This window comes from Neodiprion pinetum, chromosome 3 (genome assembly GCF_021155775.2).
Source record: "Neodiprion pinetum isolate iyNeoPine1 chromosome 3, iyNeoPine1.2, whole genome shotgun sequence".
NCBI classification, from domain to species: domain Eukaryota; kingdom Metazoa; phylum Arthropoda; class Insecta; order Hymenoptera; family Diprionidae; genus Neodiprion; species Neodiprion pinetum.
This window is the reverse complement of record NC_060234.1, coordinates 4,915,514-5,124,364: the sequence shown is the minus strand read 5'-3', so window position 1 is coordinate 5,124,364 and position 208,851 is coordinate 4,915,514. Positions and strand designations below refer to the sequence as shown.

General features: G+C 39.6%; 8 protein-coding genes across 16 annotated transcripts; 3 read left to right on the top strand and 5 right to left on the bottom strand.

The window, feature by feature from the left end:
- Nucleotides 1-1,864: 1,864 nt before the first annotated feature.
- Nucleotides 1,865-6,108, bottom strand: LOC124214672 (homeodomain-only protein). 4 transcript variants are annotated; one of them, XM_046617204.2, is made up of 4 exons: nucleotides 5,911-6,108; nucleotides 5,074-5,129; nucleotides 4,005-4,200; nucleotides 1,865-3,645 (listed from the first exon to the last, which is right to left on the bottom strand). In XM_046617204.2, exons 1-4 carry the CDS (start codon nucleotides 6,073-6,075, stop codon nucleotides 3,571-3,573), a joined length of 492 nt encoding a protein of 163 aa, XP_046473160.1. In that variant the 5' UTR covers nucleotides 6,076-6,108; the 3' UTR covers nucleotides 1,865-3,570. The 4 variants fall into 4 exon arrangements, with proteins under 4 accessions (XP_046473160.1, XP_046473162.1, XP_046473164.1 ...); XM_046617206.2 differs by having other exon boundaries at nucleotides 5,082-5,129; nucleotides 5,911-6,105; XM_046617208.2 differs by lacking the exon at nucleotides 5,074-5,129 and having other exon boundaries at nucleotides 5,911-6,104.
- A 319-nt stretch (nucleotides 6,109-6,427) lies between these two features.
- Nucleotides 6,428-25,052, bottom strand: LOC124214663 (cilia- and flagella-associated protein 61). Its single transcript, XM_069134869.1, is given in 22 exon segments — nucleotides 6,428-6,771; nucleotides 6,853-7,107; nucleotides 7,189-7,266; nucleotides 7,334-7,438; nucleotides 7,519-7,955; nucleotides 8,019-8,226; nucleotides 8,311-8,462; nucleotides 8,531-8,651; nucleotides 8,654-8,828; nucleotides 8,890-9,084; nucleotides 9,176-9,432; nucleotides 9,496-9,712; nucleotides 9,796-10,046; nucleotides 10,218-10,483; nucleotides 10,555-10,732; nucleotides 11,236-11,571; nucleotides 11,745-12,204; nucleotides 12,426-12,552; nucleotides 12,655-12,815; nucleotides 12,977-13,480; nucleotides 13,550-13,746; nucleotides 24,853-25,052. Coding segments are annotated over 19 exon segments (4,191 nt in total). The 5' UTR covers nucleotide 12,815; nucleotides 12,977-13,480; nucleotides 13,550-13,746; nucleotides 24,853-25,052; the 3' UTR covers nucleotides 6,428-6,558.
- A 1,435-nt stretch (nucleotides 25,053-26,487) lies between these two features.
- On the bottom strand, nucleotides 26,488-108,426 carry Trc8 (TRC8 ring finger protein). Of its 2 annotated transcripts, XM_046617195.1 has the most exons (4): nucleotides 108,360-108,426; nucleotides 89,102-89,182; nucleotides 29,775-30,145; nucleotides 26,488-29,564 (listed from the first exon to the last, which is right to left on the bottom strand). In XM_046617195.1, exons 3-4 carry the CDS (start codon nucleotides 30,117-30,119, stop codon nucleotides 28,161-28,163), a joined length of 1,749 nt encoding a protein of 582 aa, XP_046473151.1. In that variant the 5' UTR covers nucleotides 30,120-30,145; nucleotides 89,102-89,182; nucleotides 108,360-108,426; the 3' UTR covers nucleotides 26,488-28,160. The 2 variants fall into 2 exon arrangements, with proteins under 2 accessions (XP_046473151.1, XP_046473150.1); XM_046617194.1 differs by lacking the exons at nucleotides 89,102-89,182; nucleotides 108,360-108,426 and adding an exon at nucleotides 30,594-30,885.
- On the top strand, nucleotides 32,087-35,595 carry abs (ATP-dependent RNA helicase abstrakt). The gene is made up of 10 exons (XM_046617196.2): nucleotides 32,087-32,665; nucleotides 32,845-33,115; nucleotides 33,195-33,540; nucleotides 33,638-33,771; nucleotides 33,849-34,005; nucleotides 34,086-34,248; nucleotides 34,322-34,622; nucleotides 34,732-34,881; nucleotides 34,981-35,163; nucleotides 35,297-35,595. The coding sequence occupies exons 1-10, from the start codon at nucleotides 32,630-32,632 to the stop codon at nucleotides 35,431-35,433; spliced, it is 1,878 nt and encodes a 625-aa protein (XP_046473152.1). The 5' UTR covers nucleotides 32,087-32,629; the 3' UTR covers nucleotides 35,434-35,595.
- LOC124214662 (disintegrin and metalloproteinase domain-containing protein 10) lies at nucleotides 38,273-128,875 on the top strand. Of its 3 annotated transcripts, XM_046617174.2 has the most exons (18): nucleotides 38,273-40,371; nucleotides 57,164-57,311; nucleotides 77,107-77,225; nucleotides 99,327-99,570; nucleotides 99,834-99,989; nucleotides 100,178-100,362; nucleotides 103,039-103,179; nucleotides 107,748-107,872; nucleotides 111,675-111,803; nucleotides 112,674-112,842; nucleotides 118,112-118,281; nucleotides 119,713-119,880; nucleotides 121,133-121,260; nucleotides 121,543-121,657; nucleotides 121,750-121,884; nucleotides 122,167-122,209; nucleotides 123,079-123,315; nucleotides 124,002-124,138. In XM_046617174.2, exons 1-17 carry the CDS (start codon nucleotides 40,236-40,238, stop codon nucleotides 123,273-123,275), a joined length of 2,508 nt encoding a protein of 835 aa, XP_046473130.1. In that variant the 5' UTR covers nucleotides 38,273-40,235; the 3' UTR covers nucleotides 123,276-123,315; nucleotides 124,002-124,138. The 3 variants fall into 3 exon arrangements, with proteins under 3 accessions (XP_046473130.1, XP_046473128.1, XP_046473129.1); XM_046617172.2 differs by lacking the exon at nucleotides 122,167-122,209 and having other exon boundaries at nucleotides 124,002-128,875; XM_046617173.2 differs by lacking the exons at nucleotides 111,675-111,803; nucleotides 122,167-122,209 and having other exon boundaries at nucleotides 124,002-128,875.
- An 18,677-nt stretch (nucleotides 128,876-147,552) lies between these two features.
- On the bottom strand, nucleotides 147,553-149,352 carry LOC124215654 (meiosis-specific nuclear structural protein 1). Its single transcript, XM_046619302.1, has 3 exons — nucleotides 149,079-149,352; nucleotides 147,898-148,791; nucleotides 147,553-147,806 (listed from the first exon to the last, which is right to left on the bottom strand). Exons 1-3 carry the CDS (start codon nucleotides 149,350-149,352, stop codon nucleotides 147,553-147,555), a joined length of 1,422 nt encoding a protein of 473 aa, XP_046475258.1.
- A 24,676-nt stretch (nucleotides 149,353-174,028) lies between these two features.
- On the top strand, nucleotides 174,029-177,333 carry LOC124214664 (zinc finger protein 652). 2 transcript variants are annotated; one of them, XM_046617188.2, is made up of 5 exons: nucleotides 174,029-174,292; nucleotides 174,522-174,676; nucleotides 174,783-174,934; nucleotides 175,009-176,227; nucleotides 176,841-177,333. In XM_046617188.2, exons 1-5 carry the CDS (start codon nucleotides 174,195-174,197, stop codon nucleotides 177,035-177,037), a joined length of 1,821 nt encoding a protein of 606 aa, XP_046473144.1. In that variant the 5' UTR covers nucleotides 174,029-174,194; the 3' UTR covers nucleotides 177,038-177,333. The 2 variants fall into 2 exon arrangements, with proteins under 2 accessions (XP_046473144.1, XP_046473141.1); XM_046617185.2 differs by having other exon boundaries at nucleotides 175,009-176,638.
- Nucleotides 177,334-202,114: 24,781 nt separating this feature from the next.
- On the bottom strand, nucleotides 202,115-205,204 carry LOC124214670 (venom allergen 5-like). Of its 2 annotated transcripts, XR_006882181.2 has the most exons (6): nucleotides 204,992-205,204; nucleotides 204,552-204,722; nucleotides 204,350-204,434; nucleotides 204,101-204,233; nucleotides 203,703-203,981; nucleotides 202,115-203,605 (listed from the first exon to the last, which is right to left on the bottom strand). XR_006882181.2 is itself a non-coding variant. In XM_046617201.2 (5 exons), exons 1-5 carry the CDS (start codon nucleotides 205,130-205,132, stop codon nucleotides 203,759-203,761), a joined length of 753 nt encoding a protein of 250 aa, XP_046473157.1. In that variant the 5' UTR covers nucleotides 205,133-205,204; the 3' UTR covers nucleotides 203,619-203,758. The 2 variants fall into 2 exon arrangements, 1 of the variants encoding a protein (XP_046473157.1); XM_046617201.2 differs by lacking the exon at nucleotides 202,115-203,605 and having other exon boundaries at nucleotides 203,619-203,981.
- Nucleotides 205,205-208,851: the final 3,647 nt, after the last annotated feature.

The following is a 208,851-nucleotide window of genomic DNA, read 5'->3' as shown; positions in this document are numbered from 1 at the left end:
AGGTGCTTTTTTCCTCGTATCTTCCCTCCCGTTGATCCCACGCTCCTATTGCTGCGTTTTCTGAGGTCGTTGGGGACTAATTGGTCGGGAAAGAGTCATACGAATCAATTCTGAGACGAAAAATTTTTTGGTCAAAAAAAAAGGAAGGTTAACCCCTTTGTATTTCTGGCGAAAATCTTCGCGATTCTGGAAATTGCTGGAATTAATTCTTTCAGGCCCTATTCCGACGTAATTTTGCGAGAGAAATCGATTGGGCGCAGTCCCAATACGCTGCGATCAACGCATCGAAAGTTACAGCCAAAAAACGAAAACCTGAATTTTCGACATTTTTCAGCAGGTGCTTTTTACCTCGTATCTTCTCTTCCGTTGATCCCACGCTTCTTCTGCTGCGTTTTCTGTGTTCCTAGGGGTCCAATTGGTCGGAAAAGAGTCATACGAATCAATTCTGAGACGAAAAATTTTTTGGTCAAAAAAAAAGGAAGGTTAACCCCTTTGTATTTTTGGCGAAAATTTTCGCGATTTTGGAAAGTGCTGGAATCAATTCTTTCAGGCCCTATTCCGACGTAATTTTGCGAGAGAAATCGATTGGGCGCAGTCCCAATACGCTGCGATCAACGCATCGAAAGTTGCAGCCAAAAAACGAAAACCCGAATTTTCGACATTTTTCAGCAGGTGCTATTTTCCTCGTATCTTCTCTCCCGTTGATCCCACGCTCCTTTTGCTGCGTTTTCTGAGGTCCTTGGGGTCCAATTGGTCGGGAAAGAGTCCTACGAATCAATTCTGAGACGAAAAATTTTTTGGTCAAAAAAAAAGGAAGGTTAACCCCTTTGTATTTTTGGCGAAAATTTTCGCGATTTTCAAAAGCGCTGGAATAAATTACCTGTGGCCCTATTCCGACGTAATTTTGCGAGAGAAATCGATTGGGCGCAGCCCCAATACGCTGCGATCAACGCATCGAAAGTTACAGCCAAAAAACGAAAACCTGAATTTTCGACATTTTTCAGCAGGTGCTTCTTTCCTCGTATCTTCTCTCCCGTTGATCCCACGCTCCTTTTGCTGCGTTTTCTGAGATCCTTGGGGTCCAATTGGTCGGGAAAGAGTCATACGAATCAATTCGGAGACGAAAAATTTTTTGGTAAAAAAAAAAGGAAGGTTAACCCCTTTTGTATTTGTAGCGAAAACTTTTGCGATTTTGAAAAGTGCCGAAATAAATTCTTTTATGCACTTCTTCAGTTGGACCAGCAGCAGCGAAGTTAGTAAGGAAATGTGGGTAAAAGTAATTCAATATCCATTTACTACTTGTTACAGATAATAAAGATACGAACATATCACACATCATTTATCGTATCCTGGCAGACGTGTGTTTCACATAGTATATTCCATGTTCTGCTTAAGATAATGTATACTGCACAAATTTTTTTTTTTCACGTAATATTGAAATTCTTCGGGAAATGCCCAATCATGTCTTCGGATTCGTCTTCGTCTCTCACTCTTTTTTTATCCGTGGACTTTTCGTAATTACTACCTGCTGACACCCTAACACTTGTAGTAGATTTCCGGCGTATTGAATAAACTTCAACTACGAGTTACGAGTCCCTCATTATTCACCTCGACCTCTCCAACAATTGTCCTATGTTCAATGTATTTTGGCCGTAATTTTTGTTCGGATGTTCAAATCGTTAGCCTTCTTATCCTCCATAATATTTGAAGCCACAAATCGTTGCAAAGGGAAAAATTACCCGAGGAAAGCCAAAGAACCCGCGTGAATAGCGGTCGTAGAAAATATTCCGTGAGAGAATCAGCGAGAGATAAAAACTACGTCGAGTATTCTTCGCCGGATGAAGACGATTACGAATGTACGATATACGTAGTTAGCTTGTTTATTATATAATATGCAGCAGTAAATAATAACATCGCACTACAATTATCCAATAAAAGATGAAAGTTATTCGTATATTATATACTTATAAGTATACTTTTACATAACACACAAATTTACGGTTCGTTACACTGTTCGTATTATATGGCATCGTTGTACAATATCGGATTCAATTCCCATTCTCTCTTAGTTTAAATTACCGTTTTAGTTTGCGACGAATGCGAAACGGAATATCTTCATGTTTGTCTTACTCACGGCTAAACACATTCCAGACACTCCTGCAGGAAAAGTAGATACAGCAATTAAGAGATCGAGAAAATTCTCACTACATATTTCAATACATCAAATTTTGACTGTTCACATTATATTTTGGATTGATCAACGCTTTGACAATTATTCCATTGTACTCTGGAATCCTTAAAATAGCAACAATAATTTACGCAGATACGTATTACACAATACTTTAATTTAGCAAATATAAAGCTGTAAAGATTTGCGCGAAAAAATTGTGTATATGCGAGAGAAATAATAAAGTCTCAAGTTGGCACAATTTGATAATATAATATTTTATATAAAAATAAGAAATAAAATATGAACCGTAGAATCTGACGAGAAGATAAAACAGAAAATTATTAATAAATATTCAATATTTGGTATCTAAATTTCATCAGTAATAGAACAATACTCTAAAAATATATAACACAGGTAACATTTATGTTTAACAATTTATTGTATACGTATAATTACATAATTGTCTTGATAAAAATAAGGGAAGAATCGAATCTTCATTTGTTACGTAATTATCGTACTTATTATAAGAATCTATAGAACAAAAATTTTATTTTTGAAAAAGAATTTTTACCATATCGGGCACATGAAAACAAATTTGAACTCGCTGGTTATGAGAGAAATTAAAGACAACAGAGTCAGGGCGGCTAGGTGGTCTAGTGGAGTAAGTCTCCGGTAAAGCATCGCTAGATTCCAGGTTCGATTCCTGGCTCCGTCGTTAATTTTTCAAATTCACCAGTTGTTCAAATTTACATATTCTCAAGAATTTTTACCGATAGAAGTCGGGTTTATTATAACATTTATCTTATTCAACGCGTTATTACATTTTTTCAATGTTTTTGTAAGTGTTTTCCTCTCTCTCCTTCTTTTTCTTTATTACTTTTATATTAATAACTATATTTATCTGTACACACAACATGTTTAATAATATGTATAAATATTGTTTTCAATGATCGTTACAATAATATGAAAACCGGTGAACCGATTAAATTTAAGTCCGTTTTCAATTTTCCTCCATGTATTTGTTCCTTTTTTCAATCTGGTATATGCGAATCATGTTCTCACTGTCAGTAACTTATTTGTTATATATAAATTACAACTTAAGCGGTATACTTAACAAATGTAACAAAATAAGAACAATTTTATGATTACTTTGAAGTTATGTAGCATGTTGAAATTTCCCAAATATATTTCAAAGGTTATGAAATTGTAACTTATTTTTTTCTCCAATTAAAATAAATATTTTTCGCAAACTTTGCTACAGAAAACGAGCTGCGTGTTTTCCTTATCTCAGTATTTCAAATCACCGCAAGGTTTATAAATTATATTCGTAACCTTATCGTTACAATAATATGATACAAATATAATATAATATTGTATAAGATAGGTACACGAGATTTTAATCAGTTGCTAAAATGCAAGTTTCCACCGAGTCCCTGCTCTTTCCTCCATTGAGCGAGTCTTATGGCGTACCATCCCTGAAATTAACAAGTGTAGGTATAAGAAAAATTGACAACATCGAATTAACGTTTTATTAACTATTTTTCAACGTTCATTATTCAATTTTGACGCGGAATAATCAACTCTGATAACGAGCAATTTTTTTTCTATTCTAGTTTTCTTTGTTTTCTAAAGTGGTTTAGAACGATACATATATATATATTTGCTTCGTTCAAACGTAAATTTTGAAAGAACTTTGAGAAGTTGTCGAACACGTTCGCCCACAAAATCCCCAACTAACCAACAGTCTCTCTCTCTCTCTCTCTCTCTCTCTCTCTCTCTCTCTCTCTTTGACACGGACGTAAACCGGTGTTCATAATTCCGACCGATTACCGACCTGAACATCCGCCTCTGACAGGCCTGTCTCTGCGGCAAGGAGGACGATGTCAGCTGTGTGCGGGGCTCTTGGACACCTGTTGAATTGCTCCTGAAGAACGGCTTCCTGGTCGGTCGTCAAACGGATGATTCTTGGCTCGGCGCCTCCTCTGGGCGACAGCCGCGGTGACACGGACTTAAGCATTTTGTGCTGTATGCTGTAAAGTGTAAGACAAACAATATCAGAATAAACTATGTATGATATTTAATCCATCAAAGAGATGTTAAGGATGTGTTGGCTATAAATTCTCAACCGAAAGTGAGCATCGTCGATAACACTGAATACTTTGTGATGAGATAAAAATCGGAAAGAAATAAACCGCAATGAAGACGATTTTGGTTTAGAATATACATACAGCCAGTACATCCTTAAATCGAAACGAAATCTCGCGCAACGCATCAGGTTTGAAAAACCAATTGCAGACTGATGTTCGTGTAAAGTGATTACGAAATATCAGACGTATAGTTGGTAACAACTCCGTTGCGAAACTTTTCCGATGAGGTGGACTCAGAAATTTATGCCAGTTTCCATTTACGTAACGTGATTTCCGGTAAACGGATATGCATCCAATATATGCAAGAGCGATTCTAGGGCAGGATCACGTTATCGATCAGCCACGAATTATGGGAATGTGAGAAAGATAAAAAAAAAAAAATATGTTATTTACCAATATACCTAAGTGATCAATTAAACGCCGCACCTACTTTCCAAAATTCACCTATCTACGCACGAGCAACATATGCAATTCCATTGGGTTTCCGTATCGTTGTGATGAAAATTGCGATCAGAGACACGCGACCTTGAGTGACCTTGGCCGGTAACGCGTTTCTGCATGTGGGATGTACAGCAATGCAGGCGATGTAATTTATTATGTACCAAGGTGTAAGTACAGCTCGGCAGTGGAACAGTTGAGTGCAATAATAGGTAAAATTCGACATTGACCGGCGAAGAGCGATGACGAAATAATCTGGGGTTCCTGGCCCTCGTCCAGAACTTAGTTAGACACACACATATATATGTATATATATACCGGTGTACCCTTCGCGCCCACGCTTCGTCGATGATGTAACTGACTCCGGAAAACAGCTGCAATTAAAGATAATAATACAGGGAGTTAACAAAGAGAGTCACGAGGCGTGGGACACAGACGTTGGATTTGACGAACGTCACGTTTTTTTTCCAAGAGAAGAGAGAGAGAAAAAAAAAAAATTAATAGTAAAAGAAGAATCACGATTTTTAAGACTTGTTATAATCGTTAACCTTCAAAGTACGCACCTAATTTTTCAATCACCGTGTATAAACTGGGGGTCTGTGAAACCTCCCGGTGGTTTTTTTCACGGTCCTAACATTTCAGAACTACTCATCTCATCAAGTTGAAAAAATTTCGCATATGTGTCGTCAGAAAACGTTCGCGAATTTTGCGTTTTTTTTTTTTTTTTTTTTCAACGAGAGAAGGAAATTTCGCAACAAAATTGTCATTTTTAATTAGTTTTTTATACTTTGGGTGAATATTTGAAAAAAAGAAACGGGTGAAATAGAAACTTGAGGAAAGGGTTTTGTAGACCTTGTGTGTTCTCCAAGGACTAAACTGGGTCTCCCATCGAGGAGGGAACTATAAGCGCGATCACCTTGCGATGATGCATATATATTGCATGTGGAATCGACCGGGGCTGTCTTGAATTTGCAAGATTCTTATTCACTCCGATGATGCGAGGTTAAAAACGATGAGGTGTGGAAAAAACCGCATCGAATTGCGCGGCATACTGACGACGCCTAGGATCGAGTGAATAAATCCAACCACACGCATGATTCAGGGTAGAGTGTTAATGGTGATTTTTTTTTTTTTTTATAAATTGTGAATACGTACCGCACGCTTGTTTCGACAAAACGAAGGTATCTGATCATCGGTATTCCGTCGTTCATTTCGTCGTATCGTAGATCGAAGTTCTTGTAGCAATAAAAATATTGTTCTTTGAACAGATGGGTTTCGATGATGAATTCGATCGATCGGAACGCGTGTCAAGATCGGCATGTATGTACATGAAACCGTGATGACAAACTATTTCAAAACCATAAGATTCACCCGTATATATCCATACAGGTGTATCACGTATCTGTACGTACCGTGACGTAGATAATTAACATATTCATTCGTAGCTAATTAAGGCGAGACGACGAATAGATTCAGGAATTCCGTAGGCGTTGGATGTTGTTGATTCTCCGTCCTTTGCGTTTTTCAGAGAGCTACTACGATGTTGTTTAATTGTTATTGCAATCAAACATACACAGGTGACTTGACCGTGTAACGCGATCTCGGGAATGAGATCGATCGCCATTAAAACTGGGAATTGCATTCAACCACATTGAATAATGTAGAAACAGAATTTTCCTAGACGCTTTATTGAGTTATGATCGTTAATTTATTGCCACCGATACATAAGGGACTCTGGCACGAGGAACATGACACCCGTATCGACGCGCTCACTTCCGACAGCGATCGGTAATCGGAATTAAGTCATTGGATCCAGATGTCTGGTTTGGGGAACAAGGGATCGCCTTGGAGCTTTTCGACGTCGTCCATAAAGCGCCTGAGGAAACGTGGATTGCAGTACATGGGAAGATGGGCTTCGGAGTGCTGGAGGAAATCGATCAAATTGTTTTCAAGTTCCTCCTGATAAGCGGAGCCAGCGTAACGAGCCTCGATCATCTCTTGATCTTCCGGCTTCATCTGTAGACGAAAATCGATAATCGTCAAATTCGTTGCACGTTTTCGTTACTCATTGGCTCAAGGTTGCCGCTAAACACTCACCGCTTCCCATTTCGACTTCATCAATGCCTTCGTGCAATCGTTTATCAGCGCGTCGTCGCAAACCACCTGTGATAAAGTGAATATACAGAAGAATCGATGATATTTTCGATGACATGGGTTCGGGGGATTTTTGCTAACCGTAGGAGACTGAAGGATGGCTTTATTCTCAGCACGAAGAAGGTCAAATCTGTCCAGGAACAGAGCGACAGCCCATGGCTCACGAAAGTACGAGTATAAATCGGGTATCATCGAGTTCTGACAGTACAGGGAAATAAATTATTCAAGTTATTTCAATGATGAACGAGGATTAATAAATCACAGGATCATGCTGCATACTTGAAACCGCATCTTGAGATCGTTAAGAAGATTCTGATGCTTGCCGTACAAACTGATGTAATTTTCGACCTCGAACTCCTTGGAATGTAAAACAGATATCTCGTTACCGATACTTTCATAACACTGCTTTATTTATTCTGTATACCTTTCTGCTGAGGCAGGTTATGCTTTCAACGGTGTCGAACTGGTTAAGGTGAAGTTGAAAATACCCGATACTAGAGTTTGGGCTTCCGGTAATCATGACGACGTCCTACAAGGGATCATTAGAAGGAAATTAATCGCACCAACAGTCGGTTGAAACATAACCGGAAAGTCCTTCGCTCGACGTACGTTAACATCGTCCCAGATCAAATTCCCGGGTCGTTTTATATTGAGGTAATAGTAGTCGCCAGGCAGTCGGCAGGACGTTACTATCGGTTTTTTAAATATGGGCAGCATCATGTCCAACTTCGACAACGGTGCTTCGTTAGCCTTGGCACCATTTTCGGAACATATGATATCCCTAAGTTTCTGGCCCAGCTTAAGACGGGAACAAAGGGCACTGATCATAACTCTGTGTACTCCGAGAAAAGTATTGGCAAGGAAAGGAGGTCGAACCTTTTCGCCGACTTCGAAGAGGTCGTAATACTTGTGGGCGACTTCATCGGCGTAGAATTTTCTCGAATACTTGGTCATCGTACCGGCAGCAAAAATGCAAGGATCGTTCGTTTGGAATTCCGGGTCTATGACAAGAGCTCCGTCGAAGACGAGGCCACTTTCGCAAATGGCTATATGAATGCGTCATTGGGGTAAATGTTGTCAGCCCTGATCGATCGGGCGGGAATATTTACCGAGAAATGTGTTGGTGTTGATGGTTTTCTTCTTAAAATTGAAAAGGACATCGCAAACTAGCTCCCGGAGCTCGCCACCTTGCTCTATTATCACCGAGACGATAAAAACGTCCTCTTCATCCTCTTCGAGAATCCAGTCCACCAAATCTCCGCCTGGCACTATGTTGACACCTGATTCTTTAGTGGCTTTGATCACCGCTTCTTCGACCTGTTGCACATTTGAATTGAAAAAATTAATCTCACTTACGGTGGTGATGAATGTTTTATAAGCGCATCATCGAGGTTCAGGTACCTCGTCGTTGGATAGAAAGCTGGAATTTTCAGTATCGCATGCTTGCACAGCCGGTTCAACCAACGTTATATTATCTGGTCTCAAGTCCGACTTTAGCAGCATGGCCAGTGCTGAGTAGCAGTCGATATTTTTTCCATAAAGGATGACTGAGCCTGTGAAGGATGGGCAAGAGTTTGTTGATTTTAGTCTTGATCATTGATCACTGCCTGGTAAAACTCACACGCCGGATTATCCGTAACGACACGTTGACAGTAGTTGAGGGAATTAGCAGCGTCTCGTTCAGTGTTAATGGTCAAACAGTTTTCCGGGGTTGGGTAATTGTTGAAGTTTCTGTTGAATGTAGAACCAGATGAATCTGATTAAACATCGAAAACGAACGATGGAAAAAGCTGTACCCTTTTTTCTCCGCTCTCAACTCTTTCAGGAATTTTGGTCGATGGTATTGAAGTCCGCATGCGAGGACCAAGTAATCGTAAGAGAGGGCTCCCATACTCGATATCTTGACGAATTTATCCTTTCTATCGAATGCATGAAAACATGATCGTGAAAAGCTTAGCTCATGCTGGATGATAATTATACCTGTTAATGGCAGTGAGCGTCCCGTGGACCACGTTGATCCAGGCCCTGGTGCCAATAAGGTGTCTATAGTCACGAGAGTAGCGACCCTTAAAGGGTAGCTCGTTTTTCTCCATATCGTCAGGCCGATTTTCGAACGGAATTCCATCCCGAGATATCAGGGTCAGGTTGGTGAAGCTGATGGTCGAGGCATTTGGTCTGGGAAAGACGAAACGCAGAGTGGAATGATTCGTTTTCATTTCTCACTAAGGAGAAGATTGGAAGGTTGAAAATAGGTTGCTCTGTGTACCCAAAGGCCAGGGTCTCCAACACGGATAAACCGCAATCCGAAGCACCTACGACGATGACTCTGACATTGACGTCGAGTTTTTGAATGCTGGCGATTCGTGGTACCATCATGTAAAGAGCGAAATTTTCCACACTTTCTTGCAGAACGTAATCGGCTGGTTGGGCATCAGGGTAATTGTCCAGGCAATACTTCAGCCTTCTTCTAGGCGTCACGGGAATCATTTCACCCAGAAACGTAACCAACGGTTCTGACCGCGTCTATATTAACCAAATTTCGAATAAATTATTCTTTAGATACTATTTTTGGTCTAGCCAGCTTACCAAAGCACTGGCGTCACTGTGATACAGGCGATAGTACAAAGCGCGTTTGTCACTGAGCCGCATGAGCTCCAGAAAGAAGTAGCGATGAAGATTTGCGAAAATTGGCATCATCGTCAGGTGAATTATCCGTCCGTGGGAATCAATGGGTACATTGTCAAACGAGATATGGTCTTCTATCCGATAATGACTGCGTATGAATTCGATCTCTTCTTCCACGCTGAAAATAATTTCTTGTCTCTCAGTTCGGAACATCAAGTAGTTATTTATACTGTTCGTCAAAAATGATATCAGGAGTGGTACCGCAGTATCGCGAATCCGACGAGTGTTTCTTCGCACAGAAACACGTAGGCTAGATAAAGCGAGTCCTCCTCTAGAGCAGATTCCAGATCTTTGATGACCTGACTTCGTTTAGGAACACCAGCCAGCAGCTCCTCAACCCGGGTTACGTCGCTCGGATCAGCTTCCCTGGTTCTAAAATTTCCAATGACGCTTGCACGATGCGCGAGGTACATTACCAAAGGATAATCTTTGTTGAATCGCAGAGGAACACGCTGATGATAGGGAAAGATGTTGAAAATCATTTTAAGGATGAATATAAAAGTCGCTTTTTATCTATCAAATCCAATATTCCGTGTATTTTCCAAAGCTCCATATCATTCAATGGGAGCTTGAGATGAATCCTGATGGCTGTATTTTGATGTTATCAATATTAGTTCACAAACCACAAAACTCTGCAGCAGCGGAAACGCGGGAAAGAATGGTGGTATCAGAACGACACAGTATTCCTCATCAGGAAAGCATTCGAAAACTGCCTCAAGATAATCGTGGGCCAATCTCTCATCGACGTCATCCTTCATGCTGAATAATTCGAGGGTAAAGGCGTTTATTTGACCGCGATAAATGGGCAGCCAATTTATCTCCTTGTGGATGATTTTTTGCGGGCTAATTTCGATGACAACGTCAGTAGGATTTGTTTCCTCTTCCTCGGCTGGAAATTCCCGTCAAAAATTAATGACCAGGTCAGTATAGAGCAGATGTTTTCAAGCTGAACGAATTTACCTAAAGAATCATCTTTGGTTCCCATATCGAGTCGCACCTTGCTGGGCAAAACGGAACCTTTTTTTGGGCCTGAAGGAAAGGGATCGGCTGGCGGTCGAACGATCGATCGAGAACTACTTTTTTCGGAAGCTGATAGAGCTTGGCTCGTCCTCACATCGAGCGTAAATGCGGTGACTCTCTGCGACATTATTGAATAGCAAGGTCAAAGCATCGAGACATCATGGGAATTTCAATGATCACTAAAAGTTGACTCTTGGAACAAAAGCCTACGTAATGATTATTGTGATTTCGTATGCTCGCAAAGCTAGAACAATCCATCGCTTTCAGAGTATGAGCACATATGTATTACGAACTTCATACTTTATAAAGAGCTTCCTGAGCCACGCTAACGGATTCTATAGATCGCCGGACCGACAATCTTTCCATTTCTATAGCTCTGGAGATGGTTCTACTCTCAACAGATTTAGTGTCGTCACTGGTGGTTTCATTTCTGAATTTGTAATTGGATATCGAGGTCGACTTTTCCTTCTGTGTAAGTTTGAACAAGGTGCATCAATCCAATGTGTTGGTAGTTCATCGTCGCATCTCTCACCATTGCATCTTTCGATCTCTTGAGTTGGACGTAAGTTCGACTCGTTTTTCCGCGCGCTAATGATCCATGGCCTGGTCCAATTCCCTTACCAAAGCTTTCCGAATCCTCAGAGCTCGCCGATGTCCAGAGAACAGAGGTTGACTCAGTTTTTTGACACGATGGACAGGGTGCGTCGGAAAATATTTTACTGCAGGCATCACCGTCGTCGGAACATGAGCATTCAGTCTCGTTCCTATCTTCCTCCACGGAAATAAAACGGAGTTTAAGGTACGAAAAGGATTACCTCGGCGATAAAGGAAAAGAAAGAAAAGTGTGTTACAAGAGATGAGTGAATAAACATACTGCTCACGAATGCGATTCGTTTGCGGCAGTTTGAACAAGCTGCATTCATCGAGAATTGGTATTATATATGCATGCATGCTATGCTAATGCAACGACTGTACATGTACACAGTATACAAATTCAATTATTCGTTACTACCGAGAATGATAAAACTAACCTCTGTAGAACCAGTCTTCATCCGTTTCCTCCGTTAAACCATTAAATGTCGAGGAATTCGACATCGCGTTGACCTTGCTGCAAGAGAAAGTTTTATTCATCCCATTGGAGATCCTCGATCTTTTGCTTTATTGATCATCGCTGCAGTGTCGCGGTCTAACTCAACGACCGAATGGGAACATCTTTTTTTTTTTAAATAATATCTAAAGTAAGAGTTATTCCCAACTAACAAGCGATCTTTCTTCTGGAGCTCGTCGGTGGGAAATAAGATGTCGCTTGTAACATGGTGGTCGTTTTCACTGTAAATTTTGTCGGATGGATGAGGCTTGTGAAGTCCGTGATAAGGCGCGAGTTCAAAGTGTTGATTCAAAGCCTCGATGTCTACGATTTTATTGAGGCACAAAACTCCGGTTGCGAGACCGTCGACTTCGGCCACTACGAGTTGACGCAGACCATCTGGATATCGCATCATCTCACTGATGTAAAACTCTCCGTAGAGTTCCTTGAACCGCTGGGACTCTCGGTCAAGAATTGGAATAATGTCGTCGTTGTCCTCTTCGCTGCATCATCAAACTCGGAAAATCACGAGGAGCGTAGAAAGAATAATAAAACAACAGATACTGGACTGGTTAAAAATACTTCGCAGAGAGCTTGCGAATAAGCGTAGCTTGTGTAACAATACGAGAATCAAACAAGTTTAAAACAAGGGGATCTCGTGTCTGCGCAATGGTGTAAAAAAAATTTTTAGAAAGCACAGTCTTCTCTTACAAACATCACCTACACGACACGCCGGATCTTCAGTCTTGGACAGTGCATGTGACGAAGGCTGATGTAAAGCGCCTGTATTCGGTAGCTGTCGGTTTGACCATTGGGAACAATTCGCGTCATCTGTTCCTCCATGAATCCAACTGCGAATCCAAGAACATCAGACGCGATAATTGACCACTGGCAATTAGACAAATCAACACTAGAGCCATCTCATGAAGGGATTACATTACACAAGCTCTTACCCGGCGCCACCCATGGTGGCATAACCAAAATCACGTGGGTAGTGTGAATACTGGAAATGAATACCGAGTCTAAAAGTCGTTTGAAGAATTCGTCGTTGTAACGAATATCCCAAAGCAGCATGTGAATGAACAACGTGTTACGTTCCGTCACTGCTTGCATTCTAGGGGAAAAAAATTAAAATAAGATACTGAAGAATGCTTAAATCCAAAGTCTCTCGGTTCTCACGGTTCTCTTCATGAGCGCACAGAGTTTTAGCACATGAGAGAACATTTTTACTGGGGAATAGATGTAACCTTGCATTGAAGGTTGCAAAGTACCAACCCGTAATGACGGGATACCCATTCAACCCAACTATCAGGCGATACAGAAGGAATGTTTGGGTAATTGCACAGGGATATGTTGGTGACCACCTCGTTAACCGCGTTGATCTGCACGAGGGACAAGCACGAGTTCTCGCTAGAAGACAGTTTTGCTGTTCTTGAGACTCAGAAATCAGCGGTTTTTTTCAATGATACACATATAATGGACTGTTTTTGGTGTAGATATTTGTGTTCCTTCTCTCACAAGATTGACGCTGGATCGACGTTTCCGAAGATGTCATAAGTCTTCATGCGCGTCAAATCATAAAGTCTTTGGACGTCCCCAAATTGGGTTCGCCGCCATTTCAGGATGCCGGGGATTTCTTCACGCCTTTGATCCTTGCAATAGTGGCACCCGTACATCGGTGGCTCATCCAGCCACATGGTGTTCATTTTGAATTTTCACTCCAGGAGAGAGAAAGTATTTTTCCAGTTGTTCTTTTTACCGTCAGGTTATGAAATCGGGCTGGAAGATCATAGCACGATATGAGAAAGACGATGAACCGACAGATTCAAAAGACATGCGGATGTTTACCTCGGCTAAAAACTTAAGTAGGCACTACACGCATCCGCTGAAGGGGTTATCAATAAATAAACCTCATGCTTGATCTACTTGAGAAGCGAATGGAAATAACAACTGTCCATGGTTATAATCGCATTCCGCTTGAAGATAGTCACACGATCTTCATTGGCAGTTGTTATAATGGTTCACGGTTCACGGAAGTGTTTGTTCTAAAATGGAACGCACATTATTTAATACTCCTGCGTAGAATTATAAATCAGTATTTTAAACCGCAGCTTCAGAAAATTAAAGAGCAATAAAAATCATTGTACTGAAATGCTTCGAACGTCCGTTAAATCATATAAATAACACTTTATGTAACCAATAAACGTCAATTGAAGCGTACAATTAGCCGCAGTGTATAAAAAGTTGTTACAAACACAAACTGCAATGCGAGCAAGAAGCGACGGGTACATAAATCTCCTTAGAAGGAATTCGCTCGAATCCGAGTAGACAGAGCTGGAACTAAAAGGTGCCTGTCCATATTAGCAAGAACAAAGCAGCCACCACGGAGCAGACTCCGGTTACACGAAGTAGAACATCGCTGCTTCTGTGGCAAAGGGCTTTTTTATACTTTCGAGATTAAGGTAGCCGATCAGTTGACTCGATAAAACGGTGCCAAAACGGTGACCACCTGTTCGAAACGACTCCGTTGAATGTGTGAATTGTTACCAACAACAAGATGTCTCTACACGATACCCAAAGTACGGGACTCGGTCCACCGGTGCTCCATTTAAGGCAACGCACGAAACTCTTGTAGCGTGTTGTATATTTTAAAAAAATATGCGTAGGTTCATCGACAGGGACAGACGGACTTGGCTAGATAAAATTTCAGGTCTCTGTTGCAGAGGAGTTGACGACTCGCCGTTTGTAGGTCAGCACCGGTGGAGAAAACATTCTCTGACGACAAAGCCTCCAGAGATGAGACTTCTTTTCACACCGACGTAAATCGCTTCTTCGATGATGTACGCATGCGTTTTGAAGAACGAAGTTTTTAAACTATAATTCACTTTTATCTTCACTCCGCGAGTCGTACCCTCATGTTTGGCAATAGGGTTTTCGTATTAAAAAGGTACCGCCGAGCTCCAGAGACCCACGACGAACGCCCACTAGGGTAATAAATTGCTTTTATGTTGACGACCAGGTAACGCGTGTACGTACATATCTGTACACATAACGTATATTACGTAGGTACGTGCGAACTACACGAGATCACAGAAAGTTTTAAGATCGTTCGCTTGGTTCTCACGTCGTAAAAAACGAAATTTAAATTACTCCGTAACAATTAGCGTTAATTATGAGTAAAAATTTGCTCCGAAAATTCTTCCACCAAATTCTCTTCCAGCTGTTTCGTGATTTTTTTTTTTTTTTTTTAAATTTTTTTTTTATCCAAGAGACGCTATCTTTCAATTTCCACAGAAATAATTATCAAATCGTCAGAATTCCGATGATGTAGGGATCGCATGGTTTTTCCAAATTTAACACTGGGCATGTTGTTCTAATTTATTATACCGTACCATCGTTGATGGATATGGTAAATCAATCTTGTTCGTTAACGATTTTCTATTTTCGGATGCGGTTTACCGGTCGTCACGCCATCGATCATCAATCACGAAGTTGAATTTCATCGTTTCTTATTTTATTTTATTTTTATTTATTTTTTTTCTATTATTTCTATCTCTGGAGTTTTTATTCTCATTTTTTTTCAAGCTACCGTAACTCGATCTCGTCTCCAAGAACCTGGAGTCGAGCTGTTGCGGTTTATTTCTTACCGCTGCCTGAAGAAAATATCGTATATAAATATAATGTGTACAGCTGAAAAAAAACTTTTGCAACATCTCCGCATGCATCTACATGTAACGCTCGAAATAACGAGTATACATATCTTGTCTAGGTCGTGGCTGTTTTTTCCCCGCATAGAAAAACATATCGTTTATAATCCGATACCTCATGCAGTTACATATGACCTATAAATTATTCTCCAACTTTCGAAAATCATTATAATACCTAGATTATAGATATTTAGACGAGAATTCTAGGCTGAACGCTTGTAACCTGTTTCCGGTTCTCAGAGCTGCTGTTGCTTTACTCTGTGAATAAATAATATATATACATATGTATGTATATGTCGTTATACAATGGCGCAATGAGAACAGGAACACTTGCGTTACAAAGACGTTGGTATATATTTGTAATAGGTTGCGTAAATAGGGCGTCAATCTGTCAATTTGTCTCCGTTATATCGGCGCTTAGTTTAATTTTCTTATCATGTTCGATGTCAGTTGAGCTGCATTAAATAATACTTTGAAAAATGTTTTTCGGTGCAATTAGAAAACAAAAACTGCACTCAATACGAGCAGTTCTATATGGGAAATTCCCTGCGAACCCGACCAACGCATGACCCTCACTGTTTCTGATTTTGTTTAAAAAAATTTCTGCAGTTGTTCCAACATTCAACTTTTTTCATCCTAGCTTCATAATGAAACCGGCCTAGAAATGTTCCAAGTGAAAAACAGAAGTTTTCAGAAGTTTTCGGGGATTTCCAGACCGTTTAAACAATGTTTTAGTTAGTACAATAAATTAAAAGTGTTAAAAAAAAAGTAGAAAAAAATCGATCCGTCATCAGCCAGGTCTGAAATGTTTTATAGGAAATACAGTTGTCGCGAATTTTTTAACAGGGTTGAAAAAAAGTCCTTTTCAAAATCACTGTCAATATTTATAAATAATTATCAAGTCGAATGAAAAATGTGAAAGCTTTTACGGTACCGTTGCAGAGTTGAGACAATTGTAGAAAAAATTTTGAACAATATGTTGGTGAGGTTGGGCACGTATGGAATTCCCCATATACATATAAACGGATTAAATACCAGCCGGAATGTTGATTAAAAGATTCGATTTTCGTTTCTTTTTTTAATTAGCCATTGCAGCTAACGTTAAGCGATCAATTGTAAGATTCCCATTAATTACTAGCGCGTAGGAAGCTAGCGTTTCCATATTAAGTTTCGGCCTCATTACGGATCGAGAGGTTATTTTGAGTGCGTTTCCGGTTTCCTCGAAGTCGTGAGCAAGAACGCCGGGTGATTAGCGTTGACGGAAGTGAAAAACGAAACCGAAGGTGAAAGAAATGTGAAAAATTTCCGTCAAGCGAACGATGCACAGAGAAAAAATTCATTTGTTACAGTAACTAGAAAAATACAGTAAAACAGGTATCGTTAATAAAAACTGTTTAAATATTGTTGTTCATTACGAAAAACGAGGTACGCCTAACCATTTTGCGGTATCGTCGATCCTTTTTTGGTAATTGCAACGCAAAATCAGTTTCTGAGGTTTACTCTACTTTTTTAGTTAAACAAGTCGACAACGTCAATTTATCGTTGCACAAGTATTAAATTTTCGCAACAGTTGCAAGAAAATATAGCAACAGTGATCGTAATGAGAAAGAACAGCAACGGATACTAGACTTTCCGGTAACAGATAGAAAACTAATTTTCATTTTCTACCTAGAACGATATTTTTCGATTGTGGTAAAACATGAAAATAGTTAAGGATTCGGCGGTAACCGGAACTAAAAATTTCTCTCAGTGTAATTATACCGACGACGAGGACGAGGATGAGGATGGACAGGGCGAGAAGGACCAGGCGCCGACTGACCCGAGCCATTCCAGCTTCTCTTTACACGGGCAACGGTGTGCGACTCGAGGGACTGATCAACGAGAGTTGGTACAGAGAACTTGTACAAGAAGTGGATTCTGTTCCCATCGGATAGCGCGGACTTTCCGTGCACCGTCCACTCGAGTAAACAACTCAACACGCGTCCCAAAGAATTCAGTACCGTAGCTAAGGATCGGAGATCGGCTGATCGATGGAGAATTTATCTACTGTGACGTAAGGTGGACAAAAGAAAATTAAAGAACAAGAAGGAAAAAATTATGCCTTGGAACATGGGATTTTATTTATTACTGCAGTGACTAAAAAGGTTTCTGTTGTTTGTTAATGAATCTTAATTACCTATCTCATAATTGATCTTCAATTCGTTGCATTCGCAGATGACGAGTCGTAAATTTTTATTCAGATCAAGAACGTATGTATGCGCAATAGATTGAGTATTTTTTTTTTTTTGTTGCTATTCGTTTTGTTTTATTATATGTTGCCGACAAGAATATTAATACGAATTAAATAAGGTAATACAAGTATTTGAAATTTTCACAAAGAATCCCAGAGAGGTACAAAAATAAATCATCAGCAATATTAGTTGAAACAACTTTACCTTTGTTTGAACAATTCCCTAAAGATCGTGTTTCACATTCAATCATCTTTAAAAGTATAATGTGTTCCATACTTTTCATAGGAATTGAGGAATCGCAATTAACGACTGACGTGTAAATGCGGATAATTTAAAAAATCGCAAAGCCGCGTGAAAAGATCTCTCGAAGCAAAATTGTACGGCACTGCAGCTTTAAGTCAGAGTGCACAGACACGAGGGTCACTTTATGTACCGAGGTTCGATGTGCGTTGTAGGACATGCATAAGCGTAGTAATACGTGCATGTAGGAAAATCTTGTGTACATATAACGGATATATCCAAGTGTGCGCGCACGTGTATATCGGGCATTCCACGCCAATTAGACCAGGGTTTTGCCCTTGAGCTCTCAGATTTGGCGCGCGATTTTTTCTACGATTGTTCTCACTTTGAAAGGTACTCTGTGTTTTTTTTTTTGTTTTTTTTTCGGCTCAATTTAAATTTTCTACAATTTTTAGAAACGACTTTATCGACCGACCAAAATTAAAATTTCTTAAAAATTCTGAAAAATCCTGCGTCAGATATGACAATTTTTGAGCTTGGACCCGGAGTGGGCCGATTTTCCCTTCTTACCGTCTTCAAGTTTTTTTCGAAAGAAAAAAAACGTTAAAAAAATTAAAAGCGAAAGTCATTTTACTATAGATGGTTGCTGAAACATTTTCATATGTCAAATGGGATATTTGAAAATTTTTTCAGATTTTTCGGCACCATTTTACCATTTGCAATTTTTTTTATCAGCAAAATAAAGTAGAGAAAATATCTCTTGCGAAAGATCTAAATTTTCTGTAAAAATCCGGTGTGATATACGAAAATGTTTCAGCAACCATTCATAGTAAAATAACTTTCGCTTCTTACGTTTTGGACCTGTTTTTGTCGGTATAAGTTTGTAAACAGTAAGAATGGAAAATCGGCTTACTCCGGGTCCAAGCTTGAAAATTTTGATACCTGACGCAGGATTTTTCAGAAACTTGTTCAAATTTTTAATTTTGGTCGCTAGATAAAAACGTTTTTAAAAATTGTAGAAAATTCAAATTGAGTCGAAAAAAAAAAAGAAAAAAACAAAACCGAGTACCTTTCAAAGCGAGAACAATCATAGAAAAAATCGCGCGCCAAATGTAAGAGGTCAAGGGTAAAACCCAGGTCGCATTGGCGCGGAATGCCCCATATATACATAGGGAGTGGAGGCGGTGAACTTTGTGGGAACTGCCCGAAGCTATCCGATGCAGACGGCGACCAGACCGCGTCCAGTTTAGCTTAAAGCAATGCGCGTTGCATCCAGTAAATGCAGTTACAGCGGTAACGGAAAGGAGCCCTGATTCAGCCCTTAATTTCGTTAATTCGAATTAACCGTTTCCGTCAATTTAGAGACACTCCAGATATCGCCAAGCCAAAAACGAAAATCATATGTAACCGACTTTGTCACGATTTCCAAAAGCAAATCTTCATTTTTTCAATCAATCATTTTAACGAAACAAATCGGAGAAAAGATTTAACATATGATTGAAGACTTTGCAATTTTTCTAGATCTCCGAATTTTTATATGCACGTTAATTCGATTATTTGTCACGTTCTTCATAACGACTTGTGAAAATTAAAAAGATCATTCATTTTCACCGCGATATCACTTCCAGCTATTGCAAAATTAAATATCCTGCGAACAATAGAAAAATCATCTGTTAGCTCAAGTGTAACCTTTGTCTTTATGGTTCTGAATTCTACCTATCGATATTGAAATACTTTTCCCCATAGATATAGTCAACAGAGATTCTCTCAGAACATTATCAGAGAATTTCACAAGATTTTATTCCGATAAATATTGGTATAAATAAAAAACCAAATAATAATCAATATATTTCATAATAACATCCTCAGACTTTCATCAAAAATCTACAGCAGGAGCTTGCAGATAATTTTTCGCTTTCTTTTATACGCCGTAGCAACAAAACTTCACAAAATTATCGAATTTAATAAATATTCCTAAAACAATCACAGAAAATTTCTTTTCTTCTAAATGATTTTAAACGCCTTGCATCGTTGCTCGTTGTCGGAATGAATTAATGAAAAAAGTTATTCGGCTGAATGTGTCATCATCGGTTTGTTATTGACGATCGTACGACGGCAAAATAATAATAATAATAATAATAATAATAAGAGATGGACAGACTTCCGTAGGTTGGTGTTGTAGGCGACTGGCTTATGGCTGGTCGTGTTATTCAAGCAGCTCTAATTGGCTCGGTATGCAGCAGCGGCAGTAGCAGCAAACAGTAACAGCCTCAATTGTATCGACAATTAAATTATGTACTTTTCTAGAGCTCAACAATTACCAGGCTGACGATATTTTTTTTTTTTTTGTTTTTTTTCTGTGATGAAATATACATGTATAGATGATTTTTTTTCTCTTCCTTTATTCAATTGAATTAACCGATTTACGTCAACGAAGCGAAGTTGGATTAGAAACGTGTACATTTGTGTATTTAACGCGCGCGCGTGTGTGTGTGTGTGTGTGTACATATAGAAATAACGAAGAGTAACAAAATTTGTAGTATCGTCTAGTTGCAGAATCAAGTTAATTTATAATCATTTTTTTCCAGAGTCGTATGTGGAAGAAGAAAATTTTAGAAGAAAAAAATTATGTTCATTTCATAGAAAAACATAGTAGTTACGTAAAATTTCGTTAACTGGCATTGATGGATAATTAAAAATGAGGTTTTAAAAGCGTGAAGTTTTCTACCGTGTATCGTGCGTGTATGACTGACGTTTTATCGTCGGTATTAAAGATGATGTTGTTTTCTTCTTCAAAAAATAATAACCGCAACGTGACTGAAATAGTTGTAAACGTTTCCCCGTCTCTCAGTGTTAACTCGTTCGGACCCTTCGATATTATTCTCTTATTTATATTGTATGTATAATTATATGCAGTTTATGTCCGTGTTACAAAATCACTTAAAACCGCTTGATTTTATTACCCCGTTACAAAACACTATATATATATATAGAGAGAGAAACGCCACTTAGGGTCCAGAATTTATGGTATTTCTTATTTTTCTCAAGAGGCCTGCATGCTGTTTAAGTATAACGTGTAATCATGTTTAGTGTTAAAAGTTGCGACCACGTTACACATATTTGAATGAATAACTGTGCACGGTATAAGATTTGAGATCTTCTTGAAACAGAGAATAGTAATTGAAAAATTGTATATTATGTTTGTAATTTTTTTTCTTTACACCTTTCGTCAAGTTTTTTTATAAAATATTTGTTTTCACCACGAAACGAACAAATATTTACAATAAACCAAGTAAAAATATTTGTTTCACTCCGAGAAATAGAACGCGAATTAATATAACTTGTATTACAATTTCAGAATGAACAAAGGAAAACGTAATTCGATACCGCATAAAGTTCTATTCAAAATGCATAATCGATTGGAATCAGTTTTTAAATAGCAAAAGCAAAATTGCGTCACGCTGTGTTAACAGCTGATAGTTTTGATAACGTAGTTAGAATACATCGTCAGTTTTAAAAAATTAAGATTTTGTTTTATTGATATAATATAGAGAAATGTGTGCGATAAAGATGACAGTTGTCGCCAAATCTGAGGTAATATTTGATGTCAAATATTTCCTGTCAGATTTCAAAAATATGGCGTATTTCCGTACTTTGGACAAAAGCATAAATGAGAAACGTCCGGGTGTTGAATTACGAATAACACGATACAAATTCCTACGTCAAATTTCGAGGAAATATATACGAACTACACCGAATAACATCGCGTATCATTCTCTTTATTTTCACCAAGGTGACTTCCGCCGCTCTCAATTAGCTGCAGCATCAGCATCGGCATGATCAGCGTCAGCAGTAGCAGCGCAAAAAAAAAAAAAAAAAAGAAACCGTGCATTTACGTACATTCAGCGCGGATGCAGCAAAGTCAGCGCCCAGGAAAGAGAGATTTGTTCTTAAATAAATCAGGGTTTTCGGTCTTATTGTTACGGGCACTCAGCGCTGACGGAAAGAAACATCGCGCCGTTACCTTTGTAACCTTTATAATTAGCTCGTAGGGCGGCAAAATAGAGTCTCGGGACTTAAGTGACACTGTTTTGTCAGCTGTGTGAGAAATACGTCGCCGTCGGCTCCTAGGTACAAGGTAAAAGAATCACGTGTCTGCGTCAAAGTTTTTTCCTAGTGTCTAGAAAAGTATAAATGAGGAGCTAGAAAAAAATCGGAGGAAATAGAAGATGTGAGAAGAGAATGGAAGAAAAAACGTAAAAAAATATCTCGATTCTCGCCACTCGTGAAAATATTCATTTTTCATTCAACTGGGTGATTATTTATAAATATTGAGTGATTTTGAAAAAGACGTCTTTTAAAACTCTCGAAAACTTCTCAACACTTGTATTTTCTTTTCCTAACATTTCAAGACTTTTTTTTCTGTCTACTTCTTTCTTTTTCTTTGGCACTTTCAATTTTTTTTTTTTTTTGGGCACATTCAACTTTTTTCATCAACTTCGTGGGGATTCCTCATATGTGTATCGAAAAAATTTCAGTGAATTCCGAAGTGTCATAATTGTCAAAACTTAAAACAAGAAGAAGCAAAAATACGAATGTTTTCGTCGACGTGTGGAAACTAATATCTAAGACTGACGTCAAATTATTATCATTGCTGATTTCCAGAAGTGTTACAAATCTGACGTATTAAAATATGATTCAATTGTAACTTGAATAGAGAGAAAATTGAGTCTAAAAAAAAAAAAAAAAAAAAAAAAAAACAAACAAACTTATATCGCAACGTGAACGAAAGAATGAGGAAGCTTGGAATTTAGAATCGGATAGTTGTTTGCTGCAGGTTTGACACTTAAGCGCCTAAACTACACACACTTACATTATACACCTCATAATGTGGTAATAAAAATCGCGTAGGTATGTAAAAACCACTTGAAATCCTTGGGCGGCGCTTAACGACAGCTGATAGTTGAAGTTGAATAAATTATTAATCTTTTCATTCATTCATTCATTTATTTACAACTGGTATGTGTAGTAATATTTTATATGTATATTACGTGTTATTACGAACAAGGTGAATTTTTCGCCTGTATTAAAGAGTGGATTATGCATTCATAATTATCATTGATACGCACATTATACTCTGAACCATATAATACCGACTATTGCGCAAAATTCACTGCATATATTCCATACGTATCGAGCTTTGTTCGCCGAGTTACGCGACTTCTTTAACAACTTATAGCCAACGATATTTTCAATGATATTCTAGTCAATGATAATATAATAAGCGTACGCGAACACGCGTGAAGATTTGAGCGGAAATTTGAAACTTATGCAGCCATAGAAGAAATCCAAAAGAATTCTGAACAGGCGTCTCGAAAATTAAACAATTATTTTCAAAAAACAGAAAAAAAAAAAACGAGTCCTAGAAAAATTTTAGCATACGAATAAATAAAAATTGAAATGCGATGTGTTGCATTCGTATGTGTGTACGCTTTACCGGATGTAGGAAAAAACTGGAGACGCAGTTTTGATTTAAATCGTTTTTGGAACATGGCCAGAATTCTGTAACCTACCCATCGCGTTTTTATCAACTATTTTTGAACTCCGCCTTGTTTCCTCATCATGAATGCGACACATATATACGATGTTGCATGTTCCGAAATAAAAATAACAAAAACAGTAATTATTTGCGACAGATTATACATGATGTGAGTCATTTCGTGCCAACTCGATTGACATCCAACCCCGACCGTGTGGAATTTGATCGACATTTTTTTTTTTTTTTAATCCGCGATAATTCCAGTTTCGAAACTCAGTCGCATTGTCTCCACGTTTAATTATTTATTAATTGGTCTATTCAGATATTTTTCTACATTTATTTAATCGATTTTGCAATTTTTTTTTTCCATTGCATTTATAATTGATACTTTATTAAATTCATGATCTAATCGTGGATCCGGAATTCAATTTTGTATAAAATTCCTGTAAGGTGACCATGATATGCGCAGTTCAAATGTCAAACACGGTAAGGTGGGGGGAAAAAAAAAAAAAGTTGAACAAGTATAAAGATTACGTTATTAAGTACGCGTTTATCGGTAGTAACGTCACCACAACGCGACGCTTTAAAAACCGATTGAGAATCAAATTAAGGTGCGCGATAGGTAAAACAAGTAAAATACATTGTGACATGATATTTAAAAGTGAATGTTAATTGCGAATATGAAGAAGAAAAAAATAATTGTCATACGTAATGGGAATATTAAAGGTCGACTATGAAATAGCAGAACCAATATCTAGTTTATCTCCTCAACAACATTTTATGAAAATGAATCATTTCCATTCAGTTGCGCGATATATTATGCGCGCACATTTATCATGGGTATTTGTACACCTTTCGCCTGATAACAGCGATCCTGAAACGCAGCTGGCGACTAATGGCAGCTGGAAAAATTATCTCCGCATCTATTATTCTACACCTAATACCGTGACGAAGTTTGTTACCAGACTAGAATAACATGTTTTCCGTAAATCTTTAAACCGAAAGATGAGTAAAAGTTTTGGAAATTTTTTTTCCACGTATTTCATCTGTTATCAAAGGTATAAGGTAATTAAAACATTAATTGTTTATGATATAGGAATATTTGCACGAATTCTCAATCCTATCACTATTCCCTCTTTTCAAAATATAACGCATTGTTTCAGTTTATGAAATTTCTTAACAGCTGCTGACGAGTAAATTATTTTGTAAAATTGTTCATGAAAGACTAATATTCGATCAACGAGAAACGAAGCTTTGACTCGTGTATTTGAACAGTAAAACGCACGTGCGTGCGTCACACTGTTATGTTATGTTAGCGCAAATAATACGAAAAGATGACGAACGTACATGTAAATAGGAAATCGAAACCTATTTTGGGAGAAAAGAATTAGAAATTCGTTCTCTTTTATTACTATTGTAAATTTTTACACTAACCTTTGATCGCTTATTTCTCGAATCTGCAAATCGGTGAATCCGTCGAACTTGAAAAGCGCTTGGATCGTCAATTTATCCTGCACGATTTTCTCGAATTAGAAGAGACGAACGAACGTACAACCACACTCGACAGAGGCGCGCGCCGAACTGATCAGTAGATCGTTACGCCGATGCGCGGTGAGTTGAACGCGGGGAAACTGAAAACTGACGCGGGAAAACAAGCAGCGCGTACTTTGTTTCGAACGTTTCCACTATTACCGGCAAGAATTCCGTCATTTCGTGGTTTGAATTTCAGTCTGTGTCTCGATACCCGTTTTTTTTTTTTTTTTTTTCTTTTTTTTTTAGAATCGTGTCAATCATTCTCGCTACGTTATTTCACAAGTTGACGAAATTTGTAAAATACTTGCTCCATGTTTTCCTGTACGTTGATAAAAACATTCTTTGACAGTCATAGATCGATTTTGTAATTGAATTTACTCGAAAGCGTACATTATAGGATTCAAAAAATTTCAAACATACGTACAAACATCTTATTGCGATGAAAACAATCAACGAACGAACCAATTTCTGTAATAACAATAATCAAAGATATAATTTATTCATTAGTGTTTCTGTGATAGTCGAAGAGAAGTAAAATTAGAAATTGGGGTGCAAATATGAGAAAACGTACGTAAACAGAGCGCGTGCACTGTTTGAATGTTTTTTTTTTCTTTTTTTTTTTTTTTTTTTTCTTTGTCCTATCAAGACAAAAATTGCGGAACGTTATAGTTAATGTGGAAAGATTGAGCGGGGAAAATCAGCATGACGAAAATTACTATTGCTGCATTCATTAGTTATAACGGCGTTGCAAACTGCGCAGGTTACATCACATCCTGCTTAAAGCTTGGATGATGAACAGAAATTGCAATAATTTTGCACGTCACCTTCCGCGGTCACGTTAACAATAAGTGTATTGCACAAATGTTAATACGCAGATAAGTACAACAAAATGGTCGCATTCGAGATATTTTTTTAAATACATGTTTCCTGTACACGTCAGATAACCGTGCATAAAAATTTCACATCGATTGACTATTTTATACTTTTATATTCACGGAGTCACGAATTTTGTGAAACCTTTGATGAATTATTTTGCGATACAGAGAGTACTTTCACAGTTTGAAGATAATGCGAATTACACGTTGTTTAAATATCGTCAATTACGCGGTAGTTGGTTTCTTTTTTTTTTTTTTGTGTTTGCATAATTCTGGACAAATGAAATATTTTTATAAATATAAAAGAGGGTTTACGATTCATTGACGTTCATTTATAAAATATATTGTTTATTATACATATAAGATATTATATTTCTCGCTTAATTATATCTATCAAAATATGATATTATTATTATTATTATTATTTTTATTACTGAAAGGTGCGATATAGAGCATATTTATGTGTATGCGTGATGGGTATACAGGAATATAAACGTACTACTACCTATAGTTTGTATTTATGTTTAGTATACAATGGTATTTGCGCGAAATGAAACGCATATACGTTAATAATTGTTTCGGGTATGAACGAATCAGGGACTCGGATAATATGAAAATGAAACATATAAATTCACAAAACAGAAAAGAAACAAATCAAAGGTCTATACATACCTATTGGTTATTTACAACCACCGGTTAATATTAGTCGTATTTTTGTTTTTTTGGTGTTTTTTTTTTTTGAGCTTAGCATATATATACACATACGAATACCCATCAAAAATTAAACTTTACACATTATACATTATGCCTATATTTGCTGCACTTGTTGTATTTAAATGAATACACAAATACAGGTGAAACGTGTGTTTATACGGAGATTAAAACACACGTAATAATACGTATCGTATTGCGGTACGAATTTCTTTTCGATTGGTTTTAATTTTTTTTTTTTTTTTGTCTTTAACATTTCACACTGTGTTGTTTGACTCGTTTCACATTTCTCGTTCTCTCTTCTTTTTGGTCGTTTTATCGTTACTCAATGCATTTTCTTTCCTTACCTCATCGGTCATTCTGTATTAGATACGTAAATTAATTCATCGATGACAAGTAGGTAGAACGTAACATGTAAAGTAAATTATTATTTTTTTCCAACAACATCGTGGTTCATTCCCGTTAATCGATCAAGGAATAATCATTTATACGTACATTATATGGGCTACCGACGAAGATTTGGTATGAGTAAAAAGGAAGAAAACTAATTATCGTCTTTATTTAGTGTAAAATAGAATGAAATAAAGACGCAAAACGCGTTTTAAAGTAAAGCGAGGTAAGGATTGTTCCTACAAGAATATTTACTACAATATAAGAAAAGTATAGAAAAAAAAAAAACGTTGAAACTTTTCTTTTTTTACAGAAAAATTCCATTTATCGGAATTTAGGAAGTACCGCGAGAGAAATTACGGATTGAGAGAGAGAGAGAGAGAGAGAGAGAGAGAGAGACACATGTAAGTAGCAATTGTATAGAAATGTAAGCTCATGTTATACATAATATAATTAAGGCGATACTATACGATCACAGAATAATTAATCCAAATTAATAATTGACGTACATGTATAGCGGCTTACATTTATAATAAAGTATTGGATAGATTTCTAAATTATTATCATTATTATTATTTTTTTTATATGAGTATATAATAATAATAATAATGATGATGATGATGATAATATACATAATATACATGATATAAAATATGTGGAAGTTAGTTCCTATAATTTCTATCGTCGTTATTATCTCTATTTACCTACCTTATAGTTACATAAATAATAAATTGTTTCATTTTCTTCGTTTCTTGTTTTCCTTTCTTTCGTCGCTAGTTTTCTATTTTTAACGGTATTTTTCGTATTTTTTTTCTTCTTCGATTTGGTAGGATTGTATGACATACAAGAGTTTAAAATGTATGGGCATGGCGAATTATCCATCTATCTAAACCCGGAAGTATGATAAAGTGTGATACGAAACGTGTCTAATAATAGTAATAATATTAATAACAATAACAACAATAATAATAATAATAATAATAAACTTGCACATCGATTGTTGATTCTGAGCAACGGAACAGAGGGGAAGAAAAAAGACAAAAAATTAAATATAGTAAAAGAAACAATAAGAAAGAAGGAAGAAAAGAACAGTAGCCTTGGTCAAATTACACTTGGACTTGAAACGATACCCTCGCACAGTGTGACAATATCAAACTCCATTGTATAACATGAAATAACAATATAATTTATTTTTTATAATAATTATATCACAATATAGCTAGACGTTAAGCTTCACCTGTCTTCGTTAAGCTGTTCAACGTATCGTCTATAGTTCGGACTTCGCAATCCGTTCCTCTGCAGTCCCTGGTTCTGGTACAACTCGTCGATTTCATCTTCGTTTCGCCTCTCCTGATCAGTGAGAGCAGAGACATTGTCTTTGCTGTCGTGCGGACTGTCAACTTTGTACAAAATATCATGGCACAGCGGACAGCGATCCTGAACGTACAACCACTTCCTTAGACAAACGCCGTGGAAGTAGTGATTGCACCTGGTTATTTTAGCGCTTGACATTTCCTGGTAGCAAATAGCGCAAACGTCGTCGAGCTGCATAAGCTGCTCGGTCCTCGCCTCTGGCAGCGAGTTTATCTTGTTCACGGCCGTTCTCCTCTTCATGAATACGCTCCATCCGGCCTTTGCTTCGCACCATATGTTGAAGTAGGCGTGCACACACATCATGACTGCTCTTATTAGTCCGCCCGACTCGTACACGAGGATCCATAGGCCGTTGAAGAACAGAAAGATCCCGAATGCAAATTCCACGGTGTTACCGAAGGCGCGTATGTAGTAAACGTAGTCGTCCAATTGTTCCCAGAACGTGTGACGGCACGCGTCGTAAAGGAACAGCGAGTATATCGCCAGCGATACGAGGACTTTTACTATAACCTCTATGCTAAAAGCCGAGACAGCGAGCAGCCAAGTGCTGACCGAGTATTGCGACCACAGCAATACGAGGAGATAAACCGGAAACATAATCAGAAAGGCGCAGACCAACAGTGCTCGGAAGTGCCTGTGAAGAGCGGGATTGTGCGACGCGCTCAGTGACATCAGTAGAGGATTGACTATATTGTGAACAAAGTGGAGAAGCGCTGTGAACAGGAGGCAAAAGTTTCGGCACAATCTTACCAACCGCATTTCTCTGTCCAGACTGGTCAATCCTGTTTGGAGAGCCAGGATGTAGAAAAGAATCGCCGATACCGTTCCGATGCTCTTGCTGTCCTCCTCGTCATCGTTAAGTAATATCCATTGGAAGAAGCAACCGATGTAGTGGCAGATGAACGATATCACGCTCGTCATTCCTAGAACAGCTGTAAGCGTCTCGCAGCCGTTTATCAACAGAGTCCTGACCATCACGTAATACGTGAACGTATCTTCCCCGTAGTGGTTTCCCATTATTTGTATAACTTGCTCGCCCACTCTAAGCATCCAAAAAATCCGCAGAACGCAGGGCACGTTCAGCCGACTCCATTCCGCCTCCACCAACGCCGAGAGACCGTAGCTGCTGATAAACGTTCGAGCGTGCTGGTAACCTGAGTATATGATGCGACCCATCGCCACCGAGTTGTACCAAATTACGAACTTTGACACTGCGAGCGGAAGCAGGGTTGCGAAGACTGGAGCATGGTTCAGAACTGTAATCTGTGAAACGAAATTTCTAACTGTTAGATGGTAAAAGAAATGCCAAACCGATCATCTTCGTTTTGTTGATAAATTTTCAGGAATGGTTTCAAGGCTGATGCTAAACTTATTGGGCAAAGAAAGTGAATATAAATCGAGGTGACCATGCTAGTCCAAATGTCAACCGTTATTCGAAACACACCATATTTCAATTTCTCAATCGTAACTCACGGGTATCGGAAGAACTGCGAATATGGAAGGAGCCATGAAACTGAAGACGAGAGACTTCTGTATAATGGAAAATCTCGGAGCAAGGTGAACGTAGCAGAAGATAAGGGCGAGAGTGCACTGGAGGATGTAGTTCCGGATGACAACGACTCCCGGTCCGTCAGGATTCAGCACCTTGGGTATATCCAGACACAGCACATCGTCCAGGATACTCGTCGCTGTCTCATTTGCGGTGGCGTACCAGATGACCGCCTTCATGGTGCTGACGTTCGACCAATATGACACGAATATCACACCGACCGATATCAGGTAGAGGTAAACGACGACGAGGTGTTTCTTTTGCAGCATAATGCCGCAAAGTGCTGCCTCGCATGCTGGAATAGAGAAATAGAACGTTGCCGAAAAGGAGAAACAAAAAGCGACGAAGCAGCGAAGCGATCTTTCCACGAATCTCTCTATAACTATACATAAGGTAGTTAAAATCATCCAGTGATTTAACGTGATGTACAACAAAACTGAAACGGTTATTGATACTTGCATAGCTACTGTTTGCATTTCTTTTATGCCTCATTTTGATAAAAATACTTCCTTTAATTTGACCTTCTCCTTCATAAATTTTCTAAGCGAGTAAATACCTTCTAAGTGACTTGCAAAGTCAAGTGCCCCACATAATTTATTCATTGACCTGTTTCAGTTACCGCTTTTAAAAACTACAGCAGTGAGCCAAGTTTTAATCGTTGGTTTTACATAGAACGGAAATAACTGATAGCAGGTTTGTAAAAGGGTAACCGATAATGAGGATTTTTTACTTTGGCTCCTTACCTAAACAGCACAAGACGAATTTAAAGAGCGTGAGTAAGTACGACTGGTAGATGTGCTGACTCAAGTTTAGCTGGTGGAGCAAACCGACCTCGGGTGTAATGCCAACCAGCGAACCAACAATGGAATCAGGAACGCTGACGACTTTGAATTCATTGTTGACGTCTTCAAGGACTATGTTTTCGCCGGGCAAGCCAAGGCCGATCCTGAGCAGTTCGTCGATAATGAAAAGCGGCGGAACCCTCATAACGACATCGGCGAAATTAAGCGCCTTATTTCTAATGGTGGTCAACATATTTTCCAAATCTTTAAGGACGTCAGGAAGGTCGACTATTTTGCACTTTCTCTTTCCTTGGGTAAGGCTACTTTTTTTTTTTATTATCAACTCTCCATACTTCCAGTCTCTCCCAGATTAGCGAATTTTCTTGTCTTTTTTTTTCTTTTATTCTATCTAGTTTCACTTTCTTCCGTATGATAATAAAATTTCTACAGTTTTCCCCACGACGATACTTCGGTTTAATCGAGAATTATATTTTCCTCAAATTTTGTTAAATTAATGAACCCTGTTGTCATAATTGGCACGGTTACGCTGAGCACTTTCCCTTCGATTTATTTCACAACGATTTTGATTATTTATTAATTTGATCAGTCAAAGGTCGCCTGCTAATTTATTTATTCATGTATTTATGTACACAAAATTCCAGATTATTAATCGAGGTTACAAAACACGCTGCAGTTCTCAGCCTGCCTGCCAGCCAGCAACACCAGCTGCGCATCACCAACCAACCAGCAGGTCTTGACTTTTTAAACTACATGCTATGCAGCAACAGATGGAGCTTGCTGCCTGCGGTGAAAAACTTTCAACCGTACAATAGATGTTTTTTTATTTTCGTTATCTTATCGCGTTAGTATAAATAAAGGTTATTGACGAACGAGAGAACGAAAACAAAAGGGAAACGGAGAAAGAGTTTTAGTTGATAAATACTTTACATAATATACATCGATTTCCTTATTTATTTCTCATATGACGCATTTTTTATTTTTTTTTACACCCAGCTCGCATCGCCCGTTAAAATTCTATTTACACGCCGAGTTTGCGCCAGATTTTTCGAATAGTTATTCGTATACAGTCTCGAACTGCGATATGTGCGTGTATGTTATCTTCGCGGAAGATTTCGCCGTCACGATCCGTTTACTCATTCTCATATCGCAGACAAATGAACATGTATCAACCTTTTACGGACGGGCAAAATTTCAGTTAAAATCGACTTTGTATTAGAACGTGATATTTATGTATGATTTCAATGATTTGAAGTTCCCAACCTGACTGCTGGATGATATATCGACTAGCCCCGCCGTTAAGAGGTTAAATAATTTCCACTAAATGCACGAAATATTCGTGAGGACCTGTGGGTCCGCGATCGATCACGGGATGGCGGTTTAGTGTGGCGAATCAATTTTGTTCACTCCAACTAGCCAGCCTGTCAAACCCGTCGATTTTATCTTGCAGCAGCTGTCTGTGCAGCTGATGTATACCGCGGTGTTTGTAGCATATAGAGAGTAAACACAGCCGCCATAAATAGCTGTCACTTTGCCGTACGTACTTCTTTTTGACCGACTGAAACGTCACTCGTTGCAATTTGCCGGAAGAAAATAAAACTCACATTTAGGAAAATATTTGCACCCGGAAAATTATGATTCATCTTAATGAATATTTTCACTTCAAATCACTCTGCTACTGATAAATTATTCAATGTGAGAACGGAAAATCATCCGGCAATTCGGTTATTTAGTTTTTCCGAGATACTTATTTTTGGTTAGTGACAGTTCGGAGTCACGTTCATTCCGTCGGTAATTCAGTCACGTACTTTCGCCCTGCGTTTCATAACCGTATGTTCTTTATTGGTTATGTTTTTCAGTCACAACTCACATCTGACGTTCAGTTTCGTTTGCACTTTATCTCCGTAGTGATAATCTAAATTCAAACGTGGAATCAAATAAACAAACTACAGTGTGAATACTTTCATTCCCTGGGGGCGATGGGAGAACGAAGTGATCGAAGTTCACCTCCAAAGGTGATTGTTTCATTGTTAATAAGCCATATTTACAGGTTGTATCAAATGAGACTAAACGTACACCTGTTAGTTTACATGCAACTGTACCACGGTGTGCTGTGATCTAAAACTGTGTTACTCGTATCATTTTTGTGTACTTACGTTCATTCGATATTCATTTAGTCATTGTAACATGACAGAGATCCCGAAGAAGCGCCAAAACACACAGCGATTCCGAATCGGATGATGATTACCAGCCTTATATTCCTGTAAAGGAGCGCAAGAAGCAGCAGCTTATGAAACTTGGTAGGCTCGGCCAACTTAAGGAGGAAGGATCAAACGGTTTAGCTGGAAAAAGTAGCAGTGAGAATGAAAAAGATGACGGGGAAGACGACGACGGGCAAGTCTGGGGCAGAAAGTTCAACATATCTTTACTTGATCAGCATACGGAGCTCAAGAAATTGGCAGAGGGTAAATTGCATTGATTCTGATCCAGAAAAATTACGATATTACAAATTTGTGCGTACCCACATTTTGGATTTGATTTTAGCAAAAAAGGAAAGCGCCATGGAGAGGCAGCTGAAGGAGGAGGAAAAAATCTTGGAGAGTGTGGCTGAGAACAAGGCTTTGATGGGTGTTGCTGAGTTAGCCAAGGGAATTCAATACGACGATCCGATCAAGACGAGTTGGCGTCTTCCAAGGACAGTTCTCGGTTTTGATGAAACTCGCCACGAGAGAGTCAGAAGAAAACTGAGGATCCTCGTCGAGGGTGAAGACGTACCACCGCCGCTAAAGAGCTTCAAGGAAATGAAATTTCACAGGGGAATTCTGAACGGTCTTGAAGCCAAAGGCATCAGCAAACCTACGCCCATTCAAGTACAGGGGATACCTACTGTGTTAGTGAGAGTTTATCAAACTCTGTTAAAGACAAAACACGCAAAATTGTATCATCAAGATTGAATGAATTTAGTTATGACGATTCATTTCTTACAGATTATCTGGTCGTGATATGATCGGCATTGCGTTCACTGGAAGTGGGAAAACTCTCGTTTTTGTTCTGCCATTGATTATGTTTTGTCTGGAACAGGAGACTGCGATGCCTTTCATGCGCAACGAGGGACCATATGGTAAATTTTAACGTGAAATAACGTGTACATCTTAATTTGTAATTGATTTTCTAAAGCCTACATTCTCGTGTTTTTAGGATTAATTATTTGTCCGTCAAGAGAATTGGCCAAACAGACTTACGACATTATTCAACATTACACAAAGACTTTACGACATGCTAATTGCCCAGAAATTCGTAGCTGTCTCGCGATTGGCGGAGTTCCCGTATCCGAATCGCTGGAAGTGATAAATAGGTAAGGACAAATATACCGATGAACATTGTTACCGTATTAAATCTCGAAAAACACGGTCATCAGAATTTAAAATTTAACAGGGGTGTGCACATAATGGTAGCGACACCGGGCAGACTGATGGACATGTTGGACAAAAAGATGGTCAAACTGAACGTTTGTCGATACCTTTGCATGGACGAGGCTGACCGAATGATAGATATGGGCTTTGAGGAAGACGTGCGAACAATATTCTCTTTCTTCAGGGTACGCAGAACCAAAATGACCACAAGTTTTATAACTCCCTGCAGTAATTCACTCATTTTTTTTTCTGCTCTAGGGCCAGAGACAGACCCTACTATTTTCGGCTACTATGCCTAAGAAGATTCAAAACTTCGCTCGTTCCGCGCTGGTAAAACCGGTGACGATAAACGTAGGAAGAGCCGGCGCAGCTTCGATGAACGTTATTCAAGAAGTTGAGTATGTGAAGCAGGAGGCAAAGATTGTTTACCTACTCGAATGCCTACAGAAAACAACACCGCCGGTATTAATATTCGCCGAAAAGAAACAAGACGTCGATGCGATTCACGAATATCTGCTTCTGAAAGGTGTCGAGGCCGTCGCCATTCATGGTGGAAAGGGTGAGAGGATGTCGATATTTGATTTTGAAACTAGTTGTTCACGATTTTTATTTTTATTTTTTATTCTGAAGAGTCACTGTACCATAAATACTTCACCATTCCTCCACAGATCAGGAAGAGAGATCGCGGTCGGTAGAAGCATTCCGCGCCGGGCAAAAGGACGTTTTGGTTGCTACGGACGTAGCGTCGAAGGGTCTCGATTTCGCGGATGTGCAGCACGTAATTAATTACGACATGCCCGACGACGTCGAAAATTATGGTAAGTTTCTCGCAGTCGGAGTAAAAAAATGCTTAATCCAATATTACAAATCTGAATATTTAAGTGGAGTTTTCTGATCTCGCATTTTTTTAACTTCAGTCCATCGTATCGGAAGAACTGGTCGATCCGGACGCACGGGAATCGCGACGACGTTCATAAACAAGGCAAACGACGAATCCGTCCTGCTCGATCTGAAACATTTGCTGATGGAGGCGAAACAGAAAGTACCGCCGTTCTTGCTCGAGCTTTGTTCCGAAAATGAGAAGTACTTGGAGCTCGGAGGTGAGTTTTTCGTACGCATAGTCATTCGTTGTTCGGTGCTTTAAAAAGAATATCAAATATAATACTATGTCAGAATAGTGTTTATATATACCTACAAATTTAAACAGCGCTACTTTCTTTACTTTCGATTCAGACGAACGTGGCTGCAGTTACTGTGGTGGATTGGGTCACAGAATTACCGAGTGTCCGAAACTTGAAGCCATACAGAACAAGCAGGCGTCGAACATCGGTCGTCGTGATTATCTGGCCAGCAACGCCGCTGACTATTGATTCCATACAGTTGAAAACAACAAATTTTTATGCATCGAACCCCTCATTTTTAGCGTTAGCTATCAAATGTATGTGAATTTGTACAGATGTGTAATGTAACAGGACTGACAATTTAAGCGGAGTTAATTAGATTTTTAATTATTAAAATGCGTTAATACGAAACCGTGTGTCATCTCTTCAATTTATGTGTCATGCTTGCCGACTCCTTGCTGTTCCATCCAACAAGTTACGAAAAGAGGGCGCAACCCTCGCTGACAACGAGCGTAAGTACAAGTTATAATAAAGCGTTTCGGGCAGAACGGAGCAGTCGCTACAATTCATCAAGCTGTTGGAGGTTTGAAAAACTCGGGTTGAATTACAAATGCACGAGAAACTTTATCAATCTAACAATAAAATCTTGATTTTGGTTAAACGGTGAATTCTCATCTCAAGTTTTTCGACGACGTTTTTTTAACAATTTTAAATCAATTTCTGGATTTATTTGAATTTGTAGAATCATTTTACAAAATACTTTTTTACCACAAAGATTTTACATTCGATTTTACACGCCTTGCTACAACCTATCCGCTTTACACTGTTGTATGTAATGTTGCGGATAAACAGGGCGAAAAATTTTCGTTTTATCTATAAATGCGATATTTAGAAATGAAAAAGTTTTCTTCGAGGAAACTGGTATTTAACGAGCGGTACCAAATTACAGATAATTTTCGTTGTATATAGGAGAAAAAAAAATAGAGTAGGGTAATTATCATCCGCCTTGAGCTCGAGAAAGGCAAAGTTTGTAACTCGAGGAATGTTTTTTGGCAGCCGAAGCGAGCTTTTTGGCACTCCCGGCAGCGAGTTGAACGGAGATAATAATTAAAGTGGATAATCAGAGTAAGTCTTGTCGGAGATTATTGTTACGTTAGGGTGGGACGAGGAGGCGGCGTTGGGCGGATAAGGAGTATGAGAATGATTATAAGTCAAGACGCCAACCGTAAACTGCTACCCATTGTTGTAAAAGCTCGGAGGGCGTCGCGCTGAACGGTGCACATTAAACTCGGAGTAATTCTATGTTGCGAAATAGCGACCATTGTGAATGCAATTAGGCTAAATACCGGCGTTCGTATTACTCGAGGAAGCTTGAATATTCATTTCTCTACTAGTTGACGCGCGTATAATCTGTACACAGGTATATACACACATAGAAACTCGAGATATGATTTACCCTACGGAACAGGGCATGTGAAAAACGGTCTGTTGGACGGTTCCGCAACAATTATTGTTTTGTGACACATGGTAGAAGAGTCGATGGAAAAGTAAAGTCACGCAATTTTCAAAAATTTGACTTTTTTCGATTGTTTATTTATTTATTTATTTTATTTGAAAAAGAAGTGTCGTTTTGAAGAATTACTGCAGTAACTTTCGAACGGTGTTTTAAGGCACAATCCAGCCGGATATTGGTGTGACTTGAAGTTACACAACCGAGGCGCTGCCGCTGCACGCATTAATACATAATAATGCAAACCACGTATGACGGGCAACAAGGAACCACATGGGATTTCATTCATTGCCGTCTAACTCGGGTTAGGGGCTCTTCTCTCATGAATACAAGATTATCGCTGATTCTCACAGTTCCGGCGAAGCCCCCGGTGGTGCACTCTGCGTGAAGCATATCAAAGCGATTTCCACCACCGTTTGCTAGAGTGGCGGGTGCGAACGGGAAAATACGGAGAATAGAATCGATCGAAGCCTTCGTACGGTGTGATTTTTTTCATTTTTCACGTCAAATCACCTCGATTTCATTGTGTATAATTCAAAACTTGGCTAGATATGCGCTGAAATGATCATCACCCAAAGAAAATTCAAGAGCTCGTGAAGTTTCGAAGGACATGCCTTCTCGGTACAAATTCCAGCAAAAGTCCGCGGTAAAGTCGTTAGTAGTACGGAATTCAGAATGAGCACAAAATTAAAACTCTGCATACCTTCGCATACTCCGCCGAAATTGAAAACGTGATCTGAAGTTGGATCGGAATTTTCTTTTTTCGCGGGACGAAAACATCAGGAATGCATCTTTTTCGTGATTCGGTGATACACATTGCTTGGAACGAAGCAGTTTCAGATTTTCTGCAATCAATAACAATTTTATACTATTGTGAAGCAAATTGATTTGGTTTTCAGAAGGTATTGCATGAAAGTTCATCAGTGTTGTCCAAAAAAAAGAAAAAAATCCGCTGCAGAAGAATTTCGATTGGAAAATTTTTTACTCAATACATTCTAATTTTATTAGTAAGGCATGTGAAAGTATTCACAAAAAGAGGAGGATTTTCATAAGAATTTCACATGTTCGAGTGGAGTTGTAAGATCTTAATATAGTTGGAACGAATCGTTTAAAACCGATTAAGTGATCAATATCGTAAAGTTCTACGACATTTGTATCTTCCGAATTTCTCATTGTAATGAAAAAAGTTTCTATTCGAGCTAGTTTTTTTTTTTTTTTAAATTCTATCACAAGGTGTCTTTGGTCTCGTTCGAAAAGTTTATAACCGTGAAAATGAGAGTGGAAAACTTTGATCCACCGAGTGCAGATCAGGATTCTCCTCATCGTCCACCACACGTGTAATTCGAGGAGTAAACGCGGCGGTCGCGTGTCGTCGAGGCGTCGCGACGGCCCGGCGTCGTCGTCGAGGGGTAGAACCATCCTGAATAGAAGGCGTCGAGCTGCGTCGGTTCGCGTAGCGCCGAGTAGCACGGAAAAGGAAGGAGCGTAGGTAGGGAGGATCCGAGGGGTGAAGGGAAGTGGAATGAAACGGATGCGTGGAGGGGACCGGGCAAACGGCCTTTCAGTCTGCCGCGGAGCGCGACCCTCGCACGTTCCACCAGGTGAGATAAAAGCGGTGAAGGTGTAAGCGAGGCGTTCGATATCGTTTCGGATTCGAAAAAAGTGTGTCGCCAGTATGTAGCCGTATGCCGTTGCGGTGACATACGTCCTTCTAAACAGCAGAAGGAGCCCGTTACCGGTTTTCAAATCGCGACCGTTGAAAAGCGCGGGAAAACTCGTTCCATTTTCAAAATTTCAAATCTCACGCAGCGATAAACGACCGCGTACACGATCGCTGAAGTGAAGAAAAGACGCGTTAACGATTCCTGGGCCGAAAACTGAGGCTGAAAACACACGTACAGCGCGCGCTCTTTGAGCCGCAGGTAAATTGGTCCCAACGACGCTTACGCAGCGGTCTGAAGGAGAATGTAAGGCCCCGAGACAGCGGTGCCAGATCTAAGGAGAACCGAGCGATGTGTATCCACCTCGCGTGAATGAATCATAGAATGGTTCACCGTTCGGATCATTTCGCTCGCGAACAAAGGCTGCGGAGCTGAATCCGAGGACTTTTTGAGACCGTTAGTGCAGCCTGGAGACTCCGGCGCCATGTGCTCGTTTCTGCATGCGGACCCAGAATTCGCGATTTCACCGCTTCGACGTTTCCACGTTTTCAGCGTCCTTCATAGGTGATAATATCGTTTATTTTCCCTCGCGTGATCGTCACGGACCGAGGAACTCGTCCCGCTGGTTATCTTCCAAACCAGTCCTGAATCGCACGTCGCGCCTTGAAGCGGACTTGTTTTTTTTATTTTCGAGGATTTTTGGTGCTCGGTTAGCTTGTGCAGAGTGTTTAATTTCATCCTCTTGTTGCAGCCATTGCCTGGGTGATGCAAAATTGTGAAATACCAAACGACACGAGCGCGTGTGTGTATATATATAATATATGATGTATGTATATATACATCTAAATCATAACTGTAAATGCAAATTCATCGTGTAAATGTGTGTACGTGTGTGTTCAGTGCTGTCGAGTGTGTTTTAGTACCCGGGATTTTAAAACTCACGGGTGGTATTTAATCGTTGAAACTGCAATAACGCAGGTAATTATAAATAAAAGAAAGAAGCTGCACAGGCAAGGAAGAACGATACAGAGGAGCAAAAAGAAACACGACGAAAACCGACGACGAAGTTCAACGCTCAAGAAAAAGGGGAAAAAATTACAAGAACGAGAAACAAGCTTTGCTGCAGAGATAGTCGTCCTAGCGGAAAACTAATCCGAGAAACTTGAATCGAAACAAACTATTTTCACTGTGTATATACCTATAGATATATATACATGTATGTTAAGCCGTGCAAAAGCCGAAACAACTGAAGTCAAATCCCCAGAAAAGTGGAAAAATTCCCCAATAAATTGTAACAGTGATAAATAGTGAATCCAAAGTTTGGATCGATCAATCATATAATATCCACACGGTGACGCGGAGTGGTGAAAATCCACGCGGATTGATCTAAATAACCGAAACCTTTCATGTCCCTAGAAATAAACCTAATTTAACGAGAATCGAAACAACCGAAGTTGTTAAATCCCCAGAAAAGTGGAATAATTCCCTTAGAAAATTGTAACATTGCAAAATAGCGGATCTAAAGTTTGTATAATCGATCAAAAGTACACAAGTACGTTGACTAAAATGATAAAAATCGATTGAGATCGGTGCTGATTGATCCAGAGAGCGGAAACTCCCGATATCCCTAGAATAAAATTTCGTTTCTCTCAATCGCAAGGGTGAAAAAAACAAAACAAAAAAAAAAAAAAAAAAAATTGGACAAACCCTGCGGCAGCTGGCAAGATACTGACGGTTTGGGAGAAGTTAAGAACCAGCAGTGATGCGCCTGGAGGATAATAGGAGCAGGAGCTGCAAAGGAGCTGCGGACGAAGAAGGAGGCAGCAGATAGCGTCGGTGCTACGCACCTGCAGGCAGGCTCCTGCAGGCCTGGAAAGAGGATGTCCTGCGGGAGAACGCGTTCACCGATCACTCGGGGACGGTTGATGCACCTGATTCAGACCGTGGCTATATTCGCTGCCGCCTGCATGCCCGTCCTGCTGGGCTCACCTCTTCACCCTCTGCCTCCGCACAGAGGTGAGTGCACTCCGTTATGTTCATTCGGTTCAATCTTCTCTCGGTGTTCCTTCACTCCTTTCGCGGAGAACCAGGAGCGTCATCGCTTCATCGTCGTCAGTCATATCCATATGCATTCGCGTTATAGGAATTTTTGTGTTTTTTTTCTTGTTCATTGCGAGAATTCAGAAAACGAGGATAAACTTTTCACAACAGAGGATTTTCCTCTCAAGGTAATTTCGAAATTACGAAACCACTATTTTAATTAAAAATAAATTTAGGTTTAGAATTTTCAGTCACCGAAGCCAATGTGGTGGCAACCTTCTTCTTTTTACTTTTTTATCATATTCCATCCAAGATCCTGTTTTTTTTTTTTTTTGCATCATCAGGTGAAAAAATACTTGAACTTTGGAATGACTGGGAATTTGTGTGAATCCAAGTTTGTTTATAACGGTTATAAGTAAGCATGTGAAAGAAAAAATGTATTTTTTTATAAATTGAGAAATTTTGTAATAAGCGTGTAATAAAAAGGCTTAGAATTCATTGGTTGACATACGGATATCTCAAAATGGTCATTAGATTTACAAAATTCAATGCATAGGGGTAGTTTCGAAAGCTCAATACCTTAAAAAATTATCAAGGCTTTAAAATTGGCAGCAGTGGTTTGAAAATGTATTAAACCCAACTGTTCTCGGTGCTGATCGAAAATTTTCCACTCTTTATACAATACCGATGAAAACGACAAACCGTTGAATTGGCATAAAATTCAATCAGCGTTGAATCATAACAACTGATGTTCCTTATCACGGAAAAACAATGATGTGATTTTTCAAGAGTTTTAATTTTTCGCCAATCTATTACAAATTGATCGGTTCCAGTAATTAGATTTTTAAGATTTGAAGCAATACAGTTCGAGAAAACATCGAATAACGCAATAAAAACGGTATCAAAATTTCCCATAAAGTTTACGAAGACTGTTAATTTTCCCAAGCCCCATACAACATATTGCTTTTTTCCCCAACGTTGGTAACAAATTGCACGAAATTCCTACGTCTATATCAACGACATACATAAACGCACACGCATACGTATACATATAAGCGGAGTCGTTTTGCAAGGGATGCAGGAATTCGTCGGTTCTAAGTCAACGCCGAGACGAAATCTCGCCGACGTAATATCATGGCTCGTTAGGGTCTCCGTCTCGGTTGGGGTGTTTTTTTTTAGATCCTGGCGATCCCGTCGCAGGGCTGGATTTCGGTCTCATGAGCCCACGGAATGTTCGGGCGAAAAACTGATTTTCCCCATTGAAACAGGCCGCAGAATCGTACGTCAGTTTATTCGCGAGGTCGAATGCGCGATTTGAATTTGGAAGAAGCGAATATTGCGCTATTCCTAACATGCGTGGGTAACAAGGACTGGAATATTGTAGGAGCCGTGGGAAGAAAAGTCGAAAATTTATGGCGACGCGTAGAGCTTAGGATTTGAAAATTTTTCTGCAAAACTGACTGAACGTAAAAATTTGACAAGGTGGCTCAGCCGGAGGTTGATAACTGCGCACAGTGGCAGGATGGTGGAGAAATTGTCGGACGGCAGGACAGCTGGAAGCCAATAAAATATCGACTAGAGACGAAGTACGTACAGAAATGGGGTGAAGTAAAAAGAGTTGGAGAACGATGTTAAGGCAGCCAGTCGAAGCTGGAGAGAAGCGCTGCTGCTTGCAGTCACGTGTAAAAGAGGGTTGCTGGAGGAACGGCTTTCGATCTTCCTTTCCACTTTATAAAGCTGGAACACCGATATAATGTAACGCCCCTTGATTTTCTTACGAAACTTCTCGCTGCACATTTCCCAATTCTTTTTTCCAAGTATTTTTATTTTCCAAGAGAAAGGGCGAAACGTAAGTTACAAATTATGCTTCATCTTCTTTCAACGTTTCGTCCCGCAACCAGAAGTTAACCGTTAATCAATTTTAACTGCCGGTAGACCTCAAGATTTCCGGATTACAGAGATTTCGAGAGATTTTTATGACTTTCGTAATGATTTTTTCGGGCATTCGAAGGGAATGAAAGCTGTTTCAAATGTTTCACGATATTCCGAATGTGATTTCAAAGCGAGACTGAAGTTTGTAAAGCATTCTTTTTGAACGTAAATATTTATTTTACAATTCGATGGTGATATAAAATTCAGTAAAAAGTATTAATCTAGTGAAGTTAATGTGTTCACGTATCTTGCAAATTCGACTCCTTCGGTCATTCGAAAGTTGAAAAACAGGGATCGATTTTCAATGTATTATCACGCTGTCATTACTCTTCAATCTCGTATTCGAAAAGATTTCGCCTAATATCACTGATTTCAATGGTTGCCGTAAAAAATATTTCACGGGCCGATTAGCGGATATGCGAAATTGTTTCCGACATTGTTTTGGCGTCAGGAATTGAGTGATAAAAGATTCAAGAATCAAGATGCTCGGTAAGGTGTCGCGTAATTTGATTCTTTCTAATCCAATTGGAATTCCGTTACAATATCACGGAAGAAATTTTTACGAAGAAAGATGAAAACAGGAAGAATTAAAATAAGAAAAACGATAGCAAGAGGAAAAATCGTTGAGATGAAATTGCAGTTCAGCAACACAGCAACGGAAAGGCAAGACTGCAACATTTCTGTTGATTGAGAGCTCGAGATTCATATCCGGTAGAGAGATAACGCGAGTGAAGAGGAAGCGAGACCCGATGAAAGAGGGTCGGAAAAAGCAGAAAGAGGGAAAGAGAGAGAGGGGGGGGGGGGGGGGGGGGGGGGGGGAGGGAAAAAGAGAATCCTGCAGCCAAAGCAGAAACTCGGGTTTTCCTTCGAGTCACGTAGTTTTTTAATTAAAATGTATTTCCGTTCTCTTCACCGGTACGCCTGCCACCACGGTGAGAGCTCCAAGTTCTTCGGCCTTCGTTTTTCTGACGTTTGGCTATGGCGGACTGATTGCGAGACGGTTTTCTGGACCGAGGATCAACCTTCGGGCACGTGTCCGTCGTTTCGTTCTCACGATATTCTCTAAAATACTACAAAAAGTCTCCGGAGTGCCCGCGGAAAGAATTAAAGGAGAAGTAGTGTTTTTAGAAAATTTTATCATCCGTTTTACTTTTTAACCAACTTTTCCGGAATAAAAATCACGCGTGAAATTGTCACCGGATTGAAATTAGTAACGTTGAGGATAAAAAATCGGTATCTTTAATTTTACAACAACCTTAACGGAGTTGAGTTTTGACTTTTTTTTTCTCTCTCTCTTTCTTTAGGGTTTATCGAATTTCAGACAATCCTAGTGTTGCGAAATAATCAATGCTCGCAAATATCGTTTCAGCCTCATTTATAAGTATTCAACGATATATTTTCAGATCACTTAAAATTTCTTTCAAATTCTACGAAACCTTTCTAAATCCTGTCTGGGGAAAAAAAAATTTGAAACGTATTTTTGGAACCTCGATACGTAGTCTTTGAAAAAAAGTCAATAAGTTCGGGTAAAATAGTTTTGAATTATTGAAATATCGTTAATTATTTTGAAACAGACCAAAAACGTCACCCTAAAAATCTAAATCTATAATCTAATACACGGGTCTAAAGAAATTATTGTTGGCAAAATTTCACCCGGTTTGATTTATACTTTCAGAAAAAAATTTATAAGTGAATAACTGTGAATATATTACCATTGGATGTGTAATCAACTTTATAAAGATGCGAGAATTTTGTACAACGTGAAAAACCTTTCACACTCGCACAAATTATTTCCATAAAGCGTTATAGAAACTCTCGACATTCGCAATTACGTGCACGCCACACGTTTAATTATATCGTTACAGTTTCACATTTTGTATGCAGCGACACGCGTGTCAATTATTTCGTCAAATTATACCGTGAAATATAATAATATAAACCGTTGATAAGAGTTATAACTCTTCCAACATTTTAAACCAGGCTGAGAAGAAAAAAAATGTTCCACTTTGCCACGCCTTAAAAAAAAACATACCGTTTAAATTCATTTTATCGATCGGTATTAATTTCAATTACCATTTTTCGTACCACTCGATGGTGGTTTAATTTAACACCAAAAAAACCGTGAATCGTCAAAGAAAGCAGGCGTTGTTGAAATTAACACTTTTCCACGATTTTTTTCAATTAGTAGATACATCGAGTAACTCTGAGCGAAAAAAAAAAAAAAAAACAAGAAAAGAAATTACAAAAAATACCAAATTTCAGCCTGACCCGAAATAAAACAGCTGGAAATTGTCTGGCGGAATTTGCGAGGAATTTGCGCAGGTGAAGCCGGGGATTTTGGACCAGCTTGCCTGGGGCCGGAGCCGGGAGAGAGAGCGCAAAAGGGTAATTCAATTCGGAGGAAGGAGTAGAAGCTGCAGGTAATTTCGGATTAAACGATGACAGAGTAGGAGCGAGAAAGGGTTGAGAATGGGGCTAATTCGGGGCGCCAGTCCCGCGTTTAAAAAGGATCTTTACCCCGACGAGAAAAAAAAGGGAGAGAAGAATTAAAAACAAAAAAAAAAAAGAAAAAGAAAAAAGAATACGATGTATGTAATTGATAACGAGATCGTATGTTTAATTGAAATTATTTAATTTTTTAACAGGTATAAGGCAACGCTGAATCCCGCCGGTTTTCATACTATTATTATTATTATTATACCGTACCGTGTATTCGTTTAAATTCGACGAAAGCCCCAGCGTTGTGTTTATTCATAGAAATTTTCATCCCGCAAAATAATTGAAATCATATCCGGGGTATGAAAAAATTTTGCGTTATTTACCGCATTAAAAATGTAACCCGGAAAATTTAATGCAGGTGAAAAATATTTTTGTTCTTTCCTCTCTCTCTCTTTCTCTCTCGTTTCTTGACCAAATTCATGTTGTTACAACAACGGTGATATTATTTTCATTCGGAATTCACGCCTCGATCGATTTTAATCGGATTCTTCGAATCTCCGTTTCATCCGATTTCGCACAATAAGCAGTGATCCTCTTTATCGTAGAATCGTTAGATTTCTGCGGTAAAGATTGCGATCTTTAAAAAATAAATTTCAAACTTTTCGTACTCAACTTCGGGAATGATCCGCAATGGAGGCGAATTTTCATCCGATTTTCATGCCGATCTTTCAGACCGTGCCAATTGAATAATGCCGTATGCTTCTCTCGAATCTAATATTACAGACGATGGCTCTGTAGACCGGATGCGTTTTGCGGTGGCGAAGGAAACGTGCTCGCACGACTTGATGCCACCCAGCTCCATGGATGCAATTTCTCTGCACTTGTGCAACTTGTTCGCGTCTGTTTAGAATCCAGATACCCTAGACGTCCATGTATGTGTATATATATATATATATATAAATAAATATACGTATATATACATATATATACACATGTGCCTATGTAGGGGAAGCGCACGTATCTTCGTAGCAGAATTCGGCACAGACGGGTTCGTGCAGCTTTCTTCTTCTCTTAGCCGCCGCCCGCTTAATTAAACCAGGAAACTACGTGACCTGCGGCCAAACCAGCCAACACCGCCGATTCTCGTCTACCGCACTCCATTCCCTAGATGTCCGCCTGTTTTCCGCCGCACTGGGATCAGCCGGACACTCGGACCAAAGAGTCCGGAGAATAAATAGACGGGAATTAAAAACTGGACGTGACGAGCTTTTTTTCCCCCCTTAAGCTTCTGAGTCGTGCGTTATTGCGCCGAGTCAAATTTTACAAAAAGATGATATCCCATGGTTATTTGGGTGGTTGATTACGAAACAAAAATCAAATGTCCGAAAATTCAAGATACCGGACGAAAATTTCAAATTTCATCGAATTTCATCAAGAAACTCTATGCAGGAGTATTCGGGGTCACTGATTACGAATCTGAAATGAAATTTCAAAAATTCAAGATGGCGGATACAGTATGGTGGAAGATAATTTCAAATTTGAACAAATACTTGCGGTCAAAAAATTCTGTGAAGGGGTTTTCGGGGTCGCTGATTGGGTTTGCCATACTGAATTTTCAAAATCTGATTTCAGATTCGTAACAAGCGGTGCCAAAAAATCCTAGACAGAGGTTTTTTTCTCCGGAATCGATCGAATTTGAAATTTTTGTCCACCATATTGGATCCGCCATCTTGAATTTTTTAAATCCTATTTGAGATTCATAATCGACAACCCCAAAAACTTGTAATTTATGTAAAGCGTGTACACGTGTAAGGGTGTAATTTTCAATTTCCACAATTTGTTTCTAATAATAATAATTTACATTATATCGCAACAATTACTCTCGAGCATTGAAAACCTATTAACACAGTATCAGACATAGCTAAAAACCGTAAAGAAAAATGTTTTCAAAGTTCTTTAAATATACAAAAAAAATGGATACAAAATAATTGGTAAAAATACTTAACACTATGACTCAAAGGGTTAATGATATTATTACTGTAATTCAGAATTTTTTGACTTTTCGTGACATGGAATGTGTACTTGCCGGAAAATATGTTTACAGACAATAAAGTCGGAACAAAAACCAACAAAGGTAAAAAAAAAAAATAAAAAAAAAATCGAGTTTTGTTCATTTACTTATACTTTGCTTGCGACGAAGGTTCGAATGGCGGAATTTTCAGGTTGTTGCCAAACTTTGAAGTTTCGAGTTGACCGTGTACCACCGACGTGGGTAGCCAAATGTTCTGCACATGCAGATTCAGTCAAAGTATCGAGTTTTATTCGGTGAGAGACTTTGGATGGTTCGCGTTAACTTACCGGAAAAGTTCGACATCCATCCTATCTGCCTAAGAACCCGGCAAGAGAGAGAGAGAGAGAGAGAGACTTTGGTACATAATGCAAGACGAAGAAGAACTTTTGGTCAGAGTTGTCACTTCCCGCACGATTTGCAAGAACTTTCGCGGTAGCGAGAATATCCTCCAGTTTCAGTAATACTGCAGCTGGAGTTCGATTGCCTGGATCTGGAAGAGGAGCGAAAAAGAAGAAGAAGAAGAAGAAGAAGAAGAAGAAGAAGAAGAAGAAGAAGAACCGTTGTAAAAATCGAGTGTAACCCGAAACTTGGTCGCCTTGTATATGTAGGCACAAGATTGCGACAAAATTGGAAACGAGCGAAATGTTTTCCATCCTTTCTCTATCTCTCGATATTTCTCCTTCTCTTTCTTATTATTCCCGATTCCCCCTGCGGCAAAGCGGCCGCGTTTCACCGCTTGCAAAATTCTCCTCGCAAGGAAGAGAGATTATTTCACCGCTCTCTGTGCGAACCGGGAAAGTTGCTGACGTTGCCAGCTTGTAAGACTCTTCCGACTATACATATAGAAAATATAGCCACGGCTTCGTAAATGTCACATTTTACTTCCTATCGAAGTTCCTTGCAGCTGCCTCTGCCCAATTCCAAGATTGCTACTCGATTCCTCAATTTTATTCTCCTTGCAATTTTTCCGATATAACCAACAATTTTCGACGCTTTAAAAATCCAGATAATAAATTCAACGATCTTCACCGTAGTCGAGAAAGAATTATCAACGCTTGACATAAGAAAAAAAAAAAACATTATTTCTGTGCCTTGTTTGCGGTATTATTATTTTTTTTTTTTCAATTGTCATGCATCAAAATAATGGAAAAATATATATCCCCCCCCCCCCCCCCCCCCCCCCGCTCAAAAAGGTGGTTTGGTAGTCTTGGAAGAAATGAGAAAGATTTAATAATTTCGCCTGCACTGATCTACTGAGATTATATGCCTGGAATTTGTGCGGGTGATGATTGCATGTTAACGGATATAAAACAAATAAAAATTACTATTTTTCGAATGAGTTTGATTTTTGGGACCAGGAGAGTGCTGTTTCAATATTGAAGAAAATCTATAATGATTTCAAATTTATTCAGCTAACAAAAAACCGAAACAATATTACTTTTCATTCGAAATAAGTTGAATACAAAACTGAAATTTTTATTTCACTGTTACTTACAACAAATGTTTGAGAAAATGGGTAATTTTTTTCATTCAATTCCGAAATATCGTTCTTGTTCCTACAAAAGCAAACTTTATCCATACATTTGTATAAACACATACCAATATAAATTATATATCGAGTGACTCGTTAAGTCGTCGGGTAAAGCTTTCCTCCTCCCATTTTCCGGAAGCAAATATCATGTATAAAAAAACATGGTGGGAGGGGTTAGAAAGAGACAAACAATCGACGAGATAAATTCGTACCGTTTCTCATATTTCGGGAGGGGGAGTCAGCCGGCAGGCACTTCCGAATTGGAATCGATGATATCCTGGAGTCGAACACCTACCGGAATTCGAGCCGGAGTTGTTGAGCTGCCGGGGGTGGGGAAACGGGAAACGGGAAACGAAAGTTGGCACAACCCGGTCACGACCCCTGATTTCCCCGGCCCGCAGTCATCGGCGTGAGAATCTTATCACCAAAGTTGTTGGAGCGCGCAGGGAGGTTCGATAAACGGCTCGCGGTTCGCGGACCGTCTGAAAATCGTTCCCTCCGAGAAGTTCCGGGGACCAGATGTGCGAACCCTTCTCTCTCTCTCTCTCTCTCTCTCTCTTACTCTCTGCTGTAACACCCGAACTCGATACACGTCCCATAAATTGCACCCCTGAGTGTTGTATTCAAATTATCGTATCCTCTCGCAGGGCGGCTCAAGTTCCTAGCTGCCGGAAGGTTTGCCCCATGAGTATAAGGTAGCGCTTTGCCGTCGAGGTCTAGCCTCAGCCGTTTTATAACACCTCGAAATCTCTCAACATTCCAAGACGTTGATGGTTTTTAACGCGTTCAAGTTGGTCAGCCTGTGTATTGTCAATGATCTGGGAGAGTTGACAAGTTTTTCAAGTTTAGTCAGGCGGATCGAATAAGTCGTTAAATATTCATAGTGTTGATAATTCGTCAACATCATGGTTGAGGGAAATGCAAAAGTGAAACAGAAATGTTTACAATTCTTTTATCGCCTGATAGACGCAGCATAGTTTCAACATTTCGAGAGCTTGACCGTTGCTTGGCGAGATGTGTTCAAGAAATTCAACATTGTCAAATTAATGCCGGGAATTGAGAATATTTTGATATTTATTAAAGGCTCAATTAGTACCGGACATTTTGTTACTTGATATTTTTTCGATATGTTGAAAGGGGAAAACTCAACAATGAAATAGGAATACTCGGAATTTTTCACCGACGGACAAACGCCACAAATTTTTTCAATATTACCAGGCTCAAACATTTTTCAACTGCTTGAGAATTTTTTTTCAACATGTTGAAGGGGGAAAACGCAATAATGAAATAGGAAATATTCGGAATTTTTCACCGACGAACAGACTGCAAAAATTTTCAATACTTGAGAAATTTCAGCAGAGTCAAAATATGAGAATTAAGAATTTAATGGAGCCTCAAGAACCCAACATTTCGACATTCGATATTTTCTCAACATTCCAAAAAGGATTCGTAATAGAATCACTGTCCGGAATATTTTGATGCTTGAGAAACGTCGTCGATTCTCAACACTTCTATGTTACAAAGATTTTTCAACATACCTAGCCAATGCAGCACCGTAATATGAAAAACTTGAAGAACAAATAATTTTGTAACGATTCAAATTCCCCATATTTGAAAACTCAACGTTTTACATCAACGTATCGTTCAAAACTACGGGACAATAAGTTTTTATACCGTGACGATAAAAGCTGCCTGTAATTATCAACATTTCGAAACATAAATTTATTCCACATGTTGATAAAGAAAAAAAAAAAAAAAAAACGAAGAGAGCTCGTCTGTTCTTAGCGTCTCGAAAGAACAACTGTTGCGAGTTAATTGTCAACGTTTCGAAGCTCGCCAAGTTCGGAACGAATATTTACTCAACATGTTGAAAAAAAAAGAAGAAAACTTGCCTGTATTTAACGTCTGAAAAGAACAACTGTTGCGAGTTAATCGTCTTTTTTAGAGAAACCCCGCAAGAATCACCGTTGAAAGAAAAAAAAAAAGGAGGGAGAAAAAGTGGGCCAAAGCATCGAGCCGAGCGGGATGAATATCTCGGGTGAAATTCTCATTTCCTTTACTCTGTTCACCCGGAAGCAAGCGGAAAACGGGCACTCGACTCTCATCTTGGTTGAAGTTCTTCTAGTGTCGAGTGAGAATGCTCCGTCAGATGGAGCGCGGATAACGTGGAATTTGACGAGGGCCGCGAGATTGCGAAAACAATCGTTCCGGTTCCAAGGGGATTCTTGACAGTCGCTTTCTAGGCTCTTCTCGCTCTTCCTTTCCTCTTATTTGCCGCTATCATACTTCTCTTTCTTTATCTTTTCGCCAGCCATTTCACCGCATTGAATTACTGTTTTGCCATGTTGCGTGGGGCGCGATGAATAATGTTTGAAATTTTCACACAATACTGCAGTGTTCCGTTTAATGTTTTTTCTGTGTTAAATTCAAGATTCTTCGATGGAATTTATCGATAATTTTTCGGTGTTCTTGCGAGGCATTTTTAATTTAAAATCAACTTTCGTAAAAAAAAAAAAAAAAAAAAGAAAAAAACTTCCCAACCTAGCGTAAAGTAAATCAGCAGAAAATATTATTCGACAATTTGTTTCAAAAGGCAAAATAAACGAAAGGCAAGTTGAAAACGGGCAAAAGAATTATAGTGAGCTCGTTGAAAATTGTACTTTCTCGAGTAAAATATACATCCAACCAGCTATGATACGGGAAGGCAAAATTGCGTCCGCAGTGGTGGTTATGGCTTCAGCAGAATTGCTGATACCGCCTATTCCATTGCGAAATACAATTCGGTGTGGTCGTAGCTTAGCTCTTGCCAGCCGTGCGGTGAAAGTCCACCGATGCTTGATCTACGTGGCTGTTTTGTCTCATCGTCTACAGAATGATATGGGTCTCTGGTATTTGACGACTATAATTTACGTGGGCACTCCGCATCGACTGTGTCACGGACGCGTCATTTGGGAATATTCCATCATCGGTTTCGGAACACGGAACCAATTAGTCGATGCAAGAATATCGTTATTTTCAGGTGTCAATATGGTGTTAAACGTCTCGTTCGAGGTCGAGTTTAAAATAAATCGACGTTGACGATTCGAGATTGACAGTCGGCGGGGTGATGTCGACACCGAATATGATCGAATTAACCACTTTTCAAGGTGTTAACACCATTTAACACCAATTTCTTGTTCATTTTCACTTGTGAATCTATTCATCTTGGATATCAATACTGGTCACGATGGCTTGTTAGGAACTTCAAGATTTTAACACCTGTCAAGGTGTTAACACCATTTAACACCCGTTTCCTTTCGATTGCACATGTAAAACTGGTTCTCTGGAATGTCTTCACTGGCCACGGGTGGTTTCATGCGCAATCCGAGATTTTAACACCTTTGTAGATTTTAACACTATTTGACACTTTTTTCTCAACTTGACACGTTAAACTGGTTATCTGGAATGTCAACACCAGCTATGGTAGTTTGATATAGAATTCGAGATTTGAACATCTTTGAAGGTGTTAACACCATTTAACACCAAATTATTTTCGATTTCGCATCTAAAACTGTTTATCTGTAATATTATATTTCAGATCACGGCAGCCTGTTACGGAAATCAATCGAGGTGTTAAATGTAACACCTCACTTGACGAAAAAAAAAAATATCCAGAATTCTAGAATCTAGTTAAAAACACGTTGCTCAGCGAAACGTATGTTTAATAGAGTAACAAAATTCGCACACACACACGGGGAGGAAAGCCGGTAAGTAAAAGTAGGAAAATTTAAGGAACGAGGGAGGTGGAATGAGGAGGGTTGGAGACGAGTTGAATTTATTCACGATAACGCATGCAAATACGGAACAGCACGCTGGTAGAGAATACCAGCGTACGTGTGCGGTAGAGAAGTGTTACGTATTTGTGTGCGCGGACGTAGTATACTGGGATATTACACACGTGTACATGTACGGATGGGAATAAAATATAATCTATTCATGAAAAGCACGGCGTACTCTAAGTGGAAAAGTTGTGCACCCTGTAAAGCTGAGCATAATACACAGAGCTAAAGGGGTAGTGGGATATGTACACATCAGAAATTCACCGTCGGAAGAAGCCCCGGCGAAGATCCCAAGGGTTGGGAACGGAACCCAGGGTTCCTGATCCGCACGTACCGCTGTATAACAGCGTGGTTGACGCATCAGTCAACTAGGCGGATTCAAACGAGGGATTCAACTTCAGAGGAAACTCAAAAATACCTCCTCTAATATATATACACACTGCCGGCTAGAAGTTTGGGTACACCTGTCGAAATTTCTTGTCGCACTAACGGTTGGACAGCGGACTCGTAAATAAAGATAATCAAATTTCCCAACTGGGAATTTTTTTTTTGTTTTTTGTTTTTTGTTTTTTTTTTATGAAATCCTCTACGATTTTTTTTCACCCTCGGTACGTGCTTTCCAGCATGGCAATTTTTCAGCTATTTCTTAGCCACCGAAAATTAATTCCACATCTTGGGAAAAATTTTTTACCAAGGTTTTTTTCTATGGGAAATTTAAAAAGGATATAAGAACCTATATTATCATTTTTTACAAGTTTTTTTCGCCCCGGTATCCCAGATTTTAGAAAAATCGTAGAGATTTTTGTAAAAAAAGCAAAATGAAGGTGAATTTGTCCGCTTTAAGACGACAGTTGGGATATTTGATTATCTTTATTTTTGAGCCCGCTATCTAAATTTTAGTGCGGCAAGAAATTTCGACCGGTGTAATCAAACTTACGGCCGACAATGTGTGTACAAATATATTACACACAGTTTACGAGTACGGCGGAACTTGGGGATGATTTTTAATCCGGCAAAGCGTTTTCTAACACGGAAAAAATTGCCACTCTTCTCAAATTTTTCCACTCTCCCGTAACGGCTACGAAACCCTTGTACCAAGTATATGCTGTTGTATACAAGTCCAATATACGAAATTGCCTGACTCTTAGACCGCGTCGCGTTGCAAGTTGTGTTAAATTTAACAACGCATTTGATTTTCATCCAGGTATACAAGTCGAGTTGAAAATAATATTGAAAAACCGTGATCTTGAGCTCGGACAACTTTGCATTTGACGCAATTTCGCTGCTACATTACGGTGGTTCAGTAATTCGTTTCGTATTCATTGAAACATTTTGGATATTAATCAAAATTAATTATTGTTAATTGTACGCGTATTAATTGATTTTAGTCAGATGCGATCGTTGCATTGAATGGTTCGGAAATTATACGGCAGTTCACTCTGCCTGGCGCAGTTAAATTCAACTTTCGGTTTGGAAGGAATTTTGAGTATTTCCAAAATTTGCCAATAATCTAACGGTACGAAGGATAATGAAATTTCATCATATCGGTGGGCGCGTGTTTCGGTGGAACCGCGAGTAAGCTTATTGACCCCGGATACCATGTCCGTTCTACATGTATATATATGTATATATATATATATATACATACACATTAGGGCGGATCATAAAATGCCTTTTTTGAGGTTTCGCTCTTCTTCGAGATTCTCGCATTTTTTTTCAATAAAAAAATTGCACACGCCAAAGGACTGAGTCTAAAGAAATTTTTTACCACGGCCCGAACGACGTTGAAATTTCGAAAAAGAGACTATTTTCGAGAATATCAAAATTGAGACATCCCTAAATCCATCCGCGCCTACGTTTTGTACGATAAGAGAAAAGTTTTTTTTGTAAAATCTGAGACTCGTGCAATTTCTGTTTGTTTTTTTTTTTTTTTTTTTCTTCTTGTGAAAACAAATTTCTTCATCTTTCAATTAGGAAAAATTGCGACACAGATTTTCCGGTACCAAAAACGAAAAAAGAAAAAGAAAAAGAAAAATTTTTCTCTCGTCGTACAAAACACAGCCACCGAAGGATTTACGGATATCGCAATTTTGAAATTACCGAAGATAGCCTTTCTTCGAAATTTCAACGTCGTTTGAGCCAGCAGTGAAAATTTTTTATTCCAAAAGTACAAGAATCTCGTAAAAGATCGACATTTAAAAAAAAAAAAAAGAAAAAAAAAGCCCTTTTCTGAACCGACCCTGATATATTTATACATGCATGCGTTTATAAATTATACATAAAACATACATTGCGTACATGTACAAAACCCGTACGAAATTGAGCATCAAACAGCGTCGTGTCCGCGTAAGCCGCGAAGCTTTGGATAATTACCAAACCTGTCTACTAAAATGAAACAAATCACCCGGCTGCGGATTTATGTCTATATCTGTATAATGTACCATGTACATGCATATGTGTGTAATATATGTATCTACGTGTATACATATATATGTGTATATATATATATATGTACGAATGTATTCACGGCCCGCACCCAACTTTCTATATTCGATTCATGTACACGAAAAGTTCGGCTTTAAATTCCACATTAAAGAGTAACCGAGCGAAACTACCGGACTAATTAGGATGGGTCCAGATGCCTGTGGGTGTCGGGCGGTCCCGCTGATCTAAATATTGAATCGGGCATAAAGGAGAGAAAAAGAAAAGAAAAAAAAAGAAAAACGCTCGAAACTTCCTTCGTTGAATCCTGCTTGAACGGACTGGTGTTTTCTCTGATTTTTCTTCTGTTTTTTTTTTTTTTTTTGTTTTTTGCATCGCGTTTCCACCAAATTCGAGTTGATAAAAAAAATCTTGAATCGCGCTACAACGAGGGAGAGAAAAAAACTTGGTGTTAATTTTTGCCCATCCTTTGAATTCTACCACGTTTGCACCCGGTTGAATTAAATTTACACTTTATGTCGTGGGAGTGTTCGTGATTTTCAGCGTTAATTGGAACCAGATTTTTTTTTTTTTATTCCGGTAATTGCGCAAGTGTTAATAATCAGTTCTCAAACTAATCAACGACTATAAACAATCTTAAATTTAATAATAACAGGTTGGCAACTTTACGGTGTTAAATACAACCAGGTTCTACAAAAGAATCTTTTCAAAAGTTGAATTTTAAAAATGAGTCAAACGTCGGTACGAGCGACGAGGGTGTTAAAATTTCCATTCCATTTTGCCAGAATTAAAACGCTCGGCTACGTCGCGCGTAAGGATCACCGAATGACAAGTTTCGGTAATTTCATTGGGCCGTAGGAGCAAGTTTCGGGAATTCTAGAAGGCCTGGGGAATCATCCGGCAGATGAACACGTCACTTCCGGTCAGCCAGATAGAGCGCATCAGGAGGACGCGTTTGACGCTTGGATTACCCGGAGGTACCCGGAGGCGATGGGATTCAGCCTCCCGTTCCTAATGGAAAGGGAATGTCCTGCAGCCAGTACATACATACACGTACACACATATATATACGTATATATGCGTACGTATATATTATATATACGCGATGCAGACATGCATCAAGCGTTCGGTTCTCAGTGTGAATGTGCGCTGCGATACGTAGGTATACATATACCGAGAGTGCATACGTCACCGGCTAGGCATGCAGCACTGCACATCGCTGCATGAGGTATATATGTATGAGGCATTCCGCGTCAAATTTGCAACCGACCCACGGGGGTCTGGGAATTGTTTTTTTTTTGGATTGTTTTAACCGTGAATAAAATTTCAAAAACAAAAAAAAAAAAAAAAAAAAATTGAAATCCAATTCCGAAAGCGTCGTTTTTATAAAGCCGAAGAAACCCGTACCGACTATATGATTTAAAATGTGATTTTCAAGTACGACAAGATTAAAGGGGTCTCAATATTTTATATTTTTTCTGCAAGCTTTCAGTTTTTTTTTCATGTCGGAATTGAAGTTTTCTTTTTCTTTTTTTTTTTCTTTCTTCCTTCTAACGCCCGACCGAAATTGATCACGGAATCGTGAAAATCACGCGATTCTGCAATCTGTACACATCGGGGAAAAGAAACTCAAAAAAAAAAAAAAAAAAAATGTTCATATCGAGATCCCATTATCGTGACATGCTTGTTTAAATCGTATTTCAAATCACGAAATCGGTGTGAAAATGAATGGCGTTTTGGAGTTGGTTTTTCATAATTTTTTTTAAAAAATCCGAAACAAGTTCCGAGGTCTTTTTAAGAAATTATCAAAAATCGAAGAGGGTGAGGTACGTGGGTTGCGAATTTGACGTGGAATGTCCCATATGTCATATACTTTATACCGTACATGCATTTAGGTATATACTACCGCAGGGCCTCCGGGTAATTTTGCGGAGCATGGTTGATACGCCCCGCGTAGCTTATGCGTGTTTGGCGATCCGGTAAACGGGCAAAAAATATAGTAATTAGCAAAACGTGCATCATATCGCTGTAATGCTCGGAATTCCAGGAGCAACCGCCAAATTCGTCCACACCGCGTGCTTGTAATTTTATACACGTGTAATTTAGGCGCGAATTTAACACCGTTCGACATTCCAGTGAACTGTTTAATTCCTATCCTAGTTTACTCCTGAATTTATCGTTTTCGGTGCAAGTGATTGTGCGCACATTTTGTCCACGTTATTTTCAATAAATCGTTGCCAATATATGTCGTTGAATTAAACACTCGACGTCAATCAACGCTCAAAAATATTTCTAATTCAATGTAGGATCAAACAGGGTGCAGCACTGTTTAAAATTCGGATAGTGTTAAATTTCCCACCGTGGATACATAGCTTCGAAAGGGTGGTTAAATTCGACAGTTACAAGTCAACACCGATCGTTTAGAAAAAGGGGAATACTGGAAAAGATATAAAAAAAAGTAAAAAAAGACCATGAATTGTCGAACGGAATAGTTTTTTTTTTTTTTTTCTAACCTCATTTTTGTTCGTGTTTCAGGAATATCGAGGGGCTCGTACATCCGACATTACGGTGCCGCATGGTACGACACTGCAGCATTGCGACAACATCGTGATCGCGTACGACGCGACACCTCTAATGCTGCGAAGGATCAACCGCTCACTCTCCGTTTACACGCCCTCGACAAGTGAGCCACTTTTTAACCAATTTTCACCCTAAATTCAAACCATACCGAAACGTAACCGGTCCTCATTTTGTGGTAATTTTTTTTCCCCCCCTCCCCGTTGCGTTCAATCGTTAATGATAAAAACTCAATTACCGTGTTTAATTCGATACTGAATTTTTACATCGACGATTCAGCATCGAAAATTAATTTTAGAATCGCAACACGAGTGGGTTGGGAAAAAGTGGGACACTAAAGAAAAAGAACGTGATGAGGTTTCAAGTCATTACAATGGACATTTTTTTCAATCACTTCTCGATTCAAATTTATTATTAACGGAAACATTTACACAGACGACGCGTTTCTTTGTTTTTTATTCGACCAAATTGTAACGCTACTAATAAATACCGAAAAAAAAAAAAAAAAAACGCCATCGTTCTCCGTTAAATTTTCAATCCATCTCTACTTTTCCCCGTTTGTACCACGTGTTTCCAACAAGTAAATTCGAGCATCGAAACCGTCATAAATCCTGAAATAAAATCAAATTACTATACACCAAGGTATTTTCCACGCCTACGATGAACGGTGATGATAAAACCAAAGAAAGAAAAAAGAAAGGGTCTTTCTCAATTTACGGCCAAAGTGTCGAAACTTAATCCGCGCGACTGCGTTTCGTTGCGTAATAAATACGTATACACCGTGTAAACCACCAATCCATCCGTATACGTAAGCCGTATCGGTGACGGCGCGTCTCGTGAGATATGTTAGAGAGTGGTAAAAATTTTCCCCAAACCTCCGAAAGAGGAAATCCCGTGGGGAAGTGCCGGGGGTGTTAGTTGGAGGGGGATCTATGTCGCGAGACTCCCCCGAGACAAATAAACTTCTAATTTACGTCCTCGGGCGACGCGACATGCTGTTGGAGAATGGAGAAGGTACGAGAAAGGCGGGGGGGTAGATCGCCAGAGTCACGTCGCCTCGTCCAAGTCGAGCTGTGCCGCACAGGGTTGCGAATAACCCCCGTCCATGGGAGGTCCGGGTGGTGAAATGCCCGATATTATGTGTCCAGGGTTTCACCCAGGCGTCTTCGCCACCTTTCATACACCCGGATCTGTACTGATACGACTGGAAACGCGCCGGACGAGCTGGAGTCACGCCCGTTTTATTCCCGTCTACCATTTTTACCCTTCCACCCACCCCCCTCCCCTAGAGCCCCTCAGACGTCCCCATACCGAGTAATAAATTCTTAGAGACTTTGATTAACTCCGGAGCGGACCGAAGGTTCTTCTTTTTTAACTTTTTTTTTTTTTTTTTCGTGGTACGTGTTGCTATTTTTAAACCTTCGCAAGTGTTATATACAAGGTACAATGTGCGTTTTGCACCCTGTATAACGGACTCGGTCTCACTACCCTGTAAATTTTTCTACCCCACGACATTTTGCATCCCTCCCCCCCCCCCCCCCCCCCCCTCGCCGTTGCTCGGTGCATTTTATTTTCTTTTTTGTCGTTCCTATACGCATGTATAGCTGCGTTCGCAATTAAATCGAATTCAATTATCCAACGCTTTACTCTACACGCGGGACTCTCGGTTGTTCAAAATATGTTCAAATTAATATCCAGGTCTCGATTGTGTTACGGAGTAGTCAACGCATGTATTGGGCGTAAAATTGAACCAAACATGAAACAGGATCTACAAGTTTACCGCACTCAGTTTTCTACAGCGAGAAAGTTCCGTTGATACGCAGCGACATCTGTCGACAGTTCGTTGAATTACAACAGTGATACCTCTAGAGCCCATAAATTGCGTTGTTTCATCTAGAGAATCCTTACGGTTGATGATATTTTCGGTAAATGAATTTTTTTTTTTTTCTTTCCTTTTCTTTTTACCAATAACTCGTCGATCTTTAAAATGATGACTTGCCAAATAAGATTCGAAAATATCTTCATCGACAAAGCTATTTTGAATAAAATTTTTCACAGTGTAAGAAAGCTCAACGGACACAGACCGACTATGAGAAAATTTCGCAACTTCACAACAAACGTACGCTCGTATTTGCAACATCTATTACATATCATACCTTTTGCGTGACTGCAGCATTACACGTAAGGTTTAACGCAACTTCTCCTCTCACACACGCGTAACTGTAATTATTACGTGTACGGTAGCACAGAGACCGAGTCTTTGTCGGCTACATCATGTAAGTACCGTACCTATAACGTGTCGTGCCTAGGTACCCACTCTCGATTTCCCTGTTGTATCTTTTTCTCTTACAATCCTCTCTTTTTTTCTCCGTCTCTTTCTTTCACTCTCTCTCTCTCTCTCCCTATTTCTTTCACCAGTTGCACGTTGACACGGCTGATTCTTGGCGCGTGCATTCTGTCCCAGTTTAACAGTAACTTTGTACACTCTGATCGTTATGGTTACCGGAAATCCCAAGCGACGAATTCAGAAATATGCAGTGTTGTATATGCGGGAACCGTAGGCTGAAAAAAAAAGTAAGAGGCGCGGTTCTTTTTTTTTTTTTTATGAGTGGGAATTTCCGCCGACCTACACACTTGTACAACCTGTCGATTCGTATAAATCGACGCCTTTCAATTATTCATTTAAAAACGCTTTCAATTATACGCCTACATATTTCTATGGTGTTACACATAAAGTAAAAGTACATTTTCAATTTTCTTTCTTTCTTTCTTTCTTTCTTTCTTATACCATGTTAAAATTTTCTCTACGGTATCGAGATTATTTACTTCACGGAAATCGTTTTACGAAATCAAATGTATTATCAATCTTTTCTAAGATGAACGATATTACGTATTGCACTGTTGTAAGATTGAAACGACGAGGTTTGACCTTGTCTCCAATAGTAGAAAAAGAAAAATACTAAAATAAACGAATACGTAATGCAATGTAAATTCAGCACCACGCAGAATTTACAGTTGTGAAATTTAACGGTTATTTTTCCATTTCTTCACAGCTGTACAACATACAATTACTATAGATTTTGTACATACAATCAAAAAATTAAGTACAAAACTGCGGTTTAAACGAATAAAAAAAATTCCTAACTTTATGACTCAATTTTTTTTTTTTCAACATCGTTTCATTTTATAATCGCTTTAGAACAAAGCCGTGAGACGTAGGTGTATTCTTCCGTACTATAAGCTGTTATAATTAGAAAGAAAGAGGTTATAAGATGTAAAAGATAATGTATAATTTCCATCCCACAGGGCATCGTATCGATTCGTTTTATGAATGAAATTAGCTTCCGGTATAACGGAAAACAATACACACGACGTGGATCCCTTTGGGCAGCAACCACAAAGCCTTGCCGCTCCTCCCTCTTTTCTACCTATAGTCTCTCTCTCTCTCTCTCTCTCTCTCTCTCTCTCTCTCTCTCTCTCTCTCTCTCATCCGGTAACTCGATTCGCTCTAAGGATATCCCACAGGCGCCAAAGGCGATATCCTTTCTTCCTTATCGTTGTTGTATACCGGAAAAATCTCTTGAAACTTGAAAATTAACCGCGCATGCGCGAGTTTCATCGGCTCTTCGCGCAGGCTGGCCAACCCGAGTTTTCAGCCGTAAAACTGTTTCTGGCGGCGATGTGGTTGATACGAATTTTCGAGGTTAGAATATCGAATAATTGAGTCAGTGACTCGGAAAGGTTTGGGAAGCGTTTGTTGCCGGGTAGGAAATTTGATTCTTCAAAGAACGGTCAAAATTCAACGCTTGTGCTCTTTGAAAATTCAAACGTACACATTTTGCGCAGGTTGGCCCGCCTGCGTCGCGGACAAGAATATCGCCGCGTGGAGATTTCGCCGACCAATGAGATTTAATTATTTGTGAGCATGCGCGGTACATTTTCAAGTATCAAGAGATTGTCCCGGTATATCGTTTATTCTAATCCTCGCTTGTGTCAGACCGTTGAGTTTTCTGTGAAACTAGCCACTAAACGCCGTCGTATAGGCAACCGCAACTACAACTCGTATTCCCCCATATTCGGAATGCAGCACCGGTTGCCTATCCGCCGGCGTTAGGTGGCCAGTTTCACCGAAAACTCCCGATTTACGGTCGTATTTATATTATACAATATAACCGCGGTGTACAGTCGAGGAGATAAGTAGCCTGGAGGTCGCGGTAGATGGATGGATTAATTAATATGGGAATCCGTAAGGCGCGGCGGAAACCACGAGCGTCAGACCTTTTCTCTCTCTCTATCTCCCTCTTCCTCTCTCTCTCTCTCTCCATGACGAGGGTCGACGAGCAGCCGAGAAACTGTAGGCACCTGAACCATCCGCCCCTCGTTTCCACTCTCAACCTCGTCCTTAGGGATGGTAAATCCCGGCTGCCCTGCGCCCCTAGACCACGACGGACGAAGAAGGCAAACCTCCGAGGTCGCCGCCGCCGTAAGGATAGACACACTCGCGAATATCTGGAACAACAACCCCCCTGTTTGCTAATGTAAAGCTAATCTCCCGCCAAGACACACGATTTGCATCTCCCGAAAATTGCGAGTAATAACCAGACTCCTGAGGTTGGTGTGTGTTGCGGAAAATTGTGCGAAGAACACGACGATTTTCATCGTCGTTGAACGATGATATTTCATGCATAGATCGCCGAGTGTTTGATCGAAAATTTTCAAATCGCAAATAATCTGTCGTCAATTTTTTCCCACGCGACGAGAGATAAAAGAGAAAAAAAAGGAACAAAAAGATTCAAATTTTTTTTTTTTTTTTTTTCTTATTCCTCGGACTTTTTTCATCGTGAAATAAAGTTAGAGAATTCAGATTATTCGTATAGATTTTTGTGCCACAGATTAATTGTCGTTATTTCTGCACGCAATCAATCTTCAAAACTGGAGTCGATTGTTATTTTATTTATTTTTTTTCATTTCTTCTTGATCGTTAATTTCCTCCGTCCTGTTCAATGTCAATTTTTGGCAATGTTGCCTTGAACGACTCTACAGAGTAGAAAATATTATTTTCACCGAGTTTCAACTTTTACCGTTCGATTTTCTTGGCTGTCGTTCTGTACTTTTTATTACAGATCTAGCGATATACCGAAATATATCTTTCACGCGATCGTCTGCGCGAAACAGGTTTAATTTCTAACTCGCGGTGTATGAAGCTAGATCGGAGTCAAGACGACTTTCGCGATTCAAGGTCGTGTCAGCTACGCATCTATATGTATACGCATATATATATATATATATTACTATGCATATACATACGTACATACATAATACTACATACAGTGTATATAACACGAGATCCGAGCAGTGAAATAAGAGAAAACTGGCCGGAAGAGGAGAGGGGAATGATACGTGTGTGATAAAAATGAAAAAAAACGGTACGATGTAAAAAGAAGAGGAAAAATGATAAAAAAATTGAGAACAAACCGTCGTTGCGTGCTTTCGCGACGTTTGCGTATCTACATATCTGTGGGAATAAAAGAACCGCAGGGTCGCAAGACTTTTCATCTATAGATATCAGTGATTCAAGCAGGGCTTACAAATGTGTGAAAATAGGAATTTATTGCTCGAACCCCTTGCTGGATAAAAACGAGGCTGATACTAAAAAACAAAAAATTCCGTCATCGTTTTTGACAGCAAGAAATGATTGTAGGAATTTTGATAAATCGTTTCAAAATTTTCAAAGTTACGAAATAACGTGAAAACAGATTTTAAAAATTTTCGTGCATAAATCCTTACGGCTGTTTTTTACAAAACCGACTGAAATTGTGGCAATTTACAAACATATTTTATCAACGCTTGTTCCTGGCGATTAATAAATCGTCAACCGTTTCGCACGATTCGTTGTCTAAAAATATCTTTCATCGGATTGTAAAATTTTTTGAAACACAGACCGTCGAAGAACTAAACTTGTATTTTGAAAATTACGTTTAAAATTTTTCACCAAATTTTATATTCTAATTCTGGTTCCTTTTTTTGCCCGTGTTTTTCGTGTCAATTTTATTCACGCTCAGTTGATTCGATCTGCCGTATAAACCATGTTGAAATTAGCCGTTTACCCGAATCCAAAGTTGCAGCCGGAGCAGTTTAACACGGGGAAACGTGTCGTCGGTTAACTTTTGAAGTGACCGTTTGGTCTCTGGTATGTACACACACCGGATCAATTGCGGTTCCCCTTAGCTTAACTCTGAACTGAACTGGTTGCTTAACTTTGCGAAAACCAGGCGTCGACGTCTCCAAGTATACATACAACGCGTTGAACAAGTTTCGCGCATCCCTTCCGCTCCCAAGATATACGTGTAACTTTTACAACTCAAATATTGCGAGTCCCTTCTTACGGAACTTCTTTTCTCTTCTCCTTCCGCGGGAATCAAACTCTCGCTGAAGACACGGAAACAAATTGTCGTTTGTACGGGGAAAAACAAAAACATCTATTTTAAAATTATTGTTCTTGGGATACCGAAAAATGCCCTCTTTATTTGAATCCACCAACTTTTCGCCGTTTGTAGAAAATGTGGAAAATAAAGATAAAAAAGGCAAAGTTCAGAGAAGCATTCAGTGTGAAGAATTTCATTTGTTACAGTAACTAGGAAAACTCTTTAAAACAGGTATCGTTGAAAAAAGCTGTTTGAATATTGTTGGAATTAGGAAAAACGAGGTAGGCTTAACCATTTTGCAATATCGTCCATCCTTTTTTGGTAATTCCAACGTAAGATTAGTTTCTGAGGTTTACTCTACTTTTTTAGTTGAACAAGGCTTTAACGTCAATTTATCGTTGCACGAGCATTAAATTTTCGCAACAGTTGCAAGAAAATCTAGCAACAGCGATCGTAATGAGAAAGAATAGTAACGGATACTGGACTTTTCGTTAACAGCTAGAAAACTAATTTTCATTTTCTACCTAGAACAATATTTTTCAATTGTGGTAAAAAAATGAAAATAGTCAAGTACTGAGCGGTAACCGGAACTAAAAATTTCTCTCACTGTCAGTGCTGTCGGAGAATTTGATTCAAATTCAACATCTGACGGATAAAAACAAGAATAACACAACAAAAAAAAAAAATAAATAAATAAATAAAAAATAAAAAAAAATAAAAAGTTACAACCGAGATTAAACCCGAATCTGAACCGTGTCGAATTTAACTTGACATTTCTTCGGGTGAATTAAATCCCGAGTTTCTTTGTTTCGTTTATTTGGTCCTCTTGACTTCACTTCTTCGCGTGTAAGGGAAAAGGGACGACGGGGATGGGTACGGATCGGAAAGACTCGGACAGTAAAATGTAGATTCCACTTTATTTGATCCTCCCCCTCCCCCCTCTCCTCTCCCCTCACCGTCGAAGGTAAATTCATTGCCGACTTGCACGTAACGCGACAAATAGAACTTCTCCTCGCGATGCTGGCGTCGGAATAGAAAATTCTTTTCCACGGAGTTACCATCCCTCGTCCCTTGCCGTTCCCGTCGTATTAACGGAGAGGAAAAAGAAAGTGTGTGTGTGTGTGTGTGTGCGAGAGAGAGAGAGAGAGAGAGAGAGAGAGAGAGAGAGAGAGAGTTTTCTCCTCTCTCGTTGGCAACGACGCGACGCGATGTCGTCGTTCGTCTCTTTATGTAAATCAAGCGAATCCAAGACAAGCAATAAAATGTAAAGCAGAACCCTAGTACATCCAGCCCCTTTCATCCATTCCTCGTATATGTATAGGCATGTGTACTACATTGTCTCCCTATTCGTCACCAATAGACAAACTGTATCCCTCCGGTTTTCATCGTTTTTGTATCCGTTCTTTTTCCCAGACACGACTCTAATTATCACTCGGATTGCTGTCTCGTTACAACACCGCATCACACGGTACAGGTTCCCTAATTATGAGACTGCTTTTAAACTCATTTTTTAAATACATAGTCTCAGTTCGCGACGTTCGCCAGTTCAAAGCCTGGTCTTGTTACAATACGGCTTCTCACGACGCCACTCGTTATATTTCCGCTCGTTATATTTCCACCCCCTATGAGTCCGTTTTTCGTACCGATTGTCCGAACGCTATTCTTAATTTTTTTCCTTTCCGACTTTACATTTTGGTTACACCGTGACACAGCTCGTTACGAGACTCCACTCGTTATATTTCCGTTCGTTATATTTCCGCTCGTTATATTTCCGCTCGTTATATTTCCGCTCCTTGTGAGGTCGTTTTTCGTGCCGATTGTCCGAACATTGTTTTCAATTTTTTTACGCTTCCGCAAAGTTTTAGCATCAGAAAATATCCGCAATCCACTCGTTCAACCAGGAACCCAAGCTGAATAATGTTCCATAGATATAATCTATTCCAATTACTCGGTTTCACGTGTCCTTGCACGGTGTTGACGACCTTCACCCAGGACGACCCGCAAAATGAGTCACACCATACTTTGATTCTGCGTAGAGACGTGCAGTCAAACGGTTCATGATCACAAGTGTTTTCGAGGCGTTCAAAAGAAACGTGTGTTTGAATATAACCCCGACCCACTCGCTAATTATCAACTCCCATGATGCCGGTACAACAGGAATGATAATGATAATCACGGTCCCGGATGGATTCTTAATATGGAGAAGCATGTTTTTAAGTTCATCCAATATAGCCGGGATTTCATAGCCAAATCTCTGATGATATTTTCTGTTGGATATTATCACCATACTATGGATAATTCTATAATGTAGTGTTACGTCATAGCATATTTCGTGTCAAGTTCAAAGTTGGACGGAATGTTGATCGATAAAGAAAATACAACGTCGCAAAATTATGTTCAATGCGATCACGCCGAAAATTTGAAAGTTATACACCGTTTCTGACAGCACGTATAAGTCGGAAGAAAATTTGAAAGGTTTGATCATGAATTTCGTGTGTCAGCTAATATCTGGAATATTTGTTGCAAATTAGTTATTCAACTCCATTAAAGTTCAGGGACTGGAATCGACAGGACTGAATGAAACTTCTGGTAGTCGATGTAGGAGCTTTTAGATTTCAGCATATTTCGGACGTCTCGAGTCGGTCGTGTGAATAGCTCGACGTACGCATTTTCCATTTTACCATCTCACGTTGCTTTATGCGATCTTCTTCGATTCATTGCTTGCAAATATTTACCGAGTAAGAAAATACACGTAAGGGGCGTTGATATGATAGACCGATTCAGGAGTGAAAGAAACATTGTTTTTGAAACGAGTAAATGAAGTATTTTCTTGGTGAAAATTCCGATTAGTTAACACCGAGCACTTTGAAAATTGCATCGGGGTTAAATTCAAAGTAATCTGCATGGAAGAAAATTGAATACAGTGAAACTTCAGTTATACGCTTTTCAAGGGACGTGGCAATATTTACGTACAAGTGAGAATAACGTCAATGTGAAATATCTAAATATTCCAAACCTTCGTGATGGGAAAGTGAAAAATTCATGATTTTCAGTGGTGTTACAGGCATCATCTTGTCATTTCATTCACCCATAGCGAAATTAACTATTATCATTAATTAGAGGATTTCACATCAGCACGCGCTGGGTTAACCCTTCGAGAACATACCGGGGCATTCTGGCCCGTACCTTTTTCTTCCGAAGCGGCAATTATTCAAAAAATTCTCTATTTACAGTTGTTTCTTTTTTTTATAATCATGACTTATACTCATACTTCCAAACTACACCATCGTATTCCACGACAGCGAAAGTATACTCCTGAATATTTTCAGGTAGATCGCACTCGTACATTCGAAACGGCAACACGTCAAACGTGGGACATGGTCCTTTTGACCCGGAGTGTTCTCCGTGATCTAAAAAATAGGTTTGTTCCCGAATGGTTAAGGTTAATCCAGTGACGGTAAGCAAAGATCATCTTTCCGTAGACGAGGCGCTGACCCGAACTTGCCTGAACGTGTTTGGGATAGCAATGGGCGCGAAAGTCAAGCCGCGCCTTCCGTCGGCGGAAAATTACACGAAACGTCGAAAGGCGCGTGCTAAACAGCGGCAGGCGAGTCAAAGGTCCGATCGAAAGATTCGACTAAAGAATCAGCAGCAACGACGTACGACCGAACGGAGAACAGCTCCAGGGGACCGAACGCGTGGCGTACGAGTGCGGAAAACTTGGCAAACGAGAAACGTGCGATTGAAATATTTTCACACCGTTTGTAGACGGAAATTTCCAGAACCGAGAAGATTCAACGTATAAACGAGAAAAACGTACAACTGCGAAAAATACAACCGAGGTTTTACTGTAGTAAAAATAAACCTGCACCGAACGAGATAATTCTGCGGGCCGTGAATGCAGCTGAGAAATCCGCAAGTGACGTTGAATTTAACATCGTGTTTTCACGCTCATCCAGCGTTTGAGCGTTCCTGATTTGTGTGTGCACAAGTGCAAAGTAAACAGCGAGAGGGTCTTCCGGCGTGATTAGCAATAGCGAAGACATTCCAAGGAAGCTTTGCCTCCGTTACAGGTTACGCTTATGAAAGGGTCAGGGACGCGGAGCCTTCGACGTGATTGATGACTGAGATATAACTATAATATCATGAGACTTTATTACGCAGATATTTCCGACGGGTTGAAAGTATTTCACTAATTTTTTCAATTACGTAGACATTCGACGAGATAAAAATTATCTTTTACTAAATGAGGTTAAAAGTTCGGTTAAAAAAATTGATGAAAATCAGGGAAGCTATAATTTGCCTTTGGTACGAAAATCGGATTTTATCATCATCGGGTAACCGCAACAGCTTCATCAAATTACCGCGTATAAGTTTATTTTACAAATTCATCGTCGAGTTAATTTTAACGGGAGTGCAGCTAGGACGCGCCAAAATCGTACCTATTATTAGAATATTTTTTCAAAAGAAAATGAAAACACTTAGAGTAATTTGAGTTTTAGGACTTTGTTATTTACAGTCATCGCTGTCAAACTTGTAACAGATTGAACAATTTTTTTTTGAGTTAAGAACACATTTTCGTTTCTGAACTCGTAGCCCAAATGTTAAAAAAAATTGATTGACCAATAAATTTTCGGTTTCTAATCAAAAAAATCTAGCCACGAGGCTCGTAAATTTTAAAGTATGGGTCAAAATTTCAAATTGCTCCAAGTGTTTTCATTTCCTTTGGAAAAAAAAAAAAAAAAAGAAATTCCTAAAATCCCAAAATAAAAGTAGGTACGATTTCAGACCATCCAAGATGTACCTCCCCTCACCCTTAGCCAAAATTATCATACACTTGGGTCTCCTTAATATGATTTCAGGCAATGCCGATTGGTCTGTTCGATTACAGGATCCAACTACAAATCTAGCTCGTTACCACTACGGTTATAATTACGGTAATATTCACAGTCAACGCAATAATGGCAAAACTTGCATTCGGGTCACGTGTGGCTATTGCTTTATCGGAAATGGTTCTACGATCAAAGATTACATTACGTACGCGTGTATATAATGTACAATATAAGCGGTATAAAACCGGGACCGTTATCATCGCTGGCTAAAATCAATCGTCTGAATTAAAAGAGGTTAGAAAAACCATCGGAAAATTTCGCGTTAATTTTTTATTTCACAAAAAAAAAAAAAAGTGATTGTTCTTACACACACGTTATCATTCCATCGCCCGATTTTGTTTCCACTGATTTTAAAATCGTTCTATTTTCGAGAGCAAGGTTTCCCTTGGAAATTACCTACTCTCCGACTTCCTCTCGATTCCCCCTTTCATCTTCGGGTTGTACATAATTTAAAAAAATTTTATTTACCAATTTGTAACGGTACGAGATGTAAATTAAATGGTCGAGAGGAGCTGCGGGGTATAAATGCGAGCACGCTAATTACGGGCAACATTAGCGTTGCGAATTCCCATCCCTCTCCTCTTCCACCTCCACCCCCCCCTTATAACCATCCTCCAAACAGCATCCTGCAACATCGTAACGTTTTATCGTCAACTTTATACTCCTCAGACTCTTAAATTCCCCGCTCGTTAGCCGCAGTCGAGGCTATTATTATACATCTAGATTCTATCCATATACATATATATATATTTATATAAACATTAGGGTGGTTCTTATTTTGGTCATGTCGGAATTTCTTCTCACTCATCCCCCCCAAAAGTAATCAACGTACATGTGGACCAAAATCTGGCTAAATCCCCGAATTTTTCCAATAACTATAACACGACCCGCCAAGCAGTCGAATTTTTGTATAATAGAAAAATGCACGGGTTTGAACATTTTTCAAGAAAACTTTCAACTACTTGAAAACTGTTTCTAATGAAACAAAATGAAAAAAAAAAAAACAAATTTCCCCCAACTATTCTGGAGAAAATTTAATGCTCTGTAAAAAAGATCTCTTGTGAAAATTTTCTAAATCTAATACTTACGCATGGAGTTGCAAATTTTGTTAAAACTCTTGTTATTATACATATATGCCTGTACTGTCGTTTTGTATTATATTTTTAAAAACTGGCACCGATTTTATGACGTTGAATTTGAAACTACCGGTGTTAAATAAGAACAACTTTTTCCAACAAGTTGTTATCGATTATTTATATCACCGGAGCGTTAAGGTGAACCTGCAACATATATTTCAATTTAATTTCATCCCTCCGGGTGTAACGAAATGAGAACACCAGTTGCGCAATAGCAGCTGGAGGATGACTACGACTCGAGGCCAATAAATGTATAAAATTCGATTAGAAACTGTCTGCAGACTTGAAGGGTGATAGAAGCCGGCGTTTAATCCTCGGAATAAATTCCCCCGAGTTTTTATAAAGCGAGTTGGAGTAAAAAAAAAAAAAAAAATGGCGAGATCGCTGCGAATTGATTGTCGACGAAAATATTTGATAATGCATAAATTTGAAACGTTAATTTGTCAAATAAATTATTACCGCAGACCGCGAATGAGTCGCCGTTTATAAAAGCCACAAAATCACGAAAATCACGGTTGATGTAACGAACCTTTGTAGAATGAAAAGGAAGGGGGGAGAATTCTCAATTTCCATCGTTTTCGTAAGCCAATTAGCCACATCGATTCGACCAGGAGGGGCACTCGGAACTTTTCTTACAGAAAATTCGCCGGTCTAAATTCTGGAGCACCCTTGAATTCAGGTTCACTGCACGGCGGCTCGACCCGCGAGAGGAAAGAGAGAGAGAGAGAGAGAGAGAGAGAGAGAGAGAGAGAGAGAAAATGAAAGAAAGAGGAAAAGACGGTTGCCCGTTCGTCCAACTGGCAGTGATACAGCATCACAAGTTTACTTACCATGAATACACATAATTGTTTTACTTCTGAATTAGCCTCGTTAAATCCTACAGTTCTTGGGAAATTTCTCCTGTGTGAAGAATTACAAAATTTCTATAATATATATAATCTACCAGATATATCGTTAAATCTAGGAAATATAACAATTTTTTTTTTTTTTTGCTCATTGTGAGCGGCTAGATTGCCGCAGAGTTAGGAAAATTTTCGGACTTGAGAGAAAATCATTTAGCTGTATGTATACCGCATAAGCTTTATTTTTGAATATTGATCGGATAATCAGTGGGAGTCAGAGAATTTATAAGGATTAGCACGGGAAAAATCGTTACTTCGCACATTTAGGATTGTCTGAAATTTATTAAACCATGACAAACACAACATATTCATATATTTTGACGAATTAACTCCTTGAAGGCCATTAAAAAATTGTTACGTTAACGTCACTAACTTCAGCCTCGTAGGAATTTTTGGTTTTTAAATTTCATCAATTTTCAAGTTTGAAACGATTGCGTCCCTTGCTAAGTTGTTATTACAATGAGTGAAATAAAAATACCTGACTTATCGTATAAAATATTGAAAAAAAAAATTGTCCCATTATGGAAAAGAAAACAGTTTTTGAGAGTCGTTTGTTTGTTTGTTTTTTTTTTTTTTCAAATCGAAATCACTCTCAATATTAACAAATAATTAACCAGTTGAATAAAAAGATTTTCCCCATTATACAAATCGGAACTAGTATTTTCGCTTATCAGCGAGCTACCATTTCAGATTTTAAAAAACCCGCTTCTACACTTAACGCCTTTACATTTTCTTGCAGAGTTAGGATGAAAGCTTTGCCACGCCGACGAAGACGAGGTTGACAATCGTTGTAATTCGCACGAAGTATGAAAAAAATGAAAATGGTTGAAATCGATCGATACGGCATGTAAAATCCATAACCAACCACTCTCGAAGACTTAGGACTTTAGGCATACATATATATATATATACATAACGATAACGAAACTGTGCGTCAGAGTTTAAGCGCAGTATTGTAATGGCGGGAAAGGACTACGTATATATATATATACTTTGTCCCGTTAATAGGATTACCGGCAATAAGCCAGTTCACGGTCCCTCCAGAAACCTCATGATTTACCAATCGCGTCTCTCTTCAGCTGCCGCTTTCAAACCTAGTTATGCAATTCCAGGCACAGTGGCTAGGCGGTATTTAGGACAGGGATAGATTCTAGATCATAGATAAGGTCATCCTTGAAACAGGCTCAACGAATCGCCCGAGACTTTCAAGTATCAAAAATCAAAGGTCTTTGCTGCGAAACGATACGAAGAATATTTTCAAACGATGAAAAAGAAACGACTGAAAAAAAAACAACAACAATTCTTAGATCACGATCGATGCGGATGTGCGAAGCAAATTTTTTTCAAATTCGTACGATTGAATTTGAGACTCATGAAAAAAAATAAATAAATAAATAAAACGTTTATGCTGACACGAATTTTTTGCACGGTACCAGAAATTCCGGATAAATTTCGAAACCTCTAATTTTGAGTTACCCGGGTAAAAGGGATCGTCCACACACACACACACACACACACATATATATAGCCTACGCGAGGATTAAGTTAAGGAGTGATTAATCATCCCCGAGAATGGTTGTATTCAACGATGCACGGATCCGTATAATGATTTTTTTAACACATGATACAGACACGCGCGCGGCAGGTGTTCCCGACGCGTATGTTTAATCCGTATTAACATTAGTAAACATTAGGCGAAGGATTATCGTCTAATCCGGCTTCACCACGAGTTGGCTGCAGAAGCAGAAACAGAAGCAGAAGCAGAAGCAAAGGCGGCTGCCATTATAATTATACCTGCTTAAGATTACTTCGGCGCAACGGTGTTTTGCGAACCGAAAATTTGATGTTAAACGGTAATCCCGCTTAACTCTGCTCTCCTCCTTTATTCCCTTTGCCTTCTCTCCTCTATCCTTCCTTCCTTCCTTCCTTCCTTCCTTTCTCCCTTTTCTCATCGTCCTTTGAAGCTTCTCTACACCCTTTTAACGCGAAGCTTTACTTTCTTCGCAGTCGAAATACGAGCTGCAAATCCTCTCATTCAAGAATTGTGCGAAAACAACTTACCGACGACGCTGCTAACAAATTTAACCTTTCGACGCGCGGTTCCTAAATTTGTTTTTATTTTTTTTTTTTTTTTTTTTTGAAAAACGTTTAGACAAAAATTTACCGATACAACTCTAGTCACATCGAGAGGTATAATATTTCAAAACATTTTCCGGACAGGCTAGAATTTTGGTGTAATATAATATTGTCAAGATCAAATATGTACTTGAAGAAAAAAAAAATATAAGGATTTTTGGTCGTTATTAAGTACCATTTGTATACTTTTTTCCTTAAAAATTCATTTCTTTCATTGGCGCCTGATGTATCGACGGTGGAATGGAATATATATATATATATATATATATATATATGTAACGGCTGTGTCACTAGAAAAATGTCAAATCGTCGTGTCGAACAAGCTCGAACCGCCTGTAGTTTGCAGAATGGTCTGCTGACCCAGCATTTGGTCAGCAATTTCAACAGGGTGGGTGGTGTTAATGAGCGTCGTCAGTGCTGAGTTGACCCCGAGGCTGATCCCTGGATTTTGGATTTAGACTTTATTCGAATAATTTTAATCACGCGTGTCGGAAACCGAAAGAAATTGATCGCGCAAAGATAAAAATAACAAATTTCCTCCCAGCAAAAATATACTTCGTTACATTCCATCCGATAAAGTGTTCGAGATAAGTTTGATACTGAATAAAGAAAAAAAAAAAAAAAATTGAGCTTGTTTTGAGATCACGTGATAAAACGGAGAGAAAAATAACCTGTTTGTTCATTAGATGTTTTTCATGGCGGTGAAAATTTCGGAATGATCAGAAAATACATGGTTAATAATAACGAAGTTTCCAAGACGCCATTAAATTTGTTTCGCAATATTTCAAACGGTGAAAAGTCTAAATTTTAGAATTGTAAGAATGAATAAAGATTTATCAAGAGTAGTAAATACAAGGCTTGTTACGGATACGGATTTTTATACCGACATTTCGAGTGTCGGTAAAATGTCGGTACAGGAATCTGTATCCAGAACCGACACCTTGCATTGCTACTGTCAAGTCAAAACACAGAATCATCGAATCGTCAAAACGTAGAAATTCCGACGATTCTATACATCGTTTTTCTTCAATTCGACATTCTAAATTTTCAATGCTCTACACTGTAAAAATCTAATAAAAAAAAAGAGATCCTACCATTTCTAAAAATTAAATATTCTAACCCTGCTGTTTCTTTCCATACCAACGTATATTAAACCTTCTCGAGTACCTTTCACCCATTTCAAAAGTCACATTTTGCGATAGCGTGTGAGCGGAGTTGAGAATGTCGAATTGCGAGATCGGTACGTCGTGAATCAGAGACGTTGAAAAACAGTGGCTATACGTTCATCCTAATTTATTGCAAAGAATCGTACTTGACGTGTTTGAATTTAGGCTTGACGCAGTGTAGTATAAGACCGAGGGCGACGGAGAAAAATATTCGTTTCGATTTTTCAACGTCTTATGCCTTTATACCCCTAGGCCACGTGTCCCTCGTTCACATTCGGTGTTCTTTTTTTTTTTTTCATTTATCCATTTAATTTTTTTTTTTTTACATCTCGTTCGTGCTTTTATTTTCCGCTTCGGTTCGAGCTGCCAGGTAAATACAAAATACCTGCGGTTGGGCAGAATAAAAAAAAAAAATAAATAAAAAAAAAAAAAAAAGGGCTGGAGAAAAATTTTGGAACGAAAAGCGAAACATTTTCCTCATTCGTCGCGCTTATACATAATAAATGTTGTAACGCGTGTTCCTAAAGGGCGAAACATCAAAAGCCTCTTTTGAAAACCAGGCTATCCGTCTTCTTCTCTTGCCCGCGTTATACCGAGTAGTTCATAAAAAAAAAAAAAAACTGGGGATATACCGGGATATACTTATAACCCTATCGAGGGTGGTCGCTCTTGCATGACGAGATCCCTTGTCAAACGTCGATTATCGGATACATGATTTTTTTTTTTTTTTTTATACACTTTTCGCCCTTCTTTTCACGAGGAATTTCGTCGTGTAACGAGAATTTTTCACCATATTATCAAGAGTTTGATACCTATTTTCCTCAGGATTTCGTCAAATTTATAAAAAAATTATGTTGCGAAATATTTTCTTGCGAAGTTTTATGTACAAGATTTGCTGCACGAAATATTACGTACATAATCTACAGATTTTTTGTACACGTTTTGCGAAAATGTTACAAGCTTCGTAAGTCATTACAGATTTTATAATATTTTTTTAATACTCGTTTTGATTTTACGGGATTTTGTCATGACATCGAGTGAGAAACTTTGAATATTTTACTTTTTAATCAACTTTCTAAAATTTCACATACCCCCTTGAAAAAAAAAAAGCAAAATTTTTTTAAGCCTCATTAGACTTCCAACGATACAATCGATTTAAACAAGTCTCGTGAAACTGATAATATTTCATGGTATTTTCAACGCCCTCCACGTTCATCCCTTAGCTTTTTTCACCAGCAAAGTCGCACGAAAATTCCGTTACGATAATATGACAAATGGTGAGAACGGGGGAAAAAAATAAAAAAAAAAAACTAAAATATATAAGGAATAGTGATTCAAAAGCCGCGTTATTATTAACTATCGTATAAATTTTCCTTCTACCTCGACTTTCGTATACGTGATTTTCGTTCCGTTATTACGCAGGACCTCGGAAATTCTGCACGCGTGTAAGAACCCTTATTTGCCGAACAACTGTGACCGTGATCTTCAACTTAGTACGAAGGTACCTACCTACATTGTATACAGAGCATGAGGTAATGTACTTTAAATATACGCTCGCGGAGCTCCGTGATCATGCAGGGTTGAAGAGAGTTACATTCACGGTGACCTAATACACAAGACCGAAACAAGGTTGGGGTGATATTCTCTCCGAGGAGTAGAAGCTTGATGCGAACTGTGGATGCGGAGGGGGTAACGGAACTTGCCGAGCTTTGCATAAGCTCGCGAGCTTTACCAGCGCAACTATAAACCCGGCACGTGCCCAACTCGCGAAAGCCATTTTCATTTCACCAGTCTCCTTATTACAATCCCTCAGGGCGCAGTGCTTACACACATTTCTCCGTTAAAACCGACTGCCTCTAAGACTGATTCTCCATAAATTGATCGAAAGAAGATAAGAAGGAAAAGCTTGGGAAAGAAAGCCGGAGGAACAACCAATGAGCTGGGAAAGTCATATTTATAATAGTATCAATACAAGGCCCGTTCTAGTTACAGATTCCTGTACCGACATTTTACCGACACTCAGGAGACACAAGCGTTCTTCTAGAACGTTCTAGAACAATGCAAGACCGGTTCTGAGTGCAAATTCCTGTACCGATATTTTACCGACACTTTCGACACGCAAACGTTTTTTCTAGAACGTTCTAGAAGGTGTTTTACTGTAATACGAGGCCGGTTCTGGTTACAGATTCCTGTACCGGCATTTTACCGACACTCCCGAGATACAAAACGTTTTTCTAGAACGTTGTAGAAAAAAATATCTGATTCTTGGAAATGTGGGCACAGAAATCGGTATTCGGAGCCGGCCTTGTATTGCTACTTATAACGTGAAAGCAGCCTGCATTAAAAGACCTTCGTGAAGATTTGATCGCGGTAAAATCAGGGCGGTAAGTTTCGGAGTAGCACCTTACACGACTCGCGTGAGAAGAGAGTACAAAAGGATTGCCAAGTCCATTTGCGGGTCCGGATTATAGTACAGAGTCGATACTGCAGGGGTGCAAACTCGGCTGTCCAACGTAGCGATCTATCACTAGAAAATTCACTACCCCACCGTTACTTTCCATGCCATCCCGTTCCTCTTTCACAGGGTGAAAGATAAACACGCGGAGATAAACCGGAGCTGGTTATACGTCGCGCAGTCGTAAACGCCGGTTTTTTTATTTATTTTTTTTTTTTTAATTTTTTTTTTATTCACAACACGCGGGTCGCGTATATAGGTATAAGGTAATTAGGATCGTGGAAGGTAAAAGAGGAGGAGGGTCGAGTCCTTTTTTTTACATCGACGTTGAAACGTCCGAATCTAGGACGCAGATAAGCTACGACAACTTTTTCCTCCCCACCCTCTTCGTTCCCTTTTTCTTCTATTCACGACGGCCGGATCCACGGCTATTCATCATCGATCAATTACATCGCGTTCAATGGTTTTGAGGTCATCGTAAGGTAGGGTATTCGGGGCGAATGAAACCTCCGATGATTGTCATTAGTGTTTTGAAATATTGACGAAAAGACATCTCGCAGAAACTAAAGATGGAGAGATTGTTTCGAGCAGACGTTGACACTTCGGATGTTGATTCTATAACCGGCAACCAAGTCTTTGAGTCGAATAAAAAAAAAAAAAAATAAATAAAAAAACTGAATATCACCGAATGCCGCTTAAGAGTTCCAGACTTTGACCGTTGTTGAAATTGGCTCGAATGATTTTCGGATTCCGATTTATCTCTAACGTCTTCATTTTGTCTGATTTCAGGAGCTGGACCATCAAGCTGGTGCGGGACGGAAATTTGTTCGCCGAAGACGCGGTATTCGAGAGTTCGAAGGGCGCGATTCCCTTCGACACAAACCGAGCATACATCGGTAGTATTATAGGTAAGAGCTGGAGTAGCAAATGCGATTCTTGGTGCAATCATACATACGTGCGGCTAAAAACGTCGGGCTAAAATTGTTCCGGTATTTTGAGGATGAAAGGGGTTGAAAAGATGTGAGAGGAGGAGGAGGAGGAGGAGGAGGAGAAATGGTGGCGCAGCGTGAGACGAAGAAGACGATATTTGAACCTGGCAAAGTTATGAATACGTGAAAACCACCCTCTCGACCCTCCCCTTCACCCTCTGCCCTTTGCCCTCTGCCCTCTGCCACCGTCGCTGGTATATATACCTACACTTGTTCGAATGGTTATTTCCGTCGGTATTGATTTTTTATTATCGTTCCCTTACCTCCTGCGGCTTTCACTGTCTTTTTCACGTCTATAGCCACCCCTCAGCTACCTCGCTTGCACCCACGTGCATGCGCACACACGTGGAACCTTAGGGACGGTGGGAGGGTTAAAGGAGCATCTGTAACACACCCCGAGAAATCTTTCTCTCGAGCTTGTATCATTCATTTTCAGCGGTTTTATGCCACTTCTTAAATCCTTTAGGGGACGGTAAGAAAAAATGCCGCCAACTTTTCTTCGAGTAAATTTTTTTTTTTTTTTTTCCATAATCCTTTCGGCACACGTTTCAGTTATATATTACACCGCGAACTTTGGAAATCTTTCGGCTCTCGGTTGGCATTGATACATGTGCTCCGATGATCCGCCTATACTCTTATACTTTTTGGTACTGATCATTCGAGCCAGAGGATCTTAATTATGACCGAAATCAAGTATACGATTCGGTTGCAAAAGTCCTTTAAATCTGTTCGAATTTAATTATGTGGAAACCTTCGATTCACGTTAAATAAATTAAATCCGTGAATTTGAATTGATTTAAAGAAATATTTGAAAGGTATTGAACTTCAAATTGAGGCACCGATTCTAGTCATTTTGTGAGTTGAATTTTATCAAAATTACTAAAACCATCGACTTGAAATTACTATAATTCAATGCGGCAAGTTTACCCTAAAGTCTTGTGACTTTACTGTAAGAGAAAAAAAAAACAAAAAAAAAAATCCCTACAAATATCGACAAAACTACACAAGTCTGCTTCAATTTCTTTCAAAACAGTCTCACGATTCCTTGTCACTATAAAGTATAAGATCGAGCTTCGGACCAATCGGCACAGAGTGTTATTATCACCGCCCCAAAATCCCCGCGGAATAAGATGAAATATTTTTTTCGTCAAGTACTAAGAAGCTTATCGCCGTCTCTAGCCGGAAGTTTGGACAACCGGTTGGACGGTGAAGATTCCGTGAGAATAACGGCTGGGTGTGAGAATGGAATATTATATATATATATATATGTATATATACCTACGATTGCAGGCAAGGGTGTAGGAATAGTTATATATCCCCTGACTTTATGCCGGTTAGACTCATAAGCTCGTTCACCCGGTAACCAGAAATATATAGAGTGTAATAAAACTTTGACGCCTCGTAAAATGAAGGAGAGGGGGGAGGGGGGGGGGGGGGGGATGAAGGGGAGGAAAATAAAAGTAAAAAGCTCGACGGGTAGTGCTGGCGGGTTAAAAATTCAGGGAATTTGAGCCGCTCTTCGAAACTCGGTGAAAATGAGACAACATTACTCGGTTGAATTTCGAATTCCTGCAGCTGGTGTAACAGAAATTATTTTCCAAACTTCAAGCGAAGGATGATTTAGGCATAAGACTTGTACTGTGAGCACGATGTCAGTCGGGAAATTAGGCAGGCGAAGCGGTTTTTGAGGCTTTGGGTGACAAGTTTACATATTTACACTCCCTTCTTGCCGCGGTTACCGCACGACGAAGTGCGGCAGGAAAAACCGGGTTTAGGGTTGTGTTATTTTTTTTATTTTTTTTTTATTTTTTTTTTTTAAGATCGACCCCAAAGCGACGTAATGTGACCCCTCTCGGTTTAGAGGTGAACGAGGCGTAAGATAATCTCTTCCCTTAAAGGTAAACGTTCCTCGGATACAAGCGACTGTGCATTTTTCATTTGCTCGCTGTGTGTTGTTCCATTTTTTCCTTCCTTTTTTTTTATTTTTTGCTCGTAATCTGAAATACTTTATCCCCGCTGAGAGGCTTTTCGTACAAAAAATTTCCTTCCTCTTCAACTCTGCGGGAATTTTTTTAATCGCTGATAACGTGATCTCGAGGATATAGGAGGAATGTATGTGAATAAGATGAGTTTTGAAAAAAAAACGAAAAAGGAAACGATGCTTACGAACAAATGTAGAAGACAGAGTAATTGGGATAGTGGATTTCGATACCACTGAAAACAAGAGCCTCCGGCATTTCTAGGGGGTGAGAATTGAGCGAGGGCGGAGGGGAAAGGTAATTTGAAAACCATACAATTTATTGAACAAAGAAAGCGCTAAGCCGTTCCGGCGGGACTCTAATGAGCCCAACGGGTGCAACGCGGGGAAACTAAAGAAGAAGAAAGGAGAAGAGAAAGAGAAAGAGAGAGTGAGAGGGGGAGAAGGAGGGAAAAAACGTAAAGGAAGGGAGCAAACGGAAATAAAAGTAAAACCTAAAAATAAGTTGTGAGGAAACAAGGAGGAGTTAAAGAAAAGAGGAGGTCGGGTTTAAAGTTTCGAGGAAGAGACAGCGAGAAAGAAAGAATGAAAGAAAGAGAGAGAGAGAGAGAGAGAGAGAGAGAGAGAGATGAGTATAGCTTGAAAAGTAGGAAGCTTTATTGCTTAATTAGCACGGCGTGCCAATTATCAACCGGGAAAAAAACGAAGAAGAAAATATGAGGGATAAATGTAAAAAAATAAAACAAGAACCAAGTTTTGTTGCTTTAAAAGCCTGCCCGATGGCGGTGATGGCCTGGGTCAAACTATACGAGGTGAAGAAAAATAAAGGAGGAATGGTATGAAAGATATAAGGAAACGAATATAAGAAACCGAGTAAAAAGAACCGACGGTAATCAGATTTTTAAAGAAAGCAAAATTATCCGGTATATGAATTGCTTGTGAATTCTGTCCGTGGAAAATTTTTGAGAAATATATTTAACGATGAAGCGTGTATTTGTAAAGTGGAAAAAAATATATCCGTACAAATATTTATCCGGATGATAACGAAAAGATAAAACATAGGTCTAATCGTTTTTTCTCAATTCAGTATCAAAATTCAGTATCAAAAAAAAAAAAAAAAAAGGATTTTTCGTACCGAAAAACCTGTTTCAAATATTAGAAAGGTAAAAATGAAAACATCGTTCCGATAGTAGTACAGAGGAAAGGCTAAATTGAAAATTGTTCGTAAAGTAGGGGAGGAAAAATAAGGAGAGAGAAAAAAAAATAAAACAAAATAACGGACAAACGTATCGCGAATTTGAGGCAATTTCAAGGATCGACGATACGCGATTACGGTTTCTCAGTGGGAATCCCGAGTGTGTAAGTACCAATTGTACCGGGTGTTCGGTGCAGGCAAAAAAGGAATTCCTCGCTGTTCGATAACCATCAAAAGACGGGAAAACCGATCCGTTATAGAAGGTATAAAATAAGAAATATCATTTTCGTTATTTTCCCGGATTCGCGGACATCTCGACGTAGGTATACGGCAAATATCTTTGTCGCTTTCGTTTCCTCTTCTCGATTTCACCCCCTCCCCCCCAACCCCCCGCCTGATACAAGGACATCCTCTCATCGTTACGCTTCGAAGTGGTCAGTTGTTTCTCGATTATATCGTCTCACGACTAGGCGGCAGAGATCCTACTCGTCCTTCTCGTCCTTCGGCGAGAGGATAACGTGGGGGGGTCGAGGGGGTCGAGGGCAAAAGGGGCAGCAGTAATTCTATACCTACAATCCAATATTTGCTCGAGGATCTCCTCTCCTCGGGTCTCGGACGGGTTTGCTCTTGAATTTCGTCCCGGTAAACCCGGAAGCGATAATCTTTTCTTTTTTTTTACTTCTTTTTTGCAAGGAAAACCCCCGGATGGCGGAGAAATTATTCACGGACACGCCGAGCCGACGATTACGCGTTTAGCAGCAGCGGCAGCAGCAGCCGTCGAGAGAGGCGGGGACAGGAATCGAGTCCTGGATCCTAGCCATCTCGGCCCACCTCGACATTCATAACCCTCCGGCTGGCTCGAGGCTTGGCATGATCCTTGGGATGAGGGTCCTGAAATAACCCGGGATGAACGCTAATCAGATACCTTTGAGAGGGGCTCGCGGGCTAACCGCAACAAGAAGACTCTTTCTTTCCAGTTACTTTTTTTTCTTCTTTATTTCTTTTTCTTTTGTTTGTTTTTTCTTCCTACTTTTTCAAAATCACGCGAAAGAGCAACCCTGCGACATTAGCCGCACCCTAAACGGCCGTTCCACTTCGTTTTTTTTTTTTTTTTTTCTTTTTAATACGTTGTAACGTCGACGGTGTGACATTTCCATTCGTTCATTTTCAGACATATACCTAACATAGTCTGTACCGGAAAAGCGTAACGGGGATGGGACAAAGATGAGATGAGTTTAAGGATAATTTTCAATAGGAATTAATACAATTCGACTTTTTTAGTTTACAAGGATTTTCAAAGTCAATAGAATCCAAGGATTATTGCGAAAGGTTAACGAATTCGTCGTGTCTTCGGTAAAGCCAAGTATCGTCGAGATATTTTACGAAGGCAGAGGTCACGTTTCCAAAGCTCTTCGAAACGGTATTGAAGTCGGTGCAGGACAGCTTAAAGTCTTCTGATTTCGAAATCCTGTGAAACCGTTGATGTCTCGCGGAAGCATTCCAACTTGGTGATTTATATAGCGCGTAAAAATTTGTCAAATTTTACGAAAGCTCGTCGAGTCATCGATGGTGTTCGAAACGATTTCGAATTCCCTCAACTCCCCAAAAAGTCTTGCTTCAAAGTTAATGAAATTCTTGAAGCTTTCGAAGTTCGTTGCGGTACATCTCTAACGTGGAGCAAAGTCCCTGTAAATTTAGTGAAACTCTCGTCACTCGTCAAAGGTAAAATTTCACGATCGAGTCTAGTGAATTTAAAAAAAACGAAAACCACGAAGAAAAAACAAACAATAAAACATTAAAGGGGGGTGATTGAAGGACGGAGAGTGGGTGAGATAACATTTTCGCACTTCACAGTTCCGCGTCCCTGAGCGGATATTTGATTTTTAACCGCACAAAGGACCTCGGTGTTGAGAAACAGCCCGCGATGTGGGGGATAATGAGATGGTAATGAACGCCGTCGAAAGGGAAGGAGTGAAGAGGAAAGAAAGAGAAAGAGAGCTGAAGATAAAGGGCGAGAGATGGGAATAGGAAAAGGACGATTCCATTTAGAGATATGCAGATCAAGAATGGCTGAAATTGCAAGGCGGCCGTCGTCTATAATAGAGCCGGAATCGAGGGGGCGACTCGGCGTTCAACTCTGAATGTTGAATGCTGTCTTTTGTACTTGGCCTTTACAGTTCGATTCTGGCTCCTAGCCGTCGAGTCCCCTGGGCCAGAACACGCTTTCCGGAAAAAGGATTCTTTCGGGTTAGAAAATAGAGAGGGAAGAGGCGGTCTGAGTAAAGAGGGAAGGGAGATTCGACGCTAAATTCGAGGACTGTCTAGCTACCGAGGGAAAAGTCGACTATCGTCAACTTAAACAGGATCGATTATATCCTAGATAAGAATTATCCCGATCCAAGTTTGGACTACGAAAGGATCTCGCATCTTCCGATGTAACTTGTCCCGATTTTTCACTTCTCGGACTCGCTTGTTCGACACATTGACTGCCACACTGAGAAAAATTGCATTTGTTACGGTGACTAGAAAAATTAAATAGAAAAATAGTAACGGATACTAGACTTTCCGGTAACAGCCAAAAATCTAATCATCATTTTGTACCTAGATGTATATTTTGTCGATTGTGGTAAATAATGAAAATGGTCAAGGACCGAGCGGTAACCGGAACTAAAAATTTCACTCGGTGCAGTAAATACGAGAGATGATCGTAGAGACGAAGTAGAGCAGTAGCCTGATGTAAAGGATGAATTGGAATTGTCATTAGGAGTAGGAGAGTTCTCGACTGGCTTCTGACGTATTATTGTCATTTAATTACTCCGGCTCCTCCTTCTCTTAAATCTCCACTTTATACCTCAGGCATGTAGGCAAAGCGAACCGCAAACGAATATAACTAACCGAGCTTATTGAAATGCTTCATGATACAGATATGCACCAATGTGGTCGTAATCGGATTATACCCGCTACGCGGAGCACATTATCGGTTTCATATGCCAATGCACACATCCATGCATGCATGCGTATCGTGTGAAGTTCAGTTACAGCCTCTGGTTGTTATACGGTCTATGCTCTAGTGGGGAAGTTTAAAAGAGAAGAGGAACTTCATCGAAGAGTGCTCGACGTGCTTCGGTACGAAGAAATTCAAATTTTTTAAACAAAGAAACTTTCAAAACTAAATTCAAGCTAGGTCCTTATTTGGGATTTGGAAAAATTTTCATTCTTCCATTCCCCCAAATTCGATCCGATTATGGGGTAAGAAAATCATTATGGGGTAATGGTAAGGGATGTCCTTGAAGACTTGATTTTTTTTTTTTTTTGTCGTTTAAATACCATGAATTTTTACGATGCTACCAGTTTCCATTTTATATTATAACGATCTGGGCGGTAAAAAAATCTGGGACTTTGCACGTCTCTGGAACAATACCCTGTGTAAGCCTCTGAAAATAACCGGAAGTTTATTGGATGTTTCATCATTTTCGAGGTATATCACGATTTCGTCTCGTTTGACATAATTTTTTTGGGTGCTTTGACGATATTTGAGTGATTTACGGTTCTTGGTGTATTATTATCCGGGGTGTTATTCAAAATATCTGCGAGTCTGATATATTTAAATGGGAAAAAATTTAGTCACGCACAGATTTTTTCTCATATAAATGAAGTTAAAATCTGAGGAACGAACGAATCAGAATTTTTTTGAAATCCCAAATAAGAACCACCCAAACACATATAAATCCTGAGTGAACTCGATCAGTTTCAACAATCTTGATTTAAACCTAAAAGTTGAAATACTTTATACTTCATTAAAAGTTTTTAACAATAAATACCGAATCCAATCAACGACGTACGATCCTCGTCGTAAATTCGTATCTCAACTATAACTTGAAATTCCAAAATACATGTGAAAACATTTCCTCAAAATCGCAGTTCACTAAAATCCAGAAAATCCCAAAGTTGCAAAGTAACTTTCTCTCCTACCAAAAGTCCTTCAACCTCGTGAAATGAATTTAGTTTTTTTAAATTTCATCCACTCCAACGCGACGTGAAAAAACCGTTCAATAATACCGAATTGGAGAAATCAAATTGCGAAGCGTAACAAGACGGAAAGAATCTCGACGCAGAGGTGACTAAAAATAGGCAAACAACCCCTGTTCAAAAAGCTCGAAAACTTTCTCCTTCGCAGACCGAGACGAGGAACGAAGGTCGGGATGGTTGTCAGGGGGAGGGGGGGGGGGAGGGGGGTGGGGGGTGGATGCGGTGAACCATCGCATCACCGCGCGATGATCCCAGCCGGTTTGGGGTAAGCTTTAGTGGACCAATTTTCGGGTGGGTTTTGGTCAAAAGCTTACACACGATCGTCATCTGGCGGTTAGCTGTGCGACCAAATGTTGGCAGGCAGGCAGGTGGCGGCTACAAACCGGGAATTTGCTCCTCGATGACCAGATGAGTGCGTGACGGTTTGAAGCTCGCCAAAGCGTTCCCCCATTATTGATTAATTTGGCATAAAATCGGGCGCCCCCTTTTACCCCGCCTCCGCCCCGTCCGTAAAAGCTCGACGCACGATGATCGATGCAAGGTTTCGGCCCTTCATCGTTCACCCTTTCATCGATCGAAACCCTTCGCCACGTGCGGTACCTACCCGAGAATTCAGTTTTATCTCGGTGTATTAACACCTTTTTTTCGTTTTTTTTTTTCTTTTTTTATTTGTTGCTATTTTCGAGTTGCTGTCGTTTTTTTTTTTTCCTCTTCTTTAATCGAACAATATTTTATCAAAAAATATACGAACGAGTATTGAAAAGTATTTCCAATCGAAAATTATCTGATTTAAAATCTGATAGAATTGAAATCGGTATATTTGAAATACCGCAAGGATCCAGTGAGCTTTTTTGGAAAAAGTGGAGAAAAATCGATGACGCAAGTCGATCGATTACTGAAACGTATTTTTAATGGAAATTTATGTAATTTAGAATCTGATAGAATTGAAATCAGTTAATTTAAAATACCGCAGGAACCGAGTGAGCTTTTTCGGACAAATACGTAAAAGTCAATGTGACTCAACTCTATTGAGTCGAATTGAATTAGAGCGAAGTTTGATGAAACGGCCAAAAATTTGGCACCATCAAATTTCATGTAAAATATTCAGATCACCAATTCATTCTAAAGAAATTACGTAATCGTATGATTTCCATTTTTGTCATTAATTCGAAAAATAATTTAGCTTCTCTGAATTTTATTTTCCAAACACACACACACACGCGCGTGCACACAAAAAAGGGTAGGGGGCAAAAATTTTCTGTTTGAACCAAAAGTAAAAATTTTTTTTTCAATATTCTCTTACAAAAAATTAAACTTTATCAATTTTTCACTTTCATCAATTTTGAACCCTGTTTTCAAATATTTTTTTTTTTTTTTTGCACATTTCAATTAATCATTGCTGACGTAACAGAATCTGTATCCCTGTTAGTCAGTGGTTGGAGTTTCAGGTGGAATCGAATGAAATGAAAAATTGAACGCGTTTCAAGACCCTGACAAATTGGCGTAACGATGACTCAAGGATGAAGCGAGCCACGCTGTATAAAAGGCGTGCATTTAAATTGCGAATTAAAGTTTTCTGCATAGCGTCAATATTTCACCACCCAAGGGATATTCTCATATACCTACGTTTGATCGGCCAGCGGCCAAGCAGCCAGGTTTTTCCTGCATCTTCGCTTTTTCTCGACACCGTTATTATACGATTCGCGAATGGGTCGATTCCGCCGAGTATACGTGAATATACATACGTACGTACATACACAAGTATATGCGCTTATATCCAATATTTATGCAACGTAACTATAAACTTAAATAATGATTGTCGGTAAGCGATGGAGGGTGGAAAGTAGCGGAGGAAAGAAGGCGAAGGAGCGAAGGTAAACCGGGTATCCCCTGTTATGTATGGGGGGGCTAAACTAGCCCGGTGAGTGGAGAAATATTGCATTATTCACAAGACTCGAGGGACAACTTCGAGCAGCAGCTTTGCTCTATACTGCAAACGAAAAATCTGCGCTATCAGATTTTTAAATTACACACATCGACGCGACGTTCAGCGTTCAGAATCAAAGTTGATACAAGTCTTGAAGTACCGAGAAATTTTTATTTTATTTTATTTTTTCAATTATTAAAAAAAAAAAACAAAAAATATCGATACTTGATTTAGTCGGAAATGTTGCCGATAGTTGAATGAAAGTATTGTGCAAAAGAGAGGGAAGGTGAAACGTGAAAGATGAGAGAAAAAAAAAGGGTTGGGGGGGGGGGGGGAGGTTAATACGGGCGCACCGCCGCGATTCGAAACAGATTGATAATTATCGAATGCGGTGGGAAAACGGCGAGAAGAGCGAAAGGGGAAACGTCGGATAGTAATCGTGTTCGAAGCTACGCGTAGAAATTGCTGCGCTTTGGCGTTTACACTGATTCAGTAGTCATTCCCAGTAATTAACCGTAATCCAATTGTTAATCAACAACGGCGAGCCTCCCACGAGCCATCGGAACAATTTCGAGAGAATCGTTTTGAGGGTATATATATATATATGTACATGTGTGCAGAGGGTTCGTAGGGGAGGCGTTTGTACAGGGTGGGTATATCGGTTGGCGCAAGTGCATGACGATAGGTATAATAACGAACACATTCGTCGTACGTACGTGAGATTCGCGAAGCGCGTTGTATGCAGCGTGTATAAAACTTAATTGGAAAATTTCGCTAACGAGCTCGTGCAGACACGAAGGGAGTTTGTTTTTTTTTTTTTTTTTCTCATCCCTCTGCTTATCTTGCATTGCTACCGAAGCAATCCGTTACAGTCGAGAAAAATCAAATCTACGCTGTTGAATGAATGTTCGTAAATTAGCGACACATTTGGTATAAAAAAAAAAAAAAATAAAAAAACGTCTGTCGAAAGTAAAAGAAATTTTTAACGGTATCAGACGCGAGCAATGCCCAAAAAATGATCATGTAAATTTTTTTGAATCGGTAATGAAATTTTTAATTCGCGACACACGCGCCGTAAAATTTACCGACACTTTCTGAAAATTGACTGAATTTTGCTAGAATTAGGAACAAATAATGCGGTAATTCTTTTGTTCGATCTAAAATGCATTTTTATCGAGTACAGTTGCCGAGAAGTTGTTAAAATGATGTCAGTGCTCAAGAAAAGTCAATGAAATCAATTATCAACCACTTTTTTCTCGAATTTTTTCACTTTACAGTTTTACTATAAATTTACCACAAAGTTACTGAACTCGTATAGCTTCATCTTGCCATTTTTTTTCCCCTTTTTCCAAGAATTTCAACGTATAAATAAAAAATGAAGCAAATGTAATATACGTACGCGTTAACGCAGGGTTGTTAATGAACCTTAAAACGCCACAGCAGATTGTCATTTATCATCGTACAATTAAACCTCTTATCACTCCTACAGCGAAGCAGTAATAAAATTGATGAAACAAAACGAAAGATAAATAGAGAAAAACAATGAGAAAAATAATAAAACGGCCGGAATATAAAAATAATTTCGAAAAGTTGACCTCGATTTAATTGTGAGCTAGTAAATTTCATGGACAAGAGAAAAATTCTCCGATTATCAAGGTAAAAAATAATCAAAACTTTCTATACGATTAATCGATGTATTTAGACAAACGGCACGCAAAAAAAAAAAAAAAAAAAATAATCATGTCCAATATAATCGCAATTTATCGAAAATAAAACAAATTCAAAGTATCGGATAGTTAATTGAATATTTTTTTTTTTTTACCACGAGTAAGTAAATTTTTTTTAGCGATTGCTTCAAGCTTCCGCGAAGATTTGATAGAAAAAATCGCGAAAACTTTATTCCTACTTGCGCACATTCTTTAAAGACTAGATAAGCATCGGTCACGTGACCATCGTCGAATTGTTTCAAACGATTTCAGAGCACAAAGGTCTGCATCCGGATGTTCGAATAAGTTATGTACATATATCGCAAGTGGAAAAACCAAGAGGCGGACTGCGAGGGCAGTTTTGGTAGAATCCCGGAGCTATTTTCTCTTATCACCGAGTTTCCTCTGGATAGAAATACGCCAAACATTGACCAGCGGGTCGCCGTTCGCTTTCTCTCGATTGATTAAAACTCACTCTATTATTCACCCTAAAACCACGTGCAGGCTTTCGAAATTTCTCTGCTTTTTTTACATACGAGAACACAGAATATAACGAAATAATTCGCATAATTAAAATTGCTTCGCTTCGTTTGTGACTCGATCGAATTTTATTCACCAGACGAATCAGCCTTAAATATTAATTACACTGTTCGTTTTCTATTTTTTTTTTTCATTTTTCGATCTTCGATACAGAGCGATGTTGAACAATTGAAATTGCTGACGAACATGCTTCACGACGATAACCAAAGGAATTTTAAAATAATTCTCTGTACAAATGTATCGAGTTGTGAAAAGTCCTGTACATTTATCGAATGACTCGTCGATTCATTTATCAGGTTCTGACTGAAAATTCCAGCCTTTTATCACATAACGTTTTCAACATTTTGTCGAGTCGTGTTATTGAAATGCGAAGAGAACGAGACTTGTTATTATATTATTTAACCAGATCAAATCACTCACCATTATCCTGTTCTCAGCCATTTGATCGGAGGAATATGATGAACAAGTTGGAAGGCCTCGGTTCTGCAGCTACGCAACACACTGCAAAAACAACAACACTGTAGACAACTTCTCACCACATGTTTACAACGGAATTCACAACACCGTGTGCAGTGTTCGAGATTTTTTCCACTTAATTACATTCCGACAGGCAAATTACGAATTATAAATTGTAACAGTTTGTAATATGTAACTGAAAAAAAGTCACTGATTAGAGTTTCAATTTGTGATCAAAAGGATCAAGAATACTGATTACGATTATAATTTGTAATTGGAAAAAACGGAACAAATCTAATTACATTTGTAACTTGTACTTAACAGAAAAATCGATACTAATTACAATTGTCATTTGCAATTTGGAGAAAATATTATTCGAAACAAATTTATAAATTGTATTTAGAAGAAAAATCCGTACCAATTATAAAGCAAAATTGTAATTAATGAATCGTTCGTTCCAAATTACAAGTTGAAATTTTAATTAACGTTTCTCTTTCTCTTGACAACAAATTAACGATGTAATCAATAATGTCGATACAATTAATTACACGATGTAGTTAGTTAGTGGTGCTCGGCACTGATTGTATTACAATCGCGTGTGTTTTCAAACGAAATTCTATAGTAGTAAGAGAGCGAGGAGAGAGACGCGACCGTTCGACGCTCGATCTCCGATTCTACTGAACTCTTGATCGCGACGGAATCGTGATAACGATTTTGACCGCAAGTGTCGCTGATGCGCAATTATACAGCATTGCGATTCTCTGGTTTGCGGTAGATTAGGCAAATCGTTTTTGTCATTGCAGGCGTTTCTAGCTGTCTATTCGATAAGATCGAGCTTTCACACAGCATTTGTTATTCGTCCAGAGATATTCGAATGAGTTTGAAGGTTCTATTATTCCGTACAACGTAATGCAGTTGTACGTTTTTCTCGTTTATACGTTGAATCTTCTCGGTTCTGGAAATTTCCGTCTACAAACGGTGTGAAAATATTTCAATCGCACGTTTCTCGTTTGCCAAGTTTTCCGCACTCGTACGCCACGCGTTCGGTCCCCTGGAGCTGTTCTCCGTTCGGTCGTACGTCGTTGCTGCTGATTCTTTAGTCGAATCTTTCGATCGGACCTTTGACTCGCCTGCCGCTGTTTAGCACGCGCCTTTCGACGTTTCGTGTAATTTTCCGCCGACGGAAGGCGCGGCTCGACTTTCGCGCCCATTGCTATCCCAAACACGTTCAGGCAAGTTCGGGTCAGCGCCTCGTCTACGGAAAGATGATCTTTGCTTACCGTCACTGGATTAACCTTAACCCTTGAGGAACAAACCTATTTTTTAGATCACGGAGAACACTCCGGGTCAAAAGGACCATGTCCCACGTTTGACGTGTTGCCGTTTCGAATGTACGAGTGCGATCTACCTGAAAATATTCAGGAGTATACTTTCGCTGTCGTGGAATACGATGGTGTAGTTTGGAAGTATGAGTATAAGTCATGATTATAAAAAAGAGACAACTGTAAATAGAGAATTTTTTGAATAATTGCCGCTTCGGAAGAAAAAGGTACGGGCCAGAATGCCCCGGTATGTTCTCGAAGGGTTAACCCAGCGCGTGCTGATGTGAAATCCTCTAATTAATGATAATAGTTAATTTCGTTACGGGTGAATGAAATGACAAGATGATACACCTGTGACATCACAAAAAATCCTAAATATTTCATTTTCCAATCGTGAAGGCTGGAAGTATTTAAATAAAATATTACCACATTCCTTGAAAAACGTATAACTGAACTTACACTGTATTGCTAAAAGTTCGATAAAAATCCAGATTTAATTCAGACTTGTAAAATTCATTGATTGATTAAACTAGACATAAATCTATAAACCACTAAACTTCGATAAGGAGGAAAGGAATATCCAAGTGCAATTCAGGTCTCTCTTTAGGGTTGAGATAGATTTTACTCGAGGGTCGAAAATTCACGAATCTGTCATGGGCAGCGAAATAAATGAAAAAAATGACGTTTCGATTTTTAATTAACGTATAATTACACATATCATTATAAAAACTCGGACGAGTGACTTCGTTGTGAAAATTATGTCAGCTGCTCTCTCTCTTATCTCGTTGACGAGAAGAAAAAAATCGAAGCAGATAAATTAAAGAGAGCAAGAAATCATTAAAATAAAAAACGCCACCATACATATAGCGCTTTACCCAGAACATGCACAACTTTTTACGGAAGAGGTCCGTTATTTTTTCATTTTTATTTTCCCCGTTTATTTTTTCCTTTTTTCCTTTCTCTCCTTCCCTTGGCTTTGTGTGACCCCCTTTTTTTTCCACCCCTTTTTCCATCGTATCTGCAACAGTCGCGGTGCGCCGCGCGCGGTCATCGGAGTTGGTTTTTTACGCACGCATGTCGGTGTATTATACCTGTAGATATTCCCAGGAGAATAAAAGGGATAACGATAACGATAGCGATAATAACAGTATCGTGTTCAACCCTTTTACGTTACTTTACTCGACTCTGGAAACCCCGGAAAATTTCTCTCTCCTTCGTTTATCTATTGTATACATATATAATATGTTGCCGAAACTGCGGGGAAAATAAAACTGTTTTTTTTTTCTCATCGACAAGATTAAGACCTTATTTCCAATAATTTTCGGTGTTTAAATAAAATTCAACCAAGACGAATAAAAGAATATAATAATTCTTCATCTCGCGGAGTTGAATTGAGAAATTTCCAAGCGATCTGCAGCGCTAATAATATACCTATATATATATATATACATATATAATACATTCGCGTATTATACGGAGGTGGGGAAAATTTATCGGGAAACTTGTGATTGCGTGCCATTCGAAAATTAGATTGTCTTTCTCAAGTTATTGATGTATATACATATATATATATATATATATATATATGAGAATTGGATTCGCGGCATCGCCGCGGCGGATGAACCTGTAGAGGGGAAAACTGGAATAAGTGCCGAAGAAAAGAAAAGAGATATCCGAAACCACTGTGACATTACGTATCACCTATGTAAAACGTTTTACATGGGCAGGGCATGAAAATACTTGGAGAGAAATTGTTCAAAATTCAACGGCGGTGGTTTATCTTAAAATTGATTTACCCCTCTGCGTTAAATGTATATATATATATATATATATATATATATATATATATATTGGCTAATTTTTTCAAATTTTTATCCAGAATACAAAAAGTGGGTGTGCAATTCGTTTAGATTGCCTGGTACGGTGATGAGGATTTTATTTATCAGATAGTAGCACTAATGACCATAAGAACCTCGCAGTTACAGATTTACTTTAGTATTATTACTCTTGGAATAAGATATATACTGAGAATGTGTACGAAATACGTGAATTTTAAGGGAGGGAGATTCATCTTCTTACAGGCAGGGGTTAGAATTGGAATGAAAATATGAATTAATAAATAAAAATGAATTAGAAAATTGGTTTTGAATTAATTGAAGTTGATTTAGGAGGCGGCCCGGTGAAAATTCCTCACATTATATACGCTCTAATTATTCCCATTCGCATATCATAATATTGGAACAAATCGTCTTGGAGAAGTTGACTTTTTTTTTTTTTTTTATTTATACAAATATTCCGATAAGATAGTGCTGTGAAAATAAATATCGAAAGACTGTAGGAGAACTGTATTATATTTTATGGAAACTATTTTATTTATTATTTTTTTTTTTTTTTTTTCCAACTATAAGAAAGTTAGACAGTAATTTCGAATTTACCTATATTTTTAATGTAACAACAGGAGATTTTTTGAAAAAAATTCAAACCGATCGATCAAGCTGTTTAGATTTTGATAACCTGATCATGTATTACAAAGTTATATTACAAATTACAAACACACCCATCCATGCACTGATTTGTCTGATAATTGTAAATCGTTAATTATTTTTTTTCACTCAACTCAACCCACGCGCGATAAATCCTCGAGTCTTGTCAGGTGCGATAAAGAAGAAGAAGAAGAGGAGGAGGATGCGCGATTCCTTAATAAGGATGCCGGCCTATCCAGAAGATCCTTATCCAAGGATCCGCGATAAGAAACACCGAGTGTAATAAAATGGACGACGTATAATATCGAGGGCCCGTGGTTGGTACGTAGAAACCCTTGAGAATAAACCGTCGAGCTATAAATTTTTTGAGAGAGAGAGAGAGAGAGAGAGAGAGAGAGAGAAAGAGTTTTTAGAGAAAACAAAAATAATAAAGGTAACGTTTTTTGATAATCTTTGAGTGCTATTCGGGAGAGATATAATCAAAATTTAAGCCTAATTTCAGCGTTAAAAACCTACTTCGATCGAGTGTAAATATTAAAACGGAATTCAAATGGGTACGTAATTTCCTTTGCAAAGATCCTTTTGAACTGTCTAATGGACCCGATGCCGGTAGCTTAAAAGGCTTGTTACAAGCTCTCGGCTTTACACCCAAAAATTCAAACCGTCGCGACGTTTTTCACTTCAAGATAAAAGCGACGAGAAAAACGGCGGTGATAATTTTTCAGTGCCGTACGATGATATTACGTAATGCGCCTCGCGAAATATTATACCACTTATGATATAATATGATATATTGTCAAGTTTTTCACGCGGTTTTCAGTCGAAAGTCCGACCGGCAGTTATACAATTTTGCCACACTCGAGATAACTGATGAAACAAAAATTGCAATAGCGCTGCTAAATATTTTTTTATTGCTGCTAAACTGAAGACAACAAAAAAAATAAATAAATAAATAAAATAAAAGAAATTTATCGAATTTAGCGTTGTTATTGAATTTACGTCTCAGTTTTGATTGAATCTATTTCTGGATATTATTTCATATAGATTCAATTAACGATTCGCTCCGACTCAGTTTTTAAGATATTCATGGCTAAAAATCTTACGTAGTTTAATTTTTATTTACAATAAATGTTTGAAAAGATAGGTAATTTAATAAATAAATCAACAACGTTAGTTTAACGTTTCCCGCTGTTGCTATTTAATGAATGTAAACTGAACTGAAAAACTTTTACTCTTTAATCGTCATCTTTGATAAATAACAAACGTACATTTATAGTAATTTTAACCGAATAAAATACCTGCAACTTATATCACGGCTTATAGTTCGTCGAGATTTTCAGTTCAACGTTTTTATCTCTCCTTCTCTTCCGCTCTCTCTCTCTCTCTCTCTCTCTCTCTCTCTCTCTTTTCTCCAAATCACCCGTATAATTATATCGATATTACTAGTAATAATATAAAAAGTCGAACGAGCCGCTAATTGGGAAACGGTATAATCGCCCCACTTCACGAAGTAAATTGGATAAAAGTTGTCCCCGTCCGCAAGTGACTTAAGATAAAATCCCGAGAAAAATATCACTAAATATCATCGTTAGCAATAATAATAATAATAATAATAATAATAATAATAATAATAATAATAATAATAATAATAATAACAACAACAACGATAATAACAAAAAGAGAAAGAAAGCAAAACGATCTAAAAGCAAATCGAACTAGCGAACAAAAAAAAAATATCCGAAGCAGGATAATTAACCCGACGCTTATAATTGTGTACGGAGTAAATTTCAATAAAAAAAAAAAAAGTCGAACTCTTCACAGCGTAACTTGTACAAAATATATAAAATATTATTGATTATTTTTACTCTAGCCTTAAATTTTCAACACAATGATTAATGTACTGGCTACTAACTAACCGTAACCTCAGTGGCGGAGAAAACGCGTTTAACGGTTAGAATCGGAAACCTCGTAGTTTCCTGTGGGTTTGAACCGAGGGGGGTGAAAGGTGGAGGCACCTCAAGTCCGGAGGAACGGTTGAACGGCTAACTTGTTATTAAGTTGAGACATTAGGCAATTAAGTGAGGGCACGTAGACGGCCTCGGTCAGAGCGGCCGCACGTCCCTCCTACTTCGGTAGAATCGCGACTTCCGATCCCTCATTTTCTGGAAATAGGTGGAAGAAGAGCTGGAGGAAAAGAGGAAGGAGGTAGGAAAATAGGGAAGAGGAACAGAGGGTACAAAACCCGCGCCCCGCGTTCCTAAATACAGAGATTAAGAACACCGGCGCTTGGTGAATACGAAATTCGATGGAGGGATGGAGGGGGTTGAGGGGAGGGGGGATGCTGCAGCGGGAGACGTCGTCAGTCCATATCGGTTTAATTTATCCTCCGCGAATAGCGGCGTTCCTTTTCGTGAGGGAGGTAGTGTAATAAGTGGGTGGGTGGAGGGGGGGGGGGGGGGGGGGGGGGGGCAAAAGAAAACGAGAAATAAGGGAGGAAGGGGAAGAAAAGGAACGACATTTTTTTTTTTCTTTTCACATGACACGTTGTACAGGCTGATTGAGCTTTCGATGTCAAGTGAAAAAAAGGCGAGAAAAAATAAACAAATAAAGAAAGAAGTTTAAATCGTCTGTCGGTAGGTGTGACGGAAAAATGACGGAAAGTTTTTTTTTTTTTTGCATTAAAAGAAATTCCACCGTAATAAAACTGTCCTGAAATAACGAACAATTTGTGTTTCTTAAGTTAAATTATACGCGAATTTAGAATTGTTTACTTTATCGAGCATTGCTTTCATCGAATTCAGATTTCGTAACTTCAGTCAGTGCTCGTGAGGCTTTCCGTCATTATTTTTCGGCTGTGTCTGCCTGCAGGGTGGAGTGAATAATAATGAGAGAAAATTCCGCCCTCCATTTCGGAAAAGTTTGCGCGAGTTGAACGAATATCGTGCATGATAAAACGCTTTTCGCGGGTTGATAATAAAGGCAAGAGCGATTTTCTGGCAGATTTTACTGCCTCCGGGGTTGTTGGAAGATGGTTAGGCTTACGAAACAGGATGAATAATTGTGAACAGATGTTGGGCCAGCTGATTATGGGGTTTGACAAGAAATCGGGATATTGTATAAAACGCCTATCTTAATTCTGAATTTTCTCTAACGAGGTGTAATTTCATCACGTACATGAAACATCGTTTCACCGCGGAGCAGAAGAGCGTACCTAACTGCGTTTATGCTCCCCTGTTTTTATCTTTTCCAACCCTCCTCTCCTCTCCTCTCCCATTATCTTCCATCCAGTTTTCCGAATAATTCCATTATCCTTGATAATTACATCGCTAAACTACCTGATACATGCACCCACCATATACTTGCTTTTTTCCCCTCCCTTCACCGCACCGCAAGGGTATAATTACCAAAGCGCAATTTATTCACCGTCGGTGCATAACCGTAGGTCGAAAAATCACCCTCCTTCATACCACGCCTTCTACCCCGATCTAATTGGATTACCTCGACTCGTAATGAATCAATTAATTATCATTACGTAGAGGCACGTACAATATTTAAACAGGATTCCAAACCGTATTCCATTAAACTGAACCGTAATCACAATTATCGATCGTAATCGTAATCTTTCCATTATACGACTAGGAAAAAAGCGGAAGCAAAAACTTTGGAAACTGGAATCCAGTTTCCGGTATAAAAAAGTCTTTGTTTTCGTCTAATTTTGCACAAGTGTCGTTGGTATAAACTATTGACGCGATGTTTGGCAAACTCTGCAAATTTTCGTCCGGTTGACCATTCGATAAAAAATTATTCAGAGAAATGTCTCGACGGCGTGCGAAACTCGACTGTATTTCGATCGTCCTCGATCGTTTCAGTCAAAGCGGAAGAAGATCCTTTCACATTGAGTGGATGCAGGCAAAGTGGTGTGCAGTTCTCACTGCGTTGAATTCCCATCCGACTCTCCGTGGCGTGGCACAACATTGTAGGGCTGATAAATCGCTAGGTTTATGCTTTTACGTCAGCGAAGAAGAGGCTCTTCTCACGTTTTACCGATCCAGCTTCGAAACGACGTCTGTGCATAGTTTCACACCGATCAGAGTATCGCAATCCCCGGCTGGAAGGAAATACGGAGACCATTATCGGCGAGAGTTTGCCCATAGGTGCAAATTCCGAATGTTCCGAATTAGGGAATGGTCGGAATTCGGAATGGCACGGAGTCGAGACGATTGACCTCGGAAACTTGGGATAATTGGCACCATTCGGTGTTGAACCCTTCGGACCAATGAGGCTTCTGGAATAACGGCGAGCCCGGATTCTGATTATTCGGAATTTCGACTCTCACCCGAGAGTTCGCCCCTGGATTTATGAAGTGATAATCCCGACTCGCCTCCACGCCGGAGGCCGAGGCTTACATCGGTACAAACCTGTCCCTTACATGCTGCGTTGAAAGGGTCTTGCGCCCCGGGGCTTTTTAATAAGAGACCATAATCGAACCGCCCCACCCTTGGAGCTACGTGCCCCACTCGCACCGAGCTCGATCTCCACTTTCCGTCATCCAGACTTCAGCTCCTTTCTCTCAAACTGTTATTGTGGCCCCACGCCAGCCTCACGTCTACCCATTATCTCTCAGGATTTCAATAAGATCGTATACCCCATACCTCGCTGCGCCCCGAGCCATACACGCATAACGATTTCACACAGCGCGCAGACCCCGAGTGATTTAAGAAGGGGTTCGAGAAAGCAGTACCACAAATACTTGCGACTTGCTATGATTCGTGGAACCACGAAAAGATCATGTGATTTCGCTCCACTGGATGGTGAAAATGGCATCAGCTTCTTCCTGCTTGAACCCACCTTCAATGTTACTCTGAACAACTGTCTAAATGCTGTAGATCCGAGGATGTGATGCCATCCGGTTAACCAGTTTCCGCTTCTTGGTCTGATGAATTAATTTCATGTCCAGCGGGCAGAGCTTGATCCGTTTTCTCAGTCGATTCTCGATATCGGATAGAAGTGTGTAAGTCAGTCTTTCATTCCCCTTCTATCCTTTTAACAAGTTGAATTGGATCGAAGGATTCTTGCCAAGGATTTCATGGACCTGCGACTCTAGTCTGGTTCGTCTCCCGACTCATGCCTGGTATAAAGTCTTTCAATTAAAGGGTTAGACAGGCTTTCCGCGTAGCCTGAAGCATTACTAGCTCGCACATACTTTGGAATAATATAATAGATATCTTGGTGAACGTACAGGGGAGAGACAGAGCGAAGGCTTTCAAGGAGAAATTTAATTGGTACACCACGAGGAACTAAGTTGGAGTCGTCAAGTTATTTGCATAGCGACCGCGATGGTAATCCAGCATAGTCTCAAGAAGAGAATCCCTTATACTAGGCTCTTCATTTCATTCGTCCCTCTCCTATTCCGGGACTCTGGTACGGTTCTTCTTCCCACAGTTGAAATTCGAATACGAAAACTTTTCCTCGGGGTTGATAATGCGTCGACGAAACTGGTAATGGAGACAACGGCGAACTTTTCCCGATATTGACTTCTCCGTTTCAAATTACACCCCCATGACTTATTAAAACTGAAGGCTGCCGCTCACAGGTTGAAAAATATACCAGAGACAGCCGTCACTGACGAATTCAATTACGTCTCTGTCACCGCGCGTATCTAGCTACTGCTTTTTCCCGTCACTCATTGTCTGCCATCGGCACAGCGGAGCTATTCGTACCGAATGGATTTAATTAGAATCGAATGAGTGGGATGACATCGGGCGTTGGAAAAAGTTTACGCTCTTGCTGAATACTAGTGAAAATGAAGAGGGCGAAGAATAAAGATCGAGCTTCCACAATGAGCTTACGCGATATTTCCTCATCGGAAAGTTAAAGAGTCCGCTTATAAGCGTCAATCGAGACGAGGCGTATCCCTGAAACCTGAACGCCTCCCCTTTACAGCTCGGGAACAGCGGCACCCATTTGTTGATATAATCGAAGCCGTCGAGTGGATAGGAGCCCTTCCGGCATTGTGTCGCTTAACCCTGCAGGGCTGAGGTGGATGGAGGAAGGCATTGACTGTTCAGGATCACTCATTCGGTCGAAGTGTAATTAGCCGGTCTGGGTATGTAGACGGGTCGTGATATCCCGGGGGTTGAACATTCCGTGGCCCCTTTAATTCGATGGGTCAAGGGGCTGGATCTCCCGAATCGAGATAGTATCAGCGCCAATTTACCAAAGCACTGGCGCGTCGCTTTGAGCACGTAGTTTGAGGCACCGAAAATTGAAGCACACCAAGAGAATCGCGGCCTGCTGCCGCTGTTTGCTTGGGACGATACACTTGTTTGCGGCGTGATTACAACTTGGCCGCCATTTTCACTCCTAGGTCATTCTGCATTTCAGGTGACGATAGCGCCAGCGTCCAGGGTGTCGTCACAGAGGATGGCCTCTTCGACGGTACCGTCTCGGCTGGACTCGAGGAGTACTACATCGAGCCCTCCAGCCGGTACTCCAGCCCCGATGACGACTCCAGTCCGCCTTATCACACCATCGCCTATCGGGCTTCCGACGTCACATCCCCAGCTCAGCCCCTTCGCTGTGCCAGCCAGCACCTCCAGCATGGCACCCTACGCGACAGCATTGATCGGTTAGTGTCAACCAGCCCGGAACATAACTCGCTATACACGCTGTTTCAATCGCTCCGATTTCGAAGCTGAGCTTTCCGGGATGAACGAATTCGATTCCATCATTCGGTGAATGTTTCCTTTGCTGATGAGGATATTCGTGGTTGTGTACCGACTCCTAAATTTCTGGAGTCATGAGTCCATTATAGATATTTCGAAGATCAAACTCGGATGTAACAGTCACCGACTCTATCCGTTCGCGGGTTTTTTAATTGAGCTTTTTCAGAGCGTCGAGAAAAGCGAATGGTTCGTTGGAGGAGCCGCTGTACGAGCATCTGGTGGACAAGGAGGTTCAGAACCACGGTGGATTTTATTCCAACGAGGAAACATCGAGGCAGTCAACAACGTCGGAGAGAAGTTACGATCTTGAATATCTGGACAGGTATGTGAGGAATATACTTTCGTAAGCCAGCGATCATCTTTGCGATGCTTTTCGCGGATGCATGCAAAATGCACCGGCTGCACGCCTCGCGTACATTCGTCTTTCAATTATTGGAAACGTTCGAGTTTTCCGATAATGCAAGTCCAGACTGTATTCTGTACGTGCTTCTTTTCACCCGTCGTGCGTAGAGTCTACAGGGAACGATACGCCAGGCATCTGCACAAGAGAGCAACCGTCGATCCCAGAAAGACGACATGCATGCTCTACCTACAAGCTGATCACCAATTCTTCTTGAGGTACGGAACCGAAGAGGCTTGCATCGAGGTCATGACCAGACACGTCCAGAAAGTCAATTCTATTTACAAGCACACCGGTGAGTTGAAACCTTATGTTCAGTTGAATTGCAAATTAGTCAATTCGTCGTCAAGTCATTTCGGGATTTATATAATCGGACTGCGAAGTCAATACGTGTTAATGCATTTGAAATGGGAGTGCTTGTTTTCGACATTCGTTTTTTTTTTTTTTTTGTAATTCTCTCTCTGCGCTTTCGTACCGTGAAATTCAAGCACACCTCTTCAGGCAGCCGCGTCTCTATTTAAAGCACTTTGGGGTGAAAAGTTTCAGTAATAGAGAGGAGAAGAGGCAGGAAGAAGAAGAAGAAGAGGAAGAAGAGGTCGAGTTAGAATTGAATTTCAACTCTACGGGATCCGTCAGCGACTTCAATTTCAGAAAATCAACTTCTCCCATTACTGCGATTGCAAATCTATTTTCCAGTTCTGTCTCAATGCGCGACGTTTCGTTTAATGCAAGTTAAGGAAATTGATAAAATCAGCGTATAAAAATTAAAACACCTTCTTTTTTTTTCTTCACTGATTATTTCTCTCTGTACTAAAATGTCACGGTTCACAAACCTATGTTTTTGAAAATCAAAAAGATCCGCCCCTCCGTAATTTGTCCCTGATCGATTTCCAACTATTTATTAACTTACTTTTAAAAAGCGGGACAGCCTGTAAGAAAATGAGCAGATTCCGTGGTGATTGTAAGGAGTTGAGAGGAAGAGAGTTGGGTAAAGCGAAAATGATACTTTGAGGGAGTTTAAAATTTGCAAGTAATCATCTCGGTATTATCGGGTTTTAAATGACGGGGCTTCGCTGCTCTGCTTAACCTCCACCGGTATTTTTCACGACAAAACTTTCCAACTTATGGGGCGAAGCTTCGACGTACACGTATAAAGTAGGTATAGATCAAGCGGACCTGGGGCGCGAGATAAACTGTTTAGTCCAGAAAGAGGCTGGCGAACACGGCGAGGCGTCGGCCTCGCCTTCATGTTGATCACAAACATGTTTTCTCCCCTCTGCATGGCTACGAAAACTTTCCTAACTCTCGATTAATTGTTTGCGCGAAAAATTCCCCCCTGAGTCATTTCTAAAGATTATTCGTGACAGGGTTAATTAATCTACAAAGGTGGAACGGAACTGGGTACCAAATATGAAATATGTACTAATTAGAGTGGTCCTTTGAAAGGTCAGTTTCTGAATTTCGACCGGCGAGTCCCCCAAATTAAATAATTTAAAAATACTTCCCTAATTTTTTTCAGATTTTTATCTCAACTATAACCGGTGTTCCAAAGAGGGTGGATTTCATTCAACCCTTTCAGGGACACATCAAGTCTACTCAACGGATTTAGATGAAGTTTGTTACAAGGGGGTTCCTTGGATCGCTGAATATGAATCTCAACTCAAAATTTGTAAACTCAAAATGGCGGATTCAATACGGTGGAACAAAATCCAAAAAGTCATTTGATTTCGATAAAACTCTGCAGTCGGGGATTTGCGAGGTCGCTGATTACGAATCTGAACTCGAAATTACAAACTTCAAAATGATGGATCAAACATAGCAATATAAAGTAACTTTTGGGGTTTTGGTCGACCGTATCAAATCCTCCATTTTGAATTTAAAAATTTTGAATTCAAATCCGTAATCAGCGACCCAAAAAACTTCCCAACATCAGGTTTCATCGAAATCCATTCGGTAGATTTGATATGCCTCTGAAAGTGTTGAATTGGGAAATGCACCCTTTTTGGGGCACGAGTTAGAGTAGAGTTACAGAAATGTGAAAAAATTGGAGAATTTATCTTTGAATCATGTCGAGCCGATTGTTTGAGTGAGCTTTTCGAAATTCAAAACTGACCTTTTCAAGGACCACCCTAAATCGTACTTCAAAAACTGATAACACACAGGAAAAATTGAACACCGTAGCGAAACAATTGCGCTTCTTCTTTAACGAAAAGAAAGGGAGATGCAGCCGAGTCTGAAATTGTAATTGTCACATTGCGAGGAAAGCCGAACAATTACGGCTGACGGAATTGCGGAAGATTACTACTGCAGTATGCCTCCGATGACGGGATGGATATTGTACATTTCGGTGTGAATGGGTAGCAGCCGGTTGTCTCGATGTTATTGCGTCTAGCGAGCAGTGTTGGAGGGTGTCAGGCGGAAGAGGGTAGCAAATTTAAGAGGAAACGGGGTAGCTGTAATGAATGGAAAAGCAATTCGTCGTAGCGATGTCGCTTGGAAATTCTACTTTGGGAAGTATCGAATTCCCAAGGGTACACAGCTCGTCCATTGTTCGTCTTTTCGGTAGTCACATTTTGACGATAATTGTAGTTCCACCAAAATGCAGGCTCGATTTTCGTAGGAATTTATATCTAGCTCGTGTGTAGTAAAAGTATCTAGCCGGATTTTCGAGCTCAGACAATTTGGACGAGTGCAAAACGATGTGAAAGTGTAAAACGAAGTAGAATCGGGGTGAGGACAGAGGGTTGGCTGGCTGAATAGGTTGAGAGGGTCACGACGAGGGAGAATTGCAAATATCATTAGCCATTCCCGGTCCTCTACCGCCTCTTTAAGCTCCGTTCCACACGTCGTTCACCGATACCGCCTTATATTGTATCCTGTTCCCTCATTCATTTTGCGCGCAGAGCAGAGATTTTTACCCCAGATTTGGACGTTCGTTTTTCTTTTAATCGTCATCATCGCGTGATTTCAGACTTCAACCAGGACGGAAGACCGGACAACATAAGTTTCATGATAAAAAGGGTGAAGGTTCACAGCGGCGAGGCACTCAAGGATCCCAACTACCGATTCCCGGGAAATTACGGCGTCGAAAAGTTCCTCGAGCTCTTTTCCGGTGAGTAATTTTACTTCAACAACCGCTATCTGCCGTAGTTATACGTATATACATCACACCTTTTAACCAAACTTCAACCTCGTTCGCATCGCCAAGTTTTCCTCTAACTATACCAGAAGTTTCCCATACCTTCGACACCGCAACCGAAACGGATTAACTCACTTTGGTATATCGATGAAACCCGGCCATTTACGATCGGCTTATTGTTAGCGATGCTCGAACAGAAGTCACTTCAAGGAATGCGGTTCGATGTCATACGGAAATCATTTCTACAGAGAAAATACTCCGCAGAATATGTACTACAGACTAGTTTCTACGGTAATATTTTTTTACAGGATATATTCATGAAGAAAAGAATTCGAGATTCACGTCATAAGTAAGCCTACGTGAATTATTCTACAGGAGAATATTGTTTTACAGAATATTCTTCTACAGATTGTGTTTCAAATCATAAATTTAATCGTCAGTTTCGTACATTATGTTTTAATTTGATTTTATTCAATTAAAATTATTTGCAAGAAAAAGTTTGTAGAGAAATTACTAGTCACCAAAATGTTCGAATTTAATTTCTCTGAAGACAATACCGTGAAGTCATGCAAACTTTTTCTAAATCACGCGTGAAATACAATTTTTTAGTTACTTCAAGTCTTTTGAGATCATTCGGGATCTCTAAGTATCTTAAAGTGTTTCGAAGCCACTTGAATTAGCTTTCGTAAACGGTTGAGATCATTTGAATTAATTCGAAAGATTCCAAAATTTCGCGAGATCATTTTCAAGCTTGTCTCTGATCTTTAAAAAATTCTTTTCAAGTCTCAACACAATATATGACGATAAATCACGCAAATGTTCATGGACTAGTCAAAGACCTTCTTTTCAGGTGTTTTCAAGTCTCACGAACCGTTTCTAATCAACAAAGTTCTTCTGCAGCACATGATCATGGGGTCCGTCGAAATTAAATGACATCGTGGGGTAAAAATTCGCGAAGCTGTATCGAATACGATCGTTTTATTTTTACGTATCGTGGAGAACGCGACTGGTCTCTGAGGCCTGGGCGAGGGATATATAAAAATATATTACCGAGTAAAAAGAGAGAGAGAGCAAGAGATAGAGAAAGAGAAAGATTGGGAGAGTGAGTTTTCCAGGGAGGTTAGCCAGGCCAACGGACAGGGACAGCGAAGGAAGTCCCTGTCTGGGGTTTGTATTGCAAACGTGCCGGGAATACCACGAGGGGTTTGAAACGGTCGCGGAGGATGAAACCGGCCGAGTCTGCAGGCATTTCTCATTTATTGACGGCCGACCCGGAGAATCAGAACCAACCCTCAGCTCTAAACGCAGCCAAAAATTTGCCAGAGCAATACAAGGGAAAAAGGAGAGCTTTCTTTGCGACAAAAGCAGCTGCGCGTCTGCCAAATTTACGAATTTTCAGCTAACAATGAATCACTCAAGCATACGGCATACGTGTTTGAATTCACGGTGTCTGGATGTTTTTTTAGGATTCTTGATGATATATTCGAATTACGGATCAATTCTTTCTTTACTCGCTGGAAGAGAGAGTCGTTCGAAACATCATCGATCGCCAATTCACTTCTGGAATCTGTGAATTCGACGGCAGTTTTTTGCTTCAAAGGGAAAAAATTGAAAACTAATTATTGGAAAATTGAAGAGGAGTCTTTAAAGCGCTAGATCGGAAACGTCTCGTTAGTTAATTACCCATCAGTATGTTTAGTAGAGAGGAAAATGTTACAGAATTTATTACACGTGCCTGTGGGGTACATTAAACGAGAAAAACTTATACTGGCTACAGGACAGATCATTTATCCCAGCAACACATGATTTCTTCGGGAAATTTTCCCTCCCCCTTGACTCTTCGTCGACCTTCAATTCCTTTCGGCGATCCTCCGTAGGGAAAATCATAAGGACTTCAAACGCGCGGCAAAGTCCCTCGCTTTACGTAATACTATACCTTTGAACTTGGGATTATGTTACTTTCCCAGGGGTAATAATTCAAAGTAAAAGGGAAAAACGAAAAGAACTACAGATACGTTAAGAAAGGTAGAAAGGAGAAAGAAGAATAATAAAAACAGAATAACGAAATCTTTCTTCGCGCACATTTTTTTATCACACTTCTGTGAGTCCATTTGGTATGTTTTTCCTTTTCAGAAGAGTGATAATAATAATAATGCCAGTTTCGAGAAGAATGACAAGGAATAGTAAAACACCGTGTGCTAAAAAATTGATGCTCGTTCCAACGTCGCTAAACATCGTGATCATTCGTTGAAAATTCTGCGAAACGATTTTCATTCGCGTAAGGACAGTTCAAGTGCCTTGAAGTCGCACAAAGTCACGTGAAGTCAGTCACCTGAGGTTGCTTAAGACAAAGCTCGATCAATTTGAAGTTACTCCACCGCACTTAAAGTCAGTTGAAGTTAACTCGAATCAATGAACTCGTGATCACTTGAAGTAACTGTAACTTCACGTGAATTAACTCAAAGTCACTTGAGGTAAATTCGAGTCTCTTGAGAAAACTTGAATCAATGTGAAATCACTGACTCAATTTGTCACTGATTTGAGGTAACTTGAACGAAGAAACTAACTAGAGGTAACCCCAGTTCAACCAAAAATGACTCAAAAAGTGACTTTGAAGCCAGCTACACTGTATAGAACCAACTCTAAGCTCCTATGATACTTTCAAATCAGTTCAACATAAGTTATTCATTCAATGATCAAAGTAATCAACGAACGAAGTAGCTTGAGGTGACCCGGATCAACCAAGAATGATGCACAAAGTGACTTTGGAGTCAGCTACACTGTATAGAACCAACTCCAATTTCCTATGACACTCACTTCCAAATCGGTTCAACATAACAAGATGGTGCTAGCGGGATTCTGGCACGATTTTACGAGGCTTGGAAAAATTGATAGATGCCGATCTCTCGATCACGGCGTAAGAGTCGTTTAAAATCTGAACTAACGAATACAGCGGGGATTGGATAAACGACTCGCCGACTCCATGGTTACCGGAGGCCACGAGATATGGAGCGGCGGTTATTCGGTTGACGGGCGGAAATGACGAAGTCTCGGCAGACCGGGTGCCCCACGTCGTTCCCCGAGAGCGTACTCCCGGCTCTCTTATTCCCTTATTCCCTTTGTCCTTTACATCCCCGCCACCCGGCTTCCACGAGTTCTGCACCCTCGGATAGTCACAGTTCGAGCAAATGATCGTCTCTCGCAGCCGGCGACCGCGCGTCTGCATCCTCGTTCCGCGTTTCGACGCTGGTGTACGACCACCACCACCACCACCACCACCACCACCAACGTCGTAGCCGAGACGCCAACCCCCATCCCCAACCTCCTTCCTTCCTCTCGTCATTTCCGTTTCCCCGGGTAAAATTACATTATACACGAGGTACGGGTAAAGAGGGATAATTTAATGCTCTACGAGATGAAATTTAGAATTAGATTTGACTGTCTATGCTGCGGGGGTGTTTCTTTAATATCGTAATCCTCGAAATCCTTGTTTTTCCTTACTTGTTCCGTTCACTCGACTCGTTGTATCTACACGGATTTGATTATTACTTTGCTCCAACTTTACCGGTCGTTATCTCGTTTGATCTTCCAATAGCAATTACGTTAACCCGCGCAAATTTAGTCGATCATGTAGCGACGTGTGACTTCCACTGATAAAATTACCAACTCGAAGCATCTGCCCGGCTGAACAGAATTGAAATCGAGGTATACGAACAAATTCACAGCTGCGTGACGAGATGAAAATTCAGAGACACAAGCAGACAAGTTCGATGACGCGCAAACCACGAAGAGTGATGAAATATTTGAAGTCTCCTTAACCAAACCACACGTGCGGTACCGTCGTTTATCTATAGTGGGGAAAGCCGGGAAGCTGAATAGTTTTTCTTATCGTCAGACACGACGTGGTGATAGAAGTGGCGCGTTTTCTTGTTTGCAGCAAGTACCCTGCACCTCCGGATTTCACCCTCTACCTTCATCGGCTCGATTCGATTTGATCCGATCCGATCCGATCCGATCTCGTCGAACATATAAAAGGCGACATCTTCCCCTCGGTTATAACGCGTCGTAATGTCCCTGGCCCGATTCAATTTATACCCTCTGGAAGCATACGTACACCTGTACGTACAGGCATACGTGTACATATTTCCATCGTACAAAAACACCCTCCCTGAATTTCACGGGTACAGACTTTTATTATTCGTCAACGGTTTACGGCTTCTACCGGCAACCACTTACATCGGCCAAACAGAACCTGCTTCTCGATGATCGTAACATAAACAAGAATCCGGGTTTACTCATTCGGGGCATAACGCGTAGATGGAGTTCTGCAATTTCTTCGGCTTCTCTTCGCTCATCTGTTCGACCACCGATGGCTGGTCCCATGTGCTAGAAAAAATTGGTGTGCCGATTCGTCCCGAGCCGCGTTATTTCGGAGGTTTTTACGGAGGACGTCGAAAGAGGAAAACGGCGATGGGAAGGGAAATCTCTTCCTCGTTAGTATAGTTCTCACGCGTCGTTTCTCGACGTTTCTTCTGTTCCAGAGGAGGATTACGACGCGTTTTGCTTAGCCTACATGTTCACCTACAGGGACTTTGAGATGGGTACACTGGGTCTGGCTTGGACAGGGGATTTGAAGAACGCCGGTGGAGTCTGCGAGAAGAACGGAGTAAGTACGAAGAAGCTAATCGTTTTACGCGTAGTTGTGTGTGTTTTTTTTTTTTTTGGTTTCTTTCTTTGTTTTACATTGTGGCGGCGGACTCCAAAGGAGGAGACGAAACGGTCGACGAGGAGAAAAAAGGAGGGAGACAACGGAGAGAAAACTTTATCGAGTATTTAATTATATAAGCCACCATAAAGAAATTTGTACACGAGGAAAACTTGCCAACATCTTTCAGATCGTAAAAGACGACCTGCAAATAATTCCAACTTTTTAATGATTTATTTTGATCGTTAAGAATGTCCGTCTTCGACATATCTTGCTACCACTCTAGTAGCTATGAATATTTATAGATTTTCGCACTTTTTTAGAAATCGAGTCAAAACGCGCGATGCGGAATTTATATTCATTGACCGAATGACGTGGAATAATTCGCGGATATTCGATTGATGGTTTAGGTTGTTGCGTTCTTTTTTTCAAATCAAAAACAACTTACCGTTAGTTGATCCAATTCCGACGGTTGATGACTCTTTTTTTTTCCAAAGCAATTCTCTCAAAATTTCCTGTAAAGACGAAAATCGTTGGATATAAAATCAGAATTGTAGTTGTTATTGATAAACTTATGCTTAATATTGAAGAAAAAATATTTTTGCGCTACTGGGGATGCGTTTTAGGTAAATCATACAGAATTTAATACAAACAATACGGTCTCACTGTTAGATAACTAAACACAAATCCTACAACGTTTTCAAAGGTGAATCGACAGCTGAAGTTTCTTCATTCGAATTAACGTGAAATTTTTATTTTTTCTTCTTACTATATGTATAAAGCAGAGATTCTTTTCGTCAAATTTAATTCAATCGACGTTACTTTCACTGTTCAAACCCTGATTCAACTGATTTTTTGTATGGCATATCGTAAATTAAGGTCTCACAGGACGTATATTCCCAACCAAAAGTGAGTCTCGGTGGGAATATTGAACACTTCGCGATGAGATAAGAATCTGAAAAAAAAATCAATCACAACCAAGTTGATGAAATAATGCGTTTTCAGTAAGAATAATGTCAAAAAGTTTGTTAGTAAATTTTTTAGACAAAAATCTGTGCAACAAATCTCTAGTGAAATTTTTTTTTATTTCGTTTAAAATGAATTCACTGATTCTTCTGAATACCTATGAATTTTTGTTGAATTTTCGGCGATTTTGAAAAATTGTCAAGAATTTTTTCAATTTTGAAAAACGGATGACAAGTTGTTAAACTTGGATTGGTTTTCGTAAAATGATTGTACATTACACTGAACGAGTTCTAAAGACATGGAACGAATAGTTTCACAAGTAGAACGTTAAAAAATTTACAAAAACGAGTTTTTTCAAAATCGCCAGAAATTCTAAAAAAATTCATATTTATTCAGAAAAATAAATGAATTCATTTTATATAAAATAAAACAAATTTCACTAGAGATTTGTTACACGAATTTTTGTTCAAACAATTTATTAACAACTTTTTTACATTATTATTATTATTATTATTATTATTCAAGACGAACCATCTCATCGACTTGGTTGTGATTGATGTTTATCAGATTTGATCTCATCGCGAAGTATTCAATATTCTCACCGAGACTAACTTTTTGTTGAGAATGTACGTCCCATAAGACCTTGATTTTCATGTCTGATAAGATATCAAAAATCGTGCACGAAATAAGTGTGCCGTTTGTGTTTGGAATTCATTATTCTCAGCCACTGTCCTCCTCTCCTTACATTCACCCGCGCTTTTATAGATTTCTCTCGGTAGTTCAAATCTCGATTCAATATCGCCACGTCATACAGAATAAAAACCGTTTGCATCGTGGCAGCGGGATACAGAACGAAAAGCGTAGCACGAATTGACGTTTTTGTGCACCGATCGGCAAGTCCGCAGAGCAGAGGTTTGAATATCGTCGAACGTGTAAAGATATTATACATACCATATCGAAACGACGATAGAGACGCATAGCCGAGTATATCAAGCTGTGCATTTGTGGTGGTGGAAAAGCCGGTGGACAGGTAAATAAATACACGCAGATCACACGTCGGTGTTACTGTATACATATACATATATACGTATATAGAGAGAGAAAAGTGAAAGAGGGAAAGAGAGAAGGGAAAAAGCAGACTGCAAGAAAATACCGGAGAGATTTAGTTACGCGATAGCAAATAAAACTCCTGCCCGCCTTCTTATTTATGTCCTTTTCGACTTTATTCTACTTCTTCTTATTTGCTCTGACGGAAAGTGAGACGGGAGTTTTGGACCTGCTTTGGAGACTAACCGACGACTGACACAGCGGCGTATTTGTAGGTGAACAAGTGAACACATGAACGGTGAATTCCTAACGACTGCACGGTCCGTCGTCTGCTAAGGTCTAACGCGCACGCGCTGCGATCCAAGAGAGCAACTGTTTACCATGGCTACCAACCGTCACAAGTGTAAACTCATAAGCGTGACCTCAGTTGTGGGTTGAACTGTCAAAATTTTTGAGGTTACATTTATGACGGTTGGTCACCCTGGCAAACAGCTGTTCTCGGATTACGGCGCGTGGGCAATAAATTGACTAGCGTTCAACTCACGACGGTAAAAATATTTGAGGTTATTGACAGTTGGTCCCCCTGACGACAGCGGTTCCCGGATTATAGCGCGTGCGCATAAAGTTTTAGCAGACGACATGCCGTGCAGTCGTTAGAAATTCACTCTGCGTTATAAAAGTTCCAAAGTTAGAAATCGGAGGTTAGCGAAGAGTAAAATAAATGACACCCGTAATTATTAACGTCTTTTTACGTTGAGCGAAAATTTTAGACGCGTTCTGCGTGGGACGCGAGCCGCGTTCTCATTTATTCAAACCTCGTTTGGCTAATTTGACGTGAAATGTATATCATGAATGAAAGGTGCACACCATCCGCCGTATCGTATCGCTTATCGTGCAATAATAAGCGACGAGGCGTTTACCTTCTACTCGCTAAGGTTCAACGGGCTAAATCCTCCCGTCAGGTTTAAAACCCACGCGATTCAAGGCAAGGCGACATTTTCCTCGTTTCACGCCCCGGTTACTTGTTTTCAGGGTGTAAAAAGCAGCAACGCGGGAAACAGAGAGAAGGCGAGAGTACAAAATACGAAAATTTTTAATCTGAGAATCTGGAGTTCACGTCGATATTTGAATGAAAGTCAGAGTTAAAGTTATTCACGAATGACTCGACATTGATAAAGTCGTTTTTGTTTAATCGGACTTACGACCTCACAGCGACACTGAGAAAAATAAAAAAATACAATCTCTCAAATTTGGCTGTATAACCCGTTTTTTAATTCTAACAATAAGAATTCATTGAATTCTATTTGACTTGAAGTGAATTAATTTGACAAAGTGTAGTAAATAATCTGATTAAATGGAAATGAATTTGACCAATTTTATAAAATAATTATAGATAACGATGTCAAAGAACTTGCATCGTTCTGTAATATCGACGAAACTCCGATAGATTAAAAAAAATTATTAACTTCCGTAGGTATAGAATTAAATTAATTATTTCGTATAACGAAAATATCACAGCGGTCAAAGATTTTTTTCCCTCATAGCGTGCTTGATTTTAAGATAGAGGAGAAGTCGTGGCTATAAAACGAGCGGAATTATATCCAGTAAGAATCGCAAATTTGAGAAGCAGCGAGGTTGTCAGGAAACTCTAAGGATTGTCCATCTATCATTATTTAATATTTGAAGTTGATGATTGAATTCTGAAGCATTTCTGATCACTGAAATTTCGCATGATATTTTTGTGTTGCAGCATTATCGGGGAAGCATGAAATCTCTGAATACCGGTATCGTGACGTTGTTAAACTACGGAAAACACGTGCCACCGGCGGTTTCTCACGTCACGTTGGCCCACGAAATTGGTCACAACTTCGGATCGCCGGTGAGTGAGAAAAAAAAAAGAAAAAAATTTAAAAAACAATAAAAAAAACAACGGCGTCACGCGTCACGATGGGGTAATATTTGCGACTCGTCTCGCGTTTTCTAATCCGAAAAATCCACTTCAAGATAAAATGTTTTACGGCGTTTCACCCCGCCTCTGAAAACTTCCATTCGCCAATGCCCTCGATTCAAATGGTGATCGACCTCAATAATCCGTGTAAAGATAACCGATACAAAAATAACTTGTAATCGATAACCCGAAAAAACATAATCCAAGACAAAAATAAGCCATGAAAAAATGAACCAATGACAAAAATAACCTAAAACAAGAATAACCTAAGACAAAAATAACCCAAGACAAAAATAACCTGAAACAAAAATAATCCAAGACAAAAATAACCTTGATAAAAATAACTTAAAACAAAAATAACCCATACAAATATGACCTGTCATGAATAATCGAAACAAAACTAACCTAGAACAAAAATAATCCAAGTCAAAAATAACCTATGACGAAAGTCAACCTGTGACAAAAATAACCGGAACACAAATAACCTGAAAGAAATAACTCATACACAACATGACCTGTTATAAATAACACAAATAAAAATAAGTCAAACAAAAATAATCCAAGACAAAAATAACCCATGAAAAAAGATTGATAAATCAGATTGAATCGCATTCAATTAAATTGAATTAAATTGAATGTCAAGTATCATAATTTTGTTGCGAATTATTTTTTTGCGAGTTATTTTTGCCACGATAAATTTTCCTTTGGGTTATTATTTCTGTTGCCTCTTGTCCCAGTACCGATTCAATCTCGGGCAAGGAGGAAAAGTGAGATTTTAATCCGTCGTGACATATGTTGCAGCACGATCCGGAACAGTGCACACCAGGAGGGGAGGACGGAAACTTCATAATGTTCGCGCGCGCCACCAGCGGAGATAAGAAAAATAACAACCGTTTCAGCCCCTGCAGCATAAGCGCGATCAATCCGGTCCTAAACACCAAGGCGCGTTCCCCGAAGGGATGCTTCACGGGTAAGGAGGAATTTCAGCCGCATTATAATAATGACGCGTCGCGGAGGGAGAAAGGTGAAAAAAAAAAAAGAAAAAAGAAAAAGAAAAAATGCCCGACAAAAAAATCAGAGGAAAAAAGCTCGCGCTAAATATTCGGTCCTCTTATCTCCGCGACTGCACGAAGATGGGGGGAAAAATATTTCGTCGTTTCGTCCCGCCGTAATTGGCCAGTAATTGTACGGAATATTGTATAATCGATACCGTCGAATCAGCTTTATCGGTTTTGTCTGGTGCACTGCGCAAGAAGCTTCGCACGCAGTCGGCGGAGGTTTCAGAGGATGAATTGTCTGAATATTAGGTTGGGAAGAGAGAAAATTATTAGGTTAAATTTAGTAGTAAGTAACGTTGATGTAACGAAGCAAGCTTAGGAAACAATCGTTGCTTCGCACCTCTTCAGGATTTTCTGATTTTTGGTAAACCGTAACAACCAAAACATAGTCATACATATTTCGAAAAGTCAACTTATTGAAAGTTATTTTAAAATTGCACAACAATGAACTTTTATCTTACGTATCGTTACTAAATATCGCATCGTTAATAAATTCCATTCGGTCAGAAAATGTCGGTTGAAAAATCTTTAGCAATGTTACAATTTATCCTAATGATTTTGTATAGCGAACGCGATTAAATTAACATGTCCTTTGTTACATGCGAAAATTTGAATAACACAAGCTAAGATATATTTACCAACAATTTGAGAAATGGTTTTGATAATTGGAATGTTGAAAATGATTAAACTCGAGGATTTTTTATGATATTCTCACACATTCACGAAATCTCTTACTGGAGAGATGAAACTTGTAACGTACAAACGTAATTACTGACGAACTATGAATCTGTCGTATCGTAATTACAAAAAAATTTCAAGCAGTCTCTGGAGATCTCTGTAGCGAATAAAATAATCTTAAAAAAGTCAGAATCGGGTTGAAAAAATAAAGAAAACTTTTCATAATTTCTAAGGTTCTTACTAGAAAATATCATTTAAAAATGTTTGTATCTTGTACTCTCGTGTTATTCGAATTAGTTAATATTCACTTCTATTACGCAATACAGATGATATTATTTTATTCCCTTTCGCTACCATTGTTGCGAAAAACATATTGGTGAAGATTTTTCTAACGTTTTTGTTTTTTTTTTTTTTTTTTTTTAGTCTCTTGTAACTTTTGATTCACACGGTCAGACGACCACTCATCCTTGGAAGGCTGAAAATCGCGTTCTTTATGTCGCGGGAAAAAAAGGATGTCAATTATTCCCGCTCGTCACCCGCGATAAGTTGACAATTTCCAAGCTGAGAATTTAAATCCTTACAACTCATATCCATCCATCCGTCCATCCATCCACCCTTCAATCCATCCGTCGGCCTCCTTTCTCCAAAGCGCGATGTTCGTTCAGTTGGAAATTCAATTAACCCCTCGTATCGAGGGGCGGAAGATTCGAAAGAGGGAAGGGAAAACACTTGTTACTTTGAAATTCAATTAACGCAGTTTCACACGCAGGCTTGACGAGGGCGGCTATAAATTTGTAAAAAAAAAAACAAAAAACCACAAAAAAAAAAATAAGAGATAGAAAGAAAAAAATTTCCCACCCCCCGGCTATTCCGATTACGCCCTTTTCGAAACTCACGCCAATCCCAAATCAGCGCATACCTTTTTATCATTTCTCTCGCCTTTCCCCATGTCTGTTATACTCAACCCTTTTTCCAATATCCAATCCTCTCCCTCTTTGCGAATACTGCAGCGAATTCCAGAGATTAAAAACAGCGTTCACCCGATAATCGAAAGGCTTAGCGTCTGATATTTATATATATATAAATTATGTTATATGTGTGTGTATAATCTACATCGATTTTACACCAAATCAACGTCAAAGTGAACGTCTTCTTTCATTTTTCGACCGCAGAAAATTGATTCTCACAGAATTTCTTCTTCTTGTCATTTCTGTAAAAAAAAAAAAAAAAACCACATACCCAAATCCCGCGTTCTAAATTAGCTGGAGAAATTAGTCAGAACTAAAAATGTAGCTCATGAAACATTGAATGTGTGTGTGTGTGTGTTTTTTTTTTTTTTCTATAGGACTAGAACCGTTTTGAAAAAAAAGAAGATTCTTCGTAACTTCTGCGCCTTAAAGTCTTTTACTTTTTGTAATGTGAAATTAACCCAAAGCGTAATTCTTCGATTCTAGAAGTTAGAATGAAGAAGAAAGACTATTTCTAAATTATTCAAAATCTTTGAAATACGGGAAAGTGGAAAATAAACGTTAATATATTCGAACGTCCGGATCGTTCGAACAATCACCTAGAAAAAAATTAATAAATATCATTCGGACCATGGAAATTATGTGGAAAAGTCGACGAATTACGAAATTTCAATTCTTACACGGTGACAATCGACTTTAGACGTGAGCGTAATTGAATTCTCACCGCCATACGGGAGAGATTTCGAAAAAGATAAGAACACGGCTTACACGCAGGTACGAGATATAACTTTATCCCCTACAATGTACATTGTGCGGTGGCCGCCTTTCGGGAAATGGCGGAAACCCCGAGGAGAATTAAGGCGCGAAGAGGCGAGATCAAATCACGGATGCGGGGAAGAAATTCAAATTCTAAGAACCTTTAGCAGATGAGAGTGAAAGCTTGTCCGTGCAAGGGCTAATCCAATCTATTCGACGCCCGGCGTCTTTCCGCTATCACCGAGAAATCTCACGTGTGGTTATTGGAAAATGTCCCCAATGACGTCAGAGCTTGATTTTCGGCGCCATTTTATCACCACGTAACCTAAGTTTTTTTTTTTTCTCATTTTAATGGAAGCAAATCGCAATTCTTGGGCTTTCAAATTACTCGTGTCACGTTTATTAAGGAAACACAATCAATGATTTATATCTGTTTTACTGACCACATGCGAAAAACACGGCTTTGACCCTCGTTGCATTGATTTAATTTTTTTTCCCCACCAGATGACGCGTTGCAAAGTGACAATCCCGATACATGCGGGGAAAATTTTCGACCCGTACGGATGGCCGAAAATCGATACATTTTATTTGAACGAGATGTTTCATCAGATTGTTACACTCGTAAGCTGTACGAAAATCTGTTGAATAATTGTACAAAAATAGAAAATAGTAAAATTATAAGCAAGAGTTTTGATATCAGTTTCGTTTCGAATAACCGGTTAAAAAAAATATATACATTTCAGCAGGGTCAGTAATATTTTCGGGTTGATTTGACAGTTTTTTTTTCTCTGAAACACTTTTCTTTCATCATGTTGGAATTGCTAGTGATTTAATTTTTCAACGCGGCATTGAATTTACTGTATTAAAGAAAAAAACATCCTGTTTTATGACTGTGGAAAATAGTATTCTGAGTAAGATGAGTGAAATCGAACGAATTCATTAGATTTTTAATAATTTTAACTCGATTTCAATCAGGGTCTGAACTTTTGTTTATAACATCAGAACGTTCTATTTTTGTATTGCCAACGAAACGTTCGTAGTTCAAGAATATAATAGTTTGATAAATACTCATTGTCAGTATAAACGACTATTTTGTAATCAAATTGATAAAAAGTGTCGATTCTTGGCCAATCCAACCCCCTCAATTTCCTTCTGCATCAAGTCTACCCAAAACTGCATTCGGATTTTTTTCTTTTACCTACTATTTTCACTGCGAAGTATACATTTAATTATGAACTCACCACCGGTGGACGAAAAATTCCTCAGCATCCAAGATATGCAATTCAGAGATTCGGCTTTCTTTCTGGCTTCTTCTGCACCTTCGATAACCGCAATCTGCAACAATTTTACACTAAATTATTTTTCCTGTAAGTAATTTTCTTATTGAAATGTGGGAAGATCGATTCAAAGCGAAAATCATTAGTCAAATCGGACGAATTTGACTGGAGAGATAATTAAACTTTGCGCAGCAAAAAGCGTACAAGAAGTTCGAAACAAATATGCCGAGTCAAATTGCATCAACATTTTCTCTTATCTAATGAATTCATCGAACCTGACAAGTTTTATAAAAGTTGAGGGATTAAACGTACTGTGTAACAGTTATAAAAATATTTTTCAGTTCAAAACATCTTTTCGGGTTCAAGCTCGTAGCCCAAATGTTAAAAAAAGAATTCTAGTTTCAAATGTATACGATTAAAAAACAAAAAATTTTTATTCTTCGACCAAAGAGTTGTTGGAAAAATTTTTATACAAGAATTTTGGAATTGAAATTTGAAAATCTAGCCACGAGCTGGAATCGATAAACAAGTTTTAAAGATTGTGTCAAAATTTCAAGTCGACCGTATAAACATTGACCGAGGAATCTGCGCCCTCAAATTTAATTTGCTCAAATTGAAATTTAAGAAAAAATTCGACATGTCCCACAGATAACGATATCGTAAAAGCAAAGATTTAGCAGAGCGCGAAAGAGAACTCGCAGTTTCGATCCGCGGTGATAACACGAAGCTTGAAGCTACTATTGACGGAAGAGCAAAAAAAGGCGGGTATTTCGTTTCCTTTTTAGAGATGAAAAGCAAAGGCGACGATTATTCAACTCTCTACAGGCAGAGCAGCGAAGCTTCTTTGAAGATCGGAAAAGCTTTCTAGACAAAGCTCGAGTTTATCGAGTGACTGCAGTCTAGTGCAGATCAAACGTTCGTTGAGCTGAGGATGAGAAATAGTCAATTTCGAAATTTCAACGATGGATTCGTCGCTCATTTTTTGTTCAAACTTTATTCGAAGGTTCGAAATTCCCCCAACAAAGTTAGGACGACGCGGCATATTGCGTTATCGTTAAAAATTCCAGGGGGGGGGGGGGGGGGGGGGAAAGACTCGGGAAGTTTTCATTGCCCTAAATAAGTTGCTCGGTTAAAAACCGGATCCGAAGGAGGAGCGACATAACTCGACTAATCAGTGAAAGAAAACTTTTTTCATAAAGTCAGTTTGGTCCCGTGGCTCTGGAGGCAGGCTAATAAGTTTGATGGAAATTGGATAACTATGATCCATTCGTTGTCGTAACCGAATTAAAAACAACTTTGGCTTCGGCTTCTATAATTTTCCTTTCAAGTTCTACCCCCCCCCCCCCCCCCCCCCCCCTTTTCTATCTTCCCGTTGAGTTATTAGCCGAGATGGAGGGAGTCCCTCAGCCCGGAATTTTCCTCGTCCCGATTCCGTTTTATCTTTAATTTCGTTCTTGTTTTTTTTTTTTGCTTGTTCCACGCATACTTGTTTTCTTTTACAGAGCCCCAAGCTTCCCTCTGCGGAAACGGCGTCGTCGAGGAAGGCGAGGAGTGCGACTGCGGCTGGGAAGAAGATTGCAGAGATTCCTGCTGCTTCCCTCAGCGTCGTTATCCACCCGCCGAAGAAACTCCCTGCCGACTTACTCCCGGCTCGATTTGCAGTCCCAGTCAGGTTAGGGATTGTTCCCCGCATATTCTTCACTGTCTCGTTTCGGTTAACGTTATACAACACGGAATGTTCAACCCCAACTCTGCAAATGATTTTTCTCTCGCCATTTTTTTATTTCCTTCGTCATTTTTTATACCACTTTACTAACTCTATATACACTGAGAGAAATTTGTCAGTTCCGGTTACCGCTCAGTCCTTAACTATTTTAATTTTTTATCGCAAACGATTGAAATTAAAGATGAAAAACTGAATTGCACTTTTGAAATTTACGAAACGGCTCTCAAAAATCGATCTTAGATCAAAGACGATTGTTTGAGGCGAAATCCGGAACTGGAAACTTTTTTCAAAATATTTATTAGACCGAATTCTTAGAAACTAAAATTTCCAAATTTGCTTCGTTTGTTATTTTTCTTAGCAATTATCAATTTTTTTAAATCTATCATCAATCACGTAATCATACGCTTCGTGCGTAAAAATGTGCGAATTCGAAGAATTTTTGAAAATATCAAAAATGTTATTCTGTTTGGATCTTTGAAAAATTTATGCAAAAAAGTAACGGTTTGAGAGAAAAATCTGAAACATCATTCGTCGAGTTGGCGTAAAATACTTCACGTGTAAAATTTACACGTGTAATATATTACCTCAAGAATATTTTCCATCTCGACAACGCTCACAGCGTATTATACACCTATCGAGTTTCTCGATTCAATTTTCTGTTATACGTAAAGCTCAATGTCTTTACAACCCTTAGAATTCGCTCAACGTCTGCACTACGCGCTTCAGATACTCCAGCGGATGCAGTATTAATGCCTTCTGTAAAACTGCCGAACGATACATTTATCCCGTTTCATCCCTGCCGGTAAATTTCAAACTCGAGTAAAACGATACGCGTTTTCTATTTCACGTATTCTCTATTTGTGATTGCCCCGTTTTTTTTTTCATTATATTTTCCAACTCGTCTGGAGCAGCGTCAGCCTTTTACACTTTATATCCTACACGTTTGCTGTAAATTCAACGTTTCGCAAAACGCCCCGAGGAGTGTTTCATTTATTTACTTTTATTTTCTTCATCATTATTTAAATTTCGTCGATAAATTTTTATCGCTTTCAACCGTTACTATTAAAACATACAAATTGCTTCTAGAGAACAAAATAAACTTTATCGAGTAGAATTTCGGTAAATTAATCTGTATTTAGCAAGGGAAAAATAAAATTTTGAATCGCTAATTCGGACGAAGAGAGTTGACCGATCGTTTATGCAACTGTTAGTAAAAATTGTTTCACTATTTTTCTTCTTCATTTTTTTTTTTTTTTTAACGACAAAAGTAATTATGAATTTATAGATTTTTTTATTCTGGTATCGTCAACCACCTTGTAGAAACTCGATGAAAAACCCATCGTAACAAGTAAGGTGAAATTAATTTCTTTTGCACAGGGCCCATGCTGCACAACCGAATGCAAACTGCAGTTCAATGTCAAGTGCAGGGATGACAACGGGTGCAGAGATGCAAGTTTCTGCGACGGTCGTGTACCGCATTGTCCACCGTCTATCAACAAGCTGAACAAGACGGTCTGCAACGACGAGCTGGTCTGCTTTATGGGGGTGAGTTTAATCTTTAAACAATTTTTTATCTTTATTTTTCTTCTATTTCTACTCTTCACAGGTTAAAATCGACGAACCGAATGCGTTTTCGGTATAAACCTGAGCCTGAAATCGTACGGTAATTATTTGAGTGAAAAGGAAAACAAAAAAAAAAAAAAGAAGATGGAATGAAAAGATAAAATTGAAACAAATAAAAAAAATTGAAGAAAAAATAAAGAAGTGAGAAAAAAAGAGAGACGTAGAAGAAAAGCTCCTACTGACCGCGTCAAACCGTTTTCTCCGTCTCGCGGACCTCGACTCGCGGTTCACTTCCATAAAAGCTTTGTCAGAGAGTTCTTACAAAGTGCAGGAATTAGGTCGAAGCTTATTGTCACCGAACAGAGTGACAGCTCGTTCAATAACCACAAATTTCTTCTCCTCCTTTTTCTTATTCTTCTTACAACTTATAACTTCAGAATCACAGCTTCGTGCTTTAAGCTTTGCTAAAAGTATAATGGAGGAACGGTAGAACTTGTCGATCTTAATTAATCCTCCCAGCGATCTGGGTTGCCGATAATTTTCTCAATCCAGCTGTGGCTAATTCGCTTCATCACCACGGAAATAAATATAACTTATCAAAGTCGTTCATTAGTGTCCTATCTTTACCGACCGAGAAAACTCACCCTTTTTTTTCCCATATTAAATTCCCAAAAAAAAAGTCAGCCACGCGTTGTCTTTTTTTTTTGACGATCTTCGGGATATGACTTACTTTTCTGAATTCCGTTAGAAAAGAGCGACACAATTTGAACTCTTTCCGTTCATTTGTTTATTTAATGTATGAGAAGAAAAGAGATGAGTGCTCGGTCGGTAGAGGTGGGAGTACTACGTGACCTTGATTATTATTTTTTTGAAGAAATTTAAAATACTTTACACCAGGTTAGCTTTAATTGTAAGTCATGTATAAATTCCTGATCGATGGAATCTCGTGAAACGAAAACTGTACCTTCACCTTCTTCGTTAATTTTTATTTTTTCCGCTTCGATACAACGTGCTATAGAAAATTCCTGAGACGCTAAAAGGTTGGCAAGTTTTAAGCCGCTGTCACATTTTCCCTCTGCAAATTAACGCCATGTTCGTCTGAATTTTTTTTTTTTTTTGTTACACTATTCTTCGGACAGTCCGTAAAATTGGGCACGAGATACGCGCGAAGAATACGTGAGAATGGATCGTTGAAAACCGAGGCTAAACAAGACCGTTTTAAAATACGTTTCAGGAGTGCACGGGGAGTATCTGCCTCGCCTATGGACTGGAATCTTGTCAGTGCATTCCAGGGCCAACCGATCCACCCACGAAGGCCTGTGAACTCTGCTGCAGAGAGCCTGGCGAGAATAAACCTTGCCTGTTAGTCATCCTCGACCAATTATCCGCCATGATTCAAAACTGAGTCGAAATTTATGAAAAAGCGAGCCGATGGTTTTTGCGAAAAAGCAACGAAAACGTCGAGAGCACGTCTTCATGGATTCCCGATGATCTTTCATGCGAAAAAAAACCCCGGTAGACAATGAAAAAAAAATTGGTGCAAACATCGTTGGCCTTTGAGTTTTCGTAGTTTTTTAAAAACCATCCAAGGCTCTTCTCACCTTTTACCATTTTTCAATTCACCACCTAGTTTTACTTCCGCAGTTCGTCCTTCGACTGGAACAAACGGCCCTACGATATTCCGGACATGTTTTCCAAGCCTGGAACACCCTGCAATGACTACAACGGATACTGCGATGTGTTTCAGAAATGCAGAGAGGTAATTTTACGACGCGGAGCGTATCTCGAGGCGGCTACTTCGACTCGCGAAGAAGTTCTTAACCTCCCTTTATCCTTTTTGTGTTGTTAAAGGTCGATCCGAGCGGCCCTCTGGCTACTCTCAGGAAGCTCCTTCTCTCCGATGAAAGTCTCGCATCGTTTAAACGATGGGTAGCCGATCATTGGTACGCAGTGGCGCTCATAGTTCTTGCTGCAATCGCTCTTCTGGTTCGTATTCAACTTTCATAACAGTTCTGATACCTGCGGACAAGTTCTTCGAATTCACTTTCAGTCGTGAGACATTTCGAGAACATCCAAATCTTCCAAGAAGTTTTCGCTTCGAGTAATTTCAATCCTTTCCAAGTCTCACTGCAAGTGAATTCGACCGGATCTCATACCGCAAAAAAAAAAAATGATCAATCCAAATGATATCTAGATTCTAAAAGACTTTCATCGATACTTTAACGATCCTTTTGCGAATATTTTTTGTCACCCTTTTGCCCGATTTAGAGAAGAACGGAGAAGAGTTCACCGAAGAATTGCGAAAAGTGCAGTAAGTGATTGCGATTAGACTTTGAGTCGAACCTGATAATTTTCCCTGTATTGCAGTTGTGTCTTAAAGATTCTAGGCTAGCGGTAAACACTTTGATCATCGTCTTTGCCACCGTCTTGACCTTAACCCGATCAAATACGTCCATAACGTATGTAACAAGATTACTGATTATTTCCGATGGCGTAAACAGTGAGCTAAGTAGTAACCCGATCAACAATTAGCTCCTCGAATCGCAAAATATCAGCACTTGCGGCAAAAACCTCCAAATCACTTCGTAGAAGCTCGTTAAGCTCCATCATTCGTAATGTGAACTTGATTAAACATCTATCCTGATTGCCAATTTACCTATACTATGATCAGTATTTCGTCGGTAGAAAACAATACCTATTTTTTGTCACCTAGTTTACTGGAAAATTGTTCTGGGTAAACTTTGCATCTAGTTGAGAGATGAATAATATTCTCTTCGCTATTAAACCTAGTCCTACACAGAAAAGTTTGTGAAACCCAATGTGATAGAGAAGAAAGATGAGCGAAGAAGAGAAGAAAGTTGGTTCGGTTGACACGAAAAGTTCCAAGTTCACTTCGCTAATCCTCGTCGGAAAATTGGCTCGAACAATCCTGATCGATTCAAGATTACGTCTCAGTGGCTTCGTTAGCTTATTTTTCAGCTTATACCGTCGGCAGAGAAAGAAAGTAGAAAAATAAAGCTCGTTTAATGCTAGAATTTTCCACTCCACACCCATACCGTCCATCGGAGCCGCGTAATCAAGTTAACCATGCTTTTATCTCATTAGGTTTGATGTTTGTATTAATTTTTTGTTCCGCTTCTTTGCCGTGAATTCTCTCAACGATATTGAATGTCTCGACAGGTGGCGAGCACGAAACTGTTGGGGAAGCGGCCCGATCTCAAGTTGAAATCGGTAACGATAATCCACAGCTCAACGACGGAGACGGTACGTCTACCACCGGAAGGAGAGGGGGGAGTCACGGTTCATCCACCAGCGGTCAGGGCGAAACTTCCGTTGAGCCGGAAGGTCAGAGAGAAGAGACGGCGCCGGAAGCATAACAAGAATGTGACTTCGGTCTCCAAGGAGAAAGCACCAAAGGTAAAAGCTCCCACTTCGTGCAAACCGAGGATGAACAATGTCCAGATTGAATATTTCGAGTGCATTAAACTGTTCATTCAATGGCTGGTGTTCATTTCCTTGCGTTGTTTGCCTTTTCTGCGAAATGTGTGACCGTTATGACAGCTTCGTAGAAGCACTTTCATTAGCATGTTTCTAGCAGATCGATCTCCCGAAATACTTTTTTGGTCATCAACACGTGCATATTCAGATTTAGAACGAACATGGCGAGTGTATACAATTGTAGATTCAAAGGTTTCTGTTCATTCGTCACTGCCGTTTTCATTTCGAAGGTTCACACTTATAACTGTGGCGTAGAAACACGTTCACGAGCTTGCTTCTGGAACACTGATCCTAAACTCGTTACTTAGTGGAGTCAAATTAAATTCCGAAGTTCTCATTTGGTCTCCAGTCGAGATTCAGAATGAAAACGGCGAGTGTATCGAACTGTTCGTTCAATGATTATAAAGCGTTCGTTTCGAAGTATGACACTTACCACTGTCACCATAACGAGTAAAATTTAATCCTGAAGTTTCCGAATCCCAGGCGAGTTCTCCATTGATGTTCAATCCGAATCCCGTTCTCCATCTTCCCAATGACTTCCCACCCCAATATCCGTCAGAGGCCCGATACAGGGTCCAAATTAATGGATTGTTTGACGGTCAAAGGTTGGAAAAAAGAAGAGAGTAGCCCCGGAAGGGGCAGCGGCAGTGGCAGCGGCGGCGGCTGTGGCGTTAGTGGTTCCGGGTGCAGGATCACCGGGGACAGTGACAGCGATAGATGAGGTGAGTTCGCGTAAACGAGTCGCTGAGGTGTTACTGGCGTCGGGAGTTCGAGGGAAGAAGACGTCTAAGGAAAAGGTCCAGGGTTCGTCGGAGTCCAACAACAACATAAACAACGGACTGAACAAGAAGCGTCGTAAAAAGAAGGAGGTGATCGACTACTCGGCGGCTCAGGCGGAAAACGACACGACGACTTCGATAGCCGACTCAGACCCAAAGAACAAGGTACGATCCTGGCTGATGGCATCGCAGGGTAGAGCCGAGGAGCCGTCCTGCCTGCCTAAAAGCAAGTCGACTCCTGCGGGTCTGACGTCGGGTGGAGGTGGCAGAAACGCGACGGGTCGAACGCGGCAGGTTACGTTGCGACGACCGACAGACCCGAAGGCTCGGAGTCTCGGTTCCATCGCCAGAAGCAGCGAGAAGAGCGACAGAGTGCGGCTGCAGGTTGTCTACAAGCCGCCGTTCAAGTTCAGCGTCAAGCTTCGCAAGGCTGACAAAGTTGGCGCCACCGGCGCCGCTCACGCTGCCCCCTGTCGGACCGGTGCGCCTCGGACAGGGGTTCTCATCCGGACGACGCCAGGTAAAACGAAGCACGCAAGGACCAAGCAGCGCACAGCGACCAAACCTGCCAACGTCTCGGCGCCGGATCACGCCGCCAATTCGGACCTCCACACCGTCCCGTCGGATCTTGAGGTACTGCTTTCCGAATGCGAATTCCTTTTTACCGATAACGCGTGACCCCTGCCCCCTTTATCTCGCGTTGCCGATGTCTCAGCGACGCGGTGATCGTCGATGTTTCGTTTTTCCTTTTGTTCTGTTCTGTTATTGTTCCTCTCGGAAGACTATCGATAATACGTTGATATGTTTTTAATTTTATTTCCATGAGGGTAAAGTAGAAGAACTTTTTGCGAGGGAAAAAGTAGTTGAGAATGAAATAAAAGTTTGAACGAGTAAAAAATAATGGGAAAATCTCAAAAAAAAAATGTATATATATATATACACCATGTGAACCAACTGTATTCCTCTACTCGATAATATATATTATAATTATACGTGCACCTAAAGTGATCGGAAGGTGGAAAGAATTTAAAGTGTTGATTATCGATAGTTGATGAAACGGTTCACCATCGGAAATCTGAATATCAACTAAATTTTTGATGAAAAACAAAAGTGCTATTGTACGACTGATCGCAAGTGAAGTGAAAACATCCAACATAATCTATAAACGTGACGATAATGTGCGAACAATTTAACAATAATTATCGTATAATAACGACAATGGACTTGCGAAAATATATGTTAAACATCGATGCATTTCAGTTCGGTGTTTATAGTTTGAAATAACCGAGAAAAATGTGATCCCGGTATGTACATGTGATATGATATTTCCTTGTATATACGTATAGTTGTATTGTAATAAGAATTATCGATATTACGATAAATGCGAAGCTTGTGGTGCTTGTTGTGGTTTTTAAAAGCGTCGAGTGCCATCGACAAGGATGTAAATAACGGCGGTAACGACGATTAATAAATGTACATTGTGAACTTTAACCAAATACTACTTAAAACGATAATTATAACGTGCAGCAGAAACCCTTATGAGTATCTAACTACACATACATCGTAACTATTATATATGTGTATAAGAAAATTCATATGCCGAGCGCATGAACGGAGGAGTTGAGTGTATGTATAGTATATACATATTATATATTTTTTGAAAATTGTAAATAAAATCGTTGTATTCTCCGCGTTCTACTCTGTCCGTTCTTAGTTCGATTATGAGGCAGACGTGAATCAACTGTTAATTATAGTTATGGTGGTTTAATATAATATGTCCTTATACTTCGACATGTACTAAAAAAAAAAAAAAAACATAAATAAGACTCGAAATTATCGTACGGAATATAATACCGATGCTCCGACTGTGTCGTGTAAAAATTATACACATATATATGTAATCGAATCCTTCCGTAGCTCGATGTTTTCAATTTTATTTTCCTACTTTTAATTTTTTTTTTTTATTTTCATCCAATGGTGTGAATTTCAGAAGAATTCCTGAAGACTGATTCAGGAAGTGTTAAATAAAAAATTGATATCCATGAATTTCCGTTGATCGAAAATCTAAATTGAAAAACTCTTAAGAAAGCTTTACGAAATTTTTATTTACTTTGAAAATGGAGCAGCGAGTTTGGAAATTATCAGCGAAAACTTACTTCACGCATAAGTTTGTCAATTTTCCGAATGATTTATAGATTTTTTGCGAATATATCTATAGTTCGTAAAAACGCCCAGCTAAATGTAAAATCCTGGCAAAAATATCGCTTCTTAACCACGAATCACGTCCCAGTGTTTTTTCCTCCCGTCCGTTTAATTTTTCCTTTGAATTTCGGACCGCGGTCGAATTGGCGAGTTTCACCGAATTCGTACCGAATATTTGAATTACATACGTATATTACAACCATAGAATTGTGGGCAACGTGGAGGGGTTGAAATCTGGAAGGTATAAAGTCAGCTTATATACGCGATATTATACCAGCTAGATTCTAGTTTTAACCTCGTTACCGAAGTAATTGGAAAAGTTCTGTTGGGTTGGTGGGATCGAGAATCGCAAACTGCACCGACGGACCAGCGGTGAAAATTTACAAATAACGAAAATTTCTCCACATTTCGTGAGAAATGCACATTTTACACGAATTAAAAATTCTTCATCCCTGCATCAAATATACGAATGATAATTTATACAGATATATATTTGTGAGCAATATTCACACGTAATTGGATCACGGTGAAACGTTATTTCAATCAGATTCACCCGCCCCGTCGAAATATAATACCTGTAATTAATTTGAAATTAATGCGTTCTTTGATACCGGGCAGCCTCTCAGCGAATTCGATACTCATTAGTCCTTTCGCTCTGATAACACACACGGCCCACAGATTTAATTAATTAGACAGTGACGAGAGAAGAGTGTTAAAGGCAACAGGCGGTAAAGACAAAATAAAGAACGGAGAGCAAACATTATCGTATACGTAGAGATAAAATAAAGGATTTGGATATTACGGGTGAAAAATTCCCTCCGAAATTTACACGCTGCAGTTTTATAATTTTGCAACGGAGAATAGAAAAAAAAAAAAAAAAAAAAAAAAAAACTGAACTTTTCGTCAGACCGCTGTGATTAAATTAACAACGTTGAAATTACTTTTTATTTTAGTAATGCCAATGATATATTTCTCCCTGTTAATTCTCTCGATACGTATATTACATATATCGAGGATTGTGATCATTTCTAGATTTTACGAGGTGTGTTTAATATCGTCGTTTTATGATTGCAAAATTCGTGCGGCACGATCATTTGGCAAACGGTGTATATGTCGTACGTTAATCCACACGTTTTATTGCTTCGTTAATAAAAATTAATAATCTGCACAGTCAACGCTCCGTTCTGTGTAAATAATTAATTCCCTCATTGACGGACAGTTTTAGTCTCCATTTTTTATTTCTGAATCGATATTTCTCAACGGATTCAAAAAATTATAAATGTAAAAAAGAATTTAAAAAAAAAAAAATAGAAAAACGAAATCGTAACTAACATTCCATATTTTGCGAATTGTCTTCCAATCTATTTCCTATATCATATTGTATGTACCATGTATATAAAATTGTTCATTTATGTATATATATATATACATGTATATAAATATTTAAATTCGACATGATTATGTACCGATTATACGAGAGACACGCCAGTCTGCCTCGTTCGCATATTATACATGATACACATATAGGAAACAATAAATATAAACATAAATAAACGTATTGAATAATATATAAAATTTATTATATAATATCCTTGTATATCTATTATTGCATAGGTAAGAATTATAATGATATGTGTAAAAAGATCGACTACGATATCGGACGATACACGTGAAATTTCAATATTCATGTACCGATTTCATTTCCTTTGAATTGTAACTGAAGCGAAACAAGCAGAGTAGTGATTTTTATTATCTTGTAATACTCACTAATCACTGATTGTTTTATTGTAATTTCGCGATGATTGTTAAATTTAATCCCGTGAATCTGTCGAATTGCTGGCAATTCGTTTGAAGGTTGAATGAATTAAGAAATATATTATACCGAGTCAAGAAACAGATAAAAAAGTACTTAAAGCAGGAATAAGGAAAGGCAGAGAAAAACACTTATCCTAAAATGACACATCACAATATTGTAACTCGACGAGAAATAGATCGACGTTACGAACAAAGTCCGTCTGAGGTTCAACAACAAACTATAGCAACTATATATTATACATACAATATGCATCATATGTAACGTATACATATATTATGTATATATATATATATAATATTTGTACAAATGCTATTGTAATATGTACGCGATTGATTAGGGAAGAAAAAGAAAATAAAAATGCACCAACAGAATACGAAATAAAAAAAAAAAAAAAAATAATGAAACGACTGGTAGCAGAAAAAAAATTAACGCAAAATTTCGGGCTCCTGTATTTTTACACGGACTTTGTATGTAAATAATTGAAAATGAAAAACTAAACTGATCGTATGAATAACGCTATATAAAGTAATAATATTATCAACGAAGTAAGAGAGAAGGCTGTATAATATATAATCATCCATAAATTGTATGTATCAAACACACACACACACACACACACACACACACACAGACACTCGACTAATAAAACATTGAAATTATAAACGCAATTCAACCTTTACAACGTGTTACATTGATTCATCCAAAAACCGCTGGACAAAACATACCTAATAGGTGAGTACCTGTATTATATGCGTGTATTAAGTAGTGTTATAATTAAAGTAAAAAATTAGGGACCATTCGAGAACATGAACAATAACAAATACGATAAATCAAGAAGGTAGAAAAAAAACTGTCAAATACAAAACAGCAAAGAGTATTTGTGATTTTCTCTTTAAAATTCTTTCCGACACACATATGTACGTTACAATTTCTTTAGTCAAAAACTAGAAACTCTTTGCTTCAACTCGCGTCACTCTGAATACATAACGAATGATGGAATATTTTTGAGGTTACATTCACGACGGTTGGCCACCCTGGCAAAGAACTCCTCTTGTATTTTAGCAGACGACGGACCTTTCGTATATCACTAGCAGCCCGTCGCGGGTTCGCCCGCACCAAAATTTAATTTAACAAAATGAAAATTCTGTTCGGTTAAAAACAATCTTGCTTAAAATTGAAGATATTTGAACGAAGATTGATGATATCAAGTTTAGTCAGCGTTCGCGTTATAAGTGAGCGCGATCCTGTTTCGACTTCGCTTACAAATATCGTTATATCTCAAAAACTTTCGATCTCGCTGTAACGAAATGTAGCCTAAAATCTGGTCAGAAGTTCCAGCTATCGACAGAAAAAATTAGAATCAAAATTGGTTCAGTACTTCTTGAGTTATTGGCGAATATTCGAAACATTCCAAATCTAGTTTTGCACAGTTAGGTTTCGCACAATAATCTAGTAAACGTCGAGCCTTTTTTTCGATACTTGGCATAGTATATTTATTTAATTTTTTTCTTTTGTTTTCATCATAAGCCCTAATAATTCTGAGGCACTAAATCGCCTATTGTATTCCATATACTGCCACGGTCAGAAAAAATTGAATTTTTAAAATCCGGCTCGATAATTACTAATTTTATCTATCTACTTCAAGATACGTATATACGTATATAATTTTTTTCCAAAAAAAAAAAAATGGCGGAGGCACGTCTGGTGCCGCAAACGCTATCAACAAAAACGCGTCCCAGAAAAACGACTCTACCTATTTTATCGTTTGAAATTTTTCAATACCAAATTTACACACGACACGGATAAAATGTCATAGTTTAAAAGATACGTAACGGTTTTCCGATAAAATTCAGTTTTATGGACGGAAAAAAATTTTCAAACATAACCCTACTTTCGGTCGTCCCAGGTATACATGTAGGGATAGAGATGCGCATGCGTACGTGTATTATACATACAACACGTGTGAAATTTGCAGGGACGGTCGTTGAACCTGCGGCAAGTGTAAATTGCATCGTTAAATACGTTATACAAGGGCGAACCGATATACGTACAACGTATATTTGCTTCGAACAATTAATCAAATTTTAGCGCTCGCGTTAAACCAGCCTAGCCGCCACTCGTTCCCCGTCTATCCTCTACCTCCTCTTCTGCTTGGCCACATATTTCGCTGAAATTTCACCACTGAAACAGTCGTTAGGGAGTGAAGAAGGGAGAAATGAAAATTAAAAAATATAACATCGTTCAACATTCCGTTCACTTGACGGGTTCGGGACGAGGTTTGATGAAATTTTTAAATTCGTCGCAGAAACAAGATACGATTTTTTAATAAAAATAACGTCATTTCCGTAAATAACTCGTGTAAAGTTCTGCAACGGATGAACAAGATAGGTAGAAAAACAGCAAATAAAAATATCAAGGTGAACATAACTGTTTAATAGAAAAATTGCGATCAGTTCGAAAGATTCTGATACTGTGATTATCAAATTTGAAGTTTTTCAATCAAAGTGATTCTGGATACCTAATAATGGTAATCGATAGAGAATAACTGGGACAAGTGTTCGATGAAAGATACAAAAATTTGATCTTGAATAACGAGAAGAAAATAAAATCAAATAAAAAAGGGAAAAGGTGTGAAAAAAAAAAGAATTCTATGTCAAGTTACTATAACTAATTTTAAGTTGCGTACAAAACATTTCAGGAGAAACAGAAAATCTATCCAACACATCGTATTTCGTGAAAGGATATTTGTCAAGTCGTCTACGTTTTATTTATATGGGAAATCAAAAACTCGATTTTGCGACCACTTATAATTTCTTGCAGAGTCTGAAACGACGCATGGTGTTTTATTTTGTATCGCAAACTCGAGTTGCGGCTGGTGGAAGTAAAAAAAAAAAAAAAAAAAACAAAAAAAAACTAACGACTTTTTTTCTTCAGTCACTCTAATGTAACATACACTGAGAGAAATTTTTATTTCCGGTTACCGTTCAGTCCTTAACTATTTTCATTTTTACCACAATCACCAAAAAAGGATCTACGATAGCGCAAAATGGTTAGGCGTACCTCGTTTTTCCTAATTCCAACAATATTCAAACACTTTTTTTCAACGATACCTGTTTTACTGAATTTTTCTAGTTACTGTAACAAATGTCATTTTTCTCAGTGTAAACGTACAGCGTAAAGATTGAACGAACGAAGAAAGAAACGCAACGTTATCAAATTGAGGACCAAAATTTCTTACGTAATACGTATACCCGTCAAGTTATGTAATACATACATACATGCAGTAGGCACATGTATTATATTATAATATATATATACATCTATATATATATGTATATGAGATTATATTTTATATATATATGTATATGAGATTATGCACGCATAACGGAGCAGAGAAGCAGGCGGGGCGATAAATAACGTCGTCCAATTTGTCATACCGGCTCGAAGTTTCGTAAGGGCGCGTGTATAAGGTATACTATATGTATATATATATATATATATATATATATACACGTACATAAGTTATGTATACATATAATGCAAACCTACGCACAGAGGGGGTAATCGGAGCCGTTTCTGTGCCAGGGGTAAAGGGAAGCGAAGTTTAAAGTTTTGCTTCGGAGCTGAAGGTTATCTCGATGGAGTTGACGTACCTACCTACAACCTACTCGGAGGGATGCGCCCTGTGCACGGAACGGGGGTTGGTAAGTAAAGCGAACGAGCGAGCAGCAGGTTCCCTTAGTTCCCTAGCGACGAGCGGCGAACCGCCTCCCTTCTTCCTCTCCTTCTTCTTCCTCCGCTTTTTCTTCTTCTTCTTCTTCTTCTTCTTCCGCCTCGCTGATACTAATGCGTTGAATTTACGAGCTAGATGGTAACATTTCTCCCGGGATAATTTGTCAACGAAAGAAATTTTCCGGCCCTGCGGTGAAGAATTGCCACGTATTACAGGTGCTCCAGGTGTGTAACGTTCTTACTAACTTTTACGCGTGTAATATTCAATTCTTGATATCGCAAAGCATACTCTGCATAAGGCGTTTCGAAGGAGATATCGATTGGAAATCACTTGAAATGTCCGAAAATTGCCTGAAATCAGCTGAAACGATTAGAAATCCAAAAACAAGTCGCTTAGAATTTGACCGTAAATCGCTTGAAATCGTTTGAAATTTTTGGTACCAAATTGTTTGAAATAGTTTGAAATCTTGCAACCGCTTTTCACCCAATTTGAAAGTGATTAATCTCTTGAATCGTGCATTTCGTTTTGCGCTTCGCATCCCCCCCCCCCCATTTCTACTTTCGTCTAAACTCACGTTTGTCTCCCGACTTTATAATTTTTTTCACACCCTATGTCGGGATCGGTCGGAATGTAAAAGATACGCGAAGAATTCGATCCTCGCAGGTCTTCTCTGAGAATCCGAATTACTGTCGTTTTTTCCTAACTCAGAATGGAATTCGATGAAACACGATTGTACAAATATTTGCTCACGAGTTCGTCGAACAAACACTTTTTTTTTTTTTTTGTTTTTTTTTTTCGACCTTGCGAATGTGATTCCTGGAATACCGGTGACTATGGTAAGTATTTGACTATCTGTTTACTGAGAATTTTCTTCCGGGAACAGAGTTCACGATTAACTGGCTGCTTACAATTTTGAGTCTGTCCAAGCGATAAACTCGTTCCTACGCAAAGTATTATCGATCTTGAGAAAAAAAAGTTGTGCTTAAAAAGTTTGTTTCATCGCATCACTTCATGCGTTCCATGTACATTAATTAACCCTAGTCACTGGCACGGGGTCCAGTAGTTCTACGGGATACGATTCGTCATTTTTTCCTACCTAGGGACAAAAGTGATTTCCCAATTAGAGAAGAAAGTGAAGCAATTGCGGACTGCTCGTGCGCGAACCTATCTTCACGAAACTAAGATGAAATTGACTACTTTCGTCCCGCTAAACTGTTACGCAAAGCTCAACTTTTCATGCCCATGTGATAAAAAAAGATTTTGCCGAAAAAAAAAAAAATAAATAAAATAAAGAAACTTCCGTAAAGATCCTGGAAAGTATATAGACGTCAGAATTATGGGATATAAGATACTTTTTCTAAGAGAAGTAAAACCTTCGCTACTACAACTGTCCTGAACCTGGGAAAACTTTTTGACAAATAGAGGACAAAACAGCGATGAAGACCGATACAAAAAAGTTCCACGTCGCTTATTCAGCAGCTTTTTGTAGGAATCGGAATCAGTCAAACTTTGTGGTGGAAAAAAATAATGAAAGAATGAGGTTATGGTCAAATATTCGTAATATCGTCATTGGCGTTTAAATTGTAGCTGCATTCGGTTCTAGATAAAATAAACTCGAGGAGTAAAGTATTGTTCGTAAAAATTCGGAGTAACGAAGCTCGGCGGTGATTCTCGCTAATAGCCCAGCGTTCATTATCACGAGCATCACGAAGAAGGAGTTGAATCCCGCAAAGCCATTTTACTTAGCCTTAATTAAAACAACAGGTTTTCCGAGCTCTACGTCCCCGTCGGTCGGCATGCCAAAGACGGTGTACACGTGTATCTCGGGTATACATAATACACACACCTTTAAAGGAAATTCTCATTCTCGGTTGGATCTTTGTAACGCACTTGGTTCCTTGCGCCCATAACGCGAGGAAATTTGGCAAAGTTGAACTTTGCAAAGTCGATAATTATACGAACTGCGTGGCGCCGAGACGGTTGTGTCTCGAGTTCGATACTAATTCTCCCCTAATTCACACCGAGTTTTCTCTCTCTCTTTGTCTCTCGGCTTTCGAAACGGGACGAAAATGTTCCGTTGGAATGTAGCCTCGCTTTACACCCTCGCTCTCTTTCATTCCGAGAACGAAGGAAGAAACTGGCTCTGCCACTTTTACGTCCTAAGTTTAGCCAGAAATTGCGCAGACGAAAATCGGTGCCAGGGTTTTGCCCCATTCTGTGAAAATAATTCCAAGGCGATAAAAAAAAAAAATCGAGTTTTTACTTTCTGTTTTATTTTTATGGAAATCGATCAAGGGGCGAATCCTTTTCTGTAGGGAGGAATCGAGTTACCGAACTTAGAATGAGATCGGAGACCCAAGTTGGCGGCTTCGGTCCCAAGAGAGACTCAGCCGAATGGTATAAACGAGGAATGATCTAATCTTTCCCGATTTGAAGAAGTTTCAAGCGAGGCTTCCACGTTTTTCACTACCTCGTTTCGATCGGCGATTTCCAAAGAGACACTTGACGCCTCGTTTAAAATACACAATGACGTTCGACAGAATGAACGCCGCGAGTCAGGGCTTAATGCTCTTCGCTCAAGAGCCATCCTGATTTTCGAACCCGTCGGTAATCCGATCTGTACGTCATTCCCGATAAGCCAAGACCTCTCATCCGTCAGCATCGATTCCTACGTCTACCTTGAAAATACCCGCCAGACTCCGAAACCGAGGAGTGAACGATCCTCTTCAGGGGATTATCCCCCATTGATCTTCGCTCATCATTAATCCACCACATTCGCTCATTGCGACGAAAGATTGTAACGAAAAGGTTTTCACTACGAAGCAACACCGTCTGTATAAAATTCACTACTTCTCAATGTTTACTCACCCCTAGACTGGAACGTCTGAGCTGGATACCATAAGTGGCTGCTTGTTGCGAAATGGTATGAGGAGTAGCCAGTGTAATGAAATTCCCAGAAAACGGTCAAGTTCCATTCAAAAAGCACTCTTCTTCTCTATGAGACAGCTTTGGAACAGCTGAAAACGATGCAGCAATTAATCAAGACGTCTTGAAGCCGGCTCAGACGGGTTTCCCTCAACGCAAAATGCAAAGAAACGTCGAGTGGCGGATAACGACTGGTTAATTGAGAAAGGGAGTAGCTGACGTAATCGGGGTCTCTTTCCAATACCTCATACTGAGCGAAAATACTATGTGTCTATATACATGTACATATATATGTGTATATATACGCAGGGCAATAATATAACCCTGAGGCTATCTCGCGGAGCCGTTTTTCCCGATAAGAAAATATGGGCAAAGTTAAGACCCCATAATTTCCGCAAGCGGTGAACTATGGCAATAAAGGAAAGAAGAAGTGGGTACCTTATAGCAGAGACGAGGGACTGCACTCATATACCTATGTGTACGTCTCTAAGGAGGTCGACGCGCCTTGTGGGTCGGAGGACATTTCCCGGGACCAAGCCTTGCTAAGGGCTGCAGACCACCTCGTATCGAGAGAAAACGTGGAATGGACCTCGCTACGCTTTCTCGTTTATCTGACCATTGCGGTCCACTGGACACGATCCTCCTTACTCGGGATTGAGACCCTCTGCAGCGTTCCGCGGTGGTCGGTGCGATTTATACAAATGGAACTGAGTAGGGTGGCCATCGGTAGTGTCCGATCGGTTAGTCGCTGTTCGTCACTCTGAAACAAAAATAATAACATTTTTAAGGTTCTTCCAACATATGCGAATATAAGTGCGTAGAGTAGCCATCGACAATGTTCCACAGTTCGATTGGTTAGTCGCTTTTCGTCATGCCGAAACGAAAAACATAACATTTTTATGGTTATTTCAAATTATAAAAATGTAAGTGTGTAGAGTAGCCATCAGTAATGTTCCACAGTTGGACTGGTTGGTCACTTTTCATGATGCTGAAACGAAGGTTATAACATTTTTAAGATTCTTCCAACATATACGAATGTAAGTTTGTAGGGTAGCCATCCGTATTGTTCGATGGTTTGATTGATGAGCCGGTTTTCATCACGCTGAAACGAAGATCATGACATCCTGAGAGTTCTTCCAGCAGTCCTCATTGAGACTTGTATATACTATATTATATGTCGTTATTACAGATTGCGACGCGTTATTTTAACGTCGTAATCTTTGTGCCCGAAGCGGACTTCAATTAATGATCGTACCTAACTTTCTGCAAAGACGTTTAATAAGTCGAAGTGTCATAACGTCCTTGTGATAAGTATCCTGATAGCAAAAGTTGGTTTCATTATCGAATTTCGTTACCAATGTTCCATTCCATTTCGTTTGTTTATTATTTCATTTTTTTTCTTTCTTAAATGTATTTGCCGCACTGTGTCCTGAGAATCTCTTGTGACTTGGAAAAGCTAAAATCTGAGGAAAGCGCTAGTATATCTGTCCATAATTACCTAGCGGTGCTTGCGCCGATGAAAATTTCACAGTCAATTTGCCTCAGTGGCGGGAGCGAAAACCCGTATATAGGTATAAGTTTTCAAACACGCAAGTTTGGCCAGATGCTTACAGGTAGTTGGCTGCTGCTTATGCAACATCGACGAAGTAATCATCGATAAGTTCTTGTCGGCTATATATAATGTATAAACTAGGCACGATTCATTCAACCGAAAAATACAACCAGAGAGTATGAAACGTGTTGAAAGTTGTAGTTGATGTGAAATTTTCGTTGTTGTATTTTGTTTTTCTTTTAATCTCTTTCTATCCCTCTCTTGTTATTTCGGTTCTTCTTCTTCCATTTTCACCTTGTTAACGAGTATTTTTCTCTCGGAATCCGCGCCTGTGTGCAGAATTGTGCAAGCTTGAAAAAAAAAAATAAATAAATAAAAATTCAATGCATTGCATGCGCCATTGTGTTCCGTAACGAAGGATACATTTTTTGCCCCTTCGGGTGTATTCGCTTACTTTTTGCAAAGCATTATCACAACTATCTCGTCATTCTATCATTACCGAACGAATTTCCGCGGATAATTCTGTCGACACAACCTTACAAGTTTTCGATATCTTTTCCCAATAGACAAAGATTAAAAATGTCTGGAGATGCAGGTTCGGGCGAAGAGTCTAGGCACAAAGCCCGTCTTTCAAAATACATGCCACTCCGAAAGCTGGCTTTTTACGCCCACTAGACTTTGTCCAGAACGAACAGCTTCCCGGACGTCAGTTTTCATTACCTTCGCACGTCGAGTCACGTCTCTCTCGAAAGCACCAGCGGCCCCGGTATTCTGCATCGATACCACGAGTCAGTCCAAGTCCCGGTCAATCCCCACATGCGAGGGCAGCCGTATAGTATAGATGCATTATTCATGCACGGGTTGGACGGTCGATGCGCAAACCTATAGACACCACGCTGGCCGAGAGATATCTCCCTATGGTATTTGCATTTCAAGGCGAATCGCGAGACCGTCCAGCTTAATGTCGCCCCGTTGCCCGTCGATTTCGCTCTGGAGTAATCAACTACGGAGATGACGCCCAGCTTCCCAGAATATAGGATGACCTCCTTCCCGTATCCCGCACCCGGAATCCAGGTACGAAATCCTTCGAAGGGCCGAGATATCGCTCACAAAGAGATTCCGAACGCGTCTTAGGCTTACGATCAATTCGGGCCATCAACCTTGCAACTATTTCCGAGCCTTGTACCCACTTTATGGGGGGGGGCATGTTGTTACGGGGAATCAAAAAAAGCAGCATTGACCAAGGTCATGGAGGGCTGGGAACCTTTGAGACGATCAGATCTGTGATGGAAGAAAGTTGGTTTTGTCGTTAGAACTTTAATGACAGTGGAAATTATTCCTGAATGGTAACGAATGTCATGTACGTTACGCCAGCCCCCCATCTAGACCAAATCGATGTTTCCAAAGACCGTTAGTTAGTCAATCGTTGGCAAAAATTCGTAAACAAACATGCAACTTTGGTAGATATTTCAAAATTGAAATTATGGGACGGTATGAATCAGTGCTACAGCTTGAAAAAAAAATGTTAGATCAATTCCCATTGAGCAATTTGTTTATGGGACTTCGAGAAAAGTGAAAATTAATCGTAAATGGTAATGTATGTCACGGTTGAAATCAGGTCTACGTTTCATGAAGCGTCGAGTGGTATGAATCAATTTTATAACTCTGCAGTAACTGTTTAGCAAATCCATGGATATAGTTAGTTTCTCATCGATACAGGATTCCGATTGTTTTTAGTCCATCCTCGACGTCTGAGTAGAACAACACTTGACGGAGAATCATCATCGTATCTGGACGACTTTGGTCGAGAAGCCGGAATGTGAATCTGTAAGCTGAATGTGGGTGCCTGCACCACCTAGCAATAACTTCGCCGAAGTCTCGCTCGGAATCTGGCTATTAGGAAGCCCGTTCTGGCCATAATCCGAGTTAAGCATGAGTCCGTGGCAACTATTGTCACCCTGCACACACCGTTGAGTTCCACGCGCAGAGAGACAATGCCGCCGAAAGCATTACGCGTTATGACTCTGGACCCCGGACCTTGGTCTGACCGGGCAGTTAGGCAGGTGCCCCGCGCTATCAGCCCAAGCTGAACTTCGGAGTTCAAATCGTCATGGCGAGGGGTGAGGCGTAGAAATACACGCCAACTCATGCGCAGACGTGTAATAATTTCACTTCCTTTCGCGAAACTTTTGCATACACATAGCTGAACGTAATGTTTCTGCGTAAAGTTGATGCGCTTCATGGATTCAAATGAAACAGAAAGCTAAAATGTTTCCATCCATTAGTAAAACAGTTCAGCGTTAGTTCCATTCAAATACATCAAGAAATCACCCCGTTAGATGCCAATTTTTAGGGGTCGTTTTCATCCCCTTAAAGTGTTTAATGGCGGATGAAAAAAAATACGTGTCGCTTATTTTTTAGTCTATTATAACATATTACAAAAGAAATGAAATCGGAAAGGTCGACCTGGGATACCTTCCTTGTCAGTCTATGTCTTAAGTCTATTTTTATAGTTAGTCTCGCTCTCATTGGCTTATTATATTTCCAACATTTCGGTGCTGGGATAAAAAAAGATTCCGAGGGTTGCAGGCGGTGCCGGAAATGAAGATGTTTCATTCATTGCGACCACTCTATTCTTACACTCTATGCGGAAACCTCCGTATACTGGTCGTAATTACCGCATGCAGTATGCATGGCTTGGTATACCTACAATCCGACTCGAGCGTCGGAATGCCGTTCGACCGAAGATAGTGTTTAAACGCGGAAAGGAAAAAGGTAGGATGCAAAAACGAAGGAAAAAAAAATACGCGTCTACCGAGGACGGTAGCCACGGGCGTGTGTAGTTAACCACCTGATTTGTCTTCGTTCAACCGGTTCAGCGCTGCAATGGGCTAAATGGGGAGGGTGAAGAGAGAAGCGAAAGATTAGCCTTAAACGGGCCAGATTTATCTTCACTGTTTCTCTTGCTTTGCCGCCACCCGTTCGGTTCTCTCGGCTACATAACGCGTGTTGCGAGTATGCCAAGTAATTCATGATCATTGAGTGAAAGTCATGAAACGACCATTTTTCGTCAGAATATAATTACAACTAGTCGACAAGTCGGTCAGGTCTGATTGTACGGATAAATGGGAAAATGGTATCCAGTAAAAAATCCGTAATAAATTCAAGGACATTTCAAGAAAATTTTCAGGTTATTCGAGGACATTCGGGAAAATTAAAAATAAATGAACGCAGAGAGCAGAGGTCACCGTACGTAATCGGCGCGATGGAAAACGCGATTCGAAAGAAGAGTCCAATTTTTAAAAACATTTACTCAGTGAACACAAATAAATATATCATTCGAAGCAAACCTTGAAAATATAATGTTTCCAGGGCGCAAGAAAAGTTCAAGGATATTTCCAGGACTTTTTAAGGTCAAGAAATATTCAAGGACGTTTCCAGTACCTCAAGGACTTTCAGAACCACTGAACACCGTGGTGAAGCTTTTAATTGTAAAAACTTTTCTCACGTCGTTAATATCATGCAGCTTCTGTTGCTAAGACTTGTTCAAATTCATTTCTATTAAAAAGTAGAGATATTGTTTCACTCGTGTTCATTATCATCTGCGCGAATAACACCGCTGGATATTTCTTAAACGCTTTTACCTCCTTTCCTAACTTTTGAGCATCGAAGAGCATCACGGCTATAGAAAAAAAACAAGACACTCTACCATATGGAATCAAAATAATCGTTGTTTCGTATAGCGATGCAAATCATCGTTATTCATTCGTCGGGTTTAGTCCAGAACTGGTCCCCTCAATCAGAGACGGCTCAATCGGGTCTCGACGTTCCGCCGGACTCGTCGTCGGGACCGAAGGAAGTGCGAGTGTCACTCCTGTCCTGTCCCGTGTTGGTTGATCCCCGATAAACCCATCGACCCTGCAGGAACTTCCAGGGGGATGAAACGAGCCCGCCTGCAGGAGCGGCGCTATACATACACAGCAGCATGGTGATCGGAGCTCACAAAGTTAACGAGACGTAGGCACCAGCCCGTATCTGATTGAGGTTACACGCGGCCTCATTCTGCTACCGTTAATGTCTGACCAAGCGAAATTTATACAGGGTAGATCGGGGCTCTACGCCTCGCTCTCCGCGCTGATTGAGTAACCAGGTACGTTGTACTCGGTGATACCATAACCCAGATTGGTAATTAAATCTCAGGGGTTCGAACCCCATTTGTTTCCTCTCGTTCGATCATTACAGTTGTCGTACTATCATAACGCGGGTACTAAGGTGGTCCTTGAATAGGACATTTTTGATTTTCGAGTTGCTTGCCCTCCAAATTGGCTCCACAACATTTTTTATCTCAACTTTAATCCGTGTCCCAAAGAGGGTGGATTCCATTCAACCCTTTCAAGGTCACATAAAATCTACCGAAAGGATGTAAATGAAATTTGGTGTCGGGGGCTTTTTTGGGTCGCTGATTACGGATCTGAGTTCAAAATTTTATAATTCAACGTGGCGAGTCCAATATGGCAACATCAAGTAACCTCTGGAGCTTTGGTCAACCATATTGGATCCGCCAATTTTAATTTTTAAAGTTTTGGTTCAGATTCGTAAGCAGTGACCCAAAAATCTCCCTATACCAAATTTCATCTAAATCCGTTCGATAGATTTGATATAGCCTTGGAAGGGTTAAATATGGAAATCCACCCTCTTTGGGACACGAGTTAGAATTGAGATAAAAATCTGAAAAAATGAAGAAATTATTTTTGAATTGTGCGCAGCCGATTTGGGGAGCGAGCCAGTCTAAATTCAAAAATCACCTCTTCAAGGACCACCCTAGTGGGTACACATCCAAGAACCAAGGAACGGTGTTTCACGCTTAGATACCTTTGACCTCGACTAGTCCTAGAGTTTGACAGGGTGTTCCAACTCGGTGCAAGAACGATTTACACATAATCCAAAATGTATTCTAATTCCAATGAGCTTCGAACCAGCCTCATATCCAAAACCGTATAATCCGCACGTATATCGGAGACTGAGCTCGAGGTTTTGAAGGTATTCGTAGAGGGCAAGATTCATCCGTGTGCTCGAGCGTACGTCCCACGGGTTGCATCAGTCACCGGTTTTATGTACAGCGGGGACTTTGATGTCCCTCTGGATCCGTTAATCAAATGAACGTAGAGGAGAAAAGCGAGCGACGGAGGTGGAGAATCAACAGCTTTTCTCTACGTTTGAGTCCTCGTGCAGCCCGAAGAGAGACCTCATGCGAGTCGCGAACAACTCGCGATAACCTTGTACTTCTCTTTATTCGTCGCCTCGATGTACTTCCTGACGTCAACTTGGGTGCCCTGTTTGTGACTTTACACGAAGGAGGCGGACAGGTATGATGCACGTAACAGTTGGACCTCGCGTGATCCACGCGACGCTAATTACCCCGCTAAAAATCCAGACCAGTGAATTTCCAACTCGGATAATAATTATAACACGGCTGCACCAGGAAATTACAACCGCGGGACAGAGTCGCCCTCTTGCTCCTTTCTCCTTCCTTCGCCATTTATTGAACCAAATACTGCAAACGCTTCTCACGGATATCACGCGACTTCAGGAATTAAAGGTTCTACCAACATTTCTCACGACCAACATTCACAAGGCTTTTCCAACTGATTTTAAATCATTTTTATCGACTATTTATAAATAAGACGAGGATAATTCATTCAGCAGACTTCATCGATGGATTTTACAATCACATACTTCAACAAATTTCAAGTGATTATTGCCGAATTGAATGAACGACTTGAAATGACTCGAACAAATCTTTTCGTCAAGTATACACGCGACTAAAAAAATATTTAGCTCTTGGTTGCACCATCAAAAAAGAATTTTTATATAAAAATAAAAATACAAAAAATCGAAACTTTGGTACAACGATACTCTCTGGAGCCTCCAAAAATTGAATCATTACTGCAACTTTTGCGTTACATTTCCTCAAAAATTCGGACCAAGGATGGAGATGTTTTTTGTACGGTAGTAGAAATTGGGTAGAAACAAACTGATAACGATCATAACGACAGTAATAGCAATACTAATAATAATAATGACAATGATAATAACGATGTTACGCCAGCGAGCCAGCCAGCCAGTCAGCCAGACGAGTTCTACTACAATGAGAACTCTAATTACACAGCGGATTGTTTGCTTCGCTTTCGTATGCAAATAATACCGGCTACTTCCCCCTGAACGTAAAGTTATAATTTCCGGTACCTTATGTATGCACCTACCTAGAGACTACCTAGGTAAATCCACCCCGAATGGAGGATGAGAAATTTGTAGGTTGGAGTGCATTTCTCCGGATGATAATTGCAACGGCATAAAATCTCTATTCATTGTTGTTTCATTATCAATTTGGGGCTTTCCTTGTATTCCCACGTTTTAGTTTTCTCATTTCCATCTCTCTCTCTCTCTGTTTCTCTCCTTCGGACAAAGTAAACGACTCTGTGGAGTCCCTGGCAGAGAGCCACGATGAGGAGCAGAGCACATACCCCATTCGCGAATCGGCTGTATAAGGTATCTACATAGGTATGTACCATATGTATGTATGAATGTATGTATGTACGTACGTACGGGGGTATGTGCATACATATCCATACCATGGGGAGCTGTTACCACCGTCCTGAATTCTTCCGGGTTATGAATCATGCTAAAATACTTGGCACTGTCAACAAAACTGCACAAAGTATAAAACATAGTCCTCCCTCTCACCGGCTTAGTACTATAAACAAACGTCGTCTCAACGGACTGCTCCATGTTTTACAGACAGGTATATAGAGGGACGGTACAAAGGACATGAATAAAAAAAATAAAAAAGTAACAAAAAAAAAAAAATAAAAATAAAAAAAATAAAATAAAATAAAAGACATCCTCGGAATAGAATACGCAATACAGCGAGGGAGGGACGGACGCGCAGCGCAGGACCCACAATCTGCATATTTATGCAACCAGCTCGTGCAGCACGGACTTTACACAGGGGAATATTACCGTACCCTGGAAAATCGAATTAGTAGCTTGCGAACAACGCACAGATTTTACGGAGCACGGGCAAGTTCAAAGGTAAATTGATACAAACAGAAACAAGAGCGTGGCGGTCACGTATTTTGTAATAGAAACAACACCGACAACAACAAAAAATGTACAACTCGATTAAGGCAGCAATTTAATTACCATACAGTATAAGATTAACCCGTTGCGTGTAAGTTGGGTGAAACAGCGAGTGAGATGTCGTTCTCACGTCGAAGATTATCTTTCGTTCTTGTGATGTTTGTGCAACAAAGAAGAGTCCTCGGTTTTGAAGAAAAGATTTCAATAAAAATTTATAATGTTAGAGCTCATTTTGAAAGAGTTCCTATGGATATTTGAGACCCATTTACCATTAAAAAGTCAGGAAATGAATACGTATGACCATCATTTTTTGAACAATAAAAACTGTTTCGAATATCATAGTCAAATGTTTGTATTGTATTGTATTCTTCTTCTTGCTTTTTTTTTTCTTGTCGGATCCTGTAAAATCCATCCAATTTGGCAGGGAGCAGGCAAAGTGCCATAGAATAAAGCGAGATGGGTAAGGGGTGGGGGCGGAGCTGAGTAGCGATCCGCTAACTTGTGTACAAAATGAAAGTAATTTAGTCGGAAATGGCGGTATTAAAATTCAAAGAGGGACGCGTGGAAAATGTCCCGTGACATTGTACTCGCGCGGACTAGTGCTATCGAATGTAGAACAAGAGAGGAGCGGATAGAATAGGAGGGGAAACGGGAGCAAGAGGGGAGTTGAAATAATTGAAAATTCCACGGTGCCATGCGACACTCTGAGCAAACCCTGCGGAGTAACGGTGTTTGGTAATTCTATAGAAGTGTGTCCAGATTTGCTTTCCGGGAAGTCAAATGGCTCACCCTTGGCTGCCACCACTGTGCAGTCGTACCGGAGGAAAGTGAACCATGTGCCGAATAATATATAACCCAAACAACACTGAATTCCAAAGCTAAACAAAGAAGAAAATGTTCACGGAGTGAAGAAAAAAAAATATTCACTTAACGACATATCGAAGGTTAAACTTATTTTTATCCATGATGACTACTGGATCATTAGAAAGGGGGGTAAAACGGATGATTTCACCCTTTGTAACAATATTAAGAAAATTTATATCTGAGAAGAATATATGAAGTTATGGGAAGAGTTGATCGTTCGATTACTGAATCGGTTCTGCTCAGTTATCAAAAATTTTCGTAAGACATTTGGGCCTTTTTGACCATTCGATCATTCGTTCAATCGGAGTTCCGACCCATGTGACGTACTTTCCGTTCATTTTGAAAATCGATTTTGACGGTCGTAAAGGAGTTAGGGTAAAGCCTGACCAAAAATCAATCCCCATTATCCGAGCCATTATTCATTCGCGTCAACCTTTCCCTTTTGCCCAATAATAACTCAAGCGGTTGGCACTTATTCGGTATAATGCATTCATGACTCACGGGTAGCTGGCTGTTTCCCACTTTGTCGTGGGTAATGGGCCGAGCAGTAGCAGCACCACCAGCGCCAGGAGTGTCGGTACCGAAGGTATACCACCCCCTTTACCACCCGCTATAATTGGGTGGAAAGCTGGCAACAATAGACCAGTTCTCCCTCCGCGGCGGCAGCCTTCCAAGCCTTTCGAAAGCTTCTCTTCGATCTTTCTTTTTACCGCAAAAGAGCTGAGATAGAGAAAGAGAAGGAGTGACTGAGTGGTTGGCACCCAGGTATCCGTAGACGCGTGTATAACATATGCGAGGTACCCGCTGTGCCCTGTGTACCGATTTCACCCCACAGCTGAAACTCCATTGGCTTTCCGATTTTTATCCAACTTGTGCGGAGCAAAGACACTGAGAAATAAATTTTCAACTTTTATCGATTTCAAGTTTTTTCCCTTGTGCGTCAAGAGCAATGTGAAAAAACGTTTAATAGAGTATTAGAAAAACCGAGCTTAGATGATACTGAAAAGAACAGTGTTTAGTTTGAAAAGGACAGTGATAACGTATCTCACAATCCGCTAACTCCCAATATTTGTTTCGTTTCGTATTTCCAATTCCGATTCCGATTCTGTACCTAGTCTTATTTCATATTTATTTCGTTCTATTTTCGAAAACCGGAGGTTCGAAAACGTAGAGAATTTGTTGAAATTAGAAAAAGTGATTTTCAACCAAAACCAACACCTTTCTTACATAACCAAAGGTCATGAAAAGTAAAAATATGTTCGTTCTAAGAAAGGCCCCCACGCTGTCCAAAATGTCAACAGTTAAATTCTCGTCTCATGTCCTTAATTTCCAAGATTTTCCCACTTCGTCACAATCGATGTCGAGAAACATATCTCTTCATTTATTCCGTTCCACCGTCAAAACACACGTTCAATTGTCAACGCCGAAAGCTTTTGAAGCACTGCAAAAGTCTTTGGAGACTTGCAATATAAGTGGAAAGTGGATGAAACGTAAGGATCTCAGGGTACAATATTTGAATTCTCGAACACGTCACTCACCGATACATGGAACTCGGATTGGCATTCGCCATTCATCACGCGGTGGATGGATCAATCATTCACTTTATCTCTTCCTCGCGGCTTACGTTATATATGTATAAATAATACACACATGTGTCGAGGAAACGGGGTCATCCACTCAATACCGCAACTGATAGGAGTGAAATTCCTCCACTGTGGTCTCAAGACAAGAATGTTCGCACCCCTGATATGACCCTGGACATTGCTGTCTCGCCAAAACCTGGCAACGCCTATCTTCTTTCATCCTCGGCATATAGAGGCATGCGAGGAACGGAGCAGTTTCTATTTACCTCGTGAAAGCCGCTTTCAATTCTACCCCGTCCACGTTCCGTCGCACTATATCAGTCCATAAACTCACCGGTCCCTCGATACAAGTCGAGCTCTGCGCACATTACGTTTCACATATCTGTTGTACCTACCTACCTACCTACCTACCTACCTACCAGACACAGGTACACGGGTGTGCACATCCAATATATCTACCTCATACAGCGCGAAACCTCCGTCTTACAGAATCCTCGAGTCGACGACTAGAACATCCGTAGTGCACACCGCTGAATAGAGTCAGGATAAAGGTTTGCGCAAATAGAGCAATAGATTTTCCCACTGCAGACGCAGGTTGCGGACGAATGACTCGATATCGGGTCAACGGTGAGGATGAAAATGCAAAATATGGACTCGTCGAAAAGCCGGAACGGTAAAGCATGTCGCAGATTTTTTATCCGAAGTCTTCGGAAATTACAAGTGACGGATGGATATTCCTGAGCAGTAGCTGTTGAGGGAATAATGAGAACTGATCGACACCATGCCAAGGTACGAACATCCATCCATTACTGTGATGCGCGACAATTGGCGAGGTACCTCTTGACGCCGCTAGTTCCCGGAGCGTGCATTGAACCCGTGATTTCCAGGGCACTTAGGAAGCTAATGCGCCATTACCGAGAATCCATCGATCCTCCACCGGAATTCATTGTACCGATAAGAGGGATACGGTGGATCTGATAAAGTAGACAAATAGGGCCTGCTGCACTGCAGACGTTTGGCGGAAGGAAGAAACGAGGCTTTCGAAAACGGACATTCTCGATAGGTTGGATTGATTACGCTGCCGAACCGTTTCAAGATTTCATCTGAACACCCGCCGAGAGGAACTTCTTCTTTCTCTTCTTCCGGATGAACGTATAAACGGAAACTCTTTCTTTGCCCGTGTTTCCCCGATGGTATAGACCGATAATCGAATACACCATGAGGTCATCATCAAGGCTACCCTATTCTGCTCGGTTAGGTACGAAAGAAAGGGACGATGGCTGATGCGCGCCTTTGGAAACGGTGATGGAAGCTCGGAAGTAAGGATAATACGAGTAGATCATTGATCTGTTTCCACCTTACGTAAGTAAACGTGGGTGCTGCGGACGCTTTGAAAGAAATGAAAAATGGAGCGACGGTGGCGGTTTGACGTGTCAGAGGTAGAAAACAGGCCAAAGAACTCGACGAAAAGGTAGTGTGAAAAAAATGTTGCCCTTTGAATTCTTAAAAACCCAGAAATTCCACACATTCTGAAAGAGAGTCTTCCTATCTAATCGAAACTGCTAGTTTGAGCTACACTGCTGCATTTTCATGTACTCCAGGTCTTCCGTTCGCAAAGTTCCAGCCTTGAGGAATCCCTTCAAGTTCGGTGCGTGTTCGTACAAAATTTTCGAACGCTCCAAAGATACCTCCTTCAGACGTTCAACTTCCCGCTGATCATCCTGTCTCTGTATCGCCTGCGTGAGGAGTACCTCTTCGGCGTGAAGTGCTCGCTGCTCATCTCGCACCGTCTTCAAATCCCGGCCATATTGAAGACCTTGGACAAAAAATAATCGAACAATCAGGGAAGCAGGTGTAAAACGTTTCTTATACATCTTCCGGGCAGACCTGCATCCGTGTTTCACTACCTCTTCGACGACGCTCGTCCGATTTTTCACTCTCCTTTTTATCCGCCGCCTCGGACTGCTCGACGAGGTACTTTCCGAAGGCTGCGTCGACGGCCAAAGACTTCGCCCTGCTCTCGGAAACTAGTACTTTTTGCCGTTCCATGTCAGCCAGCAGCTCTCTTTTGACGGCCTCTTTTCTCGCCGCAGCATCCTTCAGCTCCATGGCAACCTTGCTGTTCCACTCCTCGTCAAAGAGCTCGTTGACAATATCCTCCTTCTCGTTCCTCCTCGTCTCATCATCCAACATACGTCTGGCGGCCCGTTCCATAATTTCCTCTCTAACGTCTGACTTGCCAGCTTTGACAACGGCTCGATTCTTCTCCTCGGCCTCTTTTTTCGCTATGATTTTAGCCTGCCGACTGAACTCGTCCAGCAGTGCCTCCCGCTCCTTGGACTTCCACGTTTTCATCGCTCGAAAAAAGGCCTCCCTCTCTGCCTGGATCCTCGCGGTTTTCTCCTTCTTCTCCGATGCGGTATTCACGTCCTCGTTCCGAAGGACCTCGCTTATCTGCTCGACGATTTTACGCTCTCTGTGCCATTCCTCGGTCCGCTGACGCCGCATAGTTTCGTTCACTACGAGCTGATCCTGCAGCGCGTTTCGATACCTCATATTTTTATCGCGCTCAACGGCAGCCAGGTGCTGGTCGAACGCGTCGTCGTTGTACCATCGGGACCTCATAACGGATGTCTGATATTCTCGATACTTTTCATCGGCTCGAATCGCTTCGCGTTCTCGCAATTGGACTTGAGCCGACTTCGCTGCGTAAGATGATTTCAACTGCGATTCGAGTTCCTTCAACTCGATATTCTGGTCCCGGATCACCTGGCGATGCTTTAGCGCCCGAATTTCGTCGTCTGTTAAAATGGAACGTACATTTTTAACTCCCTATTGTTATCACCTGAATTTAAAATAACTAAGGTCCGATGGACAAGTTAGACACATATAGGAATGTGTACGAGACGCTCTCTTTGGATAACGAGCCTTCTATGGCCGACGCAAGCCGGCGTCACTTGTTTAAAACGAACTCCTGTCAATCTTTATTCGGATGAAACGGACGATCAACTTTGTAAAGGTACCGCACTGTTTTAATGCACGGCAGGACTCTGCCGGTTAAACAAAACTATGTATGAACGATTCTTACTTCTCAGTCTGACTAACTCCTCGGCGCGTATCTGCCTCTCCTCAACCTCTTTTGGAAGAATTTCGGCAGCCTCCTGAGCCCGGAGAAGTTTCTCCTCGAGGATGGCCTCGTTACGCTCCCTGTGAAGACGACTCATAAAGTCCATCTGTTCACCCTTTTTCCCAATATTGACACGACATTGTTCTATCATCGCTTGGAAATTCCTTTGATTTATCTCATCGACTTCCTTCTGCGCTGCATCTGCCTTTTCTTTCGCTTTCAGCGCTTTGTCCATGTTTAATTTTGGGCGATCTCAAACGTACTCTGATAATCAATGGTTATGATTTTAGTTTCATTAGACAACGGGGAAATTCGTTTCTGATATTCGCAACGATGTCAGATTGCTTCTAAATAACCTAAAAGCAATTTCCACATCACCTCTGATACCTGACGCGAGATGAACTCTAACCCATCCGTGAATCCATCATTTGCTTCAATTTTTTCGCAAAGAACCGATCGTATCTATCATTGAGAACAAAAAACGCGAAAATTCTTCACATTCTTTGACGATAGCCTTCATGCGTCACCGAAAGAATCTCGAAAGATTCCTCATAAAGTGTGCAGCTGCTTTCACCGTAAATCAGATATAAACAGGCACGTCAAAATGACCTTTCCTCGTGTTTTCAGAATCGCGGGGAATTTTTTTCACCGGGATAACAATTAGTCGAAGATATAACCAAGGTGTTTTATACAACCGGGATTCAGGCTAGCCAAGTAAATTGGCAACTCGGTTTAATGGACGTTTGATGTATCGTTCTCCGTCACCCTGAAGGGAGATTTACTCACCGCCTTACGGTCGGCAATATCCTCGCAGCCCTTATTAAGCCATAAGTCTTATTCTGCTCGCACTCTCGCAGCTCATTCGTGGCCGGATTTAACGGCGAATCGGTCGATATAATGTCGATAAAAACAAGTGAAGGAAAAATTGGCAAAGCTATTCGCAAAAACGTGCATCCAGTGTAACGGCGGCGCAATTTAACACCGGCGTTATGATCTCGTTGCTGCACTACAGGCAGAGACTGAATTATTCAAAAAGCATTCTCTCGGATTACGATACACATTTTTATCTGCTACTCTGCAGGCATATTTTTATCGGTCTCGATCAAGCCTGGCTTTTTTCAAATAAATTCTCAACCAATTGAACGAACCGAGTAAAGTAGAAACGAAAGAACGATTCGGGAATTTGTGAGAGGGTACACGTATTTGTGAATATTGTTCTGGCTTCTGCTCCAAGTCTATACCACGTTGCGTTGATGAAGTACGATGGAAAGAGGGCAGAAATACAGAAATAGGGAAAGAGGGAGGATGAAATAAAGACGAAAAAGGGTGGCGGACTCCCTCTGGTTATCAATAGCAGCGGCTAGCCGGGAATCGAGACTCTCCCCCGTTTCAGCTGGCTATTATTATATATCTTGCGTATTTGTGATACCGAATAGATGCAATATCGAACACAACTTCAAATTTGATCCACGTATAGCGTGTCAGACAATATCTCGATAAATGATCGTCTCGATCCAAGAATTGCGAATAATAGTTGCTGGTCAACGTAAAATTGTTGAACACTCGCATCGAAATATCGCCCCACATTAAAAAAAAAAACTAAAAAGACAAATAGTTATAAGGGTTTGGAAATGTAAAAAAATCGATAAATAAAAAAAAAATTTTTCTACGATAGTACAACATGTTAAGAACATTTTCCCAGAGTTTCAAATCAATTTGAGTAAAAGTTTAGGAGAGAGAGCCTTTAGAAATTTCTATTTTTAGGCTCGACCGTATACCGTTCTTTTTGTGAAACCATATTTTCGAAGTCGGTGGACACGATTTCTCAGAAACTAATGCATCGATTTTATTGAAATTGTGCACACTTCTTCTAAATAGGATTAACTAGTACTCGAAAGAAGATTTTTTTTTCTTTCTTCGTTCACAATTTATTTTACAAGAGAATATACATGGTTTGGATTTTACCAAAAATTGTAGTCATTTGCATAAAATTTAGCGAAAAATTAAAATTTCAATTTTTTTTTTTTTTTCAATCCTTCGTTCAAGTACAAGCTGTACTCACCTACTAAAGAAAAATATTTAGTTTCCTGATTTCAGATAAAGCTAGCGTGAGTTATCACGTCCACCGCGATAAATATTTATGGAATCACCGACAACCGGTTCTGTGTGGCTGTATTTTCAAAATGTTGAGATGTAAATTATATGAACTATCGTTTGAATATTGTTCTTCTTTTTTTTCCTTAAGCTTGAATGAAATAATTGATTGATTATATATTTTTGTTTTTTATATCAGAGCAAATATCCTTTTCTTTAACCTTGGAAACCCATGTAACCCCATTACGGCGTAACATCAAGAGATCGACAAAGTATTTCGCACAACATCTCTCCAACATCGCGTGCAATTTCCTTGGAATTTTCATTGTGTTCCAACACCAAAAACTTCCTCCCCAGTGGATAAGAATTCATTCGTCCATAGCGAGAGAAGGAACCCATCGTCAAATGAAATCGCGTCCTCGTATAATACAGCTGATCGGACACATGTTTTCGCGTCGGTTGATCGCGTCGTTTTTGACCTCGGAAGTCCGAGAGCGGACCACCCTTTTGTCCGTAGGAATCAACCCCTCGCCAATATAGATATAATGGGTGTACATACAAAGTGAGCCGTGTTTTCGGGTGTGCCGTAGTGACGGTCAGACGCGCAGGACAACGTGGCCGTGCGACAGGTTGCCAGCTCGGTTCTTCATCTTGACGAGGGTGAACCCGACCGACGTCAGGTTCACCTTCGAGGTACGAGTAGAACAGCCCCCCTTCACTCCGACGCTTTCACGAGTTTATAACGTAACCAACTTACTCGGGGACGTCACAAGGCGGCCGCAAGCTCTTCCTCTTGCAGGGGCTTACAAGTCTGTATTATGCACGATGTTGAATTATTGTGCGGGGATCGATTTCAGATTATATACGATGTTATCGTTACTGGAAACATGATTGCAGCCCGCCGGGATGAACCTGTGATTATCTTATTTATTTTACAAAGGAATGGCAAATAAGACATGAAACATAATTAATCTACCGTTTAGATCGTTGTCTATTTATTTCACATCAACTTTATTAGTGATGTTTCGTATCAAGACTTCTATGTTTTTTTATCATTTCGATAATTACTTTCGTACATCCATTCGCTCGATAGACAAATCGACGAATACTTGTGAACTGTAGTTAAGCTCCCAAAATGTCCGATATGTCAAAATATACAAAGGAGAGTAATTGTTTTTACATTCGAATGCGTAGAATCAAATCAAAGACTTGGCTTTTCACGAAGTTGTTGTCATTTAGTCGACCACGTCCTTGCCTAAGCCTCACCTCCTAGCTCTCTATATATATGTGTGTGTACCATTCGTGTTTACCCTTACAAACGAAAACAGTAACGAATGCCTGTGAGGTTCTCTATGATTGGTGATAGAATAAGAACATGAACTTGTTGTTGTTTATACTTGAACGATGCGTTTGAGCTACTATATGATCGCTCATAAGAGCGGTTTGTTCGAGATAAGATTAATAGATAGAGGTTAGGGAAAAAGTAATATACTCCGATTCCATCTTCAGTGTATAATTACACAGTGGTACAGGGTGGGGAGAGTGGAGACTTTTAATTTTCAAGTAAGAGTACCTCTGCAGCGGCCCAGTCCCCGGCACTTTAAGATCTTTAGAATTTAATTAAACTCAATCCCAAGCGGTTTATTAAGACCCGCAGAGATCACACCTTGGAGTAACAAAGAAGAATCCAGAAAGAAGAAATGTAAGAGAGAAAAAATGCTAATTTCAATATTATCCATAGCTAAGCGACACAAGGTCCGTTCAACTTTAGGAAAACTAGCTTCAGCTCAAATTTCATCATCAATAAAATTTACGAAATTTGGAATAATAGGTACTTTACTTTGGAATACCTGGCATAGCGGAAACAGCACATTTGCGCAAAGAATAACTTTCTGTCACATTTTCTTGTGCATCGAACCGTAAGGAACTCCTGGCTAACACGCTTTTCCGCTGATAGCTGGTCGGCAGAGAAGCTAGATTTAGTCGTGTAAAAGACGGTGAAGCGGAGGTAAGCGGAGGGGTAAAACTGTTTGGATATCTGGAGGGTTGGTGCTGGTAGTGGATGGTCTTACTGACGGACACGTCGGGCACACCTCTCGTCTGCTAGTCACGTCAGAGCTATTGATTTCCCAGTGATCCCGCGGCAAGGCGCTCTCTCTCTCTCTCCCTCTCTCTCTCTCTCTTTCTCTCTCTCTCTCTATCCCTATCCCTCCTGCAGGCTTTCGCACCATTGTCCCGGACGAAAATTCAGAGCACCATAGTGGTTGGCAGGTGGATAGGCACCCAGGTTAGGTGCACCAACTTTGTCTGAGGCATGAGGAGACTTCGAGAAACGACATCCCGGTGATCCCTAAGCGACCCGGACTTAAGACAAGGTCATTTTCTCCCCAGCGCCATGCACCGCCCGGTAGCTTCCTCTTTCGTTTTTTAAACCCAAGATGCTCCTTTCCCTCATTTTTCCGCTCTCACCGACGGTTCCGTGACCGGAATTTCAACATTAGGGTAAACCCGCGTTATACATTATGTAAGGCAACGGACTCCGTAAACGATCAGGCCAGGAAGTGATTAGAACAACAGGCCTGATTTGGAACGTGAATTTTCGAATGTCAGATCAGTAATGAATGCACGATATTCGAGAGATTCATTGAGTTTGGTGCGTCCAATAACTGCGCCGCAGTTTTACCATTTCAATGCTGCCCATATCGGTTCACCGAGTAATGAATTATCACCCAACCTTAAATTCCACCAACGGGAAATCACGCTTTGCAGTGCAATCTGTTTTGCTTTATTACCAGCCATTCACCAGCTCATGGTGGTCCGTAGCGATATTGGTGATGACGTGACTGCAGAATTTTCACATATGTATAATCAAAGACACGGAACGAATGCGCAAAGTAATTTCTCACCGCATTTGATTGTTAACATCGCGAATTCGATTCGAGATCAATGTGTTCATCATTGCCATATTCGAATTTTCTACTTCCCGAAAGAAGTTGTATCGGACAGTTCCGATTCCTCCTGCACTGAACCTCAAGTACCGAAGGAGGACGCGTTCATGCGAAGTGCCTATAACATCAAACTACTGGATCATAGGTAATCGGAGTAAAATAAAACAGGATATCAAGGGATCAGACGGGGGAAAATTCACCCATAAATCAAACGCGGAAGGAAGAAGAAGAAGAAGATGAAGGAGAAGAAGAAGAAGATGAAGGAGAAGAAGAAGAAGAAGAAGAAGAAGAAGAAGAAGAAGAAGAAGAAGAAGATGAAGGAGAAGAAGAACCGGACTAAAGGAGAAGAGCCAAGCTATGTACCCCGACCTCTCGCACTGTTTATCTCATATATAATGGAACTCTCTCCGCGAGGAGACTTTCCCATAGATCTTGCCGAGCAGCGGGACCAACGCAGGATAACAAGATTCTCTCCTATTCCCGCTCCCTGACACATGCTGCCGTACGCACAGGCGAACGCAGACTAACAGAACACACACCCACTCACACACGTATCGTACCCTCACCTCGGAATACGCACTTTCGCAGATACGCGGAAGTGAGAAGAGCTAGCTGAATGGTGAGACCCTCAACCTTCCCTCACTTTCCTCTCTCTCTCTCTCTCTCTCTCTCTCTCTCTCTCTGCATCCACGTATAACGGTGAAAATGTGGTTATAGAACACGTAGTAAATAACAGCCCACCATACCAACACTGTATAACCACCACCGCCGCCGCCGCTCCCGGCTTAGGTTTCCCCGCCATGACCAAGAGCTATCATAAATCTCCTGGCATGCAGTTGCGCGTATAACGTAAGCACCTCTCTTCCAATCCTCACTCATTACATTTTCATTTTTCGTATATCGCACAATATCAGACCTTACACTTGGTTTCCAAATTCAAAGAGGGACCGCGTCATCCATGACAATGGTTATATATGGGATCGAACTGTTCATGGCAATCGAATTTCAAGTATGTCGCGATAGCCAATACGACACTCGATGACTTCAATGGAAGACACGCTTCTCGACTGTTCGTCTGCCATAATATCAACTGGTATCAATTATCCACATGCCTTTTACCAATGTGAAAACACCGACGTCTGTGATTGACTCACTTGTACCTGATTCAGATTAAAACGGTGAAGTATTTTTCAGAGTAAAGAAATGGAATGTCTGGTTCCCGTGAGAATATCGGATTGACCTCATTCTTGATATTCCAAGAGTATAATGACACCTCGGCCTGAGCACCGGGTCGGGTAGTAAAATGGTAGGTAGTTTCACCAGCCCATGCATTTTCAGGGTCTTATCTATAACCTACGTATCTTTTATACATTGCCCTGGAGAAAAAGCCGCGCTGAGTGGTGAAAAGAGGAAAAACGGGGAAGCTTGAAGTCGGATAGAAGGAGGAGAGGGTTGCAAAAAAGCGATAGTAAAATGTGTAAAGAAGTAAAGTGTCGGAGAAAAACATGTACAGTGTTTTGTTTCACTCGACCCTGGTGGGCCCGGCCTTTTCTTACACTCTCATGGAGTGGCTCGCTGGGGGTGTAGATATGGCGGCCACCCTGCATCACCCCATCGTTCTCAGAACTCCGGGTGTAACAGACGTCCATTTATGAAAGTTGAGAAGGCGAAAGACAGGGAGAGTAACAAAGCAAAGAAGGAGGAGCTTGAGCACTTCCTCTTGTCCTCGAGTAAACCGATGCAGTATTCAAAGGAAATTTCGGACAAGGAACAAAATATGGTAGCGATCCTCCAACATTCTCGCGCGATTTTGGCAGTCATCGTCGCTTGCTTGTACAAATATCTCACGAGCAAACACGAGAAGAGACGACTGCACCGCGTGATTAGAATAACATTTGCATTATACGAGCTTGCAGTACAAACAACAACTATTCGCTTGCATGGCTAGATATGCTATTTGCACGCTTGGAGGAGGCGAAGAGTGGAAAGGATATGCAGCGCATTTAGTGCAGGTACCAATGCGATGTACCGGATCAGAGCTCGCCAGCATCTGCGTCAGCCGAGGGCGTACGGGGGTGCCTATTAATTTTGGATCTCGATGAACAACATCAGCGAACATACACCTGCACGAGATCAAAGCAATCTGTACACGATTATCTCGCGCGGAGCTCCCGGCGGCAGATACTCGGATGTATCAGAAACACAATATCAAAGCCAAACCTGGAGCTGCACCCTCTTTCTCCGTCGCAATGTTAGTTCAGAACTAATCTCCTCCAGCCTAGCCGTTCGATTTACACCCGCACTATGCTCCGTGTATGACTAACTATTCCACTACAATGACGTGGAATGCGGTTTGCCACCGACGGCATACAGCCTGATGCAGATTTATATGCACTTTGACAGGGGGGTCCATTGGATACAGAGTTAATGGCTTTTCGATGCGATCCTCAACCTCCCAGCTTTCGAACCATAAAGATTTTTCCTGATGGATCTATGAGACGTAAACAAGAGGCAAAAACGTGTAACAAACTCTTTCCTTGCGCAGTTTAATAATTAATAACAACAAGCACCGTGGCAGTCACATTTGCTTTTCCAACGAGGCTCGTTTCAAGTCACGAATGATGTTGATGGTATTTTTAAAAGACGAGTTAATCTTTTGCAGATTAACCAGGCGTTCTATCCGCACTCTTTTTAGTCTCTCGATCGCAGTGACGACGCTCCTTTTCTCATCGTCGGAAAAATTCCCCTCAATATTATCTCGGACCTTGTTTTCGTCCGGGTTTTCACCTCTTTTAACGACGTTACGTTCAACCGATCGATATTTACCGCAACGAGGGGTGTTTATTTCGGCACACCTGAAATGGATCGATCCGTGAAGTCAGACCGGTCGATTCCTTATCAAAAATGTCTCTTCTAATGTCAATGCGTAAACTATCTATCGACCAAGTCGACTATCCATCGTTTACCCAGTGAGCAATGAATTCATTTCGACCCCTGAGAAAGATATTGCAGAACTGCTTTTCCAAAACAAGCCATTTCTCCGAGGTAATTTAAGCAGCACTTTTGAAGATTCCCGTTGACTCCGCTTGGGTCTTTCCGACAGTCTTAGGCAACTGTCAGACATTTTACCCTCAGGAATTTGAACTTCGATATCACTTTTGAATATTATTTTTCGTCTTGACAGATTTTCTCATTCCGTTTTCATTTGCAAAGATTTACACAACGCGCATGGTATTTGTACTCGCGATATGTCAACGATAAATTTGGTCACCCAGAGGCTATAATAAACAGCAGAAAATAAAGTTTCATATTACCAAAAATAAATGCCAACGCTTGACGCTCGAGCGAAATCACCACAAGTTTCGATGTTTGATTCGCGTTTTGCGGTGTGAAATTTTTTCCTCGTTGTACGTAATATTGACGATGAAAATAAAAACCCGAGTTTCGATGTGGCGTGAAATTTGTTTTCCGTTACAATTCACCGTGTTCTCCATTTGTTTGTTCAAGTATTGAAATGAAAAAAAAAAAAATCCCTTTTTCGATACATCGACACCACACGATGCACCAGCTGCAACGCCCCGAAGCATTGTACAAACACAAAATACAAAATAGTGAATGCGTTTCGCAGGGATTGAGTTTCGTTCCAATTAAATCGGAACACCGACTCTTTTTCGGCCCAAGTTGTAAACAAGAAGGTTTTACATATCACGGAGTCAATAAGCGTCAATCAGGATCCAATCGCAGCGGTACAGATTTTCACCCCGTAATTCTCTGCCGTCGTACGTCGGCTTGTCGTTAAATAAAAAACGAAAAAACGAGATTAACAGAACAAAAAAAAAAAAAAAAAACAACTACCTAAAATCGGCGCTTTTTGGACAAACAGAGGGAGAAAAAAAAATATATATATATATAGAGAGAGAAACGTATTTTCTCCCCCGTCAAAAGAACAGGGAGAGAGAGAGAGAGAGAGAGAGAAGGAGAGTGAGAGAAAGAAAAAACGAGCAAACATTGATCCGGTTGTTTTTACCCGAATGCAGTCGGATACCAGCATGCATTCACCTCACCAGGTACTATTATAAAGTTCAACACGCCGTGACGCTGTTCAGTTTTAATTCGAGTTCAGGCTGCATCGGGTGCTCAAAGCAAATGAAAGGATTTCGTGCCCCTAACGCTCACCGGAGGCTCAGTTTTCGTTTCCCGTTTTTTTTTTTTTTTTTTTTCTCCTTCTCTTTTACTCTCTCGTTTCTGGTATTTATTTACTGGAATGGCCCTTGTGCAGGTAAACGTAGTCGCTTTACGCACCTGTGATGGGGGACTTTAGTTCGTTTCATTTACAGTTTACAGTAGAGCTTTGAGGACTTTTCGAGGTTCGGTCAAATGGAACGAATTATTAAACGAGACTTTGAATGTTACAGTAACCGAAATCAATGAAGTCGACTTTGATTGAAACCATAATTTTATTAAAAATTGTCAAATCCCGCATTTTAGGTGAAATAGATTAAAGATGTTATATTGAAAAAATTTCATTTTCATGCTAAATAAGTAACATTTATCCAAACTCTTGATAAACCACAGTTTATTTTGTTCGTGAATGAAATTTGAATTCGTATCCTTCTAAATATTATTTTTTTTTTTTTCCTTTGGCTTCTCTGCAGTTGATCATACGTACCTACTGACGTGCGCAAAATTATTATAGATATTGTATTTGATAAACTACCATACTTTTTGTAAACAAAAAAAAAAAAAATTATCTACATCATCAAAAATTGGAAATCGAATCGTTTGTAGAAAATTCAATTAGCAAAGAAAATGAACCCTGATTAAAATAATTGAACGAACAATACGATTTACGGTATAAAGAATTGAATAGAGACAGAAAAAAATGCAACCAATGAAAAAACTGACATGTATAATGCTGTGCGAAATTCCAGTCGGTTCATGAAACTTTCGCAGTTTTAACCCACACACATACACACACTTCAACAACAGCGCTTCGAGTTGTATTTTTTCCGTCCCGATTATCCAAAAATACTTCGAAAATAATCTCTATTAAAATTCGTCCGTATAATCATTAATCCATTGATTTTATTTCTCACCTCTTACAAGTTAGTCAGTGAAATTTTCGTATTATTCATCGTTCAAGAATTGAAAAAAAAAATGAGAAAACGCGTCTTAAGCACTTGAAATATATTAAAAAATAATCATAACGTTCGTTCAAGTTTTCGTAAAAATATACAGTATACGCAATGAAAATTTGATTCGTTAGCATGAAAATTCTCGTCAATCAAAAATCATCGATTCAAAATTCTTGACCCTGAAAAGTGAGCGGGGGTAAAATAAAAAAAAGGCGTACTTGAATTACGGTTCCGTGGGTAATCCTGGAAGAAGAGTCAGAGATTCGCGGAAACCTCCGTGACCTTTACGGTCTCCGATGGTCTTCCATGAACACAGAGTGGGGTCTGGACGAAGACGTATCAATCAGTAACAGTAGATGCAACGCGATCCGATCCAAGTAGCGTCTACCACTCGCGCCTCGAGACAATGGCTAGAACCGATGTCCCGCAGAGGTCCTGGGAGACGATATCCAAGAATCGTGGCGATATATCACCCGTGAAAAGACATTTCTTGATCTCTCGCGGGCGAAAACAGCGGAAACGAAGAGAGAGAAAGAGCGATGAAGAAGGGGGATCGCCCCCCTCTCTCTCTCTCGAGAGAGAGAGAGAGAGAAAAGGATCACGGGAAAGAAAAAGTTCAAAGCTATTCTCGGCCCGGACTTCCTGCGCCAAAATGCGACGTGGGCCTAATTGATCGCGGGACTCGATTAGCCGTCACCTCGTACATCTCAATTTGTTACCTGCTGTTGGGTCAGGTCAGCAACTTCGCTAAGAGGACACCCTTGTTTTAAAAATATATTGCGAATTGTAACATGATTCAGTATTACGAAGAAACAGTCGTTTCCATAATTTCGAAACATTTCAACGGGTTTTCGAAGGATTTTCAAATGGTTAACCAAATTTTATCACAAATAGCCAAAGTCATTTTTAAACCTGCACCAGTCGTGTGTCTTTTTTTTTTTTTATTTTTCTTTCTTTCTTACTGCTAAAGTTTTAAAAAACTTAAAGAATCAGTTAGACATTTCTAATCGATGATCAGATAGTTTACATTGTAACATTTTTAGTTGTTTAACGAATAGAAGTGTTTAATCATTGGAATACTCCCTAGATACCGAGAAGCCCAAAAGTCAGACGTAACGACGTATTTCACTAAAATCAATGAGTTCTGATCACGTCTGGTTTGAGGTTCAGATTTTTAGCTACTATTGCAGGATTCGTCTTTGAATGATGTACAAATAACAGTTAAAGCCTGAGTTGCATAACATAAAAATAAGGAAAATGAACCGGATAATAATGACGAATCAATTCGCATACGTCATTGAAATGATTCATACAAGATATAATATAAATTCTGGTTAACAATAAGATGAAACCCGGAGTATCGAGTTCCAAGGAGAAGTTGAAAAAAAAAACGAATATGTTTCTCGTAACTATAAAAGGATCTTCGAATGATGTTGCACATGGACAATTATATACGTTCCTTGTACGAAGAATCGGGCGATGCTTAATTAATTTGATAGTACAGTAAAGTTATGCCTTGAGTATGGATTCCGTATGGAAGTGGTTTTACTGGCTGGGCCAATATACCAGCCGCATCGATGCTATCAATCCAAAGAGCGATTGAATTTAACAGTGAGTAATTAAATTCTCTCAGAATAGAGAGGAAGAGAGGAAAGGAGAGGATCAGTTATTACGTTGGGTGCCGGCTCGTTGCCTTAGTTTTTACGATTGAACATTAATTTCCCGAAGACATTATTCGAGCATTAAATCCCACGTTCTGTAAAGACACGGAAATGAAATACGGTTGGGCTCAAGATATTCCAGAGGATCGATGGCATCGAGATCTTATTTCGCAACCATTTCAAAGGATTTTTACCACATTTTTCACTTTCACACAGATTTCGCAAACTTAATATCAATCGGTACGAATAATTTGTCGGTCGTTTAAATAAGCAGCCTTATCGGCTGAAAAATAATTTCTTGAAAAAAACTCGTCATCACTTTCTTACCGAAATTACATTTCCTCAAAAAAATAGTATCTTTGGAATTTTGGGATTTTTTTTTTTTTTTGGTTAGTCCCAGCCGATTAATATCAGTGAATTACGGAACCTTTGAAATTAAGAAGGACACGTGACCACGCGGTGCGGAAAACTTTGAAACCTCATAGCAGTGACCGGGTAAATGATTGATGAAGGTAACTTCCAATAATTAACGACATCATCGTCGAATCGGGTCAACATCACAGTGTAACGTGAGTATAACGTTTCTCTATATCAGATTCGGGTATATAATCAATTTTCAAAGCCACTCGTCATCATCCCGCGTTTCACCGGATCCGGTGAATAATTCAATAAACTATCAGATAAGCAGAGGCTGACGGAATTCACTGAACACATGTATATTACGAAACGGAGAAAAAAAAAAAAAAAACGGCAAAACTAGAAAACCTAGTTTTCGATCGATCGGGTATCGCAAATTGAATTTTCGAAAGCGGCGGATGGGAATTGCCGACGGGCCGAGAAGTTTGAAAAGAAAAAGAAAATGTATGGATGAAAATACGAAACGATCCGCGCTGACTGGGTCCGGCTATACGAGGTTCACAAAATTGAGAAAATTTTTGCGGCAGTCCGGATGCCGTAAAAGGCAAGTCACACAATCGTATCACCATAAAAGTCGAAGAGAAAAAGCAAGGAATAATAAAAGGAACGAGTTTGTCTCCTAGAATTTAACATGTATAGCGGAAACTGAATACCATTCACTGTAAAAGGAAAAGAGCGAAGGTAATAAAAAGCAAAAAATTAGGAAAATCACCAGGCAATCAGGCAATCCAAAACTCACCCTACGAGTTTTTTGAAAAATGTCGACTATATTTTTTTCTTTTTCTTGATCTTGAATAAAAATTAACGGCTAAATATTGCACTCGATTTTCTCTGATACTATGCGATCTGTTCGGACAAATTGAACGGATCTGATTTTTATAACAGGGCGAGATGCGGGTTGCCTGAGTCAATGCGAAATTTCGGTTGCCTAAACCAAAGTTTTTTAACACGGTATTTTTTTTTTTTTTTTTTTTTTATCGTTGAATCGAGAATCAATCGAATCAAGATAACTATTGTTTCGTTTCAGCAAAATAAAAATGAATAATTAACTCACTTAACCTAAGCTCGAATTTCGAAACGATTCCTGTACATTTTGTTGTACCATAAAATACCATGAAATGCACAGAATTTTTTGGCGTGGGCATAGCTTTACACACTTTTGGATCAACGATTTTTCAAATTAGGGTGCAGGCATACACGCACATAATACGTGTAGCATCAGCGGCAACTTATTGGCTGCTTCCGCTTCTTCGACACAAAAAACCTTTCACTCTCCTCCTGCTCCAAGATTCCGGAATAACAATAAATTTCATCTCCAAAAGCAAACATCTCGGCATCGGGCGAACACACACGCGTACATTTCTAGTTCATACATGTACAGCCGGGTGATCCTTATTTGAGGGTTGGAAGAATTTGCATTGGGACGCCTCCCAAATCTGTTCCAAATAATGGATAAAAAAAAAAAAAAAAACAAATGTTCAAAGTTTCAAGCCTCTACGTGAATTGAAAAACGTGCCTCTAAGCTCCGAAAGTTTTAAATGCAAAATATGTGTGATTTTTATAACCAGTCATTTCGTTTTGTACGACTTTGGTATAAATTAAGGAACCGATTTGGCAAAGTTGATTCTTATAATGACAGGAACAAACCCTGATAATTTTAAAATTTTATCCTAATTTCACAATAGATTTTCGTTTTTTTTAATATACAAGCTTAATATCATCACTTTTATTAAGCTTATACGTGTAAGGGAACGATAATTATGAAATTTCAAAATTTTTAGGGTTTGTTACTATCATTATAAGCAACAGCTTAGCTCTTTATTTCTTCTTGGTTGAGGAAAAAAAATTCCCGAAGTTTTTCCGACGTTCTTGGGTCAAGAATACGTCTATTACGATCGCGTAATAACAATAATTGAACAAAAAATGAAAACGACAAATTCATTCTTCTCGGCATTGCTCGGTAGATCTGTTTTACCGATATTTGTTCCCCTCGGTGATAGGCAACCCAGCATACCGCGGCGTTTACTTGGAAACAACCGGTATATGCATTCATCATACGTGAATGCGATGACCGCGTTTCAAATTTTTTCAATCAGCTTAAATCCGAAAATTTCATGTACACGAATAATCCGATTTTATCTCTGAATTTTTCACCCGTATTCGGGCAGAAATTATTACAGTCCGAAGGTTTTCAACGTCACTTATTAATTCGAGCTGAAATTCACATTCGCATCACATTTGTCGACGAAGTTCTTCAATACTTGAGATGTATATAATTTATGTAAGAGATCCTCAACCATATTAAATATGCGACAAGGTTTACTCGAAACTTGATCAAACGGATACAATTATAATTTCCGACAACACAGCGTAGCCACAAAGTCGTTTAACCGGCAAAATCCTAACCAAATTGGAGAGAAACAAAGACCAGGATTCAAAGCCTGCTCGACTAGTTATACTCTCAAACGAGCTTGAGCTCCCGCTCGAAGAAACTTATGCCTCCTTAAACCGATGTAGAAACCAGTAGAAAGCGTATGTCGCAGAAAATTATTTTCTCAAAGTACTCAACTCTCCAAAGAAGCTTATTTAGCCACGAAAAAAACATGAAAACGAATATGATTATAATTCAAAAGTTGAATGAAACTCTTGCCCGGTAATTTTTGCTCAAAAGTACATATTCGAACAAATGGATCGAGACAGAATTAGGTTTAAAATTTAGTACGAAAAAAAACGACTTCCATCAAAGTTGACGTGTACACATACACACATATATATATATATATATAAGGTAATTTTTCGGGGGTGAATAAGAAAGCTGTATCTTATAAATAAACAAGCCGCCTACCATCCTTGGGCGAAAAACAAATTTGGAAGGGAAGGAAGTATAAGAAGATACGGTAAGAAACACTCGGGGTAAAAAAGGGGGTTCTCCCCTATATTTTTTTTCGCGGATTTTTATTTTTTATTTTTTTTTTGTTAATTCATACAAGCATGCAGGTACGTGACCCTCCCTTCAAACGTTTCGGTGTCGGGCAGTATATCCTTGTTCCGGAGGTAGGGGGGAGAACCCGAAGGGTTTCGAGTGCGCTAAGGAAGAAAAAATGATATCGCGTGGGTTCGGCGGCGGGAGGCAACCTTAGCGTTTTCCCCCTTCCGTTTTAGCTCTTCTTATTTTATTTAGTTTATTTATTTATTTATTTTTCTTTTTTTTGCTTTCTCTCCATCTGTTGGTGAAACGCGACGTGACTTTGGCGGCAGAGCCCAACCGGCTGGAATGCACCGTAGAAATACAGACAGACGGTCGTGAAACAAACGCGGCGACCGACATAAAGCAAAAGGTATCTTACAGGGATTCGCCTTTATTGAGATAAGTGAGATCCCTTCTCTTATCTCCCTCGGACGCTGCAATTCACTACAGTACCATCTTATACTCCGTCAGCCGAGATTACAACCTCTTAAATGCCCACCCTTCTTTACTAACCTCTGCAACAACAATCCCACGATACGTTTTTCCTTGGACTGAATCCTAGATCGAATCTCGGCGATCGGGATTTTATGTATTGTAAAACGAAGAAAAAAAAAAACCGTCGACTTGACGATACTTTAGAAATCTCATCGGTAAAAAGGTTTTTGGTCGAATCCAATAATCCCGAACGTTGTTCAAGAATCCTAACGTGTTTCTGCGTAAACTGTCGAGACATAAGAATTACGTATGATTCGAATCGTCGATGATGAAAACCTTGGGTTATAACGTATCAAAACGATCCATACCGGTGGAAATGTTATCGGAAATTTAAGCAGTCCGGAATTTAGGCCCTTCGGAGGTTCGGGAACTTCGAGAGTTCCAACCTTTCGAACCGAAATATTGTGTTGAATCTGAATCGTACAGGCCATTCGGAATTCCATTCACCCTTCGACGTAATATCGTTGCGAGCATACGTTCGATCGAAAATGCTGAGCAAAGGGTGACTTAGGAGCACGCGAGTCGAGACCCGTTGAGAATTGTTTAACGGTCGTGTTTCCCCGTTATTTCGAAGGTTCAGAAGACCGTAGTAGGACCTCCATCAACGGTTGACCCCTCGTTTGAATGTAATCCTCCGAGAACGAGCCCGGAATTACATGTTCAACTCAAAGCTCTCCATTCGTACCGCGTAGCTCTCGAATATACGTACGTTCAGTCAGACGCACTGCTGATGGGCTTGAAGAGCATCGTTGGCCAAAAATCGATGCTTCGTTTCGAGTCGATGGGCAATTGTTAAAAATCTAGTATGTAGATAAAACAGGTCAACAGAAAAAAAAGGATTTTTGTTTTTTTTTTTTTATTTTGACTATGTAATCAAATAAATAAATATTGATTATATACATCCAATAATAACCAAAATCTTCGTTTGTTAGTTATGAAGTTTGCTTTTGTCTTGTTTATGCTGATAAATGAGTCTTGAAGTTTTTCGTTGATTATAACATGGGTGCCTATTTTGAACTTCAGAAGAACAAGGAGAACGTTTTCACCGAGATGCGATGGACTGAACGATGTCATCAGGAACGGTATAACAAGGGAATGATGGTAGATTGCGTTTGGAGTTGTATACGAAAAAGTTCGTACGAACATAGAAGAAGTACGGAAAATATTCATTTTTGAACTTTGTTTATCAGTTCTTTTACATTTGTAGTTTAATGTGATTTATATTATTTTTGAATAAAAGTGATTCAAATGCAAAACTGAAGTTTATTCAACTGTTACGTATACTTCAAATGTTTGAGAAAATAGGTGATTTTTTTTTTTAAATCCGAAATATCGTTCCGGCTTCTACAAAAGCAAACTTTATCTAATAAAGCTATTTTTTCGTTTATTAGTTACATGGAAGAAATCAAAATTTGACATCCAGAATCCAAACTCAAAAATCGTGTTTACCTGTATAATTCGTGAAATTTAACTCTCGGATGGATTATTTGATTTGGAAGACTATTTTCTACAAATTCACTGAAAAACTTTTCCTTTTCATTATCTTGCAATCGTTAAATAATAAATTTTCCAACATTGCACTACTGATACTGATAAAAATCAATAGCTGAAAATGCTCGATTGTTTATTGAAAAAAATAAATATGCTCCAGTGACTTTGTTAGAAAGTATTCTTCCAAATAAAATGACCTGTCGTAGAGTGAAGTCAAACAAATTTATAATATTATGAACAATTTTGAAACGATTTTGAAGCAACGCGTCGATATCTAAGCTATTCGTAATAATTCCAAGCGTTTCTATTTTCCATTTTAATCTATTGATTTTTGGCGAATCAGTCTCCTTCACGTGCAGCGTGATTCATGTACAGTAAAGTCAGATATTCAGTTGATTAAAGGAAGGTATAAAAAGACCTAGTCCTAATTACGTCACTGGATTGAATTATTGGTAGCTTGAAACTTGCGCGCGGTTAATTTGATTGTCAGCAATTCCAATTCATGTTAAACTACGCTTCGAACCTTGAACCTGTCGCGTACCAATTACTTCTTCCCTAATTGCCTTCTATGGGTTGGTAAAAAACGCAGACTGATCTACGGTCATCGTAATATATATGTATACCTATGCCAGCTCGGTCAGTCCGAAAAATAAATGGATCTGGTAGATCGTTTCGGAATTTTTTGAGCTTCTTTAGGCACCTATTTCGCCACGATGAACCGTCCAGAATTTTATCCCCATAACGACTGACATCATATAATTATAGAGAAATTAAAAACGCTTGAAAGAAAAATTATCATTTTCAACTTATCTACTATATTGTTAAATGTTTGTATCTTTTTCCGTCTACCTGATAAGTCTCAAACGAAATTAAATACGAAAGCTAACAGAAACTAAGAACTGGCAAGATTGAACCACGGGATGAAAAGCGGAGAGATTACTAATCGATCCCAGGACTAGAATCGGTTCTCCAAGAAGCGAATTTCAGTTTCACAAGAGAGTTGAAAAAAAGTTGGAAAAATTTTTAACTACAATTATGCCACGTAGGTGAGTCGGAAAATAGCTAATTATACGACGGAATTCATGAAAATCAGTGCCGCAGAATTGTAGGCGAGATTTTGATAGCTACGTGGGTTTTGTTTGGTATGTTGTATAAATGCGTAGGCTCATATATCCGAGTCCACCAACGGTATTTCAGACCCCTTTTTTGTCGGCCGACGCGAGATGAGGATTCCCAGAGGATTTGCAGCCCCGTAGAGGGTCGAGGAACGCGCGTACTCCGAAGTGGAACCACGCAGTTGATGACGCACGTGATGAAGGGTAAAAAAAAAATGTGGCATTTTTTAAATAAATTTACCGTCAATTTTCCACAACTTTCATACTAATTTCAATCCACGCACCGAGAAAGAAGTGCAAAATTTCCCTTTCGTATTAATTGCAACAAGTTTATTAATACTGCAATTCTGCAGCGAATTTGGCAAGTAAATTTTAAGTAATAAATCCTCCAGAATCACGTAAATATAAATATATTCAGATTCATCTGAACTACACTGTGCATTGAATAAAAGGGTAATTTATTTTCATCTAGGATTTCGTTCAAGGTAATAATAATATTTATAAAGAGATTTAACTCGGCTCAGACGTCTGAATTTTTCTTCGCGTTAATGGATGCAAATCTCTGTCTCTCTCTCTCTCTCTCTCTCTCTCTCTCTCTCTCCCTTTCTTGAGAAAAAAAATATTTCTTTATTCAATTCGGCATACCCGCGTGGTCGGAATGGCTAATTAACGCGAAATATTCCTACGCAATAATTTCGAACTGAAAAAATGATTTTCCCAAACTCTCATTTTCTCGTCTATTTTCTTTTCATTGGTTCCAGTGTCGGAAAGTTTCAAATATTGATAAAAAGTTTCGGAAAATAAAGAAAATTCTACGTTTTTTTTTATTTCCAAGCTGAAAATTAGACCAAACGATCAAAGAAAAAAAAAACTGAATGTATTATATAATTGGTGTTTCATAGTGTACCCGGAGTATGCTGGGTTGCCTATCACCGAGGGGAATAAATATCGGTAATAAATATCTACTGATCCGCGTTGCAAAGCTGTTTGGATTTAGCCAAGCAATCGTTTCGTTGTTTATAACCTATGCTGGAACGTTTTCAGCGATCACGTTCCGGAGTCACGTCAAAGTGATTATATGACATGACCAAAGTGGCAAGGTGACTCGTTAGATCTGTTTTACCGGCATTTGTTCTCCTTAGTGGTAGACAACTCAACATATCGCCGCGTTCACTTGCAAACATTCTTCAGTATCACATTACGAGCTATCAATCAAGCTGACGAAACATGGCGAGGGTGAAATTTCACTACTCAAAATTATTCTACAACGATTTGGTAATTGGGATCAAGATAATTACCGAGCTTGCGATTCTATTATCACCTGCACCTGCACCGTGGATATATGTGTGTGTGTATATATATATACACACATAGGTATAACAAGCTTTGCTGCAGGTGATTCGAGGCAAGCGTACATCCTTTATTTACAGCCCGATCTCACGATAGATCTGCACGTGTTTAGCCTCGTTCTCTGTATCTCACATGTAGTATAAAAGATATATATATATATATATACACATCAGTGTGTGTTATATAGATAGAAACAGGGCAGAGTAAAAGCGGCAGGAGGTTAATCAACTGAGGTAACTTTTATAGGGGTTGTAAATTGGAACGCTTCACCTGCAAAGCCCGTGTTCACCGTCCCAGAAATCAGTGCGTTCTCTTCAATGATGAAGTTATACGCGAAAAGCGGTAGATTCGGTCTTTGCATGAACAATTTTTTACATACATGCAGTGAGCAGAGGAAACCAAAAATGATTGAGTAATGTATTTTTTTTTTTTTTTCTCAATCCAATAAAAATCCTCCAAAATATAGCAAGTTTAAAGCTGCAACAGTAAACGGTTAGAAAAAAAAAGTCTCAGCAAGTTCACTAAAATTTTTGGGTTGTTTTAACCACTTTTGTAGAGTACGACTGAGTGGAAAAAAAATTTTTTAAATTACAAATTGAACGTTGATACGAAAATTGAAACTTTAAATGATACAAAAAAAAAATTGTTATATTCATTAACATAAATTTAACAAATAACACAAATATAAGGTGAACCTGCTGGGACATTGTGTTTAGTTGAATTTTTCCAACAGTGTGTGACGTCATCGATGCTACTAGGTATATATGTATATATCTATACAATACAATACGCAATTAGTGAAATTAAATTGTTTGTAATATCCGCAATTGCTATTCTTTTATGAAGATGAAAAACTACATTGTCCGCACGCTTGTAAATATTCTTTTCTTCTCTCTCTCTCCTTCGAACATAAATACCCAATTACACACATCCTCGGCCTAAGTTCACGCCACGTAACTTCCCACCGGAGCAACGCGCCGCCCTCCTAAAATTAACGACGATGATTAGGGACTCGAAGGCTCAGCCCGCGAGCAATTAATCAAAAGGGTTATACATAGCCGTTGCGCAAGATCTGCAGAGTTCGGAAAGCGCGGCGAGAGCAAAATTCCACGCCCATGAGGCGGGGAATGGGTGAAAGGTTTTTCGAGCATCAGGGGCGGAAAAGGTGGGGGTGGTTGAAGCGCCTCGGGGGACGGCAATTAGGTGCAGAAGGTAACGGATGAGTCGAGATAACTGGCCGAAGAACGGTTATCTCGCGGGTATTCGACGAGGAATGAAAAGAGGAAAAGGAGCTTTCGCGTCATTCGACGCTCCGATATTGATTTTTTTTTCCCCCCTCCCTCCTTTCTTATTTTATACACAGTAGGAGGAAAACCTGGAAGGAGATTAATGGACGAAACCGCTGACCTTCCTAAACTCGCAACAGCCTAAAACGCGGTGCAGCAAGGTAAAATAATTATCGAACACTGGGAAAAAAAATTTTTAGTTCCTGTTACCGCTCGGTCTTCAACTATTTTCATTTTTTTACCACAATCGAAAAATATAGTTCTAGGTAGAAAATGAAAATTAGTTTTCTAGCCGTTACCGGAAATTCTAGTATCCGTTACTATTCTTTCTCATTGCGATCACTCTTGTTGGATTTTCTTGTAACCGTTGCGAAAATTTCTCGTCGAATTTCGGGTAATCTACTTATTGGTAAAGGCACTTCAAATTCGTGAGAGTTAAATGTTTGAGCTAATCGAAAATGAACAAATAGCCAAAGTGTGATGAACAATCACGTGTAACGGTAATTACCACGGAATTAAATCACTCAAAAGTTAATCTCGCCAATAAATCAAAGAGACTTACAATCGTACGTAATTATCCTCCTCAACGATTCTGCCCTGGCATAGAGATCTTTAGCAGTTCTTCAGACCAACGTCATTTCTTTATAATCCCTCGGGTTCTTTGTCGATTCAAAAAACCCCTTTTCTGGAGTTCGGAGTAAATTATGATAATTCAATACTCGAGAAAGCCGCGAGGACAATTTTTGAAAATTTACCTATGCAAGGTAATGGTTATTGGAACCTTGGGAAATAAATTTTCATAGAAAAATTTCACAAATTTTCGAAAACTTCCAACGATTTCTTGTCCATCATTGTAAAGCTTCGAAACCCTGCCGTGCGAACGAAAAAAATGACGCACCCAGATGCGGTGCATAATTAGTGAAACTATGGATTGTGTGCAGAACTACACCGGTGTATTGAAAGGCGTATAACCAACTATGTACCAGAGGTAGAAGCATTATCCGATCAATTAGCCGCGCCGCGTTCAATTGCTCCCAGTGGTTTACCCTGCAGGCGGCACATATACGGAGAGTCGAGTGGTTTGACTCACTTATACAATAGATCCTGCTGGTAAACAGCGATGCAGTGTAACCTACAGGCATCGAATCTCCAGATCGTGAGTCGCGAGATTAGGTATACATATGGGGCATTCCACGCCAATTCGACCTGGGTTTTACCCTCGACCTCGCAGATTTGGCGCGCGATTTTTTCTACGATTGTTCTCACTTTGAAAGATACTCTGTTTTTGTTTTTGTTTTTTTTTTCGACTCAATTTTAATTTTCTACAATTTTCAGAAACGATTTTATTGACCGACCAAAATTACAAATTTGAAAAAATTCTGAAAAATCCTGCGTCGGATATCAAAAATTTTGACCTTGGACCCGGAGTGGGCCGATTTTCCCTTCCTAACTGTTTTCAAGCGTTTTCCGAGAAAAAAGAAAACGTTAAAAAAATTAGAAGCGAAAGTCATTTTACTATGGATGGCTGCTGAAACATTTTTATACGTCACATGGGATTTTTGAAAACTTTTTCAGATTTTTCGGAACCATTTTACCATTCGCAAGTAATTTTTCGATATCCTTTTCAAGTTTACCATAGATACCCGGGAAGAAAAAATTTTTCCTAATCTGTGGGGTTAATTTTCGATAAGCTAAAAAATATCCGAAAAACCGCCACGCTGGAAAGTACGTACCAGGGCCAAAAAAAAGTCATGGAGAATTTTCTAAAAAAAAAAAATGAAGGTAAACTTGTCATCCTTAAAACGCCGCTGGAGAATTTTGATTACCTTTATTTTTGAGCCACGCTGTCTAACTTTTAGTATCTACGTCAAGAAATTTCGACTGGTGTGCCGAAACTTTTGCCCGGCAGTGTGTATAATATACACGATATCCATGGCAGGATCTGAACTTCCTAAGATTAGAATCCTGAAAACTGTTAATGTTACCTCCCTGCATGAGTTGAAAGATCAACAAGGCAGAACCGAGGGAATATCTGCGCGCCAACTTTCCTGTGCAATTAATTAGTAACACGCGACAGAAGAACTTACAATTAGGCGCATAGAGATATATACCCTACACATTGTACGTATTACAGTACAGAAGTAAATTGCAATATCAAGCTCTGGTTGAACTAGAATGTTATAACTTACCCCCGTCTTTCTGTTGACCTTTCAATGCCTGTTGGTTGATTTGAGCAGGGTGATGGTGAGTTTAACTAACAATCGAGGCAGGGTTGCGAAAGCCTTTGTCATGGGCAGAGATTACGCCAGAGTTTCTCGGTGCACCGCTCTCTGCAGAAATCTGGGTCTAGTTATAATCCGGATTAGTTCCAACCCTTGCTGTTGAAGGAAGTGCAGCCACGATGCGGGGGTGTTAATAAACTGCAAAATTACATGGAGAATTATTAGCAATAAATAATTATCTCGAGCGGGTCACGGTTCAGTGAACCGCGGTTATTTCCGATAAATGCCAATTAATGTTACCTTTAGTGTTATACGAATGGGTGCGCGGTGTATAAAGTTGGTATTTACAATGATATTATGCGTGGGTGCTTGTAAAGTTTACATATGTACGAGGTAGATATACATATGTAATGGCAAGCGAACTAACACCGCGAACGCTACCGCATGTCCGCGTGTAAACTTTGCAATTTACTAATTACTCATCAACTGGCTGCAGTTAATAGAGCGGTAAAACAACGCGATGCTCTGCTACCGCTGCAGGAGCGCTGATTAATTTCTCCCGCGGAACGACGCGCCCAATAATCAAATAACTAACATTAATAACTCAATTGTAACATACATAGCCATCCAAGTATATATGTAAATATACATATATAACGTCCCGTTTTAAAACCGATGTAATTAATAATCAAACTTGAGCTACTTTAATTGCTCGTTTTAACCGTTTTACCAGAATTAGTTTTAAAGAGGTATATAACCAGGTCGCGATTTCATTTTATTTTCTTGCACACATATATGCAAATGGGGCGTTCCATGGCATCTCGATCAAGACTCCAAGTCGATGTCTCAATCAGCTTTATAATTTTTTTTGTTTGTAATCACTAGACGAATAATGCAAATTCCATTTTTTTTAAATATTTGCGACCTAGCGTGTCTAAAGTAAAAACATCTGCTTAATATATGATATACGTTTTCTAATTTCAATCCGAGATCTTGAAAGTTTGTAATCGGTAAATTAATGCTTTTTTTTATACGTATTCACGATAAAGCAATATTTTCGTAGGTTCCAGTCGACCCGTAAAAAATTAGAGTCACTTGACGTTCCAACGTCATAATAATATTTGTATTATTCTATATAATTGACATCATCAATTTACTTTCGAAAATAAAGCCAGGGAATGACTTCTGACGGAAAGTTACTGCTAGAAAAGCATTATACGCATTATACAGTTTAACAGTGTCACTGACGATACATGACGCTTCTCCAGTTTGAATCTGTCGATTCGCCTTATTTTCAAGACAGAAAACCACTCACATTAATGTTTACATAAAATTAAAGTTCAATGGTGCGCCGACTCCTCCAACGTTGATCGAAGTTTAAACTAAATTCAGCCCATCTCCAAATCATGCAGAAAAAATTGAACGCAGAAGAACAAACGACAATCGTGTTGCATGTTGCCATTTAGGATGCGTTCCGAAATTGGCTGGCAGCGCTAAAAACTCCCTAGGCAGAGGCAAAGCTACCCACGAACTCGGCAGCGCAAAAGAGATAAAAGATTGTTGACAGCACTGACAATGAGACTTGATATCTGAATGCACCCTTAGTGGTTTTAAGAATACCCCAATACCATAATCAGCGATTGATCGGTTGGCACGACTGACTAGTGATGCTTCCAATTCCCGTGATGCATCGCCCGAGCCTAATCGTATGATTCAAGCGATCCGATTGGCCCGCCGTAACGCGCTCAAGCGCGTTACGAAAATGGCGTGTGTGTTGACAATTGTTAGGTTATACGCTGAGAAGATTTTGTTGTCCTAAAATAGGGTCGCGTGTTCAATTTCAGCCGCTGATATTTGCTCCAAAGAGCGAGTAACGATCCACCGTGTCTCGCGAGATGCCTAAATGTAGCGCGCCGGGTTGCGCGAGTAACGATAAGACGGAAGTAAACGGCAGAACTCTAACGCTCTTCCCATTCCCCGCCTACGACGATTTGTAAGTTTATCACGAATTCCGTTAACTCGAACGTCAAACGCGTGAGATGCAAGCTATGACAAAAATAGGGCCGTTTAGCCTTGGTTTTTAGCTTGGCGGGACGATGACATAACCTCACTTTTCGTAATCGCTATTCCTCACTCGCGTTACCTCCATTGAAATGAACTCGTCTGGATGCGTCGACGGTTGTTCGACATGAAAAGCTAACTGTCATTCCTTTTTAATTCAGGCTGTCGAGGAAATGGGAACAAAACTCAAAGGTCTACCATACGATGGATCAGAAGCTGAACGATCTGAAACTTTGTGAACTTCACTTCGATTCTACGTGTTTTGTCATTGGGAAACGAAACGTTTTGATGCCGAATGCTATACCGACGATTTTTGGTGCGAAGATTCTACGAGCTGGATAGATCACATTTTTTCTAGTGAATTTCGCTCTCACTATGTAACGCGATGCTACGATCTTGTAAATTTTTACCTATAATTACAGATAACAACAAAAGAAGATTGAACGGAAAGGAAAAATCTGATTCTATTGAAAATTCGTCCCCCAAGCAAAGACGATTGCAGAGTCAGCAGAATGTGACTCTTCGTTCAAAACTGAATCCCCTTAGTCCACCTGCTTCGAAAGCATTGGAAAACGTACTGTCATTTTTTTCTACTTTACTTTCCTAGATTTCCCATCACCTGTTTATCTTCTCTTCAACGTGTTTCAGAATATGAAGGCGGAGGGCAAATTCCTACAGCCGAGCTTGATAGAGCAGGTGCAGAACAATATAAACAAAACAGGTTCGTCATCTGTGTTCACAAAGCAAATAGACATGGGAAAGAAGGTCTACCGCCTGATAATAAGAATCGACAAAGTCTGCGAAGACCAGACCGTGCCACAAGAGCCAGTGAAAGTAGTCAAGAAAGGAAGGCCAGCATCCAAAGTCAAGCAGGTACCTGAATTAGAAATGCCTGAAGCGGAAGCATCCTTGGAGCTGGCAAAAATCGATGAAATAACGTCCAGAGGATTGGAAGAGATGGAAGAAACACCGTCCAGAGGATTAGGAATGATCGAAGAAACGATGTTGAGAGGATTGGGAACGATCAAAGAAACGAACACCAAAAAATCAGACACGGTCGAAGAACAGGAGTCCACAGGTTCAAAAATAATCGAAACAGTGGTGTCCAAAAGGCTGGAAATGAAGGAAAGAAAGACATCTAGAGGTTTGGGAACAGTCGAGGCAAAGGCATCCAAGGGATTAGAAGTGGTGATGGCAAATCCGTCCAAGGGTTCGGAAAAAACGGTGGAAGCTAAGGTACCAAGAGGTTCGGGAACAGCAGAAGTAGAACCTCTGTCAAGAAATTTGGGTATAGCAGAAACAAAAGTATCATCAGGCTTGGGGACGATAAATACAAAAGCATCAAGAAGTTTGGGAACGGTCGAAGGAATGGCGTTCACAAGTTTGGAACCACTAGAACGAAACAACAGCGAAGTTAATCCTTGTTTAAAAACTGGTTGCAAATTGAAGAAAACAATACTGCACTCAAAGCCTGTATTTCAATGTGAACGGTGCAACAAGTACTATGTTGTGAAGGAGAATGCAAAGAGCGCAAATGCGTGGGCTTGCTATATTTGCCAGGAATCCATGCCGAATGCTGAGTTACTGGGATATCACATAAAGAAGCATTTCAACTGCGACATATGCCAGCTGCAGTGCATGACCCAATTGTCCTTTGACAAACATAGAAAGCATCACGTAAGCACAGATCCTCTGTTACCCTACAAGTGTCACAAGTGTTCGAGTACGTTCGAGGTGAAAGCGGACGTTCGCCAGCACTGTGCCGACAAACACTCAAAGAATCAAAAGCGAGAAGCTATTACAGAAGAAAGAACTGAGAAGGAGGTTGAAGCCAAGCAGACCTCTTCCGGCCAGGTGTCGTTTCAGTGTGAGTATTGTTACGTTTCGTTCAAAACGGAACAGGCCTACAAAAGTCACGTTCATTTGCACATGGGGAACAGCGGCTACGAATGCGGTGTTTGCTGCAAGAATTTTCAGACCACCAAACACCTGGCTGCTCATCAAGCGAGGCACTCTGAGCCTGTCAAGGCGTCCAAGGGCCTCAGTATTATCCAGAATCGTCAACCCAAGACTCGCACCATTGCCGTCGCTAAGGAAAATCCACAGAAACAACAATCACCACACCCCTGCACAATATGCAACAAGATATTAGAATCCGAATCCGCACTCGATATTCACATACGAGGTCACTTGTCAAATGCTCGCCGATGTCCTCTGTGCCATAAAGCTTTCATCAATAAAACCACACTCGGGATACATTTTAAAACTCATAAGAAAGGTTAGATCCTGGTCAATCGTATTCTAAAATACCAAAACATCGGAAAACAAGCGTTCGTTCCTTTCTGGTCAATTTTTATCGCGCACAGGATTGAAAAGAAAAAATACAATTTCCTTCAAAAAATCTGAACAATTTGATTTAACTTAATATCGGCAAAACAAACTTTATAATTTGATTTTCTTTTCTTTTTTTTTGTTCACAGCTGTGCCGAGTCCTATGGAAAAGAAATTGGGCGAGAACAGAATATACAACTGCACTTTGTGCCCCGAAAGATTTGACAAACGTTCTCAGTTGTACAATCACATTATGACGCACCTTGAACAGATTCACGGAGAAGGCGAAGAACCGGTTTTCGACAGTCTCGATCAACTCCTCGAAAGCGATGAAGACCTAGTGTAACAGCTCGTTTCTAAATATCTAAATATTAAGCAAAAAAAAAGAAAATATATTATTATATGCATAGATACAATGGGAGTTTTATACCTGGAAATGTTTTTCGACAGAAAATTCTTACAAAGGGTCAAAAAATAGCACTGAAGTACGTTTGGTTTATTTACATTGTAGTGTCTATAGTTGAAATGTATTACATGCATTGCCGATGCAAGTTCATTTGTATGTGTATAATACATGTACTAAAACTGACTGCTTTACAGTTTTTCAAACACTGTATGGAATAAAAGTATAAATATTTTTCATTTCGAGTATTCAATAACGATTACCAGATACACGAGATATCGATGACGAGTGAATCGAGCCCACCGCATGAAAACTACAAATCATTTACTTATTCAGTAAAATTCCCAATTCCGAAAATGTGGATGAATGAAGGCGCCTGTTAAATTGTTGATAAGCAATTGGCAATACGTTAATGTATCATTTGCGTATGTTAAAAGTATATTCGAATCAAGTTTCAAACAAGCACAACTCATAATACTAGCTAAAATTAAATTAAATATTTTCAATGATACTCTCTGCTGTAAATTTCTTCATAAAATATACACACATTATTCGTTTCTCTTCTGCACCTGGTATTACCTCAAATACTCTGTATTATTATTCGCAAATTTTTCATCGGTATCGATAAAAATAGTCCCCTATAGCATTATCGATATGAACTTACTTCGCGTTTCAGCAATTAGGGATAAAAAATAAAAAAAAAAACGGAGCGAGAGTTTCGCGTGAACGCCCAATTGTCAAATCTGTTATTTCGATGTCCGGATTGTGTAAAATTAACGCGTAAATTACCTCGGTCCTAATATGATCAATGCTAAAGTGATCATCAACTTGACACGACAACACTTGAATCAGCAAAATGTTGATAACAAGAACGCTACCATCGATATTAAACATGCGAACAGTCGCCCCGTTTATCGCTGAAGGAACCTGCCTGTTGATCATATTCGTGGCGGCCATTTTACTAACCGCACCATTAGTTTCCCACGTCAATCAGTTACTCGTACGTTGAGTTTTAAAAAAAAATCCATTCCACCTCTTTCCCTTAATTAATCTTTTCCTCATTATTCCCGCTATAGGTAAAACCAAGCGAAGATATAAGCGATACGAAGCTTACCGAGCGAGCGATTCACCCTCCGGATTCAGAAAAGACCAAACCTCGTCCTGCCGCTTTGCTACCTTCGGTAAAATCGGCGTCAAATTCATCGTTCGACCGATCGGTTAAACACCCGGCGTCACCTGCACCGCCAGGAAACGGTTCTAGCGGTGATGAAATCGGGAGTGAGAATAAATCCGAAGCTTTGATGCGTTCAAACGGATACAACGCTTTCGGATCGCTAAGCTACAACAACTATCGCCACAAGCTGATAGAAGAGACGCTACAGAAACAATATGGCGGCGGTTACGCGCCGGGTGACGTCATCCTGAACCTGATCCAACTGAACACCGCCGATTCGGGGTGCAGCGTTACGCTGGGCCGTAAATACGACGCGATCAGTTTCTTCGACCACCTGAATCAGTCCGCGGGCCTCAGTCCCAGCTCCATTGGGCCCCACGACCAGCTGACTCATTTCATACCGCGAAATCCGCGGAAACCGGCGACGGCCGAGACGCATACCGAGACGATCGATGAGCCTTCCGAAACCAGCGTCCTCACCGGCAGACCCTCGGGCCCCTCAAGCAGGCCCACAACGCCGAGCGGCTGCCAGAGAATACAGGCCAAATTCGCGGGTTCCGCGTCTAGGACGCCATTCGTTACACCCGTTCAATCTCGGGCTCCGATAATAACCAACCCCGCCATGGTCGAGCAGCTCTTCAGACGCAACGACGACGCTGAACCCGACGTCGTCTCTAGGACCCACGTCGATGCCGAGGAATATCTCAGTCGGATCGCGAGGACTAATCGTCGGCACGACGTTGCCTCGATGCGGAGCGCCAGGTCTGCGCTTAAGAAGTCTGGACCACCCTTGCACACCGGGAGAAATAAGCTTTATCGGAACGGCGTCGGGGAACGAAATCGTCGAGACTCCGTAAAAGCTGAGCTAGGGAATTTGACGACCTCGAAACCGACCGTTTGGCACAATTGATTTTGAGTGGGAGAAAACGGTTAATGCTTTTTTGAAATTCGAATTCTCCCTGGTTAGCAGTGACGATCGTCGCTTACGAACGACTGACGTTGAAACTCCCGGCACACTGTTTAACTTCCTGCTCCAGTTTGCTTTTCTCCAATTCTTACGTTATGACCCAATTTTTTGTAACTTTTGATAATGTTTATCCCCTATACATACCGGAGCAGGAAGTTAGCTCTACAAGCCAGCGTTACAAACATTTTTTGTGCAAAGGATCCTGCAGAATTGTTATGGAAACTGCGGCTCCCGATTGAATTGACTAGATTTTTAATACGTTGTAGTACGTAGCCTCCCGATCAAAAGTTCTCTTGGACACAAGTCCCAAAAATCCATTGTTTCTGAGACACAGGCTTCGGAAGAAAGGTGTCCAGATTTTTTCATATCCATGGATTTCTTTATTTTCATAAATTTGAAAAGCTTCAAGGGGACTTGCAGTCAAACAAATCACTCAAAAAACTGCACAATTGATTCTTAAAGATAGGCAGGAAGCTCTGATTGATTCCATTCATGGACTCGATGTTTTACCGGAAGGACGTGCAACCTCAGATTTCGCGTTACGAAACGAGACCCTCTGACTTTTGCAATAATCGACTCGTCCTGTTTTTCACACTCTGCAGTTTTTGAGTGTTATATTTGATCTCAAGTCCCCCTTGAAGTTTTGTAATTTGTAAAAACCCCTTCATCCATAGATATCAAAAAATCCATACACCTTCTAGTCAGGTAATATGCTTGAATTATTTAGTAAAAGCGCAATTCAAAAAATTTTTGAAACAGTTTTTAGTCCGTGGTAGTAAGTGTGATAGGAAAAATTCTAATCTTTTACGATCAAATGTAACGCGCAAGAAACGTATCGAAGAAATGTTAAGAAAACATTCGTAACTTTTAAATCGCTTAACATATTAAGCTTAAATTTAGGTTGAATTGTAATTTCGGGCTTCTGGTCAAGTAGTCAAAATATCAGATATCTTCATCCAAATATACGAAACTTTTCAATTTCGCTAAAGTCTCTCTTCTAAAGAACTTTTCAAATTTTTACGTAAAACCCTCTTATGGAGGTGTCCTGATCGATTTCGAGTATTTTTATTCGGAATTTTGTACAAAATGAGGCTGTTGATCCCTTTTTCGCGTATGAGATAAGTGGACTTCGATATTTGAAATCAAGCAGGGTATCCTCTAAAATTTTCATATGACTGAATTGAAAAGGGGTTGGTTGTAAAAAAAGTAGACATCGCCTGACTGAACCGGTCAGTATAAACCAAAGATCGCGAAATCTTCAGTGGATTCGAAAATCGAGAGTCACGACGAAGTCGAGAAGAAGAATAAGAAGAAGTAGAAATCGCTTGTGAAAACCATAATGGGTCCAGTATTGCGGTCTTTTGACTGGGTCTTGTCGCGCGATTTTACGAATGGCGTTGATTCCGTTCGAAGCGACATTTCCAAGTTTTAAGACTCGGGATCGAGGTGGTTCAAAAGCGCCGTCTCGTAGTCCGGCACAAAGGGCGTTTGGAAATCGGGCTGTCAACGGTGCCACTTCAAAAGTAGCCGGCAACTCGACCATCTCAATGTGTTTATTTAGTTAACGTCAAATTTACTCCAGAAAAACATGAATGAGCACCACCGACACCGTCGGACCTCGTACCTCGAGTAGGTACTATTTGTATTAACTGAATTCGCAAGATTGGCGTGCCGAGGCGTGGCTTTCTACCCCATTGTGCAACCCCCAGCCACCCCATCGTGCAAACGAGGTCGCGGTGCGGCCGTCAAACGGCGACAAACTATTTCTCACTTCTATTATCCAGACATCCTATATTATTTACGAAAAATTTGGAGGAGAGAAATTTGAGTCAAACTTTAAATCGCGGCCATCGATTTCCTCCACCGGCTACTCGGAAATCTCATATCGCTTGTACCGACATGCGCAAACGTAAAATGTTTTGCTGTTATAAAATATCGAAATATTTCAGATACGTTTCAACAAAACATTTCGGAAATGATTCTGTCTAAATATGTCAGAGCTTTCTTGCGGCGATTATAGATGATGATATTGTAGAAAGATTATTACAATCACTTACAGGTAACATAGGTCTGCAACCAAAAGAATGCATGTACAAGTTTATTTTTTAATTTTTTCTTTTTTTTTTTCATTGTTTGCCATAGATTTTCATTCACTGACACCGGGAAAAATAATCAAAAAATTCCATCTCGTCGGAGTTTTTATCATGAACTCGTGTTTGCAGTTTCATTTGAAGTAAAACTAAATCTAATGTACTGTTATTTAATCTAAAAATCCTATGAAAAAGTAATTTCTTAAATCTATTTAATACGCGTTATAGTGAGACTCGAGAATAAATACACACGGTGAAACAGAAAATGGAAAGCAAAAGAGTGTTCAGAGGTGTATCAAACAGAGTAATTAAGAAAAGGTTTCGCAGGCGAAAAGAATGAACGCTGAATATTAACTATATTTCATAAAGAAATTGTAATAAAATGGTGTCTTTTTTTTTTCATTATTGTTATGCTTTGTTTTCATGCAAACACCTAGTATTTTGCAAGAATAAAATAAAATCGCGATTGAGGCAAATGAAATTCATCTTTATGTTCGGCACACTCGAAAATGTCATGACATTTACCAAAAAACATCCCACGCAGCTGAAAGAAGAAAGATTCTTCTTTTGCAAATCCGTGTAACAATAAAGTTAAAAACTTCTTGGGGCCAGAGCGCGATAAACGTGAGTCTGGCAGTTAGCAACGGTTGGTTAGAACGTCGCAGATGCACGGGGTGCGAGATGCTCGGACCACCTAGAAGATGAGAAGTCTATCAATTGGACCCGGTCTTCCCGATCTTCCAAACAGCAAACACACTACCGTAACAGTGGAGGAAAGACGTAAAACGAGGTTACGATAGCTGTCTGAGTAAAGAAAAAGTGCGGGGAGGGTTTCGCGTGACAAATTCCGATTCGCCATGTGTTCCCCAAAACTCCCGAGGACCCCGGGTGAGCGCTCAATTTGTTTCGATTTAAACGGCCAGCCCCCCGTTCCCGCAATCGATCTGCAATATCTACACATCCTGATACCATTTTCGATCTTAAAAAGTCACGGAGTTGCAGCTGAGGAAAACGATCTTCTACTCGTGAGGCCCAAAGAATTTTCCGGCTCATAGACGGTGTGGATTGGAAATTTTCTGCAAATTACAAATGCAAACAAGAGAAAGAGAGAGAGAGAGAGGGGGGGGGGGCGAGGAAAGTATAAGAAACAGGAAGGAGAATGAAGAACTAGAGTTTGGCGGCAAGTTAACGCGCACCAAAAGCCGAATGGATGAAAGGGTTGTGAATGAATAAGTCCGAGACCCGAAGAAGCAAATTCTGTCCGACGTTAGGAAGAGAGTTGACAATGAATGAGCACTTGCACCAGCGTATAACTTGACCTTCGAAGTCACGCTGAGACTGGACCAGGTGACGGACGATATTGTCCATGGTACCGTTGTGCAGGAATCGGTAGGACCAAGAAGGTTCATGCCCTCGGCAGGACTCGATGCTGGACGTTATCTTCTTCTTTGGGGTTTAAAGGGCGCGTGTTTTATTGACGAAATTTGGTTAGTGTGTATAAGTCGAAGAGCCGTAGGAGGACCGGGAGGATGAGAAGAGACCGTCGAAGGTATTAATCAAAAGTGAGTTTCCACTCGAGCGAGTGCGACTCCTCCTCCGAGGAAGGTCGGCGTGTCGGCTTCTCTGAGAGTACCAAGGAGACAATCGGCTCTCGACCAGATGGCCCGTGCCACGAATATATGAAGTTTCAATTCTTCGAGTTTAAGGAAAACGTCCCGGAGGTTGTTCGGTCGGTCGGTAGCTGCCGCGGCCGATCGTTGGATGAGGACGAGATCGGTAGAAAGAATGAGAGAGTAGAATTTCCAGGCATATATATATATATATATATATGCACACACGTATGACGGGGATATAAATAATCCCGTGACGCAGGCCCATTGTCAAGGATCATTGCGGTGTGAACACATTGTGAGATGTGGTCTGGCCGCCTGTCCGCAGGACCCTGCCAGGACCTTTTAGCAAAGGCAGAAGCATCGCGGGAACACTACCCTCGGTCTCGTAACGCGCTCCTTCGTGGGGTGAAAAGCTCGTGGAAGATATTCGCAGCCCTCGGATACGCGCGTTACGAGAGTCAAACGATCGGCCTTGTTGCGTAGAGACGCAACGTCTACGAGGTATCAATGCTCCACTTTGTTGCGTTACGGACGCGAAAAGGGTTCGGCTTGACTCTCGTCTGTGGGACAATAAGTGACTTTTGGTCAAAGCCGATGCCGCCAACGCTTTTTCACGGAATGTAACTAACGTGCGGAATAGCTGACTTTTAATAATTTTCATTCCTTATTTAATTTTCTGCCCAGAGTATGATGTTTGAGATCGGAACATACAGTTTCCATTTTCATTATAGACGATTGTCCCCACTCTTTTCACAATAAAGCTTCGAATGACGTTTTAGGCCTGTTCAAATTCGAGAACCAATAAAAAAATTAAATTATTATAATATAAAATAAAAAGTTGGGTGTTCCGTTTGAAAGACAAAAGTTGGGCCCAGCAGATAGATGCTCCGGGCCGAAAAACTAAGACAGGTACTCATAATTTGTCACCCTTCGACCGAACCATGTTTCGAATTGAACCACTGAGTTTTCGACATCCTGAGAAAAATTTCGTTTGTTGTAGTAACTATAAAAATTGAGTAAAACAATTATCGTTAAAAAAACTGTTTGAATATTGTTGGAATTACGAAAAACGAGCTACGCTTAACAATTTTGCGCTATCGTCGATCCTTTTTTGGTAATTGCAACGGAAAATCAGTTTCCGAGGTTTACTCTACTTTTTTACTTAAACAAGCCTTTAACGTCAATTTATTCTTGCACAATCATTAAATTTTCGCAACGGTTGCGAGAAAATCTAGCAACAGTGACCGTAATGGTTGAAGATATTTCTTGAAAACGGGACACCCCGTACATCAAGGGGCGGCGTACAATATCTATTGAAAAATGGCAGGCACGTTCGGTGTTATAATATGTGAAAGTGGTTTGCTATCGGTATAACAATGCGGCAAAATACCAGGAAGCTCGGCATGTAAGTGCACGTATCGCGCAGACGGAGCAGGGCACGCGATTTGACAGCCGCCCTCGCATAAATCAATGGCGAAAAAGCGGGTACCGGTCCGGTTTTCGAGGGTGCGCAGCGTATGATCGCGGTCCGCATGATCGCTCGTCTGGAAGAACATAATAAAATTTTGCCCGCCATGCCAGGGGCGGTGACTGCGGTTGCACTTGGCTGCTTTTGGGGTGGGTCTTGCCCCGCACAACTATTATAAGGGGTTAGGGAAACGGGGCTTGGTAAGCCTGGTAGCCGACGAGGAGGGAGAGTGCGGCTGAAGAAAGACGAAACGCGTAGAAATTTGACCGTCGAGTAATAACCGGCACCGAAAGCACGGGGGAAAACGATCAAACTCACCTCGAATCGATTGAAATTTAAGGAACGGAGATCAGAAGTACGCGCTTAATTAATGCGAAAGAAATCGCTACGGCAAAAATATTAAAAAAAGGGCCTTGGGGAATAATTGTTTTTAACACGTAACTTCGGAGGAAATGTTCTCGGTAAATAATTACCTCGTAAGGTTTGATTGACAAATTTCACACGATTTATTTATTTTCAAATAATTGCTAAAATTGAAGAGGCCAATGATAAAATCTCGCGGTTTCGAAAAATTAATTTTATTGAATTGAATGAAAATTTGCGGTATTGATTTGATGACGATCCGGGTGAAAATACGAAACTCTGCGAGGGGGAAACAACAATGCCTGAAGTAATAATTGCTGGAGATATTTTTTCCCGAGTAATTAAGTGCGGTAACCAACGAAACGTCGGAGAAAAGTTCCGACGGACTGCTCGCATAAAAAATTATTGAACCATTTCGTCCGAAATCAGACAGAGAATCGCTAAAAGTTGTTGGAAACCGGTCGAATCGCGTGATTCCTTATTTCCTCGTGATTTTTCAAAATGTATAGGATATCATGGGGAATCACGAAAAAAAAAAATCACGTGATTTCGGTAATCGCTGGGAATCACTAGCGAGCAACCCCTCGAAAAGTTAATTATATCGCAATTTTTATAATGACTTTTAAGAGGTTGACTTTTCAAAATATGTATGAATATGCTTTGAAAAAATATATATAAATATACTGCGCCGTCTTAAAATCTGTTTTAAATAAAATTAGTATCGGTTTTTGTACCTTGAAGAATCCAAGAGTAAACAATTTTAATTAAAAGTTGTTGATTGACCAGGATCGATACTATTTGTCAATTTAATAACAATTTGATTTAATGATTTATCAAATTATTGTATTCGCAGGCTACGAAGATTTTCTTTTGAAATCCAAAAATTAAAAATGCAAAAGTGGAATTATAAAGAAAAACTTTCATATCGATGCTTCGTTTCAAATAAAAGCTAAAGCTTAATAGCTAAAAGCTAGTTTAAAGAAGTTTAAATACTGACTTAAAATTCGTAACACCAGATAAAAAATTCAACAGACTAATTATTTTGAACAAGCTTTCGCGGGAACTGTTCGAAATGGAATTCTCTCTCGTTTATAAAATTTTCAATAACGTTTGATCACGCGTTGTCCAATTCAAACTTTAATCAAAGCTTAAAGTACGGTTCACGGAATGTCAGATACAATTGCAATATATTTTAGAGGAAAAAAATCATTTCACGACGCTATTGGCATCGTTTCCACCAAAGATTAGATAAAATTTTAAGCACCCTATTTTTCTCATCGAATTCTCTAATTAACTTCTTATAATCAGGACGTAAAAAAAAAAAAAACAGAGGTATTGGTAGGAAAAAAATTTACCTTTCGCAATTGCGACAATATTCCTCCTTCTTCCACGTCGAATCAAATCCCTGACTTTCTTCTCCAAAATGTTCCATTTTCCATGGCATTCACGTCTCACTACCTGAAAAATTCACAACACGATTATCGTAACTGATGATAATCGGATATCTGTAGAAAATTGAATTACACTTTAATTTGTTTTCTTCTTTTATCCAAAAATATAAAAAACAACAAACAATTTATCGTCAGATCGTCGAATCGTTCATTTTGATTGATGAGGTCTGCGAGTGATCAGCAATATAAGAATTCAAGGCGCGCGCCGAAAAAAATCCGACCGACAAATTAGACCGCATTGATACACTTCTGCGAGAAATTTTCTGTCGAGTTTTTTTTTTTTTTCTGTGAATTATGTCATTCAAGTGTCCGAAACGATCCATCATCCCCTCGGACATTTCGGACAATCGTCGGCGGGAGACGAAGCTCGATTTGTAATTCACAATCCGGGACGTGATCGGTCAATCCTAATTTTTTTCGTCAATATTTTTTCACCCTCAAGATACGGTCAAAAGAATTATTTGCATTTTCAGCAAAAATCGCAATTACGTATACACGCTGGATGTGAAAAAAAAAAAGTCGTTGAAGTTTATATAGATGACTTATACATGTAATATACCGTGTTTCGTAAAAAATTAATCAAATTCTATTACATATATTTGTAATGTATGATTTTATTGATCTTCGACCGCTTTCTGATTAAAAGATTAATTTCGACATCGTTCGTGAAATTCCCAACAGATTTCCTTCAAGTTCTACTTTAGAAGGTTAGAAATTTTTTGTCTCCTAGATTCTTTGAGACGATGAAATGACAAGTACGAATCTGAATCAATTCTGCAATTCTATTAAAAACCTGTATTAATTTACGTGTTTTCTATTAACCATCTCGTGAAATTTTTTGATTCCTTCAATCATTTTCTACCGCAGGTTATTTCTTTATTTTTTTGTTTCTTTTTTTTTCAAGACTGAGATAAATTTGCCATCAAACACAATTTGCTGATGTAATTTTTACAAAGAGGATATCAAGAAATACTACAAAATTCTTCCGAACAATTTGAAATATTTTTCCCATTGTTTGGTAACAAGGTAAAAATTCGTCTGTAATTGTCGAAAAAGGTTTTCTTTTTCTCTTCTTTTTTTTCTGTTTGTTTAAAAAAAAAATCGGTCGTAAAACGGTTGAATTTCAATCAATTGAAAAAAATTTCCAAGATTTTGGTATATTCTTGTAAAAATGATGTTCAAAATTTGTTCTAGATTGAAATAATTGAAAAATAAAATTTTCTCGTAGGTATACGTGCATCAAGACTTACGTTAAAAATTTCTACAATGAACGGATTTAAAATACGTCGATTTATTTATCTGAAATAAATTGTATAAATCGATATCCTTGATTTCGTGTACACCGAGTATAAGCATTATTCCCAATCTGGCGAGTGCCTAAAGGCTGAATTATCTCCTTTCTTATGTCGGATAAGGAGTGAGTAAACGCTGTAAAGTAATGACTGAACGATTTTGAGACAGGTATAATGGAGAGAAGACAGGCCGTGAATTCTCCTGACAATGGAGCTGAAAGTGCGCGGCTTGCAGAGCTTTACGGATAGTTTGGTAGTTGGGAAAAACCCAGAGGATAGTTTTACCCGTAACTGTATATTTGTAAATAATATATCGCGACACTTCTTATTGTTAGCGTAGCTTTATTAATATATGGCTACCGATTTATAGCCCCGAAAGGGCAACGGCGCAAACTGAAGGATTATTACCATTGTATTAATGGATATGTAATACCTTCATTGTACACGGATATAATAAAGTGGGAAAAACCAGTACTCTTCTCATTTCTTCCGTAGCCTCGAAGCGATTAGGCGTTGTATGCTGTTTCGCCTTACCCGCTGCTTTAACACTCGCAATCAGATATCTGGATTTAACTGTTATATGTTGTATAAAACGGTTGGGGTAAGAAATTAAAAAAAAAAAATCCCAGCAGCTGCATTAAAATGTTTGGGTTAATTTAACCATTTCTTAATATATTATTGAACGGAAAAAAAGGAAAAAAACTACAACTTAAATGTTAAAGATACAACAAATTTTTTTTGTCGCATTCACCAACGGTAACGTGAATAATAACACAAATGTAAAATAGACACGCTGGGACGTTATGTTTAGTTAAATATTTTTAACAGTGATTGCCGTAAGTGTTTTTCGACATTTCTTAAGCCCTGCAGGATTTTTTTTCTATTTGGATAGCAGGTAAGATTGTGAAAAGATTACTCGTTTTTCAAAATCACGAAAAAGCATCGAAAATCGAATTTAAACAATGTTAATGTATACAGAAAACAGAAATTTTCATACCTCGGTATAATTATTCTCATTCGTTTCGACGATTCTTTATTCGTGCTTTTCAAATTTTTTAATTCCATCGAATAAACGGTGCTTCCAAGCAAACGTCTTGATATGTCGGATGCCTACTACCGAGGGGTAAAAATATCGTTAATTAAAACAGACTTAACGAGTTTTTCCGTAGTTAGATAACGTGGTAGGTCGGTTTTAACAACATTTGTGCCTCTAAGTGGTAGGCAATCCTATATACTGCGATGTTCATTCAGAAACACGCGTCACTTTGAATTCGATATTACGACCCATTTGTTTTTCAATCCCTCAACAACTTTGCCCACCACGGATTTTACGCGTATTCGACAATCGTTAACCACTCTGGCAAAAATCAGCAAATGGCGTCGTAAAGTAACTCGATATTTTGGGTGACTCGGTTGAAGATTGCATTTACTTTCGAAAGCATGTGTATTAAATATTTTTGAGGTCAAGGAACAAATGGTTATTTTTTCCGTGCATTCCGTTCACCAATTTTCGGCGTCATACAACAAAGTGTAATCTTTTTTTATTCGGAACGAATTTCACTTTTGAAAACCATTGAATAATAATATTTTAAACTCCAAATACGGAATTCCAAGAATTACAGAGTAATTTTTCTAACATACGCTATAGTTATACCGTAATATATAACAAACCATATTGACTTGGCAATTTTTAAAACCGCATATTTGAACTCAAGGATATTGTTATCCAACGTTTTTCAAAAAATTAAATTCACCCCAAGACAAAAAAAAAAAAAAAAAGATGTATTAACGCGTCTAAAAAATAGTTATTCATAGTGAAAATCGGATTATTCTTGACATCAAAAATATACTAAACGCATGCTTGGGAAAAATAAATATTTACGCGAGACAACAACGGTTAACCTCTTCCCGGTCAAATTTTGCACGTGTCCGTTCAAACTATGGAACGATAGCCGGAAAGTGGTTAACATTTCGAATACGAAAAATTGGCAAATTGACCGGAAGTTGCTGTAAACCTTGTCGCGCATTTCGGCGCCCTGCGCAAACTTGGGCTTTCGGTGTTCCTCGGATCGGGACAAGTGTTGTTGTGACGTCGAGTATACGGAGTAAGATGGATCAGCCGCGAGATGAGCCTAGTTCAAAAAGAATTTCCCGAGTTCCTAGCTTGTACCAATTTCAAGTTGTATCCGAGCCCCTTTTCCTATCCCAACATCCTGCATTCGTCTCGTGCCATTCATCGTTCACAGTAAATGTAATGCGACGCTCAATGATCGATCGATCGTCGTTCTAAGCGTTTCTCTGACTGTAAACGACTCGGGATCCAAAGAAAAATACATACGCAAAGAGCAAAAAATAAATTTCTGCGCAAAAAATTTCTCCCAAGAAACTGTAATAATATGCTTGTATTGTAATAAAGGAGGTTCGGAAATTTTATCGATGCATCTTTGGTACATTTTGTTGGGTTGGGTTACGTTAGGTTGGGTTTCTTGTGGCGGAAAATCGGTGACAAAAAATTTGTAAGGAATTTATTAAATAAATAAATAAAGAAAAAAAAAAAAAAATTAGCCTTAGCTTTTTCCATCGATCAGTTTTAAACGATTTTTCGTATCCTTGTTTCACAGTTTTTTTGTCTCTATTTCCTCCTACATCTACACTTTCCCAGCTAAATTACGACTGTAAATGATGAATATGGATCGTTGATCCGATTTTGAAGGCGAAGTAAACTTTTACGACCATCAAAATCCTGCGAACCGAAACGCGTGTTCGAACGATTATTATCGAGAATGCGAATCGCGTTAATTGTGAGCGAGTTTCGTGCGTATTTCACAGCATAATGCAAAAATCTTCACGTGATAAAGTTTCAATCGAATCAACCAGTTTACAGTCAAGTTTTAACTTTCAAGTCCAGCTACCTGCCTGCGGAACGAGCGACTGAATCAAAAGAGAAGAAGTTGAAGAAGAAAGATTGAAATTAAATTTCAAGTGTAATTCGAAACGAAAACGTTAATTGAACAAAATGTCCAAAGAATGTGTCGAAAAATGGCGAAATTCTAGAATCAATCGACTCGTAATTTGTGAAAAAAAATAAAATAAATAAATAAATAAAAATAAAATAAACAGAGACCAGTAAAAAAATGTTCGCAACTCGGAAATATACTTTGGGAGACATTCGAATGTAAAATTAAAATGGTAGAATAACAGAGCTGCAGTCTTGCTAATTAATTTCTAACTGTCGACTTCTTCGTTGCAATAAGTTGAGGTATCTTTGAGGCGTTGATTTTTGTGGTGTGAAACTAAATACCCAAAGAAGAGAATAATAATGAGTAAAGGGGGTTTCAGAGGCGACTTATGAAAAATCCCGTTACTCGTCAGCAATATAAAGATTGACCTGGAACGACTCGGGTGATTAAGTCCTTTGACTACATTCAGTCTCGAGACGATCAGGCGTTACTCAACGAGCAGGTTCTACAGAGCCGGATTACGGTTTTACCGTAAACGTCCTGAGGAACACGAGCTTGATCCTTAAAACTCGTCAGTTTGAAACTTGGAATTGCCAAAGAGTGGTAAAAGTCAAGTCAAAGTATTTTTCCTTTTTCTTCATTCATTGGTTGGATAAGAGTTCTGTTGCCAAAAAGTTATACTAATTTTGTATTACGATTCAACGTTTTTCAAATTATTATATTCGTAAGTTACGAAAATCGCATTTTTATTTTATTTTTTTTTAATTTTGTTTTTTTTTTTTTTTTTGGTATATATTACCATATTGGAACTGCCATCTTGCATTTAGAGAGTATCAAATTTTTACTTCAGATTCGTGATCAGCGACCAGTAAAAAAAAAAAAAAAAACCACCGAGTAACAAACTTCATGCCATATTATTGAGTCGAAAAATGTATAACTAAAAAACATATATGTATATACGTATATGAAAAGAAATTTTAAATACTTGAACGTTAATAAAATGTTCGTAGATATCGATGCTTCGTTTGAAAACGCTTCAAAATTGTTATAAATCTGCTAGCTCGATAGTTAATTTTACCCAGAACAAGTTATTTTTCTTTTTTTACACAAATTTAGTGAATGACTTCCCTTCGTTAACTTCTCCCCGTTGAATATCCAATTTTAATACAACATTTCGCCGTTATCGGTTATAAAATTAATAAAAACTGTTTCATCGCTTTTAACGATCATCGTAGGATGACTCTGCCAAGTTTCAGAGTCGTCGTGAGTAAATTATAAATAAAAAATGATTATCGATCCCCTACTCTCGCGAATGAAATTCGATCGAGTTCCGGGTCCGATCCAGAACATGTCCACCAAATTTCAAAGTCCTCGGATGTTTCCGCACCTAGAAACCGAATCAATTAATTAGCCTACAATTAATAAACAATAATCTGCTGTACAACCAAGTTCGTCGCTTTATTCAATTTTTTCATCATTTCTTTTCTATGTGCACATAGAAAAGTAATTACGATGGGAAAGAAATGATGAAAAAATGTCAGGTCCAATTACTCGTTTAATTAAATCTATTGCAAACGTAATTGTGATGAATGAAAGATTATCATTATTATTATTATTATTATTACTCAAGTACCGACGCCTGCCCATTTCCGTGTTTGGCTGCCAGCTTCGGCGTGGTTGAAAAATTGAAATAAAGAAGAGTGAAAAAGGTGAGAAAGGTCAGGATTTGAACACGGCGACGGAGTCATGGATACCTATAGAAGTTGTTGCCTGCTTGTATGTTTTCTCAATTCGCGACGCCCGAAGGTTGACGAAGGCTTCGATAATACAAGAGCCGGCGAGCTACGAGTTAATTCTGACCGACGGAACGGATAAACATAAATTGGATTCACACGGGTCGATCATTATTCGTAAAACACAAACGTGTCGATGACTAAACACGATAAGGACGAAATAGCAGGAAATTACATGCAAATTAAACGAAATAAAATTTGGTTTGGTTGAGTGAAATTAAATAAAATAAAAGAGCGTTGAAAAATAATTTTACTTCGTTTCTTTTTTGTCGTTGGCATTATGGCTTTTGGTTATTAAACTATGGGAAAATAGGCAAGATGTGTAAAATTTTTTAAGCGTACCAGAGTCTAGAGATCTCTGTGCCGAAAGAAACGACAAGCCGGCAGATATTAAAATCGAATTTCAAAACACCAGAGCTTAAACTGAACGACGAACGTTCCACTTCTTAAAATTTTCATATCTTAGCTTTGTAGCGTTCGAATTCACTCTGATTCATTTCTAAAATATTCTTTAATTCGTGATCCCTTTTATTGTCGCAAACGACACTTTCGAAGATTTAATTTCGTTCGAACCTTTTCTTCGTTTTTCTCAACTTCCAATACAGTCGTTGAGTCCTATTTTAAATAATTCGATAAACTTCCGTCTAGGTTTCGTAAAAATCTGGATTCAAAACACTCTCCGCGTTTTATCAAGCGACCGCTGTATCCGAGGTCAGGGTGATAAGGGGTTATATTTCACGTTCAAAACAGCGAACATAAAGTGAAGAACCGACTCGACGCGATTACGATACAAGTGAAGTATATTTATGAAAGAGGGTGAGAAACTGGAGAGTCGCATTTAGCGTTGGCGGATGAAGAGCTGCTCTGGACGGCGATCGTTTCGATGGACAAAGCGAATGAGGAGAGCGGAGTCGAGGACATAATAAGATAGAAGAGGAGAGATATCAATAGCGGGCTGTATGGGATCAATGGATCAATTGAATGAACCCCGAAGTAGTATTCTGGGTCCGAGTCACGTGGGGTACGCGGACAGCGCGCCTTTCAAAGCCCGAGAAAGATGGAGAGAAAGAGAGAGAAATAGAGAGAGAGAGAGAGAGAGAGAGAGAGAAGATTTATTATGCCCATGGAAATGTTGGACAAAATGCAGAACACGCGAGTAAAGTAGTAACGTGAAATAAAAAGAGGTGAAACGTAAACGACATCGAAGGTATGAATACGTATAAAGAAAAAGTAGAATATGTTAACGTAATTGAGGAAGATGACGAGTGCGAATAGAATAAAGTAATATTAAAGTATAATGGGAGAGAAATTAGATGGGAAAGTAAATAAATGAATGAATGAAAAAATAAAAACAAATTAAAATAGAGAAAGAGAGAACGGAATATGACAGTTCGTCGAAATTACCCGTGCAGGGAATTTCGGGCAAGGCGGAAAGTAGAGTTGAAGAAATGAATTTTTGATCTTTAATCTTTAATAGTAACGTCCACGACAATATTGGACAATCCGGAAATATCAGTCTAACAAATATGAAAATAAAAATATAAAAAAAGACAGCGATCAGAGTAAGATTAAAACGTGACAACAGGCACGGAGATAAGAACAAGAGAAAATTTCATTCAAAACTGGAGGAAACGACGGACGCGTGACGGTTTTTGATGTGGAACAAAAAAAAAAAAAACATCTATGTCAACTATATTTTTTAATAACTATTTAGCAGATTTTAGTCTGCACACAGTTGTTTTCACTGTTTCTAGAATAAATTCTACTAAGTATACTTTATCAGAAAAAAATCTGACTAGTCTCGCTTTTCGTGCAGTTTTGCAGTTGACGACTTTAAAATCAATACAAAAAATTGAAATTAAGGTTAAAAAGGAAAAACAAAAGAAGGAGATAAAAACGGATAAAAGTAAGTAGAACAGAAAAATAAGCAAAAAGTAAGAATAGAATAATAAATAAGAAAAATAATTATCAAGTTAATAAATAATAAATAAATAAGAGAAAGAGAGAAATGTCTCTCTCTTTCTCCTCGGCCTCTCCACTGGGACAAAATTTCGTTTGTTACAGTAATTAGAAAAATTCGGAAAAACAGATATCGTTAAAAAAAAAAACTATTTGAATATTGTTCGAATTACGAAAAAAGAGGAACGCGTAACCATTTCGCGCTATCGTCGATCCTTTTTTGGTAATTGCAACGCAAAATCAGTTTATGAGGTTTGCTCTACTCTTTTACTTAAACAAGGCTTCAGCGTCAATTTATTCTTGCACAGGCATTAAATTTTCGCAACAGTTGCAAGAAAGTCTAGTAACAGTGATCGTAATGAGAAAGAATAGTCACGTATACTTGACTTTCCTTAACTTTCCTTAACTTGACTTGAAAAATGAAACTAATTAAGGACTGAGCGGTACCTGGAACTAAAAATTTCTGTCAGTGTTGAACGTTGCAATGAACCATCGGCTGGATAATAGGACTCCGCCCACCCCCACTTCGCTTCGGTTTGCAGGTTAGGTATTGGTTCAAAGTAGCGTATACATTGGCCCGGTATTATTTATGCTTGTAGGCTGCAGCTTTGCCGAAATGCCAAACTGTCAAAGTTGAGAAGCGACCATGTCAAAATTCCATGTGTCACCGACTTCGCCTAATCCCACCCCTCCTCTTCCGTTACCTGAGTTAAGTCTACTCTGATTGTATGAATTTTGCTCGCATTTCAATAATCCCAATTTTGTTCCGAAATTACAACTTTAACGATTTATTATCGTTATTACCATAACCATTGTCTCATTGTGGAGATTATTGCTCTTATCTTTTACCCAAATGCACACGAAACAAAAACCAAGAGAATTGAGTGTGGAATATAAAAGCCGGCGAAAAGTTTGAGTACAGCGCTTGAAATTTCTTGCTGCAGTAAAGGTTAGATAGCGGAGTCAAAAATAAAGATAACATGGAGGACAAATTTACCTCTATTTTTCTTTTTTAGAAAATTCTCTCCTTTTTTTTCAACACGGCTGTTTTTCGGCTATTTTTTGACCACCGGTAAATTAGCCGAAGAACGGCCGTATTCGAAAATACGTACCGGGGCCAGAAAAAAATGTAGAAAATTTTCTAAAAAAAGAAAAATAAAGACCAATTTATCCTCTTCAACATGCCGGTCGAAACGTTTGATCATCTTTATTTTTCAGCCCGTTATCTAATTTTTAGTGCGGCAAGAAATTTCGACCGGTGCGCCCAAACTTTTGAAAATATTGTAACCATCGGTAAGGTTTTTTTTTTCCTTCTTTTTCTCAAATTCTATATAGCTGTATTCGGTATTTTCCTGGATATCGATTTTTCAGTATAAAGTCGAATGTCGCAATTCTTCAAAAATTTTCTTACTTCGCAATTTTTCCAATGAAATGTCGAAATAATTCCGCACGCAGAAATCCTGCACAGGGAACCAAATTTTTCGTAAAATTTTCAATCTGACGATTAATTATCAAATTTTGCTATTGATTTTAAATATTAACTAAATCAGTGCAAATTTCTCAACTAACAAATATTTCATACTGCCGAAAATTGTACAAAAATCTCATTCTGTACCTTAGTCGTGATCTAACGCGTCTCAATTCCAGAACCTGAATTCACTTCCAATTCCGTTAATGAAAAATTCTCGAAAAGTTTGTGAATAAAAAAATGACCTGCCAAAAAAAAAAAAAAATAAATCTCGCTTAGCTAATTACTAAAATATTGAAAAAACAAACGAAATTGGCGAGATCGACATGCGGTACCTTTATACTTGTAAGTTTCCAATAACGCCGAGTGCAAAAATTAACGAAAGTTTTGAAGAAATTTTACGAATCGATGTGAACGAATATGAAAAAAAGAAACAAGTAACACGTCCACACATATATGTATATCCGTTTCGCAGGGTGACCGCAAAAAGTGAATTCAATTAATAAAGCCCCTGCAGATGTCAAGTGGTGGGCATTAGTTCAACCAAATCTATGCATCCGTACGTGAGGGGGGTTTGAAAAATCCCGATCACAGTTGTATCGTTCGAAACACCAAGGAGGGTGTCGTAAAGCACCCCTGGCAGTAAGTCTGTATGGCAGGGTATTTGGCGTAGCCGGTTACCCGGCCTTCCGCAGAGGGGTGAATTAATAGTGGACAAAGGACACGAGGAATATCGTAGCGCCTACGGCAGGCCTCCACGAGCGCCTCCCCAAGCCCTTGGAAACCCCACCCCGTACCCTCTGGAATAGAAGCGATTCGACAGAAGTGTGTCCTCGAAGGGCGGCGTCAGTCCCCCACCCCTGTTAAAATAAGAAGGGGGAAAATAGCAGCGGACTAGACGCCTCCGAACCTTGGGGTTTATATCTTCCCTGCATAGAATCGGATCCTCAGTATCGACGAAAGTTTGGAAAAGACAAGTAGTTAGTGACCAAGTGACTCGCGTCAAATCCAGTTGGACAGAATCGGCTCTTCGGTATCACCGAGAGTTTGGAAGAGCGCGACAGTTGGCAAGGAATCGAATCGGTGAGGTTCTTGTCGAGAGGCAACAAGATGGATGGAAACCCAAAAGTAGACCACATCTTCCGTCCGTGGGACGTAGAGTGTAAAACCGAGACGTCGCCGATCCAAGTGAACGTCAAGTGCGACCTGATAAATTGTAACCAAGTTCTCCCCTCGCCGTCAAGTTCCGTTTCCGTTTCCGGGAGAAGTTCCAGTGCCACCGTCGAGAGCAATGGTTCCCAAGGTCGAGAGAACGACAATCTTACGAAGCTGTCGAGCCTCGTCGATCGGACGATCCCAAGCACATCGACAACCGATGGTTCCGTTGACGCCAGCAGTGAAATCATATATTTCCCAAACAGTTTCTCCATCCACGATCACCGGTCAGCATCGTGCTCGGCTTTCGATCCAGCACATCCGGCCAATTACCCTTCGGGATCCTTCCCGTTTCCCAGTGGCAATGGACCCTGCCTTGACCACCAGAAACTCATCGCTTGGCAGGAACATGTCGCGGCATACAAGCGATTGGAGTATCAAAGAAGATTAGCTATCGAAGAGGCAGCGAGGGCGCTACAACATCACGAGACTCTTGTTAAACAGAGCAAGAAACTAAGGCCGAAGAAGTTTCCTTGTCCCCACTGTAACGTCGCGTTCAGTAACAACGGTCAACTCAAAGGACACGTCCGGATACACACAGGTGAGTTTCGAAACACTTTTTTTCGATAGGTACCATAACGATCGGTCAACTTTTTTCCAAGACTCTTACTTTCGGCAGTTACGTACTTACTTCTCACTTACAACATACACTTGTCGGCTGTATTCTGAACATGCTGAACGAGCCTTATCCTTTTGTGAAGTGTTCGGTAGACCAGAAGAGTCAAAGTCATGAAAGACCCTTGAATCCCGATTTAAATCCTAAAGAAATAAACTTTCGGTTCACCCATCGAGAACCTTAGTTGGTCAGACCTCGAGTAATCATGGAATTGAAAACAAAATGCAGAATCTATTGGTAGTGTTCGTTGATAGATTGAACGATTCGATCGCTGAGGTTTTTATATCTCCGATCTTGACCGTTCAGCACAAGTTTTAGTTTGCGAGTCAAACTTGATCGATATGAACTTGAGAAACACATTCCGGTCCGTTTTCCTCATCGAGACCAAGTTCGAGCATCGATTTCATCGAACACTGGTTCGATCTCTGACAAGTTTCGCTTGCCTATTATTTATCGTTTATTTTCTTTTTGTTTTTCTATCGACAGGAGAGCGTCCGTTCAAGTGCGACGAGGAAAATTGCGGCAAGACTTTCACAAGAAACGAAGAGCTGACGCGTCATAAACGCATTCACAGCGGTTTGCGACCGTACGCTTGTGAGTCTTGCCGCAAGAGGTTTGGTCGAAAAGATCACCTCAAAAAACACACCAGGACGCACGAGACGAGGGGACCAGCCGTATACATTCCGGTACCGGGTGCATTGGCGTTTCCGCCCGAACATCCGGTCTATCCCTTCTACTACGGGATGTAGTGAGACCGGTCGCCTAGTTTTCAAAGGTAATCCATTATTCGAGCTCTGATAACCTGATCTCAAAGTAAAAGCCATCCAGCCGGAGCCGAAGGATTCGAGTATTGCAAAATTTTCAAGAGTCTCTAGACGAGACGAAGGGAGAGTCCTCGAAACATCAACGAGACTGGATTTCGCGACGACTGATTTTTTGATATAAATTAGAATTTAAACAGGAGAAACAATATTTTTTATACACATGTACACCAGTGATAAATTCCACAATGTAATTAGATGTGAGTTATAATATTTAATTATTATACATTTGCATACTAAGGTTAGCTTGACATAACTTTAGAATGACCGATCGCCAAGGTTTCGATCAGCAAAATTGACATCAGCGAATAACCGTCCAAATGGAACAAGCGGTTCATTTTCATCCAAATTCGTTATATCCAAAAATATGTGATATGTAAATAGGCAGTATTCGTACGCGTTAATGTGCAATTTGTAAATAACAATTTCGCACATAAATCAATCGAATACTATATATCTTGCATTACTGCGTATGTGATAATAAAAAATAGGTAATGCTAGTGTGCGTGATTGTAAAAAATTGTAAATAACAATTGTATATACACTAAAATGAAGAGATATTTTACGTAGACGCGATTTTTACCGAATGATGAGAGAGAAGAGACAAACAAATCAGATTCTATTAATGTCAATAAAAACAAGATTATTTTATTCGAATAAAGTGTTCTTTCAATTCGACTGAATCCACCATTTATCCGGTTTTTATTCTTCACTAAATTTCCTCAACCTCCATGTTCTTCATTCCGATTCATCTAACATTCGTAAGTTAATTCAGGGTAAATTGAAAGCAAATTTAAATTTTAACGGACAAATACACATCATCGAGTATCCATGATTTTTTTTCAACTTCGGTTATCATGTTAAAGATTTCAATAAATATGAATGACAGATCGTTTTTTTTTTTTTACATTCTAAACCTGTATTCAGAAACTATTGAAGGTTATTCACAGAGTTTCGTTGTAGCAATTCAGCAATTCACAAGTAAAGAGAACAATTATTTTTTATTACCAACGATTGAAACTTTCGCCATATCGTGAGTCGTAAAAATTGTCTACAATGATTCGTACCGTGATAGGTAATTCGAGGGAAAAATGAATTCAAAAATCGTTTAAATTTCCGAATACCTAATCAAACTTTGGTATAAACTTTCGACGATTCGATCCTGTCTCCAGAAAAAAAATTTGGCATTTTCCATTGGCAACGAGACGCTGGCCAGCTCAAAAAAAAAAAAGAAACAAAAAAAAGATACAAAATAATCTCTCAAAGTATTAAATAATGCGTATGAAAATTGAATCAACCGAATGTGTTTACATTCTTAAAGATGCGTTAAAATTTAGTATCGCAATATTGTGCGATTCGTGAATAAAACGTTAGCAACTCGTAAACGAAGTTGTCAAATTGCGGAACAAGCGCAGCTCGAGCGTTAATTCAAGTTGCACGATATTTTAAAGAAGCACAGAGAAACGGAAGTATCCACCATTTTCCTCTCGATTGAGTTAAACATGGCGCCGAGGGCGATTCCCCCGCGTGATCAGGGAAGCCTTCTCCGTTCAATTACGTCCCCTGGATACGAAGGGTGCGCGCCCCAATTGAGTCGGGAGGCAAAAGCGGTTGTTCACAGCCACCGCAAAACTTAATACCTGCATTCATTTGTACGTGTGTGGATCACGGATACTTTCCCGCGTTTTTTTCCGCCTCTTATTATTCCTTTTTTTTTTCTATCCATCCCTCTTCTCCTCTTCCATTCCGCGTACAGAAGCCCGGAACAAGGGGATGAGCCATGAGAGGATATGAATGTTACGGTCGATTCTGGGGTTGCTTTTTATTTCTTTTTTTCTCTCTCTTTCTCTCTCTCTCCCTCTCTCTCCAAAACTTGCCGAGGCAATATGGGGCGTAATCTTCTCATGCGACACTTGAAATAATTCACGTGTCAGACGCACACGCGTGTAATCGGAATATTTTTATTCAAACTCGAAATTCTTTCTCATCCATTTTAACGAATTTATTTCTCGATAAGAAAGAAAAATTCTTTCGGGTGATTTCTTCTTTTTTTTAACCTTTCGAAAGTGTGAAAAGTGTATGCGAAACGCGGCGAAAAAAAAAAAGTATTTTTTTTTTTTTTTCTCACTCATGAGCAAAGGTTCGAAACAGTTGTCAAAAATTGTTTTTGATATAATCAAATAAATTATTCATTCCTATGGAGTACAAAAATTGATGTTTCATGAAACTCGGAAATTTCCTGCAAAGTGCGAAGACGAAAAAACCAAAAATATCTGTTCATTGTTAAATTATTATTCTTAAAAATAACTTTGCATAAAATCGTTATTGCGAATAACTCTCGTCGAAAGAATTAAAGTATATCAGCAACAAATGCTCGAGAAAAAATTAGAAACTTGTAAGGGGAATGAATCGAAGATCGGGAAAAGTCAGAAAACAACGTGCTGTAGGATACTCAGAAAAAAAAAAAGAAAAAAAAAAACGTCTACAAGTCAGATATCGATTAAATTTGAAATTCGGGTCCGGAAATACTGGCCCAAATACTTTTGCGAGATTGAAAAACCTGCGGGATAGTATAAAATATGGGTGAGCTACCGGTATAATGGTTAACGATGAAAGATCTGTGCAGATTCTCACACTTGCGTCAGTATAATCGAATAAAGTCCCGCTGTTAAGCGTCCCGCTGAGAGAGAGAGAAAGAGAGAGAGAAAGATGGAGTGAGAGTTGCTGCAGGGCTGCGTGCTGACACCCCCCCACTGGGGGATGAAAGATACACCCCTAGAGTGGGCATAAGTTCTGTTAAAAGTCCTCAGTAAACATTTTCAACGACTTCGGTGTAAACACGAACAATTGTTCTCTCCATAGCCAATATACCTCCAAAAGTGTCAAAATATTGACAGAACACTGTGTTTTTCAGTTAGAGTTGAGCTAAAAAAAAAAAGAAAAAGATGACATAGACGGAGAAAAACGCGAGGAATCAATCCGGAAAATGAAATTGGTACATCGACAACCTTGAAAGAATTAGGCAATTTAATCATCATGAAGTTTTTCGGTTTGGATCGAGTTCAAAAAGGTAAAAAAAACGTATCGCGTGTCCAATGACGTGATGAAGCATGCACCAAAAATGCAAATTTGATGGTAAAAGCGTGTATAACTTTTTTTTTTTTTTGTGGTATTCGCTACAAAAGCATTTTGAACGTGATTATTTTTTACAAGGTTCGTGATGAAAGGTCACAACCGACGGTATATAAGACCTTAAAATTGCTGATTGGTCCATTTTCAATTTCAACATTTTTTAACGTATGCTCGGGTTTTAAGCATGAATACAAAGGGAGAAAAATACGCCTTTCTTTACGCTTACGCGTGGTAAAAGGTCGTATAATAGCGCATACATACTTTTATCATTAGGCATGCGATACGAACGACATTGAGACCTCCGACTTTTCAGCCTATGCACGACTTTGTATCCGCGCCAATGGCGTCAGAAGTTACCCAGCAGTTGGGATTCCTTTTCCCCCGATTTCACCCCTGCCTATAATACGATTTACCCGATGGCTCGGGTCGACCATTTTACAACACCGAGTCACAGCAATTCACTTTGAAAATACTAAACGATCGTTCCAACTCGGGATTAGAAGAAGTTTGCTTAACACCAGGATTACCTGCAGGTATGTCTTTATACTCTTCAAGTACACATCAGGGTTTGGATGTTTAGTGGAATAGCAAAAGGGTCTGAAATTTGATGGACCCAAAATAACGGGAAAAGAAACCGGTTTGGTTATTATACCTATTATATTTTTCTCTCAAACGTTTGGATATCAGGTTAAACCGTTGGACAGATTATTTGTTTACAGAAGTAAGACGTTGGACGAAACATTCGAACATTGAATGAAAAATAAAAACGTCGATATTGAGGAATGACTGAAGTGAGTTGCATTTCGCCCCCTTCACCAGCAACCGGAAAGTGTTTACCGTTTGTGCAAGAGCATTGCATTGATACATTATATATAACAGAGGGTAAGAATCGTCCATAGAAAAGTATTTTGGAAAGAGTCTAAGGTTATAAGGGAAGAAGAACACCCGCCGAGTACCGTTGACCGACTGATATATAGACGCATGGATACATCGAGTTTCCAGTGCTGCCGAACTGCTGGATAATAGATATTTCGCGTTACAATGCCAAGTTGCATCGTTGGAGCTCGAGTCACCAGCAAGAGCAGTCTCGTCAGCCACTATTAGGGCCTAAACGGTATTAAATGGAAGAATCGTCAAGACGTCAACGGACGACAATGAAGAAGGCGAAAGTAATTCTTATTCGAACCCGCCGCCCGCAGTGTGGCGACACAAAGCCAAAAACCAGCAAGTCTCTGATCGATGCATCCATGGCCATTTAACCATGGTGATCCAGTTATTTCGCGAGATGTCAGGTGATCTTCGATGCGGGAGAGAAAATCGGGTCAAAAAACAAAGTGCGCAAAGAGTGGAGTAGCATTAAGCACGTGATTCAAAAATAATTCTCCATTTTTTTCAGATTCTTATCTCAACTCTAACTCGTGCCCCAAAGAGGGTGGATTATATCTCCATTCAACATTTTCAGGGGCACATCGAATCTACCGAACGGATTTTTATGAAATTGTTGTTGGGGGGTTTTTTGGATCGCTGATTACGAATCCGAAATCGAAATGTGAAAGTTCAAAATGGCGGATCCGATATGGTGGACCAAAACCCAAAGCTGGGCAGAAAACCGTTAATCCATTAATCGGTAACTAACGAAGGTAACAAAATTGCTCTGATTTAACCTTTGAGTTGACCAAAACAATAATTAACGGTTTTCTTAACTTTCGTTAAATTGAAGTTCGTACGCTCGGCGAGTCGAATGGCTAATGAATTAATGCGAAGTGCGAGTGCGAATGTGATGCATACATAGCTGTTATACTAGGCATGCCGTGGGTTTAAAATTTTTTTTAAATATTCAACGATTATCGAAGTTGACTTTTTAAGTAGCGAGTTAATGAATGACGAAGTTAATTTTTAGATCAACTCTGACCAGCTTTGCGGTAAAACTCCAAAACTCACTTGATATTGTTATATTGGATCCACTATTTAAAATTAAAAAATTCTGAGTTCAGATTCGTAATCAGCGACCCACACAACCTCCCTAGACCAAATTTCATCCAAATTCGTTCGGTAGATTTGATGTCACTCTGAAAAGGTTGAACGGAATCCACCCTCTTTGGGTCACCGGTTAAAGTTGACATGAAAATCTGAAAAAATTACTGAAATTCAAAAATGATCTTTTCAAGGAGCACCTCAATTGTACATTCACTGTGCATACTTAACTAGCAAGTCTGTACAACATACTTTACATCACTAATCGGCATGCCATGTGTGTGAGACATTTGTCTACATATTGTTTCCTAACTACAGAGGCCTGGATAGGTTCTGCTGACACCATCAGTACAGGCGGAAGCAGGTCTACCGGTTTTGTATACCGGTCTACCGATGAAGTTGCCGGCAGGCCCGTAATCGCAAACCAGTCGAGTATGATATCCGCCACTCGTGTCACGGGCTCGTCCACATCCGATGAACGACGTGTTTCCCCAGACCATCTGCGTGTAGTGTCCCGTGGCTTCATTAAACCTGAGACGAAGGTGACGTGAGATTTTGAGATCTCGGTTTGACAGATGATCGGTTTTCTCTCGGAACAGACGCCGTGCAGAGATGGGGATCAGGCAAGAGAAGATCGGTCGGTAACTTACCGATAAACGTCAATGTCGTTCTTGCTGAACTGTCCAACTTCGTCGTACCAGCCCGCCACGAGGTTTTCGATTGGCGGATTCACGTTGTCACTGCTCCAGTAGTCCACAACGTTTTGACCGACGCGAAATCTTTCTACGAACAAGAATATCGTTCCGTCGCTGACTTTGAAACCGTATCCAAACTTTTCTGACAGTTATAATTCTTTTGCCGGGAAATCTCGTCGATTTATACAACAGTCTTCAGCTTACCGGTATCCCTGCAATCGTCGTGAGGAATCATAGCGCATTGATCAGCCCAGCGTTGAGCAATCGTTGCCAATTCGTCGTCCCATTTCTACATAAGAAAATGTGTATCGTGGTAAATTTATTGAAAGATTCTAAGCCCGATTGCAAGTGTCGTTAGTGAAAAATTATCTAGTTTCATCCGCTGCATTTTCAACCGAACATTTACCAACTCCTTCATGTCACTGGCGGGTGTCTGAGGTCCTGGATGTCCTCGAATTTCCTGACCACTGGCAACTCTCCGTCTAAGCTGATTATGGTGGGCAACGATTTCCGCTTCTTCGTCACGTGACAACGGTACCGAATCATAATTTCTGCACTGACTGGATGGACCGCTGTTCTACAGTGAATGTGAGAAAACAAATGGAAAAAATAAAAATAAAAATTAGGTGAACGGACGAGAAAAGGACTGAGATCACGACGTCGATACAGGCACAAGATTCACGACGAGAGATTTCGATTATCTAACATTGAATTCCCATCATTTGCTACAATTTCTCGAAAAGTTTAAACCGCTTGACCGAATGTCGAGGAGAAGAAGTGTAGCTTTGAAACGTACTAATATGTCACTACTACGGGGTTTTTCATCCTCTTTCAATTCTTTCTTACAGGATAGAGACAGAGCGTGTGCCGTTGGGTTCCGCACGTAGAAATCATACAATAGTCGGATGCAGCCCAGGAGGACTGATGGCAAAGCCAGGACGACAGGGTCAAGACGAAAAGGACGGCCGATGTTGAACAGGCAAACATTTCGCTACACTATTCGTAAAACAAGCGTCAGTAAAAGTTGATCAGCGACTGCCGTTAAAACTGTGCAATTCGCTTGCTACGAAGCTGTTTATAAAGATATACCTACGTGCAAATCGCACTTGTTTTCGCATATGTTTTCGATATTGTTCGACATAATCGTCAGCTCGCACAGCTGGTATCAGTACTGCGACTGGAAAAGAGACAATAAATCAGCGAGACAAATGTGACACTTGCAATTACGTATGATAATAAATTGGTATATATTTATTCTATGTGGTTTCTAGAAGCTAGCAGAATTCTAATTGTGTTTGACAGATGTACACAAAGACACGGGGAGTAAATAATTAAACCTTCGCTATCGGATCATTAAGACACAAAAACCTGGAATAAATAACAGATTCGCTTTCGGTTGATTCCTATATTTTCTATTATAATTTATTGAATTTAAGGAATCGAGTGACCTAATACTGACGGGTTCCGATATGAATACCGTGGAACCGGATAACCGTAAAAAAAAAAATATACTCATACTTCCAGCAATAATATTGGTAATAGTAATTATATGTTTATAAGTCGTATATCCTCGATTGAATTATGTGGTGCGAGTCGTAAATAAGTGACACCTTACATTAGGAAAAGCAATTTTACACGCGGTGCTCTGACGATGGATTCGCAGTGAGGTATCGTTTGCGAGAAAAAAGGTCTACATAATCGAAGGCGTGTACCATGTGACGTACAATTAGGGTAAATTCCAACCGAACTCTTGTTCTGCTTCGAGGCGGGAATATAGCTGACTATAGGTCAGCTTGGTATTTGTCATGCAAATATTATTGCAAGTTGTACATTTCACTGACGGCGTTACCTCAAGTCCGACTGAAACAAGCCATAAATCAATCGACCATAAACCCGACAAGTCCGTTATTCCAGATAATGAACGTCGTATAATGTGATTTAACTTTGAAATGTCTGGGCCCTCATCCCAAGACGGCCTCATCCGAAACTTCCTGGAGGTAGTGTTTCGCACCGAGTTGTAAATCATAGCTGATGTCAACATATAGTACCGGTATTTAAACAACATTCAAGGAACTTTCGATTTCGTCCATTGTTATGCATTCACGATTAAGAAAGAATACCAACGAAGTATGTTGAGGCCAAGCGACTTACAGATACGGGTAATCACTGTCATTGTCGTTAATATTCCACGGGTACGTTGACAGGTGAAATATCGTTTGTTGAATCGATTCCCTGATATACAGGGTGAGTCACTTAAAACGTCCAGAATGGGAGGAGCTCAGTTGACGGATTAGGCCGTAGCCCTCAGCCAATCTGGCATATGTTTAGTGTAGCGTCGAAAAGTCAATAGTGTTGTTATTGAAGTAAGGTTCGGAATCTACGTGCACGTCACCACTATGGATAAGAAACAATAATGACGTATGAGAACAAAGAAAAGACGATAGTACGAAATGTCAGCATTTAGGTTTGGACGTTTGATATTGTCACGGTGAAACGTTTCGCGACACTATTCGGAAAACAAGCGTTAGCAAAATTTGATCAACGACTACCGCTAAGAATGTGATGTTGGCCTTCTACGAAACCTTTTTGTAAAGACATGTCTACATGCAAATTGCACCTGTTTTCGTATACATTTTTGGTACCGCTGAATATCATCGTCAGTTTGGACAGCTGGTATCAGTCCCGCTATGTTTATGTAACGTAAATGTTTAATTTCTGTAATATGAAATAATTACATTTAATTAGGCGAAATAAGATAATTCGAAAAAAACATAAAGCAAACGCGACTAAGCTAGTCAAGAAAAAATGGTGGAATCAAAATTTTCGCTTCCTATATCGCGGATGGAATTGATCATCCAAAACGTGAAGCTTTTAACGCGCATATATCTGTTCACCTTGTAAAACACGTCGATTGATGTCTTTAGTATAGACAGATGATGGAAAACAGGTGTCCAAACTACTGTATCCAACAACATTATTATTTTAATACGACTCAACGTCATGTATGTCGATAAATTTTATAAAACTTATTAGTATCGTCATTCTCATTGTCCGCGTTACCATTCATGCTGGGTGAAAAATGAAGTATACATATTTATTTTTAACACGAGCCAAGACTCTGAAAACACTTGTTCAAACTGTGGAACTGTTGGGTCAAGTAAATGCGCAGTTTTTATTTTATACCGCTATCGTTTACAGGTTCAGGAAAAACACATCACACTGTGTTATAATTGAATATTGTTATTTGGGTTATCACGTGGATATGGTTACGACACCCAAGGTAAACGGTCTACGTCAAGTTACTGCAAACAGGGTCAAATTATCATTAATGTTTATCATGAGCTGTAATTCAATCGAAAATTTAAGTAAAATATATCAAGAACATGAATGGATTTCATCAAAATTGCAGCCGAGAGGTTCTTTTCCTACTTTCATCGTAATGTCGATTAAAATGGAAAAACGAAACATGCATATTTTTTTATTATGTCAACGGAAAAAAATTATTATTATTATTTTTTTTTTTTTTTTTCTCTCTCAAGTTCTGAAAAAAATTCATAGGCTGGAAAGCAGATCCAGGCCGACGATGAAGTTTACACAAGTTTTTGAACAGTTAGAAAGGAACATCATATGAAATTTTTGTCGAAAAAAATGATGCCCCTTTTGAGAAATTTCAAGAACTAATATTCTTTTAGCTTTCACGGACTTTCAGCGGCGTCGATAAATTTTTGCATAATTTCGCGTTGAATTTCACTTAAAACTGAAACTTTTTCATACGCAACTTTTTTTTTTTATACAATCAATACTTTTCGAGTAATACGTAACTACACTTCGGACTTTTCCGATTTCCGCCCATATTATAAACGAATGCTAACGTCTAAGAGTCGTCGAGTAAAAAATTTAAAAAAAAAATTACCAACACTCTCGACAAGTAACAGAAAGTTTTCACTAAGTTTAAACAATAAGTTAAAATAAACGCCTCTCTCTCTCTCTCTGGAGGAAGGGATTGTTAATACAGATCTTACCGCTTACTTAGAGTCAAAGTACTTTCAGGATCCGTATCGGTCGGGATCTCTTCAAGAGCAGATCACTCAGTCCGCCTTAAGTAAATGGACCGATGATGCTAAGAATATGCCATTATAACCGGATGATCACCCTTATTATGCCAATGCGACTTCCGAACAGCCTTCGGCACCATTTGTCATGCAAAGCTGTTAGGAAAATTAAAGGCTCATGGCCGAGCAGCTTCGACACTTCGAACGGTTCAGGGTGTATTTGAGCGATCCACGATAGGCGGTCAAGGGATCAGACCGGGATTATTTATCCTTTTGGGTTGATATTAAGCAAAGCTGGACAAAACCGGTCAAAGTTTGTACAAAAGATAAGTTCGTTAATCGTTAATTCGCTACTCAAAAAGTTAACTTCGATAATAGTTGAGGTGTTGAATGTTTTGAAAATTTTTTAAAATTTAAGGCAAGTTAACGTTATCCGTTAAAAGTTAGATATCCAAAAGTTTTACCGATGTTTAAATACACTGACGATGAGAGAAAAAAGTCGTTGAATCAACTAAATGTGCCTGTTCACGGCCCGCGAAATGAATATTTATTTGCGTCATTTCAAAATCTTTTGGCCTAACAAAATTTTTAGTTGATTCAAATGGTCCAACTAGATTGATATGTAATATATTCTATCGATATTTGTGGCGAACG

Excerpts from the sequence above, each read along its gene's own strand:
- LOC124215654 (XM_046619302.1), bottom strand. The coding sequence starts at position 149,352 with ATGGACAAAGCGCTGAAAGCGAAAGAAAAGGCAGATGCAGCGCAGAAG. Across the intron at positions 148,792-149,078 it reads GGAGTTAGTCAGACTGAGAA|ACGACGAAATTCGGGCGCTA; the intron begins GTAAGAATCGTT and ends CCATTTTAACAG. Across the intron at positions 147,807-147,897 it reads GGACGAGCGTCGTCGAAGAG|GTCTTCAATATGGCCGGGAT; the intron begins GTAGTGAAACAC and ends TTTTTGTCCAAG.
- Trc8 (XM_046617194.1), bottom strand. The coding sequence starts at position 30,885 with ATGTTGACCACCATTAGAAATAAGGCGCTTAATTTCGCCGATGTCGTT. Across the intron at positions 30,146-30,593 it reads ATTCGTCTTGTGCTGTTTAG|CATGCGAGGCAGCACTTTGC; the intron begins GTAAGGAGCCAA and ends TCTCTATTCCAG. Across the intron at positions 29,565-29,774 it reads TCGCAGTTCTTCCGATACCC|ATTACAGTTCTGAACCATGC; the intron begins GTGAGTTACGAT and ends TTCGTTTCACAG.
- LOC124214670 (XM_046617201.2), bottom strand. The coding sequence starts at position 205,132 with ATGTTTGCCTGTTCAACATCGGCCGTCCTTTTCGTCTTGACCCTGTCG. Across the intron at positions 204,723-204,991 it reads ACACGCTCTGTCTCTATCCT|AACAGCGGTCCATCCAGTCA; the intron begins GTAAGAAAGAAT and ends CATTCACTGTAG. Across the intron at positions 204,234-204,349 it reads CGACGATTGCAGGGATACCG|AAAGATTTCGCGTCGGTCAA; the intron begins GTAAGCTGAAGA and ends TCTTGTTCGTAG.
- abs (XM_046617196.2), top strand. The coding sequence starts at position 32,630 with ATGGGAGAACGAAGTGATCGAAGTTCACCTCCAAAG. Across the intron at positions 34,006-34,085 it reads TCGCTGGAAGTGATAAATAG|GGGTGTGCACATAATGGTAG; the intron begins GTAAGGACAAAT and ends AAAATTTAACAG. Across the intron at positions 35,164-35,296 it reads GAAGTACTTGGAGCTCGGAG|ACGAACGTGGCTGCAGTTAC; the intron begins GTGAGTTTTTCG and ends CTTTCGATTCAG.
- LOC124214664 (XM_046617185.2), top strand. The coding sequence starts at position 174,195 with ATGCCTAAATGTAGCGCGCCGGGTTGCGCGAGTAACGATAAGACGGAA. Across the intron at positions 174,293-174,521 it reads TTCCCCGCCTACGACGATTT|GCTGTCGAGGAAATGGGAAC; the intron begins GTAAGTTTATCA and ends TTTTTAATTCAG. Across the intron at positions 174,677-174,782 it reads TGCTATACCGACGATTTTTG|ATAACAACAAAAGAAGATTG; the intron begins GTGCGAAGATTC and ends CTATAATTACAG.
- LOC124214672 (XM_046617204.2), bottom strand. The coding sequence starts at position 6,075 with ATGCCGATCTTGACACGCGTTCCGATCGATCGAATTCATCATCGAAAC. Across the intron at positions 5,130-5,910 it reads TTTGTCGAAACAAGCGTGCG|CTGTTTTCCGGAGTCAGTTA; the intron begins GTACGTATTCAC and ends CTTTAATTGCAG. Across the intron at positions 4,201-5,073 it reads TGGGCGCGAAGGGTACACCG|CATACAGCACAAAATGCTTA; the intron begins GTATATATATAC and ends TACACTTTACAG.
- LOC124214662 (XM_046617172.2), top strand. The coding sequence starts at position 40,236 with ATGTCCTGCGGGAGAACGCGTTCACCGATCACTCGGGGACGGTTGATG. Across the intron at positions 99,990-100,177 it reads GATCTTGAATATCTGGACAG|AGTCTACAGGGAACGATACG; the intron begins GTATGTGAGGAA and ends CGTCGTGCGTAG. Across the intron at positions 107,873-111,674 it reads GAGTCTGCGAGAAGAACGGA|CATTATCGGGGAAGCATGAA; the intron begins GTAAGTACGAAG and ends TTTGTGTTGCAG.